At 39.9% G+C, this 209,704-nt stretch overlaps 1 protein-coding gene and 1 long non-coding RNA gene across 10 annotated transcripts; one reads left to right on the forward strand and one right to left on the reverse strand.

Moving 5' to 3' along the window:
- Positions 1–24,539: 24,539 nt before the first annotated feature.
- On the reverse strand, positions 24,540–158,840 carry znf644b (zinc finger protein 644b). 9 transcript variants are annotated; one of them, XM_059983865.1, is made up of 10 exons: positions 153,081–153,207; positions 109,927–110,068; positions 96,649–96,779; positions 67,302–67,394; positions 49,717–49,779; positions 42,485–45,711; positions 36,318–36,932; positions 29,549–29,671; positions 27,840–27,942; positions 24,540–27,533 (listed from the first exon to the last, which is right to left on the reverse strand). In XM_059983865.1, exons 4-10 carry the CDS (start codon positions 67,340–67,342, stop codon positions 27,341–27,343), a joined length of 4,365 nt encoding a protein of 1,454 aa, XP_059839848.1. In that variant the 5' UTR covers positions 67,343–67,394; positions 96,649–96,779; positions 109,927–110,068; positions 153,081–153,207; the 3' UTR covers positions 24,540–27,340. The 9 variants fall into 9 exon arrangements, with proteins under 9 accessions (XP_059839848.1, XP_059839846.1, XP_059839849.1 ...); XM_059983863.1 differs by lacking the exon at positions 96,649–96,779; XM_059983866.1 differs by lacking the exon at positions 96,649–96,779 and having other exon boundaries at positions 109,927–110,062; positions 153,081–153,169.
- Positions 153,238–165,885, forward strand: LOC132401736 (uncharacterized). Its single transcript, XR_009514690.1, has 3 exons — positions 153,238–153,360; positions 162,526–162,661; positions 165,203–165,885. It is a non-coding gene; the product is annotated as an uncharacterized LOC132401736 (long non-coding RNA).
- Positions 165,886–209,704: the final 43,819 nt, after the last annotated feature.

Genomic DNA, 209,704 nt, shown 5'->3' on the forward strand with positions numbered 1-209,704 from the left:
TGTGAGTATCTCAGACACTGATCTCCTGGGGTTTTCATGCACAACAGTCTAGAGTTGATAGAGAATGGTGCTGTTACAAACCCCGTAACTGGGTCACTTACCAGCAAAGATAGAGAGGTCTGTTGAAGTCTGATGATACTATTTTAAACAGTATTTATTAGTAAAAACACACAAAAATAATGTCAATGCAAATATACAGATAATATACATTGTCAATACTAAATCTAAAAGTGCGGGTATAATAATAATCAATAAGAAATAAGCTCTATCATTGTCTAGGGGATAATATATTGTCTGATGGAAGTATAAAGTTCACTCAATTCATGCAGGCTGCAGCCTTTGGGGGACCGCTGGGTTTTCAATGGTTGGAGAGAGAGAGAGAGAGATTTTGAGAAACTTGCCAGCTTTCCTTTTATGATTTCGATCCGTCGGAGTCTCGTTGGTGTGGCCATTCACTTGTGGCCTCTTCTTTAGCTAAGCCATTCTTCCGTGGTGAGGCCGCCAATCCCAGGCAAGGGAAGGACGCACACGAGCCCCCCACCGGCTGTTGCTATTAAACGCTGTCACGGGATTTCTAATGTTTCTCCTGGTGCGTCTAAAGGGGTTGTTCACCAGACCCTCTTTTATCCTTACTCACGAGGTCTCAGATGTTAATAAGGTTGGGATGATGTAATCCCTCAATCAGCCCACTCTGGTCATTCCCTGAGGGCTTCAATGAATAGTACGGTACTCAATACACAATTCCGTCTCCAAGAGACAATAGCCGTTATCAATGGTTTTGTTTCGCTGAGGCCAGGACACATTCCAAATCTTGTGGATTCTCTCTGATTTCCTGGGTCCCAGACCCAAGTTAATAGTGAGCTTGCGATTCTCAAAAAGGAGGGGGCGACTTTGTACCCTTCGGCCCCTCAGAGTTGTGGCACATTGGTAACAGTGCGAAAAATAAAGCAAACATCCAGTGAGTGGCAGTGCTGTGGGCGAAATGCCTTGTTAATGGGAGAAGTCAGAGGTGAATGGCCAGACTGAGTCAAGCTGACAGGAAGGCAACAGTGACTCAACTAACGGCATGTTACAACAGTGGTGTGCAAAAGAGCATCTCTGAATACACAACACATGGAACTTTGAAGTGGATTGACTAAGCAGCCCATTACTACCCAGTACTAGAAAGGTGTACCTAATAAAGTGGCCACAGTGTGTAAGGGAACAGATCCTCCAGTTTAATGAGCATTCTCAAGCTAACAAGTACCCATTTTCACACTAATCCTATCTACCTAAGCCCACTTTATTCTCATCCATTACTGCCTGTATTCCTCCTGTCATCCACACATTAGTCCAAGAAACAATGACTAATCAATTTACTAACCTGCACACCATTGGAACATGGGAGGAAATCAGAGAACCCAAAGAAAACCCACACGGTCACAGTGAGAATGTGCAAACTCCACACAGACAGCAGCGGAGATCAGGATTGAACTAGAGTTGCTGGAGACAACAAACCTACCAACTGCACTGGTGTACCTCCCTCTTATTGAGCCCATTTCTCAGCAAAGTTTGACCACACGTGGACCGGGTTCAACAGTTTTTAGCCTTTACTTCCTCCTTCATAGTTGCTGTGAAGGAAGCAACAGGTTGCACCAAGTTGGCATTTTCAGTGGTCATCCACCCAGTGAATTGGCAAAATGAATGGGTGGATTTCACTTGGAGATACCTATTGGTCAATGAAAGATATCAGGGATTCACATGGTCATGCCAATCTAGCATGGCACATGAGGAGAAGCATAGGGTTTGTCTAGCTCTCATGCCAGCAGTAAGTACAGTGGATTCTGGTTAAATGAGACACATTGGGACCAGTACATCTTAGCCCAATTAACTGAAGTTTCATGGAAATAGTTTTAAAAAGTGTAGAAAAAGACAAACTACTGTTTAACTGAGTAATAGATTATGTAGTGAAATGAAATACAGAACAAATTAGAACACTATTAATACTACTACAGTATAATAAAACCGTTTTAGTTCCTAATAGTTATCACAGAGGAATCCTTCCAGTACTTCCTGTTGTTTTCTTTTCATCGACTGTAAGTGAACAAAATGAGGAGCACAGTCATCCGGTGCAGTTAATGAACTGCCTTCAGACAATGCTTTTGACGATTACATGCTCCAAATCTTCCTTTTCATTTTAACATTCAAAATGATTGGCGATACCTTCAAATTCTTTGTAGCTCCTAACTTGCTGAAGTAGTGAAATTATTTCATTTTCACTCCCAGCCATTTCTGGCACCTCCAAGCTGGAATGCTTGAAAGCGCAGTGAGCAAAGCAGTTCTGAGTTGCCTCACTGCTTATTTCTCGCCAACCATCAGCGACAACAATCACTGCTTTTTGAACACAAACACACGCTACAGATGCTAGTTAAAAACTGCCCACTCTAAGCACGGTGTAGTGTCTAATGGCCAGACAAGTGCGTGCAACTGACACTGGTTAGAAACAGTTCAGCAACAGTCTTCTGTCCCAAATAAACTAAGGGAATCGCAGTTAATTTCTCAGTTAATGTTTATCCTTTTTGTCCCAAGTAAGCAGCTGTCCCAATTAACCAATGGATCAATGAACCTGAATCCAGTGTATACTATGCCATCATCTACATCTGCAAAAGAGACTAGAACTGAACAGTGATCAATGACCTGAAAAGCACGGATGCAGTATCATACATTCTTAAGATTGTTATAGCCAGGACTGGTGTTGGGGATAAGCTTCCACTATCCATTAAATGCTCGCAATGGCGTATATCTCAAATAGCCTCTGACAACCAAGGCCAGCTCTTGGCCTCTATGTATGGCTTAGCTACTAAGCACAATGGAACAGTTTCTATCGACTGAAGGAGGGGAAAAGGCAGGTTACTGGTGCCTTAAAGCCAGTCGCTTCAGGCAGATGGGGCTCATCTAGGAGATTGGCAGCTCATCTAGGAGAAGGAAAACTTTGATCTCAAACCTCTGCTGCATTGAGCTGGAGTCCCTGAGGCAGTCCTACACTGAGTTCAACACTGACTAGCAACTGCTGCAATGCCACTGGTGCCAAACTGTATCTGTGTCTGCCGTTCCTTTGGGTTCATCAACTGCATGGGGAGGGGGAGCCTGCCACTTTAGCAAAAGTTTGCTCTCCATACCACACTGCCCTGGCTTGGGTATTGCATAGACAGTTGGAACAACCATGGTCAATGGTGACTGATGGAGTGTATCAGTATCATACAAGGAAGTCACACTTAGCTGGAGTTAATCCTGTGCAGGAGAATCATTCCACTACTGCTATTCACTTAGTCAGTAAGTCACTTATCATATACTTCTCAATACTCATAGCCATTCAGGACTGCTATCAGGGAGCAATCTCTTTATTCTCCTTAAGCACTGTGATTTATTCTCTCACACATATGGACATTAATTCCACTGCGGTTGGCTGAGACTAGAACCGGAGGTCAGAGGTTTAAGGGTGAAAGGTAAATTATTTAAGGGGACCCTGAGGGCAGCTTCGTCTCTCAGAGGATGGTGTGAGTGTGGAATGAGCTGCCAGAGGCAGTGTTGGATGCGAGTTCGAGTATAATGTTAGAGAAGTCTGGGAGGGAGATGGAGGGTACAATTCACATGTGGACTAGTGGGTTCACGCAGATTAACAGTCTAGTACGGACAAGATGAGCCAAAGAATCTGTTTGTGCTCTACGACCCCAATTCCCCTTTGATTCTTTTCCATAGCTAACTCACCATCGGCACAGCTTTGGAACGTGGGAAGAATCTGGAGGTGCTGGTGGAGAAAGGACATGTAAACTCTGCAACCACAGTTAAGATTACACCTGGACGACTGGTATTGAGGCAGCAGCACGAGCGGCTGCATGACCATGCTGTCCTAAAGAAATGGGCACCACGGTAGCATATTGGCCCGTGTGACACCGTTACAGCATGGGGTGCTGCAGTTCAGAGCACACTTCTGACCGTATCCTGTAAGGGGTCTGTCCGTCCCCCAAGTGGAATGCGTAGGTTTTCTCTGGGTCTTCTGGTTTCCTCCCACAGTCCAAAGACATACCTGTTGGTATATTAATTGGTCATTGTAAGTTGTCCCACGACTGGGCTAGGGTTAAATCGGGGTTGCCAGGCGGTGAGGCTCTAAGGGCTGAAAGGCCCTGTTGTGAACTGCATCTCTAGAATAAATAAATTGCTTAAAAAATGGCCTTTTCAACATTTGTAAATCATAAAGATAATATTTTGAAATTTCTAATTTTATATTAGCTATTCCAAAACAACAGAAATAAAACACAGAGTTGTTTGCAAACATACTCTACATTTATCTAGCTGCCCAAATAGTGAAGCTATTGCTTTTCCATCCTCTGATTTTCAAAGTGTCCTCACCCTCACCAACCACATCTGTACACTGGAAGATGGAAGTCAAAACACTCTGGAGGCGATCTGATGATATGTCCAGCCTCTCAGTCTGCTGCAGGAAAATTCACTAGAGTCCACTGGTAGTTCTGACTCACTGAGAGTAGAAGAACCAGAGGTGCTTGCACTGGACCCTTAACCACAACATCTTTACAAGAAGAGTGAGGCAGTTATCCTGGGCAATAACTATACCATATAAATATATCCTACCTTCTAACAATGATTTCACTTACAGACGATATTTGTCATAGAACTTTCTGGAACACCTTAGTCATAAAGCACAACAGCATAGAAACAGGCCCTTTGACCCATCTAGTCCATGACAAACTATTATTCTGTCAAGCCCCGCCAACCTAGACCTGGACCACAGGCCTCCATATGTCTCCCATCCATGTACTTATCCAAACTTGTTCAACATCGAATTTGCATCCATGACTTCCGCTGGCAGCTTGTTGCCCAGTCTCCCCACCCTTAAAATGAATCTAAATGCAGTAATAATAATAGAATTGGAATTGGCTTACTATTGTCACATATACACATATATAGTGAAAAGCTTGTCACACATATTTTTCATACAGATCAAATCATTACACAGTGCAGAATAAAATGTAGCCACTACAGTGCAGACAGAGTGGTATAAGATCATAAGGCATAAGACTTTTGGATCATTGGGCTCTCTTCCAGGGAAGGTGGGACCTGTACTTAAGAGACAATTTGCACATGAACTGGAAGGGGACTAATATTCTAGCGGGAATGTTTGCTAGTGCTACATGGGTGGGGGGGGGGGGGGTGGTGGTGGGAGTTAAACTAGAGTAGCAAAGGGATGGGAACCAGAGTGCCAGAACAGATAGTGGAGATAGATGTTGTTAAGAACTTAGACAAAAGTCTGGAACCAAAAGTTTGAGCATGATGGGACTAATCTCCAGAGCTGTATATTTCAATGCAAGAAGCATTGTAGGAAAGGCAGACGAGCTCAGGGCATGGACCAACTCCTGGAATTATGATATTGATATTGTAGTGAGTCTTGGTTGCAGGAGGGGCAGGACTGGTAGCTCAATATTCCTGGGTTCTGTTGTTTTAGATGTGACAGAGCGGGAAGGGTTAAAGGAAGAGGGGTGGCATTACTAGTCAAGAAAAATGTCATGGCAGTGCTCAGGCAGGACAAACTAGAGAACTCATCTGGTGAGGAGTTATGGGTGGAACTGAGCAACAAGAAGGGTATGACCACATTAATGGGCCTATATGACAGACCATCCTACAGTCCGAGGGATTTAGAGGAACAAATTCGTAATGAGATCACTGAGTGTTGCAAGAAACATAAGGTTGTTATTGTAGGTGATTTTAACTTTTCACATATTGACTGGGATTCCCATACTGCAAAAGGACTAGTTAGGGTGGAATTTGTCAAATGTGTTCAAGGACGTCAAAGTCCAAATGAGGGAGCATGTGATACTTGATCTGCTAATAGGGAATGAGACAGGGCGGCTGACAGAAGTTAGTGTAGGGGAACACTACACCTAGTGATCACAATCCCATTACAGTATTTTCAAAGTAAATATGCAAAAAGATAGGCCGATCTGCAGGTTGAGATTCTACATTGGAGAAAGGCCAATTTTGTTGGTATCAGAAAAGTTCTGGCAAGTGTGGATCAGAACAGGCTGTTTTCTGGCAATGGTGTAGTTGCAAAGTGGGAGGCCCTCAAAAGTGAAATTTTGGAAGTGCAAAGCTTGTCAGAATAAAAGGTGCAAGGAACCTTGGTTTTCAAGAGGTACTGAGGTCCTGGTTAAGAAAAAAGGAGGTGCATAGCAGGAATAGGCAGGTAGAACACTTAAGAAAGATATCAGGAGAGTGAAAAGAAGGCATGAGGTTGCCCTAGCAGAAAAGGTGAAGGAGAATCCTAAGGAACCATACAGATATGTTAAGAATAAAATAATTGTAAGGGACAAAATTAGTCCTCTGGAAGATCAGAATGGAGCCAGAAAGGATGGGGGAAGATCTTAAATGATTTTTTTTGCATCTGTGTAATGTATATTTAGGAGACTGATACAAATCTATAGAAGTGAGGCAAAGTGACATCAACATCATGGACCCCATAGAGGTTACAAAGGAGAGGGTGTTTTCTGCCCTGAGTCAAATCAAGGTGAATAAATCCCCAGGGCCTGACAAGGTGTTCCCTTGCAGAAATTGCCAGGGCCCTAGCAAAGATATTTAAACCATCCTTGGTGATGGGTGAGTTATCAGAGGATTGCAGGATACGCAATGCTGTTCTACTGTTTAAGAAAGCCTCCAAAAATAAGACAAGAAATTATAGGCTGATGAGCCTAACATCAGTAGCGGATAAGTTATTAGAAGGTACTCTAATATTGGTCAAGAAAGGAATGGAGGGCTATGGGCTGAGTGCGGGCCAGTGGGACTAGGCGAGAGTAAGCGTTCAGCACGGACTAGAGGGGCTGAGATGGCCTGTTTCCGTGCTGTAATTGTTATATAGTTAAGGGACCAGATAGATGAGTATTTGGATAGGCATGGCTTTGTGCATGATACATCATGTCTAAACAATATTATAGAGATTTTTTGAGGAGGTTACCAGGAAAATTTATGAAGGCAAGGCAATGGATGTTGTCTACATGGACTTTAGCAAGGCATTTGGGCAAGGTCCCTTATGGTCAACAAGGTTTAGTTGCTCAATATGTAAGATGAGGTAGTAAATTGGATTATAGACAATGACTTTGTGGGAGAAGCCAGAGAGTGGTAATAGATGGTTGCCTCTCCAACTGGAGGCCTGTGACTAGTGGAGTGCCGCAGGGATTGGTGCTGTGTCCATTGTTCTTTGCTGTCTATATCAAAAATGTGGATGATAATGTGGTTAACTGAATCAGCAAATTTGCAAATAACCCCAAGATTGGGGGTGTAGTGGACAGCGAGAAAGGCTATCATGGTTGCAGCAGGATTTGGACCAGCTGGAAAAATGGGCTGAAAAATGGCAGATGGAATGTAAGTGTGAGGTCTTGCACTTCGATAGGATCAATCAGGGTAGGACCTTGCAATTGAACAATCAGGCACTGAGGAATGCAGTAGAACAAAGGGATCTGGGAATACAGATATATAATTCATTGAAAGTGGTTTCACGTGTAGATGGGGTTGTAAAGAAAACTTTTGGCACATCAGCCTTCATTGAGTCCAGAAGATGAGATGTTATGTTGAAGTTGTATAAGGTGTTGGTGAGGCCTAATTTGGAGTATTGTGTGCAGTTTTGATCACCTACCTACAGGAAAGATGTAAATAAGGTTGAAAGCATACAGGGAAAATTTACAAGGGCATTGCCGGGTCTGGAGGACCTGAGTTATAAAGAAAGATTAAATAGGTTAGGACTTTATTCCTTGGAATATAGAAGACTGAGAGGAGATTTGATAGAGGTAGACAAAAATTATGAAGGGATAAGATAAATGCAAGCAGGCCATCTCCACTGAGGTGGGGGTGAAGGACTACAACTGGAGGGCATGGGTTAAGGGTAAAAGGTTTAAGGGGAAAATGAGCAGAAGCTTCTTCACTCAATGGATTGTGAGAGTGTGGAATCAGCACAAATGGTGCATTCAAGCTCAATTTCAACATTTAAGAGAAGTTTGGATAGGTACATGGATGATAGGGGTATGAAGAGTTATGGTCCAGGTGCAGGTCAATGGGAGTAGGTGGTATAAATGGTTTGGCATGGACTAGATGGGCTAAATGACCTACTTCTGTGCTGTACTTTTCTATGACTCTATCATAACGAGGTAGATTGCGAAGTCAAGAGTTAATTTTTATCATACTAGAGAATCATTCAGTAGTCTGGTAACAGTGAAATCAAAGCCATGCAGGAGTCTGCTGGTACATGATTTCTGGCTTTTGTATCTTCTGTCCAATGGGAGAGGGGAGAAGAGAGTATATCCAGGATGGGTGAAGCTATTTATTATATTGGCCGCTTTACTGAAGTAGCGAGAGATATAGAGAGAGTCCATTGAGGGGAAGCTGGTTTCTGTGATGTGTTCACAACTCTGCAGTTTCTTGTGGTCATGGGCAGATCAACTGCCACACTAACCTTTCATGCATCTAGATAGGATACTTTCCAAAAACTGGCAAAGGTTGACCAAGACATACCAAATGTCTTTAGCCTCCTGTGGGAGTAGAGGTAGTGAGCTTTTGTAGCCATGACATCTTCATGGTTGGATCGGACAGGTTATTGGTGGTGTTCACCTCTAGGAACTTAAAGCTCTCAAGCTCAACACCATTGATATAGATAGGACTGTGTGCACTGCCCAGCTCTGAGCTCTTTTGTCTTGCTGATATTGAGCAAATGGTTAGTTGTCATGTTACTAAGCTCTCTATCTCCTTCATGTACATGGCCCATCTGCAAACTTGTAGATGGAGTTAGAGCAGAATCTGGCTGCACAGGGAAGAGACTAGGGAGCTGAAGGCACAACCTTTTGGAGGAGCACTGTTAAGAATAATTGTGGCAGAGATGTTGCTGCCTATTCTTACTTGCAGTCTGTTGGTCAACATGGTAAAGATCCAGATGCAGAAGGCAGTACTGACTCCCAGGTCTTGTGCTTCGGTGATGAGGAGTTCGTGAGGATTTGGCATGACATCTAAAACTTTGACAAACTTCTATAGATGTGTGGTGGAGAGTATGTTGACTGACTGCAAATACCAATGCCCTCGAACTGAAAATCCTGCAAGAAGTAGTGGATACAGCCCATTCCATCACGGGTAAAGTCCTCCCCACCATTGAAACACATCTACACGGAGAATTTTCCCAGGAAAGCAGCATCCATCATCAGGAACCCCCACCAGCCAGGTCAGGCTCACTCCTGGTTGCTGCTTTCAGGAAGGTGGTATGGAAGCTTCAGGACTCACACCACCAGGTTTAGGAATAGTTATTACCCCTCAACTATCAGGATCTTACACAAAAGGGGATGGCTTCACTTGCCCCATCATGGAAATGTTTCCACAACCCATGGACTCAAGGATTCCTCATCTCATGTTATCAATATCTATTGCTTATTTTTTTATTGTTATTATTTATTTCTTTTTGTATTTGCAGTTTGTTGTCTTTTGCACATTGGTTGAATGCCCAATTGGTGTGGTCCTTCATTGAATCTATTTTGTTTATTATTCCATTATGGATTTATTGACTATGCCTTCAAGAAAATGAATCTCAATTTACTTTGAACTTTGGGTCTTTGCAAGTTTTTAAAATTTGTTGATGTATCACAATTGGACTAAGTTACATTTTACAGCAATCTAAAAGAAATTTTCTTATTGCTTTTTAAAATGGCATTTAACACAACTTATTTTTATAGAGTTGCTCCTTTTCTGAATGGGAACGCTAGGCTTTGTTTACATACGAGGTTCATTCCATCATTACCACACATCACTCTCTATTTACAGATTAATTTTCAAAAACTGCTGCGTTCAACCTAAACTGGGCTTAAGTTACATGACAGAATTGAGTCTATGATGTATGAAAGCAGATTTTCACCTGAGACCAGAAATCACTGCAGCCACGTTCAGTGACTATTGACGTTTGTTTATCCCTTGTTCCTTAAAGCACCTTTGGAGGATGTCTCTACATCTCTATTACATTTAAAATTTACAGTGTCCTCCAGTGCATTATTGTAACTCATATTCTTTCAACATTTAGATGAAGTAGACAGAAGCCTGGATGAGATAATTGTTTAAAGATTGACTACACAAGAACATTTTTTTCAAATTTAGGTGAATGCTAGAAAAGACAGGGAGAGCAAAGGTGCCGTGAACTTCAACAAAGGCATGTTCACCTTCACAGTGAATTTTTTCCTTCACAAGATGAATTTGCAAGACTCATTTTAGACTTTAGTTGTTACTTAAAAGCTCAGTGACCCAGAATTTCTTGTGGATGTGCTTTTCTTCAGCAGCAGAAAAATTGATATGGGGGATGACTTACACCATTAGTTACTGCATTCTTTCTTCTGAACAGCCAGAGACCTTTTCCCAGGTGGAAATGGCTAATGCGAGGGGGCACAACTTTAAGGTGATTGGAGGACAATATAGGGAGTATGTCAAAGGGAACACATTTATAGATACGTGAAAAGAAACAGATTGGTCAAGACAAATGTAGTTCCTTTACAGTCAGAAACTGGTGAATTGATCATAGGGAACAAAGACATGGCAGACCAATTGAATAACTACTTTGGTTCTGTCTTCACTGAGGAGGACATAAATAATCTTCCAGAAATAGTAAGGGACCGAGGGTCTAGTGAGATGGAGGAACTGAGGGAAATACATGTTAGTAGGGAAGTGGTGTTAGGTAAGTTGAAGGGATTAAAGGCAGATAAATCCCCAGGGCCAGATGGTCTGCATCCCAGAGTGCTTAAGGAAGTAGCCCAACAAATAGTGGATGCATTCGTGATAATTTTTCAAAACTCCTTAGATTCTGGATTAGTTCCTGAGGATTGGAGGGTGGCTAATGTAACCCCACTTTTTAAAAAGGGAGGGAGAGAGAAACCGGGGAATTATAGACCGATTAGTCTGACATCAGTGGTGGGGAAAATGCTAGAGTCGGTTATCAAAGATGTGATAACAGCACATTTGGAAAGAGGTGAAATCATCAGACAAAGTCAGCATGGATTTGAGAAAGGAAAATCATGACTGACAAATCTTATAGAAATTTTTGAAGATGTAACTAGTAGAGTGGATGTGATATATTTAGATTTTCAAAAGGCTTTCGACAAGGTCCCACACAGGAGATTAGTGTGCAAACTTGAAGCACACAGTATTGGGGGTATGGTATTGATGTGGATAGAGAATTGGTTGGCAGACAGGAAGCAAAGAGTGGGAGTAAACGGGACCTTTTCAGAATGGCAGGCAGTGAGTAGTGGGGTACCGCAAGGCTCAGTGCTGGGACCCCAATTGTTTGCAATATATGTTAATGATTTAGACGAGGGAATTAAATGCAGCATCTCCAAGTTTGTGGATGACACGAAGCTGGGCAGCGGTGTTAGCTGTGAGGATGCTAAGAGGATGCAGGGTGACTTGGATAGGTTAGGTGAGTGGGCAAATTCATGGCAGATGCAATTTAATGTTGATAAATGTGAGGTTATCCACTTTGGTTGCAAGAACAGGAAAACAGATTATTATCTGAACGGTGGCCAATTAGGAAAAAGGGAGGTGCAACGAGACCTGGGTGTCATTGTACACCAGTCATTGAAGGTGGGCATGCAGGTACAGCAGGTGGTGAAAAAGGCAAATGGTATGTTGGCATTCATAGCAAAAGGATTTGAGTACAGGAGCAGGGAGGTTCTACTGCAGTTGTACAAGGCCTTGGTGAGACCGCACCTAGAATATTGTGTGCAGTTTTGGTCTCCTAATCTGAGGAAAGACATTCTTGCCATAGAGGGTGCACAGAGGTTCACCAGATTGATTCCTGGGATGGCAGGACTTTCATATGAAGAAAGACTGGATCAACTAGGCTTATACTCACTGGAATTTAGAAGATTGAGGGTGGAATCTTACTGAAACGTATAAAATTCTAAAGGGATTGGACAGGCTAGATGCAGGAAGATTGTTTCCAATGTTGGGGAAGTCCATAACGAGGGGGTCACAGTTTAAGGATAAAGGGGAAGCCTTTTAGGACCGAGATGAGAAAAAACTTTTTCACACAGAGAGTGGTGAATCTGTGGAATTTTCTGCCACAGGAAACAGTTGAGGCCGGTTCATTGGTTATATTTAAGAGGAAGTTAGATATGGCCCTTGTGGCTAAAGGGATCGGGAGTATGGAGAGAAAGCAGGTACAGGGTTCTGAGTTGGATGATCAGCCATGATCATACTGAATGGCGGTGCAGGCTCGAAGAGCTGAATGGCCTACTCCTGTTTCTATGAACACACACAAAGAGCTAGAGGAACTCAGCCAGTCGGGCAGCATCTATGGAAATGAATAAGTAATCAATGTTTTGGACTGAGACCTTTCTTCAGCACTGGCAAGGAAGAGGGAAGATGTCTGAATTAAAAGGTGAGGGAGGGGAAAGGAGGACTAGCCAGAAGGTAATAGGTGAAGCCAGGTGGGTGGGAAAGGTAAAGGGCTGGAGAGGAAGGAATTTGATAGGAGAGGAAAGTGGACCATTGTAGAAAGCGAAGCAGAGGCACCAGGGTGAGGTGATAGACAGGTGAGGAGAAAAGATAAGAGGCTAGAGTGGGGAATAGACAAAGAGGGAGGAGGGAGGGAAAAACTTTTTTTTAAATCGGAAGGAGAAATCGATATTCATGCCATCAGGTTGAGACTACCAAGAAGGAATATGAGGAGTTGCTCTTCCACACTAAGAGTGGCCTCATCATAGCAAAAAAGGAAAGAGGAGGCCATGGGCTGACGTGTTGGAACGGGAATGGGGATAGGAATTAAAATGGTTGGCCACTAGGAAATCCTGACTTTTGGTGGATGGAGCAGAGGTGCTCAACAAAGAGATATCCCAATTTACATCGGCTGTCCCCAGTGTAGAGGTGGACGCATCAGGAGCTCCAGATACAGTAGACTACCCCAACAGATCGACAAGTGAAGACAATAGACAACCCTAAGAATTTACAGGTATGTCAGAGGCAAGTCCTTGACACAGAGGGTAGTGGGTGTGTGGATTGTCGTGGTAGTGGTAGATGCAGACACATTAGGGGCATTTAAGAAACTCTTAGGCACATTGATGATAGAAAAATGAAACATTATGTAGGAGGGAAAGGTTACATTGATCTTAGAATAGGTTGAAAGGTCTGCACAACATCATGATGTAATGGTCTATGTTCTATGAAAGGTCTTGCAGTTTTCAGAACTCTATCCCATTAAATTGACAGTGACAATCACTTTCATTGTGGTTAATGAGACTTAAAAATACTGATCCAGAATTTGTGGTCAGAAGCAAAGGAAAGGTGGTCACTATTGGCAGTGGTGAAGCTACCACCAAAAACGTAAATGATTCCTGAGCCACAAGCTCTCTCTTTTCTGACACCCACTGCTGTTGGGTGCCAATTCAACACCAGCCCTGGAAACCAGAAAATGTGATGTCAACAAGTTGGCTAAGCAGTCAATCACATTAAAGAGGAGATCTAAGGGGAAAAAAGTGAATTGTGGTCTCTTGTTAAAAAAAAATGAAGCAAATTGCTTAATAAAATATAGGAACTCATATGTACAGTGAAATAAAAATGTAAAATCTAACACTTGTATTTTAACTTTTAAATCCCTTTATATTTTAAAATATTCAAAGGGATATATTATGTAAAATAAGGCCATAAGACACAGGAACAGAATCTGGCCATTTGGCCCATCAAGTCTGCTCTGCTCTTCCATTATGGTTGATTTATTATCCCTCTCAACCCCTTTCTCTTTCCTTCTCTCCTTAAACCTTGATGCCCTTACTAATCAAGAACCGATCAACCTCTGCTTTAAATATACAATGACTTGGCTTCCACAGCTGATCCTCGGCAATGAATATCACAGATTTGCCACCCTCTGCTGAAGGAATTTCTCCTCATCTCTAATAAAAATCTATTTTATTAGGATTAGATAGCTTAGTAAAAACATTCACAGGTTATGTCTTGTATATTTATGTGCAAGTCAAACTACAAAACCTTGAATGTGGTGAATATTATAGAGCAGTAATGGATGGAATCCACATCAGTTATTTCAGCTTCCCTTAAGTACAGAGGAGGAGGCTGCAAGTACTGCAGCTTGTGGATTAGTGGTGAATCATTGACATAAAATTACATATGCTCAGAGAATCATTGCTATCAGTTTCTTAGTGTAACAATAGCAAAACTCCTATAGATTCTTGATCTATAGGTGGTGGATCTGTGGAATTCATTGCCACCGATGGCTGTGGAGGCCAAGTCATTGGGTATATTTAAAGTAGAGGTTTATAGGTTATGATTAGTAAGGGTTTCAAAGGTTACAGCAAGAAGGCGGGGTGGAGACGGACAATAAATCAACCATGATGGAATGGCAGAGCAAACTCAATGAGCCAAATGGCCTAGTTCTGCTCCCATGTCTTATGGCTTTTATAAGAGCTTGGAGTAACTTTACCAGTTGCTTTGAGATCTGACTTAAAGTTAAAACACTTATAAGTAGAACTATATTATTGCCGTGTAAGGGTTGCACTGACATATGTAAGACCTGCTCCTTCAACTGTGTGCACGACTTGTTAGGATTATTTATTTTCCTGCAATGCTCAATTCAGAAGCCACTGAAACAATAAATACCACTTGAAATTATTAATCACCACTGTTTCAGTCAGAGGTGTGTAAATTATGAACATCAAAGACATTTTAAGCTCACCTACCCAGAGGAGAGCCAGCATATCGTGCAAAGATTTGTAATCGTAAACCTCATTCACAGAAAATAATTAATTAACTCTTCAATGCTTTGAGAATCTACAGCTCGGTTAGATCATTTCATAGTAACACATAAAACAGTGGAGGAACTCATCAGGTCAGGCAGCATCTATGGAGAGAAATAGGGTCAGGCCAAGACCTTTCCAGCATCTGTAGAATCTCTTCTGTTTCGATCAGTTTATGTTGTTCTTAATTAAAATAATCAACACACACTTAATTCTTATAATATTAATTCAGGAACTCAAATATCCCTACACATTAGAGGAAAAAGTCAAAAGGGGGAATATAACTAAAAGTAATTGTGGATTAAAGTTTATTAAAAGCATTACTCTTCAATTTATTTTAAATCCTCTCAGGGCTCCAGTTATGAACTCACTGTCGTTTTAACTCATCTATTGACATCAAGTGCCCTGCCTGTGTTTGCATGTTTTACTTAGGAAACCAGCAAAGATGGAACAAAGTTATTGCCACAGCTGTCCTGGACTAGAGGGGGTAGTTCTGGTCAGAATCAGAGGTTTTCAACCTCTGAAAATTCTGCTGGGTACAATATCTCTCTCATGTCCCTTTTTATATAAATGGCCCCCTCTCCTCGGGTTTTGTCCTCTTCCTTTCAAAACCATCATTATCAAATGTTCTACAAAGTCCTGCACTTCAGCTTTTACAAACTACCTTCCATCTCTTCCTCCAAGTTTCTTGAACATAGAACAAACCTCTCCCATTAGGTGTTCAACATGAATTCAATGAAGTGACCAACAGTCTGCTGAAGGAACAAACAGCATCAGATACCCAGATCCTCCAGTAACTTGTTTCTTGCTCGAAATCCCAGCATCCACAGTCTCATGTCTTTACTGAAGTGGCCTTGATCAAAGTCACAAGTAACCTTCTCTATGTAATGCTCTGTCCCTCCTTCTTTGACTCTTGGGATTTATCCACCTTTGCGTCCCAAACATCCACCATCTGTACTTTCTTAATATATACATGGTTCAGACAATCAATATTTCACTCTTTGCACTATCCTCCATGTCATTCTCTTTAGAGAAAGTAAGTAGTAGTCATTTTGGACCCTGCCCACATGCCATGGCCTCACACATTAATTACCTCTTTGGTCCCTAAGGAAACCCATTCTTTCCCTAGCTACCCTCCTGCTTCTAATGTACTTATAGAGTGACATAGGACTTCCTGTAATATTAAATGTGAAGAATACTTTATGATCTCTTTTTGCCCTCTTAATTTCCTTCTTAACTACTCTCCTACACCCTCTATAAGCACCAAAGGACATTGTTAATTGTACTTGTTTCTTTTCCTTGATCAGATCTTCAATAAACCTTTGACATCTTTTCACCATAACTGAAACATTCTGTCCTTGAATTCTTACCAACTAACTTTTAGGTTTCCACTTGTCAACTGTTGTTTTACCTGTATGCATCGGTTCCTAATTTACTTTTGCCAAGTCTTCTCTTGTGCTATCAGAATTGGCCATCCCCGATTTAGAACCTTAACTTGAAGTCCAACCTTATCCCTTTCCATTTAACTGATAAAACTGTGCTCACTCTTTACAATGAATGCTCCAGCCAACACTTCCTCCACTTGTCTGGTTTCATTTCCTAAGGAAAGTCAAGTACAGCCCTTCCCATGTAGGACTATCTACATATTGTTTCAAAAAAAAAACCTCAGATGCACCTAACAAATTCCTCCTCATCTAAACCTCTTGCATTAAGGCAATCCAGGTCATTATTGGGAAAGTGAATCCCACTCTCTTCCCCCCACAATAATCCCAATATTGTTTTTACACCTTTCTGTAATTTGCTTACTTGTCTGTTCTCTAACTCTCTCCTGATCATTGCAAGACCTATAACATAAACCCCAAAGTGATTGCTCCCCTAACTAAAATGATCTAATAGTAAACTAGAGCTGGGTAAATAAGGGGGGGGGGGGAATCAGAGGATATACAAGTAGGATTAAAAGAAATAGTATGGGAGAATACTCATTTGCAGAGTTTTGCCAAATGGTCCATGCTGTAACTTACAGTTACACTTCACTAAGAAAATCTTTAATTGAACTTGTCTGGTACCAAAGAGATCCTAGAATAGGGTGAAAGTGCAGAATGCAAACCTTAAGTGAACTTGGAAATATTTAGTAATTCTTTTGAATAAGTTCTCCAGTTTCACATAGAAATTGTGTATCAGAGAAATTCAGGCATCAGTAACATCACACTTCACTTCCCTCCCACTATCAGCATGCATTGATGCCACAACTGCCCAGCAAAAGCGATGCAAAAATATGTGGACAGAGAAGTTTATAGATTTTCAGTACAGCGAACTATTGGCAGAAACTTTGCAACTCAACTTAAAATTATGAATTTATTTCTAGAATATTAATTACGTGGATTAAAACTCAAGTCAACACTCATGTAGCTGTAGAAAACCTATTTGTTCATGTACTGTTATTGCCAATGTTGCAAAATGCAAAGCTAGTTCAGAACATAAACTGTTGCTGGTCCAGATTGTACAGCTCATTAAATCACATTCGAAGATTTAATTATCCTAAGAGAATAAACACATAACTGATGGACCTGCACTAGTACCCTAACCCAGGATGTGTTCAAAGTTCAAAGTAAATTCATTATCAAAGTACGTATGCATTCAGTGGCCACTTTATTAGATATACTTACTCATTAAAGCAAAGATCTAATTTTGTATCATTTGGCAGCAACTCAATGCATAAAAAAATCCAGACATGGTCAAGAAGTTCAGTTGTTGTTCAGACCAAACATCCAAATGATATATGTGACTTTGACTGCAGAATGATTGTTGGTGCCAGATTGGGTGGTTTAAGCATCTCAGAAGCTACTGACATCCTCCAATTTTCATGCACAACAGTCTCATAGAGTTCACAGAGAATGGTGCAAAAACGAACAAAAAAATATTTAGTGAGTGGCAGTTCTGTGGGTGAAAATTTCTTGTTAATGAGAGAGGTCAGAGGAGAATGGCCAGAGTGGTTTAAGATGACAGGAAGCAATAACTCAATAACCAGGTATTACCACAGTGGTGTGCAGAAGAGCACATCAGGTTCCACTCTATCTAATAAAGTGGCTAACGTGTGTCAGCATACACATTAAGATCTTTTTCATGTAGGCATTCACAGTAAATACAATAGAATCAATGGTAAACTACAAAGCATGAAAATCAACCAATGTGCTAAAAGACTACAAACTGTGCAAATAAATAGTTCTGAGAACATGCATTGCACAGTCCCTGAAATTAAGTCCATTAGGCTTTGCCTGCAACGGACTGCAGTACCCACTTCTTTTCCATTCTTGGGCATTGGTGTTTCCATACCAAGCTGTGTAGCAACTGGTCATGATACTCTCCAATGTACCTCCATTGAAGTTTGTCAAAGTTTTAGATGACATGCTGAAGCTGCACAAACTTATAAGAAAGTAGAGGTACTATTGTGTGTTCTTTGTAATGGCATTTACACATCAGGACAGATCTCTAATAATACCTAGGAATTTCAAGTTACTGACCCTTTCCACCTCTGATGCCCTAACAAGGCCTAGTTCATGGACCTCCGGTTTCTGCCACCTATGGTCTAGAGAGAAAGATGAGAAGTAAAGGTCTTTTGGAATGGAGCCGTTGTTGATATTTCATTAGAGTCCTAGTTGATCCTTATAACCTTCCTTGAAATTGTACAAACTCATTGGGATTTAGATACAGAAGTTGAATTTTAATTACGTATTTCTTCCCATTCTGCTCTCATGTAAACTCAGTGGCCACTTTACTAGGTATACCTGAACACGAACTTGTTAATGCAAATATCTAATCAGCTAATCATGCGGCAGCAACTCAATGTGTTAAAAACACACAGACATGTTTTAGAAGTTCAGATGTTCAGACCAAATATCAGAATGGGAAAAAAATGTGATCTAAAAGACTTTGACTGCGGATATGATCATTGGTGCCAGACAGAGTGATTTTATTATCTCAATAACTGCTGATATCCTGGGATTCTCATGCACAACTGTCCCTAGAATTTTCAGAGAATGGTGCGAGAAAACAACATCCAGTGAGTGGCAGTTTTGTGGGCAAAAACACCTTGATAATGAGAGAGTCTGAGAAGAAAGGGCAGGCTTGTTCAAGCTGACAGAACGACAGTAACTCAAATAAACACGCATTACAACAGTGGTGTGCAGAAGAACATCTCTAAATGCACATCAAACCTTGAAGTGAATGGGCTACAGCACAGAAGACCGCAAACACACTCTTGTCACTTAAGAAGATCACTCAAAATTTCATAAGTTTTCCCCTCACCACTGGTCCAGAGCATGTTATGTTCATATCAATTGGCAGACTGACTTAAGTTCAGATTCTGTGAGATTGTAAGGTGCCACATTTTGTGGAACATCCCAATATCTGCTGTTAAAATCTTCACTGGTGACCTTGATCACAGGACAACTTTAATCATGATCCCTTGAGATCAGTGCTCTCACTGCAGGATTCATTATAAGCGGCACTCCTCTAATCTCTCAAGCTCAAATTTAGTCCACAGTAATAAACAGGACAATAACAACTTTGAAAACAGCTAAGAAAAAAAGTGGTAATTTTTATAATGTTACTGGCAAGGGCATTGTCCTTTCATGAAGGTTTTCCAGGTCACTTAGATTTACAGATTTATAGATCTAGTAACATGATGGCCAATTGCAAGAAACTGTTATTGACAGTGCGATGTTTCACATCAAGTCCAGAGGATATCACACAACACAGTTAAGTCAATATTGTAAAAACAGGCTAATTACTCTTTATTATGCCTTAATGTAACCCTGAAGCAGTATTTCTAAGATGTCAAATCAAGTATTGGCAAACACTCTTAAATGTTAAAGATAGATTCAGTATAACATATCTAAAAATTTAGTATCAAATTGAACTGACCAAATATTTGTCAATTCTATTTTTGTGTAGAAATATACTGCAGTATAAAAAGCAGGAAAAACTGCATCCAGTGGCCACTTTATTAGGTACACCTGCTCGTCAATGCCATTATCTAATCATGTGGCAGCAACTCAAAGCATAAACGCATGCCGGTGAAGAGGTTCGATTGTTGTTCAGACCAAACGTTAGAATTTGGAAAAAGTGTGATCCAAGTGACTCGGACTGTGGAATAATTACTGGTGCCAGATGGAGTGGCTTGAGTATCTCAGAAAGTGCTGATAACCTGGACTTCTCATGCACAACAGTCTCTAGAGTTCATCCAGTGGGCAGCAGTTCTCTGGGTACAAACACCTTATTAATGAAAGAGCTTAGAGGAGAATGACTAGACTGGTTCATGCTGACAGGAAGACAACTCAGATTGCCATGCGTTGGAAAAGTAATGCCGAACTTTGAAACAGATGGACTACAGAAGCAGAAGACCATAAACAAACAGAAATGCACCCAGGGGGTACCTAATAAAGTGGCAATTGTATACATTGTTTGACAAGTTTGTAAACATTGAATATGGTTTGACAAGCTTGCAAGTATTTATTCAGGCATAAAACCTCAATGGCAGCTGCACTGGTTTGTGATTGCACATTTTCACCTACAATTTCCATTAATTTTTTTCTGTGTTAATGCTTATACTGTGATTGCAGGCTTTGGCCACCTTCTGTGAAGTGAGTTTTGAAGTCTTCCTCCCAACAGTTACTATGTTGTATACAAATGAATATCATATTGATCAATTGTCCATGAGCAATGCCCCAGGCAAGTTATTAATAATATATTGAACTCTTGCATACAACATGCACTGCCTGTTAACGCAACATTTTCTTTGTTATACTTTCAGGCCATGCTTTTCATTTTATGGCGGTTCATTATACTTACTTATATCCTTCTCCCCTGCATTTCTCTTGGAGATATCACACAGTGAAGATCATGAACTTCGTGCCTCATGAAGGACGGAATAGGCACTTCAATTCAGGGCGCAGCTCTTTGGCCAATGGGTACAAGAGACAGAGGAGAAGCCTGGCAGTGACTTTCCTTGTAGCAGATAGAGTGAGATAGAGATTCCTATGTAGTTACTGAATCAGAATTGATTCTTGATATCACAACTATAGTGTTTCTGAAGTCCCAGTCATTTGTTCTCTTCCCAGGAATGAGCTTCTGAATTTGTGCCTGAACTCCATCTCCAAGTTTTATAACTTCATCAGGGATACCATCTGTTCTCTTGGCCTTGTTGCTTCTCAGTTGATATACAATCTTGCCATTCGGGGATTGTGATAAGACTGTTCAGGACCGTTAGCTGTAGAATGGGGTTAAGAACATTCAGAAACTCTTCGACATCTTCTTCCAGTGGCTGCAGACTCCCCTGTCTTTGATAACTTTGCCTTTGTTTGCAGTTATTGGTCTTCACATTACTTAACAGTCAACCATGAGATGGTTTCCAAGGATCTTATGCACCCACTGGAAAGAACCAATAAAGACCCAGACTAATAATCTTTCTTGAAGATGGCAATTCCAGCAACATGGCCCTGTAGTGAAAGTGGCAAAACAAATTATTACTTAATTCGCTGGACTGGAACTTGACCCTCAATATTCTGAGTCAGAGTTCCAACAGAGAGCCTACACAAAATAAGTGGTCAAGCCTACACAACATCTCAAACATCCAGGACCAATAGCAAGTTGAAAAAATGATCACACTTAAACTCTAAATCTAGATCATAGCAATGGTCATTTTTAGAAGGAATTTGTCATTAATGCAAACATCTCATTTCACTGTATGTTTTGATATTTATGTGACAAATAAAGCTAATCTTTAAATCTTATCATCCCAAAAATAGCTTTAGCAGTGTTGAAGTTTGGTGTGGTTACTTCAAAAGTTATTAAAATCCAAAGCACACAGGACATCTTTAATAACAGAATAGTATTAGATCTGTATTCCCCTCAGTTCTACTCTTGTTAAATTACTGATCGTTTTCAAATCATTGAGTTCCACTGTTTGCTCTACATTCCTTTGTGATGAAGCAGAACAACAGGACTAAAGATTTACACACACTGCAAAAGCCTTCAATAAACCACACTAACTTCTCTGAAAGAAAAGTATTTCATGCTGTTACAAACTTACAACACAGCTTCATCTTTATTTGCATTTGCACTTTTTTTTTCTTTTACACAGGTTTATTTGTCTTCAATTTCTTTGATTCAATAGGCTTTAAAAAAGCTGTAATTTTGTGCCAACACAATCTAATATATACGGTAATTATATCTGGATCCTGATTAGACCACCAAAATTGCCTAGAGTGATCTACAAGATTGCTGTTAGCTCCTTAATAATGTTGCTTCAAATGGGCTCAAAAATTAAATGATCACTTAAATTTCCATTCAAAATTCACAAGCTTGCTGTTGAGAACAACTGCACCATTAATACAATCACTTTCTTTAAAGCTAATGATTTAAATTCCCCACCATCAAAGCATTGATCACCAAATCCATTTTCCTGATAATTAAAATTCAATTTAATTATTTTTGCAGTTCCAGGCTGAACACAAATGAAAGCAGAAATGCTGAGAATTTATATATATTAATGTAAAAGCTTTCCTGACCCCAACAATAAAAGAGGAAGTACTACACCAGTAAATCTGCGAGGAATACCACCCTCTTCCCTATGAACTATTAAATTGCCTTGATTCATTTTTAGAAAACCAAATAATGGACATAACAGTGGTGATTATTTTAAGAATATACCCTTAAAATACTTTGTAGACTGAAATACTTTTTTGTCAAACATCATTCTAATTAAAGCTCTTAAATGTTGGTGTGTGGCCAAGTGATTAAGGCGTTTGTCTAGTGATCTGAAGGTCGCTAGTTCGAGCCTGGGCTGAGGCTGCATGTGTGTGTTTGAGCAAATACTTGGACAACATCAGTGGCGTGGAGAGGGGAGACTTGCAGCTTGGGCAACTGCCGGTCTTCCATAAAAAAAAAACCCTGCCCAGGCTTGCGCCCTGGAAACTTTCCAAGGCGCAAATCCATGGCCTATCGAGACTAATGGAGGCCTACACATACAAAAACAAAGCGCTTAAACTAGTAATTGCAGGCAAATGGCTTCCCCACTTAAAATAAGCTCTTGCAAGGAATTTCTTTAGGTTTCTCTCATCACCTTCATGAGAAGATCAGCATTTCCAACCTTCTGTTGACAATATCTGATCAGGAAAACTCCCAAGGAACTTGCAAGGATTACATCCATCTCAGTAGACTAAATAAATAATTTGCATTATACACAAAATTACAAGAAGGATTTTCTTTTTGATATTTGGGGTCCATGTGTGGTGTTGTTGCTAATTAATGGTGACTAGGGTATGAACTAGGGTATGAACATAAGAACTTCTAGGCAAGCAGATCCATTTACCATTCCAGTAACTGTATGAGAATAATGAAGCTATTGACTACTCAAAGTTTTTTTCAATTCATCAACAACCAACTCGAAAAATTATGCAATAAAAATGCCTGTATTGGAAAGGTTTAAAAGTTAGGGACACAAAGTCACCTTTTCTCATTCAAGCATGCCACCCAATCTGTGGATGTCTCATACTATTCGCACAATATGGTCAAAAGGTTATTTCCTGGGAAAAAATCCATTTAAATCAATACTGATTTAGTCAAAATTCTCCCCAGGGAGTCTTTTCATGGACTGACTTAACTACTCAATCACTGTAATATTGTTTCTGCAAATTAGTTTGAATTTATCCCCCTTCAGGCAGATGTCATGTTCTCTGCTTCTCCTGTTCTGTACGAAGTGAAATATTTGGCCATCATCTACAGTACATGATCTACTCCCTTTAAAATTCTGAACAAGGCAAATTAGTCACCTCCCAACTTCTTTGATTCCAATGAAATTTCAGAACATATGATAGAAGATAACAAATACATCGACACTACAGCATCAGGATAAAATACAGCATTGTGTGAAAGGTCATAGTTTAAGCCCAAAGTCAGCCGAATAGCTGCTCTTAGCTATGTCCATCACATTTAAAAAGAGATAATGGACCAAATCTCATTGACTCAGACCTGTCACTGACTTCATGCTAGTAGTGTCCTGACACCTGCACTAAACAGCTAGGTCAAATATAGGGAATGTCTATTATCAGGGACCCCACCACTTACAACATGTTATCTTCCCACTACTACCATCAAGAAGCCTCAGGACTCACACTACCCGGATCAGGAACAATCACTACCCCTCCATCATCGGCTCTTGAACCAAGGGGGATAGCTTCACTCAACTTCACTTGCCCCATCATTAAAATATTACCATGATCAATGGACTCATTTTCAAAACTTTTCATCTCAATCTCCATTATCTTTTGCTTATTTATTATTATTATTATTATTCTTTCTTTTTGTATTTGCGCAGTTCAATGTCTTTTGCACACTGGTTGAACACTTAAGTCAGTGCAGTCTTTCGTTGATTTTGTTATGGTTATTTTTCAATGGATTTATTGAGTATGCCCACAAGAAAATGAATCTCAGTTATGTACATGGCGACATATATGTACTTTGATAATAAAATTTACTTTGAACTTTATATCTTGTTGGCTCAAAACATCCTGAGCATCAGATATGATTGGGTGCAAGACCTCCAACCACACAGAGGAATCTATATTCTCCAAACATCCTTGAATGTTTTGACCACAGCCACTAACACTTGCTGTTGTAAAAACTAAGAGATTTCTAATAGTTTGTTAAATGACTGACATGCAATGGCTTTTATTAAAATATAAACAATTAAATGTATCAATTTAAAAATACACTTAGCTAAAGCACAATCAAAAACATTAAAAGCTTACACTTCTGTAAAATTAGCTGTTTTGTAACTTCCTTCAACGTTTATCTTAAGAACTACTATCTTAAGAAACAAAGAGGCATAATAGCTATGGAATCTTAGCAATATGGACAGGTGCCCAGTGATTCCATGATCAGTGCAGCAGCAGAGCAAAATGACAGATTTGGTATTTAATCGCAGACTTGCTTCCATTTACAGGGTTAAAGGTAACTGCTGATAAACAGACTTCACAATTGAACTGCATGCTTAGCTTAGCTGGTAGATGGAAGAAAACAAATCTTTTCTCCAAATCATGGCAAAGTTTATCCTCACAGTCAGGTAAAAAGAAGCACATAAAATTTGAAAGTATTTATTAGCAATACATCTGTTTCATTTCTATTAAGTTTCAGTGGAACACACTGCAGCTCAGAGTCCACTAACTGGCAGAGATCAATGAAAATCAGCAGAATTGTAAAATTAAAAACAAACACGAACTAATACATAATCAGAAGATGAGCACAGTCACATAATTCATATTCCTGGTGTAAATTGAGGTTCAGCAATGTTAACAGCCATTATTGCAAATATTCTGTATCAATTGATACACATTTATTAATATCATCTGGCTGAATAAATTAATTGTGGGATAATAAGGACACAAACATCAAACCTGCGTTAATTATATGACTGTACATTTTATTTCTGCCACTAGATAAGTAGACTTGTAGTAATAGCACATTTCACATAGTGTTTACACAGTTTACTTACAAATATGAGCGTGCACAATCACATCTGAGCACTTAATATCATATACCAGTGTTCTTGTTGGATACACAGTAATCAGGCATAAAAATGCCTAAAAGATACAGTGAATTTTCAAGAAACTCTTATCTCTTAGGTGAGTTCAGAGTTGTAAAGAACATGCTTTCCTTTACAATTAAGATAAAATTGTACAGAAAAAATATACTTTTACAATATCCAATTATGAAATACAGGGAGCTCAAAAAAAGTTAGGCAGGAGTTACTTTTAGTTTCAGCAAATTAAAAGCTACATTGAATCAGTACCTGTAAACCTACTCCAAATAAGTCAACTGGTTAAATACTATTTCAGCCTATTTTAGAAAATACAAATATAAAATCCAATAATATCCATCTCCATAGCAATGCACCTGGTATTTATGTACATGCTAAACCTAGTAAAAGACAAGTACATACATTTTGTTGAGTTATCCTTAGGAAGGTGAATACTGACCTTTGTCAGGGAAAAAAAATATTTAAATGCCCCTTTCTAAGAACATGACAATTCTAAAACAATATGCTAAAATGTACAGCAATACAGTAATCACTAGACTTGGGGAACTATTATCTACATACTGCCATATTCAAAATAGATCTGGCTACTAGAAAATCTCCTACTGACTTAATGTTAGATGTATTAGTATAGACCTAAAAGTACAAGCAATTGCATAATAGCGAGCAGCCATCTAGATTTCAATTTCAACAAAACTGATGAAAATAAAATCAGGAATTGAGAACAAAGTATTCAAATAAGATTGCTACATAAAAAAAAATATACTGAGATTTTAGTCCAGTAGAAAAATGCTTGGTGGGAAAAAACAAAAATTGAATCATACTTGAAGTGTATTTTTTAAGTTTTGCTGCATTCTGAGTTTTTGAATGGGAAAAAATATTGTACGTACTATGCTTTACATATTACTAGTGTTAATATCGCCATACTTTGTAATGTGGCCTGGGAACTGTACTCGAGAGTGCTCATCATCGTTAAGTTAAAAGTACGAATACTAAAGTGGCTGATCACTGTCACACACATGCTCGGAAAGCTTTTATTATTCCCAACACTCTGACAGGTGGCAGTTTGAATGAAAAGAACCATTCTCTCCTCACTCGAATCATACCTCCAGACAAAGGACAGCACAGATAGTGACTCTGCAAGGACTTAGGACATTCTGCTCTCCTGGCTGGAATAGTAAGTATATCTCCAAGCATTTTGCAATGGGGGGGGGGGAGGGGGAGGCAAGGATGGAATTAAAAACAAAACAAGTATTACAGTTTATGTCTCATACTTTAAAGGTATAGTACTGATGTAAAAAAACACATTTCATGAAATTGCAAGTAAACAAGAACCTCTGCAAATTTGTGTGTATGTGTCGGGGGGGGGGGGGGCTATTTTTAAGTTTTTGTTTAAAATTAAACACTTCTGCTGCAACCAAAGATAACCATCCACAGTTGTTACATGCAATGCTAAACAGGAATGTCGCTTCCTTACTAAATTGGAAGTTAGAACAGTGTTCGTAAATGTGTCAGTGAAATTGAATGCTTCATTTCCTGCTGCCATAAGGTTCCTCAGGCAAAAGGACTATCTTTCCGAAATGATTAGGGAAACATCTGACTTGCTGCTTATGCTAATATCTAGCACTAGCTATTGTAAACTATCTTCTTCATTGTATCTACAGCTTTGTCCAAATTGCGGCAAATCTAGAAACAGGATTCTTCATGCTGATTGGCTGGTGATCTAATTATTGAATTATGTTTTTCAATATATGTATAATTATTTGAGCTTTTAACAAAATCAAGCATTTTCAAATCATTTTAAGGTTATAAATAGCTTACATCGTTGCAATGATCTATTAAGCTTTCTAATGGGTAATAGAATGCACTTTTACTAGGTGCTAATAGAAAAACACCAGATCAAATTTACAGCAGATTAATTCATCACTATCAGATAATTTTAGGAAGCTGTCTGTGCCATTAATAAAGAAAACGATGATTCAGTTACTGGGAAATTTTCTTTTGATGGCAGTGAAATTTCTACCATTCCAGCACCAGTGCGAGGAAGATTTGCATTAACAACATGCCGCTGCAAGTGCTTGATCCAATCTTCTTGGACAGAAAGTGGACCTCGGAAGACCAGATCACAGAACCTGGAGGTAAGTAACAAAAGCACAATTCTGATTAATCTAGCATTCATGTTGATGTTTCTATTGCTATGACTTCTTTAAAAATCTAAGGCAAGAAATTAATATCCAGTAAGATTAATTCAGAGAAAACTGCATGTAACTGAAAATGCTAGCCATTGATTAAGATACTTTAAAAAACTAAATATGTTTAATCTAAAGCAATCCTTAAATCTCTATCAGCAATATTATTATGGATATACAAATTATTTTAATCTGCAACATAAGCTGAAATGCACTTGCAATGAAGTTCCGCACCTGCAAATTCCTTACCTGCACTTGAGTACATAAGCATCGTCAAGAGATGGAACAAATAGGGAAGACTTCTTTTTGGTCCCAGACCGTGATCGTGACCTCTTTTGCTTGCAGTCAAAAGCTGGAAAAATATAGCTTTAGGAATAGGTTTCATTTTTCTTGCAAACAGCAACTAACTTAAACTTTACATTTAGCCTGATTACAACATCATCAGAAACACTCGAGGAATCCATTTGTCACCAAATTTGCACAATTACAAAATATTTAGCTGCACCTACAAAATTCTCATTTCTATTATTCATTTCAGCAATATCTTTGTTCTTCTGCTTTGAGAGCAAGCACACACTACTTGATATAATGGATCATACTTATGGGTCCAGAACTGATTTCTCATGTATTAAGTCCCAGAAAGTGCCAGCTAGATTAGTGCAACAAGCCACTCCATTGACTTCACAGGATGGAAGAAATGAGTGATCTACAATGCCACTTGTTACTATTGGGAAATCTACAGGTATGGAAGATGTCGGCCTTAGTTGTGACAATGCACAGCAAGAAACTACCTGCTATGACTTAATTTGTACATTAAGAAATTAGAACAAGGTATACCATCACTACCACTGGCCCGTCATTAACTAGAGGTCAAACCACAACATGGGTCACCCTGCTTCCAGGAGGTGAGACGAATTGGTAGGTAGCCAAACATATCGTGAAAGCAATACTGATCCTGCCATTACATTTGTATTGTGTGTTTCTTTCAATTTAATAACATTACTCCAGGTATATTTTAAAAAATGCAAATCTTAAGACTAGAGAAAGAATCAATTAAAAATTTAAATAACCTTGTTATTCACAATGAAAGAATCATCAGTCTGCACAAGCAGTCTGAACGGATGCAATTATGTCGCTGTACTGTTATAGAATAAAGCACTAAAATAATTACTGAAGTTAAAACCACTAATTTAACCATATATCTAAAGGTTCTGTTATCCATATTTGACTAGTTCACAATACATTTATGTTTCTAATTATTAGTGTACTATTTCATGATCTATATCAAAAACAAGCAAGTGTTTATTAAATCTCATAACTAAAAACACAACAACTAAGGTCTCGGCCCGAAATGTCAACAGTACTTCTTCCTGTAGATGCTACCTGGCCTGCTGCATTCCATCAGCATTTTTTGTGTGTTGTTATATGAATTTGAGCACAACTACCAAAATTTACAAAGTTTGTATTAGAGTTGCAATCATCCATTTTCCTGTTTAAATAGATCAATGGAATCACAGGGTCAAGCTGAAACATTCTTATTTACAGAATCACAGATATGTGACAGATCTTCTCCATACAGTTTTCAGCAAACTAGATGCATTGGCCTGTAAAATGACATCAGGAAAGTTTCATATTTATGTTGGGTCATGAACTAAAGTTGGTTCAAGTCCTTTATCCAACACTAACTGTACGCCTGGGTTTAACACAAAGGCACACATCAGGATTACTCATATCAGTTACATGGGTCTGCTACAACTTTAACAATTTTGGTGAATCGCCACAGTGGGAGGTATTAACCTTATTGCTGGTTAGCAGTCACCAAGCTTGTATAAAATATCACAGTTAAGTACTTAAGATGTTAAAAGGCAAGTGCTCAGCAATTTATGCATCTAAAATATTTTACATGTGATTTAAAGCCCACCCAAAGAACATTAAAAATGTAAGTAAAGAAAACTTACGAGTGCCAGTCAGATCCCCAGCTTGCTTTCTTCTTGCATAGACTCTGAGATGATTTGCCAGGCTAACTGCACTTGTAAAGGTTGCATGACAATGAACACAAGTTCTTAACTTCACAGGATGTCCTTTTGACAAAAATGGAAAGCAATAATTTAAATTGATAAGATTCATTTACAGTCAATTAAAACTTCTGAAAATCTGCAAATATGTAAAATAAGGCTATTTTATAGTTTTACTTTCTGCATTTGATCAGTATTATGTTAATATCTATACCTTTATTCTAGCATTTAGCTAAATTCTAGCTTTTTACTAAAAGACAATGGTTAATATTTCAATTCTCCTTATGTTCAAGGTAAACATTCACAATAGATGATAAAATGCCTTGATATTTAAAATAGAAATTAATGTTATATAATAACGTAATGTCTATTCACAACTACTGAACAACCTGAGATATACAATGTATAAAGTGTATAAAGCAAAGGGCTTTATTAATTTGTGTAAGACATTGGATTGCACTGGGAAGACAAGGTATGTGCTAGACTGGAAGTCAAGCAGCACTACACAAAAGTATTGACAAAGTTGTAAATACAGTACTTAATCAAATATTGAGAAAAGCTGCTTGGGGAATGAAGGGACTGTAAATGGCTCTTTTACTTCACATGAAATAGCTGATGAAGGCATGGGAGGTAAGGTGGTAAAATAAAACAGACTGGTGAACAGCTGTTAAATACAACACTTAAATTAGTGCTTTTGTACAGTCATCACTTTGCATGTTCAGTCAATAATGAAAGCTAATGATTTGTAATTCTGATGGCTGCACTCAAACCTCTGCACTGAATAAAGAATGGACCAACATCCAAATTAACAAACAGTTAACTGTATAGATAAAATGCAGCATCAAAAACATTCCCAATTAATAATCATGAATCTACTATTACAAGTTTTTAAAATATGTAAGTAATAACAAAAAATCTAAGACAGCTGTTTACCCTGTGTTGGTGAGATAATGTAGACTGCTATTTTAGGCATATAGAAAAACTCAGGAAGAAACTGACAGCCTAACTATTTTGATTCAGGGTTTGGGGGGGAAAAAATTGAAAATAGTGTCTTTTTGTACTTGTTGCCCTTTTAGAACCCTCATTTAGATAAAAACAAATCTAAATAATTTTAGCATCCGCAGGACAAGTATTAAGTTTCACCCTAAATGATCACAAAGTGCAAACTGTAATGTGGAGAGTGATTATATCACTTACTGGATGAAGTTTGTGATGCTTAAGCTATTTTAACTATTCTTATTGTAAATAATGGGTGACTTTACTTTATAAAAGGGCTAATTATCAGAATTCATCTGGGGAAAATGCAATTCTAAGTCCGTAAGACTTAAAGGACATGGCGAGCAGGGGAACATAGCACTGTGAGTACCGCGTCACTTTATTCAAAAGCTGACAACTATTAACATAACACCACTTTCAGCAATGTCCTTGAAGTACTGAAGATGGAGCACATGGTCTTCCCTGCAGATGGAAGGAGAGCATTTTGACAGCAATTGTTTGAGCTAGAAGAATGTGTCAAAGCTGAAAGATTATTACCTGGTACTAATACCATGTTTAATGATTGACCTGGGAAACTGAGTGTCCTATTCAAAGTTTAAATTCCATTCATTCTTGTTCCACTTCACTATAACTTGAGCAATAAAAATTATTACATGGCAGTTTTCCTACAAAGGACTGGAAAAATAAAACACATCTTGCTGACATATACCAAATAGTTTAGGCATGATGTGGGCCATAAATGTGGGTTTGACGGATGTTCAATCTTTGCTTTGTAGTTTCTATCAAGAGAGTTTAAGCACCTGGAACAAGCAGTTATCTTATTTGTCCCTGTTGGATGCAAGAATGCATAGGCAACTGACAAATGCAGCCTGCATAATAATAACCCAATCATAAAATTTCAAGCCCAGTCACTTTCTTAGCCACAGGTGTAATATTCAACAAGTGAAGCAGTTCATACTAAAGCACAATGAGTGATTTCAGTATTTTGTTCTTACAGTGGCATGCAAAGGTTTGGGCACCCCGGTCAAAATTTCTGTTACGGTGAATAGTTAAGTGAGTAGAAGATGAACTGATCTCCAAAAGTCATAAAGTTAAAGATGAAACATACTTTTCAACATTTTAAGCAAGACTAGTGTATTATTTTTGTTTTGTACAATTTTAGAGTGGGGGAAAAAGGAAAGGAGCACCAGGCAAAAGTCTGGGCACCCCAAGAGATTTGAGCTCTCAGATAACTTTTACCAAGGTCTCAGACATTAATTAGCTTGTTAGGGCTATGGCTTATTCACGGTCTTAGTTAGGAAAGGCCAGGTGATGCAAATTTCAAAGTTTTATAAATACCCTGACTCTTCAAACCTTGTCCCAACTACCACCTGCCATGGGCTCCTCTAAGCAGCTGCCTAGCACTCTGAAAATGAAAATAAATGATGCCCACAAAGCAGGAGAAGGCTATAAGAAGAGAGCATAGTGTGTTCAGGTAGCTGTTTCCACAGTTCGTAATGTAATTAAGAAATGGCAATTAACAGGAACAGTGGAGGGTGAGTTGAGGTCTGGAAGACCAAGAAAGCTTTCCAAGAGAACTGCTTGTAGGATTGCTAGAAAGGCAAATCAAAACCCCCGTTTGACTGCAAAAGACCTTCAGGAAGATTTAGCAGACTCTGGAGTGGTGGTGCACTGTTCTACTGTGCAGCCACACCTGCAAAAATATGACCTTCATGGAAGAGTTATCAGAAGAAAACCTTTCTGGTGTCCTCACCACAAAATTCAGCATCAGAAGTTTGCAAAGGAACATCTAAACAATCCTGATGCATTTTGGAAACAAGTCCTGTGGACTGATGAAGTTAAAATAGAACTTCTTGGCTGCAATGAGCAAAGGTATGTTTGGAGAAAAAAGGGTGCAGAATTTCATGAAAAGAACACCTCTCCAACTGTTAAGCACGGGGATAGATCGATCATGCTTTGGGCTTGTGTTGCAGCCAGTGGCATGGGGAACTTTTCACTGGTAGAGGGAAGAATTAATTCAATTAAATACCAGCAAATTCTGGAAGCAAACATCACACCATCTGTAAAGAAGCTGAAGATGAAAAGAGGATGGCTTCTACAACAGGATAATGATTCTAAACATATCACAAAATCTATGATGCATTACCTCAAGAGGCGCAAGCTGCGGTTTTGCCATGACCCTCACAGTCCCCCGATCTAAACATCATCGAAAATCTGTGGATAGACCTCAAAAGAGCAGTGCATGCAAGACAGCCCAAGAATCTCAGAGAGCTAGAAGCCTTTTGTGAGGAAGAATGGGTGAAAATCCCCCAAACAAGAATTGAAAGTCCCTTAGCTGGCTACAAAAAGCATTTACATGCTGTGATACTTGCCGAAGGGAGTGTCACTAAGTACTGACTGTGCAGGGTGCCCAAACTTTTGCTTCAGGCCCTTTTCCCTTTTTATTTTGAAACTGTAAAAGATGGAAATAAAAGAGTAATCTTGCTTAAAATATTAAAGAAATGTGTCATCTTTAACTTTATGCCTTTTGGAAATCAGGTCATCTTTTACTCGCTTAGCGATTCACAGTAACAGAAATTTTGACCAGGGGTGCCCAAACTTTTGCATGCCACGGTATATGCAGGAATAGATGATCTGTACACCACTTGGGCTAAACTGTGGAGTTAGTTTCTGTCCTGCTTTCTGTGCACTCACCTGCTATTCTGCTTGTTCCTCCTCCAGCCATAATAAATCCCAATTACTACATCTATTTGGTAACCCAGGATTTGTCATAGACAGCAGATCAAAATCTCAGTGGTTAACTTCAAAATTTTTAAATCAGTTTCTATAAATAATACGACTTAAAACTCAAATCAGCAAACTCACAACTGGGTGATAACTAATCTATCTGAATGTGATACTGAAAAGCTCTTGCTTATTCATGATGTTTTAAGTCTATTGTAGAAATGATGAACATAACGATGCATGGAACTGAAGCTTACATTATGTTAATAAAAATGGCTTTGTCCATTTCAAGCCACGTTCAAAATTACAGGGATATAAATGGAGATAATGGATGAACAAAACACTTACCAATTTTCAGGGTCTAAGAGGGCATATTAACCTGTTAAAACTTAATTCTACATCCTGCAATAGCACAGAATGAAACATCAATTATAGTGCCTTGTAAAAGTATTCAGATTCCACAACTATTTTCATACTTTAGAGTTTTTGATCTAATCTACAAAACATTGGGCATCTTGTCAAATCAAAATGAAAATTCCAAAACCTGTCAGTAATTTACTAAAAAGTAAAAACCAAAATAGTCAGGCTGAAAAAGTATTCATTCCAATTGTAATTACTATGCTAACTTTCCTCAGGTGCAATGTAGCCTATTACCTTACCAACTCAGCCAACCTGTTGATGTGGAAAATTGGAGGATCGCCTGCATAAATACCTTTCTCTGTAAGGTCCAACAGTATGGTAGATTTTCAACAAGATGAAGAGAAAAAGAGAATTCAAGGCAAGTCAAAGAGATGTTAATAGAGAAACACAGCTGTGGAAGGATACAAGTCAATCTCAAAGGCACTGAACATATCCTCAGTGTAGCCCATGAAAAAGTGGAAAAATATGAAACCACAGCCACACTGCCCCTCTACTTAGTCACCAGAAAGAATGGCACTGTGATGCCAGCAGTCACTCTGAGTGAGCTGCAGAAGTTAGTGGCTGCAACTGGAAATGAAGTTCATAGTTCAACAATCCCTCAGGCCTTACACACAAAAAAAGTATTAACGGAAGAGTGGCAAGGAAGCAGCTCTGGCTTAAAAATAAGCATATCCTTACCCATAGAGACTTTGCAAAGCATCACTTTGAAGAAACTGTAAAGACAGTCATAGAGCAGTACAGCACAGAAACAAGCCCTTCAGTCCATCTAGTCCATGCCAAAATCCTTTAAACTGCCCATTTCCAATTACCTGCATGAGGAGCACAGCCCGCTATACCCCTACTATCCATGTACTGATCCAAACTTCTCTTAAATGTTGAAATCAAGTTCACGTGCACCACTTGCACAGGCAGCTAATTCCACTCTCTCACAACCCTGAGTGAAGAAGTTTCCTATCATGTCCCCTTAAACTTTTCACCTTTCACCCTTAACCCACGACTTCTACCATGACCCAATCTCTTAACCCATGACCCAATCTCAGTGGAAAAAGCCTGTTTGCATTTACCCTATCTATTCTCCTCATAATTCTGTATACCTCTATCAAATCTCCTCTCAATCTATGTTTCAAGGAATACAGTCCTAACCTATTCAATCTTTCCTTATAACTCAGGTCCTCCAGACCCAGCAACATCCTTGTAGATTTTCTCTATACTCTTTCAGCCTTGTTTACATATTTCCCGTAGGTAGGTGACCAAAATTGCACACAATACTGCAAATTAGGACTCAACAATGTCCTCTACAACCTAAACATAACATCCCATCTCCTGTACTCAACACACTGATTTATGAAGGCCAATGTGCCAAAAACTTTCTTTATGACCTAATCTACCTGTGATGTCACTTTCAACGAATTATAGATGTGTTCCCAGATCCCTTTGTTCTGTCACACACCTCAGTGTCCTACTGTACACTATGTAAGACCTACCTTGGTTGATCCTACCAAAGTGCAAAAGCTCGCACTTGTCTGCATTAAATTTCATCCGCCATTTTTTTCCAGCTGATGCAGATACCTCTGCAAACCCATGATAGCCCTCCCCACTATCCACAACCTTGCGGTGTGGAAGAAGGTCTTGTGATTGGATGAAAATAAAGTGGAACTTTTTGGCCTCAACATTAAGCAGTATGTGTGGCATAAATCTAATGCTGTGCATCAGCCAGGCAATACCATCCCTACTGTAAAGTATGGTGGAGGTAGCATCATGCTGTGGGGATGCTTTTCAGCAGCAGGGTCTGAAAATCCAGTCAGGATTGATAGGAAGATGAATGCTGCTAAATACAGAAAGATCCAGGATAAAAACCTGCTAGCCTCTACCGAAAACCTTGAATTGGGGAGAAAGCTGGTCTTTCAACAGGACAATGACCCAAAGCACATTGCCAGAGCAACCATGAAGTGGCTTCAAATTCAGAAAATTGATATCTTTGAGTGGTCAGAGTCCTGACCTTAATCCAATCAAACATCTCTGGCATGTCCTCAAGTCCACTGCCACTTCCCAACTAACCCACCACAGCTTGAGCAATTTTGCAAGGAGGGTCGAGCAAACCTTGCTCCATCATGTTGTGAAAAGCTAATAAGAGATTTTCCCAAAGACTACTGGCTATAATAGCTATGAGAAGTGGCTCAACTAGGCAAAGGAGATGAATACTTTTGAACGGCTGACATTTTAGTTTTTGAATTTTTAGTTTTTCATGCTTTACAATTTGTGCTTTTTTTGGGGGGGGGGCAGGTAGCTCTACTGTGAAAAAAGGAGCATGTGATTCACAAATAAAAATTCTCAATTAAACTGATCAAATCCCTCATTTATGTGAACAAAGGGTTGGGGGCTGAATAGTTTTACAAAGCATTGTATCTCCGAAGAAAGCTTTGAGATTAATCATGGCAAATAAAACTGCTCTGGCAACAAAGTTTAACACATCAGTTTCAAAGTGCTCTTAAGTGCATCAAATTCCTCAAAGCCTTTATATTCCATTCCTCAATTTTGGCTTATTTTGTAAATTAACACAAGGATGGCTAACCTGTTTGGTAAGTCATATCTGCACTTGTTACTGGTTGTGATGATACACTAGGCTGCAAAACTGAACTGCCAAACTGTGGAAGAAAGGGGCGTCTGTGATTAGGCAGTCGCTTCTTTGCAGTTTGAACATGACTTCTTCCTGGCTGGGATTTTATTGGTAATCGTGTTTCCTCTCCAAATTTAGTCTTCAGAATTTGCATCAGAGAACTTGACGGTTCATGTGTCTCACTGTATTTTCCTGGCTGCAGGTCGGGGAGGTCATCATTGAGGTCTAATTGTGGTAAGGGGAAGGATTTTGTCTTCATCTCATTTTGCTGCAGTTTTATAGTTATACCATTTGGAGCAAGAAATAGGCCATCACTTGTTGCAAATTTCTGTGAAACAAAGGGCTTATATCTAAATTGTTTGCTACTCAACAACTTTGCAATATTTTCAGCTTCTGCTTCATTTTGCATCATTTCAGTCAAAATGCAGAGTGGGGATTTGTGTGCTTCCAGTTCTGTTTTCCCCAACCTCTTCAAGTGACCACGGACATGATTTGACAGGCCAACCTTTGTGTCAAACCAGCCCCCACACAGAGGACATGTATTCTCAGTTGATGATCCAGATTTCACTTCTGTGGAAACAAAATGAGAATGGGATTACCCAATCTAATTAATTTAATAAGGAAAAAAACAATCATGGCTCTACTAAAATGGGAAAAAATGCTTAATCAATTAGTTCAATTTCATGTGAATAAAAATCAGTTTAATTTTTTTTTAATTTAATATAATCATTAGCAGCTATGAGTAAAATCTATTTCTGCCTAATAACTTACATCAAGATTTAATGTAGAACAACTCAAGTTTAAATACACACATTTACACAAATAAATGACTGATTTCTTTCGCAATGTCTGACACAAAGAATGTAGTATGTTTTGCCATCATGGTGGCTATTGAAACATCTGGACCACATAACAATGATCACAATGTCTAAGGCTTAGGTCAGCAATATGAAATCACACTAATAGTCTAATGGTCTTTGCTTAACCTAATAGATCTTGTCACTCTGAGATACTGGACTCATGTTTCTGGGTTAAAACTTATTAACAGCCAAATACAGAAGATAGAAACATATTTTAAATCAGCTCTATGACATTTTTAAATTTTGCTCTACCCAAAACTTTCAGCAATCCATCAAAATTGTAGCCAGTGAAAATCTGATGGGACTTTAATTACCCACTTGTTTCATTTAACGACATCTGTGACAACAAATGCACAATGATCTCTATTTAACATTACCAATTTTTTAATCTTCTCTATTTCCAATAACTTCCATCTCCTTCTCTGTGGTCAATTATTCCAAACTTTTTCCTTGATCATGTTTTTTTCTAAAAACACACTGGAATCACAATCGTATTGCCTGCCTTTTCTCGGTTTCCAGTAACTTAGCATGTTGAAGCTCTCCACACTAGTTTGGTTAGCTTTTAGACACAAACTAAATATTCATGAGGCAATTGGGGGAGGGAGAGGCTCTGAGTAAAGTCATCTGCCTTAGGGAAAGTGGCCAATCATCAAAGACCAAAATGCTTTGGTCTCAGGTTACTTTTATGGGCAATAATTACGATACATGAAGCAATAATATTATCAAAACAAAACATCCCAGAAGACAGTTCTGCTGGAAAACCAATTTTCCTGGATTGACCTATGTTAGTTGCCAACATGGCCTTCCATGATACATTCAAAGAAGCTGCTAACAAACTCTAAAATCATGCAAGAGGGTAACATTCAGTTGCCATTCAGCCAATGGACTTTTTAAATAACATCTCCCAGCAGAGATTCCCTTGCTAACCTGAAGCTAAAAGGAAAGAGCACCTAGCTTGGCCAAAACTTGCTGGAGTGCATCCATAATCACCATCTTGTATAATGGAAAAGTCATCAAATTCTTCCACTAAACTCAGGATGAGTGCACAAAATAATTTGGCACATACCCATCAGAGCAGAAAATTTCAGTGCAAACCTGGAACCACAGGGTCAGATTAAAAAAAATAGGTCAAAAATCAATCAACCAGTACTAAGATGAAACAAGACAAGTAAACTAAACCACAGATGAATTGACTGGAAAAATAACTGAACTGTAATCAACAATATTCCATATCTATGAAGCTTCATAGTAAAAAAAAGTACTAGTTTTTCCCCATGTACTACTCTTCAATAACTACAATCAAAAAATCCTTACCAATTGAAAAAATTTAGTTTGTTGACTTGAGGGTGTAAAAGCCAACACGAAAATGGACTAATACCATGGTTACTCTCTGGGTTGAAGAGTTGTTAAAGCAGTAAAAAAAATTCATAAACCTTGTGTTAAACAGGGTAGAAAGTAGGTCATATATGATGGAGGTACACATTTCAGGCTGAGACCTTTCAATCTGGACCCATGGTTCACTCTCACTGACTGTGATTGGCAACATTTAGTCACAGCAAATTTTGGAGTCATAGAGTACCACAGCACAGAAGCAGCAGGCACTTTGGGCCATCTAATCTGTACTGAACTATTAATCTGCTTGCTTGGTCCCATCACCTTGCACCTGAGCCATACCCCTCCCATCTGCATACCTATCCAAATTTCTCTTAAATGTTGAAAATGAACCTGCATCCACCGAACATTCCACATTCTGAGTGAAGAATTCTCCCCATATTCCCCTTAAACATTTCACCTTTCACTCTTAACCCATGACCTTTAGTTCTAGTCTCAACCAACCTCAGTGAAAAAAGCCTGCTTGCATTTTACCCTGTCTATATCCCTCACAATTTCCTATCAATCTTCTACACTCTCAGGAATAACTTACATACTTAAGAGTTTTAGTATACATTTTCAAAATTTCCAAACTACAAGGAAAATTCAGACCACTTACACAAAGCAAAATTCTACCTGTAAGCTCTGATTTATCATTTTCAAATTATGAAACGTTGGCTATTACAAATCTTAAGAATCTTCTCTAAAACAACTGACAGTATTCATACAAGAACATTGCATATCAGTCATCATCAGTATGTTCCTTCTTAACATATATATACTTTGGCTAAGCTGGTTTTCAAATATCACTAAAGCAGAAATATGCTCAATGCTCAACAATCTCGTCATGGATCAATATACTTGTTTCTGAGCCAGGAAATTCCATGTTGAAGTCCCACAGCAGAAACATGAGCACTAAAATCTGGGCTGACTCGTCAGTGGAGGTTCTGTCAATGAAGCCAAAGGCCTGTCTACCTTCTCAGGAGGACTTAAAACATCCCACGGTTATATTCTGAAGTAGCATGGGGGAGATATCAATTAAATCTTGGTCAACATTACTCTTGCGACTGTCACCACAAAAACAAAAGATATCTGGTCACTTTCATTTCACTTTCAGTTGCCAAATGTTTTGCACAAATTGTCTGTCCCTGTTCTACAACAGTTACTACACTTCCAAAATACTTCAGTGTCTGCAATGTATCTTGAGAAGTCTGAAATTAATGTGAAAGGCCTTATTTGTCTGTTCCAAGTACAGAAGCTATTTGGCACTTATATTTTTGTTTGGTGTAAACACTGGGATTTCTCAACAGAAAACAATGGCACCCTAATTATCACACCACACCAATTTCCCACAGGTTCAATCACATTCAATGAACTCCAACTGACTGGGGATTGAATTGATCAGTACTGATCAACAAGCTTCAAAACCTAAGCCTCTGTACATCCCTCTGTAAGTGCATCCTTGACTTCCTCATCAGGAGATCCACAATCAGTAATAACATAACCTCCTTGCTAACAATCAACACAGGTGCCCCTCAAGGATGTGACTTAGCCCACTGCTCTACTCTCTCTACACTCATGACTTGGTGGCTAGTCACAGCCCAAATGCTATCTATATATTCGCCAACAACATCACTTTTGTTGGAACAATTTCAGATAGCAACAAGGAGGCATACAGAAGTGAACTAAATCAGCTCGTTGAGTGGTGTCCAAAAACAATCTTGCACTCAATGTCAGCACGACCAAGGAATTGATTGGACTTCAGAAAGGGGAAGTTGGGAGAATACACACCACTCCTTGTTGAGGGATCAGCAGTGGAAAGGGTGAGCAGCTTTAAGTTCCATGGTATCAAAACCTCAGAAGATCTATTCTAGGCCAAACATATTGATACAACCATGAAGAAGGCATGACAGCAGGTATACTTTATTTGGAGTTTGAGGGAACTTGGTATGTCACTAAATACACCAGAAAATGTTTAGACATATAGTGGAGAGCATTTTGATTGGTTGCATCAAAACCTGCTATGTAGGCTCCAATGTGCAGAGTCAAGAAGAGTCTTCACAGGATTGTTGACTCAGCCATAATAGGCATACTCACCCCTCCCACCACACCAAGGAAGTCATCAAAAATCTTTTGATTGATGAATCATGCTGCAGCAACAGTAAACCATTTCTCTTTCTGATCTGAGTAGAACAGTGCACTCATGGCACCAAAATATTTCTATTAAGGATGATCTCTTGACACCATATAGCTAAAAGACTTATCGGGTCCATTCAGCTAAGGCATCAATAAGGAAACCATTTTTTTTAAAAAAAGGTTTAATCTTACTGCTCCTCAAAAAAAGTATCTTTGAAAAGTCAGAAATGTGTGCATTTACTTCTTTTCTAAGTTTAAAGTACACTTGCTTTCCTTTTTGTACAATGTCACCTTCCACTTTTTGCGTAATCATTCTAGTTATTCTCCAGAAATTGCATCAACATTCAATTCAGCCAAAGAAAGCGTAAGACCCAAATATAATTTAGCCTTTATATGTCCATGGTCATGCACTTCTAGGAACGGATGCAGTGAGCAGCAATTGGAACCCTGATTGTATTCTTGCTTTAAAACGAAGTAAGGTCAAAAGTGGTGTCCCTCGTTGCTTCCTTCTGTTCCCAACTGAGACAGGAAACAGCACAACCTAGTGGTTTGAACTTATGACTAGATCTTTTAGAGATATCAACAACCAGATCAACACATCTGCATGCAAAGTTAAACTGTTCAGATTAATATTAAATCACTAACATTTTATTGAAGTCATTTAAAGTAGTCAAATAAATGGTTCCCTATAGTAAATAGGAATCAGATATCTAAACTTTCAAGAAGCCAGAAGAAATTTGCTATCAAATTTGGCTGCAATAGAAACTGTACAAGTGGACTAAAGAACGATTTCCAGAGATGAAAACTATCCTAAGACTACATGGGTAAATATATTTCAACTAGCATAATCTGTCAACATAATGAATAAAAAAGGCATAAATCCTTATCAGATTAGATGTATGTTTTTTTTTAAATTTTGGGGTCTTTTCTGATTCATAAAATGTATCTTCCAAATACCTTCTATTTATAAAAGTGTAGCAATAAGTCAACACTTTAAGGTATTGTACGGTTTGCATTTACTATATGTAAGAATCAATCTTCATTCCCACTGGGCCATGGTTCCATTCCCCTGCATTTGAAATAAATATTCTTACTCCTTTTGTTATTAACTAAAGTTATAAATGAAAAGAATGATTTATTATAACAAAGGCATAGTGTTGAAACATTACTGGTCTCCAAGTATATTGGGAGGTTTGATTATATCAGCAATCTCATCTTTCAGATTTCAAATCTGATACTGCCACGATGGTCTTTGATCCATCAACAGGAGCAGAAAAGATCTCAATGCAAATCAGTCTTCTAAGTAACCTGTTGCAGTTTCATGCAACTGTAAGCAACTCAATGGAATACTGAATTACTCTTCATCTGAAATTCTTCTGATAGGAATTGTGAGGAATTCATTGGGAGATGAGTAAGTTCTGCATTTGTATACGGTTGATTCCTACCACAGATTTAGTTAGTCCTCTGACTGAAAGACAGGACACACATATCTTCTATTTAATTATATAACCTTCCTTTTATCTAGACTTACTCCATCCACTGGGAATTGATCGTCTGAAATACAGTATAAATACCTGGATTGATTGAAGTCTGTTGGCTTTTAGTATCACTTTGTTTCATCTTCTTGTTTCAGACATTTTAAACAAAATGTGTGTGTATTTTGTCACTAAAGTTTTACACATATTAAATAAAAATTCAGGACTCAAGACCCCATGTTTGATTATTTTTATACTCACACATACAGATGAAACTTACCTTTCTTTATTCTCCTAACAGGAGCATCACTTTTTTTGATCCGCCGCCTCTTATCACTGGATGCTATTTGCTCTGGTGGAACCAAATGACGAGCATCATAAGTTAAGCCAACTCTATAAAGATGTCCTCGAACATGATTTGACAAGCCAACACCTGTGTCAAATACAGCTGGACAGTATGGACATGGTCGCTTCTCAGTGTGAAAATCAGTCCAATTATAGGTTATATTAAGTGGAGCATCATGTTGATAAAGAACTGGATCCCTAACTTCTATACATTTAGCATCATTATTGATATGAAAATCTTCATTAATAAAATGATTGTGACTAACATCTTGATATTCCGCTGAGTAAAGGCTTTGGTTACCATAGTCACTGTTGCCATAATCATGAATGTCATTATCAAAATTAACAAAATCATCATCTTCTTCACTCTCATCATAAGTATCAAAATCATCATCATCAATGCCATTTTCATCAACTAACTGCACTTCAGTACTGAAGTACTGAGTTTCTTTATCACCAACATCAAAATTATTCTCACTAACAGTCACTGCAGTAGCATCACTCATACAGTTAGCAGTTTCCACAATCTCGCTTCCAGGTGAGTTTTCTTCACCATCACATTCTAATGAATTTTCACATGGATCAAGTTTATTCAAAACAACAACAGGTGCTTTGTGAAATACATCTGGATATTGATCCAAAATATTATTGCCAACCGACACACTAACCATGACATCCTTAACAGATTTTCTAACTGATACAGCACCTGCATCTGCACATTCTGTTTCTCCTGACATCTCTTCAGCATCAGACTGATGGAAGTTCAAAGTCAATCGTGTATCACTATGATTTGTTTCCATTAATGGAGATGAAGGAGGAAAATCTTTTACTATCTCTACATCATAATCAGATTTCCCTAAATGCTGATAACTAACAACATGATCCTTCGACAGTAGGATTACATTGTTCCCTCTGACATCATTATCACCCTGCTTTCGAACATGGTCTTGATGTAGGAAGCTAACCCTTTGGTTACTAGAGTTTAATCCTGTCAGAATCTTTGTTGAAGATTTACTATAATCTATCACAGAATCAGATGAGTGGTGTATATATTTTGTGGCTGTGTAGCTTGGCTTCTGAGTAATAGCATTATCAGTGACCTTGCTGTACAGTCCTGAGGAATTCCCTAGTGCATCATGCGCAACAAACCCCCTTTTTATACCTCCCTTTACAACAAATTTGTTCAGATATTCAGATTCGTGTGATACAGTCTTATTGTCACTCACCAAATTAAGTGGTTTTGAGCTCAAGCTAGGCATTTTTATTCCATGTTCATTTTTATGTTGAACATGGTAAAGACGCTGATGCAAGTATTTAACATGCTTTTTAAAGATACTCCTAACTGGTGTGGTGAAAGGGCATTTCCTACATACATAAATGCCTCCTGATTTACAATGAGTTAATAAATTTTCTAACGATACACCTTTCAAAGGTTTTTGAAATGACTTGTTAACTGCGTCATGAATATAAATTTGATGCCCTTCGAGTTCATCCATTGATGCTGCCATGAAGTTGCATTTATCACAGCAGTAGTATCTTTTGTCCTTCTCATGTGTTTTAGCATGCTGCACAAAAGTTTTAGGGCAGTTTGTTCCAAATACACATTGCGGACACTGTAATTTTGCATTCCGGCCTTCATCCTGAAAGGTACGGAGCTCACGAATCTCCTCCATCAACCGCTCCCTTTTTTCTTGATGAAGACTCCTATGCTTTTGGAGAGGTGCACGGTCACGAAACGCAATTCCACATTCTTTACATATATAAGGTCTTGGCAGATTTGTTTTACTGTGTCCTTCTAAATGATAAATCATGTGTCTCTGCAAATGCTTTTTTTCCCTGAAATTGACATTACATTTAGTGCAGGGGTAAAATGATGGTTCTGTCTCAGTGTCTTCATCTGAATGCGACTCTGACCCGGTGCGTAGATCATCTATCATTACAGCGCTACCTGGAGGAAAAACTGTTGAACCAAAAGGTAAAGTTTCTTCTACTCGTGCAGTTGCAGCAACATTTGTTCTTGCTGCTTCTAGGTTTTTGACAGGAAATTTATAATCACTGAAGATTAACTGTTTAATTGCTTCCACAGTTTCTTTGGGAAGGTTTGATCCTGTCTCACCAACAAGATTTCTTTTGGCAGGCAAGTATTTTGGTTTTACAACTGAAACTTTTGCTTCACCATGTCTCATCCCTTCCAGATTAACTGCAGTCTTTTTAGGTATAAGGTGCATGTTTGGACTTTCCACTTCAGAGAAATCCACCATGTGAACAATGTCCATTTTCCGTTTCCTTTTTCTTCCGTAGTTCAGATTTGATTGGATATGGGAATTTCCATCAACTTGAACTATCTGTTCATCCTTTTCCTTTGTAAGCAGGAACTGCATGAATTCTTTTTCAGGGTCCCAATTTAAGCCAACGTCATTTAAAGTTTCTGATTCAGCCATACGAATATCAGAAGAACTTAACATTCTTTTCCCCATTATATCTCTTCTGTTATCATTCGTTTTTTCACTTTCTTTACAATATGACATCTGGCTTGTAGAAGCACCATTTGATTGGACTGTAGATTTGTGGTCCACTATTGGCAAAGGACTCGTCATTTTAGGCTGTGTCTTAATTTGACCCTGAAAAGGCACTAAATTGGGGACCAGCAAGAGGACTGGGGCTACCGGCTGAGCTTTATCTGAATTATCAGATGATGTTGGAACCTGAACAGACGGAACAAAGTGAGACAATGAGCTGGAATCTGCAACTGGCTGGCACAGAGACTGAGAAATACCCAAGGAAACATCAGACTGCTTTGCGTTGGAAGATTTAGTTGAAGAGGGCTGTGGAAGTACATCCCTCACAGCAGTTCCTGTCGGCAAGGTAAGTTTTGCATTCGAAGCAGTAGGAGCACCAGTTTGCATTAACACAGTCTGCTGGGTTCCACTTAAGGCTTTTATAGAACTGTCCCTGGACAGATGTTTAGACAAGTTTAAATTATTGCTTTTGGGAACTGACATTTGATTCTCTGTTAAGGTCTGAGGTATACTTGTGGTAACAGTGGTTGATGGGAGATCTTTTTCATCTCCAAATCCGCTTTTAGCACCAGGTGGACTAATGTGGGTCTTCGTGCTATCTGTATTACTCAACTTCAATCCAGAGGCTTCAATTTTGTTCATCCTGAAAGTAAAAAAAAAACAATTATTACACAGATACAAGTACAAAGCAAAACATTTAAAAATTATGAATATTGATAGAAACATAGAAAATAGGTGCAGGAGTAGGCCATTCGGCCCTTCAAGCCTTCACCACCATTCAGTATGATCATGGCTGATCATCCAACTCAGAACCCTGTACCTGCTTTCTCTCCATACCCCCTGATCCCTTTAGCCACAAGGGCCATATCTAACTTCCTCTTAAATATAGCCAATGAACTGGCCTCAACTGTTTCCTGTGGCAAAGAATTCCACAGATTCACCACTCTCTGTGTGAAGTTTTTCCTCATCTCGGTCCTAAAAGGCTTCCCCTTTATCCTTAAACTGTGACCCCTCTATCTGGACTTCCCCGACATCGGAAACAATCTTCCTGCATCTAGCCCGGGGGTCGGCAACCCGCGGCTCCGGAGCCACATGTGGCTCTTTTAGGTCTGTGCTGCGGCTCCCTGTTGCTTTGGGAAATAATTGGTTGTGGCGACCCTTTTCCTGGCACATCCGAACCGACTCACAATAAGATAGCCTACGGGGGTTTGCGAGCACAGAGCTTTGGAGCCTCTGCGCCATGGGGGGGGGGGGGGGGGCAGTTTGAGGGAGGCTTAAAAGTGAGGCTGAAGATTTCGAATAAAGTTTCTTTCCTTCGACTGCAGTTACCGACTCCGTGTCGTAATTTTAGCGCTGCGTGTAGCACACCGCTACATGGTCAGTATTTAATTAATATGTTTTTTATGTTAGTTTGTTAGTTTTTGAAATGTAAATCTAAATTTGAAGATTATGGTGATCTTGTACAATCTAAATAAGACGTTGTGGCGGGCGACCCATTTCCTGACACATCCGAACCGGCTCACAATTAGCCAGCGTTCAGGCTAAGGGAGATAGCCTACGGGGGTTTGTGAGTACGTGTCTTTTGCAGCATCCGCGCCCATGGGGGGCGGGTTGAGGGAGGCTTAAAAGCAAGGCTGTTTAGTTCGAATAAAGCTATCTTTGACTGCAGTTTACTGACTGCGTGTAGCAACCGCTACAACGTGTTTTTATCGCTGGCTGTCCAGAGGGGAGGTGCTGAAACGCTTTGTCGCGCGTCTGGAAGAAGTGAAAACTTTCCTGGGCAGCAAAGGGCTCAACTTTCCTGAGCTGGAACAGCCAGAGTGGCTGGAAAAGCTACACTTCATGGTAGACATGACAGCGCACCTGAACACGCTGAACACAGCTCTTCAACGGGGTAAGGACGTACAGCCCTGCACATGTTGGGGGATGTTTTGCATTCGAGCGCAAGTTGACGTTGCTTGCCAGAGATTTACAGAAAGGCACATTGTCTCACTTCCCCAATTTGAGAGAGTTCAAACAATGTCACGACATGATAAATTCGGAGTATTTACATTCTGCAATCATCGCAATGCAAACATCGTTTGGGAAACGCTTCTGTGAGTTCAGAGAGGAAAAAAACACATTATCCTTCCCGGTCACTCCCCTAAGCATCGATCCATCCCTACTGAATACGACTGCATTGTCAGGTGTGAGTCAACCTGAAGAAGTATGATAAATATTTTAATTGCGTATTATTTTACGTATATTCATATGTTTTCATTGTTCAGTGAAATAGTCCTTTTATTTTTCAGGTTGACAGCTGGCTGACGTTATTTTTGGTTTGCTGCTGGCGGCAAATTTAAGTTTGGCGTTTTTCATAAATACAAGAAGGACTCAAATAGACGTTGAGTATTTTACTTAAAAGTAACCTTCAACCCAACGTCTTTTTTTCGGAGTTCAAAATGTTTTTGTTGCATGCAGAAATGTAATTTCGTTTTCTCTGCAGGAGTTCATCAATTTCATAAATGCAACACATTATAGTTTATTTATACATAGCATAAAGGCAAAACAAAACGTTGTATGCAGTGTTATTTCATTTTAAATGTCAAACGGGTTTTGCGGCTCCCAGTGTTTTCTTTTCTGTGGGAAACGGGTCCAAGTGGCTCTTTCAGTGGTAAAGGTTGCTGACCCCTGATCTAGCCTGTCCAATCCCTTTAGAATTTTATACGTTTCAATAAGATTCCCCCCTCAATCTTCTAAATTCCAATGATGAATTCTTAAAAGTCAACATCCATTCACCACTAATACAGTTGTAGCAGACATAGAAAATTATCATCAGTAATAAAGCGATACACAAAGGAAAGATACAATTTTTGTGGTTATAGCATTATCAAGGTATAAGACAGGCCTTTTATGATGAAATACAATTAAGTCATAACCATAATAGAGATCTCTGAGACAACTGAACAACCCAAAGGCTTTGGGTTAACCTGGTATGCAAACCTATAAAAAATTTAAAGCCAATTAAATAATAACATGGCTGAATACTAAAAGTACGAGTTCTTTCTACTTCTTTATTCCCTTAGTATTAGTATTTGATCTGTGTATTGCTCTATACTTGTAATTTTTAATCATACATTTTTATACACTACTTAAATGTTTAACATTGTCAAAGAAAAAATCAATATATTTAAGCTACAGTTTTATATCTCTAATGTGTATTATTTAATCAGAATGGAAATTTGTAAATTATTAAATAAGTTTATCCTATAAGCCTTTATGGGCTTATAAATCATTCAAAATCTCAAGAATGCATTCAATTATATATTAGTGCTCAACAGAATTTTTAAAACAATTAAATTTTATTTATAATATTTTACCTTAGTTTAACTGCATGAATAAAATAATTATAAAGACTTAAATCAACTGAGTTAAAAGGTGCAACTGCTTCATCAACCAAGAGATTAGTGGTTTCAACAACTATTATATCTACATCTTGTCTGTTGCTGAAGAAAAACGATTCCTGCTGTCGTTCTCAAATACTGGGGACTTTAATTATGTGTGAAGAATCAAAATTCCACACATTTTAGTTACAACCTTCCTGTTTCCCCTTCAAAACTCTCAGCTGCTGCTAAAATTGACCAATTTCCATGGGAACAAAATACACTTCCAATGAGATCATATTCAATGTTATCACTCTAAAATGGTGCTAAAACAGTTCCCAGCATGAGTCTCTGTGTTAAATACGCAGCAGAAGCTAAGGGGTGGGCACGTACAAACAGGTGCTAAGAATCACGACTGAAAATGTCAATGAATAGGAAAACAAGCCTGGAAATGCTATAATGTTTGTCTCATTTACCTTAACTGATTTTAATCAATATGAGCAACCTGTACAGAACAAGTGCTGTAAAATTAATTGCTGTGACAGTGAGCAATGGGAGTTTTATAACACATCCTTCCTTCCAAAAGCTCTCATTTAATTTGTAATCAAACAAAAAAAAATAACAAGCATTTAAAACCAGCTGAAACACACACAGAAATGGTGAAAGCTTTAATTTCAAAATGACTCTGGTGTCCAAGATCCATAGCCAAATGTATGCTCAGTTAATTTAATATGCTGTACCTGAACTAGCTTTTCTCAACAGGAAGCAACGTTGCTAACGAAGTGGTAAATTCAGTGTTAATGAGTGGTGGCTTCACTGTTACCACCTCAGAGGTAAAACCTTCCGTGCTCCATATTCTACCCATCTGTTCTGGTGTTAGGGGTTCAAAGAAAGAACAGACGTTTCCCACTTAAAGCAAACTTCAGTGGTACCCTCTGAACAGCAGGATAGCAAACCCTCACAAAATCACGAATGGTCTCAGATTACTGTTCTCATTATTGGAAGTTTTATATTAACAACACTATCTACAAGTTACATAGAAGCAGCACATCCAAGTCCCATAACTTAACAACCTTATGTGCTTTTAAATCAAGGTCCAGGGTGGAGAAGGATGAAACCATCTAATTAAATTCTATAGGGATAATAAAAATCAACAAAATTAAAAGATACCAGTGCAATATAAACATAAAGCAGCAGTATGAATTCTTTGTGCACTCATTATTGGGGTGTTTGACAAGTCATTAAATTCACAAATTACAACATAAAATATTGTTGAAAGTGCAGACCTTGCAGCATATGCTGGATTCCCTTCAATACTGCAATGAATGTGGATACCTTCCTTTATAGCTCTGCATCCAAATCACAAACAAAAGTCATGCTCATGAACAAAACATGCATAGAAAGGTCAGAATTTTTATTCATTATGATAAGAGACCATAATGAAGCTATCCTTATTGACTTTCCTTAGAAATCTCAAATGTCAGTATTTTTGCAAACTATCAGCACTTGCTATAACACCCATATTGCACTACATCTTGAGGGTAATGCAGAAAAAATGAGGTGATAATTGCATATTAACATAATTATTCTGTAATCCCTTTGAGCAGCCTTCCTGGGTCATTTAGTAATGCAGATTAAGTACAACCTCTCTGTCATCAGAGGTATGTTGCCCACTTTTTGTTCTCTTTAACAATTATTTAAAATGGAACAGTCATCCAAAATTAAATCAACATGACCAGCTTAGAGGACAATTTTGTATGATTACATTTGACTAATATTTCTGAGTTAGTGTGCCAACAGAGAATCCATGCAAAAAATGATTTTATTCATATAAAGACAATAAATCAATACTTCAACAAGTCATTGTTATACTGATCCATCTCTGAAAGCAAATTATAGTTAGTTTTCACTATTATCCAGGGGTTTCAAAGATCAAGAGCAAACTGCCCATTGTATTATTCAATTAATACAACAACAAAATTAGAACCTTTATATCCAAAGATTAAAGAACACTCATGAGGAAGCTACAAAAGGCACAATGCTAACCTCCTCTTTCTTTAATTCTATTCTTGCTCTTTAGAAAGATTTCACCTGCTGTTTATGTTCTTCAGAAAGAAGCCACGACATGGTGCTGGGATTAAGCTATGATTGAGTCTTTATAATAAAATAGATTGGAATCTCTATTTGTTTTCTTCAGCACCAAATTGAATGCTAGCTCAGGCACTGTGATACTGGAAATCAGTATTTTACTTTCTCATTCCTTTTCTAGCCTTTTTGCACAAAAAAACCCAGAATAGTTGTACAGCATAAATTATCATGATCAGTATATTGCAGATGGCGTCTTCGAGAGCCAATGAGGTGAAGACCTGGGTCCCATCCATGCACAGCAGAAACAAACTGCCTGAAGCTGAACTAGATAACTAGAATATGGTGAGTTGGAAGATTCTTCAATTAATTAAAAAACTAAAAAAAAGATTAAAGTAGATACATCTATTGCTGTATCACTGACTTTCTGACCCTCTAATAATGAAATAGCATGATACAAGGAAAAGCAATGGGGAGCACAAAGGAACAAAAGACAGCTAATAAAACAAGCACAAGAAAATCTGCAGATGCAGAAAATCCAAGCAACACACACAAAATTCTGGAGAATCTCAGTAGGTCAGGCAGCATCTATGGAAAAGGGTATACAGTTGATGTTTCTGGCCGAGAATTATCTCAGCCCGAAACGTTAACTGTTTACTCTTTTCCATAGATGCTACCTGACCTGTTGTTCCTCCAGCATTTTGTGTAATAATAATAATAATAATAATAATTATTATTATTATTATTATTATTATTACTACTACTACTACTACTACTACTACAAGGAGTCAACAGCTAATGAAACACAAAAGGAGTAATGTAGACAAAACAGGAAAGGGGCATTTGGTTAGTAAGTATGAAATCTCATACGTAGTTCTTCATACTTCCACAGTTCAAAGATGAACTGGTTAATTGGTCATTGCAAATTGTACTGTGATTAGGCTAGGATTAAATAAGGGGATTACTCAGTGGTATGGGTCATTGGGCCAGAAGAGCCTTTTTCATGCTACATTTCTAAATAATAAGGAAGCTAACGAACTAAATATATATGTACATACTATCTTCAGCAGTTCCTTAGTGGAGAGGCTAACTTCCTTCTATTATAGTTCTATAGACTTCAAAGAGGCTCATGAGGACAACGTGGGTCCCCACAAATCTGCCACAGGTGGGACAGGCCTTGACTGGCCTGGTATTAATCTTCTTTCCACTAATCACATTAACTTTCCATTGTTCCCAGTGAAGGAACTTGAGGTCCTGTCATTTTGAATGATCACGTGCAAGTTGATATGTCCCACCAACACCATGAGTAAGGGAGGACATTCCAACTTTTCAGAGATTTTATTTAAAAAAAAAGTCTTGCACCACTTCCTCTGCCCATCTGGTAATCACTTCCCTTAAACAAACTTGAAGTAGTGAGTCTCATTATAAGGCCTACAAACAACAGTCTGCTGTCAAAGCCACACAAATGTAAATTAAAATTTTGGCATGCAAGATTTTGCCAATATTGATTTGATTACTCTGCTGGTTAAATTCAGCATTTTGCAGACAGTGCTATGTAATGTCCGATAGAGATAGTCCACGCCTCAGAGGCGCACAGATGGGTAGAGATCACTGCTATGTGATAGACTGGAAGCTTTGTGTTAGATTTGAGGTCTCCCATGCCTGGGAGGAAAACAATGAGACAGGAGACCTCAGACACATGAGCATGACCATTATCAAGAAAGTGAACTATGATTACACAAACAAAAGAAGCGCTCTCGGCTGTCTACCACAAGGAAAGTCATTGTAAGTGCACTTCTCAACCACCTCGCCACAGCTAGACTCTGAATGATAATGTTAAAACCAGCCAGAGTTATAGTGGCCATTGTATACACACACACACACACCCCCCCATACAAATAGACCCTTCTAGTTCAATGAGCCCGTGCTGCCCAACTACCCCCATTCAACCAACTAACCTACTAATGTACGTCTTTGGAATGTGTGTGAAAACTGGAGCACCTGGATGAAACCCACATGATCAGGAGGAGAATACACATACTCCTCACAGGCAGTGGCAGAATTGAACTCTGATCACTGATGCTCTCATAGTGGTATGATAACTGCTATGCTACCCACATGACATAAACCTCTCTGCAAATCAGCTCCAGGAAAAATGCAAGAAAGCAGCTTCAGTTAATGTGCATTGTCTTTCTGACCTTTATTGTCATTTGTCAGTACACAACTGTAAAAGAACAAAATATTTGTTACTCCAGATCCAATGCAGCCTTAAAAAACACAATAAGCATAAAAACAATTAACATAAATATGAAAGATTAGTTTAGATACAAACTGACTGAATGTACATAAGGTGGTGCTAGGTACAGGATTATCTATAGCCTTTGACTTTGTCGATCAAAAGGGATATTCAAATAAACATCACCATAAACACCAGACCCATAACAAAGTTGTGTCAAGCAAAGCCACCCGCTCATGCAACATAGAAACAAGCTCTTCAATCCCATGAGTTATTCCAACCATGAAGCAGCCATTTACACAAACTTCATTTTATTCTCCCCACATATCCATCAACTCCACATATCTTATTCCCAATTCTAACACTCACCTATACATTAGGGACAATTCACAGTGACAAATTAAACCACGAACCAACACACAACACACACAAAGTGCTGGAGGAACTCAACAGGCCAGGCAGCATCTATGGAAAAAGAGTATTGTCGACGTTTTGGGCCAAAACCTTTCAGCAGGACTGAAGCACCCAAAGGAAACATCCTTAGTCACAGAGACAATATGCTGACTCCACACAGGCAAAACCAGAGAACAAGATTGAAAGCAGATGGTGAGAAGCTGCGAGACAGCAACTGTATGAGCTGCACTTGAGCCACTCTCTAAACTGTGTCATTGCCCAACACTTTTTCCAAATCTTCTCAATACAATGTTGCAACTCAGGTAGGGCAGAGCTAATCTGGAGGACAATTCAAAACACAATCAACCAATGGAATAGTTAAATTGATGATTGGTACTGACATCATGGGTCGAAGAGCCTGTTCCTGTGCTATACTTTTCTGTATTTTGTGTTCGATCCTATTTTGGATCCTGAGCTTTTAAGAACCCATAATATGTATGGTAGGTATGTGACAGGGTGGAAATATGTTCTACCAAAGGAGGAATAAGGCACTCCTTCCCTCCACTAGCCTGCAGGTCACCCTTGGGCAAGGTGTTACACCTTATCAGAGTCACATTAAGTCATGTAAACAGGTGGTGGATGGTAGTATGAGAAATTGTGCATATCACAACTTCTAGTTATGTGACCACTGATGCTAGGCAATCTCTGAAGAGCATTGATAATAGCTGGGGTCACCCATTCTGTAAAGACACTGCCCAGAAGGAGGCAATGGCAAAGCACTTCTGTAGGAAAATTTGTCATGAACAATCATTGTCATGGACAATGATCGCCCATGTCATACAACATGGGCTCAAAATATGGCATACAGCTCATTATGATGATGAATATGCAAGAATGAATATGAATTTATACAACAAACTTCTCAAAACAATTCATAGGATATCAATTAAGGGCAGTCAATGTTGCTTTACCAACAAATGCAAATAATTGAGAAAGCAGAGATAAATATCCAACTATTCTGCTTCGGTGGGGTTGGTTAATGTCAAGGTTCAGCTTTCTTATCTGGGAGCTGAACTGACAGGAAATGAGATCCATGGATAAAATGCAATTATAATGTCAGCTCAGACAACCAATGTCCTACAAATACAGCATTACAACTATCACCACCTTCCCCAGAACTATTCCAAAATTGGTACTGAACAGCTTTGGATTTTGGAGGATCATGTAATGCTGCAGAAAAGACATGGCAAAAAATTAAGGCAGAATGTAGCAATATAGAATATGTTACCAAAAGCAAGAGGGTGATAGGTAAATGAGAAGTTTTCAGATATACAGGAACTGATGTAAATTTGAAGCTCTAATCTCCAAAGAGACTAGGATTTAGATGCAAAATTATAGTCTCTTTGGATTCTATTAAGTATTTGCGATACTTTTAACTCATTCACAAGATCTAGAAATTACTGGGAAGACCAACATGTATAGCTATCCCTAATTTCCCTTGAGAAGGTGATGATGAGTTGCCTTTTTGATTCATTGCAGTCGTTAATGTTCAATTGCCAATCGTTAGCAGAATGTCACAAGGAACATATGACCCCATGATTCTGTTATACCATTCAAAAGCAAGGCAAAATAAAACTCCTGATCCTGAGGCTATACTCCTATGCTGTCCAGTTACATAAAACAGCCTTCAGCCAATTATTCTGTCATTTCCCCTCAGAGCTTTATACATCTCCTCTCAATACTCTAATTCTAGAAAATTATTGTCAAATCAATCTTTTGTCATGGGAGAACAACTTCATCCTAAGAATTAAATCTCTGATTTTATGGTTCATGGACTCCAATCCAAGTATTTTCTTCATTTACATACAGAGGTCAAAACAGTACAAGATACTCATTTAGGATTTCACAAACTTTAAAGGAGGGAAGTTTTGCTGAAACTTTTGTCGTGCAAACTAACTTTACGATGAAGAGCAACATATCCTTTGCCTTCCTAACCATTTTTTCAGTTTCTACATCTAATAGACTATCAAACAATCACTTTTACACCAAGATCTATGAGATTCTCATTGAATCAGAATCAAAATCAGGTTTAATATCTATGCTCGCGCACATATACACACATGTATATAACTAAATAAGTAATGCAAAAAAGAAGTTTAAATAGTGAGTAAGTGTTCATAGGGTTGGTTCATTATGCAGAGGTGAAAAATTAGTTCCTAAATCATTGAGCGTGCATCTTCAGGCTCTTGTACCTCCTCTTTGACGGTAGTAATAAGACGACAGCAATAAGACTGGGTGATAAGACAGTAATAAGACTGGGTGATAGTTCTTAATGATGGATGCCACCTTATTGAGGTATCGCCTTTTGAAGATGTCCTCGATGCTAGGTAAGCTAGCAACCATGTTAGCCGGCTGAGTTTACAACCTTCACCAGCTTTTTCCAATCCTGTGCAGTGGCCCTTCCATAACAGGGTGATGCAACCAGTCAGATTACTCTCCTCTGTACATCTGTAGAAATTTGCAAGAGTCTTTGGTGACATACCAAATCTCCTCAAACTTTGAATGAAACATAGCCACTGATGTGCCTGCTTTGTAATTGCATCAATATATTGGGCACAGAATAGATTCTTTCATCTTATTGATGTTAAGTACAAGGTTGCAACGCCATTCTATCTCACTTCGGTATACCAGAAATCTATCTCACTCCTGTACTCCTCCCTGTCACCATTTGAGATTCTGCCAACAACAGTTACGTCATCAGCAAATTTATAGATGATGTTCGAGCACTGCCTAGCCACAGTCATGGATGTAGAGCAGCAGGCGAAGCATGCATCCTTGGGGTGTGCTGGTGTTCACTGTCAGCAAGGAGATGCTATTTCTGACCCGTGCCGACTGTGGTCTCCTGGTGAGGAAGATTATAAGTATTTTTCTATTCTTTCTTGCAAAGTGAATAGCCTCACTTTTTTCTCCACTTCTTGCTAATTCCCTTCACATTGGATGATTTCAGGCCCTCACAAGTCACTTCCCAGTATACTTGAAGTTTTACATCCTGTGGGTTCAGACACATCATTTAATATTAATCATGAATAATTAGTAGTAATCCATATAGTGATTGGTAATAGTCTACAAATGTAAAATTGACCACTTTATTCCTTCTACAATAAAAATACATCAAAGTACATACATGTAATTATATACAACCCTGAGATTCACTTTCTTGTGGGCATACTCAATAAATCCATTCTCTCTCTCTCTCTGCCCCCCTCCCCTCTCTCTCCTTCTCCCTAATAAGGGAAAAAGAGGTGTCCCCGTTTCACAGCGAGAAGGGGGACATAGCAAAACAACTCGCCAATTTATGCTTTCAAAGTCTGTTGCGTCACTTTTTCCGAGCTCTGTGCTCAAAGAACTTGGATCTCTGGGCACACAGCCAGCTCGCTGCTTTCATCTCCCATGACACACCAGGCGGCAGCACTGACTTCGAGTCCGCCCACCTCCAGAGCCATGAAAATCCAGTACCCTGAAGGTGCGCTAGTCTTCTAGGCCATGTCCTTGGCATATCAAAAAGTGGGTCCCATTTCCACGAAGGACAGAATTCTGCAAACAAGAAGTAATTATCAAGAACATGAGATGAAGAGCCCTTGAAAGTGAGTCCATAGGTGTGGGAACATTTCAGTGATAGGGCAAATGAAGTTGAGTGAAATTATCCCCTTTGGTTCAAGAGCCTGATGGTTGAGGGGTGATAACTATTCCTGAACCTGGTGGTGTGGGTTCTGATACTGCTGTACATTCTTCCTGATGGCACCAGTGAGAGCATGACCTCGGTGGTGGGATCCCTGATGATGGATGCTGCTTTCTTGTGATATGCTCAATGGTGGGAAGGGCTTGATTCATGATAGACTGGGCTATATCCATTACTTTTTGTAGGATTTTCCATTCAAGGGCACTGGTCTTTCCATACCAGGCCGTGATGCAGTCAGTCAATTTACTCTCCACCACAAACCTACAGAAGTTTGTTAAAGTTTTAGATGTGATGTTAAATCTTCACAAATTCCTCAGGAAGTAGAGGCACTGCAGTGCTTTCTTCACAACTGTATATACACTATGGGCCCAGGACCAGCCTTCTGAAATGATAACACCAAGGAACTTAAAGTTGCTAACCCTCTGATGACGACTGGCTCATGAACCTCTGGTTTCCTCCTCCTGAGGTCAACAATGAGCTCTTTGGTCTTGCTGACATTGAGTAAAAGGTAATGGTTGTGGCACCACTCAGCCAGATTTTCAATCTCCCTCCTATATGCTGATTCACACCACCTTCGATTCAATGGTGTCATCAGCAAACTTGAACATGGCATTGGAGCAGTGCTTAGCCACACAGTCATAAGTGTAATGTGAGTAGAGCAAGAGGCTAAGCCTTGTGGTGCACTTGTGCTGATGGGAGATTGTGGAGATGCTACTGCCAATCTGAAATGACTAGAATCTGCAAGTGAGGAAATAGAGGATTCAATTTCACAAGAAGGAACTAAGGCAAAGGTCTTGAAGCTTATTGATTAGTTTTGAGGGGCTGGTAGTATTGAATGTCATTAAAGAGCATCTCGATGAAGAGCAGATCCAAATTGTCTCTCAGGCAGGAGTTGATATGTTTCATCACCAACCTCTCAAAACACTATATCATTGTGGATTTAAGAGCTACTGGACGATATTCATTGAAGCAGATTACCATGTTCTTCTTAGGCACACATATAAGTGAAGCTTGCTTGAAGCAGTTGGGTATCTCAGAGTGCCAAAGCAAGAGATTAACAATCCAAGTGAAAACTCCATCCAGCTGATCAACACAGGCATTTAATACTCAGCCAGGTACCCCATCAGGCCCGGTTGCTTTTCATGGGTTCACCCTTCTGAAGGATGCTTGCACGTCAGCCTCAGATACTGAAATCACAGGATCATCAAGGGCTGCAGGAGTCTGTAATGGTTTCTCCATGTTTGACGGGCAAAGCGAGCATAGAAGGCACTGAGCTCATCTGAAAGCGAAGCCCTGTTGTCACCTATGTCACTTGATTTTATTTTAAGAGTCGATAGCATTCAAGCCATGCCACAACTGTCAAACTATTGATTCAAATTTAGTCCGGAACTGCCACTTCACCATGGTTTTCTGGAGACTGTGCCTGGATCTTTTGTTACTTTCTTAGGCACTAGACTTGAACGTCTTTAACCTGGTCATCAGCACATTGTAGATCTCATGGTTCATCCAGGGCTTCTGGTTGGGGAAACCTCTGAATGATTTTGTAGGGACTCACTCATCCACGACTGTCTACAAAGGTCTCAGGTTGACAATATTATTGAGACCATGGCCCTTAGTACAAGATTCTCCAGTTTAAGGCTCTAGGAGTCTAACTTGCCAACTGCATTTCCAAGTTTATATGCTGTTTCGTGTTTTGACCAAAACATTGTGTTTTTTCTCTCTCCAGACTTGCTGAGTACTTCCAACACTTCGGTTCTAAATTTCAGATTTCTCGTCTGTGGATTTCTTTTAAAAACTACAAATTACTGTTTTTTGTCTTTTAACCAATCTTCCCTCTCCACATTAATATATTTACCCCATCCTGTGACCCCTTATTTCATCTCACAATCTTTGCATCAATTGCTGCTTTAAATCTAAACATTCTACAGTCATTGATGACTCCGCTACTTACAACCTGAAAACTCATTAGGTTTGCCAAATACCAATGATTTTTCTTTCTTTCATTAAATTGCATTGACTCTGCCTGATCTTAAGATTTGCTAAGTGCCCATTACAGCTTAATTCATAGATAATAACTGAACACACAAAGAACAGAAGGAAGTACACCATGAAATAGTTCATAAGGTGGAAGGAATATTTATGCAAATATGAATCTTTAAACACTACAAAATGCTATTAAAATCAAATAGGGTTTTGGGTTTACAAATGGTTATACTAAAATCAAAAGGATGTACACTGAAACCCCACAGAGCACTGATGCATTATAGATCTTTTGGACCTCCACCTCAAAAATCCAAAGGAAATATCCTTATCAGTTAGTATTATTGAACATCCCAGATTTGTATTAGGTACTTATGTTTCCACAACATTAATAAAAACTAATGTTCTGTTACTACAAAACCCAAAAGGTACTTTTAATCTCCTCTCCGTGTTTTTCAATTAATTTTTATTCAATCCAAGTAGACTAATCTATGGGGTAATTTTCCCTTCATCAGCATTTCTTTGAGTATCTGGTGTATATTCCTGAGATTCTCCCTACTTGAAATAAAATTGATCATAACAAATTAATATTGTTTTTAGTTCCTCTAAAATATTCCTTCTCCTCTGTAACTTGCTTATAAGGACCATCTGGACTAAATTATTCTACTTTATTGGCTTGTACTGGCTAAGCTCAACAAGCTCCCAAGAAGTGAAATTATGCATGAGTGAAACTGAAAAACACTGAATCTATGAATCATTATGGATATCAGTTCAGTATTACTGTTTAATATGGCTTTAAGTGTGTTGGCACCTTCAGCCCTTCACAAGAAACATGCATAAAGTGCATTTCTCAAAGGTCAAAAAGGCTGCTTTAGGTCTGACATACAAGAAAACAGATGGCAGCACTGGTCATACATTAACATGGAAAAGCACTCTGAGTGCTAGCTTGTCAAGTAGTTGCAATTCTTTGCAAAATGGCAGTTTTGAAGCACAACCAATCAATTTAAAAATAGTTCTGTAAATCCTGTGTAAATTACCAATCTGTAAAATTTCTGCAATTCGCAAAACATTTTTGTATACTATTTTCATAGTTTTAAAACAAAAATCATAATCCAACATTAAATTTTATCAAGCAACTATAATGCTTAAAATATACTCAACCAAATCTCATCTCTTCCAGTCAAAGTCATGCAAGATTCTTTCACAAACTAAAAATGATGTTCAATTGACCATTTAATGTGTGTATCAGGGTAACAAAATTACCTCTCTCAAACTCAAGTGTTTCTCAAGATCAAGAGCATCAATTTAAAATTCAGAAATAATGTGAATTCCACCTACTTTGTTTGAGAGATTTGCTGATTACAATTATTGACAGATTCCCTTTAGCATAATAAAACAAGCCTGCTGCACTACAAATCACATATTCTGGCGACAGGACAAACATGAGTCTGTCCTGTTAATCTTGCAGTCAAGAAAAACAATGAACCAGTATTAAGGCAAGCAGAAAGAATTAGATTGCTTTTATGAGGTGTGCATTTGTCATTTGAATATAGACCAGTGCTTTTTTCCTATTAGCAAATAATAAATTAAACCGCTTTAGCACCAGTTTGTGAATAAAAATTACAGAATAACACACACTACAACCCTTTGTTTTGTTAGTACAAATCTGGCAAATCTCATCAAGACATTGCCACTGGAATAAGGCTAATGAGGCAGCCAACTTGGAGAAACAAAGGGTCTTATAGAATAAGGCAACTTTAATTTACATACCAAATAATTGCCTTCAAAAATAAATATCAGCCTGAACACATTTTAATGCTTAAAATTAATGCTTACATTAAAAATATCCGAAAAGCTTGGGATGACCATGTAATTTCCCCACATCATCTTCAACACACAATCTGATGGAAGAACTCAGTGCGTCGAGCAGCATCGGCGGAAGGAATGAAATTGTTGATTTTTTTGGCCAAAACCGTGCATCAGGACTTCAGGCCCTAAGACTTCAAGTTGAAAGCATGATAAAGATCTCACTACCATGTAGGACAGTTCAGTTTCTTGACTGGCAAACTCAATCAAACTTGGACTCAATTTGTTGCATCCACCATCAGTACCATTGTTTGCAGAGGTTTGCAGCCTGGGATCCACAGATCCCTTGCTTAATGGTATTGGTCTGTGACATTTAAAAAAAAGGTTGGGATCCCCTGATCTAGGATGTTTGATCATATGTATGCACTACTTAAGTCACCAAGGTTACATTTACAGCAGCTCTTTTCCTCGTGACCTTTGCCAAGGAGAAAAGAAGATGACCACTCAAGGTTCAGCAGCTCTAAAGTTTTCTCTAGGTCTGCACAACTGAAAATATTTTGCCCCGGATTCTCTGCCTAAAAGTTCTCCAAGGATTGCAGCAATTTAAGGAAAAGGCCCAACATCATCTACTTGCTGTAATTAAAAATGTGCAATAATGTACCTTGAAGATATTACCAGCATTCCTAAACACAAGACGTCAGGAAGATCAGACGACAAAGCTACTTAAATGAAAACTATGTGGTATCCTTGCTTTACAGAACAATTCAGTCCAATATGCAACTTATGGTTAGGCTACTGTTGGAGTATTGTTGGCAGTTCTGAGGGACATACTTTATAAAAGATAAGGCATAGAGTAATCCCAGGGTTAATTAACTTACATCAAATAATGAGCAAAACTGAAATAGCTCTTCTTGGAGCACAGACTATCAAGGATCTTTATAATGGACATAATTTTTGACCAAGTAACAAGAAATTGTGATCAGTAGGCAAAAGTGTAACCAGAAGGCAGTGGTTTTCAAACAGCAACTTGTCAGTTTTGAATACACTGCTTAAAAGAACGGTTGTGACAGTTTGTATAGTAGCTTTCAAAGAACATGATATAGAAGGGACAATTTGCAGAGCTTTGGGGAAAAAGGTGTGGCAGTATGGACAGAACCAAGATCAGCACATTGAAGTTCAAGACTGTTAAGATACTAGGCAAAGTGCTTTATCCTGAGATCCCTTTTCATAGAGAAATTGGCACCATTGGTTTTCTCGGAGAAAATAGTCCCATGAGAAACTATTGTATGATATATTAACTTGATTTAGAAGGCAGGATTCTCTCTTCTATGTCAACTGGTAGTAGGTACATTCTTTATATGAAACACTCAACTACAGCTTTGTCATCTTATTCCAGAGAAGGTTAAATATCCTATTGTACTAGTGAAGAGCAGGGAGATCTTACATGCCTCCCTCCCTCAATACTAAGATTATTTTACCATTCACCTGTGCAACATTTGACTAGATAAAAATAGTCACTGCACATGTAGGCAATTTGTTGCAAATGATGCACTACGATTGAAAGAGAGTGAGATGTATAAAATAACACAAATTAAATGCCATTCTTTTCCTATGCATTGTAATAGGTTTTGTCTTAAATCCCTAGACTGGAATATGTTTAACGCTCTTTAAAATACAACATATCTGACTATAATAAAACAAACACACACTTGGACAACCTCCTGTATTTAGATTATATAAATTTTGTTCATAGTGTTTTTCAGGAAGCCACTAATGCATCAACCACAGATGGTGCTAACCTTTGAGCTTGAAATCTCTTTCAACAACCAGGCTATCAATTAGAATCTTGCTGATTCTGTAAAGAAGCTGGCTTCCCGAGTTGAGAGAGAAAAGCAAGATCTGGCTGGCATTACTCATTAGAATGCTGCATACTCATGTCTTGTGAGGGGTTAAAATGAATTTATTATAATGAAAGGATTCAGTTTTGCTTTCCAGGAAATCTACGAATGAAATAGAAATGAAACATAGGGGATTTCTTTTGTTCACTTGGAACAATGGGGCATCCAGAGTTCACAACTGCTCGTTCCTGCTTAAGTTGAAATACAGCAAGAGCTTTATAACTGTTATTGAAAATTGAGCAATAGCTAGATAATACCAAGTTTCAATGATTTTCTAAATAATTATTGCATGTACCATCAGCAAATTAAGCTTCCTTTTTATAGTATGTTGAATGTCCTTAAAATACTGCAGATGCATAAAAAGTCTAAAACAGAAAATGAATTCCTATTTAGTTCAGGAAGATCTGATATTTCTCTCTCTACCAATGCTGTATGCCTAAGTAATTCCAATATTTTGTATAAATTCTTTGACTGCTCTGAGACAAACATAAACGTTTCTTTCCAAAGTAATGGCCAAACTATTCAGAGCTCAGACTAGGAAACAAACAAAACAAAAATAGACCATAAAGCATATGAGCAGAACTAGGCCATTCAGCCCATCAAGTAGAGACTTTATGCCAATGAGTGGACCAGTGTTCGTTTACCATAAAAAAGTGGCCCAAAAGGGAGCTTAGAGAACCCTGAAGAAAAATTGTCTTGAGGTTTGTCCAGTGAGTTACAAAAGTGTAACAACTAACTACAGTGCCTAATCATAGATAAAGAACATAAACTAAAAGCTACTGCAGCAAAGCATTTTGTGGAGCCATTATGGTCAAAGATGAGAGAATAACTGTTAAATTTAAACTGTGGAACAAACACATAAATGATACTGTGGTCAGTAATCAACACATCACCTCAATGGGTGACATCATTAATATAATAACAAGACTACAAGGTCACATCAGTAAAAGTTACATTGTCTAAAAAATAACATTCGCCAAAGTCAACTTTTGAAATCAAATTTGAGAAATAGGCATCACTTAACAAGACCATCAATTATGCTGACCTAAAGCTATCTAAATGAGTTGCCTGCTGGTGCAATTAATTGACAATCATATTGGTGTGGCATAAGAGTCAAAACAAACTAAAACCATCAGGTCTCGCTTTCTCAAGTTCATTAACAAACCAGCAATCCAACTACTTCATGGTCATTCACTGCTATATTGTTAAATTTCCAGAATTATTCTTCATTGAAATTGAATTAAAATCCTTAATCAGCCAGAGTGGGATTTGAAGCTAATTTGTGAATATTAGTTCAGAGAATCCATGCAAAGTGATCATATTCTTGATGGGTGCCAAAAGCTGCAATTAAATAACTAAATATTTTTCTGTTGGAAAATGTAGGAAATCACTGAAAAGCTAAAATAAAAATATTTTCAGCTAATTACATATAAATGTAATTATTGCCAAAGTCTTCAAATTAATTTTAAATTAAGTGACTCTAACTTAGATCTGTTGCTTCCTTCATCGATTCACTTTTCACCATCATTTAATGTCCCTTTTACAAATCCAAAGCAGAAACAATACCTGATTAAACCAAATGCTCTTTCAATATTTTTTAAAACTTCTTTTTGTTTTCAATGTCTGATACATTCCTTGTATAAAAGAAGCATTCTCAAAATCAACACCCATCTCTTCTCTAATCCTACATTTGAATCCAAATTCAGATGGATGTGAATCTGGATGAATCCCTTCCACAGAACTAAAGCAGACAACCAGTAAATAGTACTTTCTGTTGCAATATCTGTCTGCCATCTCACCATAAGCTTTCAATCTTTTTTTTAAAAAAAATCAAACTCAGACTTCCTTTGGTTTCACTCTTGCCTATCTTAATTGCAGCCAGGGCAGCTCTTCCTACCTTGCACTATTGGCCCTCCACTTCATCAGATTCTACATAATAGCAACAACTCCTAGTCTCCAGCACCTTTGTGAAGTGATCAGTCATGTTTAGGATACCAAAAACACCATAGCAATTGTATTTTCTTCCCTATCACTGATTCAGGATGAAGGAAACTGACTACAGGATTGACCCTACTAAACCCTGTGCTGAGCATTTAGCCAATGTTCTTGCAATTACACCCAGCATATTTCTGCAAAGGATCAGAATTCAGATGTATCTGAATGGGGACACTTGAAGTTCAGTTAATATTTTTAAAGGTACCTATCTTTATCATTATTGATTACTGTTAAATTGTCTTAAATAAATTTTACTCTTATGAATTTCAATAATGACTTAAAATTTGAATATCAGACACATTTTAAAACACTTAGTGCCTGAAAGACTTTGACAAAAAGCAAGATTTCACTTTGCCTTTCACTTTGTCAAGCACTGTTGGGCATTCCAAACACAGAGTACACTGGTTGAGGCCTGGCTACTGCTAAGGCTTTAGCAGCAATCAGCAACACTAAATGTTTTTATATTTATCTCTGGATTTTTCTCCCCCAGGGAGTTGTGAAGGGTAGGTCATCAGGAACATCTATAATAGAGGCAGATACATTTTTGAAAATTTAGGGCTTTGTGGGTTTTGGGGATCTGGCGCTGAGAAGAAGTTGACCTGGGTGGATGAGCCATGATCATACTGAATGGCAGGGCAGGTAATCTATTCCCACTCTGATTTTCACATGCTCTGGTGTTCACTACAATACATCACCCAACTGTGGACATAAGAGGTTCAGGATAATCAGACTCAAATCATTCAACTGGTGGAGCATTCCTGGCATTGTTGGCCCAAAAATTATTAATCTTCCAATATCTCAACTCTTAGCATATGGATCAATATCAGGTCATAGAAGAGAAGCTACCTTTTGTAGTGTTCTTTAGAGCTTAGAAGAATGAGGGGATGATTTTGTTGAAATGTAGAAGATACTTGGGGGACTTAAAAGAATAATTGAGATGGAAGAATCTCCAACAAGGGGGCATAGTTACAACATTACGAGGTAGTTATTTAAAACTGAGGTGCTTCGGAACTTGTAAATGTGGTAAAACAATGAAATTCTGTAGCCCAGATGGCAGTGTAGGATAGATCATTGGGAAGTAGATATTCTTCTGGAAGATATAGGAATCTGGCACAGAAAAGGAGATAAGCTCTGGGGCAGACCCACCTTGATTATGATGAATGGTGGGGCAGGCTTGAGGGGTCAAGTAATCTATGCCTATTTTCTTATGTTCTTACTTTCGCTTACCAGCCTGACAATTTTATGCATTTCTAAAAAAAACTAATATTTAAAATAAGGATGATTGAAACGTAGTAGTTGAAGATATTCTAAGTCACTGAAACTATGCTTCTTTCCATCCCGCTTCTTAGTACTACATTCTATTTTCCAGTGGCTTAGCCTCACCGGTTCTGCATTTGATACATCCTTCACCACAGCTGCATCTGTTCCATTTCCCATAATTTTTTCTCACCCTCCTCCTGCTTTACCAGATTCTCAGTTCAGCAGATCATGCTCTGTCAGTTCTGACACCTCCAACCTTATGGCATCAGACACATTTCCCTCATCTTTTTGGTATTCCAAAATGATTCCTCTGACCTTCTCATGATATATCTCCATGAAGGTCAACATCTGCCTTTTTCCCCTCTCTGCCTAACAGCTAAGAATTCAAACATTCCTCCTAGTGTTAAATAGCAAGATTAAAACTATTATATTGCAACTGACCCAAGGCTTCCAATAGAATATCCCAATACAGAACCATAACAGATGTGTGCCCACCATTATATCATACCAGTGGCTGATTTGTGGCCACCAATAGAATACATGAGTTTTAGAAAGCCAGATATGGACCTGAAGTTACAATCAGGCCATTGATGACCAAGCGAGGATTGATATGGTACCTGGGTATATTAATAAACTTTGGCCCCAGGACTGCCCTCAGCATCAGCATGAGCTACAGGGATCAGGAGAACTATGGAGGACTGGGAAGATAATGATGAGACGCAAGTCCTAACTGCAGCATCCATATAGCTTTTCCTGGTCTTCCGTACAATTCTGCCCAATAACACCACAAACTATTCCTTTCAAGGAATTGGGATCTTTTGGGAAATCCCAGCCTCAGTCCATGAGGTGAGATATTATTTTTTTTAAAAGGCAGAAAAAATAGTGCCCTGAATCATTTTAAGCATGAAAAGTAATTTCCAATTCAGCAACTCAACTGTTGGCAACCTTGGCACAGTGAGACATCAGGAGCAGGCCACAAGGATGGCAAGTGCAGGTGAGCCAGATGGACCCATCCCATGCGTTGTATATTTCATCATGGGCCCCATATTGCGCACCATATTATTGGACTTTGCAGCTTTTCAAATACATTACAATATGGTCGTAGTTTTAATTTTGATTGAAATGCCAAATAAAGGATCTTGACATATTATGAATTGGGTCAGTTTCCTCTAAGTGTTCTAACCTCCCTACTTCACTTACTTTCAGAAGGAAATCATCAGCATTAGCATTCTGGACTATTAAATTCACTATTAATTAATACATCCACAAGCAATATTTTAAAAATATACACAAAGATTTGCACCCATACCATTAGCCATCAGAGTTGTAATGAAAATAATAAATATTTTAGGTAAAGAAAAATCATTCATATTTTTATGATTTTAAATAGGTAAAGATATTATAATAAGATACTTAGAAATCTAGAAATTAAACATTTACATTGTTTTAAAATACAACTTAAACCTGAAAGGTACTTACTCCTTACACTCCTCAGCCCCATCTGTGTCTTTCAAAGCCATGGTGTAGCTGGAGGCCAAAGGATCTAAACACCGACAATATTGGTCTCAAATTCTATTAAAAAAATACACAAATTCACATCATTTCCAACGATACCCCGCATAACTTTTTAATCTATTTAATTTATTATAGGTTTTCAAAATTAGGCAAAACACCAAACTATGTTGTTCATACGTTTCATATTTAGGATTGTAATCACTGTTTAACTATCTTTTGTTGCAGGTACATGTAAAAAGTTGAAAACAAAGATAACTTCAACAAAATACGTACAAGCAAAATACAAAATACAGGAAAGGTTATGTGTGAGAATTTTTCTGGATTCAATTTTTATGATAGTTCAAGACAGTAGTTGTCATTAATTTTGACTTATAGTTTTTATTATCAATATTATTTGCAAAATTGGGTAATTTAGAAATCTTAGTTCACATTAGTGCATTGTCTCCAAGATAGAATGTTGAAATGTTATTCAATGCCAGCTTTGTTTGAACGCTAGCAATGACTGACATTTAAAGTTAGTTATCCTCAGTGGCCTTGGCCTCAATGGTAAAGCATGCTATTGTAAGAAAGCACTTATTACTGGTACAGCAATGGCCCATCCCCACTCTACATAAGCCATCAAGTAATAGATATTAAAAGAGGCTGCAAATAAATCTTACTTTCTTAGTTAAAAATGTATCAATAAAGAATCCGATATAGAAAATGAAAGCTAAGCAAAGCCAAGCGGCATTGAAAGAAATTAATTCTTCTGGAAGCCATTAATTTGTTGGAAAATAATTTAAACAAGAGAAAAAATATATATAAAGAAAAATGACCCAAAATAAATAACCTCCAATCAACAGAATAATTTAAAAAGAAAATAATTTCAGAAATGCATTTTTGCATCACTATTTAATGCAACCAATACTATTTTAGAAATGCACAACAGCTTTAAGCAATATTAACAAATATAATTATATTTATTGCACAGGTTCCCAAGCATTTTCTATTCCTCCATTTTATTCTAATACTCAAATTTTTGAGGTTTAAGCAAGTTCTTATTTCATTATTCTGTAAGAAAACCTGCTTCAAAGTACGTCATGCTTCAAGCCACATTTAAACACAAGAGATTCTGCAGATGCTGGAAATCCAGAGCAACACACGCAAAATGCTGGAGGAACTCAGCAGGTCAAGCAGCATCTATGGAAATGAATAAACAGGCAATGCTTTGCGCCAAGACCCTTCATTAGCACTGGAAAAGAAGGGGGAAGATTTTGGCTCCTTCACCCTTCCTTTTCAGCCCTGATAAAGGGGTTCGGCCCAAAAACATTGACAGCTTATTCATTTTCACAGAGCTGCATGACCAGGCAAGCTCCTCCAGCAATTTTTGTATGTGCTACTCAACCCACATTGAACTGATTTCTTATGTAACAGAATGAATATCTTTAAACGGCTGTATTGTGGAGTTAACTTTTCTCTTTTTGTGAGTATAATGCAAATTGTTTGCTTAACATAGAAACATAGAAAATAGGAGTAGGCCATTTGGCCCTTCGAGCCTGCACTGCCATTCAGTATGTTCATGGCTGATCATCCAACTCAGAACCCTGTACCTGCTTTCTCTCCATACCCCGATCCCTTTAGCCACAAGGGCCATATCTAACTTGCTTCTAATATCAAAGTAAGAGCAAAACATTTAATTGCTCAGCTTATGCAAGATAATACCAAAATAATAACACTGTGAACAATGTTTGATATTATAAGCAAACAGGCATCTACAAACATTTGTAGTTCTGTTATACCTGCCAAAAATAACGAAGTTAGCTGATTGTAACCACAAGACATACCTACAGATCAAGATGGCAATGTAATCGCTACTTAAATATGGCATTGTTAAGACTTTAATTTTACTATTTATTGTCTATAACAGAAAATACATCCAAAAAGATCGACTTTAAAAAGATGTTTTATTCTCCACTGTGTTGGCAATATATGCACTTTGATTTAACAATGCTGCTTTTAAAATGAGTACTTTCTACAATGATTATTCTACAATAGGTGTAAACAGCCAGCATTTTTATTATTAGTTTATTATTAGCATAACCAGGCGCAATTTATTTTAGAAACCATGATAGCACTCTCCGAACCAAACCAAAATTAACTGAAAAGTTCAAGCAATAACCACTGTGTAATGTGTGATAGAAAAAAGAAAAGATCATAATAATGTTTCATTTAAAAGAGTTAGTCAGTTACCAAATTGGGATTTAACAAATGTTCTGTTACAATGAGCAAATAATGTATATAATTATATTTTCTCAACTTCCTTCTCTTCTAAAGGTGTTGACTACCTCTGTAGAATAATGGCTTGGGGTGCCCTTCATCACCTCACTGACATACTAATTATTCACCTGCATATCTTAAGAATGAACATTTTCAAGCTATTCAATTATGGGGATCAGTACACCATCTCAGGCAGTTCCTTGAGAACAAGGGTAGTCTTCTTCAACTCCTGTTCTGCGGCAGCTAATGAGGACTAAGTGGGAACAGGCTCTTCCCCAGATGGAGCAAGAGATATCCGACACGACTATATAATGGCATGCTACTTCCAATATACTCTTGGCCTCTGCACAAATTCAATTTTCAATTCCATCTCAACTGCTTCTTCTACACAATCATGTCTCAGGGATTCTCAGGGGTCTTCTTCAAGAGGCCTTGCATCTTTCTGTTGTCAATCTGATAATCTGTTCCCATGACGAAGCTAGTATTAAGAGTACTGGTTTCAGGAGACTACTGACATGCAAACAATATGGCCTTCTCTACGGTCTTGATGTTATGGAAGCTGACCTCAGTGAAAATACTGATGTTGATTCACTTACTGTTACTGTGAATTTGCTGTATTTTGCAGAGACTTTATTAGTGGTATCTTACTAGTTTTGCAAGATCCCTTCTGTAGGCAAACCTGATCTTAGAAGCAAACAGGAGAGCAGGGATCAATACTGTTAGACAGTAAATAAGTTTGTACCAGATATAAGATTAGATTTTCAAATAGCCTTTCATTCAAATGACTGAATGCTGTGCTGGCCTATTAAGGCAGTGAATTTAATCATAATGCTTGTTTTCACCAAGAGGTGGCTCCTGCTATGTGGGAAGTACCCCACATTTTTCAAAGTCCCAATATGGGATAACACAGCGTTGTTATTACATCTTCACCTTATAACTCAAATGATCCAAGTGTGGAGTTTGCATATTTGTCTTTAACTATGGTAGTCTGGTTTCCTCCAACATCCCTGGGACATCAATAGGATGTAAAACTGGGCTGAGAAGTGGCAGATGGAGTTCAACCCAGATAAGTGTGCGGTGGGTCATTTTGGTAGGTCAAATATGATGGCAGAATATAGCATTAATGGTAAGACTCTTGGCAGCGTGGAGGATCAGAGGGATCTTGGGGTCCAGGTCCATTGGACACTCAAAGCTGCTGCACAGCTTGACTCTGTGGTTAAGAAGGCATACGGTGCATTGGCTTTCATCAACCGTGGGATTGAGTTCAAGAACTGAGCGGTAATGTTACAACTTTATAGGACCCTGGTCAGACCCCACTTGGAGTACTGTGCTCAGTTCTGGTCACCTCACTACAGGAAGGATGTGTAAACTATAGAAAGGTACACAGGAGATTTATAAGGATGTTGCCTGGATTGGGAGCATGCCTTATGAGAATAAGCTGAGTAAACTCAGCCTTTTCTCCTTGGAGCAGATCATGAGAGGTGACCTGATAGAGGTGTATACGATGATGAGAGGCATTGATCATGTGGATAGTCACAGGCTTTTTCCCAGGGCTGAAATGGCTAACACAGTTTTAAGGTGCTTGGAAGTAGGTACAGAGGAGATGTCAGGGGTAAGTTGTTGGTTGTTGTTGTTTTTTTTTACGCAGAGAGTGGTGAATGCGTGAAATGGGCTACCCACAACAGTGGTGGAGGTCGATACGACAGGGTCTTTTAAGAGACTCCTGGATTGGTACATGGAGCTTAGAAAAATAGAGGGCTATGGGTAATTTCTAAAGGGTGTACATGTTCAGCACAGCATCGTGGGCCAAAGGGCCTGTATTGTGTTGCAGGTTTTCTATGTTCTACCCCGAAGACTGATTCATCTTATTTCTCTCTCCACCCAAGTCAGATTAGTCCAATTACTGTGTCCCTTTAATCTAATTCAAAATAACACAGAAGAGACAGTTGTCAATCTTTTGAACTTCATTCTTCATGTACTCAAAAGATAGATTTGCTAAGGCATGAAGAAATCTAAGTGAGAAAATATATTTAAATTGATCTTCACCAGTTTTCAAATTTATGTTAATTATACAAGGAACTACAGTTTAAATGAAAGTAGGTTGTAAAATCATACACCTTTCTCCAATTTTCTATTTTCTAATGTCTTAAACATCCTGCTAGAGCAGAAGTTACCCACCTTTTTTATGCCACGGACCCCAGGTTGAGAGCCCCTGTGCCAGAAAGTGGCACAGTAGTTAGCATAACACTATTGCATTACCAGTGATCCAGGTTCAGTTCTGTGCTGCCTGTAAGGAGTTTGAAAATTATGCCATCACTGTGTGGGCATTTTCCAGGTGCTCAGATTTCCTCCCACATCCCAAAGCCATACAGTTTGGTAGGTTAATTGGTACATACGTGGTGTGGGATCACTGGGCTGGAAAGGCCCATTGTGGTGCTATATCATTGTACAAAAGTACTGGCACATCTGCATCCTTCACCACCTTATAAGGTGGCAATTATTCTCACACAAGTTTGAACAATATAAGTTACCATATCACATCAACAGTTAACTTTCATTTGAGGGTTCCTTCCTGGTCATTCATTGACAATTTCAAAATTTATCACCAACACAAACCAGAAGCTACGAAGACCAATGGGGAAAGTAATTTCGATGCAATTACACTCCTTTCTAAAGAGTCTGCTGAGGAGTTGCTTTACCAAAGCAGGAAAACCTGGCTGAATTGTCACTATGAGCGATAAGGTCTAAAGTGACAAAAACAGATGTATTAGAGAGAATGACAACAGCAGCAATATTGTGAAAAAAATGACCTCTGAATACCATACAGCCAATATAGTGAAATCAGCTTCTCATCATGTTCTGAGTACTCCGACTTAAAACAGATCCTATGATCAGAAACCAAGGCATTATCAGCACCATCTAGTGGTCATCTTTTCTTTTTGGTTTTGGTACCTAGTTAGAATTTACATCACTAGATGTCACTATTATTAACAGTAAATTCACAAAAACACGTTAATTTTCTGCTGCAAGTATCACATAGTTATTTCACAGCAAACAAATTGTAAATATTATGGCCACAACTTCTGTTGTTTCAATGACATTTATTTAAAAACACATTTTCATAAACTTGCCAGATTTATTCAGTTTTGTGCCAACTGTGAACTGTAATGGTGTTTTGGTCTTCATCTGTTGGGAATTGGGTATGGGCTGCCCAAACACATTTCATTTAGAACCCTTAGAGAGACTTTAATCCCATCTGTCTCAGATCAGTATTCCAACTAACACCACCACAAATCGTCGAATTTGCCAATTTTAAGAACAAACAAATTAATTTTTAAAGTCTCATAACTGTAAACACAGACGGTAACCATACAAAATGATTACTTCCTCATTCCAATGATTAAATAAAAATCTATTTTCAATTTTACAAACTGAGCTTCTTATTCCGTGATTTATGTCAAAATCCTGCAGGACCTATCTTGTCAATTGTGATGAAATGCTGCCATCCACAGGCTGGTGCTTTCACTGAAATTTATCCCACATTGTTTTGATTTAGTCTGTACTGAAAGGCATACAAACAAAATATTAGGCAAAATATGAATTAATTTAGGTAAATTATTGCAATAAATGCAGAACTCCTAATCTAACCCTTAAACTGCTCACTTACCAATATCTACTTCCCTGGGCCACGGCTACAAGGTGAACTTGCCAAATTACATTTTTAATTACACATTTCCAGAAATTTTAACCCCATTTATAATTAGGCCTACTGGCTATACTGATGGAATAATGGTGACATCTTTAATTACCTGGGATTACAGGTTAGACACCCTGTACTCTTCCAAGTACAAAGCAGCCAATGTCTTGTTTGGTAGAATGATCTGTACATTTAGTTTAAGTGGTTATGGGATGCGAAAGTTGCAATTCATTTCTAATTGCTGTCCCTTCCCATCACTGCTGAATTGACTCTTGGATTGTAAGCTGTTTCAGAGTTCTAAAGCAAGGTCTTTGGTAAATCTGCTGCACCACTCTGTGACTAATCCTGTAAAGTGATGCAAAGGGTGCCTGCAAGAATGGGCTGAAAAGTCATAGAATTTTTGCTCTATAATCTAGTATTCCGGAACACGACGTCAACAAGTTAGGAATACACTTAAGGTTTAAAAAAAGAATACAATTTCTGGACAGTTGCAATATAGCTCAAATTCAGCCATCCTAACTACAAAAGATTTTGATGCCTCATGCAAAATTCTCGCATATCAAACCTCCATGTGACAATAGAAGCATGCAAAGTGCTGGAGGACTCAGCAAGTCAGGCAGCATCTATGGAGAGGAATACAGATTCGATGTTTCAGGCCAAGACCCTTCAAAGACTCTTCATAGGGTCCTGACCCAAAACATCAACTTTATTGCTCTCCATAGATGCTGTCTAACCTGCTGAGTTGTGCGCTGCTCTGAGTTTTCAGCATCTGCAGAAGTTCTTGTATTCATTTGACAATAGAAGATGTTTTAACTGAACAATACAATGGTTTGTCCCTTCAGGTGAGGGTAAAAGCTAGCAATTACAATCTAATGAAACGGAACTACTAAAGTATTTTGGGAAATAAACTCTGTTTTATCTCACAGTCATATAAAAACATGTTTGAAGATGCACAGATGCCAAGTATATTCCCCAATTAAAAAATCAATTGTGAAAGTTGTTCTACATTATAAATCAAAAGTAAAATACTGCGGATGCCATCTGAAATTACCACAAAAAAATTCTGAGGAATCAACATTTTCAAAAGAAATTCGCCGTCCAGTGTTATTAACATGCCAGGCAGCAGCTATGAAGAAAGAAACAAATTCAATACTTGCAGACTTTAGTCTTTTGTCTGAGTACTACAACAAAAATAAACAATTCAAAACACCATAGACCATAAGACATAGGAGTAGAATTAAGCCATTTGACCCATCAAGTCTGCTCCGCCATTCAATCATGGCTGATCCTTCTTTCCCCTCCTCAGCCCCATGACACCCCCCCCCACCCCCGGCCTTCCTTACATAACCTTTGATGTCGTGTCCAGTCAAGAACCTATCAATCTCTGCCTTAAATACATTGAAAGACCTGGCCTCCTCAGCTGCCTGTGGTAATAAATTCCACAAAATTCACCACCCTTTGGCTAAAGAAGTTTCTCCGCATCTCTGTTTTAAATGGACGCCTCTCTAACCTGAGGCTGTGCCCTCTTTTCCTAGACTCCCCCACCATGGGAAATATGCTTTCCATATCTACTCTGTATAGGTTTTTCAATATTCGAAAGGTTTCGATGAGATCCCCCCCTCATCCTTCTAAATTCCAACAAGTACAGGGTCAAACATTCCTCATATGATAATCCTTTCATTCCCAGAATCATCCATGTGAACTTCCCTCTGAACCTTCTCCATGCTAACACATTATTTCTAAGATGAGGTGCCCAAAACTGATTACAATACTCAAAACTGAGGCCTCACCAGTGCCTCATAAAGCCTCAGCATCACATCCCTGCTCTTATATTTTCGATTTCTTGAAATGAATGCTAACATTGCAATTGCCTTCCTCACCACTGACTACCTGCACGTTGACCTTTAGGGTGTTCTGCACAAGGACTCCCAAGTCCCTTTGCATCTCAGATTTTTGGACTTTCTCCCCGTTTAGAAAATGGATTTATTTCTTCTACCAAAGTGCATGATCTGCAGTTACATTGTATTTCATTTGCTAGTTTCTTGCCCATTCTCATAATTTAAGACCTTCTGCAGCCTACCTGTTTCCTCAACACTACCTGCCCCTCCACCAATCTTTATATCATCTGCAATCTTGGCAACAAACCATCTATTCTATCATCCAAATCACTGATATACAGCATTGAAAGCAATCCCAACACCAAGCCCTGCGGAATACTAAGGATGTTTTTATTCCCACTCACTGTTTCCTACCAATCAGCCAGTACTCTACCATACCAGTAACTTTCCTGTAATACCACGGTCTCTTAACTTGGTAGCCTCATGTGTGCATCAAACACATGATGTGCTTTATCAAAATAAAGCATCAAACTTTAAACTTAAGAAGCCTCCTCAAAAACTTTTTCTGCTATTAATAAGATACTGACTCTTTCCAGCTGTTTTAGCTATTTCACTAAATTAGTAAAACTTCAACTTCAAAATTTAAAAAAGTAACCACAAATAAGGGTGCAAATAACTTCATCAATGAAGCTGATCAACTTTAATGAAGAACTCTTATCCTCCCTCCAAATATATGTCACTATCTTCCACTCTACCTAGATTAGATTATTACTCATTAAGTTTGCTGATGACACCACTGTTATTCGTAGAATCTCAGGTAGCAATGAGAGTAAGTGCACAGGAGTGAGACAGATTAGCAGATTGACCACATTTGCGACGACAACCCTGCCCACAATGTCACCAAGACCAAGGAGTTGATTGTGGACTTCAGGAAGGGTAAGCTGGGAAAACATACACCAGACCTCACTGATGAGTCAATAGTGGAAAAGGTGCTCAGTTCCTGGGTGTCAACATCTCAGGCAATCTATCCTGGTACTGACAAACTGATGCAATCACAAAGACGACACATTTGGAGTATGAAGAAATTTGGTAAATCAATAAAGACACTTGTAAATGTCTATAAATATACAGTAAAGGATATTCTAACTGGTTGCATCATAGCCTGCTGTGGGGGGTTCGATGCACAAGATCAAAAGAACCTACAGAAGGTTCTAGACTCAGCCAGTTCCATCACAGGCATAACCCATCCACCACTGAGAACATCTTCAAAATTCCTCAAGAAGGCAACAACCATCACTAGGAATGCTCACCATCTGGGATATGCTTTTCTCATTACTACCATTGCGAGCAGAAACAGGAGCCTGAAAACACACACAATGACTTAGAAATAGCTTCTTTCCCTCTGCCATCTGATTTCTGAATGGTACATGAATACTATTTTGTTAATTCTTTTTTACATTATTTATTTTTTTAAATATGGTAATTTTATATCTTTGCGCTGTACTGCTGCAGCAAAATAACAAATTTCACAACATGTAAGTTAGTGATAATAAATCTGATTTTGATTCTTTTTCTCTGGTCCTCTTTGGTTTTTGGGGTGACATAGTAGTGTATAAGGCAGCATGGTAGTGTAGTGGTTAGCACAATCACTTTACAGCACCAGCGATCACTATTCAGAGTTCAATTCCCATCACTAGCTGTAAGGGATTTCTATGTTCTCCCTTTAACCGTTTTGCTTTCCTTGGGATGCTCCAGATTTTTCCTACATTTCAAAGATGTATGGTTAGGGCATGCTATGTTGGTGCCCGAAGCATGGCGACACTTTTAGACTGCTTGAGGTTCATTTGATTTGAAACAAATGATACATTTCACTGGATTTTTCCATGTACATGTGACAAAGAAAGCTAACCTTTCATATTTATAAAGCTAATCTTGCTCTTTATGGGGCTCACTATGCTACAGCCAAGAATAAAGTAGAAGCCCAAGCTCAATCCCTTAAAAAAGCTTTCTTTATATAAACATTTCACAAGTTTGACAATGGTATACAAGAGAAAGATTTCAACCGAGAAAGTTTAAGTGAAGTTACTAAAATCTGTTTTCATGTGGAGAGCCAATTGCATGACAGTTATTAGATAAATGACGTTTGAACATATATCGATTAACAATCATCCAATGAATTACAGTCGACCTTCACTAATCCGACTAGCTGTAATCCCGTTCCTTTGATAATCCGGCACTAATTTCAAATTTTCCGTGCAACTGTAATTTCAAATTTCCCGGGCCACCGTACCAATCTGCTGCGCATTGTTTTGATTGCGCTAGATCTGTTCAGGTGTTGGTGTGCTCTTGTAAGCACAGACAGGCAATTCCTGCTTGTTTTCCTGCATTTATTAATATCATTTGCGTGAGGCGCGGCCACCCGGCACCTGTCCATCTCACCCGCCAGTGGCGGGGAACTGGCACACTGGGTCGGTCCGCCTTCTCGCCTGCCTGCCGGCAGTCACACACTGCCCTCCAGCATCGCCCAGCCGGCGCTCCGTTCTCTTCTGCCTACAACCACAGATCAGACGTGGCGACCCGCTGAATTTAAGCATATTACTAAGTGGAGGAAAAGAAACAACGAGGATTCCTTCAGTAACTGCGAGTGAAGAGGGCCAGCACTGAATCCTTGGCCACCTGGCGGACACGTGAAATGTGGCCTATAGAAGAGTTCCTTTCTCCGACTTCTGCTTCTACTCACCCAGATCTGCTGCCATCAACATCAACAGTTTTGAAGAAACTGTTGTGCCAGTTTCAGCAACAGTTCCTGATGCTTCACTCATTTTTCAAGATGAAGATGTTGATGATCCTGACAACCCCACACTTGCAAACGTGTAACTTTGCCTGAAGGTATATTAAACATCTCACTTTAGAAGCGGAGGAGCTCAACTGTTCTGTATAAGTTAATTCTGTACCCTTTATTTTATCTGTGCCTATACAGTATATTACTTTATTAAAATTTCACTTGCTACTCATTTACTATTTCTGTTTCATTATTATCTAACTTATACTGACTTACGTGATATTTTTAAGGTATGATGAGGCAGTTAGCTATTACTTAATGTGATCCTTCTGTAATTCGGCATTTTCACTAATCCGGCACTCCTCAGGTCCCAATGGTGCCAGATTAGTGAAGGTCGACCTGTAATTCAATAACTATAGCTACATACAGCAAGACTTTGACAGCATTCAGGCATGGAATATTAAGTGACATGTAATAATTGCAATACAAACTACCAGGCAATGGCCATTTCCAACAAGACAATTTAACTGCTAACCTCTGTCATTCATTGGCATCTGCATCACCAAATCTCCCTTGCCTTGGAATCTCAACTAGATCAGCCATAAAGACCACATTGGAAAGAACAGGTCACAGGCTGTCTCCATGACAAATCACTATCATATTTACCCCTCTTTGCACTGTGCTGCTGCAGCAAAATAACAAATTTCACATCATGTAAGTTGGTGATGATAAATCTGATTTTGATTCCTTTCCTCTGGTCCCTTTGGTCTTTGGGGAGACATAGTAGTGTATAAGGTAGCCTCTTCACTTCTTGCAACTCAAAAGTCAGGTCCATGTTGGAATAATACCCACTTTGCCTCAATGAGTGCACTCAATATGCTTAACAACATCCACAACAAAACAACCTACTTAATTGGCACCACAATCATCACTCTAAATATTCATTGCCACCACTACCAGTAGAACAAGACTACACTGTTCTTCATCAATACCGAGCATTCCAATTACTCAGTTAGGCAACCCAGACAGCACCTCCCATACAACCTCTATTACTAAGGCACATAGGAACATCACCACCAAAGGTGTTTTTACCAACTCATACACATCCTGATTTACAAAGATATTACTAATATTTCAGCATCTCTCAGTCTAAAATCAGAACTCCCTAACCAATAGTATTGTGGAGGTTTGAGCAAACTTATCACTACATTATAAAGAGCGACAGGGGAACTACAAATGATGGTTTTGACAGCTCCACATCCTGAAGAATGAACTTTAAAAGTATTCAAAAGGGGGAATCTTTTACTGCTATTCTTCATTTTGACAAAAGTTGACTTCTGTATGATAAATAAACTGAGCAAATCCTTTAGAGGGAGATATTAAAAAAAACATTTTAATACAGAATTGGGTGAAATCCCAAAGTAACAAAAGCTCTATTTTCCAAAAACAAAACTATCAATGGATCACGAACAGCACAAGGGAAACAATAAAAACTGTCAAAAGAAACACACAAAACCAAAGAGATCTTAAGCACCGTAAGAGAAATAAAAGACAGCAAAAGGTGACAAAGCTATTTGTAAGAACCACAAAAAACGGAATACCAAAGGAATTTGTACAGTGCATCAAAATTTTGATTTGACATCATCTCAAAATTTTAAAAAATGGTAAGTAGATAAATTATTTTGGTTAGCTGGGGATTTGGTGATAAAAGACCTCTATCTAAATAGGAGATCTAAATAAGGTGGATTACGGGTAATCAGGTGGAAACTTCGTTGGAACAACTTTCAAAAAAACAAAAACTTAATAGGAGAAAATAGCCAAGACTCTCTTCAATTATTTGGAGAATTATGTTGCTTAATTGGGAGAGGACACTATTGCTAAACCATTTCCAACTGGTATCAGTCACATGCATTTGTGTGGCTGTTAGACACTATGCTGTGCTTAGAGCGAACAGTTTTTAGTCAGTTGCATCTGTTAGGTGAAAGTAAACAGCAAGACAATTCAAAACTGTTTTGCTCACTGCGGTTTCAAGCAGTGGAGTGAAACAGCTCGGAGCAAAAATGAAACAATTTCACTACTGTGACAAGTTAGGAATAAGGAAAAATTTGAAGGAAGTAAGGTGAGAGGGAAATGGGAATGGGGAATGATGAGTGGGCAGGGGTGGAGATTATTGGGAGTTTGAGAAATTGATGTTCGTGCCATCAGGTTGGAGGCTACCCAGATGGAAAATAAGGTGTTGCTCCTCCAATTAGAATGTGGCCTTATCGCAACAGTAGAAGCCATGGACTGACATGTTGGAATGCAAATCAGAAGTGGTCATTAGGAACTAATACACGGTTTTATAGTACTGTAGTAGTATTGATAGTGTTCTAATTTGTTCTGTATTTCATTTAAAATACTTAATTTGTTACTCAGTTTGTCTTTTTTTATACTTTAACTTTTTCCGTGAAAATTGAAGTAGCAGTTTAATTGGGCAAAAATGTGAGCTGATGTGTCCCGATGAACCTGAATCTACTGGACAGTGCCTTGAAAAAGTACTCAACCCCCTCAACTATTTTCACATTTTACCATCAACATTTTCTAAACTTAAAATAGCTTGAAGCTGGATTTTTAAGCTAATCTACAAAACATTATGCATCATTCAAATAAAAAATATCCAAAGCCTGTCAAGGATTTACTAAAAATTAAAAACAAAAATTTGTGAGGTTGAAAAAGTATTCATCCCCTTTGTAATTACTACACTAACTTTCTTCAAGTGCAATGTCGTATATTACCATAACAACTTACCCAGCTTGTTGATGTAGAAAATTGAAGGATCACCTGTTTTTAATGGATGCAAAACAATAAATACCCCATCTCTCTGTAAGGCCTAACAGTATGGTAGATTTTCAACAGACCCAACCAAAATGAAGACTAAAGAGCATTCAAAGTAAGTAAGAGAAATTATTTAATAGAGAAGCATAAATCTGGATAAAGATACAAGATCATTTCAAAGGTACTGAACATACCTTGGAGCTCAGTGCAGTCCAATGTGAAAAAGTGGAAAAATATGAAACCACAGCCACACTGCCTAGGTCAGGCCGCCCTTCTACTTAGTCACTGAAGAAGAATGGCACTGTGATGGCAACAATCACTCTGAGTGAGCTGCAGAAATTAGTCACTGCAATTGGAGATGAAGTTCGTGACTCCACATTCTCTCGGGTCTGACACAAAAAAAAAGGATATTTAATGGGCGAATAGCAAGAAAGAAGCTCTGGCTTTTAAAAAAAAACCATATCCTTGTCCGCACTTAGAAGATAATGCAAAGATGTGTAGGGTCTTGTGGTCAGATGAGACTAAAGTGGAACTTATTGGTCTCAACACTGAAAGGTATGAGTGGCACAAACCCAATACTGCACATCACCAAGTAACAGCATCCCTACTGTAAAGTATGGTGGAGACAACATCATGCTATGGGGATGCTTTTCAGCAGGAAGGATTGGAAATCTGATCAGGATTGAATGAAAGATGAATGCTGCTAAATGCAGATAAATCCTGGAGAAAAATTTACTAGCTTCTGCCAGAAAGCTTAAATTGGGGAGGAAGAGAGACTTTCAGCAGGACAGTGACTACTTCCAGAGCAACAGTGGAGTGGCTTCAAATGAAGAAAATTGATGTCCTTGAGTGGCCCAGAGTCCTGACCTTAATCCGATCAAACATCTCTGACGAGACCAAGACTGCTATCCACCGCCACTGTCCAATTAACCTGGCACAGCTTGAGCTATTTTGCAAGGTAGAATGGGCAAATTTTGTTCCATCATGTTGTTCAAAGCTCGTAGAGATTTATCAAAAAAAAACTACTGGCTATAGTAGCTGTGAGAGGTGGTTCAAGTGAGTACTGAGCAAAGGGGGATGAATACTTTTGAACTGCTGACATTTCAGTTTCAGACTTCTTAGTTTTTCATCCTTTAGAACATTCTTTACTTTTGGGACATGTTCATTTAGGTCACAGACCAGTCACTGAATGATGGAATGGTATTAAGGGGTTCAATCAGCAGAACTGAACTTTGTGTGGATAACCAAACTGACAATCCTACTTACATTCAAGGTTGAATTATTTGAAACAGGTTTCATTTTAACCAGCGGCAACAATGGATTGTTTCTGTTCATATTTTCCAAAGCAAATCACTCCACTAATGAAAAAACACCATCTTATGTGTATCCATTTTTGAATGAGCTACAGTTGTCTTCAGGTCCCAGCACGAGCTCTGGAAACCTGCCACGGATTCTTTTCCCCTCTGATTTCCAAACTGACTTTAATCTGAAATGAGCTTTAAGATACTTTCTAACAACATTCACCTGTTTCTACTTGTATAATGTTTTTACAGAAGCACAGTTCCTCAAGCCTATTCAATCTTTCAATCATATTAGGTTCACCTCCATCTTTTCATCACCTAACTGCCCTGGTTTTGCAAACCTTAGTTTACTTTCTAAGAAAAGCAATGGTCTCTCCTGTCCCATTTTTGCTTTTTGTTAAAGTTCACATCTAACCTGTCAGCCCATAGTTTTATGATAATTGAATTAAAAAAACCTATTAAACATGCCAGAATCAATGCTGTCATCTCACTGCAGCTTGGAAGTATTTTCCATGAGAAAGCAAATCTAACATCCGTGTGACAGGTGAATACATGGTGCTGCAACTTAAACTGCAGTATACCAGATACAGGTATTTTTTTGCACATCAAGGACAAATAGAAGATCAGGAAAAAGCACCAAAAGGCGAATAGTATAATTCCATGAATTATTCCACTGGAGCATTACTCCATAATTCCATGGGAGCAAACCAATTCTACAGTAATTAAGACTCAGTCAAACCAGAGATGCCCCATAGCACATCCTAGTGGTCCTGGTATCAAACTAATAACTCAGTTGGCAACTACAAACATTGCCACAAGTTGTAGCACTTCAAATTAAAAATCACAGCTCCCAGATCCAGCATCAACTAAATCACACTGCTGAAAGAGTAAAGGGGGAAACATTAACCCGAGAGGTCTCTTTTTATGCTGCAAAATTCCGATTCTATCTCTTCAAGACATTTAATTTCTCAAATGCATTGTCGATGTACTGTTTTAACTGAGAAATGTGAACAGCAGCATGCTTCAACATACTGAAAATGAATGGCTTCCCTAACGTTGACTCTGATGTCTCTAAAGAAAAACAAGGGCATTCCATGTTGAGTAACTATAAAATTCCTGTAGCGCCAAAAAGAACAAGTAATGCAAGATATTTTACATTTTAGCTGACATCCATGGCTATGCAGTAATGAGAGCTTCTAAGAGAGAAAACAAAACACAAAAACCCAGATGTGTCTAAATCTGTCAGTGTATTTTCATTTAAACCCATTTCAATGCTTTACTATTGCATTCATTCTCCAAAGGTGGGCCAGAGGGAAATATAGTGCAAGTTGAATGTAGTCTGTCGGCCATATATTGTGTATGATGAGATTAATAGTCTCACTCCTGTTTCAATGTTCTGTCACATGGAATATACTTACTTCAAAACTAATTGAGGTAGAAGGAATAACCAATTCAGTAAGTATGGCATTAGGAATCTGCAGTGATAAGAACTGCTGAAGATGGCTATTCTAACCCTTTGGAACGAACTGGCATATACAGATATTAAGCTCTAGGAAGAACAGTGAGATGCAAAAAAATATATAGATTTTACTAAGTGGCATCTGTGAACAAAGAATTAGATTTAATAAACATTCTTCAAAGAATTAGAGAATGGAATAGAGACAATTAGAATGGAGAATGTATCTCTAAAAGAAGCTTGGATCAGGTTTATTTTTCTTATTTTAATACTCAAAAATACAGGAAATGCAAATCGTAACCTCAGAACTTTGGTAGAAAAGGACAAGCACATTTTCTAGACTATTATATGTTATTAACACCCAAGCATACCTTAATTTCACATCTAATTAAACACACAGTTTAGTTATACAATAAATTTTCCAGTGAGCCTGGTGTGTTTGATGAGAGCAGGAAATATACAAAATATATCCAACCACAAACCTACTCATACGCCAGACCTCTGGTACCCTGAATGTCAAACCTACTTGTTACTGTGTAATCCAGACCCTGACTCTGGCAATACACCTACTTGCCTTCTAGACCTCTGCCCTACATTATGGGCTAACTAGTGAGACAGTTACCAAACTTTCAAAATTCCAAACAATCAAATACAACAATGTCAAAAAAACAAGAAAATCTGCAGATGCTGGAAATGCAAATCAACACACAAAAAATTGCTGGAAGAACTCGGCATGTCAGGTGGCATCAATGGAAAAGAGTAAACAGTCAATGTTTCGGGCCAAGACCCTTCTTCAGGACTGAGAAGGAAGGGGAGAGAGCCTAAATAAAAAGGTGGTTGGGGTGGAAGGGGAAAAGAGGCTAGCTGGAAGGTCATAGGCAAAGCCAGGAGGGTAGGAAAGGCCCTTCGTTCTCAGTCCCGAAGAAGGGCCTCGGCCCAAAATGTTGACTGTTTACTCTTTTCCATCAATGCTGTCTGACCTGCTGAGTTCCTCCAGCATTTTGTGTGTGTTGCTTTGGAATGTCAATGTTTTATTTTATTTGTTCAATGTTCATACAAATAGAAGCGCTGGATTTTTCATCCTGCCATACAGATTATTCAAACTCCACCATGGACAGTCCAAAGCCCAGCTGAGAAAGGCGGGTTACATAGAGGACCAGCAACCCCACCCAGTAAAAATCCAGTGCTACAGAAATGGCAAAAGACCTCATCCCTGTAAGAGGAAAGAGAAGATGGGCTAAACCTGGAACAATTTGAAGGACTGGCCCAGGACAGAGAACTCTGGCAAGTGCTATCAGCGGCCAATGCCCCAGTAGGAGTGATGGGCTTAAGTAGTGCAGATTATTTTAGTCTTTAAATCACATAAATAACATTATTTATTTTGTGCTATTGGCATAACAAATTCTTCATTTTCATGGATTTTCCTCATTGATAACTTCATTTAATTGGAAGAGTGGGTGGGTTAGTGAAATTATTAAATGGCTATCTTCTTTAACACTCTAAAATGTAAAAACGTTTGTGTTAATAGTTTTTCATTAACAAATAATAGATGGATATGTTTTTCATTTTGTCCTAAGACTACGTCACCCTGTTACAAAATTCATACAAAAATTTATTAGATTGTCATGGCCCCTCCACCACACAGGCACACACACATTCTACAAAAGTAAGCCAAGCAGATTTTAACAGGGTGAAAACAAACTGCTGGAGGAATTCAGCAGGTCAAACGGAATCTGCAGAGTCAAAGAGATGGTCAACATTTCAGACTGAGAACCTTCATCTGTTCTTCCAGCTGCTGTATTTTGCTCCAGATTCCACCATCTTCAGTCTGTTATCTCTGCCTCCCAACAAAGTTCTGGTCATCTCGTTTCATTTCACAGCATTGTAAATAAAAATTCCACATTATCTGGCTATTTTCACTTTGACATTCATGGATCTTCCCTCACCATCATCAAGGGAACTAAACAACCCTTCAAAATGAAGCACAAATTCACAAGCACTTCTTCAAAACTTGGTGTTCCTGAGGTGGTCGCATGTAAAATGGTAAGACTAAGTGCAGTCTAGGCTACCAGTTTTCAAAGTACCTACGCTTTGTCCGCAATGCCCCCCTCCCAAAAAGCTCCCAGGTACAATCATTTCAATCCCTTTCCATTCCCACGCTGACCCGTCAGTCCTCAGCATTCTCCTTCTCCAATGTGAGTCCAATGCAAACGAGAAAAATATTTTATATTGTACTTGGGTAGTCTATAATCCAATAATGTGAACACTGAATTTTCCCCATTTCAGCTAAGCCTAATATCTTTGTTTTTCTAGTTTTTACTTCCACCCTAGTCTTCCCATTTCAGTTCACTTCCCCAGAAACACCTCCTTTGTTCTCATCACCCATTTCCATCTTACTTCCATTTCTGCTTCCATTGACCTACTACTACCCACACCTTCATCAATTGCATCCCCCATCACCTATCAGACATTTGCCTGCCTCCTTACTCTACCCCCTCCCAGCTCTTTCCATCATCCTTCATTCCTCCGCAATCCACTGATCACCTACAAAGTACTGCAAGGGTGGGCTAACAACTTAGAGAAGTTTGGATAAAGTAAGAAGGAAGGAAAGTGCAGGACAGAATATGCAAGTCTTCAGAATAAAGAATAAGACAAATTTGAGAAAGGGAGAGGAATTTAACTTGGGGCAACTTGAAGAAAAAATATTAGAAAGGAGGATGGTGAACACAGGACCAAAAAGTGTTATATTTGAATGCAAGCAGTATACAGAATATTGCTTTATACAAGATATTGTTTATCTGCAGATGCTGGAAATATGAGCAACACACACAAAATGCTGGAGGAACTCAGCAGGCCAGGCAGCATCTAGGAAAAGAGCACAGTTGACGTTCTGGGCCGAAAGGTCGACTGTACTCTTTTCCTAGGTGCTGCCTGGCCTGCCCAGTACACAAAATACAGTAGATGATCTTGTAGTGCAATTAGAAATTGCCAGGAATGATGTAGGCATCGCTGAGTCATGAATAAAAGATGATCATATTTGGGAGCCAAGGATACACATTGTATTGAAAGGATCAAGCAGGTGGGCAGAGGAGATAAATTGTTTTGTTGGTAAAAAATGAAATCAAATCCTTAGAAAGAAATGATAAAGTAACAGAAGATATACAACCTTCATTGATAGAGTTAAGAAATTGCAAAGGAAAAAGATACTGGCAGGAGTTACATATAGGGCTCCAAAAGATGTGGGGTACAAATTGCAACTGAAGATGGAAACAATATGTAAAAAGGACAATGTTACGATGGTCATGGGGAATTTCAATATGCATGTAGTTTAGGAATAAAAGATGAAACTGGATCCTAAGAGAAAGAATTTGTAGAATGTCTACAAAATGGTTTCTTGGAGGAACTTGTGCTCAAGCCCGCTAAGGAAAAGGCAATTCTAGATTGGGTTTTGTGTAATGAATCAGATTTGACTAGAGAGCTTAAGGTAAAGGAACACGTAAGAGCCAGTGAACATCATATCATAGAATTCACCCTACAGTTTGAGAGGGAGAAGCTAAAATCTGATGCATCAGTATAATAGAGCAAGGTAACTACAGAGGTATTAAAGAGGAGCTGGTCATAGTTGATTGGAAGGGGACTCTAGCAGGAATTATGGTACAGCAGCAATGGCTAGAGTTTTTGGGAACAATTAGGAAGGCAAAGGACTGGTTAATCCCAAAGAAGCAGCATTCTAAAAAGGAAGGGTGAGGCAATCATGGCTAGCAATGGAAGTCAAAGACAGCATAGCAGAAAAGGAAGACACATACAATATAGCAAAAATTTGCAGGAAGCAAGAGGATTGGGAAGTTTTTTAAAAAACCAACACAAGTCAAATAAAAAATCCATAAGCAAAGAAAAGATTAAATATGAAGGTAGGTTAGCCAATAATATACAAGAGGATACCAAAAGTTTTTCTCAGATATGTAAAGAGTAAAAGAGAGGCAAGAGTGGACATTGGACTGCTGGAACATGATGCTGGAGAGATAATAATAGGGAACAGAGAAATGGAGGAGTTGTGAACAGTGTAGAAGATAGGCAAGGAATATAGCATGATATAAATCAATTGCAGACATGGGCTGAGAAATGGCAGATGGAGTTTAACCCAGATAAATGTGAGGAGTTGCACTTCAGTGTAGGCCAAGTCCAAGGAGACTATACACTGTTGAGGTTAAGATCCTTAACCGTGTTGCTGAGCAGAGAGATCTTAGGATCCAAGTTCAGAGCTCCCTGAATGTGACTACACAGGTCGATAAGGTGGTTAACAAGGCTTATGGAATACTTGCTTTTATTAGTCAAGGCACTGAGTCCAAAAAAAAAATTCAGGAAATTAAGTTGCAACTTTAGAAGCTACATCTGGAGTAGTGCGTAGAGTTCTGGTCACCCCACTATAGGAAAGATGTTGAGGCTTTGGAAAGGGTGCAGAAGAAGTCTACCACCATGCTGCCTGGTTTGGAGGGTATGTGCTATCACTGGAGGCTGGATAAACTTGGGTTGTTTACTCTGGAGTGGAGATCTGATTGAGATTTAGAAGATTATGAGAGGCATAGATAGAGTGGACAGGGAGCATCTGTTTCCCAGGGATGAAATGTCTAAAACCAGTGGGCATGCATTGAAGCTGAGAGGGAGTAGGTTCAAGGGGGATGTGAGGGGCAAGTTTTTTTACTTAGAGAATTATGGATGCCTGAAATGCGCTACCTGGTATGGTGATAGAGGCAAATACATTAGAGACTTTTTAAGAAACATTTGGATAAGCACATAGATGTAAGGGAGATGGAGGGATATGGACATAGCATAGGTAGGAGGGATTAGTCTTTGGGTGTTTTTAAATTTGCTTTTTAGCTGAATCGTTACAACTTTGTGGGCTGAATGGCCTGTTCCTGTGCTGTACTGTTCTATGTTCTATGTAAGAGATGTCAGTCTTCATTATTGAAGATATCAGTAGCATGCCAGAAATTAGAAAGCTTCAAGGGGCAGAAGGAGAAGGTGCTTGGTAAACTGGAAGTTCTGAAGGGAGACAAGTCACCTGGGCCAGATGGATTACACGTCATGCTTCTGAAAGAGGTAGCTGAAGAGATTGTCAAGGCATTAGTAATGATCTTCCAAGAATCACTAGATTTTAGAATGGTTCCAGAGAACTGGAAAATTGCAATTGTCACTCCATTCTTTAAGAGAGAGGCAGAAAGAAAGGAAATTAATCCTATTTTAGTGGTTGGGAAGGTGTTGGAGTCGGTCTCAGGATACTTGGAGGCATATGATAAAATAGCCGGTAGTCAGCATGGTTTTCTCAGGGGAAAATCTTACTTTATTTCTGTTGGAATTTTTTGAAGAAACAATAAGCAGGACAGACAAAGAGTTGTTTGATATTGTGTACTTGGACTTTCGGAAGGCCTTTGACAAGGTGCCATACATGCGGCTGCTTAATAAGTTAAGAGCCCATGGTATTACAGGAAAGATTCTAGCTAATACAAGATAATACAGTGGCTGATTGGCAGGAGGCAAAAAGTGGGAATAAAAGGCTACTTTTCTGACTGACAATGATTAGGGGTATTCCACAGGGGTTGGTATTGGGTCTGGGACTTTTCATGTTATAATTTAATGATATGGATGAAAGAATTGATGACCATGTGGAATAAAGGGCTACTTTTCTGACGGACAATGATTAGGGGTATTCTACAGGGGTTGGTATTGGGTCTGGGACTTTTCATGTTATAACTTAATGATATGGATGAAAGAATTGATGACCCTGTGGCCAAGTTTGCGGATGATACAAAGATGGGGGTAGAAAGTGTTGAGGAATCAGGGAGTCTGCAGAATGACCTGGACAGATTAGATTAGGAGAATGGGCACAGTTTCAGATAGAATATAACGGAGGAAGGTGTATTGTGGTGCACTTTGGTAGAAGTAATAAAGACGTAGACTATTTTCTGAAGAGAAAGCAAATTCAGAAATTGGAAGTGTAAATGGTCTTGGGGGTCCTCAAGCAGGATTCCGTAGAAGTTAACTTGCATGCTTTGTTGATATGAAGGAAGGTGATTGCAAAGTTAGTATTCATTTTTTGAAGACTAGAATATCGAGGAAAGGATGAGCTGGCATTGGAAGTGATCCAGAAGTGATCCTTGCACGCAGTCTCAGCACAATTTTTGGACCATGTTGGCTGTTGATGCAAAATGACACATTTAACTCTGTTTCAATGTGCATGTGACAAGTAACACTAAGCTTAATACTGAGAGGCCTATATAAAGTGGATGTGGGAGAGGATGCTTCAAAGATGACCATAAGACAAAGGAACAAAATTTGGCCACTTGATCCATTGAATCTACTCCGCCATTCCATCATGGCCGATTTGTTACCCCTCTCAACTCCATTCTCTAACCTTCTCTTCGTAACCTTTGATGCATTGTTTAATCAGGAATCTAACCACCATAATTTTAAATATACTGAATGACTTGGCCTCCACAGCCATCTGCAGCAATATATTCCAGAGTCACCACAATCTAGTTAAAGAAGTTCTTCCTCATCTCTGTTCTAAATGGATGTCCCTCTATTCTGAGGCTGTGGCCTCTGGTCTTAGACTTACTCACTGCAGAAAAACATCCTTTCCACAGTAATTTCAATATTCAATAGGTTTCAATGAGGTTTCCACTTATTCTTCCAAACTCTAGCAAGTACATGCCCTAGTTATCAAAGTGCTCTTTATTCCCAGAATGATTCTTGCAAACCTTCTCTAGACCCTCTCCAATGCCATAAGGCACAGGAGTAGAATAAGGCCATACAGCCAATGAGTCTGCTCTGCCAATTCATCCTGGCTGAGCCCAGATCCCATTCAATGCCATACACCTGCCCTCTCACCATATCCCTTGATGCCCTGACCAATCAGGAATGAATCAACTTCCACCTTAAATATACCCAGGGGCTTGGCCTCCAACACAGTCTGTGGCAGAGCATTCCACGGATTCACCACTCTTTGGCTAAGAAAAAAAAACTTTTGTTCTAAAAGGTCAGCCCTCAATTTTGAGACTGCCTTCTAGTTCTGGATACCTCCACCAGAAGAAACATCCACCTTATCTAGTCCTTTCAACATTCCATAGGTTTCAATAAGATCCACAAGCATTCTTCTAAAATCCAGTGAGTACAGGCCCAAAGCTATCAAACACACCTCAATCCCTTCAATCCCGGAGTCATCCTTGTGAATCTCCTCTGGACTCTCTCCAATGACAGTACAGTCGGCCCTCCTTATCCGCGGGAGATTGGTTCCAGGAACCCCTGTGGATACCAAAAAACTAGGATGCTCAAGCCCTTTATTTAACTTGTCTCAGTGCGGTGGTCCTTAGGATCCGGCAGTACAACTCTGAATTTGCAGCGTTTACGTTCATGAAAATAATGACGACCCCAATTGAAAATAGAGTGGAAGTAATAAAGCGATCGGAAAGAGATGAAACGCCATCGGTCATTGGAAAAGCATTAGGCTACAGTCGGTCAACGATTGAAACAATTTTAATGAAGCATGTGAAAGGCCCTGCCCCGATGAGCGCTACAATTATTACTAAGCAACGCAGTGGTTTAGTTATTGAAATACATGTTTCTTAAGTGCTTTATATGCATAGAAAGGTTAAATATATACTATATACTAAGACAAACATTTGATTAACTAACGTTACATAATACCCGGATGTACCTGTTCCAACTTCAAATCCGACATAAAGATGGCCTCAGGAACGGTACTCATTCATAACCTGGGGACTGCTTGTACTTTAAAATCATCTCTAGATTACTTATAATACCCAATACAATGTAAATGCTATGTAAATAGTTGCTATACTGTATTGTTTAGGGATTAATGACAAGAAAATACATAAACAAACACTGCTGGAGAAAGAACTTCCAGGTTTTCCCGATCCGCGGTTGGTTGAATCCACGTATACAGAACCTGTGGATAAGGAGGGCCGACTGTAAATCCTTTCTGAGATATGGGGCCCAAAATTGTTGACAATACTCCAACTGCAGCCTGACTCGTGTCTTATAAAGCCTCAGCAATATCTCCTTGCTTTTATAGAAACAGAGAAAACCTACAGTACAATACAGGCCCTTTGGCCCACAAAGTTGTGCTGAACATGTCCCTACCTTAGAAATTACTAGGCTTACCCATAGCCCTCTATTTTACTAAGCTCCAAGTACCTATCCAAAAGTGTCTTAAAAGATCCTATTGTATCCACCTCCACCGCCGTTGCCGGCAGCCCATTCTACGCACTTACCATTCTGAGTAAAAAACTTACCCAGACATCTCCTCTGTACCTACTCCGCAGCACCTTAAACCTGTGTACTCTTGTGGCAACCATTTCAGCCCTGGGAAAAAGCCTCCGATTATCCACACAATCAATGCTCCTCATTATCTTGTACACCTCTATCAGGTCACCTCTCATCCTCCTTCACTCCAAGGAGAAAAGGCCAAGTCACTCAACCTATTCTTATAAAGCATGTACCCCAATCTAGGCAACATCCTTGTAAATCTCCTCTGCACCCTTTCTATGGCTTCCATATCCTTCCTGTAGTGAGGCAACCAGAACTGAGCAAAGTACTCTAAGATGGGTCTGACCAGGGTCCTATATAGCTGCAACATTACCTCTCGGCTCCTAAATTCAATTCCACATTTGCTGAAGGCCAATACACCATATGCCTTCTTAACCACAGAGTCAACCTATACAGCTGCTTTGAGCGCCCTATGGATTCTGACCCCAAGATCTCTTTGATCCTCCACACTGCCAAGAGTCTTACCATTAATAATATAGTCTGCCATCATATTTGACCTACCAAAATGAACCACTTCACACTTATCTGGGTTGAACTCCATCTGCCATTTCTCAGCCCAGTTTTACATCCTACCAATGTCCTGCTGTAAACTCTGACTGCCCTACACAGTATCCACAACACCTCCAACCTTTGTGTCATCAGCAAACTTATTAACCCATCCCTCCACTTCCTCATCCAGGTCACTTATAAAAATCACAAAGAGTAAGGATCCCAGAACAGATCCCTGAGGCACTCCACTGGTGACTGACCTCCATGCAGGAGATGACCCATCTACAACCACTCTTTGCCTTCTGTGGGCAAGCCAGTTCTGGATCCACAAAGCCATGGCACCTTGGATCCCATGCCTCCTTTCTTTCTCAATAAGCCTTGCATGGGGTACCTTATCAAATGCCTTGCTGAAATCCATATACTATATTTTTATATTTTATATTCTATTCCTCCTGAAATAAATGCCAACATTGCATTTGCTTTCTTTACCACAGACTCAAGTCTTGCATGAGGACTCCCAAGTCCCTTTGTACAACTGATGTTTGAATTTTCTTCCCAATTAGTTAATAGTCTGCACTATTGTTCCTTTTACCAAAATGCATCATCATACATTTCCCAACAGTGTATTCCATCTGCCACTTTTTTGCCCATTCTTCCAATTTGTCTAAGTCCTGCTGCAATCGCATTGCTTCCTCAGCACCACCTACCCCTCCACCTATCTTCGTATCATCCGCATACTTTGCCATACAGCCATCAATTTCAGTATCAAAATCATTGACAAACAATGTGAAAAGTAGCGGTCCCAATACTGACCCCTGAGGAACACCACCAGTTACTGGCAGCCAACCAGAAAAGGCCCCCTTTATTCCCACTCACTGCCTCCTGCCTGTCAGCTATTCCTCTATCCATGCCGGTATCATTCCTGTAACACCATAGGACTTTATCTTGTTAAGCAGCCTCATGTGAGGCACCTTATCAAATGCTTTCTGAAAATCCAATTAAATGACATCCACTGCCTCTCCTTTGTTCACTGTTTGTTACTTCCATGAAGAATTCTAACAGATTTGTCAGGCAAGTTTTCCCTTAACAGAAACCATGCTGACTATGATTCATTTTATCATTAGTCTCCAAATACCCCAAAACCACATACTTACTAATGGGTTCCAACACTTACCCAACCATGAGGTTAGGCTAAATGGCCTATAATTTCCTCTCGTTTGTCTTCCTCCCTTCTTAAAGAGTGGAGTGACACTTGCAATTTTCTAGTTGTCCGGGACCATGCCAGAATCAAGTGATCATGACCAATGCATCACCAACCTCAATGAGTCCTGAGAGATGTAGTCCATCTGGTCCAGATGACTTATCCACCTCATGACCTTTCAGTTTACCTAACACTTTTTTCCTTTGTAATAGTGTTACGAACCCCGTAACTGGGTCACTTACCAGCAAAGATAGAGAGGTCCGTTGAAGTCCGATGGTACTATTTTAACAGTATTTATTGATAAAAATACACAAAATAATATCAATGCAAACATACAGACAATATACGTCGTCAATACTAAATCTAAACGTGCGGGTATAATAATAATCAATAAAAAATAGCTCTATCGTTGTCTAGGGGATAATGTATTGTCCGATGGAAATATAAAAGTCACTGTTAGTTTGTTCAAGCTGCAGCGTTTTGGTTTGAGAGAAAGACGGGTTTAAAACTTGCCCAGTCCTTTTATGATGCCAATCCTTCGAGTCGTTGGGAGTTGGTTTCCCCATTGTCAGCTAAAAGCCGTTTTTCCGTGGTAAAGGGCACCGGTTCCGGGGCAAATGGAACCGAATGCACGTGGCCTCCCCACCGGCTTCCGCTATTACGGGATTGCTAGCGTTTCTTCTGGTGCGTCTGAAGGGGCTGTTCCCACAGACCCTCTTTTATCCTGACTCACAGGGTCTCAGATGCCAATCAGGTTGGGGGTGATGCAATCCCTCCCTCAACCAGCCCACTTTGCCTGAGGGCTTCCATGTAGCACAGTATTGTAATACACAAGTTCGTCTCCAAGAGACAATGGCCGTTTCCCATAGCTTTATATCGCCGGGGGGTCAAGACATTCTGCACGTCTCTCTCTCATTTCCTGGGTCTCCTGACCCAAATCAATAGTGATCTTGCGATTCTCATAAAGGAGGGGGCTAGCCCGCACCCTTCAGCCCCTCAGAGCTGTGGTACATTCATAACAATAGCAATGGCACTCACTCTTGCTCCCTGATACTCATCAACCTCTGGCATACAACTAGTAGCTTCCACAGTAAAGAATGAAGCAAAGTACCCATTAAGTTCATCTGCCATTTCTTTGTTTCCCCATTACTACCTGACCAACATCATTTTCCAGTGATCCAATATTAATTCTCAACTCCCTTTTATTCCCTAAATAACTGAAAAAACTTCTGGTAGCCTGCTTTATATTATTGGCTAGTCTGCCCTTATATTTCATGTTTTCCTTTCTTTTAGCTTTTTTAATTGCCTTCTGATGGACTTTAAAAGCTTCCCAATCATCCCACTTCCTGCTCTCTTTTGATACATTATATGCCCTTTTCTTGCCTTTTATGCACTCCTTAACTTCCCTTACCTGTCATGGTTGCCTCGCCCTGCCAGTACATCTTTTCTTAGGTAAGGGCCCTGAATAATGGGGGAGTCTGGGACCAGCGGATACAGTTTCAGAATAGAAGGATGCCCCTTTAGAAAACAGAGATGAGGAGAAATTTCTTTAGCCAGAGGCTGGTGAATCTATGGAATTCATCACCACAAATGGTTGGAGACCAATTCATTGTGTATATTTAAAGTGGAGGTTGATAGGTTCTTGAACAGTAAGGGCATCAGAGGTTATGGGGAGAAAGCAGGGGAAAGGGGTTGAGAGGGAAATTAAATCAGCCACAATTGAAAAGCAGAGCAGATTTCAATTCTGCTCCTCTGTCTTATGGTCACCCACGGATACTGCTTGACCCACTGAATTCCTCCAGCAGTTTGTCTTTTGATCCAGATTCCAAGATCTGCAGCTTTTTGGATATCTCCACATTCATGATCAAATCTAGGTTGATCAGTCAACAAAATAAAATTTAAAATGACCATAAACTTAAATTATAAATACCAAATGACAAAAGTTCTGCAAAAGAATGAAATTGAGTTGATAGGAAGAGTGATTAATTCTTATCATAAATGAAGCTAACACAATTACCTTCAGCTTACAGTGAAAGGACTGCCTATTTCATCATCCCTCTTAATAGTCATAACACCAAAATTATACACTCAACACGATTCTGTCTTCACAAAAGCAGCACAATTCCCCATAAAAAGCTGTTAATCATCCGGCATTACAATTCTACCACACAATCATAACTATTAGAGTTAATACAACTGTAAATAAGTAATTATAATGCAGCACTAATCTTGTGACATAATTGCCTAATTCATGGCTGTTAAAGAGTACACAATTCTTTCAATACATTAATTGCGAATTATTAAACAATCAACATCAGCTTCAGCATTTGTCACTTTATTAGAACTAAAACATGCATTCTCCCTACTATATCCAGCCACTATCTATACATATTTTGCTCAGCTATGAGGTATTCCTAGGATTATAACTTAATAACTAAAGTCAAATTATTCAGTTTTCAGTTGTCATTTATTAGTCTGACATATATCATTCCAGTTTTTTGGGGGGGACTGTTTGTTACATGATTTGCAAGCACAGAGAATATGATTATCAGTTTTCAGCACTGGGATCACTGGACATAAATAAATAAGGATAAACCTAGCTTAATTGTGCTCTAATTTCTTAATATTCCAAGAGAAAATTATGGTTGAGATCCACTTCTGCAGATTGGAGAACGGAAGTAAACATGGGAGTTGCTGCTCCAATTGGGGTGCAATTTATGCCTTTATCCAATTTAAGACATGATAGCGCAGTGGTTAGGGTGACACTATTATAGCACTATTCGGAGTTCATTCCCAGCACTATCTGTAAGGAGTGTGAACTGTGAGAGCTACTTCTGGGTTCTTTGCCTTCCATTCCACACTGCAAAGATGTACTGGTCAGTAGGTCATTGTAAATTGTCCTGCGATTAGGCTAGTATTAAGTGGGTTGCTGGGTGGTGGTGCTCAATGGGCTGGAAGGGCCTGTTCCACACTGGATCCCTAAATGAATAAGGATGATTATATTTTTAAAGCAATTTCCTCAGAGGCAACTATTTGGTTTAAGATTCTTCATCCACAGTGGACTGAAAGGTATCGACTTTGATCAACAGTCACAATCTCAAAAAACAAAACAGTATTTTCAAATCTCTTACTCTTTCCTTTCGGTTAATCCTGACGAAGGGTCTCAGCCCGAAACGTCGACATCGCTTCTCCCTATAGATGCTGCCTAGCCTGCTGTGTTCTACCAGCATTTTGTGTGTGTTGTTGTTTGAATTTCCAGCATCTGCAAATTTACTCGTATTAGCATTTTCCTGTTTTAGTTTAACAGTTTGAAGCAACAACAGTATTTCTGTCACATATACATGCATCACCTTTAAACACTACTACAGGATAACAAAAGATTCGCAGGAATCCCGTTACAATAAATAAGCTAAAGACAAAGTTGACCTTCACCCACCATCTCAGAGGACAAACTTCAATGAATTTGTTTCTCAAGTACAAAGTCTCTTCCTACTTCTGTCTTCTCTCATTTACACACAAATATATAAAAATACAGCCAAAAATATTGAAAATTAATAACAAAAGAAACATTAGAGAATATAGGCCTATTAAATAGCGAATATTTAGCTGTAGAAAATGCCATCAGCTAAGAGCCTAGATTAGTGTGGGAGGGGGAAGGTTTCTTTTGAAAATCAAACCCAGACGCCTGTTAAACTTGTAAAACTTTAAAGAACGCATCAAAAGAAAATCATTTATCACTGTACACAAAGCCAAACTTAGCAGTTTTGAAAATAAGGTAATATAATGATTTTATTTACAAGCTTATTTCATAGATTGGAAATTCATTTAAATAGAACATAAAACATTCAACCAAATGTAATTTTGAGAGAATAAACTGGACATAAGTTTGTTTGACTATTATTTAGTCCAGATTACTGATGCAAGCCCTGATGGTCGGTTACATTTAGCGCCACAGAAGCATAATGATTAGCGCGATGCTATTACAGCTCGGGGCATTCTGGAGTCCGGAGTTCAATTCTGGCAGATTCTGTACTTGTGTGGGTATTCCTCAAGTCCCCTGATTTCCTCTCAACAGTCCAAAGACATGCTAGGTAGGTTAATTGGTCATTGTAAATTGCTCCTTGAGTAGGTGAGAGTTAATCAGGTTTGTCGGGGGGGGGGGGGGGGGGGGGTTTGCTGGGGTGGCGTGAAGGGCCTACTGCTTATATGATTGGATAGGTCGGGGGTCGGCAACCTGCGGCTCCCGAGCCATTTGTGGCTCTTTCACCTCTGTGCTGCGGCTCCCTGTGGCTTTGGGAAATAATTGGTCAGTATTTAATTAAAATGTATTTTATGTTAGTTTGTTAGCTTTTGAAATGTAATTCTAAATTTGAAGATTATGGTGATCTTGTACAATCTAAGTGTGGCGACACATTTCCTGGCACATCCGAAACGGCTCACAATTAGCCAGCATTCCGGCTAAGGGAGATAGCCTACGGGGGTTTGTGAATACGCGTCTTTTGCAGCATCTGCGTCCATGGGGGCTGGGTTGAGGGAGGCTTAAAAGCAAGGCTGTTTAGTTCGAATAAAGTTATTCGACTGCAGTTTACTGACTGCATGAGCACACCGCTACAACGTGTTTTTATCGCTATTAATATACGTCACCACTGCCAATACCTGACACCCGCCAGTGCGCGATTTCTTTAATTTTTCAATCCAAGGTAAGCCAACTATGGAGAATTCTAAAAAAAGAAAAGTGACTGAAGAAAACAGAACGTTTAATGATACGTGGACAGATTCATTTGCTTTCACTGTTGACGAGACTGGTTTACCGGTATGCTTAATATGCAATGAGAAACTAGCAAACAACAAAAAGTCAAATGTCGCAAGGCATTTCCAGAATAAACACGCAGCCTTTGCTCAAAAATATCCGGATGGAGATGAGAGAAAAAAAGCCGTTTCGGAACTGATGCGGAAGGTTGATCTGAGCAAAAATCATTTCCAGAAATGGATGAAGTCTGGAAAATCAACGACGTACGCCAGTTATATTGCCGCTCAGGAAATAGTCAGGCACGGGAAGCAGTTTACAGATGGTGAATATATAAAAGAATCTTTCATTAAGATTTCAGAACATCTATTCACGGACTTTAAAAACAAGAGTGAAATTGTGCAGAAAATCAGGGATATGCCCCTCTCTGCAAAGACTGTCAAAGACAGAACCATAAAAATGGCAGAAGACATCACAAGACAGCAAATTAAAGACATCAATTCAGCTGTGGCCTACTCGATTGCCTGTGACGAGTCTAAAGACAAAGGTGATATTGAACAAATAGCGTTGTTCTGCCGGTATGTAAACTCTGCCGGGCCACAGGAAGAACTGATTGAGTTGATACCTCTAAAAGACCAAACACGGGGGAGGACATCTGTGAGGCTGTCTTGAATTGTTTAAGAGCCAAAGGAATAAAGACCACCCATCTGGTGTCAGTAGCTACTGATGGGGCACCGAATATGACGGGAACGCACAAGGGAATTGTGGCTTTACTGCAGAAGTCGCTGGACAGAAAGCTGCTGACTTTTCACTGCATCTTGCACCAAGAGGCACTGTGCGCTCAAACATTTCCTCCGGAATGCACAGAAGTAATGGATGTTGTCATTCAGATTGTCAATAAAATAATGGCAAAAAGTTTAAATCACCGTCAATTCCGTTTGTTACTGGACGAGCTGGAAAGCGCATATTCTGATCTCCTGCTGCACAACAAAGTCCGGTGGCTGTCCAAAGGGGAGGTGCTGAAACGCTTTGTCGCGTGTCTGGAAGAAGTGAAAACTTTCCTGGGCAGCAAAGGGCTCACCTTTCCTGAGCTGGAACAGCCAGAGTGGCTGGAAAAGCTACACTTCATGGTAGACATGACAGCGCACCTGAACACGCTGAACACAGCTCTTCAGGGGAAAGGACGCACAGCCCTGCACATGTTGGAGGATGTCTTGGCATTCGAGCGCAAGTTGACAGTGCTTGCCAGAGATTTACAGAAAGGCACTTTGTTTCACTTCCCCAATTTGAGAGAGTTCAAACAAGGTCACGACATGATAATTTCGGAGTATTTACATTCTGCAATCATCGTAATGCAAACATCGTTTGGGAAACGCTTCTGTGAGTTCAGAGAGGAAAAAAACACATTATCCTTCCCGGTCACTCCCTTAAGCATCGATCCTTCCCTACTGAATACGACTGCATTGGCAGGTGTGAGTCAACCTGATCTTGAGATGGAACTGGCCGACATAGCCGACAAAGACATATGGGTGTCCAAGTTTAGACGCTTGACAGCAGACCTTGAAGATGTTGCCCGTCAGAAGGCCGTTCTTGCTCAGAATCACAAATGGAGTGATATTGAAAACCTTCCAAAACCGGACAAACTTGTGTTCGAAACATGGAATGCTATGCCCGACATTTATGTAAACATGAAAAAGTATGCGCTTGGAGTCCTGTCGATCTTTGGATCCACATATGTATGTGAGCAGGTGTTCTCCAACATGAACTTTATTAAAAACAAACATCGCGCACGCCTCACAGATGACAGCTTGCGATCCTGTGTAAAGATGAAGGTGACGTCATACAGCCCTGATGTGCAGACGCTGTGCGCTGAGGTCCAGGAGCAGAAATCCCATTAACCAAGTATGATAAATATTTTAATTGCCTATTATTTTATGTATATTCATATGTTTTCATTGTTCAGTGAAATAGTCCTTTCATTTTTCAGGTTGACAGCTGGCTGACGTTATTTTTGGTTTGCTGCTGGCGGCAAATTTAAGTTTGGCGTTTTTCATAAATACAAGAAGGACTCAAATAGACGTTGAGTATTTTACTTAAAAGTAACCTTCAACCCAACGTCTTTTTTTCGGAGTTCAAAATGTTTTTGTTGCATGCAGAAATGTAATTTCGTTTTCTCTGCAGGAGTTCATCAATTTCATAAATGCAACACATTATAGTTTGTTTATACATAGCATAAAGGCAAAACAAAACGTTGTATGCAGTGTTATTTCATTTTAAATGTCAAACGGGTTTTGCGGCTCCCAGTGTTTTCTTTTCTGTGGGAAACGGGTCCAAGTGGCTCTTTCAGTGGTAAAGGTTGCTGACCCCTGGGATAGGTAAATGAACAAAAACAAAAAAAAAATTCCACAGCCCTGGAAAGCACCCTACATGACTAACATCCACGATCTGCCATCTAACCAAAGTACTACACTTTTAGAAAGGCATACTTAGGTTACATTATCCTTACTTTGGTCCTCTGCCCTGAAATTTAGATGTCCTAAACAACTTTGCTACAAAGTACAAATTGTCACATAAACCAACTGAAGTTCAGCTTACAACCTCTAATAGTTTCTATCCTCACTTGCCTATGTGCCATCTACTGGAAGGAGTAAAAAATATGGGGGAACAAGAAGAGAATGAAAGGGGAAGATAGAGAAATAATAAACTATCATTTACTATCACGAAAGAAAAGAAATGGCTTTATTTTTTAAATTTTCTCCCAGCAACATTTTAGAAAAGAGTAAAATACAATTGAGTGTCCTGAAAATGGAGTCAGCAGCAGATAGAGTGGTGAAGGTGGCATTGGGCATGCTTGCCTTCCTCAGCCAGAGCCAAGTTGAAATGTCATGTTACAGAAGCACATGGCATGGCATATTGTGTACAGTTCAGGTTACTTGGGTATAAGAAGGCTATCATTGAGTTGGAAAGGGTGTAGAAAATAAGCAAGGCAATTTTACCAGTACTGGATGTTTTGAGCTTCAAGGAGACTGGATGGATTGAGACATTTTCCCCTGCAACTTAGAAGGTAGAAGAGTGACCTTAGAGATTTATAAAATCATTGGGGCACAGATAAGGTGAATGGTCACAGTCTGTTTCCCAGAGTAGGAGTATCCAAAACCAAAAAGGTGTTTAGTGAAACTCTCTGCTCCCAGCTCATCCATGCTGGGTCTTTGCCATTCCCTCTGACCTTCCCCTCTCTGAGGCAGAAAGTTCTGTCCTCAGTAAGGACCTCACCTTTGTCCTCCTGCACCCGCCATGACGCTAAACTCTTATTCTGCCATTTCCATCTTCAAACCTATTTCTTTGGCAAGGACTCTCTACCCCACACCAATGACACCTGCCTTCAACCCTCCTCCTTTTCCTGGATATCCTGCCCTGGTCTTCTACCTGCTCTGGACCTTTTCATTGGCTACTACCAACAGGACATCAGCCATCTCAAATTTAACATGCCTCTCTCCAATTCCAACCTCACTCCTTCCAAATGCATAATTCCGTTTACAAGGATAAGTGCCAGGAGGGAGATAGGTGGGAAGGGATGGGGGGGACGAGCGGGCAAGGGAGTCGCATAGGGAGCAATCCCCGTGGAAAGCAGAAAGAGGGGGGGGAAGGGAAAGATGTGCTTGGTAGTGGGATCCCGTTGGAGGTGGCAGAAGTTACGGAGAATTATATATTGGACCTGGAGGCTGGTGGGGTGGTAGGTGAAGACAAGGGGAACCCTATCCCGAGTGGGGTGGCGGGCCGATGGGGTGAGGGCAGATGTGTGGGAAATAGGAGAGATGCGTTTGAGAGCAGAGTTGATGGTGGAAGAAGGGAAGCCCCTTTGTTTAAAAAAGGAAGACATCTCCTTCATCCTGGAATGAAAAGCCTCATTCTGAGAGCAGATGCCGCGGAGACGGAGGAATTGTAAGAAGGGGATAGCATTTTTGCAAGAGACAGGGTGGGAAGAGGAATAATCCAGGTAGTTGTGAGAGTATTCTTGTAAGCGGAACAAGTGCTACACCTGCCCTTACACTTCCTCCCTCACCATCATTCAGGGCCCCAGACAGTCCTACCAGGTGAGGCGACTCTTCATCTGTGAATCGGCTGGTGTGGTATTCTGCGTCCAGTGCTCCCGGTGTGGCCTTTTATATATTGGTGAGACCCGACACAGACTGGGAGACCGTTTCGCTGAACACCTACGCTCGGTCCGCCACAGAAAGCAGATCTCCCAGTGTCCACACATTTTAATTCCACGTCCCATTCCCATTCTGATATGTCTATCCATGGCCTCCTTTACTGTCAAGATGAAGCCACACTCAGGTTGGAGGAACACCTTATATACCAGCTGGGTAAGCTCCAACCTGATGGCATGAACATTGACTTCTCTAACTTCCATTAATGCCCTTCCTCCCCTTCTTACCCCATCCCTAACAATATTTAGTTGTTTTTTTTCTTTCTCTCTGCCCATCACTCTGCCTGTTCTCCATCTCCCTCTGGTGTTCCCCCCACCCCTTTCTTTCTCCCGAGGCCTCCCGTCCATTGATCCTTTCCCTTCTCCAGCTCTGTATCACTTCCGCCAATCACCTTTCCAGCTCTTAGCTTCATCCCTCCCCCTCCAGACTTCTCCTATCATTTTGCATTTTCCCCTCCCCCCACTACTTTCAAATCTCTTACTATCTTTTCTTTCAGTTAGTCCTGACGAAGGGTCTCAGCCTGAAACGTCGACAGTGCTTCTCTTTATAGATGCTGCCTGGCCTGCTATGTTCCACCAGCATTTTGTGTGTGTTGTTTGAATTTCCAGCATCTACAGATTTCCTCATGTACACAGCAATATTGTTTTGGTGTATTACAACAGCATTTACAAGATAGTTAAAGTTGAACAGGTTTAAAATATTTAGATCAACCATAAAGTGGTTAAATGGCACAAAATATTTACCATATTTGCAACTAAATCATTTTACTCAAACAAACAAAATTACTAGCAATTTACTACCAAAAAAGAAAAACCTCTCCTCATTCCTTTTTCAATTTACTCATTTCTAAAATTTGTGTAATTTGAATTGTTAACATTTTACTATAAAAATGGAAGTACATCTTGCAATTCCCCAAAATTCCCACTTGTCTGATAAAGGGTCCGATTAAAAACTATGACTTGGCCGGTTGAGGTTTTTCCTTAATTACTGTGATCAATTAAATGAACTTCCAAAAAAAAACTAAACTAAATTATTAGAGTGGTTTCTAAAGATGTCACAAGCCTAGACAGATATACATAAGGCCCACAAAAAGTCAAACTGATCGCTTTATTTAATTAATAAAAGGCTTATTAAAATACTAAATATAAAAGCCCAAACATGCGAGAAAAAAAATGAAGAAACAGAAAAAAAAACTTTAAATAAATAATAAAGCATGATGGCAAGTTGCACAAAAGACTACCATGGACATTGTGAACCGAGGGGCCTATTCCTGTGCTGTTTCACTCTTTATAGTTCTATGACTTTCACCAAACTGGAAGAATTACCAGTATTCTTTACTCTAACACCAATACTCTAACACAATCTCTTTCTGCTCCAATTTACTGAAATTAATATATTTTTAATGTTATTATTTAAAATGTTTTCAGCTGCTAAAATCAAACACAGCACCAATCCCTAATGCACACTTCTACTTAGGCAGACAACAATCTACTACTATGATCTGGCTTCTCCTGCTAAACCAGTGGTTCCCAAACCTTTTGGGGTTACTGCCCCCTTGGCTCCCAGACCATGTCCTCAGTGACCCCTCTCCCTTTCTGACCTTTACAAAAAAACTATGAAGAATTTTGATTTACAATGCACAGTGAATTTAAAGTAGTGACAAATAATTGCATAAGTTATTCAACTTCATTCGAAGCTACAAATAAAGTTTGCTTTATTACAGTTAAAAACAATTTTAGAGTGCGCATTAGCAGTCCAACTACTCACTACATCATTGTTTTGTCATGTTTCAATGCGATGGATGGGCCTGGTACAGTAATATCAGCTTTTCAACATCAGGCTAAATGTACTAGGGAGTCTCAGATCCCCACGTTCTGTAGTTTGCAGTCCGTTTTGTTGCCTTGAAAGAAGTTGAGCAACTGCACTGAAACCACACTCCACCAAACATGATGTTCAAGGGAATAAAGAACTATAGAACACTACAGTACAGTACAGGCCCTTCAGCCCTCCATGTTGTGCCAACCCATATAATCCTTTTTTTTAAAAAGTACTAAACCCACACTACCCCATAACCTTCCACTTGTCTTTCATCCATGTGCCTGTCCAAGAGGCTCTTAAATACCCCTAATGTTTTAGCCTCCACCACCATCACTGGCAAGTCATTCCAGGCACTCACCAAGTTCAACATCTTTGAACTTTTTCCCCACAGTGCAGGATAATGCTCAGAGATTTAATTCTGCAACCAAAAATCTTGATATGATTTTTGTAATCTCAAACTCATTTTGTAGCAAGATCAGTACTTCCTCCATCATTTCAGTCTATTCCTCATTACAAGAAAGAGAAAATCTGCAGATCCTGGAAATCCGAACCACACATACAAATTGCTGGAGGACCTGGCCTGCTGAGTTCCTCCAGCATTTTGTGTGTGTTGCTCCTCATTACAAGTGTTCAGTAATGGATTTATTACCCAATCTGGAATTTGGATCAAGAAAGGATCCTGAAATCTCTGACTTGTCTGTCTGCCATACAATCTCTGAATGGACCTTGAACCCATGAGTACTACTACCTCACTACTTTTTTTATTTCTCTTTTTTTGACTAGTTATTTAATTTAACTATTATATATTGACATACCGTAATTCAGTTTTCTTTTTTCTCTCTATTATCATGTACTGCATTGTACTGCTGAACACAGTTTACAACATATGCCAGTGATTCTGATTTTACCCATGTGGGCACAGTATACATGAAGATCATCTGGTGATTCCAGTTTAAAAAGGCGCTGGTGAAACACAGCAACGACTTACAAAATTACTAACTTCTTTATTAATCACACTTTTTCTGGAAAAAGATCACTGCAATCAATAGCCTGTAACTTTCCTTTTGAAGCTGAGCTTTTGAATCGACTTTAAAACCTGGCATTTTCATGGTGTGAACTAAAGTCTTGAAAATTCATGACAGTTGCAGTGTGGCATCTACAGGATGAATTGGGGTAGCAGGACCCAGGCCTGAGAGCGTATTGAAGTGGTAGGTTGGGGATTGAGTGCAAGGAACAAGCCAAGGTTTGGCTGATTTAAGTGCCAGGCCACATTGAAAAAGACAAGGTGTCGGGGCTGGAAGAGAGGGACAGGCTGATGTTCAGCTCGTTGCTCAGTGAAATTTATTCATCTCTACACTGAACTGAGGCTGTGGCCTGCAACTGACACCAGACTGACTGCAGTGATGACTGGCTTTGTGACTGTAAAGTCACTTTTGTGAACTTCAGTTCTGAATGATATATGCTTACTTTTTATTGTTTGCACAATTTGATCTATATTTCTTACACATTGGGTACTTGATGGTATTCTTTTTTTTATTGGGTTTCTTTGCTTTCTGGTTGCCTGTATGGAAATGAACCTGAAGGTTATATATAGTATACTTACTTTGACAAGAAATGTACTTTGAACTTTGGTATTCTTCCTTTCACTTCCAATCAGAGAGCTCAGAAATTGGAAAAGGCTGCGATGGCCAATGTTACACTTAAATAGGGCTAACCTGGACAGAAGTGTAGAGACAACTGATTTGATTTTGATAAGATTCACATTGTTTCCTTGCAATTGAAGATTGATTTCATTAAATGCTGCCAATAATTCTGCCAAATAAACAATGTCATGCCTAATATTCTTGAGTCAGTTACTGACAGAAGCATTCAAGTCTTCAAAGAATTTTAACACAGTCTCAAGAAGTGCATAAATGTGTTTCAAGCAGTTTCTTTTTGAGAGTTATCTGACCTGTGTGCAACAGTAAGCATTCAAACTGCATTGATACTGGGTCCAGTTTATATCTTCAGAGATACTGACACCCAAGAACTTGAAATTGCTCACTTTTTCTACTTCTGATTCCTCTATGAGGATTGGTGTGTCTTTCCTTGTCTTAGCCTTTCTAAAGTCCACAATCAGTTCTTTGGTCTTACTGATGTTGAGTTCAAGATTGCTGCTGCGCATCAACAAGAATGTACAATTATTACAGCTGTCCGTGCAATTTTGTGGTGTGTAGTTTGGGAGTTCCATTATGGATGAGGTGCCAGAAGACTGGAGGATAGCTAATATTATTCAGATGTTTAAGGAAGATTCTACGAATAATTTGGGAAATCATTGGCTGGTAAGCTGGATGTCACCTGTGGGTAAATTAATGGAAAATATTCTAAAAGACAGCACATACAAGTATTTGGATAGACAAGACTTAATTAGAGACAGTCAACATGATGCATGGTAGGTAATCTCTAACTAAACAAATTGTTTTTTGAGGAGGTTACAATGAACATTGATGAAGGGAAGCTGGTGGGCATTATGCATATGGACTTCAGCAAGGCCTTTGACAAAAAGTCTTACATGGGAGGTTGGTCCCAAAAGGTTAAGTTGTTTGGTGTTCATAATGAAATGGCCAATTGTATTCAATGTTGGTTTATGCAATTTCACCCTCTCGGGGGTGGTGGGAGTTTTTTAAGGGGGCAATAAAGATAAATGGGGTGGTGGGAGGGGGTGCTTGGGAACAAGGGGTACAGTTGAGGGTTTACAGGCTTAATTTAAGAAATGAATTACTTACACAATCATTTGATCCTGAGTGCCTCATAATTGGTTATAATGATGATCACCTCATCTCTTGCTAATCCACTGTTCCCTTAGATTTTGCTTGAAGCGTGTTATAGTTGTGAAAAGCAATGTGATACTTCTGTATTTGGCATATCATGAGAAATCTGGACTGAAGAAATCCTGTTATTTCTGGGTCCCGCCCATGCATTATTGCCATTCACTACAGTAGTAGTGTTATTACGCTTCCCAGACCGTAATCACAGAGTGATGCAATTGCTAGGAATTCGGGTATGGTGTTTAATGGGATAAAATTCAGAATCTACTCTTTTGAGTGGTCTTGACTGCATTTCTCTAATTATTGGCCCAACTGAGGTATCTGCACACCTTTATATACCTTCAAGTCAGATTTTGCCTGAGCTATGAAAATGTCATCACTTTCTTCTTTATTGATCACAACACTTGAAGTTGGATTTTAACGATATACAATAGGCTGTGGTCATTGATGGCAGAAGCTGACCAAATGAAAAAGTGTAGACTGTAGAGTGTGTGGAATATCTGAAACAAGGATTTATGCCAGCTCCAAGCAACCAACAGCAACTAATGCATCTGTTGTGTGAAAAAGTTTTTTCAAAGAGCAAATATGAGGAAATCTGCAGATACTGGAAATTCAAACAACACACAAAATGCTGGTGGAACACAGCAGGCCATAGCACCTATAAGGAGAAGCACTGTCGACTTTTCGGGCCGAGACCCTTCGTCAGGAAAAAAACTTTGTCAGTTTTTTCAAATGAGGCATTGAAACCAACCAGGATCCTTGAACATTTGAAGAAAATACACACTGATAAAGCAAACTTGGCTTATTTTCAGTCACCGTGAAAAATTCAGAAATGGAAAATACTTAAAAGCATGTTTGCCAGTTCTTCACAAATTTGCAATGTTTTGCTTTTTCCATGCAAAGAAGATATGACAGATAGTATCCTAACTGGCTGCATCACCAAATGGTATGGGGTGTTCAGGGAGGGGGAAGAGGATGACAGCACATGATTGAAGAAAGCTGCAGAGTTGTAAACTTGGTCAACTCAATCATGGGCACTAGCCTCTATAGTATTGAGAACATCTTCAAAGAGTGATGTCTCAAAAGGGCTGTGTCCATCATTAAGGAACGCCATCACCCAGGACATACCTTGTTCTAATTGCTACCAACAGCAAAGAGGTACAGAAGCGTGAAAGCAGACAATTAATGATTCAGGAACAGCTTCTTCCCCTCCGACATCCATTTTCTGAATGGACATTGAACCAATGAAGACAATCTCTGTTTTCCTCTCTCTCTCTCTCTGACACACACAAATTTTTTTCTACTGTTATGTATTACATTGAACTTCCTCTGCAAAGTCAACTTATTTTATGACATATGCCAGTAATATTTAATTTTTTTCTGATTCTGAAAAAATAAAATGAAGCCCAACCAGTGCAATATGTTATTTCAACTGCTTGAAGTTTATACTGCATATCCACTGGCATGAATGTGTAATGTCTTAAGACATGTTTTTTTTTGCCTTATAGACGTGTACTTTTTTTTTAATCTTTAATTAGATGGTACTGCCTATACAAACCTCCAGTCCATTCTGGTAACTTGCCTTTAACATTATGTTGTGTCTGGCATTCATCTATTTGTTATGTTCAAAAAAGTAAGAAAATTTGCTGCTAAAATAACAAATTCTACACTTCACATTTTATAGAGAGTACAAACCGAAAGAGATTTAAAAATTACTGAATACGTGAGAATTTTTTCAAAATTCAGCTTTGGAACCCTAAGATACAACTACTCAAAATAACATGTTCTATTAAAGTCTTCCATTAACAAAAATGAAGAGTTCTATCATATTAAACATTTAGAATTGCATTATGTTCATAGCATCCCCCCCACCACCTTATTCATTTTTCAGAACCCTAACATCACAGGCAAGAATGAGTCGTTTTCGTAAACAGCTATTGGGTAAGATTTAGACCCAGTACCAGAAAGTCCCCGGGTTACGAATGAATTTCGTTCCTAAGTTCTTCCTTAAGTCAGATTTGTATGCAAGTCTGAACAGGTACATCCGGTATTATTTAGCGTCAGTTAGTCAAACGCTTGCCTTAGTATATAGTAAACATTTTACCTTTCAATGCATACAAAACACTTAAGAAATGCATGTATTTTAATAATTAAACCACTGCATTGCTTAGTAATAATTGCAGCTTTCATCAGGGCAGGGCCTTTCACAAGCTCCAGTATTCTCACTTTATCCTTTAAAATTGTTCCAATCATTGACTGACTGTAGCCTAACGCTTTTCCAATGACCAAAGGCGTTACACCTCTTTCCAATCACTTTATTATTTCCACTTTATTTTCAATCCTGATCGTAATTATTTTTGTGAACAGAAACTGTGAATTCAGAGTTCTTCCGCCGGGGTCCTAATGTCCACCACACTGAGGTTAAATAAGGTCTTGGGTTCCGCTGGGTCCTAAGATCAATCGCATTGAGGCAGGTTGAATAAGGGACTTGAGCATCCGTGAATTTTGGTAACCATGAGGGGTCCCAGAACCAATCCCTCGTGGATAAGGAGGGCCGAATGTATGCACAAAAGAACATACAGATTTTCGCACGGATGCTGGAAGTAAACTCCGACTGTCCAAGCTGTAATTGTATCGTGCTAAATGTTAGGCTATCATAGGACTCTATTTATCACTTAGTTTCTCCTTTAATATTACCTTCCAGTGTAACACTCAAATTAAATCGTGAACAAAAATAAGTTAAGCATGCATAGAAATATGAAAAAAAAGGAAAATGATGTAAACAAGAGACTCACAAATGTGAATTATCAGGTAAATTATTCTTACTTTTTCTTCAATCACTCCCTTTTCCTATCGTTTCTCACTCTCTTGTGAATGTGCATACATCTTCTTTTATTCAGCAGCTATTTCTCAGTAACTCGTTAGATGCACAGAGCTGTTTTCCCGATTGCAATGAATTCATCTGCAACTAAAATAATAAACCTTGAAACATTTCAACTAAATTCAGTTTGAATAACAACCTCTTCCATAGTATCACTTACATTTTAAAATATTTCTCATACCTTACTAATAAAGTAAATAATATTCACATCCTCAAGTCAAAAATTGACATTAGCTTCAGGATCTAAAATTAATTCATTAGTTCACTTACACAGAATATTCTGGAGTTTCTGAACTGTAAGCGACTGTAATATGAGGAAATCCAGCATGTAATGCAGCAGATATTTCTATCTGCATAAAGACTGCACTGGAATAGTTAATAATGGTTCCCAAATAGGATAAATTATCTGGAGTACAAAATGTGGAAGATAGTGCTTGGTGTGCTCAGTGATAGTGCTCAGGAAATTGTGGATGCATTCATTGGTAATCATTTTCCAATGTTCCTTAGATTCAGGATCAGTTCCTGAAGATTGGAGAGTGGCTAATGTTGTCCCACTTTTCAAGAAGGGAGGGAAGGAGAAAACGGAGAACTATCGCCCTGTTAGCCTAACGTCAGTCGTGGGGAAGATGCTTGAGTCCATTATTAAGGACGAAATAGTGGCACATCTAGATGGCAGAAATAGGATTAGGCCGAGCCAGCATGGATTTACCAAGGGCAAATCATGCTTGACTAATCTGTTGGAGTTTTTTGAGGGTGTAACAAGGATGTTAGACGAGGGTAAGCCAGTGGATGTTGTGTACCTAGATTTTCAGAAGGCATTCGATAAGGTGCCACATAGGAGATTGGTGAGTAAAATCAGAGCTCATGGCATTGGGGGCAGGGTTTCAACATGGATAGAAAACTGGTTGGCAGATAGAAAGCAAAGGGTAGCAGTGAATGGGTGTTTCTCAGACTGGCTGGAGGTGACTAGTGGGGTACCACAGGGCTCTGTATTGGGACCACAGCTCTTTACGATTTATGTCAATGATTTAGATGAGGGCATTGAAAACTATATCAGCAAGTTTGCTGACGATACTAAACTGGGTGGCAGTGTGACATGCGAAGAGGACATTAGGAGAATACAGGGAGACTTGGATAGGCTGAGTGAGTGGGCAGATACTTGGCAGACGTCATTCAATGTGAATAAATGTGAAGTTATCCACTTTGGAAGCTGGAACAAGAGGGCAGAGTATTGTCTGAACGGTGTCGAGTTAGGTAAGGGAGAAATGCAAAGAGACCTAGGAGTCCTAGTTCACCAGTCAATGAAGGTGAATGAGCAAGTGCAACAGGCAGTGAAGAGGGCAAATGGAATGATGGCCTTTGTTACAAGGGGAATTGAATACAAGAGCAAGGATGTTCTTTTGCATTTGTACAGGGCCCTGGTGAGACCACACCTGGAATATTGTGTACAGTTTTGGTCTCCAGGTTTAAGGAAGGACATTCTGGCAATTGAGGAAGTGCAGCGTAGATTCACTAGGTTGATTCCTGGGATGGCAGGGCTGTCTTACGCAGAGAGATTGGAGAGATTGGGCTTGTACACGCTGGAATTGAGGAGATTGAGAGGGGATCTGATTGAAACGTTTAAGATAATTAAAGGATTTGATAGGATTGAGGCAGGTAATATGTTCCAGATGTTGGGAGAGTCCAGTACCAGAGGGCATGGATTGAGAATAAGAGGTCAGTTATTTAAAACAGAGTTGAGGAAGAGCTTCTTCTCCCAGAGAGTTGTGGAGGTGTGGAATGCACTGCCTCGGAAGACGGTGAAGGCCAATTCTCTGGATGCTTTCAAGAAGGAGCTGGATAGATATCTGATGGATAGGGGAATCAAGGGATATGGGGACAAGGCAGGGACTGGGTATTGATAGTAAATGATCAGCCATGATCTCAGAATGGCGGTGCAGACTCGAGGGGCCGAATGGTCTACTTCTGCACCTATTGTCTATTGTGTGTGTATGTGTATATTTTCTTCTTGTACTGCATTCTATCTTGGATAACTGTGAACAATATAACAGAATTGGATACGTTCACCACTGCAACTGCTGTATTTTTGTTGCAATCCAAGGTCACGTTGAAATGCGTCAGTTCTTCAAGATTTTTCTCCAGTTTCTTATTGTGTACCCTGATGCTCAAGTGACAATCAATGTATGGCACAAGAAAATAAAAGCATTCTGATCAGCAAGGTTGTAACGTACTATAGGTTGACTTAAAAATTGCTGTTCATCCAATCCCTGTCAATGCTGTACCTGTTTTCTTAGTAAATTTACTGTTACTAACCAATTGGAATCCTCTACAATACAACTTAAAGTAAAGCTCTGCCCATATATGACCAAAAAGACATAAATCAGTCACAACGTCTCCCAGACATTCTTATTGTAGTGCTTTAAATCTGCTCAGCAAATTAAAAAATGACTCCTCAAATCAAAAACAGTGAGAGGGAAGTTACAAGACCATGTTGAAAAAGATTTGAAGCTCATCTCTGTTGTATCCCTGAATGGAACAATATTTTGAAGGCCTCTATTTGATTTTTCTGACATGTCAGCTGTATTTTCCCATCTTCACCATTTAAGTAAAGAATTACTTTAAAAATGCTTCAACATTCACTATGCTATTTGTAAGTTAGTTTTGAACCTGAATCATACTTTTGCACTTGGAATCCAATTTCCAAAGCCAATAACCATCTCTCTGTAGCTTAAAGGGGACAGAGGTTTATTAAAGGTAGTGAAGAAATATATACAGCAAAACTAGCAGCTGTCCTCAGCATTGCTCAGGTTATTATGCAGGCAACGTTTCCATTTATTTCCATGTAACCAGATTTTATAACACTCCTTGCAAGGGAAATAAAATACAACTTAAATATATAAAGAGTTAAAATTATGTAGTTAAACTAAAGTTGCCCATAAAAATATGTGCATTGAAAATAAACATGCATACAAAAATAGTATTTAAGATAGCTCTCCTGAAGTAGGGACGTATTGTTGCCCAATATGTAAATTTACTTGACTGTAATGTTCTATTGTTTCAACCTATATATTGTTCTTTTTAGTCTGGTGTAAAACTGCATAGATCATTTTCATCTCCAACTCTGAAGCAACCCACATTTAGCTTGACCAAGGGAAAAAGCATAGCGTTGCGAGATTAATGCCACCAACATTTAGTGATCTTGCATCTTAGAACATAGAACAATACAGCACAGTACAGGCCCTTCGGCCTACAATGTTGTGCCGACCTTTAAACCCTGCCTCCCATATAACCCCCCCCCCCCACACCTTAAATTCCTCCATATACCTGTCTTGTAGTCTCTTAAATTTCACTAGTGTATCTGCCTCCACCACTGACTCAGGCAGTGCATTCCATGCACCAACCACACTCTGAGTAAAACCTTCCTCTAGCATCCATCCTCCTGAACTTTCCACCCCTTAACTTAAAGCCATGTCCTCTTGTATTGAGCAGTGGTGCCCTGGGGAAGAGGCGCTGGCTGCCCACTCTATCTATTCCTCTTAATATCTTGTATACTTGTTAATCTTCATAGCAGAACAAATTTGAACAGTGAACTAGAGTCAATTGAATTGATAAGATACAAATCTATGGAAAAACTGGTATCCAAGGTATGAAGACATTTTCCCAACAGCATTACCCACATTTATTGCAACCTTACTTGTTATCACAGTGATTTTTGGATAGATAATCTTATGCCGCTTCACATTAGTGGTGTATCCAAATCCCTGAGTAATATGATTGGAGCTGCTTCTTTAGATTCAAGATTACATTATGGCACACTAGGTGGTGACAGAGAGTTTAAAACTTAAATAGGAAAATGTACAGTGTAAACTGTCCAGGAAGCTTAGTTTACTGGTACAAAAACTGCTCTTTGATGCAGTTATTGGCAATTCAAATAGTGATAAGTGGCATTTGAGAAAACAGCCTGCACCAGAGAATCAAGTGATGTAACAATTCAGCCCAAGATTTTCAAAATCATTCCTGTCGTATCTTCATAGTCTATTTCTCGAATTCTTAAATTTGTGTAAATTTAAAGCAAACTCTATGGGCTTCCTATCAAAAGCATTTACACACATTTTCAAGCGTAAATGTTAAACAATTACACTTGAAAATGTACTGCTTTTCAAGCATAATTGTTTTAACATTTGCCTAAATACAAGATGCTCTAATACAGGCTTAATTCAACTGTTTTAGTACCTCATGGAATTACAGATAGCATTCATCAAAATTTTCTAACTAGCACTAAGGTAACATCTCCCATTAATTGATTCTTGCAATGTTCAATCTAATACTTCAATGCTGCTTTGTAGGCCACTGTATGTTCACACAAGCTTAGAACTTTATCTTTCGGAGCTCCCTATCCAACATTACATGTTGTTATAATTTAAAGGGAGCTTAAAAGCCAAAAGTAGATTAATTGAGCCATTGAGCATTGCAGCACAGAAACAGGACTTTCGATGCATTTTAGTCTGTGCCAACCTGTTTTTTGCCTGGTCCCATCTACCCACACACAGACCAGAATCTTCCATACCCCACTCATCCATGTACCAAATAAGGGAAGTTTTTACTTGTTCCTAAAATAAAAGGCATGATCATGTCTGCCTGCTACATACAGTCAGGTACATCAGATGTGCATGTGGCAAGAAACCCAGGTTAAATAACACACAAAATCTAGAGGAATTCAGCAGGCCAGTCAGCATCTATAGAAAAGAGTATAGTCAACGCTTGGGGCCTTGACCCGTCTGCAGGATGGGAGAAAAAAATATGAGTAGAGTTAAAAATTGGGAGGGGAGGGGGAGGGAGAAACATAAGGTGATAGGTGAAACCAGGAGGGATGAAGTAAAGAGCTAAGAAGTTGATAGGTGAAAGAGATATAGGGCTGGAGAAGGGAGGAATCTGATAGGTGGGGATAGAAGAAAGGAAGGGGGGGGGGGGAGGAGGAGAACCAGAGGGAGGAAAATGGGCAAGCAAGGTGATAAGGTTGGGGGGATGGAGGATGGTGAAGGGGTGGCACTACCAGAAGTTCAGTGCCATCAGGTAGGAGGAATATGAAGGGCTTGTTCCTCCAACCTGAGTGTGGCCTCATCATGACAGCGGAGGAGGACATGAATTGACACTTTGGAATGAGAATGGGAAGTGGAATGAAAATGGATGGACTCTGGGAGATCCCACTTTTTCTGGCAGATGTAACAAAGATGCTCAGGGAAGCGGTTTCCCAATCTACGTTGGTCTCATCAAACACAGGAGGCCACACCAGGAACATCAGACACAGTACACAACCCCCAACAGACTTACAGGTGAAGTGTCGCCTCACCTGGAAGGACTGTTTGGAGCCCTGAATGGTAGTGAGGAAGGAAGTGTAGAGGCAGGTGCAACACTTGTTCCACCTGCAAGGATAAGTGCCAGGACGGAGATCAGTGGGGACAGACAAAAGAAAAAGGGATGAAGGGAGTCGTGTAGGGAGCAATCCCTGTGAAAAGTAGAGGGGGGGGGAGTGGGAAAGATGTGCTTGGCAGTAGGAGCCCATTGGAGGTGGCGGAAGTTGAATTACATGCTGAACGTGGAGGCCGGTGAGGACAACAGGAACTCTATCCCCGATATGGTGGCCGGAGGATGGGGCGAGAGCGTTAAATGGAAGAGATGCGGTTGATGGTGGAGCAAGGGAAGCCCCTTTCCTTGAAAAAGGAGGACACCTCCTTCATTCTGGAATGAAAAGCCTCATCCTGAGATGTAGCAGAGACAGAGGAACTGAGAGAAGGGGATGGTGTTTTTACAAGTACATGGTGGAAAGAGGTATAGTCCAGGTAGCTGTGAGAGTCCGTGGGTTTATAATAGACATCAGTAGATAAGCTGTCTCCAGAGGTAGTGACAGATAGATCAAGAAAGGGGAGGGAGGTGTCGGAAACGGACCAGGTGAATTTGAGGACAGAGTGGAAGCTAGAAGCAAAGTGGATGAAGTTGACAAGTTCCACATGGGTGCGAGAAGCAAAACCAATGTAGTTGTCGATGTAGAGTAGGAAAAGTGGGGGACAGCCACCAGCATAGGCTTGAAACATCAAGTGTTCCACGGAGCCAACAAAAAGGCAGGCATAGCTGAGACCCATGCAAGCGCCCGTGGCCAAGGACAAGTTCCGGCACATGGTGGAGGGGAACTGGGTGGTGGTTGGTTCTGGTGTCCAGAAAGAAATGGAGAGCTTTGAGGCCTTTCAGGTGGTTGTGGGGGAGAGAGGCATATAGAGACTGGACATGCATAGTAAAAATATGATAGGGAAGGGGCCAGGGAACTTGAAAACACTGAAAAGATATAGAGCATGTGAAGTGTTACAGATGTAGGAAGGGACTGAACTAAGGGGGGGGGGGGAATAAAACAGTTGAGCTATGCAAAAAAAAGTTCAGTAGGGCGGGAACAAGCTGAAACAATGGGCCTACCTGCAGTTTGGGGATATTAGGTAGGAGGTAGAAATGTGAGGTGCAGGGTGTGGGAACTATGAGGTTGGTGGCAGTGGATGGGAGATCCCCAGAGCTAATTAGGTCGGTGATGGCGTTGGAGACAATGGCCTGGTGACTCTTAGCGGGGTCCTGTTCAAGGGGCAAGTAAAAGCATGTATCTGAGAGTTGCTGGGTCTCAGCAAGATAGAGGTCAGTACACCAGACTACTACAGCACCCCCTTTGTCTGCAGGTTTGATGTTGAGATTAGGATTAGTCCAGAGGGAGTGGAGAGCAGGGCATTCGGAAGGAGTGAGGTTGGAATTGGAAAGAGGAGTGATGAAGTCAAGGAAGTTGATGTCACATCAGGAATTGGCAATGAAAAGGTCCAGAGCAGGTTGAAACCTCCAGTAAGAGGAGGGTTGAAGATGGGAGAATGGGTCATCATTGCAGAGTGAAGAATCCTTCCCAAAGAAGTAGGCTCGGAGACAGAGGAAGAAGATCTCAGCAACATGGCGGACAAGGGACTCACTAAGGTGTGGGCGCAGGGGGACAAAGATGATGGGGGGGGAAGGTCAGAGGGAATGGTGAAGACCTGGCATGAATGAGAGCTGGAAGCGGGTGAAGGAGGGGGTTGGGTAGTGTCTGAGGAAACTGGAGGTTTCAGGTGTTCAGGTGAGGAATTATATGCAGAATTAAAAGGACTAAACTCTAACTGACTTATTGGCAGCTTGACAAGTCATGCTGTGAGAATAATGTCTGAACAAAGAGGAGTTTGTTGTATGAGAAAGCTGCTCTGTGTACCCTTAATCAAAGTATGTATGTGATAACGGGTGTTTAACAGCAGCCTCAGACAGTACTCGGGTGCTCACTCGATTTGCAGATTTTCCCAAACTTTGCGAGCAGGGCTCTGTAATTCAACTGAGATGCAAGCATGCTAATAAACAGTATGTAATTTCAAATTAACTGTGTTTGACAATCATTCCCTGGGTCTGAACCTACAGTCCTCTGGTAGAGAGGCAGATTGACACAGGGATGCTGGGGTGAGAGAGCCCAAGAGCTGGTGGTGGGACGTGACAGAAACAGGATGGTGGATCTGCAAATTTTCTCTTGTTTGTGATCAGGTTAAATAAAGTACATTTTGTGTTGATTCATTTGCTTCCCCCTCCCCCACTTCACATAATTTCCATGCAAGTAAATTTTACTCCTTTTCTCCAATTATTAGGAAGTCACCTGTGGAGTCTGAAAAGATGAATTTATGTAATCTCACTAAACTTGGTTCTTCCTCCAAGATATATTCCTTCAACTGGTTTAAATCATAGCTGATCTCTTGCAAGAACTCAGTGCACTAATTTCCGGCTCCATTTTTCTAGTTCAGATAGAACTAAAGAACTTAGACGAAGTCTGAAGAAGTAGCTAGTACCTCAAAAATAGATCTGAAAAAAAATCTCAATTTTCAATGGGGGAAAAGTTAAAGTTAGGCCCTGCATAGACCATTAAGTTCATTTTATGAGGTTTAAAAAAACTAAGATATTGTTCAAGTTCCTATGTAAAATTTTAAATCTTTAAATTACCAAAATGCATTTTACAGTACTGAAAACAGGTTAAGAAAACTAACTTGTAGGGATTTTTAAAGTAATACAAAGCCAAGAATACTTGATTTGTTGTTTACCCAACATTAAACATCCTACTAAACAACTCAGCAGGTCAAGCAGTATCTATAGAAAAGAGCAACAGCCAATATTTTGGGCCGAGACCCTTCACTGGGACATGCTGATAAAGAATCTCAGCCCGCCACACTGACTGCTTACTCTTTTCCATAGATGCTGAGTTTCTCCAGCATCGTGTGTGTTGTCTGCAGTGTCATTTCCACATTTCAGAAAGCATGTTAAAATACATACTTCTTCTTCTTCCCTCTCCAAAATACATGAGTTAAATTATATTTGATGTTAGTAATCAGAATCACAAGGGCTTTTATTTCAACTTCCTGCTATGAAGCTTAATATATTTAAAAATTTATACAGAAAGTACTGATACACTGAAAAACATCTTTCTCAAGTACTCCCTCATGATCCAAGAATTGGTTGCCTGCCCAAACCACAGTCAAATTCTTGGTCCCTCTCCAAACATTTACACTCCCCCCCATCAGCTATATACAGGCTTCCCCTGCTATTCGAAGGTAGAGCATTCCTATGAAATGATTTGTAAGCCGGAATGTCGTAAAGTGAAGAAGCAATTACCATTTATTTATATGGAAAAAATTTGTGAACGTTCGCAGACCCAAAAAATAACCTACCAAATCATGCCAAATAATACATAAAAACTAAAATAACAGTAACATATAGTAAAAGCAGGAATGGTCAGATAAATACACAGCCTATATAATGTAGGAATACTTTTCTACAATTATTGCAGCACTGTCAACCGCAGCGAAAATCGCACGCAGGCGCTCTCAGCAGCACACACGGCAAAAACACACGGCGCAAGCACTCCTGGAAGAAACACACGGCGAAAGCACTCCCGGCAGAAACACACGGCGCACGCACTCCCGGCAGAAACACACGGCGCACGCACTCCCGGCAGAAACACACGGCGAAAGCACTCCCGGCAGAAACACACGGCGAAAGCACACCCGGCAGAAACACACGGCGCACGCACTCACGGCAGAAACACACGGCGCACGCACTCACGGCAGAAACACACGGCGAAAGCACTCCCGGCAGAAACACACGGCGAAAGCACTCCCGGCAGAAACACACGGCGAAAGCACTCCCGGCAGAAACACACGGCGAAAGCACTCCCGGCAGAAACACACGGCGAAAGCACACCCGGCAGAAACACACGGCGCACGCACTCACGGCAGAAACACACGGCGCACGCACTCACGGCAGAAACACACGGCGCAAGCACTCACGGCAGAAACACACGGCGCAAGCACTCCCGGCAGAAACCCACGGCGCAAGCACTCCCGGCAGAAACACACGGCGCACGCACTCCCGGCAGAAACACACGGCGCACGCACTCCCAGCAGAAACACACGATGCACGCACTCCCGGCAGAAACACACGGCGCACGCACTCCCGGCAGAAACACTCTTTCCAGTAACCTTTAAGCTATGAAGCTAACAAATAACACATAAAAATAACACAGCCTATATAAAGTAGAAATAATGTACGCCCAGTGTAGTTTCACTTACCGGAATCGGGAAGACAGTGAGGACACTGATGATGGTGTGATAGGCTGAGTTGTCAGAGGTTGGGGTGGTGGGAGGTAGAGGAGACTGAGGTGTCATCTCATCGTCGTCTGTTTCCATCAGGGCAGGCAGGTCACCTTCTTCTATGTCTGCCTGCCTCAATGTCGAAGGTTGAGTTTCGTTGTCTGCTGTTGCTGATGTGGAAGGCTTGAAATAGGACAGTATGCTCGACTGCTTAGCCTCGCACATTTTTCTATCGTACAGTTCTTTGTAAGCACTCAAACAACTCTGCAAATATGCCCTAAACCTACGTACCCTTTCAAAATTAAAGTCATACGTTTCCGCAATCATTGCAGCATTGTCAGTCGCAGCGAAAATCTCACACAATTGCTTCCCATTCAGTTCCTGGATGTCTTCACTTTCGGGCCGTTTGCTACTGCACTCGGTTTCAATTGTTATCCTTTCCTCATCTCTCAGTTCTTGGTCATGGAATGCCAAAACCTCTTCAACATCAGCTTCGTCAACTTCCACAAACCCTTAGCCAAACTCGCTATGTCCTTACTTTGTTCACCACGATCGAAACGCTTAATTATGTCTAGTTTTACGCTAAGTATAACACCCTTACGTGCTCTTTTAGGCATTATTGGTACCTTAGAACTCATCTTGCTAATGGATGCACAAAATAAATTGACATAAAGCACAGATGCTCACAGGCACGTGTTTAAGCAATGCTGGCTAGAATGCAGTTCTGGGGGAGGAGCTTGGCTACTCCGCACACGCTGCCTTTTCTCATAACAGTGAAAACACCTTCTGTTCGTGAAAACAGGTAACTAATGTAGGTCTTTCGTAATAGCGAGTTGACGTAAAGTGAACGTTCGAAAAGTGGGGGGGGGAAGGGGAACACCTGTACAAGATAAAAATTAATTTAGATAAATGAATTTAATTATGATACCCATGCTTAAGGTGGTGTTGCATTTTTGATGAGGGAGGATAAAACAGTAATGCTTGAAAAGAATACTCTTGAGGGATCATCTATCAAGGTAATTTGTGTAGAACTTACAAATAACAAGAGAACGATCACCTTGATAGGGCTATATTGTAGACCCTCCAACAGTCAGTGGGAACTTGAAGAGTAGATGTGTCAAGAAATTGCAGGCAGTTGTGAAAATAGTAGAGTAGGTAGTACTAGTGGGAGATTTTAATTTTCCCTGTATTGACTAGACCACCCAGAATGCAAAGGGTCTGGATGGAGCAGAATTTGTGGAGAGACAAGAAAATCTGCAGATGCTGGAAACTGAAGCAACACAAACAAAATGCTATCGACCCTTCATCAGAAGTCCTGTTTACTCTTTTACATAGATGCTGCCTGACCTGCTGTGTTCCGCCAGCATTTTGTGTGTGTTGCCAAAATTTCTGCAGTGCATCCAAGAGACTACCTCATGCAATATATAGAGCAGAGGTCGGCAACATGCGGCTCTTTCATCTCTGTGCTGCGTCTCCCTGTGGTTTGTTAGTTTTTGAAATGTAATTCGAAATTTGAAGATTATGGTGATCTTGTACAATCTAAAAACTTTGTGGAGACCCCATTTCCTGGCACATCCAAACCGGCTCACAATTAGCCACCGTTCCGGCTAAGGGAGATAGCCTACGGGGGTTTGTGAGTACGTGTCTTTTGGAGCATCCGCGCCCACGGGGACGGGTTGAGGGAGGCATTAAAGCAAGGCTATTTAGTTCGAATAAAGTTATCTTTGATTGCAGTGTCTTTATTTTAGCGCTGCGTGTAGCACACCGCTATGTGTTTTTTATCGCTATTAATATACATCACCACTGCCAATGCCTGACACCCGCCAGTGCGCGCTTTCTTTTAATTCTTCGATCCAAGGTAGGCTAACTATGGAGTAACCTTCAACCCAACGTCTTTTTTTCGGAGTTCAAAATGTTTTTGTTGCATGCAGAAATGTATTTTCGTTTTCTCTGCAGGAGTTCATCAATTTCATAAATGCAACACATTATAGTTTGTTTATACATAGCATAAAGGCAAAAAAAAACCCGTTGTATGCAGTGTTATTTCGTTTTAAATGTCAAATGGGTTTTGTGGCTCCCAGTGTTTTCTTTTCTGTGGGAAATGGGTCCATATTGGCTCTTTCAGTGGTAAACATTGCCGACCCCTGATATAGAGGAACCTGTAAGGGAAGGAGTAATACTGCATCTCCTGTTAGGCGACGGGATGGGCCAAGTAACTGAGGTGCAATCATGGAGCCCTTTGGTCCAGTGACCACAATTCTACTAGTTATAAAATGACTATGAAATAAAAATAAGAGATCCAGAGATTAAAATCCTGAACTATAGTGGAGCTACCTTTGAGCACATTACATAGGATCTAGCTGGGGTTCATGGGAAGATTTTAAAGGCCAAAGTTCAGTTGGTAAGTGAACAGCGTTTAAAAGGATCATATCAAAAGTCCATGTTCTTGTTAGGGTGAAGGGTGGACATACAAAGTTCAGGGAAGCCTGGCTGAGAGTGAGATAGTTCTGGTAAGGAACAACATGAAAGCATATATCATGTTTAGGCAGCTAGGTACAAATGGATCCCTTGATGAATACAAAATGTTTAAGACCAGGCTTAGGAAGGAAATCAGGAGGGCAAAAAGAGTGTATGAAATAGATTTGGCAGGACAGAGGTTCTTCAGTTATATCAACAGTAAAATGGAGACTGGGTCATCTTAAAGATCATCAAAGGTGTCCATGAGCTGCAGGAACTGACAGCTATTCTCTGCACTTATTTCTCCTTGGTATTTACAGAAGAGAATATCATGGATGTCAAAGAAATGAGGGCAAAATAGTGAGATCTCTGCATGTTACAAAGGAAAAGTCATATACACCCATGCAGCATACTTAAAGTGGGCAAATCCCCAAAGCCCATCCAAGTGCACCTCAGACCTTGTGAAAGACCAAAGAGATCACAAAGACCCTTGTAGAGGCTTCATCAATGGCCACTGACAAAGTTCCAGAAGACTGGAGAGTGGCTAATATTCTTCTGTTTTTCAAGAAAGACAGCCAGGACAGGCCAGGGAACTACAAATTGGTGAGCCTGACTTCATTGTGGGGAAGTTACTGGAGGGAATTTTGAGAGACAAGATCTACCATCACTTGGACAGTCTAGGCCTGATCAGGAATAGTCTGCATGGTTTTGTGTGTGGGAGCTCATGTCTGATGAATTGTATGGAGTTTTTCCAAAGGGTAACTAAAGGGATGATAGGTAAAGGTAGCACAGCAGATACTGTCGATATGGACTTTAGTAAAGCAATTAACATGATAAGCACATCTTTAAGGTTAGGTTGTATGGGCTTAGGGTGAGCTAGTGAGATGGATTCAGAACCGTCTCGGCAATAGGAACTAGAGGGTGGTGGTTGAAGGTCGGTTGTCCAGCTGGAGGCCTGTAACTAGTGGGGTGTCCCAAGGTCAGTACTGGGACCTCTATTATTCATAATGTTTTGTAAATGATATGGACATGAATGCACAAGGAACTGCTAGCAAGCTTGCTGATGATATTATATTTGGGGGTGTTGTTAATAGTTACAAAGTGATTCACTTAGGGAAAAGGACTGAGGATTGGCAAATGAATTTCAACTTGGATAAGTGTGAGCTGTTGCATTTTGATGCCAAACCAGGGTAGTACTTATACAATGAACTGCAGTCTATCATTATGCATTACATACAGACAAACAGCAGGTACCTTCATGTCTCATACACACAATAAGTTGTAATGCTCTTAGTATAGTAAAACATTGTATGCCACTTAACAGGAATATTATCAAATAATATGTGACATTGAACCATCCAAGTTACAATTAAGGAAGATGACCAAAAGCTTATTTTAAGGTAAGCTTTAAACAATGTGTTAATTAGGACAAAGGTCGCTGTGTTATGAAAGTTAGCAACCAAGAGTGTACACTAAAATCAGGTTCAGAGGCATTAAAGAAAACAAGATTATAAAAGACCTTAAGACATCAGAGCAGAATTAGACCTTTGGCCTATCGAATCAGTTCTGCCATTCAATCCTGGCTGATTTATTTTTCCTCTCAACCTCATTCTCCTGCCTTTTCTCTGTAAATATTGATGTCCTTCCTGATTAAGAACCTGTCAATTTCTGCTGTAAATATACCCAATTACTTGGGATCCACAGCAGAATGAGGAATATACCCAATTTCCCTCTGGATCAATAAAATATGTCTGTCTGTCTGTCAATGAATTCTACAGATTCAGCACCCTCTGGCTGAAGAAATTCCTCATCTCGGCTCTAAATTGACTTCCTTCGATTCTGAGACTGCACCCTTTGGTCCTAGACTCTTGAACTATTGGAAACAGCTCTCAGCCTCGCTATACCCATCTATCCAGGCCCTTCAATATTCAGTAGGTTTCCATGAGATTTCCCCCCTCCCCCCCCAACATTCTTCTAAATTCCAGCAAGTACAGGCCCAGAGTCATCAAACATTTCTCATACATTAACTTTTTCATTCACAGGATAATTCTCATTAACCTCCACTAGACCTTCTCCAATGCCAGCATATCCTTTTTTAGACATGGGGATCAAAACCAGTACTGCAAATGCAGTATGACCAACGGCTGATAAATCATCAACATTCTATTCTTGTTTTTACATTCTAGTTTTCCGGAACTGAATTCTAATATTGCATTTGCCTTCCTTTCTACTGAATGAACTTGCAAGATAACCTTTAGGGAAGGCTGCACAAGGACTCCCAAATCCCTTTGATTTCTAAATTATTTGAATACTTAAAACACAAAAGAATTTTAAGATACCATAATTGATTCTGGAAGTTTTAATGGACAAAGTATGAACGATCAATCAAGTCAACATCTACAGGAAGTACTTGGCAAGAGGTGGCACTTGAACATCAATATAGTAAGCAACATCAACTGATGTAGTAACAAAACCAGAAGTGGTTAAAGTTTACAACAGTTCTCCCAGAAGACAGAGCTAATCCTTTTCTAGATAAATGCTTTTAATGATTAAACAATGTGATGTGACTTTGAGACTTGCAATCCAATAAACTGCCAAAAGAAATACCCCCAACTCAGAACTGGTACAATTGTTTTCATGGGTCAGCTGACCTAGTTGATAGCACATTTCTGTCACAAAGTTCCGGGCTCAAATTTCACTCCATAATATTTAAAAATTGAGCTGATACTCAGGGATAGCACAGAGGAAATTATGCCTTTTTGAGGTGGTGTCTTTCAAATAAAATATTAAGCATCTGCTCTCACAATGTAATTACAATGTTTTGTGAAAGAGCAGGGAAACCATCCCAGGCACCTTAGTCATTATTTATCCTTCACTTTGCATCATTAATACAATCTGCCTGTGGGGTTCAAAGCATACAAATTTGTTGCTATTTCTAAATTCACAGCAGTAACTTGTAAAATGCTTTAGGGTGGCTTGAGATCAAGAACGACGTGATGCAAGCTTTCTTTCACGTTCTCTCCTCAGGCCAAAATTAAAGAATACACTAAAACACAGTATTCTGTAAATTATGTCACTGCAAATTATATTTCAAGGAATTTACAATATGAGTTAACTAAACACTTTACAATATGCCATAAAAATAAAAGAACCTTGTGGATAAAATAGGTAACTGCTTGAAAGATAGGAAACAGAAATTAATGTGAAGAGATTTTAAGTATGTCAGGGGCTTCAGATTGCACTGCTTATGTGAGTGACCACAATCAAAAATAAATAGTACCTTACTGATGCCAGAAAATTGGAAGTAGTATAGTTTGTGCAGGTGGTTAAGTAGGAACGTTGTCAAATTAAGTAAACAGACTGGAATTAACCCGCACTAGATAAGGAAAATACAAACAATGAGTACAAGTTTCATGAGATTTCTGGGATTTAAATGCCTTATATACAAGGCACTAGTGCATACGTACAAAGGTTTATCAGCAGAACTAACGAAATATCAATCTGTCTTTCAAGGAAGATGGAATAAAAAGAATGATAAACTGACATTTTGATCAGACACAAATCTGTTCAGAACCCACATGGAAGAGAATTTAAGACATCAACTGTCTCAATGATGGTTTGACTATGATAAGGGAGGGCTGCATGTCATCAGAATGCCTGCAAAAAATTGCCTTCCTTTATACTTTCGATTATCAGTATCTAGTGAAGTATAATAAGACTTAAGACAATACAAAATTAGGGAAGTGCAATGCCGCAATCTGTTCCCAAGCTGCGAGACTGTGCGGTAATTTGCTTCTACACAGAACTTCCTACGTGAGTAACTATCAAGACACCCTCCGTATGCCAAACCAAACCAAAGCATAAGCCGAAAGGAGATAGTTTTGGTCAAATGATGAATACCAGGAGGATCCCATGTGATGTCAAGTGTGTTTTCTGAAGCTTGGGCCTAAAAAGCAATGGCTACGTCCATACTGGACCAGATAAATCTGTAACCAAAGCCTTTTCTCTTCGTTTTGACCCTCCATCCACACTGAAATGACATTTTCCTCCCCCGAAAATGGAGATTTTCATAAACGCTCTCCAGAGTGAATAAATCTGAAAAAGCCTAATATCTAGCGTAGTGTGTATGGGGTAACCGGCTATTTTTAAAACTGCTGTCATGACATGCCGGAACAAATGTTAGCGGCAGTGTGGCATTTCATTGTTTTCTTGAACGCAACCTCCAACATCACAACAATATCTGACAATAGATGTGTAACAGCCTAATGTAACATTGTATAGAAATACAAGATAACACTGATGAAGACATGTTTTATACATTTAACAAGATGCTTTATTACTGTATTGCTTGTGCAAACATTCAATAGATGCAATTGTCACTTTTGCCCAGTAACTCGTTTTATTGCACACGTTAAATACAGCAAAATAATACACAAAGACATGGCAAAAGTAAAGGTAAACAAACAGGGTAACAGCAAATTTCACTTTTGCCCAGTAACAAGCCTTATTGCATTTAGTCGTAGCTGTTGTCCCTTTCATCAGTGAAGAGACTACGGCTGTAGGAAATGTTTCTGGACAAATGCGCACCAGGTCTTTCGTTTAGCAATTTCCTTTTAAGTTCTTCTAGTCTGTAACTGGACAAACGCACACCAAGTATACTGTTTCCTCTTCGCAAAGCGGTTTTCTGTATGTCCTGCGCATGCCCAGTAGGAGGGAATTCACCTTTTAAATGAGGGCACAGGTATTTTTAAAAACGCCTAGTATGGATGCCTGTCGTTTTTACTCGAAACCAGCATTTTCAAAATTATCCGGTCTAGTGTGGACATGGCCTAAGAAAACATCAAATGACAGAACAAGGGGATTTCATAATACACAAACAGCTAACACCAAAGGGAAGCAAAGTCCTCGTTGGGCTGTAGGTGTTGAAAAGGCCACAGAAGTTGGTAAAACATGAAGGGATTTGAAGGCAAGAATGAAAATTTTAAACCAGAGTGCTGAGATGCGAACATTCAGCTGACACCAACAAATATACATCTTATGGATGACTGAAACTTGATGCATAATGGACAAAAAGTCTGGAATGAGCTAAAATTTATCCAGTGTACAGAATGGCCGATTAGGTAAGAGGGCAATAAAATAGCTAAGCTCTTCAGAGAAGTAAAAGGATGACTATGGATTCCATCACTTGTAAGTTTAGTGTCCCTGCTTATTAACCCCACCTGGGTCTACCCGTGTCTGCTTTCACTTAGCCCCCTCCTGCCTCTGTCTCTGTCTCTCAAGTTCCCTGAAATTGTAGAATGCAACATTGAGGACAAATGGCTGTAAAATGCCCAGATGAAAAATGGTGGCCGCTTTTCCTCAAGCTTGCATTAAGGCCTAATCGTAACAATACAGGATGCCACAGATTTAATGGAAGTGGGATGAAGAATAAAAGTGACAAGCAATCAGAAGCTGAGAGTCGCTCCAAATACTGAAGCAGGTGCAATGCAAAGCAGTCACTAAATCTGAATTCAGGTTGATCAATGCAGAAACTGTCATATTGAGTGCATGCAATGCAAAATACACTTAATTAGATGTTCAAGTGAATTGTTGCTTCACCTGGAAAGATCCCTGGATGATGGGAGGAGGTGAAAGAATAAAAAAAAACGCATCGCCTGTTGGTGCATGGAAAATTGTCGTAAGTGATGCAGTTAGTAGGAACAGATGAGAAGACCAGGGAGCTGTGAAGGGAACAGTCCCTGAGTAATGCTGAAAGAGGAGTAGAGGGGATGACGTTAGTGGTGGTGAAATATTTTGAAAGGGCATGGATTTGCAGAAAATGAATTATTAAATCCTAAAGCTAACAGTGCTGAGGGTGTCCTGTCCCATATTACAGAGGTTGAGAGCAGAAGCACGAGATGTGATCAAGGGCTTTGTTAACAATTGTAGACAGGAAGCCGCCCTTCCTTGGTAGTGGCATCCGTCAGTCTTGAGAGACCATGGATCTGCGCCTGGAGTTTCCAGGGCGCAGGCCTGGGCAGGGTTGTATGGGAGACCGGCAGTTGCCCAAGCTGCAGGCCTTCTCCTCTCCACACCACCGATGTTGTCCAAGGGAAGGGCACGGACCCATGCAGCTTGACACCGGTGACGTCGCAGAGCAATGTGTTGTTAAGTGCCTTGCTCAAGGTCACAAACACGCTGCCTCAGCTGAGGCTCGAACTAGTGACCTTCAGGTTACTAGTCTGATGCCTTGCCCACTAGGCCACGCGCCCTTCCTTATTTAGAGCTTTTTCCCCTTACAACCAAAGGCGATGCAACATTGCTGAAACATATAAGATTGTGAAGGGGCTTGATCGGGTGGATGCGGGGAGAATGTTCCCAATGATGGGTGAAACTAGGACTAGGGGGCATAATCTTAAAATAAGGGGATGCCATTCCAGGACTGAGATGAGGAGAAATTTCTTCACTCAGAGGGTAGTGGGGCTGTGGAATTTACTGCCCCTGAGAGCTGTGGAAGCTCAATAAATTCAAAACGAAGATAGACATTTTCCTGGATAAAAATGGCATTAGGGGATACGGTGAGCAAGCAGGTAAGTGGACATGAGGCTAGGTTTAGATCAGCCATGTGATCTCCTGGACCAGTTTTCGATAGCCTGGATGGGTCGGAGAGGAATTTTCCAGATTTTTTCTCCTCAATTGGCAAATCGTTTTTTTCCCCCCAGGTGATCACATGGGTTTGGGTGGGATGAATAATAAAATAAAATTGCCAGCATGGTGCCCTGTTGGTTGGCACTGTTGCCTTGTGGGCTTCGGTGAAAACTAGAGTTAAGATTGGATCAGCCATGATCTTGTTGAATGGCGGAGCAGGCTTGAGGGGCCGATTGGCCTACTCCTGCTCCTATCTCTTATGTTCTTATTTGTCCTTCCAAGTTACACATTAGCCTTGAACTCATTAAATACAGAGCTTCAAAGAAGATTAAACCCAGTTCCTATTCCAATATTCACAAACTGCTTACCCTATATGGAATATAAATATTGGTAAAATCAATATTTATTACCCATCCCTAATTTAGAAGAAGGTTTTAATCTTGAAACACCAGAATCTACCTAGCACAGATACTTCCATAGTAAGGATGTGCAGTACAGTATTTAAAAATTGGCAATAATAAAGTAGTCATGATACACTTTCATATCAGGATAGTGCAGAACTTAGAGATCAGTTAGAACGTGCTTTCCCAAATACCTCTCATCTTTTTTTGGGAATTTGGAAGGTGTTACTGAAGTTTTCACAAACTGCTGCTGTACACTATCTTAATATCAGACTCTATAGTCACAATGACTCGGAGATGAAAGGGCTGCACATTTGGAACGTTGGATAGTCACAGAGTACTACAGCACAAAAATGACGCTTTGGCCCATTTAATCCATGCTAAACTGTTATTCTTCCTATCCAATCTAGCATATCCCTCCATACCCTCCCAACCATGTACTTAACGAAACTTCTCTTAAACGTTGTGGTTGTACCCCATCCACCACTTCCACTGGCAGCTTGTTCCACAAACATACCACCCTCTCAGTGAAGAAGACCTCCCCCGGGTTTCTCTTAAATGTTTCACCTTTCTCCCTTAACCAATGACCTCTAGTTTTAGTTTCACCCAACCCCAGTGGGGAAAGAAAGCACGCTTGCATTCTACCCACTTATACTCATGGATATGAGCATCAGTAAGGGCAGATATACAAAAAAAGAGTGGAATAAGAGAAGACTTAAAGGAGCAGATTATGATGGGGCATAAGGTGGGGGGGATATTTAGTCAGAAGAACTAGAAAAGAGAACACATGTTTGTGGCAACACCTGTCAAAACATAAAACAGTATGGCAGATAGGCCCTTTGGCCCAAGATGTTATGCCAAACCTTTAAGCATTTTGCTTATCTGAATTAAATCTGCTCTCATCTTCAAAATGTAGCTGAACTCTGTTCTAGTTTCCTACATCTCATCTCAAATGGCAAGCCTCCCTGGAACATTATGAATTTTGGTCACATTCCCCCATGTCATGAACATATCACTCAGACAAAACTGAATACGATTCTCTAGCTGCAGTCTCACCAAGGCCCTTCAGAATTGCGCTATAAGATTTGCTTGCTCCAATTGCAAAGTAAAGGACTGCATATTCTGGAATCTGGAGCAAAAAACTTGTGGAGGATCCGATAAACAAATTATTTTGTAATAAAGGCAAAGATACCATTTCCTCTTTTAGCTACTCGTTTCACCAGTATACTAATCATTAGCAACTAGAATTCAAGCACATCTAGGCCCATTTGAAAACCCACATTGCTCAAATTCTCACCATTTAACGAATATGCTGCATTGCTGTTACATACATTAAAGTTGAGAAGCTCACATTTTTCCATGTTACATTTCAAGTACAATGTTCTTGCCTACACACTCTGCTTATCCATATCATCTTAAAGCATCTTTACCACAGTCCTGCAGACTACCACTATTTGGTACTTCGTCCTCTCAAAAAAAATTACTGATACGAATTGTGAAAATTGGGGCCCAACCACTATTCCCTGCAGTATCTCACCAGTCACAACCTACCAACCAGAAAATGCTCCAATAACTTAAACTCTTTGCTTTTTGTTCAATAACCAGTTCTCAAACCATGACAAATATTACACCTAATCATATGTGTTCTAATCTTGATCAATCTCATCTTGCCTGTGATCTTAGTAAATATCTCCCAAAAATCCAAGCCAACAGGCACTCTCTTATCCAGCCTCCTACTACACTGGAGAAACCAAATATTGGGTGATCATTTTGCTGAGCAGCTGCGCTCAGCTCATGGAGGTAATCCTGAGCTTCCAGTTACATGCCACTTTAATTTTCAATCCCACTCTTATTCAATCCTGTCCTTCTGCGGCCCTCCACTACTGCTCATGAGACTGAGCATGAATTACTGAAAAAACCTATCATCCACCAGAGCATTTTACAACCTTCTGAAATGAATGTTACTCTACTTCCTCTCCCAACCCACCCCCCCCCCCCCCACCCCAGATACCTTCTGGCCTTTTTTTTGCCTATTTTGTTTTATCCATTTCTTGGTTTTCCTTTGCTGAATTCTAAAAAGATCCAAGCCCTCAGGCCAACTACCTCTCCTGGCAATTTTATAAGTGTCATTCAGTGGTGGTGCATTGAAGTTACTCTTGGTGGCAGACAGTGAACCAGACTACAATCTGTGTCTTCACTATGCAACGCACACAAAATGCTGGGGGAATTCAGCAGGCCAGGCAGCACCTATGGAAAAGAGTAGTCGACATTTCGGGCTGAAACCTTTCAGCAGAACTCTTTTTTTTCCTTAGTGCTATACAACATGGAGAAACAAAGATGCAATCAGTATATTGAAAAATCACCAACTGGTTTCCTTGCTTGTTTTTGATTTGATGTCAAGATTGAAAGCTTATCTAAGAATTCAGACAGTCCATACTGCATGCCTCTGAACTGACGAGTGTGTCCTATTGGTAGAGTGCATGAAGCTTTGATAGAGAGAGAAAAATATATCACGCTCACACAGTCATATCTATGTCATTGACAACCATTCACTGGGACAGCATTTTCAATTTTGCATTTAATGCCCAGATGTTTCTGAAGCCAACTGAGCCAGCAGTGACTCTCTAATCTCGGTTTCACAGTATTTAGTTTGTCTCCCAAATTGCTAAATGGATTTATCAGGGATTTATGGTATATAGCAAGTAGATTTCCACTACATAACAAATGAGCACATTTTATGATTCAATATTTCTGTTGACAATCTTTGAATACTTACAGCAGTTGAATTATATAGTAGTGTAGCGGTTAATGTGACACTATTACAGCTTGAGGCATTGAAACTCACAGTTCAATTCTGGCACCATCTGTATGTCTTCCCCATGGAATGTACGAGTTTTCCCCCTGAGTGCTCCAGTTTCCTCCCACAGTCCAAAGACATTCTGGTTACTATAAATTGTCCCATGATTAGGTTAGGGTTAATTGGGGCTGACAAGGGTTCTGAGGTGGAGTGGCTTGGAGGGCCGGAAGGGTCAACTCAGCATAGTATTGCTAAATGTACATTTTCAGTGGAAAAAGTGATAGGAAACAGTATCAATAAAAACTGAAGAGCGTGCTTAATAGTTCTGTTATTAATCTTCTCTTAGTCTTTATCCCAAATTAATTTTAACATCAATTAGGCTGGAACAATATGAAGATGTTAGAAGCCAATGTAAGCACTATCTATTAAAAATCTGAAGACAACTTTGGAGCAATGTCGGCTATAAATGATGCCATGTGCTTATCTATACTACATCTGTTGATCCAAGTCTGCAAACTGCAGTTCATTTTTCAGCCATGTATTAGCCTAGTTACAATAATTAGCTGTAACATGAAATTTATTGCTAAGGAAGGAGCTTTTACATGCATGTGAGCTTGCACCTTATGTTCTACATATACTGTACTTTCTCTGTAACTGTAATACATTATGCTATGTTATGTAACAGTTTTACCTTGTTCTGTCTCAATGCCCTGTTGCAATGAATTAATCTGTACAAACAGTAGGCAAGACAAGTTTTTCTCTGTACCTCAGTACATGTGGCAACAGTAAACCATTTTGCTACCATGTTCCTTACTCTTTGGCTTTGAACTTACATTGTGACTTTAGGACTGTGGTACTCACCATTTTGTGGAGACCAAATAAACAATCCAAGCCACTTCCAAAAAGCGCTCATGAACATCCCAAGAGGGGCAAATTTGCTGCTGCCATCCTGATTGCATTCCAGAACACATTCCTCACGCTGATTAGCAGAAGAGCGCCAACTTCTTGCAGTTAAACTGGGAAATGTAGAGATAAGAGACTACAGAAGCTCGAATGTGCAGCAAAAAACAAACTGCTGGAGGGACTCAGTGGGGCAGGCAGATTTATGGCAGGAAATGGGACAGTCAATGTTTCAGATTGAAACTCTATCTCGGCTGGAAATCCGTTCATGGTATATCCACTCCTTTCACTTCAATGGACTGAATAGCTAGCAGTGACAGAAGGTGGTTTCAATTGATTTACATATCGTATTATATTTATTGACTAATTTTAATCGATTTCTAATGCATATTATATGCTTAATTAAAATTTTAATAATTTTAAGGGATTGATTTTAATAGCATTGTAATATTTCTGAAGTATTCTCCATTCTTTTACAGCCAATGAGATCAATGCTTGGGGTAAACAGCTCTCAAAGTATTTTCCTAGGTATAGGTTTGTAGTTAATGACTGAAGGGCTTCACTTGCCGAACAGGAGTCAGCTTTGTGAGTTTCCTTCACTTGAGTTCCAATAGGAAAGTGGCAACCTCAAATGGCACACAGTCACTGTTATAGGATAGAGAAAAGCACCCCACAAGCTAATTTCAAGTACTTTAATGCTCGCTACATTTGGTCATTACATTTTTTTTGCACCAGAGCCATCACTTGCAGTGTAGTTATGGTGCAATGGCACAAGTATACATGAAATTTATAGAAATGCAGAATTCTATTTAATATTTGGTTAACTTGAAAGCAGAAACTGGGCTATGTTTTTGTTTAAAAACAAGTACCACAGTACCTACACTACCTATAAAAAGAATTCACCACCCTTGCAAGTTATCTTGTTCTATCATTTTACAACACTGAATCACAATGGATTTAATTTGGCTTTTTTTGACATTGATCAACAGAAAAAAAATTCTTTCATGTCAAAGTGAAAATTGATCTCTACAAAGGGATCCAAATTAATTACAAATGTAAAATACAAAATAATTGATTGTTTAAGTATTCACCCACTTTAGTATGACACATCAAATCAACACTAATGCAACCAATTGGTTTTAGAAGTCACATAATTAGTTAAATGGTGATCACCCGTGTGCAGTCAAGGTGTTTCAATTGATGGTACTAAAAATACACCTGTATCTGGAAAGGTCAACTACTGGTGAGTCGGTATCCTGGCAAAAACATTACACCATGAAGGCAAAAGAACACTCCAAACAACTCCGCAAAAAGGTTATTGAAAAGCAAATTTCCAAGTCATCGACTATCCCTTGGAATACAGTTACGTCAATCATCAAGAAATGGGAAAAAATATGACACAGCTGTAAATCTGCCTAGTGCAGGCAGTCCTCAAACACTGAGTGACTATGCAAGAAGGGGACTGGTGAGGAAGGCCACCAAGATAGACAGGTGTAGATAGATAGTTCTTTACTGATCTCAAAGGAAACTGTCGTGTCACAGTCACATTACAAGTGCACAATATAAAAATTAGAGAAGCAGAAAAAAATAGTTACCACAAACAGCCTAACAGGAAGGGATGTGAAGGGGAGGTCTCCAAGGGACCTCAGTCCCCTCAGGAAGTAGGGGCGACTCTGGCCCTTCTTGTACACAGCCTCTGTGTTGGTTACCCTTCTTGTACACAAATAAGAGACCTATGACAACTCTGGAGGAGCTACAAGCTTCAGTGGCTGAGATGGGAGAGACTGCACATACAACAACTGTTGCCTGAGTACTTCACCAGTTGCAGCTTTATGGGAGAGTGACAAAGAGAAAGCCACTGTTGGAAAAAAACTCAGATGAAATTGCAGCTAGAGTTTGCCAGAAGGCATATGGGTGAAGTCAGCTGGATGAGGGTTCTACGATCTGATAACACCCAAATTGAGCTTTTTAGCCATTAGGCTAAATGCCATGTTTGGCATAAGCCAAACACCACACATCATCAAAAACACACTATCCCTACCAAGAAGCATGGTGGTAGCTGTGGGGATGTTTCACTACAGCAGGCCCTAGAAGGTTTGTGAAGGTAAAGGGTAAAATCAATGCAGCAGAATCCAGGGAAAACCTGATAGTCTGCAAAAGAACTGCGACTTGGGAGATGTTTTCCAATGACTCCAAGCATAAAGCCAAAGCTACACAGGAATGGCTTAAAAACAACAAAGTTAATGTCCTGGAATGGCTGTCAGAATCCAGACCTCAATCCAATTGAGCATTTCTGGTTGGAATTGAAAAGGGCTGTTCACGTACAATCCCCATGCAATCAGACAGAGGTTGAGCAGTTTTGTAAAGAAAAATGGAGAAAAATTGCACACCAGATGTACAAAGCTAATAGAGTCCTATCCACGCAGACTCACAGCTGTAATAGCTGCAAAAGGTACATCTATCAAATACTGACTTGAAGGGGGTTTGTAATTATGTAATCAATTATTTTCTGGTTTATATTTATAATTAATTTAGATCATTTTTTAAGAGATCCATTTTCACTTTGACATGAAGGTATCTTTTTCTGTTGATCAGTGTCAAAAAAGCCAAGTTAAATCCACTGTGATTCAATGGTGTAAAACAATAAAACATAAACACTTCCGGGGGGGGGGGGGTGAATATTTTTTTTTAGGCACTGTATGTAAAACTGATTATTCCTCAGTTTGCACACTCAAGTGGCACCTTTGTAACATCTCTCTAAGGTTGTGGTCCACAGGTTCTTATTTTTTTTTAAATCCAAAAATATGATACGAGCAGAGGCCAATCAGACAATCTCTTCCTCAAAGATTTAAATCTTTGCCTCAGTTCACAGAAATAATGGAATCTCAAACAATCCATCCAGTTCAGTGAAAAACAGGCTTCTCAACTGTGACTCCAAGTCAAAGCTCAACTTTCAAATAACATGTATTCTTTTACACTTTTATTCAAATTGCTTTTGTTCTTTAACACATCTGCCCTCCCCACACACCACAGATATTCTTTCCTTGTTCTCCTAAAATCATGTGAGCATTACCTTTTTCCAGTTTCATACTAGTCCAGCTGTCCTGTCCAATAAACAGGTTTTCCATTTAAACTGCTAGAAAAAGCTTGCTTGCAAACATGGACAAGTTACAACAGAAGTCAGCTGATTAAGTGAGTGGTCATGTTACCTGCAGACTTTGGGTTTGGGCTTGGAATCAACTGAGCTCATTCTCAGTGTCTCATTGCTTCCCCCTCTGCCATCACATCTACTGCACCTGACTGCTGTTTGAAAAAATGGTCACAAAGGTGACATAGCAGGGGTTGCCGTCATCTGTAAAAGTGTATGAATAGTTCCAACCTCAGAAGGAAGAAAGAAACTGGATGAGAAAATGTTTGACATCAATAGTTGCTGGATTGCACCAACACACTTCATGAAAAGTCACAAAAAGATCAAAATCCTCCAGTCCAAGTTTCAATGAACAGTACTATCAGGTTTGCTTGGAATCACCAACACTAAAATGTATTATCTGTTTTAGTTCCCTGTTCTCCAAATGATCAATCTTGTGCTTGTAGCTGCCAATATTTACCCTGCATGTATAACTGCAACAGCCAGATCTTAACAAATTCAAAAGGTGTGTTACCACTGAATGAATGGATGCTCCTAAGATGGGCAAGGTGGGTTGAAGTAGTGCTCCTGGTCAGAAGGCATGTTCACAGAGCCTCTTTCATAGTTCAAAATTCAGGGCTATATCCAGGCATTCCTGCCAGGAAAATGCAAGTGAAGTCACCATAAAGAAAGCCTACAAAGTAGGCAATTATCATTATCCATTTTGCCTTCTCTTATGGACAGATAAATAAATTAGGTTTCCTTACCTCAACAACGAGCATAGATACACACAAATGCTGGAGGAAACAGTAAGGAGGTTGAGTGACTATGCCCTCGCCCTCCATCATTAAATTAATATTTGAAGACATATTTGAAATTCCAGAATGCAGATCTCACTAAAAAGCAGTTGAATGTTGGCTCTTCAACAAAATGGTTTCAAGAGAAACTGATTTAGCAAAACACCAGTTGTTCTGTGAATAAATTAGGACTGTTCTACAGGTCAGCGAGATACCGCTGCCGATTAATTTTAGATCTTGCACTATTTGTGACAACATTTAGCAGAGTTTTACACTAGAGAGAAAAAAAAGGTTCTTGGGCAAATGAGAATCTGGACAAAAAAATGGAAGGTAAATTTCCTGGTAGGCATAAAGATGCCTAGAAATATGTGCAAAATTGTGGTATTTTGGGTTAAACTTTTTCCAATAGCAGAGCATTTTTTTTAAAAAAAGTTGTGCAAATAAATTTCTAGGTCAGAATTTATACACTATAGTTTACAAGCAGCTTTATTTACAAACTGGTTGAATGAACACCGGAACCAAACCTTGAGTCAGATTTTCAGCTCAAAAACATGGCTGAATACTTGACTACAAATAACATTGTCAATTGTTTCTTCATTTGACATCAAATGCAACAAACTAATGGGTTTAACTGTACAAATTATAGATGTTTAATGTTTGTCATTTAACCAAAAATAATTTTCTATGAAATATACAGAAATTTCAATTGTTATGCCTATCATTTTTGGTCAATGCGACTGTCACAACATTTTTATTGTGCAAGGATTCGTGGAATTTACAGGCTACCTAATCCCTAATTACATACAATTGCAAACCTCAAATTGTTCAGTCAATGGTACTTAATATTCTAAACAACAGGTTCAAGAATAGTCTACTCCTTATAATCTATGATTTCTTTCTAAATGATAAAGTAGCAAATTAAGAATTTAGTCCTAAACAAAACTGAATAAAAATTGAGATTAGAGTATCAAAATTAAAAGAAAATTATGCCCAGATCAATGATATTCATTGCATAATTTACGTTCACGTTTATTATTAATGGATTTGTCAGATAACTATTGATTTTGATGGTTTTATTTTCTATTTTGTTATTTTACTCTTCCCAGCATTCTTTTGCAGTCTGCAGTAGAGTTACTGGCCCAAACTTCTTTATACAACTTCACAAAAACCACTGGGCACTTGATAATTGGCTAAAAAAGAGATACATGTTTTTGTGTACATTTCCATGGATCCAACATTTGAAAAAATTGACCCCAACTTTTTAGTGAAATTTTAATTTGCTTTAGTGCCTTTCTCCTAGTATAAAACTACTTGAATTTTTACAATCGATGTACACTAAAATTTTCTCCAGTTAGATGTTCAAAGTTAATGGTCTAAAAAAAAAACTGTACTCACTTGAATTTACCTAAATTTTATGAACCATTTTTCACAAAAAAACTTAATATTTCAAGGTCCAATACTCAAACTACATTCCTTTTCCTAAGACCAGTGACCTGCAACATCAAATAAATCCTCACAGGTGCCTTGCCAATGGAGTTCAGGGACTCAGTTACTTTGAGTTTCTGAGCTTCAAAATTATTGCAGGCCACCTGCCATTATTCACAGCCCGCTGCTCATTGTTGAATTTAGGAGGCCAACCAAATATCATCAGTTATTCCTTCATCAAGTGAACATTTTAAAATAATTGCAAATACTAGAAATATAAATCAAAACAGAAAATGCTGAAAATGCTCAGCAGTTCAGGCCACATCTGTGGAAAGAGGTTCTGAGATTAACCTGAAGCACTGACTTTTCCCAAACCTGAGTATTACCAGCATTTTCTGCTTTTCTCTTACTTCTCCTGAAGTTACTGGTGCAGCCAGAGCAAGCAGTGCATTTTCCCATTTATAGTACAGTATATGAATGCCCACACTTAAATGCACGTGATAACTGGCCAGTTTGTAGAGATGAAGGATCTGCACGAGTCTGTATACATAGAATATGTTTCCTGCAAGCACTGTTCTTCAGGAGCCTGTCCAGGGTGCTCTGACCCCAACACTTTAAGCCCTCCCATAAACTCAATATCCTTTCATTAGCTGAAAGAATGCGGCTTGTATTTTTTGCCCCACCCCATTAAAAAGTGGCTGCAAGGATCACACCTGCAATAATAAATCCCAGGAACTGTGAGAACAAGACGAGATAATGGAGAATGCCATATGATACTGGCATCACACAGGAAAACACAATTGAGCTACTCTGGAAATTTATAAATGATTATCTCAAAGATTTCAACCTCTATGCCTTCTAAGTAAGGTGGCAAACATTGCTGTTTTAATGCTATTGAAAATGCAATAATGCATTTCTAGTCTATCAACTTGATTGTATAGTTGTCGGGATTTGTGATACTGCAATGCTTGTATGGGTCTATCATTTATTTCCCTATATCTTGGATCGTTGATCTTAACCTTCAAGGACTTCTATTAATAGACTTAAAATGCTTTGCCTTTTTTTCTTACTGGTCCTAAATTACCAGCCCAATGAGAAAACATTGCATAACACTGACAAAATGGACTTTGCAATTGCTTGTCTTTTCAGCTGTAATGCAGGCCAAAAATCTGATCAAACTGTGGTCAGGTATCCTGTTCTAAGTTTTAGAACTCTGGCATCCTAACAAAATCAATATATTGAATATTAATGTATGATTCCATTGTTTCTACACATTTCAGGATATTAATTTAATCAGCTATTTTTTTTATATCCCAGATGCTTAAAATATTTGTGATGTCCCATTCTAACCGTTCATTGTAGGCAGATGAAACTGGGAGAGGGAGGGGAAGGCTGAAGTTAGGAGCAGGGAAGTTAATTGGTGAAAGAAATACAGGGCTGAAGAAGGGGGAATCTAAAAGTAGAAGACAGATGGCCATGGAAGAAAGAAAGGGAGAGGAGCACCAGAGGGAGGGAGGTGATAGACTGGGAAGGAGATAAGATGAAAGGGAAATAGGAATGGAATGGAATGGTGGGGAGGGGGTTATTACCAGAAGTTCAAAAAATCTATATTCATGTCATCAGGTTAGAGGCTACCCAGACAGAATACAAGATGTTGTTCCTCCAACTTGAGTGTGGCCTCATCATGACAGTAGAGGCAGCCATGGACTGACACATCAGAATGGGAAGTGGAATTAAAATGGGTGGCCACTGGGATTTCCCACTTTTTCTGGCAGACAGAGTGCAAGTGTTTGGCAAAGTGGTCTCTGAATCTGCACTGGGCCTCACTGACATTTAAGAGGCCACACCAGGAGCACCGGATACAGTGTATGACCCCAAAAGGTTCACAGGTGGAAGTGTCGCCTCACCTGGAAGGACTGTTTGGGGCCCTGAATGTAGTGAGGGAGGAGGAAGTGTAGGTGTAAGTCTATAGGGAGTCATCTACTAGATTCGGTGCTCCTAGTATGGCCTCCTGTATATCGGTGACACACATCGCAGATTGTGAGACCACTTCACTGAGCACCTACACACAGTTTGCCAAAAAAAGCGGGATCTTCCAGTGGCCACCCATTTTAATTCCACTTCCTATTCCAACAGGTCAGTCCATGGTCTCTACTGTCACGATGAGGCCATACTTGGGTTGGAGGAGCAACACCTCATATTTCATCTGGGTAGCCTCCAACCTGATGGCATGAACATCAATTTCTCGAACTTCCAGTAATGCCCCCCACTTCACCATTCCCATATACCTCTCACCTCGTCTCCCTAACAGCCTGTCACCTCCCTCCCTCTGGTGCTCCTCCCCCTTTTTTCTTCCATTGCCTTCTGTCCTCTCCTATCAGGTTCCCTCTTCTACAGCCCTATATCTCATCAATCAACTTCACAACTCTTAACTTCACCCCTCCCAGCTTCACCTATCACCTTATGGTTCTTGACACAAAGTACACTGCAGATGCTGTGGTCAAATCAAGACATACAAAAAAGCTGGATGAACTCAGCAGGTCGGGCAGCATCTGTTGAAAGGAGCAGTCAACGTTTCGGGTGAAACCCTTCGTCAGGACTAAAGAAGGAGGGGTCCTATAATGAAGGTGAGGGGAGGGTGGAATGTGCCAAGAGAAAAACCAATCAGAAGAAAGATCAAGGGGTGGCCTATTCCCTCCCTGCTTCCCCTCCCCCACCCCTTGATCTTTCCTTTGATTGGTTTTTCACCTGGCACATTCCACCCTCCCCCCACCTTCTTTATAGGGCCCCTGCCCCCTCCTTCTTTAGTCCTGACGAAGGGTTTCGCCCGAAACCTTGACTGCTCCTTTCAATGGATGCTGCCTGACCTGCTGAATTCATCCAGCTTTTCTGTACACCTTACGGTTCTTCCTCTCCCCTTTCATTCTCTTACTCAGACTCATCATTCTTCCAGTCCTAAAGAAGGAGCTCGGCCCAAAATGTTGACTATTCTCTTTGCCATAGATACTGCCTGACGGGCTGAGTTCCTCCAGATTTTGTGCATGTTGCTTAGATTTCCTGCACCTGCAGATTTTCTCTTGTTAGTGAAGATGGATACATCAGGATGTTCTTCATTAACCGTAGCTCAGCATTCAATACTATCATCCACTCAAAACTAGTCAATAAGCTGCAAGACCTAGGCTTCAGCACCTCCTTGTGGAACTAAATCCTTAGTTTCCTCACTTGTAGACCCCAGTCAGTTTGGATTAGTAACAACATCTCCTTCAATCTCCATCAACAGAGGCTGTGTGCTTAACCCCATGTTCTACTTGCTTTACACTTACGACTGTGAGGCTAAGCATAGCTCCACTACCATAAAAGTTTGCTGACAACACCATGGTCGTCCGAATCAAAGGTGGTGATGAAAGAGCATATAGATCGGAAAATATAAATCTGGCTGTGTGGTGGCACAACCACCTCTTAATCAATGTCAGCAAGACCAAGGAGCTGATGATTGACTTCAGGAGGTAACTGGAGGTCCGTGAGCCAGTCTTCATTGGGGGAATCAGCAGTGGAAAGGCTCAGCAACTTAATTCCTTGGTGCTATCATTTCAGAGGACCCATCCTAGGTCCAGCATGCAAGTGCAATTACGAAGAAAGCACAGTGGCTCCACTACTTCCTTAGAAGATGGCAAAGATTCAGCATGACATCTAAAACTCTGACAAACTTCTATAGATGTGTGATGCAGGCAATACATTGATTGGCTGCATCACAACCTGGTATGCCCTTGAAAGGTATTGGATACGGTCCATTCCATCTCGGGTAAAGCCCTACCCACCACTGAGCACATCTACACAGAGCACTATCGCAAGTAGGCAACACCCATCATCGAGGGACCCCACCATCCAGGCCATGCTCTCTTCTCGCTGCTGCCATCAGGAAGGTGGTACAAGAATCTGAGCATTTGCACCACCAAGTTCAAGAACAGTTATTACCATCAGGTTCCTGAACCAGAGGGGATAACTTCACTCACCCAATCATTGAACTGTTTCCACTGAATTGGACTCATTTTCAAGGACTCTTCATCTTACGTTCTTAATAACAATATTAATAAATAAGCAATAAATATAATTATTACATTTTTCCTCTTAGTCTATTTGCATAGTTTTGCAGATTGGTTGTTATCTGTTCTGTTGGGTATGGTCTTTCATTGATTCTATTGTGTTCCTTGTATTTCTTGTGATTGCCTGCAAGAAAATGAATCTCAGGATTGTATATAGTGACAGATATATACTTAGATAATAAATTTACTTTGAAATTGAACTTTTTGTTAAGAACTCACTGAATCTGCCCCACAAAGCAGTCACCAATCCATGATTCCCCCTCCCTGAACATTCCTGATCCATATAGAAAAAGCAAATTTCACCATAACCCTCTATGGCCTGGAGCTAGATAGCAATGGCTTGGCAATGAGAAGACATAATTCCCCATTATACAGGCCGAGAATCCTTACTAAACAGAATTTAATCTCCCAGTCCCAAGCCCCTTCTGGCCTGGTGAAAATCCCAATATAATGCAGAAAATAGCAAAAACTTACTTCATTCTTCAAGTCTTCACTTCAAACAACAAAACAAAGGCCAATATTGCAAAGTTAATAAGTAGTTCAGGATAAGTAGAATGAAATCAATTTGGCTCAAGCCAAGTGAAGGAGATTCCTATATTAAAAAAGACAATGCTGCCAATGTACATTTGCCTGGATATCCAAGAGCACAAAAAGTAGCAAACGACAAAAAAGGGAAGCTTTTATCGGACACCAGAAGCTTAATACTTTCTGCATTCATCCAGGCTTCCCTCAGTATTAAGGGTGAAAATAAAAAGAAATTAGAAAAACAGGAAGGCATAAAAATACTGACAGGTAAACATCAAAGAAGATCCAAGGAGCTTGGAATTAGAGAACCTAAAAGCAAGGAAAAAACAGAAATTATTAGTAAGTAAAAAAGTCAACCTTTTTAAGGAAACAGGACATGTGTGTTTAGGTTCTCATCAGATACATTGCAGCTGTCTTTACAATGCCATTGTTATAATTATGGAGGAAGTGAAATACTGGACGAGATAAGATAGGAAATATCAAGCAATTTAGCATCTTTAAAAGTAGATAAACCACTAGTCATGAATGAAGTATTTTAGGCTGTTTAAAAAGAGCAAGGGAGGAAATGCAAAATGATCTAACCGTTATTTATTCTATCTGGCTTCAGGAATGCTGGAGGGGGAATATTTAAAAAGGGAGGAAGAGGTAAACTAAATAATTACAGGCAAACTACTTAGCTTCAGTGATGGGAAAATTATTGAAAACAATTCCGGGGATAATATAAACCATTATTTGAAAAGACACTGATTAATTATGGATAGCCAGCAAGGCTTTGTTCAGGTTATGTCACTTAACTCAATTGAAAAGATAAGAAGAAAGGTTAATACAGCCAATGAATATGATACAGTCAACATGGATTTTAGCAAAGTTTTTCATATGGTCTCATTTCATCAATTGGTCAAAAAATAGAACCTGAAAATTCCAGGCAAGTGGGAATTAGGACCCAAGGCTGGCAGGAAATAGAGGCACTGTGTGGTGAATGTTCTGTGTCTAGATTACTATTACTAGTGGGTTTCAAGGTTCAGTACTTGATTCCTTGGCCATACATATTAGTGATTGAAACTTAAATGTGTGGGAGAATGATGAAGTAGTTCACAGAAGATAAATAAAACTGATCATGCAGTTGACAGGAAAGAAGAAAGATTTCAAAGATAGCTTAAAAATTACTGAATTGCTTTATGATTTACTGTTTTGGAGATTTCTTCAATATGATAAGCTGTGAGGCCTGCTATGTAACATTATTGTTACTGAATGAGAGATTCCATAAAGCCAATCCTGACAGCAACAAAAGAAGAAATCCATGTCATATTGGTTCCTATAGATTTGTGGTAGTTTTTTCTTTTGAGGCCTTAGTGGATACTACCAATCCACTTTAAGCCCTTCTATAAAGGCTTGTATTTTCAGACTTGGTATCATACTGCCTATGAATTTCATGATAGATCTTGAATCTTTTTTTGTGTGTGTCTTACAATACTTTCCTTTGGAAGAGGCTGGTAATATTCTTTTCCCCCCAAATTTACCATGTATTTAGTCAATATGCTGGAAATATCAGATGAAACTCAGGCAAAATTGATTTTAACAGGTTTGTAATCATCTCATTTCCTGTTTCCTTGATTTTGTTTACATTTTGCCCACAAAACAATAATGACAATAGTTCAACAAGCTGTACAGATGAAGGGAACAGTTAGGGGGATCTGCAAAGCAATCCGATCCTTTGATGAATCATTCTGAGATTACTTCCCAATCAGGTCAAAAGCAGAGTACAGGACTACCAGCATGAAGCAGTGGCCACTAACACCCCCTCCCACCCCCTATCCCCAAGCAATCACCCCAGCAGATTGATACTGTGGGAGGGCACATGATATGAAGGATTTAAAGAGAATTTAAGGAGGCACTCTTCCATACTAGTTCTTATTCAAATATAAAATGATATATGTTATGCCAAACAAGGCCTCAGGTATTCCCAAGAATGGTAGAAATAAGAAGCATTTTTGAAGCATTGTCACTGTTATAATATAGGAAATACAGTGCCGACTGATGAGCAGAGCAAAAATCTCACTGAAATCAATGTAGTAATAACCCAGCACTTTTGTTTGGTATTTATGAAGTAGGCATAATGCATTTAAACTATGAGTTGTAACTCTCAGAATTAGAAAGGGCAGTACAAAAGGTTAAGGCAAAAAAAGCAAATTAACTTTAGTGATGACTTCCTCATAATGAATCAATCTGTAGCTCGAATCTCTGAAAGCTTACAACAGTGCCATAAACTGCTGAGTGTCTTCCGTAAAACATTAAAATTATAGATGCATCTTTCAATTAGAAACATTGAGTGATACTATGAGAAATGTTTACACTACCTAGTTATTTCCAGAAGTCAATGACTGTGTGGAATATTCAAGAAGCTCATCTCCAGTGGAATCTAATGGAAAGCTATTATTTTCCAAATTTATGTTGATTCTGTGATAATCATTTCACTGTGACTGAAGCATTCAGGATTAGATGGGATGGATTTTCAATGCTGTTAGCAAGTGAGACTAGATTTGCACACCCTGGAACAGAGGAATGGGAAAAAACAGACTCCTCGGCCTACCATGTCTGCACCAAACAATATACCAATCTAACTAATCCCATCTTACTGTATATGGTCCACAACCTTCTATTCCTTACCTGTTCATCCATTTGTCTGACTGACTCTTAAACATTGCTATTGTATCTGCTTCTCACCCTCCCCAGCAGTGTCCTCTCAGTAAAAAAACAACTTACTTTGTGTATCTCTTTTCATATTTCCCTATCTCCCCTTAAAGTAGTTATCTCTAGAAACTGACAATGCCACCCTGGGGAAAAGACTATCTGCATCTTTCATGATTTTATATACTTCTATCAAGTCAACCATTAGCCTCTAGAGCTCTAGAAAAAATATTCCACATTTGTCCAACCTCTCCTTATAACTCATACACTCCAATCCAAGCAGTCATCCTACAGTCAGAACTACACACAGTACTCCCAATGTGGTCTAAGGTTTTATAAAGTTGCAATATGACTTGCCAACAATTATTCTACATTCAATAAAGAAGATATCCACCGTCATGCTACATGGGATAAATTCTGAGCTGGACATCCATGAGGCCCAGAACATAATCAGAAGCCACAGAGTTGTATCTGCAAAAAAACACAGCCCAGCAAATCCCTCGATTACTGTCCATGGCTCAATCACAGCAGAACAGCATACCAGAAACAGGACATCCTAACAGAGGTGTAATCTGGAAAAAGTAACAAAGCTGTGGAAGAATATTGGACAAAGGAAGAAGCAATCTCAATTTATAGTCCTCCCATATCCATTTGTATATGGTGATGGGCCAATTCAGCAATTACAAAGATCAGACAGCCCAACTCTTTTATAAATACCAGCCAAGCATTTAAATGAATAAACTGACAAGGCATAGCTCATGAGCATCCTCGGTCAAAAATCTGTTGCTAGACACCTCAATCTTCTCCAGCAGGTCCTCATAAATTTAATTCAATCCACAATATCTAAAAATGACTACCAAATGGATGCAGCAAAAATTGAAAGTCCTTACATCATTCTTTCCCTGATACCATTGATGTATTCCAGAAATAGTTGTGCCTCTAGCAAAAATATTTTAGTTGAGCAACACATACAGAATCTACTCAGCAAACATAAAGAAATTATCCAGACAGGATCCACCATGCAAAATCCAATCTGGCTCATTTCTGATCCACCACTCTCTGTAAATTCCAAGTCATCATCTGCATTCTCACCAATAACCAACCTCTGGTGCTCAGTTTAGGTTCCTTCAAGCATTCCTTCACAGAGATATACAGCTCAGAAACAGGCTATTCACTTAACTGGTCCAGACCAACCAAGAATGCCCCATCTGAGTTAGTTCCATCCCATCCCATCTGCCAAAGTTCGGCCCATAACCTTCTAAACCTTTCCATCCATATAGCTATCCAAGGGTCATCAAAAGTTGTACAGGATGAGATCTTGATTCAAATATACAGTGGATTCCAGTTAATTGGGCCAATCGGCTAATCGGGGTAGCCACTTATCTGTGACAATTATTAAAGAACAAAAACTAATCAAAAAAATAGCCAGGATTCCCTTGAGGAGTTTGGGACACTCTGCCACTTAATCGGGACAGGAGACTATTGCTGAATAGCTTCTAACTCTCGTCAGTCATGTGAACTTGTGTGGCCGTTAGACACTACAACATGGTTAACACAAAGTTTTTTTTTACATAGCATCAGTTGTGTGTGTTTGAGTTCAAAAAGCAATGACTTTTGTCACTGGTAGTGGCAAGAAATAAACAATAAGACAATTTAGAAGTGTTCTGCTCACTGGGTTTCAAGCATTTAAGTTTGGAGATGACAGAAATGACCAGGAGTGAAAATGAAACTATTTAATTACTTCAAATTAGGATCTAAGAAAAATTCGAAGGTATTGACAATCATCTCAAACTTTACAATGAAAATGAAGATTTGGAGGATGCAATCGTCAATGAAGGTGTCTGTGTTGATTTCATTAATTTACAATTAATGAAAAGAATGCGCCACTGAATGAATTCCTCCATTGATAACTAATAGGAACTAACATACAGTTTTACTAATACGCAATACTAAGTATTTTTTTAAAAATACTTTAACTATTTCCATGAAACTTTGGCTAATTGTGACAGCCACGTCATTAGGCCAAAATGTACTGGTCCCTATCTGTCCCAACTAATCGGAATCCACTGTATTGACAAAAGTGTTGGAAGAGGCAAGACAACATTCAGCACACTCCATAGGAAACACAAGGGTCCACTCCACCCTGTGAGCTTGTTGTTACATTCAATAAGATCATGGCCAACCCAATTCCTCAATATCTCACATCTCCAAAATTCTATCAACCTTCAGCTAGAACTTGGACCACACTAGGCACCTGAAACTTAAAACAGTTATGAATTGATAAAATGTGAAAGGTAGAATGATGAAAGCCAATATAAAAGATGCAGGTTCTAATAATGGTGCAAAAAGAGAAATACCTGGATGACAAACCTTTGAAGGTACTATAACCATTTGAGAAAGCTTTATAAATTGGCTACAGGATTCTGGGTGTTGCTTATCAACTGAGTCAAAAAACAAGGAAACAATGTTAAACTTTTGTTAAAAGTTTGGCAGCAACCAGAGGATTACATCTAGTTCTGTTCACACTATTACAGGATAGATCTGAAAACCATATGGATGTCCTTGGGGAAAAAAGATTCAGTGCAATTGTCTCAAGGACAAGAGACCTCAATTACTTGGACAAACTTCAGAAAGTTGGACATTTGTACAATCAAGAGTTCAGTCAAGGTGAATGAAGAGTAGTTGTTTCTGCTAATGACAGAATCAAAAAGCAAAAAACATAAAGTGTGAAAAAAAATCTTCCAAATACAAGTACTTAAAATTTGGAACTTAATGCCTAATATGCATATTCAACAATCATTTTCAAAACGGAAGTGGATAAATCTTCTTAAAGTACATACATGTCACCATATACGACTCTGTGATTCATTTTTTTGCGGGCATACTCAACAAATCCATAGTATAGTAACCATAATATGATCAATGAAAGATCAACCAGAGTGCAGAAGACAAACTGTGCAAATGCAAATATAAATAAATAACAAGAACATGAGATTATGAGATAAAGAGTCCTTAAAAGTGAGATCATTTATTGTAGAAACATTTCAATGATGGGGCAAGTGAGTGGAGTTATCCCCTTTTATTCAAGAGCCTGATGGTTGAGGGGTAGAAAATGTTCTTAAACCTGGTGGTGCGAGTCCTGAGACTCTTGTACGTTCTACCTGATGGTAGCAGCAAGAAGAGAGCATAACCTAGTTAGGTGGGACCTCCAATGATGGATGCAGCTTTCCTACAACAGCGTTTCATATATACGTGCACAATGGTGTGGGAGGGCTTTACCCAGTATATACTGGGCCAAATCCACTACTTTTGATAGAACAGTCAAAAATTTGTCTTGAATTTTGCTCATACAGTTCAATTCATTACAACAGTGCATTGAGGAAGTACAAGGTGAAATACCAGAGTGCAGAATGAATTGTTTCAGTTACAGAGAAAGTGCAGTGTCGATAGACAATAATGTACAAGGCTACAAAGTAGATGATAAGGTATACTGTGAGCTCAAGAGTTCTCTACTAATGGGATACAAACTGTCCTTGAGCCTGATAACATGCGCTTTCAAGCTTTTGTATCTTCCATCCATTGGGGGGGAGGGGGGGGGAGAGGAGAGACTGTCCAGGGTAGGTGGGGTCTTTGGTTATGTTGGCTGCTTTGCTGAGGCAGCAAGAAGAAGAGTCCACGGAGGAAAGGCTAGTTTATGTGATGTGCTAAGTTAGCTCCACAACTCTATAGTTTCTTGCAGTTACAGGCAAAACAGTTTCCATACCAAGCATTAATGCATTCAGATAGGATTTTTTCTATTGTACAGCGATAGAAATAGGATAGGGTCATAGGGGACATGGCAAATTTGTTCAGCCTCCTCTGAGGAAGTAGAGGCTTACCTTGTGATGAAGGGGATAGAGAGCCCACTGAATGTTCTGCAGAGATTTGGCACGAACTTGACAGCTGACAAACTGACTTAAGTGTTTTAACAACTCTGATGTTAAAAATACTCAACAATGGAGCCTCCACAGGATACAGAATGCTATTAAGATTCATAACACTCAAACATAAAATTTTGTGCCTTAGCCCTGAAAGACTGACCTTTTATCACGACAAAAAAAAAACCCTAGTTCTATATTTTCAAGCCAAGGGGAAAACACTCAGCATCTGTCAGTCCCCCATAGATCCTCATCTTTCAATGAGATCATTTTTCATATAAACTTAAGAATAGAGCCATCCTAGTCAATGGTTTCCACAAAGGACGCAGCTCTTTCATCAGTTATTACAATAGTATCCCCCACATAGAGCATCTAATGGAAACATATTGATTCACAAGAGAGTAAAAGTACATAATATCTTGAAAAAAGTTATTTTCCTGATATTCCAACCCTTTTGCAATGTAGATGACTGACATACAGCAAATGACAAAAGATTTTGTGATAGCACGTTCCAAACCCACAATCTAAGACAAGGGCAACAAGCATCATGGAATGTCATGACTTCAAATTTCAACTCCACACTACACAGTATTTCAAAATGGGAGGGTAGCGTCATTCCTGAGTCATTATTGGGTTAAAACCTTTCAGTTCTCTCGTAGCTCTCCAGCAGTACCCTTCATGGTCACAGGACTACATTTTGAAATAATGATGCATTGCCTACTCAAAGTTAATTATCAATGTACAATAAATGCTGCTATACATTTGATGCTGAAAATTGAGTGATGACCACTGGTCTCCTCAGAAATAAAGAACAGCAATCAACAGCAAAGAACACTGGTGATGCCAACAGACTCAATAAACTGATTAGAAAGGTTGACTTTGTTATAGGATTTAAACTGGACACACTGGAGGCTGTGGTAGAACAAAGGACCCTATGGGAAAAAAAAATCGGGACAATTCTGGACAATGTTTCTTGTCCTCTGCATGCCACCTTAGCATAAGAGAGGAGCACCATTAGTAGACTAAGACAACTGCACTGCTCCAAAGAGCACTATACGAGGTCATTCTTACCCTCGGCAATAATGCGTCAACCTATAGCCCAGGAAGGGATAACCCCCTCCAGTTAGACTGTTTGAGGTAACTTACTTTTTTATTCTTTCTTACTGCTCTTCTAATATTTGTATATCTGTGCACTTCTAATTTCCTTCGGGATCAATAAAATATCTATCTATCCAGAAAAATGTAATTATCTTTATCATGTACAATTTCATCAGGTTTGCAATAAATTGGAATGTTTATTCAAGAGCACCAAAATCAGCATACATGTACTTATGGATGTGACAATAAACTTGGCTTTGATTATCCATGAAATCCAAAACATTATATGTGAAGTAAAGGTAAGAATGAAACAGTTAATAGAGCATATACAGTTTTTTTCTCCAACATATTAATAGATCCCATAGGGGAAAGGAAACATTTTATTTCCATTCCTATTCACCTGAGTAACTTGTTTAAACGTAGAGCCAAAATACAAATATTTTCCAAAATAATTTCTAAAATATTCAAATTTCAAATATCACATTCAAATACTATATTTAAATTTCAGCAATTTGAATATAAAAACATTTTCGAATTGCTGTTTTACAATGTTGATTTTTTAAAAATCATAGATCACTTTCAAAAAAACCTTTCCAACTTTTAAAAAAGTGACTGGATAAACAATGCACCAATTCCAAAGAGCTTAAGATATAGGACCAGAATTAGGCTATTTGGCCCATTGAGTTTGCTCTGCCATTTCATCATGGCTGATCCAATTTTCCTCTCAGCCCTAATCTCTTGCCTTCCCCCATATATCCCTTCATGTCCTGACCAATCAAGAATCGTTTTGTCCTAATCAAAAAGACATGAAACTTTTGATGAAGAGTGCAACAAACCTTTGTTGCTCTCTGTCAGTTAAATGATGTGAATTGACATTTTTGAACTATGCTAACAGATCAGTTTAAATAGATAGTGATGACTGTCAAGTGATATTTCTGAGTGCATCAAAATAATCCATCTTCTATCAGTAAGATTAAGTTTTTAAACAAAAATTTAAATGACAAAATACTTGCTAAATCTTCAACAAAAACTGCCAATCTTCACTACACCTTTATTTGAGGGTCAACATTACACCTAGGCCTCAAAAACATTGTAAATATTTGAAATATGAAAGCGACTATGACAGTTGTGTCAACTATAAACGGACTGATAAGAGCTAAGCATTCCGTATGTTACAAGCTCCCCCACATCTATGAAGTCTTACACTATGAAATTCAATTTAAATCTAAGAAGATGCAGAGCACAACAATGAAACCATGAAAACCACATGCTTTTATAATGTACATCCAGAAAAGCCAGAATGGCTAACATCACCCTCAGCAGTCAATAAGATAAGATTGTACTCAAGCACCATTTATGAAACCCTATTATGTACAAACTGGACATAACATGTGTCTACAAAATAACTGATATAATTCAAAGCAGTTCTTTAGCCAGAGTGCACGTCATACTACCAATCCTCAATTCAGATAATTTTAGACCCAATATTAACTAGGGTGTACTTAAGATCAGGCAGGAAAAAAGACATTACCAATTTTTAAAAACTAAGACAATGAACTACTACACCTTTGCATTTCTAAACTAAGGTAACATCCTCACAATTAAAACTTGAAATTTACATTGTTATACAGCAGTGAACTTTTAAGCACCTCACATTTTAAAAATAGAGTTATAAACCGTTACCATCAAAAGCACCCAAAAGTCTTGATAGAAAAATTTACAGCTTCCAAAAGTTGTGCAAACATTTAAACATAAACTTATGCAGCAATACTTCATATTATCCACATTTACTTTCTGACCCTCCTAACAGTCATTATCCTATTGCAGTATTTAAAAAACATGCACTGGAAACCAAAGGTTAATGCTATGTACAGGTATATCATTGGCCTTGATGGTATTCTTTGGTAACAAAACATCAAATACCAAGCAAATTAAATGTTAGCATTAGCATACGTGGGACATACTTCAAGACTAGCAATCCAAGTTGAAGGGGATGGAACAGAAAGCTGCAAAGTACAAACCCTTTTAATTCCTTCAACATTTTCCTAATGTTTCTCCCGTTTTGCCCAGAATCAAAGAATGATTTTACTTTGTGTGCGAGTGCATGGAGTTGCAGAACCAACTCGAAAAGAGAGCATTTAATGCCTTTAGGCACAAAATTTGAAAGAAAAAGAGATTTAAAAGCTAACTTTTTTATTATTTATTTTGCCTGCTGGGGGTTGGCAATAACCCCTCGAATTGGTCCGGAATGTCATGTTGGCGTGGCAAGAAAGACATGGAAGCGGTGTGTGTGTGCCCCATGCCGCCAGGCTTGTGTCAGCATGAACATGTCACGCTACCGTGTTCGCTGCTCCCAAACGCCACAATCCAACCAAGTAGCTGGGCAAGGCGGAGGGGAGGGGGGGAGGAGGGAGGCTGGCACACGAAACATGTACTTCAGAAGAAAAAACATCCAAACGGAACAACCACCGTCAAACCCGAGCGCCAAGCGAGCCGCTGAGTTCCGGCGGCACGAAAGTTTTGTTGCTTTCTTCTTAAAGAAGAAAAGGGCACGTACCTTTGGCACGAGGGAAGGTGCGCGAAGTGGCCGGGCTGCCTGTGTATGTTGTTTTATTATTGTCAGCGCTCGTCCTCCATCCATTCCAGCGCCGCCATTTTGCTTTACTATTGTGCGAAGATGGCGGCGGGAGGGAGGGAAGGAGAGATGGCGCTGGGAAAAGCCCGAGCCCTCCCCCTTCCCTTTCCCCACCCCCTCATAGCCCGGCCGGAGCCAAGCTCAAGCTGTCTTCTGTAACGCAACTATTTTGGAAGAGAGGAAGCTACCAAAAAAAGATCAAGTAAGGTGTTTGGGTTCCTTCCCCCCTCCCCCCGGTGGCAACGGCTGCCGAGGCGAAAGCTTTGTCCGGCCGCTGTGCGTGGTGTGGCGGAACTGGAGCTCTTCGCCGGGCAGTTGCAGCTCGGTGGCTCTGCGCTGGTTGGAGTGGCAACTGCGGCAACCGGAGGAATAGTAGTAACGCAAATGGTGGTGGGCTTCCTGGCCAAGCGTTGGCACGGCTCTTCTTCCCTTTCCACGCGCAAACATAATCCGAAATTACATAGGATCCTACCCTTTTCTGGCAGCATTGGGTGAACTTCACCGCGGCGTTAAAAGCAGGCAGGTGTTAAAGAGAAACGCGTCAAGACCAAGGAAATTCGACGCTTCTTTCACCCCACTCCAAGAGAGCAATAATTCTTGGCTGTTGGGCCAGCTTTTCAGCCCAACATACTCCCACCCCTTAATGAGACGTTGGGAAGCCAGAGCCCTCGGGAAATGAGGCCAGCCAAATAAAATTAGTTTTATTTGGAGAAAATAATTAAACATCCAGATGAGAAAGCTCCAATAGCAATGCAATCCTACATAATTTTTCTATACCTGGCATATATATAGTATCAATGTAAACAAATTGTAACATCCACATTTATAATAAATAACCTGCAAGCATATTTTGAAATTAAACTATTGTAAATAAATTCTTAAGTAATACACAAGAAAATATTTACTGGGGTAGTGATCTATTTGCCTTTATTTGGAGAACAACTGCTTGTGCTAGGTAGCATTAAAAGAAATTATTGACAATTCAACTGCTTATATATAATATAGGCTTAATTACCTTCAAACTACGTTTACCTTTCGTCATACTTATGGAAGCTTAAATTCCAACAAATTAACCAATAGTAATATGTTTTTAGGCACCTGATCTTTATCTCTCTGAAATCAAATGGTTATTTTTAGCTCTTCCTTATGTACTACAGGTAGTACACAATACACTTAGGAAAATAGTTTGTTTTACAGAAAATAAATACATTGTATTTATGTTATATAATAGAAACAATGTAATTCAACAGGTAACTTCACAGACATTCATTAAGCTGCATGTCAGTGTAGAGTCAGCATAACATTTTACAGCGCTGGCTTTTAGTGTTCAATTCCTGCTGCTGTCTGTAAGGAGTTTATACGTTCTCTATGTGACTGAGTGGATTTCCTCTGGGCACTCTGGTTCACTCTCACATTCCAAGGATGTTTGGATTAGGGTTTGTAATTTGTGACCATGCTATCTATGTTGGTTGTTGATGCAAACAATTCATTTCCCTGTATGTTTCAGTGTTTCAATGTACATGTGACAAACAAAGCTAATCTTTATCTCTGACCAATTAAAGACATTTTAAGTTTCAAATGGAAAATGGCCAAAGGTAAATTAAGAAAACCTTCACTAAGATTGATCCAAAGGTTAACAGCAAAGAGAATCAGAACTGGATTTAATAAAGCAATAAATATTTAGTTTTTATTAAGAATCAGGTGAGTATGAAAAATTGCTTTGGACCACTGAAGCAAGACACAAGGGCAGATACAAAGTATGATAGAGATGTTACCTGAGTATGTTGCACCTTTACTTAGCATGTTTGACCAGCTAAAGTTACTGATGCCAGTAGTAAATATTTTTATATTACTTAAAAGATATAGACAAGTTGGTTTTTGAGGGAAAGGTTCTTGGGAATGCAGATTATACTAAGGACACATCACATTAAGAACATTAGGCCATGTTCAACTACTAAGTACAGAGCCATATTTGTGACTTACAAATATTTGGTCTCGTGGCTGACCTACTTTGTCCACTTTCTTGCCTGATCATCTCTTCTCTTGATTACTGTAATGTTCCTAAATCATTCAACCATGATGTTGAATTAACTCAGTGACTGAGAATTTACACTGCTCTAGGCTGGAAAAATCCACACAATCACAACCCACTCAGTAATAGATATTCCATCAATTAAAAAACCCCACTTGTTTGAAGCTATCCAACTTGAGAAACTTTCAACACTTCTCTGGATCTTGAACCTGAAGAGTTCTTCAACATAGGTCTGTAAAGGTTCTTGGTCAATCACCTGATGCAATTGCAAGAGCTTACTTGGTGCATTTCCAGGGTAATGCATAATAGAAGAAAACAATCTCTTTTGTACTTGCGATCTCAGTGAGAATATTGTTCCACTTTTAATCACCTTGCACAGTCTTAAACCTCTGGAAATGTGTGAGGTTTCTTTTGTGTTAAACCAGACCTTTTAGAGTATTGTAAAATGTTTCAATATTAGTAACTTCATATTTAATATTATAGAGTGCATAATGACAATCACCATGTTAACAGTCAGATCCCAGGGGCCAAAAATTTTGCAGAAAAGGTTCACCTCTGTGCAGTTGTAAAGAGTGAACATCAAGAAAACAGACATTCAAAGAGTGAGGTAAAGTTAGGCATGCAATGAAGCTATTAGGTAAGAGCAAGGGAAAGGCTAGGCTGTCAGAGATGAATTTCACGTGAAGACAAGAAGAGACAGCAAGGCAAAAGCAAAATACTGTGGATGCATGAAATCTGAATCTAAAACAAACAGCTGGAAATACTTATTTAGCATCTTTAGAAAAAGAAAACTTTAACATTTTAGATCATTCATTGGTCATCAGTACTCTAAGAACTTTGAGATCCGGCACAAGGAGTGAAAGATGGAGGAGCCAAACTGTCAAAATGAAAGCTCGTTCTCAGTTCTGATGAAAGGTCCTGGTATTAAACATTAACTTTCCTCTTTCCATAGATGGGGCCTGCCTGACCTGCTAAGTTTATCAAGCTTTTTATCTTTATGAATGAAATGACTTGATAGTATGGAAGATGAGTGGTTAATAAAAACATGCTGTACAAGGCAAAAGGACACAGTAATAGGACATACAGAGCAGTAAAAAATTATTCTTAAATGACACCAGCAGAACTATGTGCTGTTAAAACTTTGTAAGTAGATTTATTATATGAAGCAGTTGAAGTCAACATTTAGTAGGAAAATGCCTAATCGAAAATGATTTAGGTTGAAATTAGTTTGAAATGGAAAATAAATCAGCCATGATTTGAATGGTGGAACAAATTCAATGGGCCGAATGGCCTAACTTGGTTCCAATGTCTTATGTCTTAATAAACATGGTTAAGAATCAAATTTGGAATGGTTTGGAAATTTGAACTGGAAAGATCATGGAAACTCAGAATAATACTTCAGTCGTTTCAGAAAATCAATTAACCTATTATTGGTCGCCATGAGCAGAGGATAGTGTATTGCTTCAGATAGCAAAGTGAATAGAAGGAAGGATCAGCTTCACATTTTAACATGAGAACTGAATTTGTGGCTCTGAATAGTGAAATAGGAGACAAAAGTGAACCTAGCAATAGAAGCAGGCCATTTAGTTTCTCAAATCTAGTCTTCCTTTTAGAGCATGATGAGATTAAGTGATAATTTGGTTAGCATAGCAAGAAGTTTTTAATACAGAAGCAAGGATTATCATACTACAATTTTACAGCCCTTGGTGAGACTACACATAGATATTGTTTGGAAAGGTACACTTGCATGGAGAGATTGTTATAAAGTTTTACCGAACTAGTTACCAATAATATTAATAATTTATTTGTAGAATGCTTTTCTCAAATGATGTAATTCAAAGTGCTTTACAATGAGATTAAATGCAAGCATGAAGATAACAGACAAAATTATGTTAATTAAAAGCAAGGTTAAGTAAATAGCTTTCAAGCTATTATTTAAAAGTGTCAACTGAGTTAACATCCCTTATAGTTTAGCTATGGAGTCCCTCAGTTTAGGAGCATAGTTAAAAAAACTAACCTGCCAATTTTCTTTTGAGGAGGATTTTTTAAAGTTTGAAAGGTGGAAGAAGATCGAAGAGCTTGAGCGGGATTATAAAACAAAAGTGATTCTGCGATATACAGGTGTCTCTTACCCCCCCCCCCCCACAAGGATGGTGCATTCCTATGAAACCTTACTTAAGCGGAAATGGCGTAAAGCGAAGAACCATTAATTTATATGGGAAAAAATTCCGTATAAGTGAAAATCCTCTTTGTAATGCAAAAACAGGCTGCTAATGTAGGTCTTTTGTGAAAGTGAAGTGGCGTAAAGTGAACATTTGTAAAGTGGGGGACACCTGTACTCCAGTCCTGGACCACTGAGAGCTTTAAAAACAAGTAAGATAACTTCAGAACCAATTCTAGAAGAATTCTACGGGAAGCCAAAGCAGAGTAGTTTGGATGGAAATGATGTATTCTCTCATCTGGGTTTTAGTCAAAAGTGCAACATCATTCTGAATGAGTTGAAGTTTGTCAAGATTAAAGCACATACTTAAAAGGAATTTTTATAGACCCAGAGAAATGTTTTTTAAGAAGCAAAATACTCTTGACTCTGAAAATACTGAGTAAATTTGCAGCATCTTTAGAGAAAGAAACAAATAGCTTTTTATCAGAAGTAGGAAAAGGTAGTTATAAACACCCTTCAAGATATAGATGGAGGAGAGCAAGAAAGAAAAAGAAAAGACTAAGTATTAAACAGAAAATGTTAAATGACAATGGTGAAGGCTTAAGTTATGTGGATTGATTATCTAGAATTATCAAAGGAATTTGGAATGAATGCATTTCTAACATTTTCAGTTTTGATTTCATATTTCCAGCATCCATAGTATTTTGTGTTTGCAAATAATGGATCCAATGTTTTGATAAGCTTTAAGGGAGCAAAGATTTCACACTCATGCACTGTTCTGTTTGAATGGCTTTCATTTTATTAATGGCATCTGCAAAAGATTGAATGGCTCTTTGTAACTCAGTTTGTAGCACCCTTGTATCTGAATCAAGCTTTTTAAAGTGGAGAAACAAAATCTAATAATACAGGTAGTGTACAGAAGAAGAATATTTCCCGTATCCCAGCCTTTTTATCAACACCACTAAACACATATTCTCCAGCTTTTTTCACATTTCTGTTTTTAGGAGCATGCCGCTTTGTAATGTATTGTTATGTTTCTTACTTTGCAGTTCACTTCAAAGATACTTCAGTGGCTGCAAAGTAGTGGGTTCAGCACCACTACTTTGTGCCAGCCAAGATTCCCCACCTGAACTCATCCTGTCTGCCTGCTTTTGACCTGTTACCCTCTCTTCTCACTATTACCATAGGGTGGGAGGTGCAGGAGTCTAGGGTACAATGCCACCAGCAGTTTCAAGAGCATTTGTTGCTGTGCAGCCGTTGGGCTCCTAGACCAGCGTCTCTTGCCTCGGTGCTGAACCACTTTTGTATATTGGATATTTGTTGGCTTTTGTTGTGTGTGGTTTTTCATGGGTTATACAGTATTTTATCTTTTTTTTCCTGGGGTACCTGCAAGAAAATGAATCTCGTGGTTGTATATGGTGTAGATACTTTGATAATAAATTTACTTTGAACTTTGAAAGCACTGGCATGCCCCGAGTCTTTCCTGTTTCTTTCTCATCCTAAACTTTACCTCCTGTGGTCTTCTAAGGAAGTTGCTTCACAGATCTAAATAAGGAACGTCCTTTTAATTTTGTATACGAAGTAGTGTTCCTCCTTTTTCAAATTTCTCTGAAGTGCATTGCTCTCCTATTGGCAACATTTGGACCCTACCCATTGTTAATTACAGTGTTCATTCATCTTCAAGGCAAACAGAAGGCCTTTAAATTTGCTTCTTCCTGAATCGTCTTCCCTCTTCAGCAGCAATATTCGCAATGCAATGTGCAATGTTTACAAGGAATGGATGAATACTGTTTAAATGATTGGATCTCACATGTGATTGTACACAGGAAAGACGTGCAGGTTTAAGCTAACTCTGATGTCATTACCAATAAAATGGAACAGGATATCCTATTGTTCAAAGGAAACCTAGAGAACTGTGAGAATCAGCTAAAGTTTGACCAGTCTATAATAAGATGCTTATGTTAATTTTATAGGGTAAATTTAATAATTCCAGTATAGCACCCCACCAAAGTTCACAGGAGTAACAATAAAGATCCAGAATGGCAGACCTGATTCTCCTGTCATGCTTGTTTTGAGCATATCTCCACACAAGAGTACCTCAATTAATCCTACTCTACAAATATACATACAGTAAATCAATATCATTATTTTATATAACACAACATGACCTCTTCTCAACTAAAAGCACCAAATATGTGTTTATGAGATAGTCTTCATCATAATTCAAATTAATTGAGAGATGCAGATATAATCAAAGTCGACAGTAAATGAGATGTAGTGTTTGAGTTCAACTACAACATGCCTGGGAGGAATTTCAGCTAAAGTTCTTTCAGAGTCACAGCACAACAATTTTAAAAACAGAAGTGCTTATTTAATGAAACATGTATCTGAATATATCCATCACAAAATATGCCTTTAGTTCTGAATATATCCAAAACACATTATGTCTTTAGTTCCATCATTCATTCTGCATTGGAATATTAATACACAACAACTGCTTGATTTCTAGAAGAATAAAACATAGTCCAAGACTTAAAACTATTACAGTAAATTGTTGGTTTGATTAGTTAAGTTGATTCATTGTTGAAAAATTCTGTTGTGCTTATTTTGTAAGCTAAAAAGGGGATTTCCCCATTTCAGACCGAGAGGAGAAAGTCTAATAGATTGACAGCAATGGTTGGAAAATGTCGCTAACAACAAAACTAAATTATTTTAAAGAAGTTCAATGGCAAAGTGCTGTGTTTATAAAAAGTATAAAAAGTATAAAAAGCCTTGTGGTTGATGTTCAAATTAACAATATGGAGCAGATTAAACATTAAGTCCAATATATATTTAAATGAAATAATTCATTGACTTTCTCATATCAAATTAACAACAATTTACATCGATTCGGAAAAGACTATCATTTAGAAAAATATTCTTTAGAAAAGCTTTTTAGAAATATGTTCCACGGAGGCCACTAACTTAAAGACACTACAAACAAAGGAGATATCAGAGGAGTGATCTTGTAGTCAAACAGATATTTGAAGGTATGCCAAAGAAGAAGCAGAAGATACTGCCTGACCAGCTAAGTTCCTCCAGTATTTTGTGTGAGTTGCCTCTGAATTTCCAGCATCTGCAGAATTACGTGTTAATGAATTTGCTAATGACAAATGAGTATAAGACTTAAAATAGGTCAAAATCTACTGTCATGACAAAAGTTCGAAGGGTGACAAGTATTGTAAGGAATTTTGGAACCAGCGACCAATGATGAATTTCTACCATGGTGGAAATTTGTGGCCAAAGGCGGAACTATCAGTAGAAGAACAAGACAATGCAAAAGGACAGAATTGCCTCAATTTATTTATGGGATGTAAAACTGCGGAAGAGAGACTACAAGGCACAAACCATGCATGAAAGGATTGTTCTTTAATCTTCCATACAGATTTTATATTGTGGAATTTTTCATAAAGCTAAAAGAATTGAACAGCACAGAAACAGGCCATTTAGCTTACCACAACCAGGCTGACCATTAAACATCCATTTACATCAATTCTTTTATTCCTTTTCCATCCCAATTAAATCCCACACCTTTCTTCTCAGCCACCTGCATTAGGGACAATTTAAAGTAGTCAAGCTATTAACCTGCCATGTCTTGGTATATGGAAGGAACCCAGGAGAAACATGTTTAGAATATAGACTAGTACAGGCCCTTCGGCCTACGATTTTGTGCCGACCTTTTAACCTACTCCAAGATCAATCTAATCCTACCCTCCCACGTGGTCGTCCATTTTCCTTTCATCCCTGTGCCTATCTAAATCTCTTAAATGTCCCTAATGTATCTGCCTGTAAACCACCCTAGCTGTGCATTCCATATACTTACCACTCTCTATGTAAAAAAACCTATTTCTGACATTACCCCCTCCCCCCATACTTTCCTCCAAACACCTTAAAGTTATGTCCTCTTGTATTAGCCATTTCTGCCCTGGAGAAAAGTCTCTGCTGATGACTCTTATCATCTTATGCACCTCTATCAAGTCACCTCTCATCCTCCTCTCCAAAGAGAAAAGGCCTAGCTCGCTCAACCTATTCTCAGGAGACATGCTGTCTAATCCTGGTAAATTTCTGCACCCTCTCTATAGATTCCATGTCCTATAACAAGTTAACCAGAGCTGAATACAATATTCCAAGTGTAGTCTAACCAGAAATTTATAGTAATAAAGGCCAACACGCCATATACCTTCTTAACCACTGTATCAACCTGTGTTGCAACTTTGAAGAATCTATGGATGTGTATCAAGATTCCTCTGTTCCTCCACTCTGTTGAGAATCTGCCACTAACCCTGTATTCTGGCTTCAAGTTCGACCTTTCAGAGTGAATCACTTCACACTCCAAATTGAACTCCATCTGCCACCTCTCAGTTCAGCTTAGCGTATTATCAATGTCCCGTCGTAACCTACTACAACATTCTACAATATCCACAATTCCACCAACCTTCATGTCATTTGGAAACTTACTAACCTACCACTCCACTTCCTTATCCAAGTCACTAAAATCATAAAAAGCAAGGGGGCCCAGAACAGATCCCTGTGTAACACCATCGGTCACTGATCTCTAGGCGCAATATGCTCGATCTATTACTACCCTCATACAGAGAGGCATACAGACAGCACCAAAGGCCACAATTGAATCCGGCTCTTTGGGGCTGAACTAGCAGTGCTAACTCCTGTGCCACTGTGCCACATGTTCAGTCAGAAGAGAGTTGTTAGGGAAGGAGTGGTTTGAGATCTCTAGCAGGCTACAGTGATGGAAAAAGGTAAATACATTGCAGAGGTTTAAATGCAAAGGTGATTGTATTACAAACTTGCTGTTCCTTATCACCTTTTCACATGAACGCAGGTGACAGAAAATTAATGCAAGGGCAAGGCTGATGAACAAGTAAGATATGATACTGTCATGGTTTTTGGGGTTTGGCTGAGTTTTATGAAGAGGGGAGTAATCAGAATCCTACAGCACCAAAGCACAAGCGCAGAAAATAATGAAGAACCTGTAAATCACCAGGAATAATATTTACCTGATGAGGGCATGCTGGCTATGGAATTCAATCTGTGACAAGAAGACCAAATGACCTGGAACTGATTCTGAGCCAAAGTTGAAAATTAAACACTTAGACAATGCTTGTTCTTCTTTCCAGCTTCCTGAAGGCTGTTGCTACAGTTTCCTAATCCAGGACTGCTTTTTACCTGCCTGCCTACTCAGCACATCAACAGGATTTTTTTTGTAAAATGCTAGTTAATGTACATTTGGTGGAGCGTATTACATATATTTAGGTATGACTATTATGTCTTGTCAATGAACACAATTAACTTTACATTATGTTTAATACCCTGCTTTAAAAGAGGAAATTTTAAAAACAAAGGAAAAATGGGCAGAATTATAATATAAGGGCATATAATATAAGTAATATAAGGGCAGCCCAGGAGCTTTTTGGTATTACTCTACCATCTCTGATTCAAGATTCAAGGTTGCTTAATAACATTTCCAGTACACAAGTGTAAAAGTGAAGAAAGTAATTGTTAGATCAGATCCAATACACCACAAAAAAAGAACACAATAATGTAAAAAAATACAATAAATGTAACTACATGAGATAGCTTATATACATTGATTGTTTGTTCATAAATTGATACTAGGCACAAGAATCTTTGTACATAAGGTGACTGACAGGAAGTGATAAAGTAGTAGTTGTGGTGCGGTAGGTTAGTGGGTAGATGTGTGAATCAGCCTTACTGCTTGGGGAAGTAGGACTTTTGAGTCTGGTGATTTTGTCATAGATGCTAAGTAGCCTCCTCCCAGTGAAAGTGCGACAAACAGTCTATGAGCAGAATGGATGGGATTCTTCATGATGTTACTGGCCTTGTTCTAGCACCTTTCTCTATATGTCCTTGATTGAGGGTAGTTTGGTACCAGTGTTGTGCCTTCCACAGCTACTGTTTCTCACTGCTGAAGTGATGTATAGGATTCCTGTCTGACTAAAGATTTATGTGATAATAGTTGTGATACTATTAAGGAGGTTTCATGCTCTACTGAAGACATCTCTGCACTGAATCATGGGCTATAACAGAAAAAGAATGAGCACATTATAAGTGATACAAACTTCATTGCATAGCTAAAAAACTTGACCTCCAAATAAAAGATAAAGTGAAATGCTTAGAAATTAGAAATCAAAAACTACAGATGCTGTAAATCTGATTTAAAACCAGAAGGTGCTGGGAACTCTCAGCCAGTCAGCTAGCAAATGTGGAAAGTGATAATGCAATGCTTAATGTCAATTTGTTGACCTATCACTTAATGTATCATCCGTGTTCAATCCACCATGTCCTGCAAGCTATTTACCATTTTCTGAACGAAAGTTGGAGATCAGTCCTGCCGAAGGATTTCGGCCCAAAACCTCAACTGTACTCTTTCTAAATGCTGCCTGACCTGCTGAGTTCCGCCAGCATTTTGTGTGTGTTGCTCAGATTTCCAGCATCTGTATATTTTCTTTTGTTTGTGGTCAAAACTAAAAGTTGCAATATATAATGACAAATAGAGAAAATTACAATGTACAACCTGACCTGTCATGTCTTCGTGTCTGTGGTATCAGAAGGTTGTCAGGTTCTAGATACACAATTCCTGGTGGGCATAATTTTACCTGAAATGATCGCTGGTGTAATCTGTCCCAGGTAAAACTGCTTTGCACATTTGTGCATGAGTAAAGTAGCCAAATTGCTCTTATAGTGACATTGTTTGACGAGACTAACATGTATCACAGACAATTCGTCCGAACATCTGTTTCACCAACCCCTCAACTAACCCAGTGCCAAAGGTGATAATAACTTTTTTCATAAAGATTAAGCAGTGTCAACACATTATTGATGGTTAATTTATCAAGGAAAAAGAATTGCAAGTTTTGAAATGTTAATCAAAGCTCAAAGCTTGCAGCAGAATCTGGACCAGTTAGAGATATGGTCTGAAAATGGCAGATGGAATTTAATGCAGAGAGGTGTGAGGTGTTGCACTTTCAGAAGACTAACACAGTAGGTCTTACACAGTGAGCAGTAGGGCACTGAGGAATGTGGTGAAACAGAGGAATCTGGGAATTCAGATCCATAATTCCTTGAGAATTGTTTCACAGGTAGATGCAGTCATAGAGAAAGCTTTTGGCACACTGGCCTTCGTAAATCAATGTACTGAGAACAGGAGTTGGGATATTATGTTAAAATTGTATAAGACATTGGTGAGGTCTAATTTGGAGCATTATGTCCAGTTTTGGTCACCTACTACAGGAAAGATGTAAATAAGATAGAAAGAGTGCAAAAAAATTTACAAGGATGTTGTCAGGACTTGAGGACCTGCGTCATGGGGAAAGGCTGAAAAGGCTAGGACCTTATTCCCTAGAACGTAGAAGGCTGAGAGGAGATTTGATAGAGGTATATAAAATTATGAGGGTAAATGCAAGCAGGCTTTTTCCACTGAAGTTGGTGGACACTACAACTAGAGGTCATGGGTTAAGGGTGTAAGGAGGAATATTTAAGGAGAACATGAGACGGTGGTGAGAGTGTGGAATAAGCTGCCAGTGTAAATGGTGGCTGTGGGGTCAATTTCAACATTTCATATGCCTTATATAGCAATTTTGAGAGGATTTCAATTTAAATTCTACTCATGGGAAAGGCCTGAAGAAGTGAAAATAAAAGCTATCTGATTATCATTAAAATCTATTGGTTTACTGGCATCCCATTACAAACATGGCCATATGAAATTCCACCCCCACATCAACATGATTTTATCTTAATTGTCCTTCTAAATGGTAATGCAATTTTTTTTGTTAGTCTTAGGTGTTTGAAAATATATGAAGAACCAATCATACAGATAAATTAGGGTTCTACTTCAACATCAAATCAAGACCACCAGGTTCTTGCAAATCCACACAATGAAGAAACCAAAAAGATTGCAGCGCACATGGTTGTAACGGCCTCTCTGGCACCAATAAATAGTGAAATTTCTTGTCCTATTCATCTTTCCCATGATCAAAAAACACCACTGATCATAAAGAACAATAAAATCTCCAAATCTACCTCATTAGCAAGCAGGAAATGAAAGTGCTGCACAGTTACAGCTTAATGCGTGGAGTGGGTCCTCGCTCCATACCACAGTCAATTTCTCGAACTTCCAGTAATGCCCCCCCTTCACCATTCCCCATTCACATTTCCTTCTCTCACTTTACCTCCTTACCTCTATCTGGTGCTCCTCCCTTTTTTCTTTCTTCCACGTCCTCTCCTATCAGATTCCCCCTTCTCCAGCCCTATATCTCTTTCACCCATCAACTTCTCAGCTTTTTACTTCACCCCTCTACTGTGCCCAGTTTCACCTATCACCTTGTGTTTCTTCTTCCCCTCCCTCCATCCTCTTACTCTGACTCCTCATCTTTTTTTCCTCCAGTCCTGATGGAGGGTCTCGGCCCGAAATGTGGACTGTACTCTTTTCCATAGACACTGCCTGGCCTGCTGAGTTCCTCCAGCATTTTGTGTGTGTTGCTTGGATTGGACAAAATACTTGATCAGAGCTGAGGGATTGTGCAGCCCAGCTAACAGAGGTTTTAATGGACATCTTTAATATCTTTTTGCAACAGTCCACTGTCCCTACAGCTACCATCAGTCCAGTGCCTAAGAGAGCGATGGTAACTGGCCTAAACAATTACTGCCCAGTGTCACGGACCTCAACAATCACGAAGTGCTGAGAGCAGCTGGTGATGGAGTGTATTAAATCGCACTTTCCAGCTACATCAGGCCTTTTCCAGTTTGCCTACCACTCAAACTGGTGCACTGATGCCTCAGCCCTCTACTCTGTCCTGACCCATCGAGAAAATGATTCCTCAAACGCCAGGTTGTTGTTCATCAACATCAGCTCAGAGTTTAACATGATCATCCCTCAGAGGCTGGCAGGTAAACTGGCCTCGTTGGGATTCAGCACCCCTCGCTATAACTGGATCTTGGACACCTTGACGGAAAGATCTCCATTAGTCCAAGTTGGTAGCAACATCTCAAACTCCGATATGATGAGCACTGCTGAAGTTCACACTGCTGACTCACGACTGCACTTCCAGATACAGCTCAAACCACATAATCAAGTTCACTGATTATATATACAGTGGTTAACCTCATCAGCAACAATGATGAATCAACATACAGAGAGAAGGTAAAGAGGCATATCAAATGGTGTAAGAACAACAACCTCAGTTTCAACTTAGACATGTCAAATAAGATGATTGTGATCTATAGGAAGGTGCAGTTTGACCATTCTCCATTGCATATCAATGACTCTGCTGTGGAGAGAGTAAAGAGCACAAAGTTCCTTGATGCGCACATAGCAGACAATCTAACCTGAACCCATGCATCCCCATTAGTCAAGAAAGCACAGCAGCTTTCTGAGGAGGTTGATGTGTGCAAGGCTACTGCCCCATTCTGACAACTTTCTCCAAGAGCACCATCAAGTGTCCTGTCTGGCTGTTAATGCGGTACAAAAGCTGCAAGCCATAGAACTGCAAGACCCCACAGAGGACAGTATAAACTGCCGAGAGGATCACTGTGGTCTCCCTTCCCACCAATTGTGACATTTACTGGGAGTGTTGTATATGAAGGGCCAAAAGCATCATTGAGGATCCCTACCACCCATCTCACAATCTTTTTGACCCACTACTATCAAGAAGGAGATACAGAAGCATCAGGACTAGGACTGCCAGACTGGAAATCAGCTTCTTCCCTCAGGCTGAGAGACTAATGAATACCCTGCCACCACCAAGGTCTTGTCACTAGGACAGCGAGCTGTTCACTGTTTTCTGTACTATTTACTTGTGCTGGGCAATACATGCACTTTTAATGATATTAACTTATTTGTGGTAACGTTTTATGTGTTGTGTTTGATATATGTATTGTGGGTACACTGTGGTCTGGAGGAATGTTGGTTGTATATTACAGTCAGACGACAATAAACTTGAACTTAAACTTGATCTTGAACTCTGTACCTTTCTCATTAATTCCTAGGGAGTGTGCTCCAAGATTGGAGAGCTGCTTCCAGGCTAGACAAACCTTTACTCCTTGAGCTAAGTTGCCACTGCAAATGAAGGATGTGATGGTGCCGAAGACAGCCCAGAGAACATTTATCAGAATGTTACCTCGATTGTAGGACTTCAGTTATGGGAAAGAATAGATGACTGGGCTTGTTTTCCTGGAGCAAAGGAAACTCAGGAGTGACCTGAAAAAAAGTAAACACAAGAGATTCTGCAGATGCTGGAAATCCAGAGTAACACACACAAAATGTTGGAGGAACTCAGTAGGTCAGGCAACATCCATAGAAAACTAAAACCCTTCAACAGGACTAAAAATGAAGGGGAAATAAGCCAGAAATTACCTGTAAAATATGTATATTTATTTTAACAAAATAAACTTTATTCACAATATTAAAATATTTACAAGAGTAAACAGTTCCATGCCTTTCCACATATATTGTCAATGCTTTTCATACTATTTCATAAGCTTAATGTGAAACAGACTAAGGAGCTGGTGGTAGACCTGAGGAGGGCTGAGGCACCAGTGACCCCTGTTTCCCTCCAAGGGGTCAGTGTGGACATGGTGGAGGATTACAAATACCTGGTGATAAGAATTGACAATAAACTGGACTAGTCAAAGAACACTGAGGCTGTCTACAAGAAGGGTCAGAGCCGTCTCTACTTCCTGAGGAGACTGAGGTCTTTTAACATCTGCCGGACAATGCTGAGGATGTTCTACGAGTCTGTGGTGGCCAGTGCTATAATGTTTGCTGTTGTGTGCTGGGGCAGCAGGCTGAGGATAGCAGACACCAACAGAATCAACAAACTCATTCGTAAGGCCAGTGATGTTGTGGGGGTGGAACTGGACTCTCTGACGGTGGTGTCTGAAAAGAGGATGCTGTCCAAGTTGCATGCCATCTTGGACAATGACTCCCATCCACTCCATAATGTACTGGTTAGGTACAGGAGTACATTCAGCCAGAGACTCATTCCACCGAGATGTAACAATGAGCGTCATAGGAAGTCATTCCTGCCTGTGGCCATCAAACTTTACAGCTCCTCCCTCAGAGTGTCAGACACCCTGAGCCAATATAACATAGAACAGTACAGCCCACAATGTTGTGCCGACCCTCAAGCCCTGCCTCCCATATAACCCCCTATCTTAAATTCCTCCATATACCTGTCTAGTAGTCTCTTAAACTTCACTAGTGTATCTGCCTCCACCACTGACTCAGGCAGTGCATTCCATGCACCAACCACTCTCTGAGTGAAAAACCTTCCTCTAATATCCCCCTTGAACTTCCCTCCCCTTACCTTAAAGCCATGTCCTCTTGTACTGAGCAGTGGTGCCCTGGGGAAGAGGCGCTGGCTATCCACTCTGTCTATTCCTCTTAATATCTTGTACACCTCTATCATGTCTCCTCTCATCCTCGTTCTCTCCAAAGAGTAAAGCCCTAGCTCCCTTAATCTCTGATCATAATCCATACTCTCTAAACCAGGCAGCATCCTGGTAAATCTCCTCTGTACCCTTTCCAATGCTTCAACGTCCTTTCTATACTGAGGCGACCAGAACTGGACACAGTACTCCAAATGTGGCCTAACTAGAGTTTTATAGAGCTGCATCATTACATCACATCTCTTAAACTCTATCCCTTGACTTATGAAAGCTAACACCCCATAAGCTTTCTTAACTACCCTATCTACCTGTGAGGCAACTTTCAGGGATCTGTGGACATGTACCCCCAGATCCCTCTGCTCCTCCACACTACCAGGTATCCTGCCATTTACTTTATACTCTGCCTTGGAGTTTGTCCTTCCAAAGTGTACAACCTCACACTTCCCTGGGTTGAACTCCATCTGCCTCTTCTCAGCCCACTTCTGCATCCTATCAATGTCTCTCTGCAATCTTTGACAATCCTCTACACTATCTACAACACCACCAACCTTTGTGTCGTCTGCAAACTTGCCAACCCACCCTTCTAACCCCACATCCAGGTCGTTAATAAAAATCACAAAAAGTAGAGGTCCCAGAACAGATCCTCGTGGGACACCACTAGTCACAACCCTCCAATCTGAAAGTACTCCCTCCACCACGACCTTCTGCAGGCAAGCCAATTCTGAATCCACCTGGCCAAACTTCCCTGGATCCCATGCCTTCTGACTTTCCGAATAAGCCTACTATGTGGAACCTTATCAAATGCCTTACTAAAATCCATGTAGATCACACCCACTGCACTACCCTCATCTATATGCCTGGTCACCTCCTCAAAGAACTCTATCAGGCTTGTTAGTCACGATCTGCCCTTCACAAAACTATGCTGACTGTCTCTGATCAGACCATGATTCTCTAAATGCCCATAGATCCTATCTCTAAGAATCTTTTTCAACAGCTTTCCCACCACAGACATAAGGCTTACTGGTCTATAATTACCTGGACTATCCCTACCGCCTTTTTTGAACAAATAGACAACATTCGCCTCCATCCAATCCTCCGGTACCATTCCCGTGGACAACGAGGACATAAAGTTCCTAGCCAGAGGCTCAGTAATCTCTTCACTTGCCTCGTGGAGCAGCCTGGGGAATATTCCATCAGGCCCCGGGGACTTATCTGTCCTAATGGATTTTAACAACTCCAACACCTCCTCTCCCTTAATATCAACATGCTCCAGAACATCAACCTCACTCATATTGTCCTCACCGTCATCAAGTTCCCTCTCAGTGGTGAATACCGAAGAGAAGTATTCATTGAGGACCTCGCTCACTTCCACAGCCTTCAGGCACATCTTCCCACTTTTATCTCTAATCAGTCTTACCTTCACTCCTGTCATCCTTTTGTTCTTCACATAATTGAAGAATGCCTTGGGGTTTTCCTTTACCCTACTCGCCAAGGCCTTCTCAGCCCCTTCTTAAGCTCTTTTCTTGCTACCCTATATTCCTCAATAGACCCATCTGATCCTTGCTTCCGAAACCTCACGTATGCTGTCTTCTTCCACCTGACTAGATTTTCCACTTCACTTGTCACCCATGGTTCCTTCACTCTACCATTCTTTATCTTCCTCACCGGGACAAATTTATCCCTAACAACCTGCAAGAGATCCTTAAACATTGACCACATGTCCATAGTACATTTCCTGCAAAAACATCATCCCAATTCACATCCATAAGTTCTAGCCTTATAGCTTCATAATTTGCCCTTCCCCAATTAAAAATTTTCCTATCCGCTCTGATTCTATCCTTTTCCATGATAATGCTAAAGGTCAGGGAGCGGTGATCACTGTCCCCCAGGTGCTCACCCACTGACAGATCTGTGACCTGACCCAGTTCGTTACCTAATACTAGATCTAGTATGGCATTCCCCCTAGTCAGCCTGTCAACATACTGTGACAGGAATCCATCCTGGACACACTTAACAAACTCTGCCCCAACTAAACCCTTGGAACTAATCAAGTGCCAATCAATATTAGGAAAGTTAAAGTCACCCATGATAACAACACTGTTATTTTTGCACCTTTCCAAAATCTGCCTCCCAATCTGCTCCTCGGTATCTCTGCTGCTACCAGGGGGCCTATAGAATACCCCCAGTAGAGTAACTGCTCCCTTCCTGTTCCTGACTTCCACCCATACTGACTCAAAAGAGGATCCTGCTACATTACTCACCCTTTCTGCAGCTGTAATAGTATCCCTGACCAGTAATACCACCCCTCCTCCCCTTTCTCCCCCCTCTCTATCCCTTTTAAAGCACTGAAGTCCAGGAATATTGAGAATCCATTCCTGTCCTGGTGCCAGCCAAGTCTCCATAATGGCTACTACATCATAATTCCATGTATGTATCCAAGCTCTCAGTTCATCACCTTTGTTCCTGATGCTTCTTGCATTGAAGTACACACACTTTAGCCCTTCTACCTTAATAGGCTGGTCCTGGACTTATTTCCACTTGGCATAATTAACTTATTATTTAATTATTTATGGTTTTATATTGCTATATTTCTACACTATTCTTAGTTGGTGCGGCTGTAACGAAACCCAATTTCCCTCAGGATCAATAAAGTATGTCTGTCTGTCTGTCTTATTCCAGCACTCTGCCACTCATGCGGCAACTGGGGTTTTGTATTAAATGCCACAATAATTGAGGGGTTTCCACCCTCTCCAGTGGGAGAAGTCCCTTAAACTATGGTCCTTCCCCACCTCACCAGAAAGGGAGTTTGTGGAGTGCCTCCAAGATGGATTCTTAGAGCAGCTTGTACTGGAGCCCACCAGGGAGAAGGCAATTCTGGATCTAGTGTTGTGTCATGAACCGGATTTGATACGGGAACTCGAGGTAAAGGAGCCATTAGGAGGTAGTGACCATAATATGATAAGTTTTAATCTACAATTTGAGAGGGAGAAGGGAAAATCGGAAGTGTCAGTATTACAATTGAACAAAGGGGACTATGGAGCCATGAGGGAGGAGCTGGCCAAAGTTGACTGGAAAGATACCCCAGCAGGGATGACAGTTGAACAACAATGGCAGGTATTTCTGGGAATAATACAGAAGGTGCAGGATCAGTTCATTCCAAAGAGGAAGAAAGATTCTAAGGGGAGTAAGGGGCGACCGTGGCTGACAAGGGAAGTCAAGGTCAGTATAAAAATAAAAGAGAAGAAATATAAAATAGCAAAGATGAGCGGGAAGCCAGAGGACTGGGAAATTTTTAAAGAGCACCAGAAATAACTAAAAAGGCAATACGGAGAGAAAAGATGAGGTACGAAGGTAAGCTATCCAAGGATATAAAGAAGGATAAAAGCTTCTTTAGGTATGTGACGAGGAAAAAATTAGTTAAGACCAAAGTTGGGCCCTTGAAGACAGAAATGGGTGAATTTATTATGAGGAACAAGGAAATGGCAAACGACTTGAACAGATACTTTAGATCTGTCTTCACCAGGGAAGACACAAACAATCCCCCAGATGTAATAGTGGCCAGAGGACCTAGGGTAACGGAGGAACAGAAGGAAATTCACATTAGGCAGAAAATGGTGTTGGGTAGACTGATGAGACTGAAGGCTGATAAATCCCCAGGGCCTGATGGTCTGCATCCCAGGGTACTTAAGGAGGTGGCTCTAGAAATTGTGGACGCATTGGTAATCATTTTCCAATGTTCTATAGATTCAGGATCAGTTCCTGTGGATTGGAGGGTAGCTAATGTTATCCCACATTTTAAGAAAGGGAGAGAGAAAACAAGGAACTATAAACCAGTTAGCCTGACATCAATGGTGGGGAAGATGCTGGAGTCGATTATAAAAGATGAAATAGCGGCACATTTGGATAGCAGTAACAGGATCGGAACGAGTTAGCATGGATTTACGAAGGGGAAATCATGCTTGACTAATCTGGAATTTCTTGAGGATGTAACTATGAAAATAGACAAGGGAGAGTCAGTGGACCTGGACTTTCAGAAAGCCTTTGATAAGGTCCCACATAGGAGATTAGTGGGCAAAATTAGAGCACATGGTATTGGGGGTAGGGTACTGACATGGATAGAAAATTGGTTGGCAGACAGAAAACTAAGAGTAAGGATTAACGGGTCCCTTTCAGAATGGCAGGCAGTGACTAGTGGGATACTGTAAGGCTCAGTGCTGGGACCACAGCTATTTACAATATACATTAATGATTTAGATGAAGGGATTAAAAGTAACATTAGCAAATTTGCAGATGACACAAAGCTGGGTGGCAGAGTGAAATGTGAGCAGGATGTTATGAGAATGCAGTGTGACTTGTGTTATGAACCCCGTAACTGGATGTCAGATCAGCAGAGAAAGAAGAATCTGTTGGAGTCTGGTGGTACCAAACTAAAGGTGTTAATTAGTAAACTACACAATACAATATCAAAAATGCAAATATACATATAAAACAAGTTAGCTGTAATAAACCTAAAAGTGTAGGAATAATAATAATCAATAATAAACAAGCTCCATCGATGTCTAGGGGTAAATGAATTGTCATAGAAAAGTATAAAGTTCAGTTCATAAATGCTGAAGTAGTTACGGTTGTTGTGTTGAAATCATTGGAGAGAGAGAGAGAGAGAGAGAGAGAGAGAGAGAGGGAGAGAGAGAGAGAGAGAGAGAGAGAGAGAGCGAGAGGTAACAGCTACAGCAGCCAAACCTTCTTTTGCTTTCTTAATCCATCATATCGTTGTGGTCATTCAGTTATAACCCCTCTGGTCTTCAGCTAGACCGTTCTTCTGTGGTGGACTCGTCACTCTGGCATGAGTGGACACACACACAAGTCCCCACCGGCCCTGCTGTAACACTGTGAGCTTTACTGACCGATCTCCTGGTTCAGTCGTCAAAGCCCCCACCTTTCTGTGGGTTCCCAACATTCAAACAGTGTCCACTGGTGTGTCTGAAGGGTGTCTCTCCAGACCTATTTTTTTATCCCCACTCACGGGGTCTCAACTATCCATCAACTATGAATGACTGTGTGCATCAAATCAGGCCACTCCTGCTATCTCCTGAGGAATGTTAACGAGCAAAGTACTGTCCTTGTAGTAGAAAGTAAATAATCCAGGAAGAGTTATAATTCAGCAAATCAACAGTCTCTCTCCCCCTCTTATCTGTAGCAAATATTCTTGCCTGGGCTTTATCTCTCTCTCTCATGAGCAGCATAACAACAGCAATAGTTCGTAGTTCTCGGGGGGGAGGAATGGTTAACTCAGTACCCGATTGTCCATCAGGTCTGTTCATCACTCATAACACTTGGACAGGTTGGGTGAGTGGGCAGATGCAGTTTAATGTGGTTAAATGTGAGGTTATCCACTTTGGTGGCAAGAACAGGAAGGCAGATTACTATCTGAATGGTGTCAAGTTATGAAAAGGGGAAGTACAGCAAGATCTAGGTGTCCTTGTTTATCAGTCACTGAAAGTAAGCATGCAGGTACAGCAGGCAGTGAAGAAAGCTAATGGCATGTTGGCCTTCATAACAAGGGGAGTTGAGTATAGGAGCAAAGAGGTCCTTCTGCAGTTGTACAGGGCCCTAGTGAGACCACACCTGGAGTACTGTGTGCAGTTTTGGTCTCCAAATTTGAGGAAGGACATTCTTGCTATTGAGGGAGTGCAGCGTAGGTTCACAAGGTTAATTCCCAGGGTGACTGGACTGTCATATGTTGAAAGATTGGAGCGACTGGGCTTGTATACACTGGAATTTAGAAGGATGAGAGGGGATCTGATTAAAGCATATAAGATTATTAAGAGATTGGACATACTAGAGGCAGGAAACATGTTCCCGATGTTGGGGGAGCCCAGGACCAGAGGCCACAGTTTAAGAATAAGGGGTAGGCCATTTAGAATGGAGTTGAGGAAAAACTTTTTCACCCAGAGAGTTGTGGATCTGTGGAATGCTCTGCCTCAGAATGCAGTGGCAGCCAGTTCTCCGGATGCTTTCAAGAAAGCGTTAGATAGAGCTCTTAAAGATAGCAGAGTCAAAGGATATGGGAAGAAGGCAGGAACGGGGTACTGATTGTGGACGATCAGCCTTGATCACAGTGAATGGTGATGCTGGCTCGAAGGGCCAAATAGCCCACTCCTGCACCTATTGTCTATTGTCTCACCCTACCTGATAAAAATACACAAGATTCGGAGAGGCGAAGATAGGGTAGAAAGTCATAATCTTTTTCCCATCAGAAATAAAGAAGGCATAGCTTTAAGGTGAGAGGTAGGAGTTTAAAGAGGATCTGTAAGAGAACTTTTTTTTACACAGAGTGGTTGATATCTGGGATGCACTGCTAGAGGAGGAATGGGATCAGTTACAATAATTAGGTTCAAGAGACATTAAAAAAAATTTAAATAGGCAAGGTATGGTAGGTTAGGCTTCTACCACAGGATTGGTGTAGCTGGGTCAAAAGGTCAACATGAAAAAAGAGCTAGTTTTGGTGCTGTACAGCTTTATGACCCTATATCTCTCAGCCAACTTCCAAGGATCATCTGTTTATTCATTCATTCATTTATATATTTATTTGATCTATTTACAGTGTATTTATCTATTTACTTGCTTAGCAATACAGTACAGAGTTGGTCTTTCAACCTTCAAGCCATCCTGCCCCAGCAACCCTCGATAACGTTGGTTAACCCTAACCTAATCACAGGACAATTTACAATGATCAATTAATCTACACGGTACATCTTTGGACTGTAGGAAGAAATCGGAACACCTGGGGGGAAATCCACACATTGCATGGGGAAGACATACAAAGACTCATTATACAGGGCACCAGAAATTAACTCAACTCCGATGCCCTGAGATGTAATGGCATCGCATTTACTGCTACATTACCATTGTCCCCAACTATCTGTGGCTATGTAGTCTCTTCACTGAGTGCTTCTTTGCCACTCACCACATAGAAATAAACAGTGATGGTAGAGGAGAAGGAAGTTAATAGTTTTAGGAATATAATAGTTGATTCATAGATTCAGATAAAATATCAGCAAAGTATCTTGTTGATCATTGCACTTATTATAAATCTCTACTGTTCTTGTAGAATGCCACTTAGAGGAAGCACAGGGGAAGATAAAGATTTTTTTTTGCTTTATTTGTCACATGTACATTGAAACAATGAAACCTAGTGAAATGCATCATTTGTATCAATAACCAATACAGCTCAAGGATATGCTTGGGGCAGCCCACAAGTGTTGCTATGCCTCCAATCCCAACATAGTGTGTCTACAATTTACTAACCCTAACCCTTTATAATATGGGATGAAACCCACACAGACACAGGGAGAACATAACGACAATAGCAGGAATTGAACCCCAAAATTTCAGTCGCTGGTGGTGTAAAGCATTACACTACTGTGCTGTCCATAAAATATGGAACTCTTTTAAGAGACTCTTGGATAGGTACATGGAGCTTAGAAAAATGGGCTAAGGGGAAGTCTAGTAATTTCTACGGTCAGGACATATTTCAGCACAACTTTGTGGGCAAAAGGGCCTGTATTGTGCTGTGGGTTTTCTATGTTTCTTCACAAACCTGAGTGTCATCATTCCACGGGGGCCTTTTTGTTTAGTATATGTGCTGCCAAAGTGAGCACATATGTGCTGTGGGAAGCTTTATAATCCTCGGTAATGCCACCAATCACTGAATTCATTAAGCTTCGATGGAGGTAACAGGGATTAATGAAGCTAACAGAGAACATTAGTCCAGAACTCAAGAGTACTTGTCAAGATCCAGATGATGCAGATATCTTTGTTGCCTTTCACATCTAGGAGAAGGAAAACCCTCATCTCAAACCTCTGCTGCCTTGTACCTGTACCCACTCATGGGAAAGGCTTTTGGAGTAAACCCCAATGAAAAATCCATTGGTGAGTTTTCTAAGACTGTCCTACATTGAGTTCAATGCTGACTAGCAATTCCTGCAACACTGCTGGTGCCAAACTGTATCAGTCTCTGACGTTCCTTTAGATTCAACCAGAAGCCATGGATGACCGCAGAGGTGCGTGCACTGCTGAGGTCCCATGATTCTGCCTTCAGATCAGGCGACAAGACAGCTTTAACAACAGCAAGGACCAAACTGTCCCGAGCCATCAGAGGGGCAAAGCGTGCACATGCCCAGCTAATCCACAGTCACTTCCAGGACAGTGGCGACACGTGGCGCATGTGGAAGGGCATCTAGGACATCACCAATTACAAGACAACATCACCTGACTGTGCAGGTGATGCCTCCCTCCCAAATGCGCTGAATAACTACGCCCAGTTTGAGGCGGAAAATGACGTGGCGGCGAGGAAGTCCACCCTTCCTACAAATGACCAGGTGCTGTGTCACTCCATGGCCAACGTGAGAAGAACCCTGTGCAGGGTCAACCCACAGAAGGCTGCTGGACCAGACAACATCCCTGGTAGAGTGCTCCGAGGACCAGCTATCAGATGTTCTCACTGACATCTTCAACATCTCCCTGAGTAGCACCACCATTCCAACATGCTTCAAGGCCGCCACCATCGTCCCCGTGCTGAAGAAGTCTTCAGTGTCCTGCCTAAATGACTACCATCCCGTTGCACTTACATCCATCATCATGAAGTATTTCGAGAGGCTCGTCATGAGGCATATCAAGACCCTGCTGCCCCCCTCACTGAACCCCCTGCAGTTTGCGTACTGTCCCAAACACTCAACAGATGACGCCATTGCCACCACCCTCCACCTGGCCCTAACCCACGTGGATAAAAAAGACACATACGTTCGGATGCTGTTCATAGACTTTAGTTCAGCATTCTACACAATCATCCCTCAGAAACTGATTGGAAAGCTGAGCCTATTGGGCCTGAACACCTCCCTCTGCAACTGGATCCTAGACTTCCTGACTGGGAGACTTTAGTCAGGCTCCCCAGAGTTGCGTGCTCAGTCCACTGCTGTTCATTCTGCTGACCCATGATTGTGCTGCAACACACAGCTAGAACCATATCATCAAGTTCACCACTCATCGTGGTGGGTCTCATCAGTAAGAACGACGAGTCAGCTTACAGAGAGGAGGAGCAGCGGCTAATGGACTGGTGCAGAGCCAACATCCTGTCTCTTAATGTGAACAAAACAAAAGAGATGGTTGTTGACTTCAGGAGGGCATGGAGCGACCACTCTCCACTGAACATCGATGGCTCCTTGGTAGAGATCGTAAAGAGCACCAAATTTCTTGGTGTTCACCTGACAGAGAATCTCACCTGGTCCCTCAACACCAGTTCCATAGCAAAGAAAGCCCAGCAGCGTCTCTACTTTCTGTGAAGGCTGAGGAAAGTCCATCTCCCACCCCACATCCGCATCACATTCTACAGGGGTTGTATTGAGAGCATCCTGAGCAGCTGCATCACTTGCCTGCTTCGGAAATTGCACCATTTCGGATCGCAAGACCCTGCAGCGGATAGTGAGGTCAGCTGAGAAGATCATCGGGGTCTCTCTTCCTGCCATCACGGACATTTACACTACACACTGCATCCGCAAAGGAAACAGCATTATGAAGGACCCCAAGAACCCCTCATACAATCTCTTCTCCCTCCTGCCATCAGGGAAAAGGCTCCGAAGCATTCAGGCTCTCACGGCTGGACTATGTAACAGTTTCTTCCCCCAAGCTATCAGACTCCTCAATACCCAAAGCCTGGACTGACACCTTGCCCTACTGTCCTGTTTATTATTTATTGTAATGCCTGCACTGTTTTTGTGCACTTTATGCAGTCCAGTGTAGGTCTGTAGTCTAGTATAGCTTTCTCTGTGTCTTTTTTTATTACGTAGTTCAATCTAGTTTTTTTGTACTGTGTCATGTAAACCATGGTCCTGAAAAACATTGTCTCATTTTTATTATGCACTGTACCAGCAGTTATGGTCGAAATGACAATAAAAGTTGACTTGACTTGACTTGAGATTCATCAGCTGCATGGAGAGGGTTAGTCTGCTACATGGGCAACAACTTGCTCTCCATTTTGTACTACCCTGGCTTATGTACTGGCTTGAGTATTGGCTTCACCTTGTAAAGTTGACACTTTTCGGGAGGGGACACAGCTGCTTCACCTCATGGTGTTGACACAACACAGAAAGCAGCAGTTGCCAGTTATAAGCCACTATGTTCGATTGACTTAGAGTGTTGCTTCCGACAATGGGCAAGATTCTTAGATCTCATTGGACAGCTGCCGCCCAATTTAAGCTGGGCAGCCTCCAGTCAAAAAGGTGCTGGCCCCCCATGATCTGTTTTCCTCATTGGGTGCGTGGGGATTAGGTATTATCCGAACTGCAGACTGAAAACATTACACCAGGCAAGACAACAGAACAAAGAGACCAGCTGTAAAACTGGGAGTTAGAATGGTCGAACAATGATGACTTCCAAGATATCAGTGATGTCAAGAAGACTGCTGTAATAAAAGAGAAGCTCAAGGGACTTCACATTGACATAGCTACCCACCAGAAGACATATCTGGCTGACTCATACACACTGAAGGAGAAAGACAATACCTTTTTCTGGCAAGAGAAGGTTCCTGATGAGCCCAGAGAGCATAGGGTAGGCTTTACAGTGAGGAACACATGTCGGAGATGGTGAAACCAGGCAGCAACGGATCTGATTGACTTATTACTCTTTGCCTCAACATCACTACGCTCCAAAAACTGTGTTCCACATCTGAGGCAAAGGATGAGTTTTATCAGGAATCATCAGGAATACCCCCAGCAAGGAACATCTTGTTCTCCAGGGTGTCTTCAACGCCAGAGTGGGTGCAGATGATGACTCATGGCCCTCCTGCCTAGATCACTTTGCCATGGGCAAGATGATCAAGAGCAGACAGCAATTCTGGAGTGCTGCACCTATCATCTATGTATCACCAACTCATATTTCCAGACCAAGTTTCAACACAAGGTTTCCTGGCAACACCCTTGCTCCAGACACTGCCACCAGCTGGACTTGATCCTGGTCAGGCGTTCCTTCAAATCCATCAATGGAGAGATAATTACACATGGGCAAACAAATGGGGAGATGGATAGAACATTACTCTGACCTCTACTCCAAAGTGAACACTGTGACTACCTCAGCCCTGGACACCACAAGGTGCCTGCCAACAATAAAAGAAGTAGATGAAGAGCCAACCCTAGAGGAGCTCAGCAATGCCGTCAGCAGCTTGACCTCAGGGAAGGCCCCAGTCATTGATGAGATTCCTTCAGACTTAATCAAGCACTGCATGGCTACCCTACTGCAAGCACTGCATGAAGACACCAAGATCATTACTCTCCACAAAAACAAAGGTGAGAAAAGTGACTGTAACATCTACAGGGGCATCTCCAACCGAGTCTTTTTGGTCTGCATACAGAAGATGACTGAATGTGTCTATCTGGAGTCACAGAGTGACTTCCGTGCTGGAAAGCCAACTGTGGACAAGTTTTTCTCTCTCTGCCAACTGCAGAAGAAGAAGAGACCTAAAGAAGCTTTTCTCTGTTGCATTCATTGATCTCACCAAGACATTCAACAGAGATGGGCTCTTTCAGATCTTCTCTAAGGCAAGGTTGTCTGCCAAGATTACAGAGCACGATCAAAGCCTTCCACAACAAAATGAATGGGACTGTGTGGTACAATGGCAGCTATTCGAAACCCTTTGACATAAGCAACGGTGTTAAGCAAGGCTGTGTTGTTGCCCCAATGCTCTTCAGGATCTTTTTGCCCTTTTCCTGAGGCACACATTGGGCATTACAACAGAGGGGGATCTACCTCCACACTAGATCTGATGGCAGGCTTTTTAACTTTGCCTGCCTGGGAGCTGAAGCCAAGGTGCGTGAGGCTATGATCAGAGACATGCTGTTTGCTGATGATGCAGCAGTTGCAACCCACACTCCACATCACTTACAGAACTTGATGGATCACTTGTCCTAGGCCTGCAAGAAATTTGGTCTGTCTATCAGCTTGAAAGAGACAAACATCTTGGGTCAAGATGTGGAGGCATACCAGTCATTACCATTGATAACTACAAACTGAATGTTGTTCATCAGTTCACATACCTGGGGTCCATCATCAGTAACAACCTCTCTCCTTGGACACAAAAATCAACAAGCACATCAGGAAGGCTGCAACAAATCTTGCCTGCCTCACCACATGAGTATGGGAAAAATCCAAACTCTCAGTCAAAACGAAGACTGCAGTGTACAACTCCTGTGTCACCAGTACACTGCAGTACAACAGCGAGACCTGGACAATGTACACTAAGCAAGAGAGAAGGCTCAACACCTTCCACTTAAGGTGCCTTCATCACATCTTAGGCATTTCCTGGAGAGAAAGAGAATCCAATTCTGAAGTTCGCTTTCGTGTATACCTTGATCAGGCAGCTGGGTCACATCTACCACAAGCAGGACGGCCACATTCCAAACTGACTTTAGGCAACAGAACCACTGGCTGCCCGCAAATGCACTTCAAGAATATCTGCAAGCTGGACATGAAGGTGCTGGACATCAGCACTGAGTCCTGGAAGGAACTTGCAGCCAACTGCACCAGATGGAGAAGTACCCTGAAACAACAGGCAAGGAAAATTTTCTGAAAGCGGCAGAGGACAAATGGGACATTGCATCTCCAGCGGAATTAATACCACCTATAAGTGCGACCTTTGCAACAGACTGCCACACACACATTGATCTTGTCAGCCGCAGACAGCACTGCACCAACAATGTAGGTAGCTGGGACGCAACGTCCATGGTCGGCTTTGACGACTGGAAGGGCACACTTTCACTTGTTTGCTGATATAATCCAGTAAGTGCTACTGCGTGGACTAGGAGTATCAGCATGAAGTTTTGTCCTTGTCTCTGATGAAGCAGGCTATTTGTTTGAAGACATTCTCCAAGTACATGTATGTCACCGTAAACAAACCTGAGATTCATTTTCTTGTGGGCACACTCAATAAATCCGTAGAATAAAAACCATAACAGAGTCAATGACAGACCGCACCAATTTGGGCATTCATCCAGTGTGCAAAAGGCAACAAATTGTACAAATACAAAAAGAATAATAATAATAAATAAGTAATAACTATTTGTGAACCTGATGGTATGAGCCCTGAGGCTCCTATATCTTCTTCCTCATGGTAGCAGGAAGAAGGGAGAATATTCTGGGTGAGTATAATATGCATACTAGTTCCACAGAAGGAGTTGCTGAGGTATCAGATTAGATTATTCTTGATAGCAAAGCTTATTGCGTAAAGACATCATCCTTCTTCCAGTTCACCCTTCCAAAAAATTGTGTACTCGCTGCCCTATTCTGTGAGGGAACCATTTCTAGCCTGCATCCTGCCTATACTCTGTTCTCCAGTTCTTGAACCTACCCGAGCTGTGACCCCCTAGCTCCCAGCCATAATTACACTTCATAGGCTCCATTGAAAAGAACAAGTTCTTTGCTTGCCCAATACCAAGTTGACAGAGGAAACAAAGATTTCAGATCTTCACTGACTGACTGCTGAGAATCCCTCACCCATGAACAGCTTTCAGGATGGCCCTGTAAACCTTCAGTCCACACATGGGTACACGCAGAAACACAGTGTAAATAGTAAACGGAGCACTGCCACCATGCCTCCTGCCACATCCATGGGAGTGTTTAGCAGTCTTCTAGGGTGAAGTCATGATCAATCCCAAGGAACTGCCTAAGAAAAAAGAGATATCAGGATGGAATTGTCAAGTCAGACCCATTGTAAGGAATTCAAGTCGTCAGATCAAGCTTATTGTCATTTAACAATATGTATGCCTTCAAGTGAGATGTTTCTCCGAACAAGGACATAAAGCACTGCAGTATACATAACACACAATAACATATGAAAGTAAGGATGAAATCTACAGATGGATTACACATAAATAAACACAGTGCATAAGTTAGATATTGTAAAATATAGAACAGATTAACCAGTGAATTGTAGTAGGATAAATCCATAAGGTCACCTGTCAACTTCCTTCATCCAGTTCATCACAGGCAAAGCGCTCCACACCATTGAATACATTTACAGAGTGTTGCCTCAAGAAAACGGCATCATCATCAAAGACCCCCAACATTAAGGCCATCCCCGAATCTCAGTAGTACCATTGGGCAGGAGGTACAGGAGTCTTAGGTCTCACACCACAAAGTTCTGGAACAGGTATTACATGACAACCATCAGTCTCCTAAACTGATGTGAGTAACTTCAATCACCACTACTCTGATCACGAACAAGAGAAAATCTGCAGATTCTAGAAATTCAAGCAAAATACTGGAGGCCAGGCAGTATCTATGGAAAAGAGTACAGTCAACGTTTCAGGCCGACACCCTTCATCACCACTATTCTGAACTGATTTTATGATGTACAGACTCACTTTCAAGACCTCTTTTCAACTCATGTTCTCAATACAGGTGTCCCCACACCCTTTACAAAGGTAGAGCGTTCCTATGAAACCTTTCTTAAGCCAAAATGGCGTAAAGCAAAGAACCATTAATTTATATGGAAAAAATTTTCATAAAAGCAAAAATCCTCTTTGTAATGCGAAAACAGGTTACTAATGTAGGTCTTTTGTAAAAGTAAAGTGGCGTAAAGCGAACATTCATAAAGCGGAAGACACCTGTATTAATTTTTTTGCACATTGACAAATAAAACTAATCTTTAAATCTTTAAACCTTTGATTATGCAGAAGCCAATGGGCATCGGGAGGGGAAAACAAGGGTCGGAGTGAAAACTTGCACAAAAGCAAGATGGTCGTGCTTGTTGGAGGTCACTCTTTCTAACCCAGATCATCACTGCAGGAATTCCAAACATCTTCAGCTGTTTCATCAGTGAAATTCCTTCTCTCAAAGGCCCGAAGTGGGGATGTTTCTTTATAATTAAACACCGTGCAGTTCCTTTTTTGAACCCCTCAGGGGAAATACAGCACGACAAAAAGAGCATTCAGAGGCTGCTAATTGACAACTAACATTCACATTACAGAATCACTATGAATGATCATCTCAACAAAGAGTCAATTAACTAACTTGACAAACAATGGCATTACCATTACTGACCCACATGCCATCGAAATTCTGGGGCAACCAGTCACAGAAAGTGGTATGGGCAGGTTTAATTGTATGGTGTGACAAATAGTTTAGCTACTGACATCTTAAAAACCTTTACACTCTCTACAAAGCGTGTCAGGGGTGTGGCAGAATACTCTCCAATTAGGTTTCATATGAAGAAATAGGGATAATTTGTGCCCCTTTTATAGCCACTATGCATGCCCCACAGTGCGCTATAAAACAGCTGTAGTTTGTGTGCATGCATACTGTGAAAGCAGTTTAGAAGAATGACAGGAATCTCAATGTAACCTATCGAATGATGGAGTGGACTGTAAAGAATATAGTGGGGGTGGAATCTAGGACCAGAGGGCACAGCCTTAGAATAGGACATCCCTTTAAAACAGAGATGAGAAGGAATTTCTTTAGCCAGTGGGTGTTGAATCTATGGAATTCATTGCCACAGATGGTTGCAGAGACAAAGATATTGGGTATATTTAAAGCGGAAGTTGATAGGTTCTTGATTAGTAAGGGCATCAAAAGTGACAGAGGGAAAGCAGCAGAATGGGGTTGAGAGGAATAATAAATCAGCCATGATGGAATGGTGGAGCGGACTTGATGGACTGAATAGCCTAATTCTGCTTCTATGTCCTATGGTCTTATGGAATCGTGCTGCACGGCACACTTTGAAAGAGTGCAATAATCATATTTGTAAAGAGGTGGAGCAGGCATTGTTGATGTAAATCAGCAGGTAACACTGATCTATCAACAGCACACCATTTTAGAACAGAACTAAACAGGTTTTCAAATTAACACACACAAAATGCTGGAGGAACTCAGCAGGCAGCACCTATGGAAAAAAAGTACAGTCGACGTTTCAGGCCGAGACCCTTCAGCAGGAACTCAGCAGCCCGAAATGTTGACTGTACTCTTTTCCATAGATGCTGCCTGGCCTACTGAGTTCCTCCAGCATTTTGTGTGTGTTGCTTGGTGTGGTAAACTATGTATACCTGTCTAGACACGCCCCTCTGCTGACTGCTTCTGTGGCTCCTCCCACAGACCCCTGTATAAAGGTGATTGGAGGCACTACTCCTCCCTCAGTCTCCGAGATACCGTGCTCCCTTTTGCTGCTAATAAAAGCCTATCATTCACCTCCCATCTCCGAGAGTTACTGATGGTGCATCACTTGGATTTCCAGCATCTTCAGATTTTCTCTTGTTTGTGATTGGATTACTACACTGTGAAGTCTCTTCCAGGAATGACTACCCTGAAGAAGTTTAAATCTTCCCAGTCCTGCTGAAGGGTCTCAGCCCAAAACTTTGACTGTACTCTTTGTCCATCTGAGGAATCTCAATGTGTTCAATGTTCACATGATGGTGGCTAAACAGGTTGATAGAGTGGTAAAAAAACTCATGACATGCTTATCCTTACTGGTCAGGAAATTGGGTTTAAGAGTCATAAAGTTACTTTGCAGCTTTATAAAACTCAGGTTAGGCTGAATCTGGAGTACTACCTTCAGTTCTGGTCAGGACATTATAGGAGAGTTGAAGCTTTGGAGAGGGTGCAGAAGAGGTTTACCAAGATGTTGCCTGGAGAGGATGGACAAACTTGGTTGTTTTCTCAGCAGAAGTTGAGGGGTGACAAATAGAGATTTATAAGATAATGAGAAGCATAGACAGCCAGTAATCTGATACCAGAGGTCTTGCGTTCAAGACGAGAGTGGGTAATTTCAAAGCAGATGCACAGGACAATTTTTTTACATGGAGAGTAGTGGGTGCGTGGAATGTGCTGTTTGGGGTGGCTTTGGAGGCAAGTATGATAGTGATGTTAAGACCATAAGATATAGGAGCAGAATTAGGCTATTTGGCCTATTCAGGCTGCTCTGCCATTTCATCATGGCTGATCCACTTCCCTCGCAGTCCAGTCTCCTGCCTTTTCCCCATAACCCTTCAAGAATCTATCAACCTCTTCTTTAAATATACCCAATGACTTGACCTCCACAGTTGCCTGTGGCAACACATTCCACAGATAAAAAGGCTTTTAGGCAACACGAGTGAATCTGCAGATGCTGGAAATAAATAAAAACACAAAATGCTGGCAAAACTCAGTAGGCCAGACAGCATCTTTGGGAGGAGGTAGTGACAACATTTCGGGCCGAAACCCTTGGGCCCGAAACATCGTCACTACCTCCTCCCATAGATGCTGTCTGGCCTGCTGAGTTCCACCAGCATTTTGTGTTTTTAAAAAGGCTCTTAGATAGGTTCTGTAAATGGAAGGATATGGACATTGTGTAGGCAGAAGGGATTAGTTTAGTTAGACATTTAGTTACTAATTTGGTTAGTTCTGCACCTATTGTGGACAAAGGGCCTGTCCTGTGCTGTTCTGTTCTACGCTCTGTAATACCTTTATTGTCCCATGCATTGTAAATGCCATCTTTCTCCAGATCCATTCTCTTTGGCAATTTAGTCCCTGTGAATCATACTCACTCACTTTTCCATGGTTCTTATCATCCTCTGATACCTCATAAATATTTTTGGCTACTTAACAGTGAGTACTAGCAGAACATGCAATCAATACACATGAATTATCAAAGAATAAATAAATTATACAACCTTGAGATTTGGTAGCCACAAAGCAAAATACTTGAACAAACCCAATTAAAGAAAAAACATAGAAGACCAATACCTGATGCGCAAGAGAAAGAAAAAAAACATAAATCATGAAAACAACTGAAGCAAACAACAATATCCCAAACCAAAATGAGTCCTCAGATTCCCAGAGTAGGTGCAAGGCCTCAGCTATCAGTTCATCATATTACGGAGCACAGCAGCCAGGGCAGTTTTTATAGCCTCACTGCTATGGAGAAAGGAGTGCCCATTGTGGAAAATGAGTGAAATCGGCTCTCATCCCGGATCCTGACACCTTGTCTTTTCAGTCTATCTGGGTTGGCGATTGAATTGACCAAACAATGGTACAGCAAACAGGTCTGGTGTCCTGGAGAGGAGTGAACATTGCGGAGAGTGAGCGAAATCAGCTCTCACCTCCAATATGGTCAGTGTTTACACCATATGGGTAAACTGAACACAGGCTTGTCCTTGGCTGGAGGAGAAGGTGGAAATCATACTTCTGGTCACTGTATAATAACATCAAATTAACTGTTGCCACATCTTCTATTTTTAGCAATTATGCTCAGTTTCTCAATACACTGTTGGTTCGATGTTCATTCAGATTCCTACCAAGAAAAATCTACATCCCATTACCTAAACCAGTCAGAATAGCAATCAAAGGAATGGCTCATCTTTGATTTGCTGTCCCAATGTATAGAAGCCAAATGTAGTATCCAATCCAAGATCAATTAATTGAACCTGTGCCTTTATGTTCTGAATAAATGCTCTGTGGGACATTTATCAACTGCACCACTAAAGTAACTGACATTGTTATTATATTTTATCTATTTCTATAAATGAGCTCAATAAGATATTGTTACAGGACATTTTAATCAAGTCAAGTACCAAAATTGTCCTTAAGAATATATTAGGCCAATTCTTTCTTGAGGTAGTGTAATAGAGAGTTTAGTTTTAAAAAAGAACTAAATACCTGAAACTTGTAATTCTTTATAACAAATTGACTTATAGATGGTAAATTAATAAGACCATAAAACATAAGAGCAGAATTAGGACACACAGCCTATTGAGTCTGCTCTACTCTTCTATCCTGGCAGATTTATTGTCTCTTTCAGCCCCATTCTCCTACCTTTTATCTGTACCCTTAGACACTCTGACTAATTAAGAACCTATCAACCTCTGCTTAAAATATACCCAATAACTCGGCCTCTACTCCTTTCTATGGAAATTAATTCCACAGATTTGCTACCCTCTGGCTAAAGAAATTCCTCCTCATCTCCGTTCTAAAGGTATGTTCTTCAATTCTGAGGCTGTGTCCTTTGGTTCTAGTATAGGAAACGTCCTCTCCAAATCCAGTCTAAGGCTTTCATTGCTTGATAGGTTCAATGAGATCCACACCTCACCCCATTGTTCTCAACTCCAATGAGTACTGGTCCAGAGCCATCAAACACTCCTCATACATTAACCCATTCATTCCTGGGATCATGTACCTCCTTTCTTCAGTAAGCAGCCCAAAACTACTCTCAATACTCCACGTTGTCTGGCCAGTGCCTTATAAAGCATTAGCGTTACTTTCTTGTAGATAATGAAGAATCCACTTTAAAATTTGGCTGTAAAAGTCCACTAAGTGATCAAATCAAAGTGGACCATTTTACCCCATAATGTCTGAGAGTTGTCGCCTGGCCTCAGCAAAGTACAGGTCAGTCCGCCAAACTACTACAACATCCCCCTTATCTGCTGGTGAGGTTAGGATTAGTGTGGAGCCAGTGGAGAGCAGTGCATTTGGAAGGAGTGAGGTTTGAATCGGAGAGAGGAGAAGTAAATTTAATACGGTTGATGTCTCATTGGCAGTTAGCAATGAAAAGATCCAGATCAGGCAAAAGACCAGAGTGGGGTGTCCAGGAAGAGAAGGAGGGTTGAAGATGGGAGAAGGGGTCATTGGTGCAGGCTGGAGAGTCCTTGCCAAAGAAGTAGGCTCAGAGACAGAAGTGGTGGAAGAAGAGCTCAGCGTCATGGCAGGCACCCAACTCACTGAGGTGTCAGTGTAGAGGGATAAAAGATGAGAAACAAAATTCATTGATTAATTAAATTTATAATTCGTTATTAAAATTGGTAAGGATGAGAAATTGGTAACACCATAAGACCATAAGATATGGGAGCAGAATTAGGCCATTCAGCTCATAGAGTCTGCTTCACATCCAATTGTGACTGATTTAGTTTCCCTCTCAATTCCATTCTCTTGCCTTCTCGTGTAACCTTTGATCCCCTTCCTAATCAAGAACCTATCAAACTCCACTTTAAAGATTCCACAGATTCAACACACTCTAGCTAAAGAAATTCTTCGGAGTGAAAGAGGATGAGAAAACAGCTTCTTCCCCAAGGCTCTACGACTACTGAACTCACTGCCACCACCTAGGTCTCAGCACGTATGAAGCGCCAGCAGTGTTATACTGTTTGCCTTTTAACTTGTGATGTAAGTACACCCGATGTGTTGTGTACCCAAGTCCAGAGGAATTTTGTTTCATTTGGCGGTATTAATATATATGGTTGAACGTCAATAAACTTGAACTTGAATTGGACTAGTAGAGCTGTGTAAGACCAAGAGAGGACAGGCAGTTTGCACCCCCCCCCCCCACAGGTAAATGAGGTTTTTTGGAAGACATATGGTAGACATATCTTCATTAATTGAGGCATAATATATAAGACCATGGGTGGGGGGGAGGGTTAAAAGCACTACTATATAAAATATTATATGGCCACAGCTGGTGTACCTGAGGACAGGTACTGTTACCAAACTATAGGAGAGGGTTCTTAAGGAGGCAGACAGGGCAAATGCTGAGAGGATATTGCTTCTCATGATAGAGCCCAGAGCCAGAAGACATAGTCTTTGTATAAGGAGATAAGGAAGAATTTCTTCTCTGATGTTTGTGAGTCTTTGTAACACCTTGTCAAAGAGAAATGTTGGGTAGAGTTCTTGCATACTTAAGGCTGGGAGATTTCTAATTTGTAGGGAATCAAGGATTATTGGGAAAGAAGGAAAGTTGAATTGAAGAATGTCTGATGGGCCAAAATTCTACTGAAAAACATGATGAGATTGAGGGACTGAATTGCACATTTCTGTCCTCTAACTAAAGGTCTTAATGTATCTCCACTCGTTGAGTACCATTTCACATTAATGCAGTTAATTAATGTTCCTGAGCTTGTATTTCAGTTGTGGTAGGACTTCACTATTTTAATATTTCCTTGAAATGAGGACCAACATTCCATTAAATTTTCCTATTACCTATTGTACTAGTTTTCTTGCTTTTTATTTGAGGCACAAAGATTGACAAATTCCTTTCTGCTGCAATAGTTCTCCATTTAAATAATACTGTGTTCTTTTGTTCTTTCTTCCAAAATGAACAACTTCAGATCTTCCCACATTAAAACATTAAATAACATATGGCAACATTTTGTACACTTACCTAACCAAGGAAAGGAAGAGGGATTTGAGAAATACCAAATAAGCCACCGTTTTGTATTTAATATAGCAATAATATCTGAGTAATATTGCAAATATATAGTTTGAGTGAGCTTTTTTTGCTTACATAATTAATTACTGGTTATATGTATGAAGCACATGAACGGCATACATCATTATGGCACATCATAAAAGAGCTCCTCACTGAAGTAAAATGAATTAGACTCATATCTCCCAGCTCTCAGGATTTTGATCCTGATTAGTTTGGGAGTTACAAATCATAACACTGGCGACAAGTAAGTTTTTAAACAAACCTGAGGTGAGTTACCTATTGAAGAACAGTATGTGTTTAATTCTTCTATATGGGGAGCAAGAAAAAGATGGTTAAGTTAAAAAAAAAAGTGCAGTACATGTTTCTTCACAGTGGAGAAAAAGGTTCGAGTTTTAAAACAAGGCAGAAAACTAATGAAATTTACTGGTTCATAACCAGTGAGTACCAGCTGATAATAATAATAAAACAAGCAGAAATGGCTGGCTACATTAGAAAGATAGATGAGTTTGATTGCACAACAGATAACTGGGTGATGTATACTGAAAGAATTATGCAGTATTTTACAGCAAATGGAATAGCCATTGGGAAACAAGTGCCAGTTTTGTTGAATGTAATAGGTGGAAAAGTTTACAATTTTCTTTGAAATTTAACTGTTCCAAACAGACCAGCTAAAATGAGCTTTGCTGATAATCTGAAAGTAATGCAGGAACTTTTTGAACCAAAACCACTGTTATTGCAAAAAACTTTAGGTTTCATAAGTGGAATCAAATGAAAGGGAGTCCACTTCAGCTTACGCTGCTAACTTGAAGAAATTGTCTTAGCATTGTCAGTTCAGTGATGGGTTTAATGATACAAAGAAAGATCATGTAGTTAGTGGAATTTTACAAGAAAGCTTTCAAAAATGGCTCCGAACTGAAATGCAATTTACATTTAAAAGAGCAGTTGAAATTTCTGTATCGATGGAAACAACAACCGGAGATACAACTGAGTAGCAGTCAGGAATAAAGTGAGTGTGAACAAAATTGGAATATCTAAACAGAAACCTGCCTACCTGAACAAATTGTGTTACTGTCATGGCAGGGGTTCACAGATACCACATGAATGCAGGTTTAAAGGTAAAGCTTGCAGAAAATGCAGCAAAGAAAGACACATAATAAGAGCATGTCAGGCAGACAAAAATTAATAGACCGGACAAAGAAGAAGAAAAGATAAAATCAATTTGTAGTTTCAAAAAGAGCATTATTATGCATGTTGTTGATTAAAAAATGATAATGATGAGAGTGACACAGGACTGAGAAGTCTTAAGATTTACAATGTGAAAACTGACAAGAGGCAAGTAAAGTGGGTTACACCAGAAGTGAATGGCAAATTAACTAAAATGGAATTGGGCTGAGAAACTTCAAGTAGTGATGGATACCCCAAGGCCAAAGGACATGTCACAGTTGAGGTCTTTTTTGGATTTTGTCAATTAATATAACAGGGTCCTGCCAAACCGGACTACTGTGCTCCGCCCCTTGAATTCATAACTACAGATAAGGAAGAAATGGCAATGGACAAAGCAGTGTGAGGTGGCTTCCAAAAAGATAAAGGAAATTGTGACATTAGACACTGTCTTCACATGTAATGATCCACATCGTGCAGCGAAGCTTGCCTTAGTACCGTTTTATGTTATAGGTGCAGTCATGCCACATGTTGTAAGTGATGGATGTGAATATCCCATAGCTTTTGCATCATGTTCCCTTACTGCTGTAGCTTTAAAAATGCACAGATTGACATATAGGCCTTGAGTCTGGCTTAGGGTGTAAAACTTCTCAACCAGTGCTTGTATGGGAGAGAATTTACCCTCCTTACTGATCTTCAACCACTAGTGTCCATTTTCAATCCACAACAGCTCTTCCACCAATAGCAGCAGCAAGAATGCAGAGATGGACTCTATTTCTTGGAGGACACAATTACAAGATCAAATTCAAGACGACAACTAATCATGGAAATGCTGAGGGATTGGCCTGATCACCCTCAGAAAAGGAAATCACTGAAAAATTTACGATAATTTACTCTTCTTGATGCACTTTCCCTAATAGAAATCAAAAGTCTCCCTATTAGAGCACAGATAATCCAGAGGGAAACCAGAAAAGACCCATCACTTCCTCAGGCCAAAACATCCAGAAGGTGTGAAGGGCAGCATCTCTCCTTCCCTTGGAATGGCCTCAATGCCTTGGCAGAGGATTAATGTGGACTTTGCTGGACCATTTATGGGTACAAATTTCTTGGTAGTAGTGGATGCAGCTACAAAGTGGCTAGAAGTGTTCTCAATAGCCTCAACTACAGCCTCACACACTGTTGATGAGCTGAGAAGCCATCTTCTCAAGGTCTGGTGTTTCATCGTGTCAGCATCATGTCAGGATGCTGTTCATCAACTATAGCTCAGCATTTAATACCATCATTCCCACAATCCTGATAGATAAGTTACAGAACCTGGGCCTCTGTACCTGCCTCTGCAATTCAATCCTTTACTTCCTGACTGGAAGACCACAATTTGTGCGGATTGGTGATCGATCAACATTGACACACCTCAGGGGTGTGTGCTTAGCCCAATGTTCTACTCTCTATATACACATGGCATGTGAGCGGAACTGGCCAAGGTTGACTGGAAAGGGACACTAACGGGAAGGACAGCAGAGCAGCAGTGGCTGGAGTCTATGCGAGAAGTGAGGAAGGTGCAAGACAGATATATTCCAAAGAAGAAGAAATTTTCAAATGGAAAAACGATGCAACCGTGGCTGACAAGAGAAGTCAAAGCCAAACTAAAAGCAAAGCAGAGGGCATACAAGGAAGCAATAATTACTGGGAAGACAGAGGATTGTGAAGTTTTTAAAAGCTTACAAAAAGAAACTAAGAAGGTCATTAAGAGTGAAAAGATGAACTATGAAAGGTAGCTAGCAAATAATATCAAAGAGGATACTAAAAGCTTTTTCAAATATATGAAGAGTAAAAGACAGGTGACAGTAGGTATAGGACCGACAGAAAATGGTGCTGGAGAAATTGTAATGGAAGATAAGGAGATGGTGGAGGAACTGAATGAGTATCTTGCATCAGTCTTCACTGAGGAAGACATCAGCAATATACTGGACATTCAAGGGTGTCAGGGAAGAGAAATATGCACAGTCACAATTACAACAGAGAAAGTACTCAGGAAGCTGAATAGTCTAAAGGTAGATAAATCTCCTGGACCAGATGGAATGCACCCTCGTGTTCTGAAGGAAGTAGCAGTGGAGATTGCGGAGGCATCAGCAATGATCTTTCAAAAGTTGATAAATTCTGGCCTGGTTCCAGAGGACTGGAAAATTGCAAATTTCACTCTGCTATTTAAGAAGGGGGCAAGGAAGCAAAAAGGAAATTATAGACCTGTTAGCTTGACATCGGTTGTTGGGAAGTTATTGGAGTTGATTATCAAGGATGAGGTTACGGAATACCTGGAGGCATATGACAAGATAGGCAGAACTCAGCATGGTTTCCTTAAAGGAAAATCCTGCCTGACAAACCTAGTGCAATTTTTTGAGGAAATTACAAGTAGGCTAGACAAGGGAGATGCAGTGGATGTTGTGTATTTGGATTTTCAGAAGGCTTTTGACAAGGTGCTGCAAATGATGCTGCTAAACAAGATAAGAACCCATGGAATTACAGGGAAGTTACATATGTGGATAGAGCATTGGTTAATTGGCAGGAAACAGAGAGTGGGAATAAAGGGATCCCATTCTGGTTGGCTGCTTGTTACCAGTGGTGTTCCACAGGGGTCCGTGTTGGGGCCACTTCTTTTTACGTAGTATATCAACGATTTGGATTATGGAACAGATGGCTTTGTGGGTAAGTTTGCTGATGAATCAAAGATAGGTGGAGGGGCTGGTAGTGCTGAGGAAACAGAGAGTCTGCAGAGAGGCTTGGATAGATTGGGGGACCGGGCAAAGAAGTGGCAAATGAATTACAATGTCGGAAAGTGTACGGTCATGCACTTTGGTAGAAGAAATAAACGGGCAGACTATTATTTAAATGGGGAGAGAATTCAAAGTTCTGAGATGCAACGGGACTTGGGAGTCCTCATGCAAGATACCCTTAAGGTTAACCTCCATGTTGAGTCGGTGGTGAGGAAGGCCAATGCAATGTTGGCATTCATTTCTAGAGGAATAGTATAGGAGCAGGGATGTGATGTTGAGGCTCTATAAGGCACTGGTAAGACCCCACTTGGAATACTGTGTGCAGTTTTGGGCTCCTTATTTAAGAAAGGATGTGCTGACATTGGAGAGGGTTCAGAGAAGATTCACTAGAATGATTCCAGAAATGAGAGGGTTAACATATGAGGAACGTTTGACCATTCTTGTTCTGTACTCCTTGGAGTTTAGAAGAATGAGGTGGGACTTCATAGAAACATTTCGAATGTTGAAAGGCATGGACAGAGTGGATGTGGCATAGTTGTTTCCCATGGTGGGGAGGCTAGTACGAGAGGACATGACTTGAGGATTGCAGGGTGCCCATTCAGAACAGAAATGCGAAAAAAATTAGCCAGAGGGTGGTGAATCTATGGAATATGTTGCCACGGGCAGCAGTGGAGGCCAAGTCATTGGGTGTATTTAAGGCAGAGATTGATAGGTATCTGAGTAGTCAGGGCATCAAAGGTTATGGTGAGAAGGCAGGGGAAATGGGACTAAAGGGGAGATTGGATCAGCTCATGATGAAATGGCGGAGCAGACTCGATGGGCCAAATGGCCAACTTCTGCTCCTTTGTCTTATGGTCTTATGGTCTTAAGACTGTGTGGCTAGGCATAGCTCAAATACTATCTATAAATTTGCTGACGATACAGCCATTGTAAGTAGAAGCTCAGATGGTGACGAAAGGGTGTACGGGAGTGAGATATGCCAACTAATGGAGTACTGCCACAGCAACAACCTGGCACTCAACATCATTAAGATGAAAGAGCTGATTGTGGACCAGGAAGGGTAAGACGAAGGAACACATACCAATCCTCATTGATGGATCAAAAGTGGAGAGAGTGAGCAGTTTCAAGTTCTTGTGTGTTAAGATCTCTGAGGATATAACCTGGTCCCAACAAATTGATGTAGTTATAAAGAAGGCAAGACAGTGGCTATACTTCATTAGGAGTTTGAAGAAATTTGGCATGTCAACAAATACACTCAAAAACTTCTATAGTTGTACCATGGACAGCATTCTGACAGGCTGCATCACTGTCGGTATGGGAGGGCTATGGCACAGGACTGAAAGAAGCTGCAGAGGGTTGTAAATCTAGTCAGCTCCATCTTGGTCACTAGCCTATAAAGTACCCAGGACATCTTCAGGGAGTGGTGTCTCAGAAAGGCAGCATCATTATTAAGGATCTCCAGCACCCAGGGCATGCCCTTTTCTCACTGTTACCATCAGGTAGGAGGTACATAAGCCTGAAGGCACACACTCAACAATTCAGGAAAAGCTTGTTCCCCTCTGCCATCTGATTCCTAAATGGATGTTGAATCCTTGGACACTACCTCACTTTTTAAATCTACATTATTTCTGTTTTTTGCACTTTTTAAAAATCTGTTCAATGTACATATACTGTGATTGATTGGTTTATTTGTTTATTTATTATTATTAATTTTATTGTATTTATTACTTTTTCTCTTTGAGATTAAGTATTGCATTGAACTGCTGCTGCTAAATCAACAAATTTCACATCACATGCAGGTAATAATAAACTTGATTGTGATTCTGAATATGAATGGAATAAGACACATTAATAAGACTACAAATGGCTTAGCAGTAAGGTTTGTCCAGGTTCTAAAGAAAGCACCTCAATGTTATTAGAACACATTACACTGACACTGAATCAGAAGCTTTCCAATTTCCTTCTTATGTATCGCAATGCAGCACACTCCACAACCAACAACTCACCAATTATCCTGTTCCTGAGTCATTTCTTGTGTTCACGCTGCGATCTCCTCAAACCCAGTCTCAGGAGGAGTATGCAGGACAAACAGCTGTGACAAATGAAGGGCTACTCAAGCAGAGAGGTTCAATGTTTCACTCCTGGACAAGTAGTCCTGGTGAGGGAACTACAGAGGTGATCAAAGATGAGTACTTGGAAAGATTAAAGACAGAACTGGACTGCTCACCTACACAGTGGAGATTGTGTCTGATATCGTCTGGTGGTGATACATTGATCAGTTCAGGAGATCAGAGTCAATTGCTAGAGAAGAAAGGTGTCCAGAGCTGTCAAAACCACTTCCTGCAGTCCCAGAGTCAACTCCTAAAACCGCCACAGAAGAGGCCACAGAACCTGAGATTGTTTCACAACCATAAGTACCTCCTGTCAAGCAGTGACCCACCCCCCAATAACATCAACTGTCAGATGAGATGTTATCCCACAAGAGTAATGAATCCTCCACAACAATTAAATCTTTAGGCCTGAATGGGACAATTTAAAACTTTCTGTGCTGTGGAAGTCTAATCAGGGAGGAGTGTTGCGTATTTAATATTTGAGTAATACTGTAAATATATTGTTTGATCAAGCATTCTTTGTTTTATTTGAAATAATTGATCATGGGTTAGATATAGGAAGTATACATAAGAAATAGGAGCAGGAGTAGGCCATCCGGCCCATTGAGCCTGCCCCGCCATTCAATAAGATCATGGCTGATCTGTCCGTAAACTCAGCTCCATTTACTTGCCTTTTTCTCATAACCCTTAATTCCCCCACTATGTAAATACATGAATGGCATATGTCATTACATCACCATGTCATAAGTTAGTACCTCACTAAAGTAAAACAAAGTGGACACACATCTCCTGGCTTTCATGTTTTCTCTTTCAATTAGTTTTTTAAGTTACAAAACATACAAGACACAGTTCAATTGAAAGGCACAGTGAGATTAAGGGGTTGAATGGTTCAGTGCTACTCCTTTAATCTATGGTCTTCATATACACTTAGTGGCCACATCATTAGGTACACCTTTACACCTACTCGTTAGTGCAAATGTGCTAAAAACAAAAACAGTAATGTGGCAGTTCTGTGGGCAAAATTGCCTTGTTAATGAGAGATGGTCAGATTAGAATAGTCACACTGGTTTCAAGCTGACAGGAAGGCAACAGTAACTCAAAAAACCATGCATTATAACAGAGGTGTGTGACGCGTGGCCAAGTGGTTAAGGCATTGGACTAGCGATCGAAGGTTGTGAGAGTGCCAGCCAAGGCAGCGTGTTGTGTCCTTGAGCAAGGCACTTAACCACACATTGCTCAAGTCCACCCAGCTGAAAATGGGTACCGGCAAAATTGCTGGGGGTTAACCTCGCGATAGACTGGCTTCCTATCCGGAACGGAGTCTCATACTCAAAGTTGCTTCACGCCACGGAAACCGGCATGAGCACCGGCCTGATGAGCTTATAAGGCTCAGGACTGACTTTAACTTTAACTATAGAGTGGTGGGCAGAGGAGCATCTCAGCAGAAGACCACGAGCATGCACTCAGTGACCACTTTATTGGGTCCAGGAATACCTATTAAAGTGGTCACTGATGGTCTACATAAACTGATTGTATGTATATAGAAGAACACTGGGGGCAGGGGTATCCATACATAAGGTGACACTGATAGGAAATGATAAAGTGACAAAGTGACTCATGGCAAGAGGAACTCTTCTAGATGGCAACAGGGCACAGTAGGACAGTAACTGTGTAGGTATGAAGTGTGGAGTGTAAACGTAAAATGAAAGTATGACAATGTAACTGAATCTGCTGATGGAACCTTTTATATTTGCTGCCGTTCACCTTTCATTGATCATGCTGCTTGCTGCATTTGCAGTCCTGGAGACGTGGCTGCCATTATGAGCTCAGGCTGAAAATGACAGGATTCCCAATATTCAGTTGATTCAATGTTCATGTTACTTTCACTTTTGAGTCCACATATACTTTGCTGTAAATTACACGAAAATCTGCCGAGATAGAAGCAATATAATATCAGTTTGATTGCACAGAATGTTTTGAAAAGTGCTACATCTGCAGAAGAATGGTAAAAAAGATCAAACATTGCCTTGACAGGAAGAGTTTTAAGAGACGTATGCAGTAAATAAAACAACCGTACATCAATGGATCTTTTCATAACCATGGGATATATTGAAGTGCTTTCCAGCCGTTCAAAATGTAATCAGTGTTATGATGTGGGGAATATTTAATTCTTTACTGTTGAGTGTTCTCTAATTTTTAATAAAATGTAGTTCTCCATCCAGTGGCAGCAATAACAAAAATAGGCTCTATGAGCATGAAAGAAATTGCCAGTTAATGTCAGTTGTTCAGAATTAAGGAGACTTCTTGGCGAAAGTAATTTGAAGATAATGCCCACTCATCTGCAACCTATACATACAAAATGCAGATTGGAGAAATATCTGTAACTTGGATACAAGTGGACTTCTCTCTTTATCACAAATTATTATATTAAATCAAACACTGTACAACACATTAGATTATAGATTTCCTCTTAGTTCTTCATTTTTATTAAATTATTATTTGCACAGTTTGTCGTCTTTTACAGATTGGTTGTTTGTCAGTCTTAGTTTGTGTGTAGTTTTTCATTGTTTCTACTATGAATGCCTGCAAGAAAATAATTCCCAACGTAGTACAGTGGATTCCTCTTAATTGGGCCATCGGTTAATCGGGGCAGCACTTATCTGGGACAACTCTTAAGGAACAAAAAAGAAATTGAGAAAAATGCCGGGATTCCCTTCATTTATTTGGGGCATTATGCTGCTTAATTGGGGAAGGTGTCTTGACAAACAGGTTCTAACTAGCATCAGTCACACGCACTTGTGAGGCTGTGAGTCGCTATACTATGCTTTGAACAAAGTTATTAAAAAGCATCAATTGCATGTGTTTGTGTTCAAAAAGCAGTGATTTTGTCACTGATAGTTGGTGAGAAAAAAGCAATAGGATAACTCCGAACAATTTTGCTCAGTGTTGCTTCAAACATTCAGGCTTGGAGATGCCAGAAAGAAGTGAGAGTGAAAATGAAATGATTTCACTACTTCAATAAGTTAGGAATTATGAAGTATTTGAAGATATCAATAGACAATCATCTTGAATATAACAATGAAGATTTGGAGGATGCAATCATCAAGAGCATTGTATGAAGGCAGTCCATTATCTGCACTAGGTGTCTGTTGATTTTGTTCATTGTGTACACTGGATGAATTCCTCCATCAATAACTATTAGGAGCTAATACACAGTTTTACAATACCGAAGTACTATTGGCAGTGTTCTAATTTGTCCTGTATTTCATTTAGAACCATAGAACACTACAGCACAGTACAGGCCCTTCAGCCCTCCATGTTGTGCTGACCCATATAATCCTTAAAAAAAGTACTAAACCCACACTACCCCATAACCTTCCATTTTTCTTTCATCCATGTGCCTGTCCAAGAGGTTCTTAAATACCCCTAATGTTTTAGCCTCCACCACCATCCCTGGCAAGTTATTCCAGGCACTCACAACCCTCTGTGTAAAAAAACTTACCCCTGATGTCTCCCCTAAACTTCCCTCCCTTAATTTTGTACATATGCCCTCTGGTGTTTGCTATTGGTGCCCTGGGAAACAGGTACTGACTATCCACCCTTTCTATGCCTCTCATAATCTTGTAGACCTCTATCAAGTCCCCTCTCATTCTTCTACGCTCCAAAGAGAAAAGTCCCAGCTCTGCTAACCTTGCTTCATATAACTTGTTCTCCAATCCAGGCAACATTCTGGTAAATCTCCTCTGCACCCTCTCCATAGCTTCCACATCCTAAAATTTAAATATACAGTTTGTTACTCAGTTTAATTTTATTATACCTTTTTAACTATTTCCATGAAACTTCGGCTATTTGTGGCAGCTGCATAACTGGGCCAAAATGTCCTGGCCCCATTGTGTCCCAATTAACCAGAATCCACTGTATATGGTAACATACACACAGCAATCACTTTATTAGATATACCTTTACACCTGCTGGTTAATGCAAATATCTAATCACCCTATCAATTCATTAAACCATACTGACAATGCCAAAAGGTTCAAACATCAGAATGGGGAAGAAATGTGATCTAAGTGACATTAGCTGTGGAATGATTTTTAGTGCCAGACAGGGTGGTTTGAGTACCTCAGAAACTGCTGATCTCCTGGGATTTTCATGTACAGCAGTCACTATAGCTTACAAAGAAAGGTGCAAAAAAGCAGCAGCTCAGTGGGCGAAAACACCTTGTTAATGTGAGAGGTTAGAGGAACCAGACTATTTCAAAGTGACAGGAAGGCGACAGTAACTCAGACGACCCTACGTTATAACAAGAAGACCTTTTTGAACACACATGTCGAACCTTGAAGCAGATGGACTACAACAGCAGAAGACCCTGAACATACACTCAGTGGCCTCATTTATTAGATATCTAATAAAGTGGCCAATGAATGTATACATACTTTGATAATAAATTTACTTTGAACTTTTGAACTCTTGCATTTTTGTAAAGTTCAGAGATTAAATCTATGTCGCTCTTTTATTCTCATTTGCATGTTTTTTAAAATTCCTATGGCAATAATTCAGTCACAAAGACATTGATTCCTTTAGCCATGCAGGGATTATGTCTGTCCTTAAGTATAAATTCAGTTTGCACTTCTCGCTGTCTCAGTAAAGCATAACCCCACCCTGAACATTCCTTCTTCACACTCGCCCCCCCCCCCCCCAGTTATGCATAAGATACTAAAGCTTAACAATACGTGTCATCAGGCTCAAGGACAGCTTCCATCACACAGTTTCCTGACTATTCAACAGACCAATTGTACGATTAAATGGACTTAACCTTACAGTCTAACTTATCATGGCCTTGCAGCCTGTTGTATGCCTGCACTGGACTTTCTCTGTAAATCTAACAGTATTGCTTTCTTCTTGTGCTGTCTTTATAAACTGATATGATGAACTAACCTCTGCAGATGACATGCAAAGTTTTCACTGTACCTCAATACATGTGACAATAAACCAATTTACCAATTTCATTTGAACTGCAATTTGTCTCATGCTGAGTAGAGCACAAGCAAACTTTTTACTTCTGAGAAGCAAAGCATTGAAACCTATAAGACCATAAAACTATAAGACAAGAGAGCAGTATTAGGCCATTTGGCCTGTTGAGTCTATCTCTGCTATTCTATCATGGCTGATTTATTATCCCTCTAAACCCCATTCTCCAGCCTTCTCTCTGTAACTTTTGCCACCCTTACTAATCAAGAACCTATCAACCTCTGCTTTAAATATACAATGACTTGGCCCCTACAGTCGTCTGTGGCAATGAGTTCCATAGATATACCACCCTGATCCATAACATTTCCTAGAGGTGATACAGCAACACACACACACACACACACACACACACACACACACACACACACACACACACACACACACACACACACACACACACACACACACACACACACACACACACACACACACACACACACACACACACACACACACACACACCTACCTACCTACCTACCTACCTACCTACCTGATGGAAATCAGCACATCAGGCTGAGTCCAAGAAGTTCAAAGTAAATTTTATTACCAAAGTACATATATGTCACCATAAACAACCCTGAGATTCATTTTCCTGTGAGCATACTCACCAAATCTATAGAATAATAGCTATAAAGGAATCAATGAAAGATCAGAGTGCAAAAGACAACAAATTGTATGAATGCAAGTAGAAATAAATAATGAGAACATGAGATAATGAGAGAAAGAGTCCTGAAAGTGAGATCATTGATTGTAGAAGCATTTCAATGATGGGGCAAGTTTATTCAAGAGCCAGATGGTTCAGTGGTAGTAAACTGTCCTTGAACCTGATGGTGTGAGTACTGAGGACTGTACCTGATGGCAGCAGCAAGAAGAGAGTATGACCTGGGTGGCGAGGATCTCTGATGATGGATCCTGCAACTGCGTTTCATGTAGATGTGCTTAATGGTCAGGAGGGCTTTACCCATGTTGTACAAGGCTGAATTCACTAGCTTTTTATAGGATTTTCCATTCAAAGGCATTGGTGTTTCAATACCAGGCCATGATGCAGCCAGTCAATGTACATTTCCACTACATATCTATAGAAATTTGTCAAAGTTTTAGATGTCATGCTGAATCTCCACATACTCCAAAGGAAGCAGAGGCACTGGCATGCTTTCTTCGTAATTGCACTTTCATGCTGGGTCCTCTAAAATAGTAACACCCAGGAATTTAAAGCTGCTAACCCTCTCCACCTCTGAACATCTGATGAGGACTGTTTCATGGACCTCTGGTTTCCCTTTCTTGAAGTCTATGATCAATTCCTTGGTCTTGCTGACATTGAGTGAGAGGTTGTTGTTATGATACAACTCAGTCAAATTTTCAGTCTCCCTCCTGTATGCGGCATCTTTGGAGAAGAAAAAGCAGTCAATGTTTCAGGCAGAGACTCTTCATCAGCACTGATGAAAAACTAGGTGATTATTTTCTCTAATAAAAACACAAAATGCTGGCAGAACTCAGCAGGCCAGACAGCATCTATGGGAGGAGGTAGTGACGATGTTTCGGGCTGAAACCCTTCATCAGGAGTAAAGTAACATGGGATGGCCGGGGGGGGGGGGGGGGGAGGTGGGATAAGAAGTGGGGGGAGGGATGAAGTAGAGAGCTGGGAAGTGATAGGCTGAAGGGAAATGGGCTAGGGGGAAGGTGAGGAATTATGGGAAATAAAAGAGAAAGAAAGGTAGGGCTGGGGGGAGATTATAGTGAGGGGGAAAAAAGAGAAAGAGAACCAGACTAAAATTATAGATAGGGATGGGGTAAGGGGAGGGCAGGGGTATCAACGGAGGTCTGTGAGTTGGATGTTCATGCCGGCAGGTAGGAGGCTACCTAGGCAGGACATAAGATGTTGCTCCATCAACCTGTGTGTGGCCTCATCTTGACGGTAGAGGAGACCATGGACAGACATATCGGAGCAGGAGTGGTCTATGGAATTAAAGTGTGTGGCCACAGGGAGATCCCACCACCACTGGAGGACTGAGCGCCGGTGTTCGGCGAAATGGTCTCCCAGTCTGTGGCGGGTCTCCCCAATGTACAAATGGCCACATTGGGAGCACCCCAGATACAGTATATCACCACAGATGACTCACAGGTGAACTGGTGCCTCACCTGAAAGGACTGTCTGGGGCCTAGGATGGTGGTGAGGGAAGAAATGTGGGGGCAGGTGTAGCACTTCTTCCGTTTGCAGGGATAAGTGCCTAGAGGGAGGTCAGTGGGGAGGGACGGGGGGGATGAATGGACAAGGGAGCCGCGTAGGGAGCGATCCCTGCGGAAAGCCGAGAGTGGGGGGGGAGGGGAAGATGTGGCTGGTGGTGGGATCCCATAGGAGGTGGCGGAAGTTACGGACGATTATACGTTGGATCTGTAGGCTGGTAGGGTGATAGGAGAGAACCAGGGGGCTCTATCCCTGGTGGGCTGGCGTGAGGGCAGAGGTGCGTGAAATATGGGAGACGCGATGGAGGGCAGAGTTGATAGTGGACGAAGGGAAGCCCCTTTCTTTAAAAAAGGAAGACATCTCCTTTGTCCTAGAATGAAAGGCCTCATCCTGAGAGCAGATGCGGTGGAGGTGGAGGAATTGAGAGAAAGGGATAGCATTTTTGCAGGAGACAGGGTGGGAGGAGGAATAGTCTAGGTAGCTGTGAGTGTCTGATTATTTTCTCTTCCATCTTCTTGTTTCAAATCCAATAATTCAGTACAGCAAAGGGAAGAGACATCTAACATTGTGTGCAGGTTGATAAGGTGGTTATAAGGCGTAAGTTGAGCTTCATTACTCAGGCAAATGAGTTCAAGAGCTGTGAGATAATGTTGCAGCTCTCTAAAACCTTGGTTAGATCACACTTGGAATATTGTCTTCAGTTCCAGTTGACTCATTTACAGAAAGGGTTTGAAAGCTTTAGAAGGGGTGCAGAGGAGATCTACCCGGATGCTGCCTGGATTAGAGAGCATGTCTTATGAAGAAAGGTCAAGGAAGCTAGGATTTTCTCTCTGGAGTTAAGGAGGATGAGAGGTCACTTGATAGAGGTGTATAAGATGATAAGAGGCATAGATCGAGTGTACAGCGAGTCTTTTTCTCCCAGGGTGGAGATGGCTAATACAAGGGGGCATAATTTTAAACTGATTGGAGAAAAATATTGGGGGGGGGGAGTCAGATGTAATTTTTTTTAAACATAGAGAGTAGAGTGTGCCTGTAACGCTCTGCCAGGGGTGGTAGTAGGGGCAGATAGATTAGGGGCATTTAAAAGACACTTTGATAGGCACATGATGATAGAAAAACAGAGGGCTCTGTACGTGGGAAAGATTAGATTGATCTTCTGGTCAGCTGAAGGATCAGCACTGTGGTGTAACATTCTGTGTTCTAAACAAAAACTAGATGGCAGAAACTGCTTAATTTCAATGACACAGTGAGGCAAGGATGAGTTTTTAAAATTGAGGCATGATTGATCTGGACATCACTGCAAGCTAGCAAGCCAGTAAGTATAATACAGAGAGCAAGCTGTTGCCCACTCAAGCACAGCCCCCTTTCCATGCAGCTGATAAATCCAAAGGAAGGGCAAAGACCGATACAGCTTCTCACCAGCGGCATTGCAAGAGTTGCCAGTCAGCATTGAACTCAACATAGGGCTGTCTTAGGGACTCCAGCTCTGTATTTTTCCTTGGGGTTTGCTCCTGAAGCATTCCCCCATGAGTGGGTATAGATACAAGGTGGTAGAGGCTTGAGTTCAGAGTTTTCCTTCTCCTAGATGTGCTGCTAGCCATGGCTGATAAGCTCCATCTGCCTGAAGTGACTGGTTTTAAGGCATCAGTAACCTGCCTTTACTTCTTCTCTTGTCAGTAGGAACAGTTCCGCTTGGCTTAGTAGCTAAGGCCAGGAGCCACACATGAAGTCCAAGAGCTGGACTTGATTGTCAGAGGCTTTTTGAGACACACACCATTGGGAGCACTTAATAGGTAGTGCGAACTTATCCCCACTACCCACCTCCGTTGCCGTTGGCTGTGATGACCTTAAGAAATCTGCAGGTTGGCAAAGACAAAGACAGTTATAATGGGTGGATGAAACTAATGGGTGGATGAGTTAAGAAACTATCAGCAGATATATACAGTTCAATGCTGGATGGAAGTTGAAGGACATTCAGAAAAGCATTGTACAACTACAAACATAACCAGGGACTGGATGACAACAATTCCTCTCATTCAATATTGGATATCAGATTCTCATTAGAAATCTGAAGTGGTGTTTGAGAGAAAAAGTAAAGTGACATCAGAGTAAATATATATCTTGATGTCTTCAAGTTTTGGTACCAAATATAGGGACACAGATAGTGACCAAAACTTGATTCATAAGTAGCTCCACAATTAACCTGGTGGAAGGAGGAATTGTTATTTTCCAATAACAATCTGATGAATAATATCAGAAACAAGCACCAGCTAAGCAATGGAGAAGGTCACTAAATTATTTCATAAATTAAGAAAAATTACAATTTAATCCAGTCACGAGGTTAAAATAGGTTTCATGTTGTCAGTAATCTGGATATGGTATAGAATACAACCATGTCATTTGCAAATAATGTTAACAATTCAACGCCTGATGAAGTACTTTTATACAAGCACAAGTACGTATATACCTGTGTGTATATATACATACACACACAAATATGTATGGCACGGTAGTGTAGCGGTTAGTGTACCGCTATTCCAGCAGGTTCAATTCTATCACTGCACGACTGCAAGGGTTTCCTCTGAGTGCTCCGGTTTCTTCTACACTCCAAAGACATACGATTAATAGTAGTATTGCAATCCCTTGAGTCAATGTTCTCCAAAGAGGTTGCCTTTTTATGGGTCCTCGGGTGGTTTAGTGGCTGATCCAGGATCCACATAACTGAGATGTTAGAATGGATTACTGTCCTTGACAGATTGGGGTCATGGTCCAGTGGGATGGAGTGCAGGACCACTGGGGACCTTTCATTGCTGCAACCTTCCTCAGACTTCATTGCTATTATGATGTGTCATCATCATCATCTGCCAACTCCACTGCTGAGGTCTTAGTTGGACTGCTCTTTGTCTGGAACCTCCTTCTTGACCTTAATATCATGGGCAACTCTCGCCCCAGGCGCATTGCTCTCAAGAACTCACAAGCCTCTCCACCACAACAATGTGACAAACCCCAGAGAAGATAGGTTAGTATGTCAATTGGTCAATTGGATGTAATTGGGCAGTGCAGGCTTATTGGGCTGGAAGGGCCTGTTGTTGCACTATATCTTAAAAATAAAAAATAATGTTTTTCAGCTGACCTTTGGGAAAGACACAATTACACAATACCTAATAAACATATGAATGTCTGACTAGATTAAGTGATAACGAAAGCTAACTTCATCTACAACTCTGACAGTTGTGGAGATCTGCCAGGATTCAAAAATGCTGCTACTGGATATGATGAATGATGTGATATAGCAATCGAAACCAATACCTAAATATCAGCAAAAGACCAGTGCAGACATGTTTTCTTGCAAGCATACAATCGCAGATCCTAAAGAAAAATATTTTTGAAAATAACATGGTACACATATAACAAACCAGAATCATCAGGCTATGAATACAAGTTGGATCTTTTTAAAATATTAAATAATTGATTTGTCTGATTTTGTTTTGATTATACATTTGTGCAATTGAAAATCATGAGTTGGACACATTGGATATCAGGAAATAAAGATGTGAGATACTATTGGGGGCAAGGTATTTTCAGCTGAATGTCATCAGGTGAGGGATGGTATTAACTTGCCAGTTCTGATTTAGGATTTCAATGGGAATCATTGACAATTACTTTCTTCCAGACATAGCATTAACAATGTTAACTAGATCTGGTTTTGAAAGAGCAGATCAATCCTGCATAGGCTGAGTTCAATAAAGTGTGTTACAGTGGGAACCTAAGAAATGTATTGGTGCATTGACATTTGTGATAAACTATGGAGATGAATTTATGCAAAGTTAGTTCTCCATGGACAGTTCCAAGTCAGTCTGCAAAAGGAGGAGGGTTGGGCATGGGAATAGCAACCCCACCTCACAAAAACCCAGAACTACAGAATCACCAAAAGTTCCAAACACCTCATCCTCAAAGGGCCACTGGCTGCATACCTTCTACTGTTTGCAAATGGCATCGACATGCTCCTTCTGTATAACTCATGACACTCAACTCAATCTTTTCCAGATGCTAACTTCATTGCAGCTCTTGTTCATTCTAGGTTCATAAAACTTTGTGAAAGAAAATATCACTTGTCTCTTTGTTCACAGCTCCATCGTCACACTTGAGTCAGATAAGCAGGTGAACATCTGCAGAAGTTCACCCCCTTTAAGTGCCCTGAAGAGAGAAAAAAATATTTTAAAATGCTGAATTGAAAAATAAACTTAAAAAGATTTTTAAAATGGCACTGAGCCGCGACCTCCACTGAGGTTTTTGTTATTTGTTAGTGAGTTTTGTTATTTTTTAGTGAGTCTTTTTTGTGTTTGTGGGGACAGGGAAGAGAGATGGGGGTCTGGATAGGGTTTTAGGGACAAGGATGTCGGTAAATTACAGGAATTAGATAGGCTGGAGTCTTAAGCTGCGAGTCTCCACTATAGCTTCGAAGGTCAATGACGTGGACGTGGGACATTTATGGACTGGGCTAAGATGTCCAGCCAATAGACTAATGTGGATGAAAACTGATGGCTCCACCAGGTCCAGCAAGTTGTTAGTGGGTTTTGGGGTCAGAGTTCCACACAGGCAGGTGAAGTGAGATACAGTAGTCTCCTGGGTTTGTGAATCAATGAGAGGCCTCGTGTTCAGGGTCCCTTCATCGGCATGTCTGGAGTTTGAGACCAGCTGTTCTGCGATCAATTCTGAGGATGCCAACTTAGTGTGGCATGGTAGTGTAGCAGTTACCATATACTATTACTGATCGGGGTTCAATTCCTGCTGCTGCCTGTAAGGAGTCTCACATTTCAAAGACCTAGAGTCTGGGTTAATAAGTTGTGAGCATGCTATATTGACACCAGAAGTGTGGTAACACTCGAGGGCTGCCCCAGCACAATCTCGATGATTTGATTTGGCACAAATGATGTATTTCACTGCATGTTTCAATATACTTGTGAGAAATAAAGATTAATTTCAATCTTTAAATAGAGTTGGCCTGGAATGAAGGTTTAAAATTCATGCTAGTTCTAAACTTTGCCTGGACAGAGTATCATTAAAACTTACAGTCTATTGTTATAAGAACTCAGCAGGTCACTTAGGTTGTCCATCCCATTTCCACTCTAACTTTTACTTTCTCTGCCTTTAGCCTCCTACACTGTTCCTTCAATGCCCAAGCTTGAGAAACATGTTATTTCTGAACATATTGGGATATACATTGACTTCAGCAATTTCAGACAAACAGTGTGGACTGTTTGTTGTTAAGGTTGGCCATCTCTGATGGAATGTCATCCACCTACAACATAAATTCAGTTTTACCCTCTCTGTAGATGCTGCCAGATTTTCTGGCTATTTCTCCTCATTAATTTTCAAATTCTGGGGGTTTCTGGCAAGGACAGTATTTATCGCCCATTTGTGATTGAAAACATACTGGCCCTGAAACTTTGATGCCCAATGACCAGCTTTATCATGGTGCCTTGATGCCACATTTGGTCACCTACTGGATATTTCCATAACTCTCTGCTGCTTAAATTTTCTAATAACTATTATGTTCTGTAAGCAGCTCCAACATTTACTTTATTTTCTCTCAGGATCGGAAGAATGTCAGAACTGGAAAAATCAGCCAGCTCCATCATGAGCACTAGCCTTCTCACCATTGAGAAATCTTTAAAAGGCAGGATCCTCACAGAGGACATCAAGGACATCTTCAAAAGACGATCACTGTCATTAAAGACTCCCACCACTCAGGACATGCACTCTTCTCATTACTACTATCAGAAAGGAGGTACAAGAGCCTGAAGACTCTTAATCCATTAGGAACATCTTCCTCTTCTCCATCAGATTTCTGAAAGGGCAACGAACCAAAAACACTACATCACAATTATTTTTGTTCTCTTTTTACACTACTTATGTAATTTTGTATATATTTACTATTATGATTTATAGTATTTTTTATGTATTGCACTGTACTACTGCCACAAGTCTACATATTTCACAACACATGCTAGTGATAAATCTGATTTTTTAGCCACAAACAAGAGAAAATCTGCAGATGTTAGAAATCCACACATTTTCTCGTTTGTTATTAAACGTAACATTGTTTATCAGATGATTCTCATTGGCATTATCTGATTTTGCTTCAAGAACAATCCATTCTGTGTCAGACTGCTGTCATATGTAAAAGCAGAAAATGCTTGAAATACTAAGCAGATCTGACAGTATCTATGAAGCACAAAACTTTAAACTCTACAGATTATTTTCATCATTCACTCTTTTTAAAGATTTGTGTGTGGGACTCAAATGGGGGAAACAGTCTCCAATAAAAGTGCAAGAGCACGTTGCTTCTTTTTCCACAGATGATGCAAAGTTTTCGAGCATTTTCCCATTTCTGATTTCTACAACTTTGATTTT

The sequence above is a fragment of the Hypanus sabinus genome, chromosome 11 (genome assembly GCF_030144855.1).
Source record: "Hypanus sabinus isolate sHypSab1 chromosome 11, sHypSab1.hap1, whole genome shotgun sequence".
Classification (NCBI taxonomy): domain Eukaryota; kingdom Metazoa; phylum Chordata; class Chondrichthyes; order Myliobatiformes; family Dasyatidae; genus Hypanus; species Hypanus sabinus.

Bases quoted from the DNA above. Each gene is read 5' to 3' on its own strand.
- znf644b (XM_059983863.1), bottom strand. From the start codon at position 67,342: ATGGCTTTGAAAGACACAGATGGGGCTGAGGAGTGTAAGGA. The intron at 49,780-67,301 runs GTAAGTACCTTT...ATTTGGATGCAG, and splicing joins GGGGCTGAGGAGTGTAAGGA to AGCTATAAAGGAAGGTATCC. The intron at 36,933-42,484 runs GTAAGTTTCATC...TTGTTTCCACAG, and splicing joins TGTTAGGAGAATAAAGAAAG to AAGTGAAATCTGGATCATCA.